The 288,358-nt window shown below is 44.5% G+C and overlaps 2 protein-coding genes and 2 long non-coding RNA genes across 13 annotated transcripts; 1 reads left to right on the top strand and 3 right to left on the bottom strand.

Moving 5' to 3' along the window:
• Positions 1–11,458: 11,458 nt before the first annotated feature.
• Positions 11,459–15,303, bottom strand: smtla (somatolactin alpha). The gene is made up of 5 exons (XM_029172092.3): positions 15,181–15,303; positions 14,881–15,071; positions 13,901–14,014; positions 12,638–12,817; positions 11,459–12,510 (listed from the first exon to the last, which is right to left on the bottom strand). The coding sequence occupies exons 1-5, from the start codon at positions 15,188–15,190 to the stop codon at positions 12,316–12,318; spliced, it is 690 nt and encodes a 229-aa protein (XP_029027925.1). The 5' UTR covers positions 15,191–15,303; the 3' UTR covers positions 11,459–12,315.
• A 103,376-nt stretch (positions 15,304–118,679) lies between these two features.
• kirrel3b (kirre like nephrin family adhesion molecule 3b) lies at positions 118,680–246,755 on the top strand. Of its 10 annotated transcripts, none has more exons than XM_055514317.1 (17): positions 118,680–118,936; positions 119,072–119,142; positions 196,831–196,980; positions 201,329–201,478; positions 209,861–210,018; positions 215,291–215,441; positions 223,182–223,287; positions 228,210–228,358; positions 228,486–228,613; positions 228,993–229,119; positions 234,828–234,928; positions 236,618–236,816; positions 237,994–238,101; positions 238,572–238,655; positions 238,959–239,074; positions 239,726–239,812; positions 241,973–246,755. In XM_055514317.1, the coding sequence occupies exons 2-17, from the start codon at positions 119,100–119,102 to the stop codon at positions 242,432–242,434; spliced, it is 2,319 nt and encodes a 772-aa protein (XP_055370292.1). In that variant the 5' UTR covers positions 118,680–118,936; positions 119,072–119,099; the 3' UTR covers positions 242,435–246,755. The 10 variants fall into 10 exon arrangements, with proteins under 10 accessions (XP_055370292.1, XP_055370290.1, XP_055370291.1 ...); XM_055514315.1 differs by having other exon boundaries at positions 236,618–236,828; XM_055514316.1 differs by having other exon boundaries at positions 209,861–210,030.
• Positions 246,756–247,175: 420 nt separating this feature from the next.
• On the bottom strand, positions 247,176–259,360 carry LOC129605085 (uncharacterized). The gene is made up of 2 exons (XR_008696586.1): positions 258,943–259,360; positions 247,176–247,485 (listed from the first exon to the last, which is right to left on the bottom strand). It is a non-coding gene; the product is annotated as an uncharacterized LOC129605085 (long non-coding RNA).
• Positions 259,361–270,264: 10,904 nt separating this feature from the next.
• Positions 270,265–271,900, bottom strand: LOC129605058 (uncharacterized). Its single transcript, XR_008696547.1, has 2 exons — positions 271,006–271,900; positions 270,265–270,601 (listed from the first exon to the last, which is right to left on the bottom strand). It is a non-coding gene; the product is annotated as an uncharacterized LOC129605058 (long non-coding RNA).
• Between the last annotated feature and the right edge of the window lie 16,458 nt (positions 271,901–288,358).

The following is a 288,358-nucleotide window of genomic DNA, read 5'->3' as shown; positions in this document are numbered from 1 at the left end:
GATTGCCGCAGTTGTGTGCGCCTCTCGGTGAGGCACGCTCGGGTCATCGGTAATGGTTCACCCAGAGGGAGACATAACAGAGCGAGTGACATTCCACAGATCTGGGTGTAGCGTGACTTTGGCAGGATTCAGACAAATCTCCTCGGCCGCTCTTCGCTGCACAGACGGTCTGTAAATACATCCGTGTGTGTTGGTTGAAGTGCGCAGCATGAATGAAGGAAGTAAACCGTACATTACGTTGGTATGTTAATCTAAATAAAACACCCCCGTTTGTGTTTGTCTTACCTCCACCTTGTTTATTGCTTGGATGAGACAGTCGTGCTAAATTAACTCCATTTTTAACTCTTTCTGAGGCAACAGACAATCTGTCTGTGATGCTGGATCTTTGTAACTGCTGTAATTTTGGATTTAAAATCCGCACACACACTGAGCGTAGAGTGACAGCTCCTCTGTCAGAGTGGTCGCTTTTTATATCAGCCATTCTATGTTAGACATGCTATAGGATTGTACCTTTGCAAGATATTTCATTTCAAGGGAACTATAGAGACGATAAAAACCAAACCAAACAATTCTCAAACTGGTCGTATAAGTTACAAGTGCTGCAAGTAGCTTTTTATAGAGTCTGGTCCTATACAATGATCCAAATGTTCTTACTGGGGAAAAAGACTGACCATTAAACTAAAAAACAGACTTCATACATACTGTATGTTGAGCTTGAGATTTACTGTACAATAGGATTGGATGTCACTACATGTCATTGTGTGGAATAAAACAGCATTTGTCCAAATACATAACGTTCCAGTTATTGGCCTTGTCTGTGTTGACCGCGCTATACATTAGCTTCATACCATAGTAATGCCTTCTCCTGCTTATTGGAGCTGAGCTCATCAATAGCAGGATGATCCATATCAATCACCTCGTTGAAATTTAATGTTTTGTGAGGCAGCAGATTACAGAGTGAGAAATTATCGCATTTAGAGCCGGGACGCAGAAAAAAAACCCAGCAAATTGCCTTCCAAGGTGCAGCAGGCACCTCGCCAGATGCAGTCTAGGCAGCTGGATAACAGATACAACGAAGTATCGGATCATTCTATAAATACCAGTACCAGCTGCTCCCAGTTAATGTCAGGAAAAAAAAAGCCCAAACACTACAGATTAACCATTTGATATCAGCCATTGAGCAGTGAGGCTCCTTTTCTCTGGACTGACCATTCGTTAAAGGCCAAACCAGGAGGTGACAGGGCGACAGAGGGGTCCCGGCTAATATATGAGCGTTTTAAACACATCTGACAAGAAATGGATTACGAGGGCCTTTGCCCGGTTGGCTCATGTGGACGCTCCCCTGGGACTGGAGCTTTTTTGTTTTCGTGGCGTCTTTCTTGTTGCATTCGTTTATGTGGAGTTTTACAAGGAATAATATGTGGAGGTCATGGATGTGGAGACTGACGGCATCTTTCAGTGCCCCCCCCCCCCCACCAGCTCCCTCCGTGCGTCCCAGGGGGGCTTCTCCTGTTACCTGCTAATGCCTCCCAGCCTCCCAGCCGCTGGGGTGAACATAACTTAGAGCTTGGAATTTAGGCACAGAAAACTGTTCAGATCATGCAAAATAGGAGATTGTGCAAGATTTTGATGCACGTTGCTATGATGACATTCTAAGATAAAAACAAAATCATCATCTGTGAAGTCTCCCCTTTACTTGAGCCCAGGTTGGACGGCTTTAAAGAAAAGCAATGCTAATAACTGATGTGCTTTTGTCATGAAAACCGTCCCGCCGGCGGTCTGAGCGCTCGCATGCGCTCGTGCGACGATTTATCAGTGTGGTGGTTTTCATTAGTGGAAGGCATGTTAAGTGTGAAGGCCAAGAAGCCGCAGAGAAGCCACCCAGTGGATTGTGGTGATGTGGCCGGCTGGTTGAGGGGTGTGTCTGATTTAGCCGCTGAGCGACACGTCCTCAGAAGCTCCGGAGACGCCAGTGACTCGCGTCCCCGTTCGCCTCCATTCCACTGTTGCTCCTCATCTGCTCGATATTTCCACGTGTTCGCACCGCTTTCATCTTGAAAAACACCATGAATCCATTCATGGAAAGTTTGCAAACTTGTGGCATTGCCAGTTTTTTTTTTTTTTTTTTTTTTTTTTTACAAAGACGCAAACACGTCAAACGGTCAAATGTGTAGTTGAATGACTGACACTGTGCTGAAACCCGTGTCAGTCTGAATATGTTAACATTGTGTGGTTTTCTAGCTCAGTAGGACTATAGCTTCGCACGCTTTGATTGATATTGGCTGGCAGCGCTTTGTAACCATGGAGCGGCCTCCGCTTCCCTCTACACAGCTGTTTCCTGCCCCAAACTGCTGAAACAGGGCTCTAACAGGACCAGGGCTAGGCCAAGACAAACCGAATCCTCTCTGTGCATAGAGACACGCTCACGCGTCCCCAACAGCCGACCGTCCGCACCCCCGTAGACCGCTACTGGTCACCTTGCAGCACTTCCTGTTGGAGTTGGGTCATTTCCTCTGCCTGTCTTCTGCGGGTGGGTTCAGGCTGGAGGAGACGGCAATGCCTTTGCTTCCTTGCTCCCATTGCCTTCAACCTGTTGCCCCACTCACACACACACAGTAACACCCACAGAGCTGCTCACAACTCCAGTCATATGAATAAACTCATATAAGTCTCATGTAGCACATTTGTTTAAATTCACATCTGGGCAGAACGAGGCCTCGTGGAACTGGGACTCATATAATTTTAAATGGGGGATCATGAGGGTACTAGTTTAGTGTGGGAGCAGCAAAAAGGATTCTGTAAATTCAATAGACCCTCGAGAGAGGATCCTGTTCAATGCAGGACAGCGAGTGAAAGATTAGGATGTCCCGAATGTGCCGTTTGAGCAGTAACTGTAAGAACGTGAGGTAACGTGTTGCTAAAGTCTCTCGTTGGAGTTAGAAAAAGTACAAATGACAGTTAGACGAAAAACACACATTACATAATTAACAGAAGCAGACTGAAACTTGAAAGAAGAATTTGCCCACAGCATCCTGGGAACACAACATCAAACATTTCTATTTGTGTGTCATAGTTTCCCCTCCATCTCTGATGACGAATCAAAACAACTCTTAATGGAGGCTGTTTATCACCAGAGACTCAAGCAACTGTTTAGAGACAATCCCCAAAATGCAGAAGAGGAGCATTTTCTTAAGAAACACAAAGTGGTCCCAAATGAGTGAACTCATAAATGCTTTGCCCCTTTAGTGTGCGCAGCGCAATCACGCTCTAGTAGTGAGGGTAAAGAAATGAGGCAGATTGTTTGTGGCAATTAGGCTGATGCCAGATACTGCCCGCTACGGCCTGAGCAATCACACGTCCCCATCAGCCAACCCGCTTTATCAGTAATGGCAAAGAACTCGGTGACGATTAGGCCCCGGGTGGGGTCAGACCGAGAGCGGGCCCAGCCCTAAACAAGTGGGCAGTGTTTGGGTAGAGGCGGCACGAGGTCCCACTGAGAGAGAGAGAGAGGTTAGGGGTGAGTGCGAAAGGCAGGAAGGAAGGAGGGAAGGAAGAAAGGTAGGAAAGGAGTGAGAGGAGGAAGGAAGGAAGAACAAATAGAGGAAAAAGACAAATATGCAGCATTGTCCTTGTTTTTTTTTTGTTAATTTATTCAGAAGCACACGTTGTCTAAAGGTAAAAAACTGCAGCTTCACAGTGACCAATAAAAAAAGACATTCATCTGTTTCAAATCGTATATTCCCCTGCAATAACGTTTAGTATCAGCGATAAATCAGAACCTGGTTGAGACGATGGAACATTAATCACATTGTTAAGTTGAATTTCATCGCTGGATTTTATTTTGTGCATTAATGGCTTCAGCTCCCATGAAACTGGAAACTGTCCTTCTCCTATAATGTACATAGAGACTGGTGATGAATCAGGACCAGCTCCTTCATCGTCCCTGCAGCCAGTCATCCTCCCTCCATCATCCTTTCCTACCACATTCTGTTCACATCTTCAAACATGGTTGTCTTAGTTTAGTGATGGAGAAAAGGTGTGAAAAGCCACGAGCACGCAGCGTAATGTACCTCCTCAGTCTTCTACCTCAACATCACATTGTAGACAGACTAACTCCTCACTGCTCCTGTACATTCTGTTCATTCTTCTGCGTAAGTGCATTTCCCTCTAGAAATGGAGACGATTCGGGGGACGTGACTGACATCTAGTGGTTGCTTGTGGCAGCTGCAGCTCAATCGGCAGCTGTTGTGTACAGGACACAACAGCTACAGTACAGGACACGAGATAAGGGGCAGTGAGAAAACATGCTTTTTAATTAGGAGAGTAACCGTCTAAAGGTCAAAGGGCATTGTTTACGAGACTAAAGACAAGACTAAACCAATGTTTTTAATGCATACTGGCCCCTTTTGGCCATAGTGACACAGACCTGTAAAGATGTGCACTATATTCTAAAGAGAAGTGGATTAAATCAGAACAAAACACGCAGCAGAGGGAGTGAGAGCACATGTACTGTAAACAAATGCCTCGCTGCTCCTGAATTAGCTGCATTATTGAACAAAGCCAGACAGAAGGCAGCGTGCACAGACTCAGGTCAGCTGGCCTCATGGGCAGAGCTGTCAAGAAAGAACTCTACTCGGGCTGGCAGAACACGAGAAAGACTGCAATGGTCAAGATGCGAACCTCGGACGGCTGATGAAATCACGTCTTTCGGAGTTTTAGGCGTTCGTGCTCAAGCGAGGACACGTCTTGAGGAACATGACAGATATCTGCTAAACACCATCCATGAACCGTGGAGGTGGAACGCTGCTTCATGATTGCTCTGGCAATGGCAGCTTGGGTTCATCTGTCAGCAAACACTGGTTGGGGACAACTTTAGACAATTACAACATATTTTTTTCCCAGAATTCTCTAGCAGACGTCTGCTAAACGTAACCACACCTGAATATTTGGATTAGGCAATTGTGTGTGTGTGTGTGTGTGTGTGTGTGTGTGTGTGTGTGTGTGTGTGTGTGTGTGTGTGTGTGTGTGTGTGTATGTGTGTGTGTGTGTGTGTGTGATAATAGATAAAAGAGCTTTAACGTAAATTAGACAATTTTCATTTCATCATTATCTTTTGTACATTTTCCCTGCAACAAAGGGAACCTTTAAAAAACTATTTGTTCTGATGCTACAGAAAAGTGCACACCAAATCGTTCTGAGCAGCAAAACTAAAATTGGTAATTTAGTAAAACACATTAGGCAATTTGACATTTTTTAGGTCATCTAACCAAGCAAATTAAGGCACTACAATGGAAACAGAACCTGAAAACCTCCACGCTAGAAGCCCGTTGCCTGTTTTAGTAGACGGAGAAGCCTAGAAACTCATTAATGTGTGGCACATTAGAGTCACGGACCTATAGACAGCTTCCATATTTCATCCTTGAGGCTAAACCCAGGGGCTCAGCCGGCTGCAGGCTAGAGCCGGTTCTGACTCAAGTTGTGCCAGTTCTCTGTGATTCTGACTTCTTGTCCCCAAAACCACTGGAAAAAAAGCAAAAAAACAACTCCCTGTTGCCTTTTGTGGTAAACAGAAATCTTCTCGTGTACTGTATGCTCACGAACACACGGCAGCACACGCACAAACATCCAATCAATACGGAGTTTGAACTGGAGCAAAACGGTGAACTTTCAATCGTCTCCAGAGCTAAAAATCAATTTAATGTCAGGTCATGCTTCAATGCCAGAGCCAGCCAAAAACAAACAACAGAAAGACATCAAGAGAGAATAGGAAAGTCAAATAAATCAACCTTATCAGTTTCAAACAGGAGCCACCAATAATTCACCCTACTGCCAAGCAGGAGCTGCTTTTTGACTCTTTAATTAGACATTTGCGATTTGTGAGTTGAATTCCTGCCCCCGGATCCACTCGTATCTGATCACATGTGAGATTTTCACTCATTAATTGTGTCAAATACAGGAGCACCTGATGCAGAATCCGAAGGTCAAGGACATTTACCTGCTGCATCAAACCTTCCTGTCCAGTGGATGAGCCACTGCAGATGTGTTTTCACAGCGTGGTCTTTGTGATTAATCAGTATAGACACAGTGACAGGTTTCCAGCCCATCGCTCTGGTTTACTGACACATCTGGATGTTTACAGTAGTCCATGTTGCACCAACATGTTGAAGCTGTTAGTGCTGAAGTGTTAAGTGGGTCCTGTGGTGGGCTCAGCGACACGCCCACGTCCAGGCTCCGCCACCGATCCTGTCTAACGTCTGGGACCGGGCCTGATGACTTGCTAGTTGGTTGTAAAACTCTCTCCACTCTTTGTGCAGTTCTTTTATTATTATTATTTTTTTGTCCCCTACATCTTCCACCAAACCGTTTTTTTTTTGCCGCGCCGCACCCGTCCCCTCCTGTAGCCTTTGCCATCTCTAGCCCTGCCCGTAACCCCCCCCCCCCCCCCCCCCCCCCCCCCCCCATCCTGTCCACAGGCTGCCAGGCGCAGATAAGGTGTCTTGGCAGAGAGCTGGAGAGTTGTCCTTCGCCTCGCTGAGTGGGAATCCAGGAAGCTGTGTTCTCGCCGCGTCGCTGGAACAATAGGACAGGGAGGGGAAGCAATTGGGATGAAAAAGAAAAAAAAATTAAAGAATAATCATTTTGGGACTGTCTACGTCCACACAATATTAGTCTTTTCGCCCATTTCATTGTTTTTCAAATATAGTCTCAATCAGTCATTGTATTTAAAAGGTTGAAGTGCTACTTTTCCCTCTCGGTGCTTAAATGAATTAAAGTTTTCAGTGATTTACATCCTTACTCGACACACATTTCAGCAAAAAGGATCAACAGGAATGCTTTAATCAACGTGCCATTTGGCCGCGCCGCGCGCACGACTTTGGTGCGATTGTCAGGGAGAAAGTGGCATGTTTGGCTCATTCGAGCAGGAATTTCTCCTTGTGCGATGAATACGTGTTGGCGTTCAATTGCGCATTTTCAAAAAGACCTCTGCTGAGTGCAGGGGATTGGTATCAACCTCTGACTGCCTCGTGAAGAAAAATACCTGGCAGACATAAAAGGGCAGGTTCACCCAAATAGCCTGACGTCCCCGAATTATAATGAGAAAAGTACTCAAAAGGCTAACGGTTGTACGAGTGTGTGTGTGTGTGTGTGTGTGTGTGTGTGTGTGTGTGTGTGTGTGTGTGTGTGTCGGTTATTGTCTGGAGCAGCTGCTGAGCTCAGATGTGCGGTGCGGCTACGCAAACTGCCATCAGCGGTTCCGCTCGCCGCCTGATTTACAGTCAGACGTTAATCGGGCCCGCGTACATAAACACTCAGCGGCGCGCCTCCTTCACACGCCGTCCACATGTGCACACAAACGCGCTCACAGTTGTGGCACGTTTAGTGTTTTCCACGGCTTCATAGTGGAGCCTTTGCCACTCGCTCTGCAGGAAATGGCTCCACGCTTGGGACCGCTATGACCAGCATGAATGCACACCTTCATTTACATGTCACGGGACATTATATAAACAATAAGTTGCTTTGTATAAAATGACACAACTGATGGTGTTACAAACCCTGCATCCCAACACTAAGACTGCTACATCTGACACCTTCAGACCAAATGTACACACAGTATCTGACCTCATTTTGCACACGGCACCACATTAAGAAGTGTCAAATCACCACGGCGTTCTTGAAGTGGTCCGGTGCTGTGTAAACAGCGGTCAGCTGTAGAAAACGTGGGGGGAAGCCGCAAATTTGGGAGTGTGGGCGTACGCGGCACCGCGGCAAGTAAACATTATTTCAATTTTCTCATAACAAGATCGAGTATGGGTGCAGCGTGACGCCGTTAAGTACTAGTAAATATTGAATGCACCGTAAACCGCCGTCAGGCAGGGCTGGATATCCAAGGGTGAAGATAAAGGCGCCTCATCTACTGTAACTGTACAGATGTAGCTGGAAGCAGAATGTCCAAAAAGTACTCACCTGACCACATCTGCAATTCAGCTTTTAAGTAACAGTGAGTCACAGAGGTCCCATGTAAACTCATAAACTTTGGGTGATTATTGCACACAAACGTCAGCACTCACACTGGGTCTTGTCTGCTCGTAGTCTCATCGGCGCGTTTAAATGTGAAGGTGAACCTCGTTAAACGCGCTCGTCTTCCCAACGTCGGAGGAGGAAGCGCTTCATCCTACACACTCGTTATATTCACTCCGGCTGCCATCGGGGGAGCGCAAAACAAACACAGAAATAGGCAAAAGGATGTGACGGCTGCTTTCCCGGAGCCAAACCATGAAGGCGGTAAATCGTAATCCCTGAGCCGAAACTGAATTCACCACACCTATCAAAACCCATTTAGGATCAGAGGCCAGAGGTTCAGCCATTTACTATCTGGGAGCGCCCCCTTTTTCATATAATTCCTTTCTTTCAAGAGAAGAAAACAGATAAAAGAAAGCCAAATACACATGGATAATCCACCGCGTCTTTCCAAAAAGGAAATTATTATAGTTATGAAAGTGCTTCCTGAGGAGAAGGAAATGCACCAGATTTTTCGGCCTGTGTCTTGATCTAAGAAAAACATAAGCAGACACATACTGGCAGAGAGACAAGTATATGCCCTCCCATAACCCCCCCCCCCCCCCCCTCGCTCAGCCCGTCCATGTGCACTGGAATTTACAGTGTGTCTCATAGCAGAAGGTTTTTTTTTTATTTTTTTTATTTTCAAGCCAAAGTGGAGGAAAAACTCTAAAATGTTCTGCTGGCCAGAGATGTGAAGGGAGGAAATTGCATTGATTTAAGCTCAGCTTCTTTTGGCATCTATCTGCCCGCTTCGCTTTTTCGTTCTTAAAGTGAAGGCGTTTGTTTCCCAGCCCTTCGTTTAGATGCGGTCAAGATGTTCCCGTGGTCTGATGCCGCGGCATCGTGTACCTTTAACCGCTGCCGACAGGTGTTTTGTGGAATTGCTTGTTGTTTCGTAAGTTCCACGTGTGTGATGCTTTTGTGTGTATTCCCGGCCTTGAGGAGCTCCGTGGGGCAACAGATCTGCGACTTCTCGCCTTCGGCCCGTTGAGTTCCAGCAGCCTCACCCTGTTCCTCCACCGTCTCCAGGGTAATCACCTAATTTCCTGGTTTCCATCGTTCAGTCACTATCAACCATGAGACATCCCATCATCACTGTTCCACCACCACTGGCAAAGTCTCCTATTAATCACAGCTGCATGGCTCTCACTGCTTTACAGTGCGTGCAGCGAAAAGGAAGCTTTCCCATAGAGATCCATTGATTTAACAGCCAGGTAAACAAGACACAACACCAAAGATGTCTGTTCTCTGTCTCGTACAGTAGCTGCCTTTGAACCCTCTAATGTAGTCATCACTTTAAGGAGCTGTCAGGGCAGGAACTACACAGCGTTCTCCTCCTTGCCTATAGATTCCTGTTCCTGTCCTCTCTGTTCCTAGCGAGTGAAGGCATCATGGTCGTCTCATCGTACAACCTGCTGCTGGGAGGATTTAACATACAGGAGTTGGACGACCTTGATGGTGATGACCTTTAGACGGCGCCATGCCCTGAGAGCCCAAAGGGCGAGAGGTTCAGCCGCATCACGGTTGCTATGGATACGGTCCGCGTGCGGACGCGGTGCGCTGTAGCCTCAGGCAGACGGAGCTTGGGACTGGTTGCTCGGCGCCGTTTGAGTTCTCGTGCAGTTCTTTGAGTCCAAACAAACTCGATCCGGTTTCGCTGAGGGATGTTGGAAAATGGCTGTATCACAAAAGCAGCAGTCCGGGCTCTCAGAAGTCGAGGCGCGAAAAGGAGAGATCAGTCTCCCCTTCCCGCCTCTGCTTCCTCCGTCTTTTCTACCTTTACAAAGAAGCAAATGCGAACACCTTCAAGTGATGCATTCTCGCTGCAGCCTAAATATGTCATTAAAGCAGGGAAAATGAGAAGGGAGGTAAAGCACAGAGCTACACGGGTTTGAGTGTGGGAGATCAGAGCGCGGCTGTACGGCTGCTTTAGGTCTTTCCAAGCTGTCGTTTTGAGCCACAAATGAAAGCACAACAACATTGCGGGAGCCAGTGGAGCCAGTGGAGGCTCAAGGACTGGTGCTTTGAGTCTGGGTTTCATATCAAGCCAACTCCACTTCCTAGCCTCACTCGTCTTGCTGTGTACCTGCCTTCCAGCCATCCATTTTCTCTCTAGATCCAACCTACTTCCCTGCATGTCACACTGCTCAGAGCCGTGCTCAGACTTTCTCCCAGTCATCTTTTTCTCTTTCATTTTTTGCTTCTTTTGCCTCCCATTTGATTGACACTTTTCACATCACAATTGAGGAGGAAGAAAAAAAAACAAGAAAAAAAGGAAAAAGCTGCTTTCTCTTTGACTGTTTCTCAGTCCATTTTCTTTACATTTCCTGCTCCTTTTTCTTGCCCTCTCCCTTTCTGTCTGCCTCCTCTGCTCCACTTATGCATCCCTGAAGTCTAGATTTCCTTTCCTCAGGTTATAATAGTCAGACTGTGAAATCACCCAGGCCCCACACCCCTCCCTCCATCGCTGTGTCCTTCTTTCCCCTTCTTCTCCCTCCTCCGATCCCATCCCTCCCCCTTAGTACTTATATCCCATCTTTAATATTTATGGCCTTAAAGCCTGGGACGTGGGTGTGGGCACGGGGCTTTATCTCACCTATGATTACTTGTGTGTTGTGTGTCAGGATCCAAATGAGGTTGCACTACAAGGTTGAGACTGTGGAGCTGCAGCCCAGCAGAGCAGACTGGAGGCTGCCCAATCCCTGCCAAGGCCCATATTGAAGTGATTAGGCCACAGGAAGCTGAACCTGACAGTGCTGACACTCGGCCTCCCCACCACATCCTGTCTCAACATCCACCCACACCACTGACACCCGACTCACTGTGGCAACCGCGAGGCTGATTTACATCTTCTGATATGGATACAGAATGAGAAAATAAAAATAAAAAAGATCGAGAAGAACCCTGAGCTGTGTGTCTCGGAGAGATCCGCGTGGAGACGACTTCAGTCGCTCACCTGTCTGATGATGTAGCAGCAGATGTAAACAGGCGCACACAACACAGCCTGTCAATGTCACCCCTGTAAAGTCTTTGTGGGATAATGACTGCAGGTGTTTTATTTGCTTTCTAGAATCACGGTTCCTGGGCTTTGTCATCATTGCTGCTTGCATTCTGTCTAAATAAAGAGACAACATAACGCAGGTTTCTTCTTAGGAATTCAATGCATCTCAAACTAGTCAAATCTAGTGATTAAGATAAGGGTTTGGCAGAGCAACACTGCCCCCTTGTGTTTGGGGGTGGAAAGTATAGTATTTACCATTTGGAAGGACAAGCTTAAATTTACACACACACACACACACACACACACACACACACACACACACACACACACACACATATATATATATATATATATATATATATATATGATGTACTGTATAACACAATACTAAAACTAGCCAGTTGCAACTTGCTTTATTAGAATTTCAAATCAGCAGCAGTTAAGGCTTTCACAGATCAGCTGGCTTCTCCTCAGTTTCCACGTGAGAGTACAGAACTAATTTTCATTCTGCATTTTAATATTCACAACATCTACCAATTAAGTCATACTTCTACATCCCCAGCTCTTTTACATGAAATGAAGCATATTTTCAAGACATCATATCATGTTCTTTTGTGATGCTTTGAGATGAACGCAACAAATCCAAACTTGTGTTTAGTACAAACTCCAGATGAGTGTAGGCTCTCATTCTAGCTTTGTTCTCCCTCCACACTCCTTCACCAATCAAAATGTGTCTTTTTTTTCCTAAGTAGTGATTGCTCTCTGTTTGACTCCCATCTCCAGCGAAAGTGTTTCATTTCACTAATGCAGAAGTGAAACCAACTCTATTTAAAAAGGGAGTCTCACTGAATACTCTAGGGGCCGTGGGAATAATCAGAAGACTGCAGGAGCCAGCGAGGAATACAAACTCCAGTTAAGAACAAAGAAAATGGAAATCAATGGCAGGATATGCAGATTTTTTTGACAGCTCGACACGCAAATAATCTTTTGGGAGTTTGCCCTCTGTTGCCTTTGCCAGGTTAAAATAACAACTGAGTTGGAGAATATAAAATGCAGCATTGAAGAAAGGGCACAGCATTACACCTACCTAGTTCTGTGTGAAGGTGTTGTAAAACAATCAATAAAAAATGTACTGCAGTGCAAGCAAGGCTGGATCGCCTACGGCATGGTCATATCTATAAGTGCACGGCTATGAACCTCAAGAGTTCATTTAAAGCGAAGCAGTGTGCTATTCAAAAGCCGCTCTTTACGCCTTATGCACAGTTGTATTTGTCAGTTTGTCGACACTTGAGGAGCTTGAGGAACAACTCCATCTTATGGGCGTCTTTTTTGAAGCAGCTGAGCAAAGCGTAGTCTCTCATGACGGATTCCAGCATCTCAGGCTGCTCATCGTATTGGAGGAGGCTTTGTTCGCTGTGGTTTGTTGTCAACATGCCCTCATCCAGCATCTGCATCGTAACATTGGGAAACAAATGTTGACGGAAGCGTTTGGAATAATATCTCGTGGTGGAAGAGAACATGATGGAAAAGAAAAGTGTTTCCCTGCCGCGCACATGAACGGATGCAGTGACCCACCTTTTGGATGAGCACCACCACCCCTTGCTCCAGGCTGATCAGTTTGTCAGACACCCACTTGGTTTTGTTGAGCAGCATGTCGGGCGCGTCATCGTAGCGGTCCAGTGTGGTCTGCAGGTAAACCAGGGGCTCGATCCAGGACTGGACCAGCATCAGCACCGAGTGGAGCAGCCATTTGTCCTGCAGGGCGTCGGCAGCGAACAGATGAACGGATGCCACGCGCTTTCATGAGTGACGCACCACAAAACAGGGCACAGCAACAGCGCGGGTAGAAATACATTTGTTCCCTAAGTGTCTCCATGAGGACATTTATATTGTACCTAATAGCAGCCATTTGCCTTTCACGATGTCTATATTATCATCATGAAGAGAAAAATGACAAAAGAAATGAAAAAACAACATACAGGCGCTCACAAGGTCTTGGGAGCTGCACACATTTACAGTAGCAGCCAAAGTAAGAAATGCAAAGGCTGAACCTCTTTAAATTCCTCTAAGCAGAGCAGCCTTTAATGCAGGAGCAAATGACCACTATACAAATGCCAATTAAACTGCCAGGCTCGCAATATATTCCGCGGAAATGACCCAGGATAAATTGCTAACATAAAGAAGAGCCTTGGCGTGTACGCAGTCTAAAGGTTCACATTTACTATTACGATGATGCCATAATTTTTCAACCAGCACTTTCAATATTGCTAAAAATTAGTCAGTAAAGAAAATGTTTCTGCAATATATATTTGGCCTTTGTTACAGGAAGGGAGGATTGTTCTAAGACTTAATAATAACCTCAGTAGAGTTGACATCAACTGAATAGGCATCGGTGGCCACTGGCTCAATCTAGTTTCCAGTCTACTGATCATGTTGACCTTTAGCTCAAAGGCCGCACTCTGCTGGACAGCAGTCAGAACGTTAAGCCAAATGTTTTGCAATCTTACAACATCCAGGCGTTTCTATATATTTCGGTCTGAGGACCAGTCGTAATTTGTGCAAACAACACGTCGACGCTTGAAAGCTTGGCCTCTCGGCACCGGAGCGGCTGCGGAGCGAGCGGAGACGCGTCAACGCCACCCAGAAGCTCACGCGCTGGCACAAATGAACAGAGGCAAGCGGACAGATTCAATAACAATGTACCCGGACACATCACATCCGTGGATCTCCACCAATATGTGCAACAGCCTGGATGCGGACACATCCAGGTATTAACAGATTAGGACACCGGTTCTAAAAGGAGGGAGGACGCGGCAGCTGTGACGCTGGTGCACTCACAGATATCTGTTGGATTTCACTCTTTGAACTGGGGATGGGCAGCGCTTTGGTGATGCACGCGGAGCCCGCCTGATTCCTCTGGAGCCGCAGTGGAAATGGGACAAACATCTCCTCCTACGATCCCGGAGAGAAGCACATGAAAACACACAAACAGACACAGCAGTGAGGCAAAGCATCAGCAGATCTGCGGCAACTTTAAGCAACTGACCCATTTACCTAAATATGAATGAGTTTAAATTCGCTCCCTCTACAAAACTGAAGCTCATCAGCATCTTCGTTTGTTAATGGGATGATGGTTTGTTTAGGCCGTTTGCTAAAAGGGTTTTAACCTCAGAGAACAGGGGCGCTCGCGTCTTTTCCGTTCGGTTCCGTTAGAACGACAGACGCGCATCACCTCCAGAAAACAATGACGAAAGCGTCGCCGGCCTCGGCCGCTCGGGACACACAGACACATTTTGTTCTCCAGCTTGTTCTCATCCTCAGACCACATGCGGCGTCGTCTCAATAACAAGCCCTGCATCATCCAATTTCAAAGACCATTTTGGTCCCGGCGCCGCGGAGTGAAGGGGATTCAACAGGCTGCAAAACCTGTGCTCTCGCTGCTGCAGTATATCATTATCACATTCGTATTGCTCCACTGTAGGCCTGCTTCTTCAATAAAATATCTCTGGCTCCGAAGAGAGACAGAAGATTACTTTGAAGCCTGGTAGCGAGGCGATGATCATGTCGGAATCAAAAGCAAATAACAGGGAGCGTCTAATACAAAGTGTCAGTGCGTTTGGTCCAGCATACTGTGAAAAGGGCCAATAAAAGTCCTTTTGTTTTCGTTGGCGTGATGCTACAGTATATGCAAGAGTCTAACCTAAGGATTTGGGAAAATAGGAGTCACTACTACACCAGTTGACATCTACACATCATGAACTTCTCCAGAGCTTTTCCTGAGCTTGGAAAAGCGTCGTCTCAGGGTCCGTGTTACTCACAAACAAGGAGCAGGATTCCTCCGACACGCGATAGATGAGCTCGGCATGCTGGATGACTCGATCCAGGAGCTTCTCCTGGGTGATGGACGGGCAGCGGGAGACGCCGCCCGGCTCGCCGCTGCAGTCCAGTGGGATGCAGGCGGTGAGGAGACTGGGCCAGAGCGCCGCAGCCCATAGACTCCAGTGCACGGCTGAAGGACACAACGCAATCACACCTGAAACGACTGTTCGCACATTCATGAACGCTACACGCGCATCTTGCTCTGCATCTTTCTTTTGTTCTCATGTGTGATGCTTTACCTGCCATCATGCGTGTTCTCAGTATTCTTCAGGGTCTTTCATGCTTTTCTGTCGCCGACTCCCTTTATAAATCCTGACCCAGCCATGATTTAAGCAAAAGGTCACTTGGGTTTTACGTAGATTCTTGAAAAGAGATACTGAGCAAACCTTGGACCTTTTTTCTCATGCATAATAACATGGTAACTGCCACATAGGCAGCCACCCAAATATCGATGATCAAACCATATTATTCACCATTATATTAATTCTATTACGCCACAAAAAATCATGGACTGATGATGACTGAGGTGGCCCAAAATAAGATTTTTAAAGAAGAACTGGCCGGAACATCCCTCCTCTCAGCTGAAGTAATGCCACAATGTGGATTTTAACACGTGTGACACAGAATGGTGCCGAAGAGACAGCGTAGAACTGCACCAGACGCTGAATGAAAGGGAGGGTCTGGAATCAGTGGGAATCTAACAAAGCTGCTCAAATCTTCATTTTTATTTTGACACCCATTTTCCATTCTGGTCATAAAAGCATGGGCGTGTGAGCGCAGATCTCCCCAGAAGCTACTGCTGCCCGATTGTGATGTTCCTTAGCTGTCAAAGAAGGAAGCGCGCGTTCGCTAGCATCCGTGTCAGATTGAAACGCTGCCAGTGGAGGTAGGCGTACGCGGCGCTGGCTCTTTAAAATGCCCCGTTTCGCTGGATTATCGTTGTTGCTGAGGACGTATTCAACTTCTTGCATCCGTCCTTTAACTCACTGCTGTTATCAAGAGATCCTGACCCGGCCCTTGAGCAAACCATGTTTAAGAATAGGCTGAAGACAGACGCGGGATCAAAAGGCAGCAGCTGCCGGGTGTCGCGTTTCCGGCCTCGACGTCAAGACCTGAAGCCTCGAATGTCAACCTGTTTCATATGAAACGCTGCTCTTTTCTTATGTCTTTATTTCCCCTATGCTTCAGTGCTCCACCCACATGGCAGCTTGTCAGGAAACCGACAGGTCAAAAATCACTTGTTTCTGTTTCCACTAATCGAGTGGAAATAAACCAAAAGGCAGATTTCCTTCCACAGAAGCTCCAGGTGTTTGTCCATTGGATGCTGTGTGGGATCAATAGGACGCTGTTTGATTACAGTATTTGACATACGGTACTGTATACTACTGTTCTCTCATATGTATAATCATGAATAGGATTTGCTTCAGTGAAGTACTGAGGATGATAGTTTCACTTTTTAAATTGGGCAAATAATAATTTTTGAAGTTAATGAAGTATCCAGTGAGTGAAATAGTCCTTGAACCCATCCTTGTCTTTGATCTGTGTTCTGAATGGGTCTCGTGTCAATTTTTTGCCATTTAGGAGAAGGTACAAACTGTAGAGGTGGGTGAAACTAGACTTTTGTGTTTGTGTGTGAGCTGGTTAATTTGGACTTTACTCTACAAGGATGTAGCCACACTGTGGACCGCCATCATTTAGCCAGTCGTTTCTAGCGAGATGGCGTGAGATGGCGTAATCTGTCATCGTGTCAGATGTCTCTGCAACCACGGACACATCTGCTTCTTCCCTCGCGCCTCCAAACTTGTATTGATGTTCACAGGAGAATGACTTCACTGGTGTCTGCTGTTTTCCTAATCTCGTCGCACAGCGCTCACAATGGGCCGTAAACTCCCTCACTGTCAGTTGAAGTAGGTTCATCTCAGTTTTTCAAGAGCTCCGCTGTCGTCTCGCCTGGTTTAGTGCTTCAAAGTTTAGCTAATTATCTGTTGTGTTAGAACTTCAGACGAGACGAGTTCACTTCACTATGGGAACGTGGTTCTGACAAAGCAAGTGGGTTTTATTTAGAGTTGTGGTTATTATTGTCTACAATATATGACCACAGAATATACAGTGTCAGCTGTTATTTATCACAAATGTTTGCAATTTTAGTAAATTTAGCAACATTTCCGTTCCTATGCATTTTGGTGCTGTGGTGTTTGATGTATTCACCGCTGCATATGGTTGATTTGCTGCTTTGATACTTCATTTGATTTCTGACGCAATTTCAGGCTTGTAATGCGAGGTGAGAATTGCGTTCACTAAAGTGACTTCCAAAGATAAACAATAATCAAACGCCATGAAGTGGAGGAAGTGCGTTGGGCGACGTGCGGCACCGAACCTTTGCTTCTGCTGAAACAGTCCCTGCGTGTCGCTGCGTCTGGCACCTACGGCACGCGGCGCCTTATCTTAATTTCAAAGCAGGCCATCTGGGAAAAAACACAAAACCGGTGCGTAAATTGAGATGAATATGTTTAAATATGAAAACACACATTTATCTATGTGTTAAATCTGAAACAACAACAGGGAGTGAGGCGTCGAATCGCACGGTCGCGGCTGCGTTTCCCTTTATAGAAGCCGCCGCCCATACTTTGTGTCTGGATGGAGCAGACGAAGCGCCGCGGCATTTAGGTGACTCAGTCTGCTTCATTATTACTTCGAATGCCATTTTCTCTCAACCGCCACCAAGGGAGAGTTTTGCTGATAAAGATTTTGTGCGCACTCTTTGTCTGCAAGTTGCCTTCAGAGTTGCAAACATCTACGATTGCAGAAAAAAAATGCGCCGACGTTCTCTGCGTAGTTTTCCTGAACTGACTGTGTTTGCAAAAATGTGGCCCTGGAAACTTACAGTAAAGCTGCTGCTGGTGCTGGTGGAACCCACTGATGCAAGGACCACACGCATTCCGTCTGGAGTTACTGTACGGATTCACACTGGTGAAAGCAAAATGTCTTCTAATTCTTCCTCAAACCACTGAATGGTGAGAAACCATTTCATTATCTGAGGTACATGCATTGTTACTGGCATATGAAGCAGTATGACTACTATCATTATATATTTTCCTCTCCACAGCATCTTTAGGTAAAGCATCCACCTGCCCACGCGGGCAGAGGGAGTCCGTCATGCCGTGTACATGCCTGCTGGAGCTCAGACCCACTTCATCCCCCCACGGGTGATATTGAAAAGAGTAAACATACATATTAATCACTGCGGCTCTGACAGACTCCTCGCGATCGCGGACGGCTGATTGGCAGCCGATGCGCTGAGACATATTGCTCCCTCTTTGAATGATGGAAAGAGTGTGAATCCGCGTGGGTGTTTGTGTGCGTTCGGAAAGCAGGGTAGAACGCTTGAAAACTCCAGAAAGAAGAAGATTGTTGTTTTACATTGAGTGTGCTTTCCTTTTGTATTTGCAAAGTGCATTTTTGCCAAATACGACAGACATAGTGGAATATGTCTGTACGGCAGCGTATACAGTATATTATTAAGTTTGACTGGGGACCCTGGTAAAAGGAAAACAACTTTTCATCGGCGCTGTTCATGTGAATCCCTATTGTCTGCTATAATATGTGTGTTGTAGTCCCTAGACTGTATAACGGTGTTTATGCATGATGAGTACAAACGTATGATTCAGTGTTTAGGACTGAGGAGCGCCGAGCGTACAGCTTCACTTGCCAGCTGTCTTGTTTTTGATGTGCAAAACCTTAACCGCTAGTGGCTTTTAAAACACACGATATTGTTGAGTTTGGGGCTTCAAAGGGAAAAAGACGTACTTTTTCACTGGGCTCTCACCCACACGGTAGCTACTGGCTGAAATTCTCCCGTTTTTCTGGGTTGATGAATTATCATTATTAGTTTATATGAGCTACATCAGGAAATAAACGGCTGGGTGATTAGCCTTAGGTCTGTTTCACAGCAATCGTAGCCGCTCATGAGACGGGTGAAATGAAGAAAACAGTCTATATGGGTCTTTATAATGAAAACTGAGATAGAGGCAGACGCTCAGCTTTGTAGTGCTGGACTAAACGTCCTGAGGCTACGGAATAAAACCACACATTTGTGTGATTTTACGACGCTTTATAATTGTTGAAATTGGGTCATGGAGTGGGTGTGTGGACTCGCTCGTCGGCAGGGGACCAGCTGAGGCCTATTGAAGACCAAGTGACCTTTGTGCAACGCGGTGACCCGGTGCATCGCCCACGCCTACACAAGGTTCGTCCATTCCTAAATGTTACCAATAGCCACAATCACATAAAGCGTGAGCACAGATAATGGACACAGGCCGGACTCCTATGTCAAAATACACCTGTTTCACTGCAGGTTCTGGAAAACTCAACATCACTTCCTGGTTGCAAAAAGACTAATTATATTGTAATATTCACTGATGCTTCTGTCTCACCTACATTATTATTCATGTTGAAGTTATTGCTGCTATAGGATCATGTCAACATGTGTAGTTACCTTTTATTTTCCAAAAGCAACAAATTGTGACATTTCTTTTTCCCAGTAAACTAAACTAACTACTAACTAACTAAACTCCCGTGTCTGGTACTCAACTCAGTTCAATTAAAATCAAAGGTAAATTTACCTTGACTATGGATTTAGATTTAATTGTCTATTCTCAGAGTTTAGTAGAGTTTTGTTAATTTTCTTAATTTTCTAGCCTGGACAACAGTTATTTTACTGTATTTCAAATGAAGTGTAATATGAATGTTTGTCATTAGTGAAAGAAGACGAAGAAACATTTCAGATTGTTTTATGCTGAAGTCCAGTTTTCTAACACATGTAGCAACATGAACAAACCCAGTCCACTTTTTAGTTATTTTTACTCCCATTGAAGAGTTGAAGAGAGCAGAGCCAGCATCCTGAAAATAGCCCAGCTGATAAGACAAAGACAGTCCTCTATGGCTTAGAATGCAAATTCTAAACTGTGCACCAATTTATTCATAATTGGTGTGAAACCGTGTGTGTGTGTGTGTGTGTGTGTGTGTGTGTGTGTGTGTGTGTGTGTGTGTGTGTGTGTGTGTGTGTGTGTGTGTGTCTGTTTTCTCCCACAGCTTCTGGCAAAACGTCCCCAAAACCTTGTGTCTCAAAATCCGATACATTCTGACACAAAGATGAAAAGTCACAGTTACAAAAGGACTGTTGTATTTTCACTGTATAGAACATCTCTGTTACCGATCTCATTTATAAACAGTCCAGCTCCGAACCGCCTTCAGGAAATGAAAGCATTCTCAGTTATAACAGATACTGTCAAGTAATCCATGTGATCAATGATCTGCTTTATCTCCTCCAGTAACAGTGCTGAGTCTCTGCCTCTGTCCCTTTAACCTTTGACCTTTGAACCGACCAAAGAGCGTTTATTTGTTGCTGGCGCCTTCACAATGAATGACCTCTAGACTGTGGTGTTGCAGCTACAGAGATTGTTTGTTAGGACATTAAATCCTGTAAGAACAGCAAATATGTTAATGCTCAACGTAACAATATATATTTTCCTGACAAAATGCAGTATCTGATGATGCAGTAGGATGCTCCCTTGGTCTAAATGCTGCATCATCATAATTTACTTCTCATTAGGGGTTAGAGGTTCTGTTTTGCACCCATTATTTTAATTTTGCTTACGGGCCAAAGCCGGTTGACCCAGAACCCAACGAAGTAATGGTTGACTTTGAGTTTCCCTTTGTCGACTCCGGTGATTGACAGCAAAGCGCTCGCTCATCGGAGGCGGGCGCCGGCGAGTCGACGCCGATCCGGCTGCGGCGCTTGTTTCCTCCCGCACTCGCAGCTCCCCGCATTCAACCAAAGCCACAAAGCCAACAAACAAACAGTCAGATAGTCATCGTGACGTTCGCCGGTGATGAATCCAGCTTTGGAGCTTATTATTTCCCCAGGGATTAAGCGGCGCCCGCCCGTCCGTCCTGCCGCGGTGCCACGCGTCACTCCTGACAAGGCCCTGGGATGAAGAAAAGCGGGCGCGACGCTCGGAAAACACAATCGGTCACGCCGCCTCGCCGATCACTGCGGACAACATATGCAGCCTCACAGCCGTGGTGAGGCCGGCGTCAGGTGCGAGGCGGCGAGCGCCCGCGCTCTGAAATGGAAGTGGAACCGTTGCACACCCTCGGCCGTTGAGGGAGGGATTCGCGTGGGCCGAGGCACAACGACGCTGGATCACCGCTGTGGGAGCGGCTTTGGCTTTGCCCTTCTTCAAAGTGAGACTTACAAAAGGGAAATGCTTGGCTAGGTTTATTCAAAAGCAGCTCCTGATGGTGGGAAGACAAAAGGTACTTCACTCCATCCTCCCTGGGGCTCATGTTCTCCAAAGCCCCACTTCTTCGCTTTACTCCTCATTCTAAGTACACGTCCCCCCCCCCCAGAGTGCGCCTCCCGTCTCTCCCGCCTGATCTCTCACCCCTTTTTTCTTCCTTCTCACTGTACTTACCCACATTTCTCTTACTTAATTTCACTTCTTTTTCCCTGCACACCTCACCGCCTCCTCCGCTCCGCTCCGCTTCTCCGTCTCCTCCTCATCCCCACTCGCACCTTCTATTCTGCCTCCTCCCTTGCCCTCCTTCCTCCCCTCTCTCCTCCGCTGCCTCCCGCTTCCTCTCGCCACGTGTTGGCTAACTCGGAGCAAAACACTCTATTAGCAGAAGCCGAAGGCAGATGGCGCCTCCAAGATGAATCATATCAACTCTGAAGGTCTCTGTAAGTTCCAGACTGTCTTATATTTGTGGGATTCGCAAAAATAACTTGCCCTTTACCATTTCACCTACAAACCAGGATGGGTTTTTTTGCTTTAATTACCATTTTAAAGATCAACAATACAAAATATATTTTGTACTGACATGCAAACAACATTGCTCAGACACCAAAGGCCCTTCATTGTATCTAGCTCAGTGAGCCACAAGCGGCTCAAAAGGTGTTTGTAACTTGTGGGCATCTGATTTCATCACACTCTTGTTATAATCTAAGTTCTTTGTGTTTCCTCACTAAAAGGCTGTCAAACTGTGATGGGCCTTGTTAACACACAGGCTTCAACCCCCCCAGGCTACTCTGTTTATTCCCCAAAGGGCCGTGTGGCTGTAGGATGAGAAATGTGTCGTATCTGGATCCCCCAAAGAAGGGAAGCAGGTAGAACATATCCACAGGGAGAGGATCCTGCGGTTTGTCTAATGAGGCGTAGCCAGACTATACACTTTGGTCAGTTCAGGAGATGAGCGTGAAATTCGCTATTAAATAATGGCACTCTCACATTAAGAGGTCCACCCGTGGCTATGTGCACGTAGCACGGGTGACTGACTCAATTAATTCAGTCCCTCGCGAAGTTTCTTCACGAATCAAGGACTTCTTGTTAGATCACTTGTGTCGAAACGTCCATCGGTCCCGTTTGTACTGTATGTGCAGGTATCGAGAGCGCACGTGGCGAGCGCACGTGGCGCCGAGGCAGACTTTGAACCGGTGGTCTTCCCTCGACGCCCGGACAAGCTCTCCACTTCCTGTTTGGTGCATCCGTGTCTCAGCCTGCTGTGCAGCCGTGATTGTCAGGTAACATTTAGAGAGGCCCTCGCTCTCTCGCTCTCTCTCGCTCGCTCGCTCTGTCTCGCCCGAGCTTCGCTCTCGCCTCCGCGCCTTTCTTGCTGCAGAGTAACAAGTTCATTGTGATTCGGAATGCAGTTCCACGGCTCAATGGGTTCTGTTTGAAATGAGATTTGAGCGAGTGAGCATGAGAGAGAAAGACGGAGAACCTCCGGCCGCCTAGCGTCTTGATGAATAAAAGATGGAGGCACCAGTGTCTTATAAACAACAACAGAGCATAATTAGTTCAGTTCTTTTTATTTTAGGAACACTTTATGTGACATTTCCTTTGTTTGGCTGCTTTTATCGTGTGCGTCCCGGCTGCCTTACATGCTGTGTGGGCTTCCTCTTGCATCTGAAATAATATTTGTGTTCTATGCAAATGTATATGCTGACACACATTTTGGTTTACTTTCACCTCTTGCTTGTCTTTGCTGTGATAAGATAATAAAGATAATAATTATTGTGGGGTCATTACAGAATAATTAATGTTACAGCCTGGATTTGCAGTATTGCAGCATTTCATTAAAATAATACTGCATACTACTTTTGCTGATGCTGTGTTGTGTGTTGTGTGTTGTGTAGATACTGTATGTTCCTCTTTCAAACACAACTTTTATTTTTTTCGCCATCCCGGTGTTTCTTCTGTAAATGCACTCATAATTTGGCCGCACACTACTTCTTGCCCTCCTTAAATCTCCGTTAGCGGTTCGGTGTTTCCCTTAAAGTCACATTAATGGGCTATTTGTCAGACTTCTTTTGTAGCCGACTTCTAATTGGCTTTTAACGTAATGCGATGTGCCCTTAGTTGGAGTTGTGACTGCAGTCAGGCAGCATCAAAGCCCTTCCACATTAAGAGCTTGCATAACTTTTTCTCCGCGCTGTGAACGCGAAACTCCTCGTACGCCGCAGTGACAGACGACGTGGCTGACGCCAAAGCCCCACATGTTCCAAACACAGCACATGAAGACAAAGCCGAGCTGCCAGGCGTGCGTCTGGGCCGCTGTCTGTCGCTGCTCTGCATTTCCTCCGCGTATTGTCTGCTTCTGCCGAGCGCGGCCCGGTCTAATGGCGTCTGTGATATCCCTGGAGCGCTCTAAGAGAGGCTGATGACAGCATGTGTTTGCCTCCCCTTGCTTTTTCTCTCACACACACACACACACACACACACACACACACACACACACACACACACACACACACACACACACACACACACACACACACACACACACACACAGCACCTTCTTAATCTTCAATTCTGCTCCCCCTCCTGCTGTCGGTGCTTCAGAATCGCAACCCTGTAAAGTCTTTAGCCCCAGGTATCGCCTCGGGGTCTGAGCGCTGGCGAGGGCAGGTGCGAGGTAACAGAATCAAAGGGTGATTGTGGTGAACATATGTGTATTAATGTGCGTTTCTAAGAGGTGTTTGTCAAATCCTGTATCTTCCTGCCAACCGTGGCTTCCCGCTTTTAAAACGCCCAACCTCTCAGCCTCGCGTTCTAGCTCATCAGACGCAAATGTGCCCTGATACACATGATACATTAAAAGCTTTCCTCAGGCCGGCTACTGCTTAATTAGTGAAACCCAGTAGGCCTGGAGACCAAATCCACCCAGTTATCAATCCACATCAGTCTGAATGATTACGCTGGCAAAACTCAACAATCGTCGCCCAGAGAGAGGACGTGTTTTCTTCTTTTTTAATTAACATGACTCATCACACATATCTGTACAGGATAAGGTTCTCAGAGGCTTCACATTCTGGATAAAGAAGCGCCAGGATGCCTCATACAGTACATGTAGTCCCCCACAGAACAAACCCAAAATGAGATGCAGAACCAAGCTGAAACTCACTTTAAAGGGAGAAATATTGATAAAACGTGAGCATTCTATGTAAATCAGTAAAAGCAACACACACACGCACACACACACACACACACACACACACACACACACACACACTGGACGAGGAAGAGTGTGGTCCTCGCCGTTAGTTTTCGGGGGTCAGTGTTTACTTTGCGCTCGGCGCCGCTGACACATTGAGGTCGTCCTTTCTGCTCGCTGCGTTTGAAGAGAAAATCGAGCGACGGCCGTCTCTGCCGGCTTCGCGGGCGCAATTCGCAGCGTTTTCGGCATTGTGTGATCATCTCAGTCACGGTGCTGTAATGCGAGGTCAGCGGCGGGACGACGCCGCCTTCAGTGCTGGGCACAGACGTGAAGCGATGCTGCTCTGTGCGAACATGAAGCACAAGTAAGAATTGGATTGATACATTTTTGCCACTAATGTATCCACAATTCAGCGCTGACTGTATTGAGGTTAATAAGTAGAAAAAGGAAAAAGGCAGCCGATAAAATGCAGCTGGCCGTCATAAAACCACTGAAACAGGTCCATTTGTGACACTAATGGAAAGCGATGTGGACGCATCAGACGTACACTTCCAGGACTCGCGCTGCTGCTGCCTCTGACTTTCCTGCCGGCCTCGGGCGCGCCTCAATTTCTGCCACTTTCTTCGGGACAAATGAACACGAAAGAACCACGAAAATGACAAGGATCCAGGATGAAATAGAAAATTACACAAAAAATACGAAGATGGGCGCAATCATTGATTCTTAATGATGAGTTTGCACAGCATGGCCTCCTGTTGATATACTGACCCCAGGTCTGTCTCAGTGCCATGACAGCTGTTCATAACGTGGACAGGCTTGTGCAAAGACAGTGGGGGTGTGTGGAGGCCCGTGGACAACCAAGAAACATCCATCTTATTATTTTCTCTCTCTCTCTCTCTCTCTCGCTCGCTCGCTCGATCTCACCAAAGAACAGACATCAACAAGTGATCCTTGTGGAACCACGGCCATAATGAAGAGCCAGCGCGGTACCACTAGCCTTTTAAAGCCTTATTGCTCAGACCAAAAGCCGTACCCTCCAGACGGGGGGGACGGAGGGAGACAAAGAGAGGAGCCCACCCTCAGGTAATGGGAGGGAATAAAATGTGTGTGTGCTGGATCATTTAAAATAGGGCACGGAGAGGAACATTTCATCTGGTGGCCACAGACCAGCTCATATCAGCTCGTATATCGGGCGCATTTGGAAAATTTAAGGAACACAGTCCTGACCTTGAGCCACCGTCATAACTGCATCTGCAGCGGCACAAGGGAGGGGGCGCGGAGCACGGATGGCGCAGGACTTTGTCTGGAGCAGGCTCCCACTGTCAAAACATATCCTTTAATCTCCCCTCCCCTCCCCGCGCCCACCCCCCCGTCTTTCTCTCTAAATCTAGGACATTCTTTTTCATCATCACTGTGTTCCCTGGTCTCTGTGGTATTCTGAGCTCAAATGCCAAAAAAAAAAAAAAAAAAAAAAAACCCTCCCTGTAGTTAAGGAGTCTGTTTCTTGCAGCGAGTGTCTTTGGTCACAGGCTCCGTCCAGGGACAGGTGGTGTTTGGATGTGGCTCCCTTTGCCCTTTGCATCTATTCATCTATTCAATAATTTCATACGGCACAAGAAGCGGAATAGATGAGATGATTCCCACAATGGAATTGCTGTTGGAGGCCAGTGGCGCCGGCGCCGGAAAAAAAAGAGCGGGCCCGACAACAACAACAGCGCGAGGACGGAGTCTGTACTGCAGGTGTAGAGTGGAGCACGCGTGCGAGAAACAGCATTTTGTCAGAGCTGATCCGATTAGAATGAACTCGCACTGAACCGTTTGTAATGACGCCGGATTGGTTTTGTTTGCTTTCAAAGAGCAGAATCCTCATTAGGAATGTATAAAACATAATTGAATGAGAAAATAAGACGTTATTAGGCAACGCCATTTGTGTTTTATGATTTACCCTGGAGAAATACAACACATCAAGCCACTGTGATATGAAACTGTCTTGTGTTATCATTCCCATTGGCCATTGGCTTTTCTTGCTATCATTTCTATAATGACGGTTTCATACAGCACCGCGTCATTTGGCTCATGAGCCATTGTGCTGTGTTCGTAATGCCTCCGAAAGTCACAAGCGGTAATAGCGTCGCACACAGTCTTCTCTGTTCAGCAGAGCCACGCTGCTGCTCCTGATGGTGATCTTTGCAGTAAAGACAGTATTACCTTTGTGTGCATACTCTAAGCTGACAGCAGGGAATATTACATTTATACGGCGTTCTCTTTATGGGATGCACTTTCAGCCCCCTCAACAAACAGGCTGTGTCACGGGCTGTTCCACGCGCGGCCACTAGGTGGTGCTGAAATCCTGTCCTCCCCTGTTTTCTATGGGCACAAACACATCCGCGTCTGAGGCTGGCTGTGCTGCTGTTGATGGAGTTTGGCAAACACAGGGCAAGAGTTACAGTCCCGGGTTTAATTGTGACTTGAGGAAAAACAGCCGTGATGACCTAGGAAATACAATAAGGCTATAATGGGCTCCAGAATTTAAACACTGACGAGTAGAGCACTTAGCAGCCCGGTGTTTGGGACCAGCACTAATGTAAATGAGCAAGCGATGGTGAGCTTTGTGTTCTCTTAGCCACTGTTCACATTTAGTCTTGTGATCTATTATTCATCCTGCTGATTCTTCTTATTGCGACTGGTTTGCATAAGTCCACAGCATCATTAAATAAGAGAAGCTAATTGATTGGTTGTACTGGTGTTTTTCCACGAGCACCACAGTAGCTGTTACTTCCCCTTATTAAAACACACAAACGGAAGAGGACGCGCTACATAAGCATTTTAAGCCACACCACTATTGAGATATTGACATGGATGCAGATCAATAGTTGGAAGGTGCAACTATTATTTTATACTCTGATCCTACACAAGATGGTAAAACTAAGAAACGCTGGACTTCTAAAAGAAAACTTCCCTCGGCTCACAGCTACGTGGGAGAGAGTTAGAAAGACAGATTGCATCTGGCAAGAGGCTGTGATCTATAAAAGGAGCTGAGGAAGGGATGGACAAATCTGACTCTGCAAAGGCAAACAGATATATTGGTCTCCACCGCTGAACCCGACTAAAGGCCGTCCGCCGCTCGGCTCCGCGGCAGGAGACGCTCCTCCGGTACACAGCGCCATCCGACTGCCGCTTGGAAATTAATAAGCAAATGTGACAAGGTTGCAGACACATAATGAAAGTTATTGGCCATGTAACTTCATTTCCCCAGCTCCCCTATTACTTTCCATTAGGTTAGTCAGCCATGAAATGGGGGTTTCATATGATGCAAAGAGGAGTGTGTCACCACACCTACACCAGCGACACCTCCCACCCCGTCCTCCCAGAGGGTTTGCACATGGATGATCAAGGCACTTAGTCTAATGTGGACGGCGCGGGGCGACGAGGGGGGCCGTGGGAGCGTTAACCCGTCATTTTACATCATTACGGCGCGTTTAAGGATCTTTCTACGAAATGAAAGGCCGAGCGCCCGACGTCAGAGCAACACACACACACGACTCAACCTACATTCAGCGGGGCGACGCGCACACGCGGACGCGCGGCGGACGGATGCACGCGCCGAAGCGATCGGGGACCGGGCGGCTGGCGCGCGCGCGCGCATGTTTACATCCGCCGCGTCCGTATCAGCGCCTCCCCGGCGTCTCGCTGCACAAACACAGCTGATCATTTGTTCAATTTTCAGCCACCATTTGCCGGATCTAACTGCTTTCAGACGGAATATGCAATGATAGAACAGAATAATGAGGGTTCGCTCGCAGCCTCTATCGAACTAACGAGTCTTATTTTTGTGCCGCGCACACGTCAACTGGCTTAATTTTGGCTTTGCTTTCCACCTTTCCTCGTGCGGTGGAGGCTTTCTAAAATATTGACTAAAATACAACCTTAAGCAACAAAAAAATGGAAAACCAGCACAAACAACTACCCTCTCATGTGTTTACTTTGTGTTAGAGCGCACACAACCACACAAATGTGGACAAACACAATGTTTTGTTTTTTGTCATTGTTGTCGGTGCCGCGGTCCCACAGGGAGTCTGTTAGTTACAGTTTCTGTACTGTTTGATCGTGTAAACCAGCTTAAAGACGTGAATTAGAGACCGGAGTCGCACGACAGTTTGCCAGCGACGCAAAATAATGCAAGTTATTAGTGGAGCACGCCCATAAACACAACCTGCACACGAGGACGCGCCGTCATGTTCCGTGCTCAAATGTGTGTCTGCCTTTGATGTGACATATGTTAGAAATCAGCAACAATGGAGACGAACCTTTTGAAACCGTCAAAAAAATCAGCAATAATCTTCATCCTATTAGATAAAGCCATATAATGAAAAGCAAACAAAGGAAGACGATGAAAGGAAAGCACGCGTATAAAGGCCCTCTCTGGACCTGTGTGGGCAGGCTGTAAAGTTTGAGAACTATTGGTTGTCATTTTTGTTTTGTTATTCCCGTTTTTTTTTAGCCTTTGTTTAAGATGGGGCCCATCCATCACTCAGGCATCTCAGACATCAGCACGGCTCCCCAAATCAATGCCTCATTGACTGCCCCAGCAGCAGACATGGACACACGTCCGTCTCCCTGACAGCTACAAAAAAGAAACAGGAATACAAATTGGGCTTCAGCGTCTGACTGAGAGGGCAAGAGAACAGATCATTGACAATCATGACACAAATCCATGGCTGATTCTTAAAAAAGCTGTTTCCCATTGTTGCCCCTGGTATCCCGAGTCCCCTTGCTTAGTGGTGTTCGATGAAGACATGTTTGGAATAGTCATTGCGGCGCCGTCTCCACAGGAGTGCGGGCATAGGTGCTTTAGAGGACGTTTGGACAATGGCGGAAGGATTTAGGCGAAGGCTTGTCGGACGCTTTGCTGTTTATTGATTGGGAATATGGTGAGAGCTTAATTGATTCACACTTTGAGATCAACATGATAATCTCTTAGCCCTGGGACTACAGTCGGGCTGTGCAGACAGGAAATAGGCAGCGGGGAAGGACAATCGGATGTGTGATCAGCTGAGTGGAAAGTTTAGTTTGCTCTCCGCCGGCGGTCGCAGGGCTCAGAAACGTAGCGGCGTCAGGGCTGCTGTGGGGTCTGCTAATTAAAGACCTCTGAGGACCGAGAGTGAGTGGGATGTGAAATGAACGGCTGATTTGCCCGCAATAAAGAGGCCGTGTCACTCGCGGTTCGAGTGGTGTACAGTTCCAGAAACGGGCCTCTTTTCGCAGAACCTGCTGGTTTGGCCGAGCGAGGTGAAGTCATCAGCTGCAAACCTCTCAGCAAAGGCTTCTGTTAAATGAACCGTCCAATATGTCAACTTCCGAAATCCGGCCACAGATGTTCAAGCTGGGAAATTAGACAAAACAAAATCACTAAAGGTAAAATCAATTTCCTCCTTCCCTATCTGTTGTAAGGGCACGTAGAGTTACTGAATTATTTGCATTTGGGTTTTACATGAAGTCAGACCACGTGTCTGCCTCCATGTGACAGAAGCATGTTGTCAGAGCGAGGCTTTCAGGGAAAGTACAGAATGTAGGTCATCCATGTTCCAGCTACTCCTGTGAGTGAGGCATTCACTGACTGGGGGTAACAGTGTTGTATATTAAACCCATTACATGAAATCAAATAAAATAAGTTCTACTCAATATACTGCGAACACACACACACATCTTGAGCGGAGTGGTGGAAAAAACTGCACACTTACCTGAACAAGTGCACATGACTGTTTACTGGCAGCAGTCATCTGGTCACGGACCCCTGTGACTCAGAGCAGCTGCCTCAAGCACCGAAAGGTTCGAGGTGAAGATGTTTTTAGGATTATTCCTTAGGAAACGTTCAACCACATCCTAAATAAAGGAATAGTTTTAACCCAAAGTCTGCTCTTTCATAACCAGGTGAAATTTTACTTGAACTCCGAATAAAAAAAACATCTTTAGTTGTATTTTCCTCTTGTTGGAAATCTTCCAACAGCTTCTTCTCTTCACCATCGAAACCAAAGGGCCCGTTTATGTTCCATCAACCAGACTACCCAGGGTGAAGCCTCGAATCTGACAGGAGACGGAACGCGCTGATGGGATTGCTGCTGGACCCACAGACGGCCAGGCCGGCTAACAAGTGAAAAGACGGACACCTAAAAGAGTTTGTCAAAATGAAGCTGCCTTTCAGTGGTGTTCTGGGGCTTCAAATGGAAAAGGCAGGAGGAAAACAGGGCTACATGGGACCACAGCCATTTCTCTGTGTTCTGCAGATGAGGAGAGGACGCCTGATCAAGCGCAGCGGGGGAAGAAGGCAGGCTGAGAGGCCAGAGGGATTTGTGCCTGTGTGTTGATGTGTGCGCGCGCCTTTGTCTGGGCCCACAGAACTTTGGCTGTCTTCTGGCTGAAAAGGCGGTCAAGGGGATGCTCTCTGCCTCCAGGCCAAATCTGCAGCATCCAGGAAAGTTTTAAGCAAAGTGAGCCCACTGTAATTATGTTGCGGCTTCTAAGATGAATGGTGGCGTCACAGACCGGATGCTGGGTCCAGCGCATGACTCAAGTGTTACTATATGTAGGACAGTGATGTGTAGATGTGTAAATTATATTATATATGTAGAATATTGTGTTGCATTATTTCCCTGTTTTCATCACCGTCAGCGTCTTAGAAAAACTAGAAATGAGTTCATTTGTTTGCAGTGTTTAGCCAATAAAGAGCGACGATCTTAGAAACAAACTGAGGCAAGCATTCGGAAATAGGACAATCAAAGTATACACGTGAGGAGCAATAAACATAAATGGAAGCGGATCAATATGTTCTACAATACACAGACTGTATGAAATGCATTTGCAGTAGAATACATTATTTCATCATTTTCACATTTCTCCGAACTAGTAAATTAATCGAATGAACTAGTGTTTCATAGTAACAGGCAAGTTAGCAGACAGTGGTTTGAAAGTAGGGTAACTGTGAGTTTTGTCCATAGTTTGTCTGGTTCTTATTATAACCAGGAAAACAAGCTTTGCTTTGTTCACAGTGGCTAATGCTAGTACAGTATGTAGAGACCCACGCGCGGCACCTTTGGGCTCTTCTTTGAGCTATAGCTGCTACGTGAGGTCTTTTAATTGTCATCTTTCATATCTGTCATACACGTGTATTCCTATTTAATGCAGTAAAAATGCCATAAAATACAAATTCTTCTTTAATTGGTAATGCCATTCAGTGCTGAAATGCAACAAATCAAGTCAACTTATTGACTGATATGGATAAAACTATGTTACATTTGTTTTTGACGAAACATAGATAATAGTTTGACAAGCAATCCCTGTGAATAAGTTGCTAATTAAGGTAATTCAGCAGATATAATTACACATCTGTGATAAATGACCAACCCATTACGCATTCGGGTCTTAAAGGTTTTTTTTGTCTTTTATCTCGCTTGCTTCTTTGCCTCAGGGGAGAACACAGGTCTGTCACCTCGAGCCTATCGCGGGGCAGTCAAACCAGTAGAAGCACAATCCTCCCAGTGCACGTGGACTGGTAAAGTGCAAGATGTGAAAGAAAAGCAACCTTTCTCGCCATTATTCTCCTACACTTCAGTCATTTTCTTAATATATGTAAAATGATCCTTTTCATTTAGATTACATGGTGAAGAAAGTCGGGCGAAGTCAGGGTGACAGGCAGGAAAGTTGCACAGTACCTTTAATACACACTGACTCTGAAGTTGGCTTCACTGTCAAATGTGTCTGATGCGCGTCAGGAACGAGAACCTCCCTAATAACGTGGTCACTCAGAGTCTGTGTTGTTCCAGGAGGTGCTCAGTCGGGGGAATGTTAGCCTCAGGTCAGACACGCAGCTTCCCATGCATCCAGAATCTGGAATGATGTCTGTGTGGGCCACTACAAGCGCTGTTGTCCCTCCGCTACGTGACTGCCAAAAGGCATTACTGCTTCCCAACTATAAATAATAAAATATCCGGGTGACATGGTTTGGCGAGAGCTCCACGTCGCTTGATTAAAACTTTATTACCAGACACTGTGAAAAGTTTCCAAAACAATTAATTACCCGGGTATTAATGGTGGCTTGTGCTATGGAAAATGTGATAAAATGGGAGACTTAATTAAAAAACTCATTATACGTCTGTTTTCACATTTCCAGGGTTTTCAAATGAATGTGGCATTTTTCCATTCTCTCTCTCTCTCTCTCTTTCTTCTGCTCATTCATATGCACAAACGGACACGCGCACGTTCCTTCTGCAGCCATTAATGCGCCACCTCTGTGGAACCACGCTGGATGTGTGTGAATTTCTGCATTCATTGTTCCAATTATATATTTAAATCCTGAGTCATTTTTCAGTCTCATTGACTTTTTTTTTTTTTCCAAAACGGAGAAATTGAAAAATAATTTCCGCTCTGTGGTGCAGACGGCCACGAGTGAAAGCTGCTCCGTCTTGTCAATGAGGACATGGAGGAGACGAACGCCCCGCTGGCAGGTGCTGCTCGCTCTCCCCTCACTCTCTCTCTCCCTCTCTGCTCGTTCCCATGCCCTCATATTTTATGTAATGAATCTGCACAGTCTTTGAAAGAAGCCCTTTACTGCGCCTGACCTCCTCCTACCTGACATGCCTGCTCCAAGCCTGCACCCCGCATTTAAATATTAAGACAGAGGCACAAAAAAACCCTCCTCCTCCTTCACTTCAGCTGTCATAGCAAAACTTATCGGAAAGTCCTCGACCGCGCGAGGACTCTTGACTACCGTCAACAACCTGAAGCACGTGAATGGAGGCGGCCGACGGGTCAGAGAGCTCCCATAGAGGCGACGTCACTAGATAGCGCCGCGGGGACGCGCATCTAAAAGGCAAACAAACTCGAGCGCCCGCGGCAGGACGCGACGCGCGGGGGTCAGATCGAGGGCGCGCCCCGCGTTCGCGCGCACCACGGCGACACGCGCACTCGACCTCGTTAGCGTAGCGCCGCACTCCAAGCGACGCAGGTTAAGTTCAAACAATTAGCCGGGGGGGGGATGAGAGGCGCCGCGCAGTCATATGCGCATAGAAGGCAGCGAAAAGCGTAGAAGAAGAATGAGCAACGCCCCGCGTGCGCTAGCGCAGTTTTATATGTACTTTTAGACAGAAACTAGAGCAGTTGGTCGAAGAATAACTAGAAAGGGACGATTTTATTTCACATCCCTTAGAATTTAACTAGATAAGCTGTGTGTGTGTGTGTGTGTGTGTGTGTGTATGTGTGTGTGTGTGTGTGTGTGTGTGTGTGTGTGTGTGTGTGTGTGTGTGTGTGTGTATGTGTGCGTGTGTGTTATTCATGAGGCTGAGGAACAGAGCAGGAGGGTAATTTTCTGCACGCACTGAGCCAGGCATTCCTCAGGACAAAGGCACTGGAGGGACATAGATTACAAGGTTGAACGCTAGTGATGAGGGGACGTCGCACGTGCTCTTACACACACTTTCCCCACGCACACACGCACATATGTACACATTCGCCACCCCTATTTCCTCCCCTCGCAGCCTCGCCAAATCCGACTCCACCCCGCGAGCTCACGGCTGCCTGTTCTCCCAAATCCCTCTCTATTCCCAAATTGCTTGTCAAAAGGACAAAATTAGAAAATAGAACTGCGGCTGACAAACACGATTACATGCTGTTTGCACCTGGCCGTGGCAATTAAAGCTACGATGACAAGCGAGGATGGCCTCCTAATGCGGCGTCTCAAGGCGTATCAGCGTTTTCACAACACGATTGTGCCCCGCGTGCCGCCGAGGCAGCGCCTGCCAGCCACACCGCCTGTCATTCTCTGGCCCTTTGTGCTGCCTGTTGCATTCTGGGATATGCTACATTGAGATATTCATAATTAAAACTCTGGCAGCAGATACGGCAATGCAGGTGACACTCCACTGATTCGGATTTAGGGGCTGATTTAGCTGAACCAATATGGGAATTTGGCAAAAAAAATGAAATTAAAAAAAAAAGCATCAGCGGCAAACACAATACAAATGGCAGATGTGTTTAAATAGACAGGGAATATTGTTGTAGGCAAATATCAGAGTTCAAATATTGCGCATCAAGCAACTTCTAAATGCAGCCTAATTTGAAGTGCCTGTGTGTTCTGTGTAAACAGTTCAGTCTGGGGTTCCGCTCCAAGTCCTCGTGTTCGGCGGCGCCGGCTCGGGGGGAATCTGCACAAAGTCCCTTTATCTCACGCCGCTCCGTGTGAGTGACAGCAGACAAGCAAACAAAATTGTTTAAATGTACCACTTACACGAGCTGATTGCTTTCTTCTTTATTTGTGCCAGAATAATAAAGCGGACCCCTCGCGCAAACAGACGCCGCATCATTATTTCATAAGTTTGCTGAGCCGAGCGCGGTAAATTATGTACACGCCGCTTTCTTGTGGAAGACGGGCCTTTTTTCGCCGCGTTAGTGCAGGAGCCGCGTGGAGGCTTGATTTGGATGCCATATGCTGAGAAATGTATCAAACTCCACACGAGACTCCAGCATGAAAGAGGGCTCAACTGAACTAAGACGGGTCCACGAGAACCCAGACAGCGACGAGTGTAAACCTATAGATACAGAACACGCTGAGCTCCTCTTCTGGACGTGGGTGAGCAAATATAGATATAGGCTTTCTAGAAATGCCGCCCCATTATCTTTAATTACTCACCCAAGCAATTCTCTTTTAATGTCTGTTTGTCAATTGAAGTGTTTGGTTTTTTTTCCTCTTCCTCAACTTAATACTAGATGATAATGTTGGCGTCTCTCACCCTTTTCCACTCACTGATGGTCTTTTAAGGTCTATCACTGACTGACTGGCCTGTAAATAGCTTAACTCCCCTCATTAGCAGTCACTCTCCTCCTGCTATGTTGGCTCTGCGCTGTGCCTCTCCCTTTAGTGGTTCCCATTGTTTTTCTGTCTGCATGTGGAGGAGTTATTGGGAGGCTGGGGGGCTTCCGAGTGACAGATGGGGGCTGCTTCGTGACCCTTCTGTCCTCTCCTGATTGAGTGTTTAACTACTGGACGCTCTTGTCGCGTCACGTTATGCCGAGCCGCTCCCACTTGGCCCGCGCGCCGCGGCGCCGGTGTCAGATCCTGAAAGCCGTTGTCATGTGCAGCTAGCGCAGATGCCACTGATGCCCGATGAATGGCAGTTTTATGAAAGCAGTCAAACGCTACCCGGCACCGTTTTGAATGAGGATATGAAAATGCATCTTATAGGCAGGACAGAAAGGAAAAATAAATTCTGCAACTAATCGCTTTCCATTGCAAGTGGAGAAGTTGGGTTTGTTACAGACGCCAAAGCAACATGTGTCAAAAGTTTTAAACTATCATAAGAAAGTTTTGCTTTTCCCTCTGTGCCTGAGAACTGACAGAATTTAACGGATGAGATTTCTTATACACAAAATGCACATAAAGCTGCTGCCAGAATGGGCCGGCGGAACCATCTGAACTGGCCACTCACAAAAGGCGCCGAACTAACCAAGTCACTGAACAGCTCTCCTAATGAGGCAGAACCGCCTGGAACCGAGACAAGCGAGGACAAACAAGGCTCACGGAGCACGAGTGGGGACGTGAAACTATGAAATATGTATAAGACGGAATCAGTGATAAATGCTTAATATGAAAACACCTCGTCCACCTGCGCCTTCTGTCTTTGGGCCTTTAATTTAACCCGCAACCTCCCTCCCTTTCATTTCTCTGTCATGTAATAATGTAAAGTCACAAAATGACTTGGTTGATGCAGAACCGTTCTGTGCACGCTGAGCTGCACAAGGTTGAATTCAAAGAAATCCTCTAGGAAAAATCATTAAGAGCAGACGCCAAGGGCACGTGGAGCAAATACTAAAGATTCCAATCAGAGTTATTTCTCCAGAGATTCAAATAAATAACAGCTATAAAATCATCTGTCTAATATTGCATCGGTTTTTATTTCTGCCAAAGCAGCCCTGACCTCTCCAACCATGGGCTCCACTGGAGCCGGTGAAGCTGTGCTGTGCGATATCACTCGTGAACCTGTCGCCGGTTCACCACTGTCGCTTCCTCGAGAAAGAGAGACGTCAAGAAAGTTGGGTACGTCATTTAAACCTGTGTTCATTCAAGGTTGGTTAATACAGGATTTGGAGAGTTTGAACTGCATCTGTTAAATGTGAGTGGCACAGTGAGGTTCTTCTTCGGCTGCATTGCTTCTGAACTGAGATGCCGTTCAAACTGGGGCTGCGTTTTTAGGACGAGCACGGAACCACAGCATGATACAAACCACCCGAGAACGCGGCACGGCAAACAATCCCACAGATGTGAACGGGTGAGTCAGTGGAACGGCGCCAACACCTAGACCGCCACCGCCAACAGCTGAAAGGGAGAAGGCTGCAAATTAAAAGCGGGAAGATGGAAAATGGAAGCAAGAAATGGCCAAAAAGAGAGTGAATTAAAACTAGGAAAAATAAACAAAACATCTGCTTTTGGTTCAAGTTCTAGCTTCTTGTGTTTAAAATAGGCATAAATTAAATTAGTGCCATTATGGTTGTGGTTGGCACTTCATTAACAAGGATTTAAATCACCACACTGGAGCATCCAGGCAAACGCAGGCTGGCATTAAAACACACTTTGTAGAGATGAGTCATGCTTAAAGTTATTTTAAAAAGCATAGCGTAGCAATTAACAGCCACTCACGGTGACTCATGAAAAACGAGGACGTCCCACAACCTTTAGAGGTTTCATCCCAACTCCTCCAAGGGCCCAGAATAGTAAGAAACAATCTGAGACATAGATCTTGAAAACAAAAAAACTGTACAGTAGTTAACGTGGGGCCGTATTAGTCAGTGTCATCCAGAGAGAGTCAGAAACAACCTTTAACATGCCATTGTCAGGATATTTATAGTTTCCCCAGTTACTGAAAATGGGGTTTGGCATTTACATGCAGCAGCTCATAAATAATTTCCTTGAGACTGAAATATTGAGGGAATAGTTGCATGCATATAAACATAAGTCTCCACCAGGTCCTTGTGTAGGCAAGTGAATTAATCAGAAATGAGAGCCACGTTTACTGTCTACAAACATCAGAAATCGGGAAATCTCTTTTGCTAGTGTGCTAGTTTGTATTATGACGTACCCAACCATTAATGGAAACGCGCTCTCATTGTAATTATTCCTCTCATGAATATGTGATCGCATTAAGAAGCACAGCACTGATGCTGACATACTGTAGCTCTGTGAAGGCCTGACCCGAGGTCTTTCTGAATGGACGTCCTCCTTCTGTGTTGCTATGTTGCATCTTGCCACTTTGGCCACGCATCATGCCTCATTCACAAACAAATGACATGCACAGCATCTGGAACAGGGTAGTTGTTATTTTGCATTTTGGATTTGGTTCTCATTTGGAAGGAGCTTCAGTTACAAAGTTGAGCGGAGTCCTTATAGACTTGAACCTGTAAAAAATCATCACATCTGTCCAGATTTGTCTCTCGCGCTCCGTCCCGGAAGCTGAAACCCGGTGACAGGCTGGACAGACGGGATTTAGCGGCGCGTCAACATACACGCTGCTGTGACCAATGCTACTTTGGCTGTAAACAATGACTCATTGCACTCAAAAAAGGTTCAGTCAGCAAAGTTGTCTCACTCCAGCACGGGGGGCGTGTACGTCGCAGCATCCTGCCTCTCCAGTGACGGGTCACTGTCACTTTTAATTACAACAGATGCTTCGCGTTGCCTCCACTTTTTGGTGCAATAAAAGGAAAGCATAAGTACAAAAAAAGGAATACATGAAGAAAGAGAGGCTCTCCCCCGCTGCTCATTGGCTCTGTCTTCCCGGGTCCAGGAGGAGCTCTGTCACATTTATGCCTAAGAAGACAAGTGCTCCCGCAGCTCCCTCTCCTGGGTTTTCAACCCCATCCCGCTCTTTGAAGATATATTTTTTTTGCAGCATCTGCTTTTTCTCCTCCCCCCAGCTCACTGCTGCACAGCCTCCCTTTTTTTCACTTTGATTGCATGTATCTCTCATCGGACTCCTCTGGCTAATTGCATCATGCTAATGGTCTTTTTTTGTGATCCGACTCTGTGATAAGTTGATGTTTCGCGTGGCATATTAATTACAATTAGCCAGAATAGGACATAAAAAGTAAAGACAAAAGTGCTGATCGGTAATTTGGGAGTATGAATTGCGATTGTCCTGGCTCTGGGTATTGGGACCGTAAGGCGATCAGGAAATGAGCCTCAGATCCAAAAAGTTTACATCATTCCTGGTTAAGCCCTTCATTTAAATCCCATTACATTCCCAGTAAAAATAACCACTCGTTCTCTGTTCGTACCAGTAAACAGCCAGCTGCAGAAGTGCTCTAATGTGTATTATCTCACTTGGCTGCAGCCATTATCAGCAGCATCCACACAGCAACAGGACTTGGCCTGCTATTGGAGAGAGTAGGTGTCTCCATCCTCATCTTCCCCTCACACACACACATCTACATAGAGTCTCACACACACATGCAGACACACACACACACAAACGCCCACACACGCGCACAGCGGTGGCAACGAGGATGTTGAAAGTCTCCTCCTTTAGCTCGAGGGCTTACCTCGCTCTCTGTCTCCCTCTCTGCTTCCACTCTGTCACTTCGAGATGCCGCCACGTCAGAGCAATTTAACAGTTCTTTGATCCATGTCCTGAGAGTGAATGGCAACAAATTAAGCAAATTATTTGAACCACCCACGGGCCTAAGGCAAAGACAGAGGTGGAGGGAGGATGGAGCTACAGTTGTTTAAAGGAGGGTCGAGTGTGACTTCCAGAGCCGTGAAGCTAGGAAGAAAGAAATATTTGCTGAATAGAAGCTTAAATTGGGGGAGATGTGTTTGGCCTCTGTGTTTTACAGTGAGAGCCTGGTGCAACTGGATGGTATCAGTACAGTAGAAAACATCTCTACTACTGTGCGTCTTATCTTTAGGAACAAATCAATTGCACTGCTCTTCTCCTTTTATCCTCATTGCTTGAGCAAAACAATGTCTGATATTTACTCCCTGATGTAGCTCCTTGTATTTTGATATATTGTTATGGCAGCCCTGCCGGGATATCGACAGCACACTGAAGCGGGAAAAACGTGAGGAAAAAACAGAAGAAGATTGAATGCTGTAGAGAGGTGATGAGCTTTACGCTGCAAATCAGAAAATTTTCTTGACATTGTGTTTTTTTTATCAATTTTGCATTATTTTAGGAGCATTTGAAATTTAGTTTTTTTAAGGTTAATAGTAAATAGAAATAAATGATTTGCTGTGATACCTATGGTGTACAAAGGCACAGTTAATTACAGATTAATTACAGTACAGTACATAGTGAACGGGTGCAAATTTGGATTTCAAATGTTTTATGATTAAGACGTGTTTGTTTGACCTCAAAACGCGCAATTAATTTGTTTACAAGTGAAGCCCACAGAGCACTTCTAAGTTCGCAGAAAATCTCCTGTTCTCATAATAATTGGTCAGAGATAAGTGTAATCCTGCGCAGCATTACCTTTTGCAGCGATAAGAAGCTGACAAAACACTTTGTGTCCTGTTTTACTGTGTCACATGCTTTCCATGGAACAGTGGAACCTCCGTCTGCTCCACTGTACAGTAGCAAGTAGCTCATTGGCATTAACACTTATATGTATAGACCTATAGGTATGACAGGGTTCTGTTCTGTGCTTTGATCTCAGATATAAATATATATTAGCAATCTATCATAGCATTGAATAACAACTTAAAAATTGATTTCTAGTAAGGAGCAGAGTGAGTCCAAAGCCAAAACTGTCTTCTAAGGATCCATAATTGGTTTGTCTCTCACGCTGACTCCAGGCTCGCTCCGTTTTAATGATCCAGCAGCGTGGATAGAGTGCAGCCAGTTCAGCTAGTTAAGGCTTGTGCACAGCTGGAGTTAACAATATAACAGCTTCCATGGTGACTGCGCTGCACTCAGCCCGTTGTAATGCTCCGTCCTGCTGACGCACCAGTCTATTTGATTTTAGGGCTTTCACGAGATAGAGAATAAATATTATGCGCTCCATGAATAATCTTAATTAATCACATAGACCAAATGTGCTCTGGAAGTTTTTAAGCATATTTTCATCCAACTGAATTCTGGCAGTTGACTTAATCACTTGTTATTTCACACAGACTTTAAAGTTCAATGTCTCTTTTATTTCCAAATCCGTCTTGGCTCCTATATGTAATAACAACGAGTGACCTCTTCTTAGGTAGGTTGACACAGAGCGGCTGTGGATGGGAGCCGGCTTCTCCTTCGTCTAATAACAGTCTCATAACAGTTCGGTCCGTTCTCAGCTCGGAAAATCTCATTATAATAAAACGCGGGTGCAGCTCGGCTCAAAGACGCGTCCAGCGCCTGCAGCCTGTCTCGCTCTGCTCAGCAGCGGCTTGTTTGTGCGGCGGCGCCGGTAGCCTCCCCGTTCTCCAGGATGCGGCGGACGCGCTGGAGATGCTCCTTTCTGCTGATGGGGCGTGTGTTTAAAGCGCTCCGCTCTCTAATGATGCCCGTGCATCACGCGGTGACACGGGAAGCGTGAAACGGCACAAAGTGTTTGCTTTTAGCGCCGTTAATGCATAAAATGCGCAAGAATGAAGAAGTAATTACGCACTCGCAACCGGGGTCAGAGGTCATCGCACCACCGGGTTTCACTGCCTACGTTTTTATGCTGCTTTTTTTCCCCCCGCCGCGTTTATGTCAAAGCAGCTTTCAGGAGAATAAGATATAGAAAGGGTGAGTTCATCAGAGGCAGCGTGGACCTCATCAGTGGAGGTCAGCCATGGCGTTTCCCGTGTAAGAGCAGATAATTTGTCATTTCAAAGGTGCTTTTGCTACATGCTCCGCTTCCATACATGCCATCCGCTGACAGACACAGTGCTGCAACACTTACAAACTTGTTATAATGCTTGTTACGTCTCCTCGCTGGGTGAAATAATGAAGGTGATGTAAATCCAACCCAATTTCTCATCGACCAGACATTGGTCGTTCCAAAGGAAGCCGAGTGTTTCCCGCAAGATGTCAATCATCGCCTGCCATTACCGCTTCTCCAGCGCTCCCACTCCTGAAATAACTGTGCTCCATAATATTCACCATTCAAGCCATCATAATTATGTCGCTCTCAGCGTTCATATCTCTGAGAGCCTCCTGCCCTGGATCCCTCCACTCCAGTCCCCAGAATTTAAGTTGGTCTCATCCTCGATGCCTTCTGCTGGGTTTTCTCAAGCTAACAAGAGGAGCTGGGCAGACTGGAGCGCTGGCTCCTCAATTCATAATGTAATTTCACCGCTCATTATAGTCCGAGGACCATTCCCTTCAGATGGTGTCAGTGATGGCACTAGACATGCATTAGCTGGCAGATCTGGGTTATGGTATTTGATGATTTTTAGCTCTGTCATCTGTCCAAAGGTTAAGACAATCGTTAAAGAATATTTTAGAATTCAATGGACCTAAATTAATTTATTATAATGTGCTTTCGAGGACGAAGTTTGAATTGCTCTTCTATCCCACATATCTGATGTTGTATCTAAGCTAAAATAAATGACTTTAGTATTTTACAATTAAACTACTAAATACTGAAATGTTAGTAAAAAAGGGTCTGTCTACTGCAGTGAAGAGCATTTTGTTATTGCGTGAAGGTAAATCTAAAAAAAACACAATGCTAAACTAATTAATGCTTAACGGCTCACATTATTGTAATGAGCCCTAATGAAGTATTTTCCCAGAGCCATTAAGATAAAGATCATAATGGATTCAGCACACAGGTGTGCTAACATTTATCTTCAGATCAATGGATTCCCACTGCCGGAGCTGTAATTAGACTGCCACATTATGATAAGGGTCAGGCCAAACTTCAGCGAGCGCCTTCACGGTCCTGTGCGCGCGTGACCGCGTACCTGTACAGCTGCTGCCGCCTCAGCTCAACCACTGCGCGGCAGAGGTGGCGCTGAAACAAGCCTTCTAGAAATTATCCAATTAACCTTGTGAGACTGGGAGCAACTTTTGATTTTTGCTTAAGGTGCAAACGCTTTATTAGGCAGCACAACAAAGGAAGGGGAAACAAGCAGGCTGGCGCGTTTGGGGCGAGGTGCTTGTATGTCTTTAATATGCCGTGCTGCAGGAGACAAACCTGTAACGGAGTAATGGAAGCTTGCTTGATCTATCGATCTGAGCCGCGAAGCCACTGTGCGCTGCTTTGCAAGAACGTAACTGTGTCATGTCAAGATTTCACTAATAGGATCCCCTACTGGGCCGTTAAAGAAGCAGGTCAGTGATCAGCCATTAAAAAAAAAACAGAGAAAAGCTGTTTTTGTTCAATAATGTCACTGTTTGAAGAAATGAAACTCAGTGAGCGGTGCCTCATACAATATGTAGAGACAGGGTTACAGTATATGCAGCAGCTTAAGCGATACCTCATTCATTCATTGTAGTAGCTGAAGTGAGAGCAAAGCAGAATCAGATGCTGGTGGCTTTAAAGGGGCAGCGGGACCGGGACCAGTCCGCTGGCTTGAGTTTCAAGAGGCTTAATAAAGCAGCGGCGTTCACTCAGAATTAAATTAGAAGTTGTCAGTACACGCATCACTTAGTTAAGTCCTTAAATAAGTTTTAAACATTAGCTTGTTTTGTTGGTAGAAGAAACTAATTCAAATCTTCCATTCTCCATACTTAGTTTCTTTTTGCTGAGGATTAGTCAAGCATTATGGGTAAGGCAGTAATTACATGCGCTCATAATGAAACCATTTTAAAATATTCATTGAAATAATTGTTGGAATTCCTGTTATACTCCAGACTGCAGCGTGTCCTGTTTCCACACAGGCTGAACGGGTGCTGTTTTGTCTGTTGACTGACAATGGCCACAGGTTCAGCTGCTTCATGCCTGCGACTGCGTTTCTGAGTCACGAAGCATTTCCAAATTGGTCATGACAGGTGCTTCTGGTTGCCAGATTTGATCTATACAGTCTGTAGAACATTTAGTGTTCGCCACATTGTTTCCCATGAAAGTAACATCACGTCAGACCTGCTGCAGAAACCCCAAACACGACCCAACTTCGCTACACAAAAGGAAGCTAAACACAAATAATATAAATATGTCTTTGTTTTTCTGGCCTAACCTTTTGTATTAAAGCAATATAGTTAAAGCTGGAAGGCGCATCAAGTAAGAGAGTCCCAAAATAATACTCATTGGGATATGACCACATGAACATATCAGTGTTCAACAAGACGTTCTGAGTCACTTTCAGACTCAATTATTTAAAAAAAGCAGGAAAACAGACAAGTCAAATCAGTGGAGCTTCAAAGAGCTTTCACTCTATTTCCAAGTGCTGTTGTTAACACATTTATAAACTTTGTACTTCTGCTTAAAATAAGTATTTATATAAAACTAAACCGCTCAACATGTTGAAAAATTTAACTTTGTGGTTATTGCAACATTTTGCATATGTATATGATGCATATGCTTTTGAAATTAGATATTTCTGGACACCTGTTACTTAAATACACATGAAGTGACTCCCCTATTAGTTTTTACTTGTTCTGTTTTACTACAGCATTTACTTTATTTAGTCTGATTTAAAATCGTATTGACTTTCTGGTCACGTCCTCACTAACTCTGCTATCAAGTGTTCGACCACTTGCATAGCAATGCATTGTGACATCTGGTCTCTCTTTTATCAGTCCTCACAGACTATTAGCATGTTCTAAACACTGGCATCAGAACATGGAAATGTGACATTCGATGGCAGGGACGGTGGCATTTGGAGCGGACTCAACCTGAATAGGAAGTCAGTTCATTAGGAAAGTCAAAGGAGAGGCCGGCACGAGACCGGCTTCCTAATGGAATGTCAGAGAATCGCGATCATTAGTGCAGATCTGGTGATTTCCTGCCGTGACTTCACTTCCCCCGGTACTTTGAGCGACAGAAACTGTGTTATAATGCGACAAAAGTAGTGTTCAAGGTGGGACCTGCTTTCACTGAGGTTCATAGAAGTATTTTCCATAAAAGCCCTGAAGGAAAACCTTAATTAAAATGTTGGCATTGAAAATAATAACAGCAGTAAAAACAACAAAGAGGCTATAGAACAATTACGACACAGTAAATGTACATGAAAGTATTTATATGTAGTATTTATTAACTCTGAGAAAACAGATAAACAAATTTGTTTATTCTCCCTGACGTCAGCGTTTATCTTCCTGAAGGCTCCTAACGCTGCAACCATGCAAACCCTAAAGCGGAGGCGAGAAAAAGCCCGGTCCAAATCCCAGGATGCAAAGAGATGCAGCACGGGGAGTTTTCTAAATGATGAGCTCTGGCAAATTGATGACTAGCGAAGATCACTGACGACTTCAAAGCCGCGTGGATCCAGGTCACCTGCGAGACACTTTACGCATTAATTTGGCCTGATTGAAGGAGAACGTGCGCTGATTCGTCCATTAAGCCGATCCCCGGCAGCTAAGCAGAACATAATTGGAAAATAAAACCAGTCAATAACCCGCTGAGCGTTGTGTTCAGTGGGTTTAAGTAAATTGACTAGATGTGTTTCTGTGCAGTTGTGACATGAACGGCGCTGCTGCTGTATAGGTGCTGGATGGCTGGAGACGGGCCGGCGGAGCTGGCAGCTGCTCAGTTGTTTAGGACTGGGACACTGAGAACAAAGGCGGCCGCAGAACATATTCGCAGCGCTGGGAGTTCACACTGTAAAGGGAAAGGGACAGCCAGTGTTTTCTCTCCTTTTCCTCCATTACCCAGAGGTCTTAATTAGTTTAGGTTAATCATGCACTGCTGTAATTGACTACTGTTGTTTCTCCTTTTCATCTATCATTCGGGCGCCTGGAAGCAGCCTGTAGTGGGGCACCTCATTTCACGTAACAGCACTGATGCTCCCTAATTCCCTAATATGATTGTTCTTTAGCTGGCTGCTCCCTCTCTTCCTTTCCCTTCTTTCTTCTCCTCTTCGTTTTGTACTTTTTTTTTTTTTTTTTTACCCGCACTCATTTATTTCCCACAGTCGCTTGTGTTCCGAGCTCAAAAAGCAGGATGCAGCGTGATCGCTAATCAGGAATCCGTCCAAGCTAATCACGAATTACAGCGGCTTCGCGGGGAAAATCTTTTGACTTGATGCTCAGCGTAATGTAATTTGGCCTCGGGTGATTCTAGCATTTTTTGATTATCCTGTCATAGCGAAGACATTCATATAGCGAATCAAGCAGCGGCACGCGCAATCACAAGGTGCACGTGGAAAACAATCAGAAATGCTAATTCTGCTTCCATTTTTAGGAGACGTGCTTTTCGCTGGAGTTAATCTAAGCTAATTGTAAAGCTTGATTTTCAGGTCGTTGCTGGAGCCACTGCGACTTTAACACAGACACTGGCTTACGTTCACACTTTTCTTGATAACTGGATGACGGCATACTTTTATCTATATATAAAAAGTTGTAATGAGACCAGTGTGGGACGACCTGTCCACCATATCCAGCACTACATTAAATACAAGGCAGCAGGTTGCTGAAATACTTTTCTTTTTTCAAAATAACACTTTCATCTGTTTACATTGCTGATTAAGCCCAACTCGAAACAAGCACACGCGCCTTTATTAAAGGTTTTCAATCTGGTAATGCTACCAAATACTTGAAATTTGATGTTCATGCTCATCAGACTTTCCTTTAGGAAGTGGAACACAAGTCTTTAACAGTACATAAATATTAAGGTGCAGAGCTCAAGTAGTGCTTGAGGTTATTGTGAATTTATGCAGGAGAATCAAATACAAGATATCGTATCATGTGGCTCCTCAGTCAGCACAAAGCCCCACACCGGCCGATGTGCCACTGATTTCCTAACAACAGCCCGTTGCTTTCCATTTGACATCCTCTAGGAGGAAAATTGAAATGATCAGACAGAAAACTCTGCGCATCCCAAGCTCACCTAGAGCTGATATAAAATAAATAAAGGCATTTCACACCAACTGTGCAGAGCAAATGTGTTTGTTTTCTCCGTCACATTTTAATGGTCTCCATCCCTCGAGGGGGAGGGGGGGGGGGGCTCTGCGGCGCGACCCGTTCCCTGATTGAGGCGTGTCTTGGTGGGTTTTCATATTCCATCGCCCTCAAATTGTTCGTGCCTAATTTTGGTGCGCCACTTTCTGTGTTTATTCAGAGCTAACAGCTAGTCTTGGATTGGATGACAAACCAAAGAGACAAGCTGACACTGTGATGTCAGGGTGGTGCCAAGCCATCTGCTCCTCCAGGGCTTCCAGGCTGGAGTGAGGTGGGCAGGAGCTGACAAGAAGAAGAAAAAAAAAAAAGAATAGGAAACCTAACCTCCAGTTCTCGTCCTTCGCCTCGTTCATAATTCCCCAGACGCTGATTTCAATTGACAAAACAATTTTAGGAAATATGTGAGGTGAGTTCCCCAATTTTCAGCAGGACGGAGCGAGCAGCTCCGAATGACAACATGTTGTCATTTTGTGTTACTCATGGAACCCTGAGGAGAATCCCAGATGGCAGCACCTTAGCAGTCCTGAGTCATTCGGTGCATAAAAAGCAGAAGGCAAAACAGAGGACGGCAACACTGAGTCGTCTGAAAATGTCTGTCTTTAAAATCCATCGTGAGAAATAACGCGGACCAACGTTGGATTTTAACTTCGTTTATATGTTTCTTCACTTTAAAACCTGGGACCGGTGACAAAGCCCGCTTCAAGGTTGTAAATTTCAGATTATATTAGACTTTCTACGTACATGGTTTATATTTTTACGTTTATTTGTAGAGCAGCGTTTGCCAGAGACACATTCCTGACTGAATGAATCGCCAACTGCGTTTGTGTTAGAATGCGGAGAATCGGAGGCAGCCAGGAATGAAAAGCTCCTCATACAGAAAGGTATTCAAAGGTGACGGTGTTTATTATCACAACAGCCACCGCGCACACATTAGCATCCAGTTCGTGTTCTGTCAAATAAATCGCTGAATAAATCACACACCGTGAGTCGCTTTAGTCAAAAGGCGTCAGTCTGGAAACGATGGCTTAATTATCAGATAAGAGGACGCGTTTGGGGTTGAGTTCTGTAAATGTTGGGCCTGTACAGGTTTGTCGGGTTTGGTACAGTACACACACAAATACACCACTTTTACTTTGCAAAGAAACCTCCACTGGAGCAAATTAGCAGACACAAACAAGTCTTGTTGAGGAACAGCGCTGCCGCCGTGCTTCTATTTCAGCCGCCTATTTGTTCGGGTCCACAAAGACTTGCATTATTATTTCCTTAATGTCCTGAAAGTCAGTGGCACGCAGAGCTGGAAATCAATTACCTCCGCTGCACTCCTGCATATCTCCCTCCTCTTAGTTCTGCGCCTCAAACAGGGAACAAACAGTACCTCGCATCTGAAGCCCTGGTTCCAGTGACGGAGTGAATGACAGGCAACAACACGCATGAAACAATCCGGCGGAGTGGAACAATAGCAGACGGGGAGCGCGCGGAAAATGTGATGACTGGCTTACACACAGGAACTTTTTCCATTGTTAAATATAATCATCCTCTGTTCTACATGCACACTCGGGGGGATTCCCATGGGACTTGATTTACATGAAACTTGGCAAATTTAGCAACTTCTCATATTCCGTGCTCGGTTTTTGAGGTTAATACATCCTACTAAGCGCACTTGGGACTGCTTTATTGGACCTGAATGATTGCCATTCAGAAAGTTTTCAAAGGGAAACTGGGGCTAGAACATTTTTGCACATTAGGTGATATTAATATTAACTTATAAGGAATTGTAATCATAAGCTATTGTGGTGAAACAAAAGCTATATGTTCAGAGTGTAACTGGATTATGATTATGTTGTATTGTATATGTTACAGTAATTATAACTCTTTCCCATTTTAAATATTATGACTGGCCATCTAATGGAAGCATAAATAATAAACAGTTGAGACAGTAAAGTGAAGAGCGTCATCACTGTAACATGCTAGTCATGGTTCTTGACAGAGCAAAACTAATGCTTCCTCATATGGAACATCAAATATGACGGAACATACGGTCTGAAGTGAGATAATGAATCTGTTACGCAACCGCAGCATCAAATCCACGTGGCGGTGAGTCATCTAATGCTCCCGATGATGGAGGCATCTGCACGTCACAGGAAGCGGCATCGAATGAGATGAATGGAATCCAAGGTGAACGGGAGGAAGCGTGCTCTTTTGACAGTAAGTGGAATAGTACTGGAGGTGAATGAATGGTGGTGTGAAACAGTCCTTTTATCTTCCTCTCCTCCTCTAATTTATCCTCCTGCCCTTCTGTTAATGCAGCATCCGTGCCTGAACAGATTAAAACAATGGGCCCAGTAATTGGGAAACTAAGATTAAGTGGGGTCAAAGTTTGCCCTTTGAGGTATAGTAATTCTGCTTAAGTCCACTCAGGTGCTAAATAATGAATTGACTGTTCTACAGTCCTTTATCCTCAACATTGGAACAGCAGCAATGGCTGTTTATGTGCGCACAAAGTCCGTAAGTGGGGAAACAATGTTGTCATTTTCCAGCTCAGCCGTCAACGATTTCAACAAACTTCGCTGCAGTGAAGCATTGTTTGTGCGTGGTATCACAGGGAAACATGGATCCAGGCAGTTTGTGCATTGTGTACTCATCCCTCTCCCTCACACGCAACCCATATGCAGCCAGATCCAACTTTGCTTTTAAGTCCTGTAGCTTGACACAAAGGGGATCCTTCCTTCCCCACACATCATCTGAAAAGAGAGAAAATCAAAGAGGACACAAAGAGCTGTCTCGCTATTCAATGGGGAGAAAACTCATTCTGTCACCGCTGCCATTCTGTGAGATTACAGTGGGGACCCACGGCCCATGTTGCCTTTGCCTCCCTCTTGCATTCCAACATTGATGGTTTGTGCGTCTGCATAATGAATGCTCCACTGCAGGACATGTCAGCCGTGGCTGGGGTTTGCTTAAGTTAGAACGGACCTGCAGTACGGCCCGTCCGGGCTGCACACGTACTGCACGGTGTGATGAACACGATGTCAGGGACGGAGAAGGATTCAAGGGTTTGAAATGAAGCCTTAGCTTCACCCGCTACCTCCAAATGTGCATGGAAGCTGATTATCGTCCTCATCTTTCCTGTGGAATCTGTAATAAAGGAAATAAACTACTCTATGCAACTGCTCAGTACTGTAGGAGTGCAGGCTTCACAATAACAATCAAATTACAATAAAAAGACAGAAAGCTGGATAATTGGTTTGGAGTTTTTCACACCATCCTTTTTTGAACATCCAGATTTGCTGTCTGTGGTTTCACTGTGTCCCTTGACACATTTTCTTGACATCGTCTTTCTCGCCTTAATTAAGTAGCTAGTGTTTTTTTTTACCATTACACTTATTTTACTTGTTCCATGCTACAGCGAGGAAAGCATTGGGTACTGACATTAGCTTATTTAACACTGGGGTGTTTCAAATGACCTGAAAACCAGAATGCCCGCTCCAGTAGTTTATGCAACTCAACTTGATTTGTCAGGTTTAGTTACTTTAACCCTCTGAAAACCTACACATGAGCAGCAAACAAGCTAAACCCAAGTTTAGATTAAACAGGTTTTCAAGGCAGGACGTGGACTATCAGCACACACTGATGAGGCTGCTAACAGTATCGCCACAGTGCCTATTGATAAGCTAAAAAATATTTTGATTCATATGCAAATTAAATTAAATTCATTTTTTTCCTTTCAACTAAGGTTAAGTTTGAACTGTTGAATGTGATGTTTTCGCGGTTGCCAGAGACTGAACAAACAGACTCTCGTTGCTGAATAAAACTCTAAAATACAGATTAGATCAAATGCTTTAAATACTAAATACACTGGCTCGATAATGAATTTAACATTATATTTATTCTAGTCAGCCCTGAACTGGGCCAGGTTTTGTCTGTTGGCCGTCTTCCTCTGTCTGTCGAGGGTCCTGTGTTAAAAACGCTTGTACCTCCCCACATGCAGCCGCCGACGAGCGTGTTGGTGGTTAAATTGTGTCAGAAAACGCTCGACCTTCTTTCATGTTGTTTAGTGAATATTTCAAACCGGGATGTGAGCTGGAACATCCGGAATAACACACGCCGCTGTTACACTGCGAGCGTTAGAATATTCAGAACCCGAGCCTCGCAGGGTCGGCGTGTGGTTACGGCTTTGACACGACCATGTGTGCGCGCACTCACAGAACCAATGCATTTATTCCCAGAATCTCTCTCCAAGCTTTTTTGAAAAGTTGGCAGCCCTGAGATACCTAAGCTGCTGCCTCATAATTGTGGTGCCAGAGAGCCCAAGGATGTTTTGTCCTGAGATGCTTGTGCACAGAAGTTGTGCTGCTGTGGAAATGTTGCAGTTTTATTTTATTTGGTCTCTGTTTAAAGGATCCCACACTCTGTGATTATGTTGAAATCAATAAATGTAGCACTTTATAAAACAGTAGAGTTTCTGCTACCACGTATTCGCTGCGGCTGTTTGTTGCCATATGTCTGCACAAACACCGCCGCTATTGAACTTTCCCTACATCACCACAATGCTCTGCTTCGCTCCTGCAGGCGTTTACACATGCCGTACGCAATACGTTCTTATTTAAGTCGCCTCATTATGTAGTGATAATAAGCCTGGTGACAGGAGCAGAGCCAAGAAGGCAGTGAGACGGATTGTGTGTTAATAAGACACAAGGTACCAACCTCCTGAATAGCATCAAGATATGAAAGACGGGTAAGGTGGGCAGAGAGGAGCACGAAGAGGCAGGTTTGTGCTCCACATAAAAAAACACACACAAGTCAGTCACAACACGCTGCAGAAATGCAGAACGCAAACAAAAAACGACAAAAAGTTGTGAGTTGGTAAAAGGAAGACGACTTGGATCGTCGTTGTTTACACAGTTGCAAATTTATTGTTCTGTAGCCGTGCGTCTCGCTACTTTTGATTAGCTGCAGGCGACGCGCTCCTATGCTCAGAAGAGGAACAAAGAAATCCTGTTACAGTGGCGTGATTCTAAAGTGCATTTAATAACAACAAAATTGGCACGGGCTATTTGGGTTTGGAAAAGAAAAGAAAAAAAAAAGAATCTGTGTATATGTGCGAAAGGGAGGGCTTCATCCAGATGCTGCACGCTAAACAACTGTGCAAAAAAACCACAGGTTCAAAGAGTCTAATTTGGAAGGCAAAGACAGCAAATAATGGGAATTTTTCTGCCAGTTGAAAAATCGGAGAATCTAAATATATATACGTGTGTTATGTAATTAGGAATTATAAGCAACAGCAATTCCCGATGTCTTGAATTATCCACCATGGGATGAACGCTAGCGCAGCCTAAGCCATTCATAAGCCTGTTTACAAGTTTCATGTCTCCACAACAACATTGTAATGTGCGGCAGAAAATGAATGAAAAGTAATTTCCTAGAGATACCCTTCGCCAGAAACTGAGCAAAGGGATTCACTTCCTAATCCTCTTTCAAAATGTCCATAAACGCTTTGGCGCTGCTGACAGTGGTCATGTATGTCTAATCTATGTGAACCTCCGGCTGCATGTTTTACAGGGCCCGCCCCGCTCCCCCTCCGCCGGCCCCGCTGCAGCCTTTCCTCGCTGGTAATCCCAGCAAATCTCACGGCCCGACCATGCGGTCGGAGCAGAACCTGGGTCCTGTTACACTTATCATGTCTGGCCACATTGCGGTGGAAGCCTGCCACATTCTTTGCTGTTGCAGGAGCAAGAAGCTCAGATCTCTGCGGATCCGCCGCACGCGCCCAGAAGCGCCGGCTCAACCTGTCGTCGCACCTCGTGGTCATATTCATTTTCATTTTGCGAGTTGAAACAGGTCTAGATCATCAGACCTATCGCTGGTTCGTGGAGACGCCGCCCTCCACACGTCTGCGAGCCGTCCGCCTCCGAGGAGCCCAAGGTGTTCTCATCGCCACCATGACCACGCATCATATGCTGGGCTTCAAACAGGCCAATTACAAAGATGTATGCCTGGCGTAATGCAATAATTGGGAGGTTTAACCTAGATGATATAGCAGAATTGTCATATTTTATGGCTTTCAGTTTGCCCATGAATGAGGCACAGAGGAGAACGAGAAGACCACGCGCCGATGCCGAGCGGCCGTCAATGGTTTTCATTTCACAGCCTGCTGAGCACATTCACGCTGGTCGTGATAAGGACAGGAAGAGAGCGTGGAGAGGGTCAGCGTCACCCCGGGCGCCCGCGAGATTCACCGCGATCCCGCATTAGCCGGCCCGCTAACAACCGTCGTTAGCGCTTGTACTTTTAAGCAATTAATAAGCAGCTCGTCTCCGGTGATGAGATAATGGGCCTTTCAGCACCATTACGTGAGGCTGTGCCACAGTATCAGGCCCGGTGTCAGGGTCCAGTGCGTAGCCTGATACGATCGCGCCGGTACTGGAGCCAGTTGATGCGATAGCGCTGACAGACAAACGCCAAAGCTAATAACAATAAAAAGATGCTCTGACATCAAATGTGTGCTTTCGCTCCCAAACAGCGGCTGTGCGTAAACATTTAGTGGTATCCTTCTTCTTCCTCCTTCCATTGAGTCCTCGCCGTCCAATTAGTACCACCCTCTTGTTGCACTGAATAATTTGTGCCATCTGTGTGTCACGCGGTGTCATTATCGTTAGCAAAACAACTACCTCCTCCACTCCAAGAGCGGCGTCTCGTCACGGATGACAGCTCACTTGCTTACAGCCGATCTCAGAGGAGCCCTCAACCCCAGCAGCGGCAGTCTGTAAATACCTTTTCAGCCAACAAATACTAATATCAAAAATGCCGGTGAGGTATTTGGGGTGATTACCCCAAATACCCACGTATTTGGGTGATTTCCGGGGGTCTGACGCTCTCACGCTCCCATCAGGATAGCTCGCAGTTATCTGCTGTTTACTCTGCTTAATTAACCAAATTCCCCAGCCTCCCCCTCCTGAACAGCCACCTGTATAACACACCTAAGAACAGACGCAGATTATGGTAGTGGGTCCCAGGAGCGGCGGAGATCAACAGCCTGTAATGCTTTCTCAGCTGGGAGACGCTGATATTTGCTCTGAAGGCTGACAAAAAAACAACAGCAAACATCCGCTGACTGTCACGCGGACACCGACAGACAAGAGGCGCCGCAATTAGGAGCGTACGTGTTCAACAGCATCTGTTAATCAAAGCAAAGACGTGCGTTACGCAATTAACGTGTGAGACTAATGTAGGACAAGCTGGAAAATGCATTTCGGATGAACTATTAAGCAAACATACAAGCGCAATGCAAAAGCAAACAAGACGAACAAGAGCTACTGCTAAAAAAACACATAAATAAACAGGGAGCAGAAGGGAAAGCAGACTCTGACATGTGATAGATAATGCAGTACTTAATACTTGGAAGAGTTGCCTGCGCTCCGCTTTAGCCAGATTACCATCTGTTTATTTGATTTTCCTTACGCCATAAACTGGGGGTGGCACAAGCAGATTAAAGAATGGCTAAGCAGCCCAGACTGCATGTCAAGAAGAGCATTAATGGGCGGAGAGCGGCTTCGGCGGAGGGTTCTACGTGCTGATGTGAATGCATCCATAACCAAAGGACATGTTTATGACTGTGCTAATGGAACCCGGTTGACAAACTGGCTTTAACTCCACGGGACATCGCTGCCTCTTCGTGTGCGTCTTCTGTCACGATAGCGGTACCACAGAAGATGTGTGTTTTTTAATTATATGAAATGGCTACTGTGGGTGAATGAGATAAGAAAACAATACTATTCCTGCACAATATAGAGTATATAGAAAATTAAAATATGCCAGAGCGACTGGAGAATTTGAATTACATTATTCATGTGCAATGTTCCACACGCCCTGACACAGAGTTATAAAAACCGCGTGGCACCTGAATTACTAAAACTAATAAAGCCATTTTACATAATTTAACAAAACATTTACAGCGAGTTCGGATAAAATGCTAATTTCCGGTTGCGTTAAAAGGCAAAGTCGATTCAGCCGACAAGCATTTCCCGACACCGGCGCTGCCTGCGTTATCGCCGGCGCCCGCTCCACTGACCTCCGCCTGCTCTCCACTAATGCTCGCGAATGTCACACAAGTGCTGACCCCACACATGCACAGAGCGTGGCCACTAATACACGCCTCAGCTGCACAGGTAATTCTACAGACCGGCTCCACTTTGATCAGCCTTCTATGGAGGCACCTTATTGATTCCAGCTTTTAATTGCTTCTTCTTTCCCTGTAAACACTGCACAGTACAGTACTATAATTAACAGGTATACTATTTTTAAACCACTACGAGTTAATACATTTAAAGTCAGCATGACTGTTTGAAAGGTGTTGTTGTGAAAGACAAAGTCTAATTGGAGGACAGTACTTAAACGGTGTATTTGTGAGGCACCAGACTCCTGAACAGAGCTCTGTATAAAACACACTGACTCGTCTGAGCGCTACATGTCTGAACTGACTGTACAAAGCAATTCCTTTTGCATTTTATTCCCAGCGGTTTAGAATCTTAAACCAACACCTATTGTGCGGATCTACTGTTTATGCGTGTCATTTTCTGTCTGTTGGTCTAGCCGGCGCAATTTAGCATGGAAATTGGAAAATTGTTTATAGTAGCAAAGCCAGCCTGGTAAAACAATCCAATCTCTTATAGACCCAGCAAATACCATTTCCTCAAAGCCAATTATGGCCTTGTATTTATCTCCGCTCACCATATCTCTTTTTACTGTGTGTAGTAAATATTTCTTTGAATTTTGAGTAGAACAGAATGAAATATTTTTCCCACAAATCGCCTACTGTGAGTAAACGTTTGGAAACAAACCGATGGGTGAAGGGTTTATAGGGTTAGTTGTAAATGTACCAGACTTTATAGGGAAGTATTGGTTGTGCCTTTACTGTAGACCTCATGTAGATATTGTTGTGTAGTTTTGTTCACAGTGTAGGATTCCTGTATAAGGCTTGAGCAAGCGGTTCAATACAGCTTCATATCTTCAAATCTTGGCTCTAAATTCTTTCAAGATTCACCGGGGGATAGGAGAGTCGCCTGAAAAGTGAGAGGGAGCGTTTACCTTGTAAGGACCACACACAGCAAGTCCCAACAAGTCATTTGTTCCTTTTGCCACCTAATCAATGCCTCCTGAGCCACAGATAAACCAATGAGTTTCTCCAAAAAGGTCAAGGAAGCCATTACAGATCTCCGTGTTTACGCAGGTAATGAGCAGAGGCATTCCTTCGCCCTGGAAGCGCTGGTCTCTAAATGCACAATGCTTACAGGTGTACACACACACACACACACACACACACGCACACATGCCATATACATGTAAACACACAGCTGAGCATTTGAGCGAGCTTGCCTCCAAGGAACTCTATCAGTGCCAGAGCATCTATCTTGTTAAAGGTGAAATGGGCAGAGCAGGCAGTGTGCTGTCAGCTTATTTTTCTAAAACCATAAATTCACTGCATAAAACTCACTGGAGTAAAACTCTCAGATGGAAAAGTACATTTTCTTTGCAGCCGGCGAGATTATGCTCCAGCAGACAGTGAGATTTAAAGTGTCAATAAATGTTCAAAGCAAAGTCTTACTTTCTGTCCTTTTATTACCTGGATGTGTATTTAGCATTCGTATTAGCTTCACAGAGAAAAAACAATAAATAAATATGACAGTCGTTAGTTTCCTCATAGGACGTGAAAACTACAGCAATGTCATATACGGCAATAAACAGCTATTTTGTTTTTTTTTAAGGCGACACTAAAACTGCGCAGAAACACTTTGTTTGTGTGGAATAGATTTTAGATTCCTAGACTTTATTGTCGCCGGCCGGCGTCCCCCGGTGCTGCGTGTGGTGGATTACTTGCCGTGTGATGTCAGCAGCTGCAGTGAGCGATCATTTGTCCGTGACCTGTGATTAATCACCTCATTCCGTTTGAGGCTGATGGCTGGGGAGGAGCCAGTGAGTCAATGGTGACACAAGGTAAAGCCGGGACACATGTCCCTGGTGGGTGAACGAGGACGACCTCAAGAGGACAGTCTTGTAATCAATGTTCAGATAACAACTATAGATGTTGCTGCTTCCGCGGGGAGAATTTATTTTATTTTATTGTGTTTACCTCAGGGTCCCCGCGCATTAATCAGCGCCGCTGTAAATGTGCCATTATTAGCCGAGGGGCTCGTTTTCAGCTGTTGTTCCCCGGCCAGATGTAGAGCAGCGACGAGGACGGTCAATGGGGACGGACGACGCCTTGGAAGCCAATGCCCAATTAAACCTTGGCTCCCTTTGGTCCCTGTCAAGGATTTCACTGAACTTTACATGTGCATCACACGTGTCAAGGTGATGAGGAATGTTTTGTTCCCGCAAAAATTACAGAGGAGTCATTGAACACAGAACTTGCAGCACAATTAGATTGAAAAGTAATGAAAGGTGAATGGATGGTCTGGGAGGAAAAGATGGAGGACTAATAGAGGGCCCACAGGGCTTCATCTGCCACATGACATCTCTCTCTCTCTCTCTCTCTCTCTCTCTCTCTCTCTCTCTCTCTCTCTCTCTCTCTCTCACTCACACACACTCACGGTTTCATCTGTCTGCCTCTCGTCCTCTCCAACAGAGCACAGTGTAATCTCCCACTCCCCTGTGGATGTGGGGAGTAAATCAGCACAGCTGGATCACAGGCATCAATCTCAGCCAGCCCCGAGGATGGGCCACTTGTGAGCCCACGGGGAGGCATTTCCTCTTCATTCCAAATGAGAGACAAACGCTGCAAGGAGAAAGCGACGGACGCGGCGTTGGGGGGGGGGGGGGGGTTGAGCACAGAGGGAGATGGGCAGGCGGGAGGCGGAGGGGGCAACGCCGGTGAGGGGAGTAAGATTGGCACGGAGTAAAAGTGATGTGGAGACAAGGGCCACGCTGCATGAAATGCACAATCAGCACCCAGGTATTTTTATCATTAAGGAAAAAGAAGTTCCAGAGAAGAAGGAAAGTTTATTGTCTCTACGGTCCTGGACTCACTGAGTGAATGTGAGGTTCACCTACAGAGACATAACAGGTGAAATGAGGGGCAGGAGCAGAGACTGGACTTGATGGATGAACAGGCCCCAGGTGAACAAGGCGCTCTTGTCCATTTAGAGATAGTTGAAGAGCAAAGACAATAATTATTGTTTTGAATGATGCTAATGCAAAACAGCTGAGTGCAGCAGCAAAGCTATTACATTAACAGCAGTGGGAGGCAATAATGGGAGAGAATTTGGACGGAAAGTAGAAAGCTCAAATTCAGACCCAACACCCAAAAGCAGCTGCCAAGCGAACTAAATGTAAAGTGAATGACACTGAAATTAATATTTAGCAACAGTTTAAAGCACTTTAATCATTTAAGCCATAGTTTCTTGAACTTTTTCAGGCAACTGGATTGTAAATGTTGTTTTTGACCTGTCAGAAGCTCAGCGTGGGGTAAAAGCGAGAGCAGCACCAAAAGTCAATCATCAGTTCATTGAAACTCAAGTGAAAGTGTAAGAAACTAAAGAAGCGTTTGCTCGTGGAGACTAATTAAAGCGCGTGCCTGTTCCAGTCTCGTGAATGCACGTCTGTTGAGCTGCTTTAAGCCTCTGCAGATGAAATGACCAAATACGAACTCTCCCTGAAAACCTCCCTGATGCCGGCATCTTCAGCCCCGGAGCCCTCAGCTGCAGACGCACAGACCTCCACTGAGCACAGAGAAGCTGGATTTGCATGTTCTGATGCTGTTTCTATAAATACGTGCATGCACTGGATTACTCCATTGCATCAGACTGCGCTTGTGTTCCTTTCATGCCCCCTCAGCCACCCACCCCCACCCCCTGTGTACTGCATGCACTACAGACTTGTATAATTGTGATGACATGATACAAAACCTTCCATTAACTGTTGCCAATTTGGGCAGTGTAATAAATGTATGTGACTAAGTGATTAAAAAATAATAGATGGCCATTTGATAAAGTGCTATGTTATGCCTTCAAAGTCTTTTTTTTCAGATGACATTTTCTTAATAGCTTTGATTATAATTAATTTTCTACACAAAGTAGCGACAGGTTTGATGTGACGCTGTAATCCCTGATTGCTTTCGCCTCATCTTCACTCCTATTGATCTGCAGGCACGATGGAGCAGGATGAAGCCTGAGCGAATGGAAATGGACTTTGTAGATTGTTTCATGAAGTTGGCCAACTAATGCGGCTACCGCAGCGTTCTACTGTCAGCGCCACCAGGTCGGACGCGTTTCATAGCTTTACATTGATTCTCATTACGAAAGAGCTGCTGATTTCTGTGGCCTCGGGAGGTTCATATGACAATTCAAGGCTGGCAAGAAACTTTTAATCTAATTTGTTTTGTTTTGTTTTTGTTTTTTTGAACGTGTAGTTATAACATGCTTGTCCACAATCTTTATCTATATGGCTTTTGTTAGCTCCATTATTAGGTTTTGTGAGCTGTGCTCTTATTTCCCAGCTGACCATGCAAAATAGGCAAATTCAGTTAATGCAGTATGTAACGTAAAACAAACCACATATTATATAATATTTCAATAAAAAAAAACGTAGCGACAAAAATAACAACAAAGTTAATTTCCAAACTGTATCAAGCTTATATACTCATACTCAAAAGTATAGTTTAGGTTTAAGTGTAGTATAGAAGATGCTGTGTGATAATATTTACAGTAGTTGTAGATGTTCCCACATAATTAACACAACTAAATGAATGATTTGCCGTTAACATTGTCTCTGTGGGCTAATCTCCCGCTGACCGGCATTAAAACAGCTTCTTGAGAGGTTTGCATCAGGTCAGCATTGTCGCGTTCACCCTGTATCTCCTGGTTCACTTTGTAGCACGGTGTCAGTGCAGCTCCCAGTGACACGGAGCGGGTTTTAATCTCTGCTGCACAGAGCCGTTGTCTAGGAAGTCTAGTCATTTCAGTGCGAGCTCTGTGATTTGAGCTTCTGAAATAAATATTGTCGAATATATTTTCATCCTATTGTGCTCCCCTTCAGTCTGTCTCACCTTCTTCCTTCTTGGCTGCTTTATAGATTAATACGTCCTCTTTATGTTCATAGAAATAGACACAATAGAGTGGTAATAATTTTAGAAAATGGCCACAGCCTGAGAGTGACAGTATCAGTCGGAATTGAATTCTAGCATTGACTCCTCATTCAGTCGGGATCCTTTTATTCGGATTCGGATGTTTTGAAGCTGCCGGTGTTTACTCTTCAAATTTTCAGCCCTCGCCACTAACAGTGTTGCCACAAAATCCTCATCTAACAATGAGCAATACACACATTCACCCTAACTAGCTCATTAAACAAGAAGCATGTTTGTGTGACAAAAAAATGCCCATTGATATTCATATAGTGTTGTTACATTCAAATATGCACAGCTGCCTTCTTAACAAATCCCTCAGTCTGATATGCTCTGGTCTGCACTATCCCTGGATAGAGAGCGCAGCTTCACTCTGATGTATAGATTTCTATATTCTACATCAAAGGAGACGTTAGCCTTGGGTTATGCTTGTAAATCACCCAAATGACACTTGTGCAGAGATGTCTGACACTCGTCAGAGGCTCACGCGCGGCAAAGTCTATTTTCCTTTGTGAAGGAGTTCATTCTCTGTTTTGAAGCTGTCTCGAAAGGGTTGAAGTGCTTCAGCAACACAGCCAGGGGATGTGTTGACAAATCACACAAAGAGCATACCTGTACGTGGGAGATTAGACTCCTCAAACCTGCGCAAATACCACAAGAGTGACAGTAGGCAAACAAGAGGTAAAAGCGTTATTCTGCTAACGGCATAACAATGCGCGGCTCCCGCAGCTTTGGAGAGCTTCACGCGGATGGGCACGACATGCAATAAATCACGTCTAAAATGGCATGACATCATCCACTTTATTTCACTTTTTAATCATCTGCGGGCGGTGCAAGGTAAAAAGGACAATATGGCTGCCATCAGCCATAGATTTCAGTGATAACTGTCTATTCTGTACTTTGATTTATTCATAATTGGAAACTGGCTCCTCATATTAGGACATAATATTTCAAGAGCCAAGCTGGTACAGTGGCTAATGCCCTCTACAATCAAACATTAGTCATACTTTGTAAAAGTTGTGATGGATGCGTGTTTGCTGAATGCCGCCACTGTACCAATATTAATCCATCAGTTTCCCTAAAGCCTCGCCTAAATAGAAATTCAAGTCGGGAGATTGTGTGTAATGCGGTGCAAGGCTTTGAGGGCCCTCAGAGGAATCACAACAGGGAAGCTGAGGGTTCCACACTGAATTAATCAGCCCGTACAGTGTGTGAATGAACAGACATTTTGGTTAGGAGGGGCCTCAAGCCGAAAAAGCCCATTAAGAAACATTCAATTTCTTTCTTTGCCAGTACATTTGAATGCTTTGGCTGCATCTCAGTCGAAACGCACCCTCCAAAACCCCTCCATAAAAACTGTTTCCCAAAGAGATCAAACTACGCCTCTATGAGTGATATTTACCAGTCACCCAATTATTTTTAGCTTGCTGCCGATGCGCGCTGCACACACCCACGTGCAGGGAGATGGGGTTGTGGAGGGTGTTTGATTGCGGCCTTTATACAGGAACCTTTGCGTCAGATGCAACAGCTGTAAAAAGGAGCAGCTCCCTTTATTAGCAGTCCTACCAGAGTGTTCCAGCAGCTCTGTGCCAGAAGCCAAGAGTTGTGCTGGAAAATGCTGTAATCTTACAGCAAGGAATGATGGGGAGGGAGAGAGAAATAGAAGATTTGGAAAGGATTTAGGCAGGGAAAAGATTAGAAACCCATATCGGCCTTATCGTGCAGCCTCCACACTGGGGAGTTGAATGAAGCAGCTGTCAAATTTGAAACATACAAAAGCAGTAATCCTAAAGTAAACAGAATGCTGGGTTTTAAATACAGCAAAATCCAGAGAGAGAGAGAGAGAGCGCCACGGAGCGAGAGCGAGCGAGCGAGCAGAGAATCTATCAGCCTAAGCAGCCTGCCCACAGAGAGAGCACTCTGCCTGGGTCTCTCAGAGCAGGGCCTGACTGTCAGCGCTGGCAGAGGAGCGTCAGCCACACGGGGAGTGGGTGAACGTGAGACGGAGCGTGCAAAGACGCCGACAGAGGCTCCCACAGAACAGGGCGTTCGGGGAGCGGCGGCGGAGCCCGTTGAACGGCTGAAGGGGCTGTGGTCAAGTGAAGGGCTGAGTTTGACTTTGGAGGATTAGGATGAGACCCCCTGCTGTGGCGCATGAAGGGGCACGGCGCCCCTCCCGCCTAAGACGACAACAACAAACATCAACAGGAGGGAAAAGAAGCGCCTCTGTTTAAAGTGCATTGAAAAAAAAACGTGTCCTCGTTCATGCATTCATCGTATGGGCAGCGTCACTGACTCGAACAGCGCCGGCAGGAAACGCGCGTTTTACTCGATAAACTGTTCCTTTTCATGTTTGGTTTTTCACACCGTGCTTCAGATAATATCAGTGATTTCCTGCACAGATATTAAAAGCATGAATATTAGAAGCAAACCTAAAAAAAAATCTAATTATCGAACGGAATACTTTAACTGGACTATTTTAACTGGTCTTCAAAAGTTTCAAGCCTTGAGCACCTTTGTATCTCTGGTTTATTTGATATTCAGTAATAAACCAGAAGGACTGGTCGTGTAGTGATGAGAGTTAATTGTTAAACGCAGTAAAAATAAAAGCCTTTTTACATAATGCAATAAAAAAACAAAGGCAGGACAATCTACGAAGAAACATTGTCCAAATATTTTACCCAACGTCTTTCTTTGTGTTCTCAGCAATGTCGCACATTCTCCACGCGCCTGTTCCATCACAGTGGTTCAATTAACATTCTTTATAAGTAACTTTACACAGTGCCTCATAGGTTCCACAGACACTTTGCAAACACTTTTATATCGGCATAGTGTGTCTACTAATGTGTTAGTCTTTGAATAAATCCTGAATAAACAAGACTATTATCACAGAGAAACACATTTTTTTAACCTCATCGCCGAGCCGGCGACCAGGCAACCAATGAGAGCGGCTTTGGCGGACGCCATAGGCAATGAACCGCTGCACAGGCAGAATATTAAGCTGTAATCAGACTTGGTGACCCTTTGAAGAAACCAGCTCTACCTCATGCCTATGCAGAAATTAAAGCACTTTGCTCACAGAACACAATCTGAGCTTTCTCTGCTTGTGTACAGAAATGCCTCGCAACCACTGATTTGAAAGACATATTTGTGGGACTAATGGGGCTGTGGCCCAGCTGTGTCAAAACAGCCCCCAGAAACGCTGCTGTGTGGTTGCTCATGATTACTGAACAGGTCATTTATATATGCATATTCAGCAGCGTGTTTGATATCCCTCTCGACTTCTTTGGCCGCTTGCTTTTAAAGCAGTCTTCTGCTGCTTGGTATGCAACCCACACAGGCTCTCCTTCAGGGCATCATCAGTGGAGGCTGAAGTCTGATGAGGAAAAAAGAGAGGGTGAAGAGAGAGCTGGAGCAAAAAAAAAAAAAAAAATCCTTACCAGCAAAGCCACAGCGGCTCCAAAAAGCGTCCGTGTTTTGACCAAAGTGTTTTGATTTGATGAACCGCAGCTCAAAGGCTACAGCGCCGCGGCCCCCCATCAGATCCATTCTGCCATCAACTGCAAAGTAACTTCTGCCTCCAAACTTTGCGACTGGTACACAATGCCTCCCTGTGTTTCACAAAAGCCCAGCGCTCAGCGAAGTCGCAGACAGCGCCTGAAAATGAGTACCTTTGTTCCTTCATCCTTCCTAACTTCTCCTCATAACTCCTTTGGGAAATGAAGCAAGTTGATTTGCCATTCCTGAGCCAGGACCTTAATTACGTACTAAGTCATGCCTGGCACAGAATTCTCATCTCCTTCTGCTGTATTTGGCTGACACTGTGTGCTCTGCGTGCAGATTGAGAATTGGATGCAGTGTGGGTGCAGTTTGGACTTGGCCCTTGATGGTTTGTCTCTCCCATCAGCCTTGATAGGAGAAATCTAAGGTCATTGCAATGCCCATTTCCAGTCTCTGAGCAATCGGCGCGCACACACCCGTATACAGTGGAGGAGCAGAGTGTAGCTTCAAAGCTTACGCATGTATAATGGCACACTGAACTAATAAAGGGAGTCAATCTGTTTTGTAAATCCCACTTGCGCAATTCCAGAATTAAAGGAAAATTAGAGCAGAGGAAGGAAGGGCGAAAAAACAACGCAGGGATGAAGGAAATGAGATTGCCTCCCATTGCCGAAAGCTTTTCCAAAAAAAAAAAAAAAAGAGAAAAACCTTTCTGTTTCTCCCTCTCTCTGAGCTTATTGGTATCTTATTAGATATGTCTCTGCCATACAAAGTTATTGTGCTGGGAGTCTTTTCAAGGCCCAAATCCCAGCAAAGCCTGTAATAATCTGTCAGCTGAGGGAGATGCCCCCACAGACAAGCGCCTTCTAATCCACACAGATCAATAGCGGGCTGGCTGGCTTGCTCCCAGGCCCCCCTGCACCAGTGTCCACCCAGCGACAGCAGCTTCCTTTGTGACTTGCATCTCCCCCCCTCTGCCAACAATCACATTTTCAAAGTCCCAGCGGCCGCCATGAGGTTAATGAGCGGGATAATGGAGGCGTATTATGGTCGATACCTGACCTCTGGACGCGGGTCGGCGGCGGCGGCTGCCACAGCCAGTCACCGTCAGGTCAACACTGTGTGGAATCACCATGCATGCTTCAAGCTCCATTTACATTGCACACGCCCTGTTGCCGACAGGTGGGGAACGTTTTACAAGATCCAACACGAGATTCCACGTTCTCGTATGGAGAGCGGCTTCGTATTCAATATACACAAGCGTGCGACGAATGACGCCAGAGTGATTGTCTCTCCTCTCTAAAAGCAGAAGAATCCCTTCTTGTTCCATCTGTGTCTGTTCTGTTTTTTTTTGGGTTTTTTTTGTCTCTAACTTACTGTACCGGCTTCTCAAAAACACCACCGCTTTGCTCGCCCCTCTCCCCCGGTTCCCCTCAGCCCGAGGGCAGCGCAGACAGTGTGTGCCACGAGGGATGGACCGGCAGAACGGTGAATGACGGTGATTTGATTCATTAGATTGGTTGCGATCACCGCCACATTATGAACTCAGACAACTGGCTGTCATCTCCCAGACAGGGGGCCGTTGGTATGTTGGTCCCTAATGCGCCCGTCTCCGAGGATGTCCGAGCCAATCATGGCTCTAATGAGGGAGACAGAAGTGAGGAGCGCTACTGGAAATTGTTCCTTCAGGCTGGTTAGTCTGCTTTATAAATCAGCCGCTTGGTGAGTGAAGACACATGTCAAGTGCTCGCGGTGCTGCAGGTTAAAAATGCTTTGTGACAAATCCCATATTCTGAGGCTGTGGAGGCTGAAAGGTTTCAGCCGCTTGCAGCGATTTATTTATTTGCTGCATTCCTGTTGAGTTAAACTTTAAACATTAAACACATATTTTAACGTCTTTTCTGTCGTTCGCGGCCGGCACAGATCGGTGGGGGCCCAAACGCAGCCCTTCAGCGGCCGCAGCCCGCTCCGTTTCCCACCGAGCGCGGATCCTCGCCGATTCACCACTGCTAATTACCTGGAGCAGACGCGTTCAGTCAGCTGTAAACGCGGGGATAGGTGGAAAACAAGCAGGGCCGGGGTTGTCCACCGGTGGTGTAGGGTCTGAGTAACGGAGAGCACAACCACCGAATGCGCCGCGTCTGCTCTCTAGGGGGAGAATTAACAATTTAAATGGGAGTGAAGTGGAATCGCATTTTGCCCTAAGAGCATCTACACTGAATCACCAGGCCTATGGACTTATCCTGTCATCATGCAGAGATAGAAACGCATGCGGATGTCCGTCCGTGTATGGACGGTTTAAATGTGTGAACATGTATATGTATGTTGCCAGTTATGAAACGCTGTTCGTAAGACACAGATCATTTTAAAACCTTCCCTTGAATTACGCCTTCTGGCGAGCCCGTGTTCCATTCCTGACTCGGTGTAGATGTACATTTGTAAAAAATGTTGAGATGTGAATTTTTGATTTGTGGCTTGAGGCAGTGGATTTCATATGCAAGTCTTGCTGCTGATTATTTTGGAATAATCACTCCATTACATGAACATGTCTCCAAGGCATGGTGTGTGGAGTGTGTGTTTCTTCAAAATAAATATATTTCTCTCAAAGCAGTAGTTGTTTCATCTGGGGTAAAATATGAATTTCCTCCTAGCGCTGAAAGAAAATAAACGATTTTCAAATCATAACGCTGGCAGAGGAAATGCCCACAACTATTGCAAATCCACAACGACCAGGGTTTTGTCTTATCAAGCAAAGGGGCCAACGTGACCGATGGAGTAATGAAATAAAACAATGATTAAAAACGCATATCAGGACAGCGTTAGGATAACATTACGATGATGTCATGATGATAATTCCCATATTTAATGGTATATCGTTTAGGGGCAAACTTTGTATCAACATGTTTTGTCATCTCCTACTGTATTAATTAACAACCCCGTATCAAGTGGAAAGTCTGTTGCGTAATGCATCCAAGGCAGTAAGTAAATAATTTATCCGAGCATGTTAACACTTGTCTTCAGTGAATAGCATCGCAAACATGTTGCCATCAACAGTTTGTCTACTGCTGCATTTAGCTTTTTAACACTGTTGTTTCTCGCGTAACATTTTAATTAAATTTCTTTTCTACTTCTTCTTTAGTTTCTTATGACTAATTGCATGAGATAATAATACAACTTAAGGAGACCTCAGTGTATATTGTCATGCAATAAGAGTATGGGATTTTGATTTGATTAGAAAAGAATTGCGACATACTGTGAAAATATGCAGGAAATGTGCAGTAGGTGTAGGTTTATTGGAGCCGCTTCAATATGACTAACCCTATTTTATGCATTGCAGCTGCATCTGTGATGTGTCTAAGCCGAGCGCGCGCGTTCGCCGAGGCTCCGACAGGGGTTCGCTGGAACTTCCGCGCGCCGGCCCCAAATTGAAACTCTGCAGGGTAACAAAGACTGCACAAATCGCAATCACATAATGTCGCCAACGCGACGGTTTAGGGAGGAGGTTACCCGGACACTGGCTTCGAATTCAGAGCAGACGCCACAGGTGCCCTCACCAAAATGCACAACCCCACTGAGGCCACATCAGGCATCAAGCTGAGCCTTTAGTTTGTATGTAAAACAGGCCCCAGCGGAGGAGATTAAACTTTGCTTTAGGTCTGAAGGTGAAACTACATATAACAAATCCACTGCAGACTGAAGGGTCTGCGTTGTAGCTGCAACAGGAAATGACTAAAGTCTAATTAACAGCTGCTGTCAGTCTCACTGGAGTCCGGCTGCTGTGTAAAGCAGCGTTTCTTGATTCACAAATTAAAAGTTTACCTCTCTCACGCTCCCCATCTCAAAGGCTCGATGATGAAGCGGCCGAGTGCGAGCTCGCGTCTGCAACTGCATTGTTCACGGACGATCAGCCCTCACAGGAAAGTCCAGGGCAATGATATGTAGCGCATCCTCCTGAGATGAGTCACCCTGATGCCTTCTGACAGGCCTCATTCCACTAGTGAGAGAGGCTAACCAGGAGTGCAGCTTTGCCCCAAACACATGCTTCAGGGCAGACTCCATCTGGCACAAATGAGACCAAGGGAGGGGAGGTTAAAAATAACCAAGAGGGAAGGTATGGCAGAAAGACAAGGCAGGGATGAAACGGAAGCATGCACACTCAGCGAAGCAGAACTGTACAACAGCCTCAGATGGGCAAACATGCTTTATTGATTTATTTTGTTTGTTTTTTTTGAAGGTTTAGATGAAAACATAATCCTAAAAGTTAAGCCTGTTCCAAAAAAACTGCATATATATCTTTTTGAGCAATGATAATCCACTTGTTAATCCACAGAACTAATGGTGCTACACAGCTGACTTCTCACAGCTCATTGTTTTATTGCTCATTCACTCAGACAATATCGTCGTGTTGGACGGACATATGAATGGCATTTTCATAAAGCACCTTGGATTAATATCTAATCTTTTATTTTGAAAGGGATCAAAGACAGTCTCATCACCAAGGCTGCCTTTGTTGATGGTGAAAATGTTGCCCTTCAAAGCATTTTTGTTGGCTGAAATTAAAATAATGAACAACAAAGAAGCAGTAAATCCCTAATACCAGTTACTGAGGCCGCTCACATTGGCTGCTGGTTTATTTATGTCAGAAATCCATCAAGACATTAGTCAAATCTCATAAAATTAAAAACTGTCCAATCACATTTGAAAGTAGTTTTCCAAAACAGTTTTGAAGGCCTCTTTTTTTTGGTTTCCAGTTACACAGACGTTTTAATCCTGATTGCGGCGGTGGGCCCGTGTCACTGTTGCTTTCTGAGAGAAACCCAAACGTTGCTCCTCCCTGCCCGTTCCTCTCTCCCATGAGTTCTTATCATCTCACCAGACTGTAGGCAGAAAACGAACATCAGACAGAATCCCTCGTTTGAAGACCTGCTCCCTGCCGTCACGCTTCATTGTGGAAAGATATCTGTCCATTTCCCGTCGAAGAGAGGAAAAAAAAAAAAAAGGTGTCCTGTTCAGTTGGAGGCACGGCTCGCCGCCGCAAACCTGGCATTAACCCCACACAGCTCTCCCTTTTGGCCCCCGACTTTCTTCCGCATTCTGGTATCTTCATGGATGGTTAGTGGGACTTGGAAGGGGGTAGTAGGAAGAGTGGGGGTAAGAGGTTTGGCTGGGGATGAACTGACAGGTTATTACTGGCTTTGTGGGGGGATTAGTCCATAAAAGCCTCTGCAGCCCCATGGCTAGCACGGCCAGAACCCCAGCAAATAAGATAAAATAATCTCTGGAAAAATGGACTGAGCGACTGACAGACAGAGAGGGAGAGAGAGATACCCAAATACTCTAGTGCTCTTGAGCGAGAAGGAAAAAAGCCTCAATCTGGCCTAATTTTTTTGTTTCCGATATATAAATATTTTTTTTTTACTGTGCCTGGAGATATGTCAGTTGGAATGAGATTAAACTCCCACAGTATAGGGATGGGAAAACAGAGTGGAACACATCTAAAATGCTTAGAGCTCCTTTAGAAAAACTGTGTTCTCTCCTCTGGTTCAGTAGATGAGGATCTGACTCATGGGCTGTTGCATAAGCAGGTACAATCATTATCGCGGTCCTAGTTTGATTGGAGAACTCTGCTCGGCCAACGTTAAATTGAAAAGTCCGATTCTCCGAGACGTAATCATGCCGTCTGTTTATTTGCTGTTATGGGTTTGTGACGAGGTTAAGTATGAACATGTACAGGTGGCGCGACTGAAGGCAAAGCTACTGTGGTCAGGCAGATCTGCACTGACAATGCTGATGGAAATAAAGTAATTACTTTAGAATTAATCAAGTTTATTTCCTGACAATAATAGGTCACACCGTGAACATGCTTCCTATGAAGTTGCCAACGTGTCTGGACCTTTGATATGTACGGAGCTGAAGGAGACATGGATCCGTCACGTCTTCTCATGCAGTTCTCAATGTTTAGTGAGAGTTGCTGAGTCAGCAGATTTCTTTTAAAGGCTTTAGGACTTTTTTTGTTTTTTTACCTGCATTTCTTTACTTTTTTCCCATTCTGCAGAAAAAAAAGCAACACAGAAACAACCAAACTCCAGCCTGTGTTGATGGATGGGAGCGATAGCTAAGCATTTTTCTTTCATTACCAGTTCAACGCGTTGGAAAGCTTGTGAAATTATTTTAAGCCTGCAGCTTTTCACCATTTGAGACGCATTAAAAAATGGATTTAGTTAGTTCAACACTCCGTCAGGGCTTGTGTGGCTCCTCACTCGACACAGTTGAAGTAACACTTCAAGTTTTCTATATAGCATTCATAGTAATATCAGTAGTCTGCGTTCCATGTCGGTATAGTGTCAATGCATCACAATGGAAATATGTTAAATCCAATACACAAAGCTGTGTCCAGCAACCACTTGTTTATTTTGTGCATCCTCCCTTGCAGTTCATTATCTACAAATTATACAGCTCGGTCCTGGATCCCTCAAGGCTTTGTAAGAATATTATGTTTGTGATATTATGTACACACAGTTGTTGAAATACAGGCATCACAAATTCAGCACGTTTGATGTCGTTTCACTTACGTTTCACTTACACAACTGTCAGACACTGGGATGACAACCAGAAGGGGAATACACAGCCAGAGTCATCGTTACACTGCGAAGGAGGAGAACTACTGAAACAGTGGTGTGAACATTTTAGTGCTACTTCTTTGGTACTTACTGTACTTACTGTACTGTAAATCGCTTTACATGAAGTGGAATTTTTAAAGTAGCTAGAAGAAGTTTATAGCCTTAATCAAATATACTTCTAAATACATTCATATATATATATATATCTAATATATACAGTATACTAACAATGGGTGTTATGTTACTGTAAATATAATGTAAAAACTGTGGTCTAGTCAAATATGTTTCATTGTACTCAAAATGTTGGAAATGCACCGTTAACCTTTGTGATGAGGTGAAAACCAAACTTATGAATATGACCAAACCTCGCTCGGTCCTTTCTATTTCAAAGAAGCTCATCTCTTTTACATTTATCATCGAGTGCATCGAGATCAGATCTATTTGCATCCATTTATGCAAAGCAGGTTGGTGCCATGGGCTGCCTTTCATCTTTGACTGTCATCATCACATCTGTTGCCGGAGCTGCGATTCAGGTTAAGGTCACGTTGAGGCGTATGGAATGTCACGCACCTCCTACAGTGCGCCGACAGCAAACTCTGATGTGGAAATGTTATCGTCACCGTGCACTGTGCAGACATGAGGAGGGTGCAAAATTAAAAAAAAAACAGGTGCTGAAACAATAATAAAGACTAGCAACACAATCATAGGCTTAGAACAAGCATAAGCTCAAATCAGCACAGATCAGAGGTAAACAAACGATCTGCACTCTCCCCCGAGCACACGCACAGCTGGCCTGATTAACCTGGGGCACCATGGGGTTCAGCGTGTTGTCAGACACTTCCACGTCTGGCTGGAGGAGCCAAGAATCAAACCACTGACCCCACGATTGGTGCAGGACTGCTGGGGTGACATTCTTATTGATCGCTTTCATGCTCAGTTTTTCAGTCTGCAGAAGCTCGTGTCCAGACTCTTGCTTTTACTGCAAAAACGCATTGCTTGCAATAGAAAATATATTTAAAAAAAAACACAAATTTGCAGCGTAGGAGTATTTTTATTTTCAAAAGAAAACCAAAGCATAACAGAAAATAGATACCTTCATTTGGTTCTCTTTATTAAAAATAGGCCAAATAAATGAAAGCTTTCTTTTGAAATAGATTGACTTAGAGTGCTTGCATGCCTTCACTGTGTAGACAAAGTATACAAAACATACCAAGGGCTGCCGCCTTTGACTTGATTTTAATAAATATGCATTGTCGAATGCTAACTTGCAGCCTTCAGTCACACAGAAGCTGTGACACGCAGCAACACATAGTTCAGTTTTATTTCATAGATCTATACATAGCATCCATAAAAGTACTGCTTCCTGGTAAAGTGTTAATGTATGATAGAGGTTGCATTTAGCACTTGATATGAGGTTTAAAAGTTTATTTTACTTTAGTCAACTCAAATATATATTATGTGAAACTGCATTGGGATTAAAGCTCTATTTCAGTCCTGATTATTCAATCCATTATCACAATAACTGAATACCATCCTCAATATCTGTGCGATTTGAAGGGTGATAATTTTTGTCTGATTTAAAAACCCTTATCATTAACTCAGTAATTTAGCAGAGATTAATGCAAATCACATTAATATTTATTACTGGCATACTGTTATTAACTTATATTATTCCTTTTCATAAGCCACATGATGTAATTTATGGAGAACAAACCATGACAAGCTGCGTCCCAGTAATGAATATTGCTGAGTAGAAAGACGAATGAAGCTTGATTAAATATCCTTGAAGTGAATGTCACTTTACAGGTATGCATCATTATTGCAACTCATTAATCTTGATCTGCAAGCTTGCGATAAGAATGTTCATTAATGAGTGTAATATTCATTCTCACAGCTAATTTCAGGGAGAGTGACCATCAGGATCCCAGATCGCCGGCACAAAGGATTATGTCATTACGGAGCTTTAAGAATAGCCGAGTCGTCTATAAACACAGAGGAGGATTATTGCAATTGAGTTTTAGTGAATGGACAAAACTTTCAATGGGAAAATCATCTGTGTCCTGATGTAGAAGTCAGATTTTCAGACTTCCCTCCTGTTTTACAGTATATACAGTATGGTAGAATTAGCGTAATGAATTTGTTGTGCTGCTTCTTCGTTTTCCACACCAATATGGACCCGTCCTTCTGCCCCAGAGTGAAAAAGCATTTGGAAAATCATCTCACCTTGTGAGCTGAATGCTGCTGAATGACTGACAGAGTTATCAAAGAAAAAGAGGTAAAAAAAAAAAATAACAGAAAAAAACAGCTACCTGCAGAAACACTGTGATCTCTTATCGAAAGCCTGCGGAAGGTGGGGCCTGATGTCCGTGACATGCCTGAAATAGCATGCAGCCATTGTCAAGTTCCTCCATCCGAGACACAGTGCCACGGAAAAGGCTGACATTTCCAAGCAATACCGTTCGTGGGCAAAGTTCATGCAGCACAATACAAATCTCAGTTGTAGCTCTAGGCTAATGGTCCCCACTCTTGGCCACCTTAAAAAATAAAGTGCAGCACCAACTCAGGATTCTGGTTTTGAAAGTCCTGCAGGATCTGACAGAGGTGCTGCTGCAGCCGCGCTCCCGTTCTCCTGCAGCCGGTTCTTAATTCCGACCGCTCGTCTCACGGCGTGAAGCAGTAGCGGTTTGCGCAATTAACAGGTATGTATTTAGTCTCGTTGACAGGGTTTGGAGACTAAAATTATTTGGTGGTGTAAGCCGGCCATGATGATTGGCAGCTTAGTCAAGCAGGGCAAATATGTGGGAGGCAAGCAGCTGCATAACTTAATTTACTGTTTAGAGAACAAAGTCAGCACAAACTTCTCCACATCGCACTTTGAGAAGTAATAGTTGCCATGGAAAAGGGCCTGTTGAAAAACTGAGAGTACGCTGTTTATCACTCTTTTATACAACATAACTACTTATCCACGTTTCAAAACTACTGTATATTAAGTGACCAAGTGATGAAAGAGTTTAGTTTAGAGAGTTTGTCCTTGATGTGTTCAGCTGGTAGTTTGGCTCCTTCCTGCTTAGACAGTAAGTGGGGCTTTAGCTTGTAGCCCTGTCGATATATCTCACTGTAGCAATGTACCTACCCTGCAAATGTCATTGACGTCTGTGAATGCTGACCATTATCTTTTAATTAGACCAGTGAGGTAGTGTTGTCCCTTGATGCCTGCCTGGGACTGGGATGATTCAGTGATGGATGGGACGCAGACGCCGCCATGAAAACTGCAGATGCCAAATTGACTTGACGATTAATAGGTGGAAACTTGATGGCTGCAAACTGAATCGAGGGTTCTTACAGTAGCGTTCAGTTTAATCTGCCTGAGTCCCCACTGCAGTTCTGGGAAAGGCTGTGAATCCATGCCTTGCTCCAACATATGTAAGGGCACGGTGAACTACTGCAGGGTTCATTTGTCAAAATGTTTTTTTGTTTTAATTTCTGGCTGTAGATGACACTTCGGCTGAATGGTGGACTTTGTGAGTAATTGCTTTGAATTCTGCTGTAGCGTCGCCTCAAAGAAAGTACTTCAGCCCAGACTATTGTCCAATCACAAAGGGGCTGTGTTGCCCGGGCTTGGCAAGCGCAGACCAGAGGTAAATCCAGAGAGACTCCACTGTGCCACTGGGGCGCCCATTGATCATCTACAACCCAAACTTCTTAAGAATTGAAAAGGAAGAGGTGGAAGCTTTTCTGAGCAGGAAAACTCAATGATGATACATTTGCACGATTGCACTTTTTAACCTTTGCTCTATGTGCAAGAAGAGAAGAACAATATATGACTGGGCTTTAAACAGCTCACATTGTTAACTCAGTAGCAGTGGACACAGTGTTTCACCTGCCGGTCTCAGCTCACAGACTCGATACTGTGATGATAAAAATGTACTTTTCAATGCTTTCGGTGAGTTTTCGAAATATTACACAACTGTGGATTAAACAAATAGTGACAGCAAAAGTGATCAATGAAACTGTTTTGTAAAAGTGTTTTTTGAAGAATTTTGAAGAAAACACTTTTAGATCCCAAGTAAGAAAATAAAAGCAAACAGGGCCAGCGCTGATTTGTTGTACGTGGTAAATACACAGTATTTCATGGCTGACTGGAAATGATGGACTCAGCAATGACAATAAAGAAACCTATTACTTAATGTATATATATATTAACATAATTTAAATATATATATATATATATATATATATATATATATATATATATATATATATATATATATATATATATATATATATATTTATATATATATATATTTAAATTATGTTGATGACTAAAATATAATTATGTAAAAATCTGACTTTTCACCATGGCTTGGTCACGAATCAGTCTGTTAACTGTGACAATCTGTTTCTTTTATTGTGGCTTTTTGATAGATTTTTGTTAATTAGACTGCATTACTTGAATAAGAGCTGTTTTTAGGTCGTATAGCTCTAAGTTCATTATTTATCAGCTTCTCCGTGGCAGGTGTCCTGCGGCACAGCCTTTGTATTCGATACAACAGTTTGTGTTTTGGGAGCCTGATTTGCTCTAAGCTCTTGGGGCAAGTATTTGCTTTGTTAAGTAGATCTGTACTGGCAGCGTAATGAGACCAGCTCATGTTTTACAAAAGGTAGCTGGCCAAAGGAGTGTGACAAAAAAAATTAAAGATTAGTTAAGTGGGTGACCATAACTGGACCACTGATAATTTGAATCCCCAGAACAGAACAGGAAACTCTTGGCAGAGAATGAATCGCTAATATGTGGCACCCCTACGTAATGCACTTAGCGCTCAGTTGTTGCAGTGAAGATGTTCAGCAGCCAAGAAGTCTACGCGGTTGAAGCTGCGCAGCCGCTCTCAGTAAACCTCAGAGCTGCTATTTGGCCCCACACAAAACTTTATTAACTTGGCAGCATGTTTGAAGAAATCCATGCGTTGTCAATGCGCCTCCCTTTGTACTTAATGGGCTGTCACTATTAAAGGCCAGCCTTTAATCCATTTCTCCGTGACATTTATTTGACAACAGCAAACAAAAAGATAGTCAAGGATGACTTTATCACATGACCACTAATCTATGACCTCCTAATCCAGATTAGCTGCTATGATCGACCCACGCTGGTGCAGCTACTCGTAGGACTTCTACTGTAGCTCACAGACGTAATGTCAAACACTGCGCTTTTAACGGACGGTGAAAAAACAAAAATAGAATTTAGCACTTCTGCAGTCCCACATGTCCCTTATCTTTGCTAACTCGGCTGACCTCTAGTAGTTGCCAATCAACGGTTACCATAGTGCTGGGTTGCGAGTGCAGGTCGTAGATGTTTGACTCTCATGAAGTCGGTTTCTGAGAATTGAAACAGAAACATGCTGGTATTAAAGCATTGGATCAGCCTGAACACAGTGAACAGAGCTTTCCTCTGTCACAACCACATACAGTACAAAACTCCTATTCCTGAAGTCATGTTGTACAGGTATTTGTACCTGATGGTGCCACTGATCAACAAGAAACAAGAAAGAGAATGATGTTGTTTACTCTTCACCTCAGCTGCATAACATCTTTCCTCACACATTCTCATTCAGAACGTATCCTTCCAGGCTTCCAACGCACCTGATGTCAGACTCAACTAATTACCTGTCATTAATTTCACTCACCAGTCAGCGAGTCAACTGACCTTTAACCGCAAACACGCACGTCCAGCTCACTGAGTTTATCATGAAGACGTTCTACATATGCAATTTGAAAATGTGCTCCGACCCTAAATTTATTGTAGCAAAAACCGGGAAATAGAAAATTGATCAGACATTTTCAGTTGGCAAACCTTTGAAGTGGAATAAATCATTCATGAGTCAAAGGGTTCATTCAGACTGATCTGTGAATTCCGACATCAAGGATTAGATGGGTAGACGGCTAAAACGAGGAGGACGGGGAGCCCGGCCAAGCACGTGTGCATCATTGTTAATCCCTTATTCGTGCTTTTAGGGGTTCTAATTAATTTGTATGACGTATGGCAGAAACTAAGCGCTAATCTTCAAAGCTGCTTCTTTTTAATTTCTGCATCATGTTTTATGACCAGCGTCTAAACGACTGGTAATTCTGTGTTGGCCGACACCGATCTGCTTCTCCTCTCCTTCCCAAAATTCCGCTCTCCCTCTGTGACACAGGCACATTTTCCCTGGCTTCACCTCCTTCCCACAGTCACTCACATCCCCCCTTGTTCAACATCACTCTCACTCCCACTCATACTTATCCGCGGCCCATCTCACTTTCTACACTTCTCTTTAAGGTGTCATCTATTTTCAGTCGAATATATTTTAATGAGCATTTGCTGTTTCACTGGAGCCTTATCATGTCATTAGCCGAAAAAAAATCCCAGATGAATAATAGATCTGACGGTGAGACATCCCTGGAAACCTCTCTTAAAACTTAACTGGTGCGATGAGAGCGAAGAGACAAGGTGCTTTTGTTTAACAGGGCTTCATTTCCAGCTAATTAATGGCTCGTGGCTGCTGTGAAATCAGTCTGAAGGACAGCTGACAGATATGAGGCATATGAGAGCGAATCAAAATTGTATAGTAGTCACATCTGCAATAAAGTTGAAGTGTATTTCTTTCCAGTGCTAAAAGAGTCCTTTTTTAGATCCGTGTGATGTCACTTTACCCCCCAGCGGGGCTGGTGAGTGGGCTAAAGTGAGCGCAGGCCCCCCCATTGGTTCTATGTAGCTCCCGAGGCTAACACGCCCTGCCAGTTTCTCTCCATACACAGCACTCTCAGCTCTGTCAGCTTAATTGGCTTGCCTCCCATCAGCGAGATACCCCAACTCCATTGTAATTGGCTCCCTTTTAGTCACCCAGCCACGGCTATTGTTCAGGTACACAGTGTGTCGCTATGGATGCAGTGATCACTCACACATGAATTCTAGGACAAAAGGCCCACGGGCCGTCTCTCAACCAGTGTCCCGAACTGTGGCTATGCTTCTGCCAGCAACAGCCACAATACACAAAAAAACCCAACAACAACAACAACAACAACAAAGTCCAGCGCTTTCTTTGGTGAGACGTAATGTATCCACAGGCCGTAGTTCCTCCACAAAATGCAGGGACCGCGTGTCAGCAGCTGCGCCGGCAAAGCATCATAGTTAAGTTTATCCCCCGTGACGTTTACATAGCAACATCATAGCGCGCCACTGAATGCCATTCAGCCCACGGAGACAAAAGTGAGACGCAGTGACTGAGCAGCACCGCGTGGACCCGAGCCAAGTCTGGTTCTGTCTGAGTAAAGGTAGTCAGTGCTGCCGTGATGAGTGCCACTTTGGCCCAGGCTGGGTCAGTTCCCTGCCAGCGTGTAATGAGCCCCAATGAGGGTGAACTCCCTGTTCCCCTGTGCCCCGGACTGTCTCCACTAATGAGCTTCTGAATAAATCAGCGTTGGTCCACCCCCATCTTCTGGTCCATTGTCTTTCTCTTCTCAGTTCACCCCCAACCTCCACCGCCACCTCTCCACACTCTTACCCGTCACCCAGCCTTGTCGCCCTACCCCATAATGAGCCCTCAGGAACACCTTGTAGCCCCGTTCCACATCCTCCGCCTCCTAATTGTGAGTATTTGTTTGTGAGGCGATCTGCCGTTCCCACGTTTGAAGACCCTGGTATCAAAATCTCTTCAGTAGATGCTGATCAGAACTCAGGTAACTGTCGTGTCTGTTAGTCTTTTGTCTGTTGTGTGATTAATACCAAAATAAAAGCACATTTCGCTTATATATGCTCCCAATAGTAGTTTCTATCTGGTTCCCGCCGGAGCATGGGTGAGTAAATGTCGGTATTTGGCATCTGGTAGTCAGACGTAGGCAGCCTTATAAGAGGTGATGATGAATATGGCTAAAAATAGTCTCAACCAGTTGGATTCTGACTGGTCAGGGCTGCGCGTGAAATAACCGGGGGATGTATCACATGCAGAGCGTTATAAAGTAGGCCACCGCTTTTGGTTTGGCTGGTGAAGTCATCCGTGCCAGTCAGTGACAGAAAATCCTGAGACATTTAATTAAACAATAGCAAGTTTATGTTGATACTGATATATGAGACGCATGTGACGCTGCCTGCCATTATGAGATGATACATAATGGAACATGTGTTCAAACGCCTTGGGGTGACTTCCCAGCAGCGTCAGCGGCGTTGCTCCCCTCAGATTGCTTCCCAAGGTGACTGACCCTTGGGGGGGGTGAATCAATCACGGGGTGACACTCTCCCAGACCACAGTGCTGTTTGTAAATCTGTTGTCTGCGATGCCTGCAAAACCCCGGCTGCGATTGCCAAGCCTCTCGATGTGTTGGTTTTGGAAGTTATTTTTCATTGTAGGCCTTTTTGTCTGCTTGGCTGTGATTCTCTTTATCCCCCTCACTCCTTTATTCCCAATAACCCCCTCCACCTCCTCTCGTTTTACAGTTCCTGTTACATTTGCGCCTCTCAACACAAACCTCGGCGGGCGTTGATGTAAGAAGTGCCGCTGCTGTTTTCGGAAATGCTAACAAACAATCTTGCCCCACAAAGGTGAGATTAATGCAAAACTGCAGAAATGCAAGATCCCAACAACACATTGTCCTTGTTCTGTTGCTACAGTATGGGATCCGTACACCAAATAAAATGAGCCCACACCTAAAAACACTCGACTCATTACCAGACTTCAGTGTTATATTTCACCCCACTGTTAACACTCTGCCGTCCTTTTGGAGTGAGTCTCAAACCCAGAAGTAGACTGAACGCTGTGATGTGTTAATGTCTTGTCCTCCAGCTCTTTAGTGCTGCTATGTAAACTGTGCACAGTAAAAACAAATTTCCTCTTGGAAGACAACAAAGGGTTTATCTTATCTATCTTAACTTTTTGCAAGGCCGTGTCTCAGCCAAACAATAACAATCTAATCTATCATGGGCGAGACAAGGGAAGTAGTGATCCAGGAATAATTGAAGACAAAATAGCAGCCCTCACGATGTGCATAATTTAGAAGCAGGAGAGCAAAGACATTTTTTAAAAGCCTTAGATCGTACAGTACGTCACCGGCCCACTGACAACAATATCTAAGGAATAATGGCTGTTAAAGTTCAACTAGGTGCCTTATGTACGAGTATGCAATGAGAACAGACACTTAACCGATGCTGAATAGCTTTTCAGCTTGGCATCGTTCCATTTCAAGAATGTTAAATAACTGTAAGCTATTGACTTTAAAACTGTTTTTACATTGCATTACTCTTAATGAGAATGAGACCTGGTCCATTTATCCTCACTGAACAGTTACACAGAAGGTAAAGTAATTAATGGCTGCTCCGCAAAAGTGGCTTATAAATGCCATTTTAATTAATTAATTCCCTTTTAATCACCGTAACAGAGGAAGTTGCCTATGCAAAGACATGCGGGTGAGTTGTATGGTGAGACTTGTTTTTATTCATGAAATGATTTCCAACTCATATTTTTTTTTTAACCAGTTAATTTAATGTTTATTGAATTAATTACAATAACTGCAGCCTGGGCAATATTCACTTTCTTTGATCGCGGATTCCAGTGGATTTTTAAGACTTATTAAAATGAATAATCATGATATGATTTGTAGAAATGAAGCAAAACGCTAAACCCTCACGTTGCAACACAATACAGTACAATTCAACAGATCTTTACCTAGGGCATAGCAATTTGCATTACATAGCGCTATAATCCAAAATACCACATAAAAACGGGTAGTGGAGATGAACATTTGTTATATTATTATATCCTTCTTAGATTTTCTTTATCCAGTCTTCATAGGAAGAAACATGTGAAAGAAGAAGCTAAAGAAATTGTCAGGAATAAATTGGTTTGTGGTTCCAGGAGGCAGGTGAGAAGGGGCCACTGAGACGAAGAGTAATTTGGTACGTTTTGACTTGGAGGCTTGGAGGACGAGGCTCCGTGCTCTTCCTTCTCAGTAATAAATGCTGCTGTCTGTGCTCATACTGAATTTGAACACTTACCATTTTCAGAGGCTGATTACTTCATGGGTATTGATTACAAAACACAAATAGTGGGCTTCACAAACTTCCAAGGTTTCCCCACATGCTTCACTGTAGCAATAAAACAGCCCAACTATAGGTCCCAAGCCTGATTGCAATGATAAATGACCATGAGAGGTCCAGCATTAGTGTGCCATTAGCTATATTACTGTAGACTATAAAAATGCATCATTGTATGACATGTTTGGCTTGGAGAGTCTTCACTACTGCACAGTGTCTCTGTTGTAGTCTCTTTATCCAGAGGCCAAATGGCGGTGTTGGTGTGAGGTGCATCTGTTTGAGTAACGGCCACATGGAGCCCTTACAGGATTGATGTGCTTCCATAATATAATATTTCCCATATGATCTAAAGTCTTTATGGAAAACATAGGCTCGGCTCAACCAAAACACCACATTCATAAGGTATCTACACATTCTGTGCTTCAGAAAGGCTTAAACGCGTTTTATTTTATCTAACAACTGGGGAGAATACCAGGCGCAGCGTTCTGGTGATATAAAGCTCCCTTGTCTCAGCAGGGTCACCAAGATCATTACAGTGTAAGCATCCATTACGTTGAATCTCTATTCTCTTTCTATAAGATTAATAGAAAAAGGTTTGCTGAACTGCACAAATCATGATTGCATGGGTATTTACACCAGGACATGATGGAATGTATTGGTCCACAGCTCAGCTGACTGACCAGATGGAGAGCCCCTTCTGAGGGTGACTCACTTCTCCGCTGCAGCTCTGCTACTGCCACGACTTGCATCTCACGTCCTTTCCTATCCTCTCCACTTCACCTACCCTAACTGCCACTGCTACCACTACTGCCGCTTCCACCTTTTGGATTGCTATATTTGTGACTGTGCCCACTGATGTGGAAAAAGCCATCATCTGGGCCAGTAGATCTGGAAATAGAGTACTCGTTGAGGTCAGCCAGAGACAAGCCTTGTTCCGTGAGAGCTCACCCAGCCAAGGGTGTAGGGGGCAATGAGTTCCAACTTGGGAGAGCTGGAGGTCTCTGCTGGCTATTTTCTTGACATTCACTCTGGGGCCTGTAGCTTTCTGACGCAAACACAACACTTCCCACTGACTGAGGGCTGTTGAGGCCTTTGGGTGTCTGTATCACTACAGTGCTATGAGACATGCTCGGGAAAAACAGCGTGTTGGCTCCTGCCTTCTGCCTGAAAATTTGAATTTCTAAATGATTAGGTGCAGTGAAAGCTTGAGGCATGAATCAATAATGCTGGCTAGATGCAGGGCAGCTCAGCCAATTAGCCCAACTGGGGGCTTTTTGACAAATAATGTGGAGGCTTAAAAGGAAACCGACTAGGAAAGGTGTGGATGGCAGCGTGGTTTATTGGCTATCCTTCTATATGATCACGTCTAATGAAGCCCGCAGTACCTAATAATATTAAAGTTCTTCTGCACTCGTTTGAAGTAATATAAGTAAAGCATCGAGAGCATATTAAACGCTAATACCCGATTTACAGCACAGGTAGAAGTTGAAGTAGAAGATGTCAGTTGATGTGGCCGGTGTGTATGTTTGCAGTAATACAGCACATTTCTCCTCCATTTCTTACCCTGGAGATTCACCTTTAGGGGTGTGAGCTAACCTCTACCCCCATCCATAAGCCTCTACTGTGGCATAGGTAATAGAGCAGGCCTATATGAATTATTTACAGTGTTTGCATTGGCTTTAAACTTCATCCCGTCGATATCCAACCCTTTACCCTTCCATGACGGTCCGGGTGAGTCTTTACACAGGCTGCATTGTCCTTTGCAAATCCACATACATGTTGTTCGCCTCTCAGAGAGAAATATGTCTTCTAATATGGAATGGGCTGTGTTGAATAAAACATCTGACTATGCTGCGAAATAAAATACAATGGAAAAGAAAAAAACAATATGTCCTTGACACAGTTGCAGTCAACAGACTTGAATTTAAGTGCTCGTGACAACAGTGAATTGTGACAATACAGCACTCCCAGTCCCGCGGTTCTTTGGGTTTACACTGCAGGGACACCTTGAGCTGTACATTATTAAAGCATACTTGGATTTATAACATCATCTTCCACGGGGAGTAATCCAAGAGGTAAAATCAATGGCCAAAAAAAGCATCCACAAACTATAAAACAGCACCTCTCTCACAAAGTGCTTGTAAACCTTTTTGAGCTATCATCACAGGATTCGGTGGAATAACTCTGACTCGCGTTAGGCACAAATGACAAGGGAGCAACCTTCATGGATTCTTACAGGGGACACGGGAGAGTCATAAGCGGGACGACGCACTGCTGGGGTCCGGATCCACCACTAGGTTGTTGCTCTACACCCAAATTCTGGGAGAGTGTTTTCTAGGGTTAATCATCTTGGTGGCGCAGCTATTGATCTGTTTGAGTTTGAGTAAAGGGTTCATGTGCTCAAATAATAATAGACACTTTTACTAGAGCGAAGCACGAAAGGAGGAGTCTAAGCTGTTTCACATCAACAGTGAATAAGAGGGTTTGAAGTACAATACAGCACTGTAACATGATGTGATTTACAGTATGTCACTCAGTGTGTCCATATGGTTCTAGGCCAGATAATAAGTCTCCACTAAGATGAGGACGTTGAGTCATTGTAGTAGTCGTTTGTGTATAGTGTGGTGATGATGTAATTCTCCAGGGTTTAATGGCGGCCCCAAAGTGGTCAGTTTGTAAAAGTGTAATAGAATGAAAGCTTTTCTGACTTTTTTTGTTTTTCCATTTTCTCAGCCCTACTCCCACCCGTCCCCACTGCCTTCAGCCTCTTCTTTACACCAGACAACATTTTCTCTCTTTCTGACTCAGCCGACTCATCTCGCCCCCAAGGGCTCTGGGCATGCAGGTCCTCGGCCTCCTTAGCCTTTGTGGCTCCCCCGTTTGGCTGCGTGGAAATGAATTTCTACGGTTTGTTAATAGACTGCCCGCTTTTATACATCTCATAACTCTGTGCCATCATGAGCCCATAATAAAAACACTAGTCTCGCACAAACCCCTTCAGCAAGACAGCGCTTTTCTTCCTCATCAATTCTTACAAGTGCACACACACGCACGCACACGCACGCACGCACACACACGCACGCACACACACACAGGATTTGCCAGGGAACTTGATGATGATTGTGGAGGCCGGGTGATTTCATGCAACGGCTTCATGTATTTTAGTTTTCAGTTTTCTTCTTTAAAGTTTTACTGTATTTTTTTGTAATGATGTAACTCCTGCCATCTGACACACAGTAAAGATACTGTTTAATATGAACTATAAAACAGAGAAATGGTTGACATGCTGCATATTTGACCTCCAGCCTGGTTAGAGGACAGTGCTGATAAACGGATAGGTCACGAGGCTCTGGACATATGGCACCGAGTGCTTAATCACAGCAGTCTCACATTTCATCCTCAGGGTTTTCCTTTTTTCTCTCCTTAATTGCAGGCCTCCGCAGAGGACTTGTGTATGTAGTCTTTTACTGTTTAAACAACTGGAGCAAATGAATGCTAATGAGATGCATGGTACAGAAAAACTGATACTATGCACCACTATTAACATACTTCTTCCTGATGAGCCACTGGAATATAAAATGTTGTTTTGCAACTTGGAAGTGGGTGAGAGAACACTTTGATTAGAGGCGAATGAGTGGTTTCCCCCTTTCTCAAGAGCATAAACTAATTTTTGGGGCCACACTATTCTTAACTCTGCACCCAGCAGTGCACATTGGAGCTATTTCTGTTCTTATGCTAATTTGGCAGTAATTGTTGAAGCCACACACCGACACGGTAATTCAAGTGTCCATATTAATGTGCCCTTACAGTAACAATTTCTATTTCCAGTGTGTCAGCACCTCTTGGCAGAGATGGTATCTTTAAAAAGACCCTCTTACACTCATTACAGCACACAGGGACACTGAAATAGAACATCGTCTTTGTGCAGCCCAAAGCAACATAATGACAAAGCTGTTGCGCTGCGATGAAGTATTGACACTTGGTGCAGACAAATGCTCTGCGAATCTTGTGCAATCCTGACAATCAGCAGATTAAAAACGTAGATTACGCTGTAACTGATTGTTACAAAGGTTTTGAGATTTGAGCTGCAAATTGAAAGTAAAGAAATAAATTAATATACAGAAGCTCCATAAGCTGACAAGGACGGCTTTAGGATTAGTCTTACTGGTAGTCATGTACACTGTATGTGTGTGGTCGCTGTGACATTTCCTGCTCCTCTCACCTCACTGGACATTTTAGTTTTTCTGTAGGTCCAGTCACTGTTTCAAAACCATTGAATGGAATGGTGAATTTCAGCAAAGTGGCCCGAACAACAAAAACGTTACCGTCCCGAGGCACCACAGTCAGTCAATGGTTGTGCCCTAGGGGTCTCAGCAAGTGGTCAATTCAAAGTATGATATTATTTTCATATATATATATATAAAAAAAAAAACTCCCTTCTCACCCCACGCGGGTGGTCTCATCCACTTTCCAAGCTCGGGTCCTCTACCAGAGGCCAGGAAGCTTGAGGGTTCTGCGCAGTATCCTTGCTGTTCTTAGGACTGCACTTTTCTGGACTGAGATGTCGGATGCTATTCCAGGGATCTGTCGTAGCGACTCCTCCAGTTTGGGGGTCACTGCCCCCAGTGCTCCAATCACCACAGGCACCACTGTGGCCTTCACCTTTCAAGCCTTCTCCAGTTCTTCTCTGAGCCCTTGGTATTTCTCTAGTTTCTCATGTTCCTTTTTCCTGATATTGCCATCGCTTGGTATTGCCAAATCCACCACTACGGCTTTCCTCTGCTCTTTGTCCACCACCACAATGTCTGGTTGGTTCGCCATTACCATTCTGTCAGTCTGGATCTGGAAGTCCCACAGGATCTTGGCTCGCTCGTTCTCTACCACCTTGGGAGGTGTTTCCCACTATGACCTTGGGGTTTCCAGTCCATACTCCGCGCAGATGTTCCTGTATACTATGCCAGCCACTTGGTTATGGCGTTCCATGTATGCTTTGCCTGCCAGCATCTTACACCCTGCAGTTATGTGCTGGACCGTCTCAGGGGCCTCTTTGCACAGTCTACACCTTGGGTCTTGGCTGGTGTGGTAGATCTGGGCCTCTATGGCTCTGTTGCTCAGGGCCTGCTCCTGTGCGGCCAGGATGAGTGCCTCTGTGCTGTCCTTCAGCCCAGCCCTTTCAAGCCATTGGTAGGATTTGTTGAGATCAGCCACTTCAGTTATGTTCCGGTGGTACATCCCGTGTAAGGGCTTGTCCTCCCATGATGGTCCCTCTTCTAGCATCTCATCCTCTGTTCTCCACTGCCTGAGATATTCACTCAGCACGTCATCTGTCGGGGCCTTCTCCTTGATGTACTTATGGATCTTGGATGTTTCATCCCGGATAGTGGCTCTCACGCTCACTAGTCCTCGGCCTCCTTCCTTGCGGCTAGCATACAGTCTCAGGGTGCTGGATTTGGGGTGGAACCCTCCATGCATGGTGAGGAGCTTTCGTGTCTTAACATCTTTGGTCTGTATCTCTTCCTTTGGCCACCTTATTATTCCCGCAGGGTATCTGATCACTGGCAGGGCGTAGCTGTTTATTGCCTGGGATTTGTTCTTGCCATTGAGCTGGCCTCTTAGGACTTGCCTTACTCGTTGGAGGTATTTGGCTGTTGCCGCATTCCTTGTTGCCTGTTCAAGGTTGCCGTTTGCCTGTGGTATTCCAAGGTACTTGTAACTGTTCTCAATGTCTGCTATTGTTCCTTCTGGGAGTGAGACCCCTTCTGTGTGGATTACCTTGCCTCTCTTTGTCACCATCCTCCCACATTTCTCGAGCCCGAATGACATCCCGATGTCCGAGCTGTAGATCCTGGTGGTGTGGATCAGTGAGTCGATGTCTCGCTCACTCTTGGCGTACAGCTTGATGTCATCCATGTAGAGGAGGTGACTTAAGGTGGCCCCGTTCCGGAGTCGGTATCAATAGCCAGTCTTGTTTATTTTTTGGCTGAGGGGGTTCAGACCTATGCAGAACAGCAGTGGGGACAGTGCAAGATGCGAGAACAGAGAACTGTTGGAATGCTACTACTCAAGTAACCCTAGTCAGAGGGGTTACATGAATAGAATGTGTGGCGAATGGGAACGGAGAAACCCACATTCAAGACTGACTGCGAAGCAACTAGTAGCTCAGCGTTCCAACATCCACAAACGGCAACTGCTATCACAACTTGAGATTGAAGAGATACAACACAAATGGGGGAGCCAGGACGCCAGGTCAGAGGGGAGGTTTCACCATCTCCCCAACCGGAAATTGGGTACGAAGCCCCAATAAGCACAGATACGCTGAGCGAGGCAGCGACTGACCTGAAAGATAAGATCATGGCGAGATTAAACAGGCAACCCCGAACCCCACTACAACGGCTAAGTGAGGTACCATCAGAAAGTCTCATGGAAGATGTGAATGCAGCATTGAGAGTGATCCCTACCACAACAATCACAGAAACCAATGAGCTGATATACGCTTCAGCATCAGTGATCCTAGAGGTGCTTGGCTATAAGAGCAACCATGGGAGCCATGAGAAACAATACCCACCATGAAAACAAAGGTTGGAGGCAAAAATCAAGGCAGCTCGGAGGGAAGTGAGCCAAATGACAGAGGCCCAGAGAGGTGCAATAAAAAGACCGATGCCCAAGAGGTACAGCCAGATGCCCATACCTGAAGCACTCGAAACTGCCAAGCAAAGGCTACAAGCCTTGGCCAGCCGCCTAAAGAGATACACCAGAGATAACGAAGCCAGACGAATAAACCGGCTGTTCGCAACACAACCTGCGAAAGTGTACTCTCAATGGCAGGGTAATAACAGCAGAGCAGACCCACCAAGGCTGGAAACTGAACAGTACTGGAAAGGGATATGGGAGAGGGAGGCATCACACAACAGAGATGCACAGTGGCTGGTGGATCTGAGGAAAGACCACAGCAACCTCCCTGAACAGAACCCAGTGACTATCACAGTGGCAGACATCCAACAAAGAGTCTCAGGTATGAAAAACTGGACAGCACCTGGCCCTGACATGATCCACGCCTACTGGCTAAAGAAGCTCACTGCAATCCATGAGCGCCTGGCAGCACAAATGAACCAGCTGCTAAGGGATGGGACTCACCCTGAATGGCTAACCGAAGGGCGAACGATCCTGATAATGAAGGATCCCTCAAAGGGTGCAGTCCCACCCAACTACCGGCCAATAACCTGCCTCTCCACAACATGGAAGCTCATGTCAGGCATCATCGCAGCTAAGATAAGTGGGCACATGGGTCAATACATGAGCAAAGCACAGAAGGGCATTGGTAAGGATACCAGAGGAGCCAAACACCAACTCCTGGTAGACAGAACAGTTGCCCAAGACTGCAGAATGCGACACACCAGCCTGTGCACAGCCTGGATCGACAACAAGAAAGCCTATGACTCAATGCCACACACATGGATCACTGAATGCTTGGAGCTGTACAACATCAACAGAACTCTAAGGGCCTTCATTGCAAACTCGATGAGGTTGTGGAGAACCACCCTTGAAGCCAATGGGAAGCCACTTGCCCAAGTATCCATCAAATGTGGCATATACCAAGGAGATGCACTGTCCCCACTGCTGTTCTGCATAGGTCTGAACCCCCTCAGCCAAATAATAAAAAACAAGACTGGCTATGGATACCGACTCCGGAACGGGGCCACCATAAGTCACCTCCTCTACATGGATGACATCAAGCTGTACGCCAAGAGTGAGCGAGACATCGACTCACTGATCCACACCACCAGGATCTACAGCTCGGACATCGGGATGTCATTCGGGCTCGAGAAATGTGGGAGGATGGTGACAAAGAGAGGCAAGGTAATCCACACAGAAGGGGTCTCACTCCCAGAAGGAACAATAGCAGACATTGAGAACAGTTACAAGTACCTTGGAATACCACAGGCAAACGGCAACCTTGAACAGGCAACAAGGAATGCGGCAACAGACAAATACCTCCAACGAGTAAGCCAAGTCCTAAGAAGCCAGCTCAATGGCAAGAACAAATCCCAGGCAATAAACAGCTACGCCCTGCCAGTGATCAGATACCCTGCGGGAATAATAAGGTGGCCAAAGGAAGAGATACAGACCACAGATGTTAAGACACGAAAGCTCCTCACCATGCATGGAGGGTTCCACCCCAAATCCAGCACCCTGAGACTGTACGCTAGCCGCAAGGAAGGAGGCCGAGGACTAGTGAGCGTGAGAGCCACTATCCGGGATGAAACATCCAAGATCCATAAGTACATCAAGGAGAAGGCCCCGACAGATAACGTGCTGAGTGAATGTCTCAGGCAGTGGAGAACAGAGGATGAGATGCTGGAAGAGGGACCATCATGGGAGGACAAGCCCTTACACGGGATGTACCACCGGGAACATAACTGAAGTGGCTGATCTCAACAAATCCTACCAATGGCTTGAAAGGGCTGGGCTGAAGGACAGCACAGAGGCACTCATCCTGGCCGCACAGGAGCAGGCCCTGAGCACCAGAGCCATAGAGGCCCAGATCTACCACACCAGACAAGACCCAAGGTGTAGACTGTGCAAAGAGGCCCCTGAGACGGTCCAGCACATAACTGCAGGGTGTAAGATGCTGGCAGGCAAAGCATACATGGAACACCATAACCAAGTGGCTGGCATAGTATACAGGAACATCTGTGCAGAGTATGGACTGGAAACCCCAAGGTCAAAGTGGGAAACACCTCCCAAGGTGGTAGAGAACGAGCGAGCCAAGATCCTGTGGGACTTCCAGATACAGACAGACAGAATGGTAATGGCGAACCAACCAGACATTGTGGTGGTGGATAAAGAGCAGAGGAAAGCCGTAGTGGTGGATGTGGCAATACCAAGCGATGGCAACATCAGGAAAAAGGAACATGAGAAACTAGAGAAATACCAAGGGCTCAGAGAAGAACTGGAGAAGGCTTGGAAGGTGAAGGCCACAGTGGTGCCTGTGGTTATTGGAGCACTGGGGGCAGTGACCCCCAAACTGGAGGAGTGGCTACGACAGATCCCTGGAATAACATCCGACATCCTAGGAACAGCAAGGATACTGCGCAGAACCCTCAAGCTTCCTGGCCTCTGGTAGAGGACCCGAGCTTGGAAAGTGGATGAGACCACCCGCGTGGGGTGAGAAGGGAGTTTTATATATATATATATATATATATATATATATATATATATATATATATATATATATATATATATATATATATATATATATATATATATATATATATATATATATATATATATATATATATATATATATATCACTGATGCTGAAGCGTATATAAGCTCATTGGTATATATATATATATATATATATATATATATATATATATATATATATATATATATATATATATATATATATATATATATATATATATATATATACTTACATGCGGGGGGTTCCCGGTTCGAATCCCCGTTAGGGCGAATAGGCATCCAGTGTGGGTCTTTGGGCAAGACCCTTCAAGCTACCGCCTACCTCATATCATGAGAGACAATGAACCACATGAGATACCGGCTCAGACGTCGCCCGGTCTAACAAGGTCTGCGTCAGGTGTTGGGGAACCAGAGCACCTTGGCGAGAAGTGGGCTACTGGAACAAGAAAGAAATGGCTGAGATGCGAGAACAAGGCTCTGTTGGAATGCTACTACTCAAGTAACCCTAGTCAGAGGGGTTACATGCAAAGAATGTGCGGTGAATGGGAACGGAGAAACCCACATTCAAGGCTGACGGCGAAGCAACTAGTAGCTCAGTGTTCCAACATCCACAAACGGCAACTGCTATCACAACTTGAGATTGACGAGATACAACACAAATGCTACGGCAAGGGGGAGCCAGGACGCCAGGTCAGAGGGGAGGTTTCACCATCTCCCCAACCGGAAATTGGGTACGAAGCCCCAATAAGCACAGATACGCTGAGCGAGGCAGCGACTGACCTGAAAGATAAGATCATGGCGAGATTGAACAGGCAACCCCGAACCCCACTACAACGGCTAAGTGAAGCACCATCAGAAAGTCTCATGGAAGATGTGAATGCAGCATTGAGAGCGATCCCTACCACAACAATCACAGAAACCAATGAGCTTATATACGCTTCAGCATCAGTGATCCTAGAGATGCTTGGCTAGAAGGCTTGGAAGGTGAAGGCCACAGTGGTGCCTGTGGTGATCGGAGCACTAGGGGCTGTGACCCCCAAACTGGAGGAGTGGCTACGACAGATCCCTGGAAAAACATCCGAAATCTCAGTCCAGAAAAGTGCAGTCCTAGGAACAGCAAAGATACTGCGCAGAACCCTCAAGCTCCCTGGCCTCTGGTAGAGGACCCGAGCTTGGAAAGTGGATGAGACCACCCGCGGAGGGTGAGAATAGAGTTTTTTATATACAGATTGTCTCTGTAAAACCTGAGCCAACATGAAGGGATTGTGGGCCAGTTGATTTTTTTTTTATTTTGTGTTTCTTGTATCAAGCCCTTGATGAGATTGTATTTATTTTCATTTATGAAAATTTCATTTCATTTATTTTATATATATATATATATATATATATACATACATATATATATAAAATGTGGGGGGACAGATATTGGACCCATCCCCTAATATGCTGTAATGCACTGTGACCTCATGAATAAACATAAAGAACAGTTGTCACTTTTCTGGCAGCTTCACCTTGAAAATGTCAGTTTTAAAAGTAACAGTTAAAGTGCAGTTACTGGTGGACGTGTTGGTTTGCATTTTCTTACACTGTACAGGTGTTCCTAAAAAAGTGGTCCCAGAGTGTAATGCAATTAGAAACTCATTCATTTATAACTCTGCATTGCTATTAGACTCGTATAAATATAGGCTACGACATCAATTTACTGCCAACTTTTCTGCATCCACAAGTGATGCAAGACAACAAAGCAACAAGACTCACTGTATACAGGTTATATTTGTTTCATAAAGAGTTTATACTGTAGAAACATCTAATTGCATGGTACACAGCCCCCAGCAGAGTACTGCTGGCTGTAACACAGTCTGGGTCTCAGAGAGCATTTTGTATTACTGTGCATTAGTATTTTGTTTAAATCTTTTAGCTGCATGAAATTTTACAATTGAAAAGTTTTATGTTCATTCATAAATATACAATATGAATTGGCTCTTATCTTTCTGGTTGTTGTTAACTTTTAATGTTGTTTATTATTGTAAAGGCCATTTTATGATCCAGAAAAAGTAGATGCCACATACTGTAGGTAGAAGCTAAGCACAGTAAATGAAACTCGCCGTAAAGTGGCTAAATGTCAAACTTTCACTTAATGTTTTTAGTACGATTTTCTTAATAAGGCATTATGAAGTGGTCATGTGGATCACTCCAGGAGGCGGGCACAAATCAGATTTATTTAATTTAGTTTAGAGGACATATTGAACTATTAAACTCACTGTGTTGTCAAATTTAGACGATTATCTAAAACATCAGTTAATGGACTTCAGAAAACTTGAGCTCGATTCAGAGGGATGACCTCTAAGTGTTTAGTAGAAACACTTTATCCTTGAGGATGCATTGATTTTTTATTCTTTTTACCACTTAGCTGGTCTACATAAACAATGTGTGTGTGTGTTTGTGTGTGTGTGTGTGTGTGTGTGTGTGTGTGTGTGTGTGTGTGTGTGTTTGTCTATCTCTCTGTAGTACAGACTTCAATGAATTGTGCAACACTCTCACACTTTAATACCCGACACAATCCAATACAGCAGCCTTGTCATAACATCCATATGAGGCTCATTATTGTTGTTTTCACTGAAAAAGTTTCAGTTTGGTGAAGGGCATTATGTTCAGTGATGATTCTCTCTATTACTCTGCCTTAATATCGCTCTGAATGAAACACGCTCCAGTCATTTTATTAATATATTTCTTTTTGGTACAAAGCCAGAGTGCAGCCTTTTAAGATCTCACCTGCCCTTTACAGCCCTTTAATTCAGCCCCTTTCACCCGCCCTCACCCCAGCCCTCCCTCCGTCTCCCTCAGTGTCAGTGACAGGGTCTGTTACATGAGCAGCCTGCCAGCGTGTTTGGTGCCAACTTCTCCTGGCTCTGGGGATGTGGTGAGCAGCCCTTTATCTCCAGGAAACAGACACGTCCGAACACCTCCTCAGGGGGCTGGTGTGGGCAGGGAGGGCGACCAACGGGAGGAGACCAGCAGGTTTTCTGTTTTTTTTTTCCCTTCCTCTCCTGCTCCGATTCCAAATTCAGAATCATCCAAAGGTCCACGCACCTACTGGACATGCACACGCACGCTGAAGCTCCTGTTCCCCCGTCTAAGGAATTGTGATAATTCAGGATTTATGTACTAATTAACATATTAGTGGGCCGTGGTGTAGGAAGATCTCCCCCTTTGATCCTCCTACCTTCCTTCCTCCCTTGGCAGCGAATGGAATATGAGTCGCAGCCGCGATGACCCGTGTGATATTTGCAAACTGCGTTTGTTTCAAAACCTGCCTCCTTTCATTTGTGCTCAGTCATTTATCTGACTCCTTCTCTGAAGATGATAGAAATATATCCTCGCAGTGGATGACTCTGGTTCGCTCCGGGCCGAGCTCTGTGTTGTTTCACCGAGCGAGAGAAAGCTCTGGCGCACCTACCAGCTGCAACCCTGGTCAAAAGTACATATTACTGGCATGTTTGCTCACAGAATTCCTGAGGATGTCTTTAAAGTCTGTTTTAGTTGCTGTTAGGTTACAGCAGTCATCACATACACACATGTTGAGCTTTACAAATCCTGGGTATTTATCTGCACTAACCTGAAACCTGTTGGGAAGGAACGGATGCTTCATGAGCTGCCCAGTATTTGTTGATCACTATGCAACATGCATTTGCAGCACTGTGCTTTTTCCAGCCGTCCGCTTAATCATGACCTGAGGCTTTTACTACCTGCCTTTCATTCCCCTATTGCCATCTGGCAGCAGTGGCTCTGCTTACAGCATCAATTTCTCCCGGTTAAATGTTTTCATTGGTATCCAAAGACTTGTCTGGTAGGGTTTTCACAAAAAAAAAAAAACAACACCATGAGGTTCGATGTGTCCCACAGCCATGGTAATGAATGCATCAAAAACATCTGTTAATCTCTGCAACTGACAGTGCACTGAGAAAAATTCTATTAAGAGACCCACTAAAATCCCCTCATCACTGTCTTTCAGTGGCAACGTAGAAATATAGCGGCAATTAACTTACACCTCTGAATGTGGTGTATTCCAGTGGAGTGATCGAGCAATGTGCTCAACACAAAGTTAATAAAATTTCTGCAGGTACTAGTCCAGTAGGGACACACTGATTAATAACTCATTCCTTTTTATGAGCGTATTCCTTATGAATTATTATTGTAATTTGGTGCAACCGTGAGGCTGCTCTGTCCTTTTATAGATTGAGGCCGCTTCTGTTGGGGCGTTGCTAACACTGAGCTATCAGCTAGGACACTTCTAACCAGTCTGAAGGACGATATCACAAATGGGTAGGGTTTTTTTCTGATTCTGCCACTTATGCCTTATCTGTTCAAGCTTACAATGGTCAACAGTGAGCAGAACACACTGGCTTCCTTTCCTTATCTAGTAGAAGCACAGCCGGCTTTAGGTCTGGTGCTTACAGTATATTTATACAGGCCATAATCATAACATCAAATGTGTGTTCATCAGCTCAGTTTTCCTAAGTCCTTATAAACTAAAACAGAATTTGAGTTATTGCCATCAATCCACACTGCTGTATATGAGGGGCAGATGAAAGTTGGTGATGAGGGCCACAACTGGGCCAGACGCCAGAACCGCACCAGCTCTGTATGTGGAAGGTATTAATTACATCTTAAACTGCTTGGCTCTAGTTCATATGTAAAATCTGATGCTCCATCAAAGCCATCATTGCTAAAATCAGCGTGCTCGCTCTACCATTACCGTTTCTATAAAGTCATTGTGATTCATTGGGCCTTTGATCGTTAGAAACAAACACACAGTGGATAGTCATACATTCATATTTAACGCTGAACACATTTTGGACTCCCTCTGTTTACCATGCTGTCAAAATCACTAACTCATCTCTGACACAAGCACTTTCAGCCGTTATCTCCCCGTCCATGCTCGCAGGCTAATCAGGTCTCAGTGGCTGCTATCTGTGTTTGTGTCATTCTGTGGCACAACTGGATGATCAGCTGCTGATGGAACAGCTTTTTCTGAACCTCTCTAAATATTTAAAACATCTTTACGGATGCTTGACAGCAGGACTGACCCCGTGTCTGGAAAATCTACTGTCTAAATCCCCATGAATTCATTCAGTGATAAACATTTGTGTGTCAAAAGTGTGAATAAAGGATTTTTAAAGTAAAGTGGACTTTTTGTATATTTGAAAAGGCAAAAGAATCAGCCACATAAATGTGGCTTTCATCACATTCATCACAACACACAAAACGTGTTGTGATGAATCCCATTGATAAAGATCATTTTCCAGAAAGGCAATCGAAGCTCTTTATTAAATATTTCTGTTTGACTTCCTTTCCAATCTTAAGGTGTCCACCTCTTTCCAGCCTTTTTATAAGCTTGATCTCCCTGAATGTGGATTGTAATTACTCCTGGTATGGTTAACAACCTTCCCTCTCTCCATGGGTGCATGCTGGCGGCGCATGAGCCAAAACCCAGACGCACACAGACCTGCCTTTGTGGTTCCTCTCGCGCACACAATTTACACGCAAACCCGCTGAGACCAAGCTCAATATCAGTCTATGTACGAGCTTTCGTCTACAGCCTCTCTGGTTTCATTTTCCCCAATGTAGGCTGTCCTATATGCCCCACCACGGGGAGTATCAATAGACCGACTGTAGTATTCAAAGAGATCGATAAAGTAGAATATTGTTCTCTAATTCTATCTCTCGCTCTCCAGCTCAGACGCCTCTTTTTAAAGGGCCACTTTAAGACTAATCCCGCACGCTGCTATTACACAAAACACAACATTTGAAGTTTGGGGAGCAATAGCCTGTGTAACGCAATAACAAAGACGCACTGCTATTGTTTGTAAGAGGCAGTTGAAGTTTGAAGTCAGAAAAATGCTTCGTCTTGACCGTTTTGTGATCTTATATCTACATTGCACCTTCTCAGCCCTGCTTCGCTGCCGTAATGACAGGCTAAATGAACACTCAAACTTCATCAGCTGGTTGTATCAAGCGTGCTGATTCTCAGTGATCTAATTAAGAGCTAGACAAACAGCCACTGATATGTTAAAGCAGATTTCCACCTGGGACCAAACTACTTATTTAAAAGTGGGTCACTGTTTTGCACAGTTTTACATTATAAACTAACCTACGGTTGAAAGGACAAACGTTAGAGGACGCGTCTGCCTGCACTGTAAGATATCGACTCAATACCCTTCTCCTCTAAGCTGCATGTTCTCGGCTGCTTTTATCCTAACACTGCAATTAAAGCAGCACTCAGTAAATGTGCACCAAGAGAAAGCCACTGGGAGACCACATTGAAGAATGGCTCCCACGGATCAGACACAAGTCGAGCCACCGGATGTGTAGCGGGTTCACTTTTAAACTCTACCATGAAGATAAGACATGTAAAGTGTGTTTTGTTGTAATTACATCCATGCATACACTCTTCTACTTCCCACTGATATTGTTGTGTTTCAAAGTTTTTCAAATTTAAATCTTAAATCAGTGCAGGACAGGATTTGCTACGTCTCCTGATGTATATTCACAGCCTGAAACCATGGGTGCAGAAAATAACCTAATAATTATAACTTGAAATTAATCCCACCTAATATCCATGCATACGATTTGTCCTTTGTTTTGTATACAAATGACATGACAGCTATCTGTGTATAATTAATTTTGAACTTAATCATTCAATACACAGCAGATCAAAGATTCTCTGTGGGGCTTCTGATATGAAGAACACACAACTCCCAGCTAATTATTGATTTGTTAGTAGATTCTCTGTAAATGGGTGTTAGCAGAAATAGGCAAAGCGCTGTTGTCAGCATGCATTAATGACTTTGTTATGACATTTTTTTCCTTTGTTTCCCTAATTGAAATGTTTCTTTTTAATGTGCACAGATTCAAATTGCCGCTCTGCTTTGAATCAATATCTCATTATTAGAAGTTCATTGGGAATCCATTGCGGTTTGACAGTACACTCATTAAAATTTTGATGAGGGTGAATTATTGAAGTACATGATTCTTACTGGATATGTATGAAATTAAATGCTGAGACAGAAACACTGTGACTTATTTAGTTAATTACTTAATTTATTTGATGTTTTATTAGATTTTTAAGAAAAGCATGAAGAGAAGGTTTTTCTTTTCACTGACACAATTGTATTTTATGAATAAAAGGAAATAAAGAGTTTGATGACTGGAAGACAAAGTTTGAGATAATAATTTTGCCCATGGAGGTGGACTATTTGCCCATATTCCTGCTGGAAACAACATTCCATCTGCAGGTCACGGTCACTGTTGTCTGACTGTCCTGTCCATGAGGCTCCATACATATTTACTAGGAGTAGGGTCTGGACTGCAGGCATAGGCCAGCACGTGCACACACAACATTACAGCATGTGCAGAATGAGGCCTGAATTTGTCCTACTAAAAAAATCCACTGGCTTCCCAGGACAACACGCTGCTTTCATGATGCCATAGGTTTCCAAAACTCCTACATACAGTATACAGTACTGTACCTCTGTGGAGCCTTCAGCCCCGCAGCTGGATGCAGTGCTGGACTGAACAATCATTTTTAAAGCACATGGCTCCATCAGGTCCCGCAGTTTAGCGTCATATGGATGTTGCAGTGCATCAATTGTTACTGCATACAGTCATTCACTCCGTGTCCTAGACATTGTTGCCAAATATGACGATATGCTTTTAAAGCCAACACATGAAAAAATAATCTCCATACATGTACTGTATTAAACGTCATTGTGACCTTGACTTTTGACTGAGAAATGCAAATCACTTGATTTTTGTGCCACTTGAATTAATCCCCATTCCTGATGGCGTTCTAGAGACGTCACGTTAATAAAAACTGACAGACGTGAGGTCACAGTAACCTTAACCTTTCATCACCAAGATCCAATCAATTCGTCCTTTATTTAAGTGGACATTAGCACCACATCTGAAAACATTTCCTCAAGGCGTTGGTCAGTCATGGAATAGACACATGACAGCTTAAAAACGTAAAACCTCCGGCCATGACAGTCACCGAAGCAGACCCATAATAATTTATGACACCTGTGCTATATTCCTTCAGTATCACTTCACTCTTAATCAATTTTCAAACCTATTTGTCAACGAGAACAAGAGAAGCTGATCAACCATCCCCCGTCCCAGTAACTTCTCTTGATCAGAGTATTGAATTTTGGGATTGGTTGACTCTTCAAGACATTTTGAGTCCTGAAAGATCTTGAAGGAAAGGTGGCCAGAGGTGCATCTTTCCCTGTCAGCGTGGAGATAACTGAGTTTATGCCTGATAAATCACATTTAATTAACAACTAAACACATCACAAATCTAAGCATAAAGTAAAACTAGTACCATCCACACGATCTAATTGCTGATGGGTCCAACAATATGCGTAGCCAATCACAAGCACAAGAACAATTTTAATCACTGAACAAATGTTAAGCGGAGGATAATCAGTGAAACTGCTGCTGGTTGTACATGGAATAATCTGGAACTATGACAGATGTCATACACAGAAAAGCATCTGTTTTGCGTGTTGTTTTTTTGGCGGGTGGGGGGTGTAGTGGGGGGTGAGCTGGGTAAATATGTTCACTGCAGATCTTTTTAAATCATTGCACGCGCAAAGTACTTCAGAAGCCGAGTGACGCACCCTAAGAAATTTCCCTAGAACTACAGTAATCAGTTCAAATCACAGTGATTCCTCGCAGCATAAAATTAATCTAATTTTCTGTCAAAGCAGCTGCCGGTTATCTCTTTCATTCTTTAACCCCTCATCTTTCTATCCCTCACTATTCCACTCTCTTTAAAGCTTTGTTTAATTAAAATTGAAAAGGAATGATTTGCTGTCACTTACTCAAGACAACCTACAGGAACCTAATAAAAAAAAGCTATATATAAAGTATGTATAAAGAACATTCAACTACAGTAGCTGTATTAAAAAAAGGTATTGGAAAAAAGACCAGACGACTTTTTAAACAATAGCAAATGCTGGCAATGTGTCACACGTAGGTAAAGATTTCTTCAACAACTAAAATATCCTCGTATTCCAAGTTGAAAAGAAAAAAAAAGTAATTGTTAAAAATACTGGAGATGTTGTGATGTTCAGACATCCTACGAGCCTCAAGGTTGTTTTTTTTCTGTCCCTTTTTCACAATTGCTCCTGCAATTTCCAGTTTCCTAACACAAACACTCATACAGCGTGTTGAGCAGAATGTAATGAAGTCCAAATCAGTTTCATAAGAAATATCTCACTCCCCATCTTCTCAGTACAGTATATGATCAACTCAGTTTTTTCACAGTTTGTACATCCCAGTATCACAAATACTTTTCCTATCCTTATTAATAGTCTTTGTGCCAAATATAGTTGTGATAATAATGTTTATACTGACTTTAATATTTGCCAAAAATGGTTAGAACAAACATTACTAACAAGGAGGAGAAAGAATTGAAAATTATACTGTAAGATGTGATTTTGAAACTCTAAACACCAACGCGTTTGACTATATCGTCTGTTGAATTATAGCATCCTATTCAAATTCAGTTCATATTCCAAAAGTAACATCGATTCACATCCCATCAGACAACATCCTGCACAGGGAAGGACTAGCAGCATGAAGCAGCCTCGACTCTAATACCGTATTCCTGCAACTACAAAATCCCAGACTTTAGTATTATTAAAATTCTGTAGAACGTGTTTAAGAAATTAGCATGATATTTTTGCTTTTAAGTTGATCCTATATCTCTTTACTAGTACGGCCTGAGTTCATACATATCAAACCAGTTATTAACCCCTGTTGCCCACTAACATCCTATGAGGAGAGATAGATCAGCCGCCATTCAGCAGGTTCAGATCTTTGCATGTCTTGGATTGTTCATTTGTTTAAATTACAGTTTTCGGTCGCTTTGACCTGTTTTGCATAACTAGGTTCCATTTATTTTCATCATCACTATTCCAGCAGTGGATCAGACACATGAAGCAAATGTGTGAACCCGTTCTTTGGAACATTGGATTGACACCTTTTCGCCTCCCTTTTGCAAAACAGTTAACACTGACGTCATTCAAACAGTCTAAACTCCATCGTTTTAGCTTGTGTGACCAAATAAAAACCATCTGTTCCAACTATTAGAAACCATTAAGTCCAGTACTGTATGAACTCACCATAGCACCTGCACTCCTCCACAAAAAACTTCAGTCTTTAAAAATGGTGCCAGGTCTGTGTTGTTCTTTACCAGCATGGATGGAGGAGGTCTAGTATTAACAGTGGCTGTGTCTCATCCTCCAATAGCTTTGACTGTAGTTTAGTTTACATGTATTTTCTGTAATATTTACAATATTTCAGTTTTCTGCCACAGTTTGAAAAAAAAGGAAAGTCATGGAGTCAATAAATCAAAGCATTTCTTCATCTGGATCCAATTTTTTTGCATAAAAGGTAAATTTGACATAAACTACAAAGACAACAAAGAGCAACAGGCTCCAATGACGATCAATGAAGCACTGATTCACACTGAGATCAGTGGTTTGTATTCTGCTGTCCACTGTGTTACTGTATGACTGATTGGACGTGTTCATATTCTTGGTTGCCAGTTGTATTGTTTGAAGGCAAAATGCGTTTTTGCTGCATATTTCCATTGTTTTGGCACAGTTGGAGCCTTTTGCAAACAAAGCGTGTCATTATGACATTGGAGCCGCTGTTTAGACCTGTTTGTGAACTCTCAAGAGAATGTATTATTTCATTGGACGGTGGCATCCGTTTAATGGAAACATGTTTCCATTAAAAAGAAAGAAAAAAAACCCTCCACATTAAATGATAGAACATGTGAACTAGCAGCCAAGTCCACAATTATTGTATACTTCCTAAATCTTAAATTATTGTAGTGAACCACGTGGTCAGCTAGCTAGCTGGCTAGTAATAGGCAGGCTAAGTAAAGACGGGAATATCTATATGTGAATAGTTGTGGGTGTCACTGGTTAAAGTTTGTATATTGTAAGTATAAGTGTTTAGGATTACGTTTGTTGTTGTTCTTAGTCATGATTTGTGTATTTTGTTGAGTTTATTGTGTGGTGCCGTAGCTGTTTTTTATTCCACATAGTCTGTCACAAAAGACAACAAGCTGTCTGTCACCTGGGGTCATGTGACGTATGGGACACCGGTGTTCTCCTTGTAGAAGTACATACAGTACTTACAGTAGCTTTAGCTGTACCAGTTAGCTAAAATTAGCTCCACTTTACCCGCTGGCAGCATCCCGATCCTGAGGCCACTGCAACATAAACTAATTATTTTCCACAGACTCTGAACTTAACCACTTTGTTTAAATATACTTAAATGTTTATTTTTAAAAGAAATTAGACAAAGAAGTTTACCGTATGAAGACAGATGGTTATCATGCATAACACTGAGCTATTGCTAGCATATCTCTGCAAATGTATGCTATTCCATGCTTCTCTTACAAGACCCAGCTCTTAATCCTATTGTTCACAGCACAGAATCCAATTTGCACCAATTTTATACACTGCTGCTCTGAATGTTTGCCAATCCACAATATCTAAGTTAAGTTGAATAGACCTTACATATAGTGCTGCTGGCTATGTATCCAGTACACATATATATAAACAGTATGTATATATTTCTATATTTCTCAATATCTCTACAGTATATCTCTATATTTCTATTTTCTCTTTTCTGTACCTTTGTTTATACAGTACAGTTGTCACTGATACTACAGCATATATTTTTATTTCTGATTACAGGGGTATGAACTACGTAAACCTGATGGTGAGTAGTTTTATCTGTCAACTCAACATCTGATAATTCAGTCGCCTTACAACATTGTCACAAAATGACATTGCGTTGCTTTTTCCAATTATCAGAGCAATGCAAGAGGCTCAGATTGAATGTGAAAGCACAAAACGAGAGGCGGAAAATATGAACAGAGGAATATAATTAAATGCCAGTCACACAGACTAAGATAACATTACCACATAATTGTTGTAACAGAGAATACAGTGAAAGAGTTGCTTTCAAATAGATTCATTTGTTAGTTGCCCTGACAAAAGATGATGTGTATCATCTTTTTTTTATCATCAAACCATTCAAAAGGGTCTAATGAGTTTCCTTATTAACGCAGCTTGCCACTGTTTCAGCCTATGTGCAGTCGAATTATCGATTCTTCTGACTTCATTCAAAAGATGATCTCCATGTGCCATTTGGTTGTTAGGTAACCAAAGAGCATCTGAATGAGTTTTTTTTGTAGTATTCTAACCCCAAATAGCAACATGGAAGTCAAGTGTGAAAGAAGAGCAGACGTGTTATTTTAAATAGAGGGGAAATAAATTGAAAAACATGTTTTCAGCGAAATGACGCACTCGTTCAGCTTTCATTGATTCGCTGAAGAAACTGCTTGTGGATGCGGTCGGGGTCCATTAACTGTGATACTTCTGCAGGATGCTCGTTGTGCGGACCATTATTAAACTCCAGTTAACAGCTGCAGAAGACCATATTAGCCAAACAGAGATTCTTTCATCATGACACAATCCCATATCCCGGCACAGCGAGAGCCCTGAGAAACTTTCTTCCATTGTCAGACATCTGCTTTCAAACATTAACAAAGCTTGATAGCCTAAAACAAAGTCCCCAGGGTAACTGGCGCCATTTCTCACAAGTAATATGTTAACTTTTCCCACATTCAGTCATTAATTTTATGGATGATGGATGGCTGATGCTAATACGCGGCCTGTTGACACTCTCTGGTACATTCTGATACTTATGACAGAATGCTGGTCAACTCTGCATTTCAGGTGGTATGCTAATTAATTAATTATTTAATGAATAAACAATATGTGAAGTCAGGTTGTGCAGCATCTTTCATCTCTAGTGCCAGATGTTGCTTTTCCCTTGAGTCGAGGTCTTGCATACAAAGTGTAGTTTAACTATCACCCAATACAGTATCTGCAATCATCTAAAGTATAAGTTATATCCACCAGAAGTGAAAAATCAATACTACTGCAGTACTATGTTATTATCATGCACCTCATTGTTATTGCACATGCTGAATCTCTCTGCAGTTACTGAGGGATTTTTTTCCTCATTGAGGGCTTTATGAGGAGAAACGAGAGCTGCTCATAGAAAAGGAAGAAAACAGATGCAACACAGCAGATAAGGTGGTATTGATCAAAGGGTTCAAATACTAATAATAGGATTGATCCCCTCTGGCAAATTGCATTGATCCAAAAAAAGCAGGCGCAAAAATAAAATTTGTGGACAAAGTCAGTAATTACAGTTAGCATTAATGTTACTCTCTGAAGAAAGAAAATACGTTCGCTTTGTGTAACGGAGGATCCCATGTGGTTTGGTTTGTGGGTTGTTTCCTATTGTTTTCCCTTGTAGGTAATTTACTTAATTGCAAAATTCAAAATGCTTTCCAGGGCTGTTTGGAGACTGAGATAAAAAAATACTATAAGTAATAGAAACATTTGTCAGACAGACAGACACTTCAACTTCTGGATGAGATTATACATCAATCAGACTTGGTGGATATAATTTGAGAATAACCTTTAAAGTCACCCTGTTCTATGCTATTAATTACAGAGCTGGCAAACTCCAGCAGGACTAATAATTTTCAAGATCAGGCTACAGGTCGTTGGGTTTAAATAGTTCAGTCAGTACACTTGATCGAGACTTTATAGCTGCCTTACCTACTCAAATGAGACAATTTGCTGTCAAGACGTAGCGGGAAATTAAAGACCCACTGGTTAAATGTCATCTATTGTGTATAATATTTGTTTGTGTTGTATTGAATGCCGCATGTTATTTGGTTATTTGCACTTCATGTATTGTATGGTCATCAACTATAAATATTTTTCTACTGTGGTGAAAGCCCATTATTCCAACGTGATGAGTAAAGGTTAGTGCTACTTACTGATAGTTTAAAGTCAATGGATCAGATGGAACATATTCTTTATCCTTCTGCACATGGTAAATATAGTAAAGGCTTCACCTAAATCAGAAATGTATTCTTCATGCTATATTTATTTTTGTGTGAAATAATATTGTCTTCCACACTTAAGTTCCCAAATAAAACATTGTGTTGTAAGGTGTAATGCCACCCAGTCCTTGACATCACAACACTTAGACAACACATAAAACACAGTGCAACACTGGCTCACTTTGCAGTCTTCTCCTGAAAGCACCTCTGAGTGCAGCGCTGCCATAAACAATGACCATTATTTGAGCGATAAGGGAGGATGGCATGGAAAAAGCAATGTTTCTCAGTGGTTGTACACACTTAGCTCATTTATTAATTTATTTTAGTATAGAGGAAAGCCTTGGGGAGCAGAATGTTTCAAAAAAATTCATGATTAATGAAACATAAATCATAAATTTTGCAGACGAACAGGAAGCGTTGTCACTCTCTATTTGGGCCTATTAGGAGTTAGATGGAAAGAGGAGACAGGCAAAGGGAATAGCGGTGGCAGAGGACGGCTCGGAGGTGGTTGTCAAAGGAAAAAGAGAAGGGAGGAGGAACCGCTTTCTGAAATGCATAAACAAAAAGCACAGTATAATTTTACAGACCATATACAGTAGCAGAAGACAGCGTTACAGTAAAGACACAGTGACACGCGGTGGCCCCGGCTTTTCTTCTAGAACAATGGTGGAAATAAGGTAGACAGCATGCAGTTCTACAGAAAAAAGATGGGGTATGGATGCATGAAGGCTTCACTAAAAGGGCGGAAATGAGATGGAAAAGTAATAATCACAGTAGATCTATCTTAAAACATTCTATGTTAGACTTTAGTTCACGCGCTGTCACACTATCCCCGTTATAATTGAGGTTTGGCATCCATGTCTCTGTCTCTGTGTAACGTATATCCTCCCATGTGAGCGCTAATCATAAGATTTACAGAACTACAATGGCACTTGTCAATATTTGTGCCAGGTACAACAATCCCCTCTCGCGCAACCTCCCGCTGAATGCTAAGTGCCCAAATTGAAGTGAGAGACAGCAGAAAGAGGACACTTTTCAACAGCTATGCCTTTGAGGCAAACATCTCTGTGCAGAATGGATGGGTAGCAAAGGGTTGGGTGAAGGGATACAATAAAATAAACATGGCAGATGCTTCTATTGTGAACTTCCAGTGATTTCACAGCTCTTGGAATTTGACAGTGGCGGCACCATTGAGTGACTGCTGATAACAGTGGCGGGGGCTTTGAGTGAACAACAAACCACAGCAGTGTTAACCCTGCATACTAATTCAGCCTGCAGACGGCCTGTTAGATGTGACGCCCTGAACGCTGGATGTAAATAATACTGACGTTAGTTTAAACACACTAAAATATTAGAGAATGTAGCAAAGGGGATGAAATATGTAAACATGTTGTAGAACAGACTACAATTTTATTGAATCTAAGCGAAACAATGTGCAACTATTGTAGGTGAGTTTTCAAAGCAGCCCGAGCTGATTGTGGATTCCTCACGTGTTTTCTCAAACTCATATTATGAAGAGGGAAGCAATGCTTTCATGTATTTGCTTAGGTATACACACGCACACACATGAGATCACTGTGAATTGTTAATATATGCACAGTATCACCCCGGAAATGTGTTGTTCTGCTTCATATCTGGTGTGAAATTCAAATCTGTGAAAGTAGGCTTGATCTTGCAAATGAAAACGAAATAAGGTTCTGATTCATTACTTTCCTCTGGCTGAGCCCAGCAGTGGTGTTGGGTGAAGAAGAGGACATGCCGGGCAATGGCACGGATGGAACTAAAGGCGATCTAGTGGTCTCGGGTAGCAATCAGGACATGCAGAAAGCCCTATGGTGGAGCGGATGCGGGAGTGGTTGGGGGCTGGTTTTCGGTTTCACTGCCATCACTTGCCTTGGGGGCTGGGGCACGACGAGATACCGGGGCCTGCGGAGGCAAGTCATTTCCTTCCTCTGGACCAATCCAGCCCTTTGGCATGGTTTACATCTGACAGTGATCCCACATCTGTCAGAGGTTAAACCTGCATGGCTTTTGATGGAAAACCTCCTGCCCAAGCGTTGGCCATCCTGACGGGCTACGCATAGATGAGCAACATCAAAGATGATGTGTCCTGGCCAGTTTCTCCCACAAGTGATTGGCAGTGTGATCTGTGGATATGTAATGAAATGAATTACCAGAAAGTAAGGTTTCTGCACATTTACACAATTTATTATTCTACGTGTGTCTTCCCAAGTGTGGCACCGTCTCCCCACAGTATCATGCTGTCTCATTTATTAAAAACTAAAATAATGTGGTTGGGAATTATTATCTTATCGTATTGACAGCGTAGGCAATAATATGGCATTGATTTGTTTGGACGCATGTGAAAAAAGGCTGCGCTACCAAACAGTGATGACGCATGGAAGCATGATTTGCATTTAGTAATTATCTGACTATGGTAAAATTGTGTTTGCTGTGCTGCTAGAATTAGAACGAACATGTTCAGACACACAACAGGAGCAGTCCAGGTGCCGCGCGCACACACGCACACACACACACACACACACAAACACACACACAAACACACACACAAACACACACACACACACACACACACACACACACACACACACACACACACACACACACACACACACACACACACACACACACACACAGGATTTGTCAGGGTACTTGTAGTACTTGTGATGATGATGATTGTGGAGGCCGGGTCATTTCATGCAGCGCCCTGTCACTCTTATCCTTGGTCCAACCTGCAATCGACTGTAATTCCATAGGTGTTCTTCAATAGACTAATACACAGAGTTACAGACGATGGAAAGATACAGACCACAGAAGGAGGAGATGCGTCTAAGCCTCTGTTTACATGTGTGTGATGCACAGCTGTAGCCTGACTATCATCGCGGTTAAAAAGTGAACGTCTAATAAGGCTTGTGGGGTCAAAGGTTACAGCAACAACACAGTTCCGTGGCTTGAACCGCTGCGTTTGCTCGTTGAAGTGTGTTTCTATTTGAATTCGATAATCCTCTTGGTACGTGAGTGGGTGAAGAGAACTGGTAACACCTCATGTGGTGTGATGGGTAATCAAAGTTTGGATCTACCCGCTTTCCCTCTGCCAGGTCAGGAAGGTTCTTCTTGCCCTATTGTCTTCCACCTACTCTAGTCAATAGCAACAGCTGTGCTCATGCATAGGACATCGCAGCTACAGCAACTTACGGTGAGAACTTGAATCTGAACACGACTCGTCAGCGGTGCCGCTTTGAAAGCCGTATGCAGATGTACAGTAGAGGCTATGTACTTGGTTTGAATACAGAATGTTGTCATTATGCTGTAAGATACAACATAATGGTAAACAGTCGGAGGGAATGTTGGAAGCAACACAGAGCTTGAATCAAGGCTATTGAACTTTGTATTGATTTGAGCTGATGCAGTTGGAGGCAAGCTGACAAGCCCCATGTTTTTAAAGCCTGTATGGTTTTTGGCCCTGATTGAAATGCTAATATGTGTGGGTGGTGTTACTGTATATTAGCGGTTTGTGAGGTCAGAAAGATGAAAAAATTAAAAATAAATAAATAAATAAAACAAGTGGGTTTCTCCTGTATGGTTCGACTATTTTCTGTTTCACAAATCAATGCGCCTGCCAACTCAGTGGTCACGAGCCTGATTTCCACAGCACGATTTATGCAGCAACCTGTTTGTTACTACTAAATGTAATGCAATAGACATTATAGTGATGCTGTAGCGTGTCTGTCTGTTTATTTTTGATTATTAAAAAGTGGCAGATGGCAGTGACCAGCTCTTCACTCCACAGAATATATAATGGACATATTTTTAAAGGTCCCTGTTGTTATTTTGAGGCTGTGGCATCAGTGAGTAAATATAGCATTATATTAAAAGTTTCCATCCACTTTTACTTGCAACAGTTCTTAAAAACATTATTATTATGTAGTTTACCTTGAGCTCATTCTCAGTATAATAAAAAAAAACTTCAACCATCTGTTTATTTGAATATATTGTATTTAGGGGACTGAATTCTATCCCAGCAGCTTTTGGCGAAAGGAGTCGAAAAGCTGTGGTGCAGACGAAGTAAACACAGAGAACCTGAGATCAAGCGGAGCATCTGGCCATAACTCTGGCTGCTCCTTCTATATTTCTGAGCCACCTTTCCCACAATGTAATGCAGCAATATATACGTTTTAGTCATTTGTAAACAAACGTAGAACAAGAGGCTCATTCTTCCTGTGGTTGAAGGATTTCAAGTACAGGACGAACGTGTGAGTGTCACCCCCAGCGTTAAGCTATGATTATTTTATCTGCTGACATCTACTGCGGCCACAAGTGATAATCACATGATAATATTTTTTACAGGATTCAAATTTTCCAACAGTTACTTTGGCTGGTTGCCTAAAATATAACAAATGGAGAGCAAGTGGAACAATATACTGGTTCCAAAACCCATGAGCTACATTTGAGCTACGTGTGTTTAGCAATAACTGCTGGATCACCCAGTCACATTAAATACACTGAGCATTACCTGAGCATTAAGGCTTGACATCACCAGCTCCTCCCTTTTTACTGCTGCGCCCACAGCAGATAAAAGGAGGTATTAAATTCACTGTCTTGTAACATGAAGGAGAACCTAAAAGAGATTGTGTGAACTCCCTGCCACTCCTCCCAATTCTCTTCCTCCTCCTCCCCGATCTTCAAAGAGGCACAGAACCCACCAGGAACAGGGTTTAGGTCCCAGGAGGAGGAACGAGTGGCGCGTTTTGACTAACGCATGTCATATTTCACAATTCAACCTTCCTGGATGATAGTTGGAGGTGGATTAGAGCCCGTCATTATTAGAATGATAGCGATTTTCGATTTAAATGTAAATCAGTCTATTTTATTCAATTATTATCGTGCTGCATAATAATAGGTGTGAACAAGAAGTGATGATAACCAACTTGAAAAGCACTGTTAAAAACATTAAGAGTCCACCCTGTATTTATGGGGTCTTAGGTTTTGCCATACACTATGTCAGACACAACAAGCTGCACTGAAGCCACAACGCTCCAGTCGTAATTCACTTGTTTTGCCTTCGTGTGCGAACGGGGCGTCGTGTGACGACATTGCCGACAGCTGAGCAGAGTCTGCCTGAAACGTGGCGCCCGCTGCATCGTGCACATCTGTCAGCAGCTGCAGCGTCAAACGAGCGAAGGGCGCCCGGCGATCCTCTAAGCTCGTTTTTGAGTCCGCAGACGGAGCGGAGCGCGTGGCGCCGCTGGGTCCGGGAGCCGTCGACAGCGCAGATCCAGTCAGAGTCACTCCAGCGCTGAGCGGCGCGTTTGCGGCTCCCCGGTGAGGAGCGGAGACGTCTCTGCCCCAGTTTACTCAACTGAGTTTACACTCAGTGGACCCCCCGCCGCTCCTTGATGGTTCCAGCCATATCACAAGCCGACGCTGCATTAACACCAAGCAACCAGAGTGCACACACAAACACACACACACACACACGTATATGGGAACTGTTCTTTAAAGCTTTAACGGATGCCTACTGTATATGCATGCGTTGCTTTTAAGAATAGACGTTTTCCTGCTACGAGGCGCGACAACAACAGCTGTCGCACAGTGAGCGCGGCAGCAACGCCCTGGAGTCTGGGCACGTACGGCTTCGGACTAAATGGTCAGTCTGCTTTTTGTCTGTTCACACCAGTCACCGGGACAAAGACGGGTGTCAAAAATCAAGACGAGGGATCACATACAACCCAGTTCTGTCACTCCACATTACTCCTCAGCTCCCTGTGTCAAAGTGTTAAATATAGCGCTTGACTGCACGGACCATCAGCGGCGCTCACGTTCACCCGGAGGAACTCGCAGCGAGGGCGACTTCCTGTCTAACCGAAAGAATTGTTAAGAAATGGAGTACATTTTAGCTCTTGTGTTGATGTTTTGCTCTAATTATAATGAAAGCTTGAGCAATAGTGTTGGGGGGGGGCAGTGGGGAGATGCCCTGAGGCGGGAGCAGAGTGGGAAGCGGTGCCGACGGAGGCTCCTGTACCAGCTGTCAGCCTCGCAGGGGCCTCGATTCAGCATCTCGTGGCGAACTCCGCTGTAAACAATCCTCCTGTCCATAATGAGGGACGGCGGGAAGGCAACTAAGCCTTCACGCTGTCTCTCAGCCAGTAGGTAAAGCACGAAGTGTTCACTTTACAGTACGACGGTGACATTTTCACCTGTAAAACAAGTAAACGAGCGGAGAATGTGCGCCTCGAAGCTTTGTAATTAAAGATACTTGAGCATTTGTGTGCTTTTATCATTTACTGTAACCAGCCAGTCTAATCATCAGGTCTACGTCCAGGCAGCGTAAACAAGCTATTTATTTCATCCACGTTACCGTGATAAGATTTCCACAAACTGTGCCCCAGCATGTACAAGACAATCCAGCTTTTTTTTTCCCCTCATTCCTGATGTCGACATAAATTGTTGGATAATTTCAACAAATCTCCAGTTGTCTGATTACACTGTCATAACGCTGCGCCTACGTAATTCAGTTATCTGGGTCCGCAGCGACGTGGCACTGAAGACGGCTGAATGGAATAGATGAGGGCTCCGGCGAGGGGGCACGGCAATTGAAGAAAGAGCCGAACGAAATTAAAGGGCGCATAAAGTGTTTCCGACACTGGTGAATCAGTTTTCCTCAGCAATTACAGCAAGATAGCTTTTATTTCATCTGAGGAGGGCGAGGGGGGCGCAGCGGCGCAGCTGTCAGTGAAAACAAGCAAAATCCACAGCCCACAGTAAACCTTCAAGGATTCTGAGTGACCTGACGTGTCCTCCGCGCAGCTCACAATCTGATTATTAGTGGCGGAGGACAAGAGGTTAATTGAGGTGTCACTCAGGGCTGAAGTGTCTTTCTTCTTTCCCTTTTTTGTGCTGAGAGTGGAGAATATTTGATTTGAATAAGTCACTAGCGCCTAAAATACGGAGATGGACACTAGAGCTGCACTCACGCCAGTATTATGCAGCATTTTACGTATTTTGATGTGTTGGTTTTAAACAGTTTCATTGTGTGTTTCTGGAGTTTTAACATTTACACAAATACACAACACGGTAAAACATGTTCCTTTAATCTTTGAGTGCTTTTTATACCTTTTTCCGAACAAATGGGGCTTAGACTGTTAACAACAATGTAAACAATAGTTGGCTGATGAACACTGTGTTTTGCATTTGATATGCTCATATGCCAGGTTTTATGGTTTTGTTCCTTCCTTTGTTCTGTAGGTCGTCCATGTGGTGCCAGACATCTTGAGAAGCCCAATCAGAGAACAAAGCTGGGCATATTTAATTACTGGTTTCACTTTGAAATTACTTTCCTTTTTACTTTGTTGAGGAGAGTGATAGGAAATACTGGACTGGACTGTTTTGACAGTGTTGTCATGTCAGTGTGACACAATACAGTTTCACTCACATTGAACAACACCAGACATACAGGACTGTGTAAAAGTTTCAAGCAGGTGTGAAAACTGTTAACTGAGAATGCTTTCAAAAACTGGAAGTGCTAAACGTTAATTTTTTGAATGAAAAAAAGACTAATTTAAATCCAATCAGTATTTGGTGTTACTGCTTTTTTCCTTCTACACAGCGGCGGTTCCTCTGGATACGCGTGCACACAGTTTGCTGGCTGCTGGTTTTGCCAAACATCTTGAGAGAGTTAACCACAGATGATCTGATGGTCAGTAGCACCTGTTTGCTTTAATTGGTTGATAACACCTGACTACGAATAATCCTACAAAATCCTTGACTTTGCGCAAGTGTACCTATAAAACTTGCTGCTGTGTTGAACGGTAGTAACACCAAATATTGATTTGATTTAGATTTGTCTATTGTTCATTTACTACATTGTTAGTTTATAAAAATAAATGTTTTACACACTTCAAGTTTTTGAAAACCTTTTTTGTTTACAGCATTTTTCTGCCTAAAACCTTTGCAGAGTATTGAACTTTTACATACAGTACAGTATGATGTAGTTTTGTTGATGCTTTTTACAGGTCTAGGCCATTACATCCTTTTCCATCATAAATACTGTGCTACTTGGTTAATGACTAGCACTTGTACTATTGCCTTTCCTTAACTCTTGCATATTTTATGAATGGCCATCAAATATCACATCAGTGTTTTATGCATTGTTGCAGCCACTGCTTTGGGCGGTCTGTACTATGACGACCTGTGCTTTTTCGTCCACAGAACATGTCAGTGATGTTTGCATTCAACTATTTTCTTACAAAGTTCTTCACTTGTTCCCTTTGCATCAGTTGCTCTAGTCAAATAAGAAAGCATGAGTGTGTGTGTGTGTGTGGCGCATTTGACTGTTGGATTCAGGACAACACAAACACACAATGAATGACTTTACACAGGAATAAGCGTTTGCTGATTAAAACATAAAACGAGGGCAGATTCCCAGATAGCACCAGATTGCCTCTTCCGTCTGCTTATGTATTTATTCCCTTTGGCAGAAAAGCTTTATAGTGGGAAGCTGCACAGCACAAACAAAAGGTGTATTTACTGGAAAAGGAGGGAGAGTGTAACACAGACACCATCTAACAGGATTGTGCACACCTGCCAAAAAAACCTTTGGCATCCTTCAAACTGGAGAGAATGTTTTCATTTTGAAAATATGATTAACCTTAACAGTGAAGACTGAATCCAAACAATAGGAGCAGAGAAGTTCAAAGGCAAATTTACTCAGCTGCATATTCAGAGTATACATTACCACTGGCATGAACAGATATGAAACACTATGGCTTTAAAACTAAATGTGACTGAATGTGTCACCCTCTGTCATTTACAGACTGAGGACGGCTTTTGTGAAAGTGACTCAGAAATACTTTTTATATTGTGAGCATTTAGTTTGTGAAAAGGAAAGAAACACTCACACTTTGACTTAGAAAACTTGGCTTTTCAGACAATTATTTTTAGTTCAGTTGAGTTATTTATTTAGTTTAGATCAGTACTTCAACTTTTAGATTTTCGTTGAGCTTTTCATTTACTGTTTTGTTCAGATGGCCTCCATCTGGCTGCATAGTTTTGAGTTTGGCTGCTTGAAATAACTATTTTTATTTGTCAAAAAAAAAAGTGGTGGGAAAAAGGTTCAGATCAGTGCATAAAATTATTCAGATTCTACACAGTAAATTCACAGCAAACTATTGAATTCATGTACAAATGTGAACATGTGTAATATATAAATACAAACTTAATATGTGATATACCCTGCGATGGACTGGCGACCCGTCCAGGGTGTACCCTGCCTCCCGCCCATAGCCAGCTGGGTTATAGGCTCCAGCAACCCCGCGACCCCGCATATAGGAATAAGCGGCTTGGAAAATGGATGGATGGATATGTGATATATACTTTGCATTGTAATGGAGTAAAAAGTGTTTTTTTCACCTACCTTACCTACAGTAAGAAACTATAGTTATGTACACTTGAGTCAATATATACAGCTGCAAATATATCAGTGAGTGGTGTGTGTGTGTGTGTGTGTGTGTGTGTGTGTGTGTGTGTGTGTGTGTGTGTGTGTGTGTGTGTGTGTGCGTGTGTGTGTGTGTGCAGTGATCTGCATTGACTGTGCGTAAATGCTATTAATTGGTCGCAGCAGTAGCTGTTGTCACCTCCAGCAGAGACCCCCCAGGGAGCCAGCCTGTATCCTGAGTATCCTGATGCTTTGAATTGAATCAAACTAATAGATTTGGTCATGTAATGTATAGGCCTCCAAGCCTTGACCTTTATCTTCAGTTTATGCAGACAGTGACCAGACAGGTGCATTGTGGGTAGTGAGGCTCTCCGTAAACACAAGCTTGCTTACCTCGTGAGATTCTCACACACCTGGAAGCTGGAATGTGCTGTAGTGCATTTTGGAATACATTCATATTTAAATCAGCATCCCCTGCATACCATTTTCATATTGACTTCACATTTATGAGTGGAGGTTAGGGCTCAGCTTTGGGTAGCGGTGATGCTTAGACAGTGTAGCTTGATCTGCATTTTCACTTAGGACCACTGGCAAAACACTTAGAGTAGGTTAACGGAATATTATTAGTTTGGGAAAATGAGCTGTGTCAGCATGTTTTGCACAACATCAGCATTTTTGTTTTATTTATTTATTTACATTTTCGAGGAGGTCCTCCATTTCCATGTTTGTGCTATCGCAGTGCAGCGTAATATAATAGTCCCCTGGGAAGCTTCCACTGAAGATGCATTCCCAGGTCTTTAAAAACGTTTTTTTATTGTGAGCAATGAGAATCAATGTTCAAGTGAGTTCAGTTCTTTTAAAGGAACAGTTGAATGTAAAGGCTCAAGTAAATGACTAATACCTGCTTTGATACAGACTCATCATATTCTAAAGACAGTCACCTCAAACAATGTGACCTCTACAAAACATCATCCGTGTTTCAGTGGGCATTTCCCTTTAACTGACTGATAATGTCGGCTCTTCCCACCCTACAGAAAGGACACAGCCGTGGTTCAACAAGCTGCTCTTATGTACCACATACTTTCTAGGAGTAGAAGCAGAACCAGAAATGTGAGAAAGTTGTCCTTGGTCGGATGTAAAACAACACGATCTGGCTGCCCTTTCAGAAACAGAATCATGCTTGACTTATGCAAAGAGCCGTGACCCCTGTCGAGCTGGAGCCTTAAGGTGCACACTGCTGACCACTGCTCTTTACCTATTTCCAAATGAGTAGGGCAAACAAATCCATGCGCTGTTTTGCATACCATGTAAAAGCCTCATTTCCACGGTGCAGTGAAGATGACATTCAAATGATCTCGCTGCCCTGAAGCAATGTCAACTTGACTAAGTCAGAGAAGATCTCTAGGCTCCTGCAAACCGTACACTATCTTGCTGTAACTTTTCTTACTACGGAAACAATATTTTCTCACTTTATATGAACAAAAAAGGCATTTTTTTGTTCATATGAAGTGATGCTGCACTGACTGTGACGGAACAAGGCCTGGCCAGCTGTGACACTGAGATTCTGAGCACCTCGGTTTACAGGTTGAGCCCAGAGTGTAGTCACCATGTAGCCTAAAGTAATGCAATGGCAGAAGGTAATTCGTATTTCATAACTCATGGCAATAATGGAGTTCGTGGACCTACTGTAATAAGACAAAGCATAAATCTAATACCTATATTTCATCCTCAGTGAATATGTACTGTAATATTACATATGCATGTTGTAAACATTCTCAGTAGGTTGATGAGGAAAAGTAAAATCCATGTTCTCCCAACAAAAAGCGCGGCGCCGTCGCTCTCCGTCTGGCCGACACATTGCCAAATTGTTTAATTCCTTTCATTTACGTCCTCCACGCTGCCACTTGGCAGACTTGATTAGGACGAGAGCGCGAGGCATCGCAGCGAGAGATGGAGCGTCTCTGGGGAATCATCTGAATGACAAAGATTGAGTGGATGTCCTTCCTTGAAAGACAACTGCTTGATTTGATAATTTCAAAATACAAATTGATGGCAAAGCACACTTAACACACACATGCACGGCGGGGACACACACACACGTCCGCGGACGGCGGTGCCGCAGACCTTTCGGTGGCTCAGCAACGGATCCGCCGGCCCAGGAGAAATAAACAGATATGTCACCTCTTATTTAGCTCAAAAACCAGGAGCCTGTCTGTCATCTTAATGTGTCAGTTTTGAGTACGAGACGCGGGATTTCATCTGAGAAGGGAATTTGTTGTTAAAATTCTTTTAGCTATTCACATCATTATCAAAATCATCTGTTTGCCGGGTTTTATATTATCAATTTTAACATTCAGAGACGTTGAACATTAATAGCGACTTGCAAATTGCACTGTTCTGCACGTTTTTCTCTGCTCTGGCAGTTTGATTGCTTCTCAATCTGTTTCTCGTCGTTTTTAAGCCTTTACGTTTCAAAGGTCACTCCGTAGCCCGGGCTAATTAATTAAATTAGTTAGGCGCTGCTGTTTTGCTGTGCTGTGCAAGAGCTGCTCCTTGAGCTTTGACATGCAGACTTGAGAAAGTCCTGGAGAAACAAGATTTATTGCCATTTCTCACTTGAGAAGAAACTACTGGCTGCCCTGAATAATTCTGTGTCATTAAAGTCAGAATAACATAAAAATCGATACCTTACGCCTGCTTTACAACACTGGCATTGAGGCATGAATATGATGAACATGCAGTAGATGTAAACGTCTTTGTTGTTTAGCAGACACTTGAATAACAGCTAATTGAAGATGTGTTTCAATTCGTCTTCATCTGGAACCTGGTCCATTGCAGGTGTAACTTAATGTAACAATTTGTCGATTAGTTACAGGTAACCAGTTCACCCATGCAGACGGAGCTGTGCCTATTGGAAACACTGGGCTCAAGCATTCACTGCTCCGCTGCTCTTTTGCTAAATGTTCAGGAGCCCCCGAAATCTCATTATCGATAAAGCGTCGCCTCGCTGTGTCTTTATAATCTGTGGCTGAAGGAGTCATTTATTGGCTGTCGATACATTCCTTATTTTCCAATGACCTCTTATACTTTTATGGTGATAATTTAGTTTTGCCTGAGGTTGCTGTAAATCACTGAATGTCTAATAGACATTCTTTTAGTAAATAAACAGGAGCAGCCAGACATAAAATATAAGGCAGTACATATATATATACTGCATATAAATATATATGATATGAAAACAGACAACGTGAGCAAGGCTGCGGTGCTCATATGTAAAGTAACAGTGGCTCAGTAGTGTCCAGCAGTGATCCAGCGATAGACTGGAGACCTGGCCTTGCCTCTCACCCAGTGGCTGCTGGGACTGGCTCCAGTACCACGCCGACCCCCTAACAGGAAAAGCCGTTAGGATAAAAGCTGGATGAGTGAACGTCCAGCAAAGCAGACAGGACAGAGGCCAGATGCTCCTGCAGCCAGCCTCCCTGCTTTACTGATACATTGCATTAGTCCCCAACCTTTTGTCCACGTCTGGAGCTTGTGTGTTTCGCCGGTGAGTGGATGTGTCGGTAATTGGCTGTCAACAGGTTCTGATCTGATCCACTGAAGTTAAATTGCTTTGTGTTAGTCATTCAGCAGATGTTACCATGGCGATTTACCCTTATTAAAAGAGGACCAAATCTGTCATGTTTGGAAGTCTCAAGTCCAAAGATGAGTGAATGAGACACTCATCTTGCGGACACCGGCGCCATGGGAACCTTATCCTGACCCGAACCCAACACAGCATCTACAGGTCACAGGACGGAACCATGGTTTAAATGGCTGCTTCATTTCTGTCGCACTAGGTTTGGCTCCGGACAAACAATGTACCAGCATCTGTATTCACTGAGCATCATCCTACAATGAAACTGGGCATTTTGAGGCATTTGGTGAAGGTCCGGCTTTAACCACATCATTAGCTGTTGAAAACTCCCTGAGCTCAATTAGTCATTTTTCAGCACTGACTATTTTAATGCGCTACTTGCTGGAAGGTGTTGTGCAATATACTCTTACACTATGTTTTAGAGCCTTGTTAAAAATTTCCACATTTCTATGAATGCACTGGCACACGGGATATATGCAGTGGTTTTAATCACGGCTTCAAAACCTAAAAAAACAAACTAAAGTGGGTTTAAATCAGCGCTGATGGCGTGTCACTCTTCATCTGACAGCGTTCGTTCACTTTGCCCATTCTGTTGTACATATTAGTTTTGAACCTGGCGTGATTAAAATCTAATTAACGGAAGCCAGAAGATACACAAAACCTTATGCTCATTCACTGGGCCATACAGTAAATACGATTAAAACTAATGATGAGTTAAATGAGTAGTCACATTAGTAGCTTGTCACTGTTCGGCGCCTACTGTGTTGGTACAGTACGTGTGATGCGCACGCAGCTCCGCTGGGATTGAAAGCTTTGATCTACATCTGCGTCTCAGCTCATTCTCCCTCTTTTCTGATCTTGTCCTTTGACTGTGGCTCGTGGTCATAACTGCTACAAAGAGGCTCTTAAACCCGGAGAAGCTTCACATCTCCTCAGTCATTTAATGTTATGCCCCCTGTGGGTGCACTGTGGGTTTAACAGCATATGAGTCCTGTTGTAGAATCCACATCTCCTAATATTTCCCCGCTGCCTCCGCGAGGACATTAAAATAGGAAAATGTTGTGCTGAGGTTACTGTGTTTTCCCTTGTACCTTTCTAGTTTATTGTCAAACACGAATGAATAACAAAGGGATTTCAAATTAAATGCTTAATATTAATTATTTTATTAGGGCCTTTATTGCTTCCGACTGAATTGATGTAATTTGATTTAACGTGTGAAACGTGTCCACGTTTGAAGGCCATTTAAACCAGTGTAATCCACGCTTGGCTTTTATTGTGTGTGAAGGCTTGTGCGTATTGGACGCACACATTTGTTTGTCTGTTTACCTCATTTACCCTCATTGTTCACCCTTCAAGCACTAAAGCTCCATTGTTATTCTTTGTCCGCACTCATCATGTTCTTAGGCAGAATGCAAATCTGTTATCCTCCGGTTTGGCCGCAGAGGGCTTGTTTTTGTGTGTAGCTGTTAGTTGCGCTGATGAAAAGACCACCTGTCATCTTTCGGGCCTTTGATTAGATTAGGAGGTCAGAGGGATGGATTAAATTGATATGAAGTAGAGCGGGCTCCCGTGCAGCGCTCATTGTGCCACTATCAGAGCTCTAATCTGTAGCTGGTGGGCATCGCTGCACATCTTACATTAAGAGCGAGTCCAGATTTGAATGTCAATCATGGCTGAGATGAAAATCAGTTGTTAACTAAATTTTATGGGAATTCATCCTTTATATGTTACTGCATGTGTATATATTTCACAGGGAAAAGAAAAGCTGTAAAAATCTGCATTTGATGATGTTTGTGGGTCACTGAAAAAAATAAAAGTCTAAACTTTCAAAGAAAACTCAATATTTTGTTCTGTTTCCCTGTGTGTGATACCTGGCAGCCTTTGCTGATCTACAGCAGAGTGCTTTTACAGCATCGTACTCTCAGTTCTCTGTTTTATGTGAATCTATTGCCCTGGAACATAATAAGACAAGATATAAATGTGCTGTTTAAATATTGAACAGGCATAACCTGGGAAACCTGTTAGTAAGCATGTGGTGCATTTGGGCTTTTCATGACGTCTTGCATCATGGTTCCTTGAGTGAATGACTGTGAGTCTAATTCACCCCAGATAAAAAAAAATGCTTTACTAATGAATACTACGGCTTTGGTCATGAATGCTAATGGCGGCTTTATCCATATTCAAGGCGGCTCGCGGATTGTACAATTCAGCGTTGTCTTTGGTGTCTAAAAAAAAAAAAAAAGCAGGGACCCTAAATGGGAGGAGGGGTGAGCCTGCTCTTTGCGTGTGAATGTCTGTGTTATTTGTAGCAGTTGAGGGCAGGTTGCTCCCATTCTCATTCTAATTAGAATCGCACCCTCGCTCCGCTTCTCCCATGGCAGCTCTCGTTCCCAGAGTGAGGACCCCGGGCTCCCGGCGTCGCGCTCGGCCACCGCCACAGCCACCCAGACAGGCAGGCTCAGCGGCGGGGAGAGGGGGAGGGAGGGGAGGGAGGGGAGGAGTCTGGCTGTGCAGCTCTATCCCCTCTCTGTGCCCGCTGTGTGAGTGGAGGAGCGAGCGAGAGAGAGAGAGAGAGAGAGACAGAGCATGGGAGAGGAAGGAGGGGTGGGGAGGGGAGGGGGCGAGCGAGGGCTGGAGAGACTGGAGAATTGATGGGCACTGAGAAACTGTGCGAGCGAGAGGAAGAGTGAGCGTGCGTGCGTGCGCTCAGAGTCGGCGGCGGGCGAGACGCGCAAAGTCCACGAGCTCATCGTCAACACAACAGCTGAGCACCGGCAACTCCGAAGAGTGACACACGGGGGAGAGAGAGAGAGAGAGAGAGAGAGCGAGCAAAAGGAAGAATCAGCAGAAGAGGAGAAGGACCGAAGACACACTACCAGGCTTCTGGTAAAAGGAGACGCCGCTGAGCGCGCGCAGCATCCGTCCCCTCAGCAGCAGCAGCACAGAGGCGCTCTGTCTCGTCTCGTGCCCGTGTTTGTGCCTGCCAACTTCTGTTTCACCTTCGCCCACTGTTTCCCGTAGGTTGTGCCCTCTGCGCTCCTCTCCAGACATGCTCCCTTGGGTCCTTATGCTCCTGTGGATCTCCGGACACGGTAAGTTTCCCACCTTAAGTTCTCTCCATCACATCTGGCGCTCGTGACGACTGGGAACTGTGCGTTGTGTTGATGCTTGAGCTCCCGCTGCCCATTTGTGTTGCTTTCTTTTAAATGCCTTTTTAAAACGGCTCTCTCACGTGCACTGTTGCGTGTGTGATGCGAAGCAGAGAGAGCGAGAGAGAGGGGGAATTAAAGGACGGCGTCGGCGTGCGGCCGTCCTGTGGCTGAACGAGCGGCGCGCGCTTGTAGTTGGAGTCCGCGGCAGTGTTTTTGGGGGCTTTTGTGCCTTTCGGAAGCAGAGTTGAGGAGTTCCAGCGCGAAGCTTGATATTCCCGTCACACGCGGGGACGTGCACAAACAAAAGCCCTCTAACCCCACTCCGGTGCAGTCAAGCATTCAGCCCGAGTCACATTGTTGTGAACTGACAGCCCCTCCGCGCTGAGTCCAGCTACGGGGGGTCTGGTCCAAAGAGAGGAGGGGGAAAAGTTAGCGGCGGCGGGCGCGGGTGCAGCCAGGGGCCGTTCTCACGGCCGGCGTCTCCGCGTGTTATTTTGATTTGCAGACACTGTGCTTGTGGGCAGAATGGGGACGGATGAGCTGCTTCCCCGGTTTGCCACCAGGTGGTCGTCTGAGGAAGACGTTCAGAGCGAGCAAAGTACGGCACAACTCAGCGGTGGCGTGGGCTCAGCCGGACGGGGGGGGGGGGACGGGGACGCGTCCGGTCCCCGTAACGGGCCGGAACCGGAGCCGGAGCCGGACCCCCATCAGGCCGTGTGCGTGGAGTTAGCAACACGGCACAGACCGGACTAAACCCGGTCCTGACGAACGTGAGCTCTCCGATAGTTTATGTGTTGAAACCCTCAGATCTGGTAAAAACGCTGCCGACACAAAGGAAACTTGGTTCCAGATCTTTCTTTTTTATACAAACAGCCCTGGGTTCAGCGCATTCACGGCTTAGGAAGAAAAACACCACATTTACTGTGATTATGCGTTTGTGCTGACTCGGCGTTTACTTAAAAGCCGAGGAGAAAATAATCAGGAGAGACAAATTAGAAAGTGAGTGGAGTTAAAGAGTTGGGAAGCGTTTCTCAGCTGTAACTTGGCTTTTCCTCCACTCTGTGGGAGCAGTGGTCATGTGAGTTGACCCACGAGAGTGGGCCCAGTGGAAGCACTGGGAGGTTTCTGTCCAGACCTCTGCTAATGGGCCACTGTGGCCCATACGTGTTCATGGCACCTGCTTTGCTGTCTTTTCTTCTTCTGGGTTCTCTGGTTGCGTCTTGGAATGAATGCAGAGCAGCTTTTTATTTGCACTTTTATCTACTCTATAACTGACTTCCACCGGTTTCCTCACAGCTTTTATCATGTCTCACTCACATCCCATGCTAAAACTGGCGTTTTCCTGAGGCCGCGCCATTCATTAACACGCTGCATGCTTTGTTTGGGTCCGGCGCTCGACGCCTTCGTCGCCACATCTCCGTTCGCACGCCGCCACAGGCTCGGCCCCAGTACTGGGAGCAGCACAGCACCATATTTCAGATGGGACCAGCTGGATAGAAGTGAGTGCTCCAGCTGGAATGAGACGGGAGCGCTGTGTATTTCAGCAGTTTGTTATTACCATAATATAAAATACTGCTTCCTCTGCCAGGTAAACAGGGGATAACAACCTTCCTTCTCGGCGCTTGCCTCTGGGGGGGAGAGTGCTTCCCTGTAGCTTACTGTTGTTGTACAAATTACGGCTCGTTTTATGTGCCGAGTCGGTGTCAGCAGAAAGGCGCGGAAAAAACAATCTCATTTTTATGAACAGGGGGACAGTGGGGACCTGCGGCCGCGTCCGTCACATGCGTAGCTGTCCTGCGAGAGGCCGCGGAACTAAAGGGGGAGATGGAAATGAGAGGCGGCCCGTATGCAGATGCGCCGGGCACTTTGAGCTCCGCACTCTGGGAAATAAAGGGTTCGAAGCGAGACTCGGTGCAGACGCCTGTGTGTGCGGCTGTGTGTACGTGTACATGTGGGGCAGCCGTCCTTCTGCTGTGTGTGTGTGTGTGTCTGTCTCCAGGTACTCGTTCACCTCAGGCCAAACCTCTCCAGGACCTCGTTCGTCTCCTTTTCTTCTCTCACACAACCAGTGACCAGAGGCTCCCGCAGCATTGGTCACTCATTGGTCGCTCGCTCCTCTTGATTTTACTCCAAACCCACCTTTTTATTTCGCCCCGTGACGAACTGTCTGTCTGTCTTTTCTGCTTTGCTCTCTCTCCCTCTTCTGTGAATGAGAACTCCAGCCCGTGTCGGGGAAAGGGGTGAAATATGCAAGGGCATGATGTCCCTGTGGGGGAAGGGGGGGGGGGGGGGGTTCGTTTAAGAGTCGGACTAGACGTGCCAGACTCTGACGGAAATGTGCTACAGAGAAAAATCACGCGCTGTCAACGTTAAGCGTGTGTCACTTTCTGTGTCTCTCTTTGCTTCTTGCGCCTTTTCCCCGCGTCTCTTTTTCTGAATGATACTTTGTGAAATTAATACACAGCCTGTGTGTGTGTGTGTGTGTGTGTGTGTGTGTGTGTGTGTGTGTGTGTGTGTGTGTGTGTGTGTGTGTGGCTGCTGGCTTTTGCTCTGCTTGGGGAAATGAAATCTGCTTTTCAGACTCCAGCTTCGCCCACTAGGGGCAGTGCTGCTGCACAGGAGCAGAATCCCAATCTTCTTAAAAATCTCCTGCCTCCTCCCTTCATTATCTCCCCCCCCCCCTCGCATCTCTGGCGTCAGAACTCCTGATTTCACGACTCTGCCAGACTAAGCTGCTCCTTGGTCCTGGAAAGCACGTCTTAATGCCCCCCGCCACCACCACAGCCCCCACATTTCATTTACTGCTGTCTATTAACTGCTGTCAGACGACTCTTAACTCGCTTTTCATGGGCAGCGGGCCTTGATACATAAGTCTAAACTACAGTATAATTAAATGTCTTTTCAGTGTCATGTTTGGATGTGTGGATTTTTCACAGACGGAGGAATGATTCTCGCTTTTCCAAAGGAGAATAAAAGAAAGAAAGAGATGCAGCCCATTACAAGACACAACACCATTCAAACAGAAATACCAATTTTCACCCTCATTATTATAAATTCCTATTTGTAAGCAAGACACACTGCTGTCTAATGTGTGGATTACAAGCATAATAAGTCAGAGCCAATTAATTGATTTATCCCTCTTCTATCTGAGCACTAAAACCCGATGTACATTTTTCTTGCATCTTGTCAGAAGCAGTGATTTTCCACTAGTCATATTTTCAGCATGAGTTGCATCACTAATAACCACAGAATCGCAGAGAGCCCGGATCCGTGAGAGACAGAATGAAACACATGCACAGGCAGGAGCTACGAGAGCGAGACCTTGTCCTGTTCACGTGACTTCACCACTCATCATACGCGGCCGTCGAGCGTGAGTGATGCTAACATCACGCCGGGCAAACACATTGACGGACGATGTTGTCGGTTCACGGCGGCGACACGCAGTTTGTTTTCTTGTTTGTGCTGCACGTCCCATCAAGGCTATCCAGCTTAAGTCACCTCAGCCGCTGACCCCTGCTCATTTCTATGCCGCGCTAGATTAGGACCACTGTAATCCCTCTGAGCCGGGTGTCCTGTTGGATATTTATGGTAATAAGTAAACATATGAATAAATAATCTGGGAGACTGATGGCGGACAGCTGGAATTTGTAAATCCCAATATTTGCCATTGGTTGTGGCATTAGAGGGAGAGGAAGTTTCCAAGAAAAATATGTTTGGCAAAGATACGTGGATGATGCCGCGTTGCTGCTGCATTAGAATTAAAAAAAAAAAAAAGAGAACCTAAAGATCAGTAAATAGATATGGGGATACAGTCATTTTAAATTATATGCACGTTTTGATAAAACTGCCTTGCAAATATATTTTAGTTATAATCCTGACACAAAAATGCCAGATGTAAGTAAGTACAGTATATCCACTGACTCCAGCGCGGATGAAAGCCTCATTTTGAATCTGTCAGGATTCAGGTCAGCGAGAGAAGGGAGTGTGATTAGTTTGGAGTCTTCTTGGAAAACCAGGCAATGATCTGCTTCCTCTCATGCAGTCAGTCAGCCAGTCAACAACATCAAGCTGTTTACTGTTGGGATTCATTATCCTTCGAGAAGACCCTCTTTCCAGCCCCAACAGTTTTCTTTAGCACCAACCAATCACCCCCCCCCCCCTCTCTCTCTCTCTCTGAGACTGCTGGATCTCGTTCCTCGGGGATGAATTTATCCAGATTGGAGCACTCAGCAAAAGGGCATTATCCCGGATTACATGTCTGTTGGGCGGCAGTGTTAAGTAATTCAACCAGATGCTGTTGTGATCACTGGGTCACCTGTGAAGGCGGCGGCGGCAGCAGCTGCGCGTCTTCGCTCGGCTCGTCGCCGCCGTCGCACCTTCATCCGCGTGAGACTCGGGTGGCGGCGCGTCGAACAACTGAAGCCGGTCAGTGTTTAAGTGGAGCCGCGTGCTGAGCAGTACGTGGCTGAGTGCGCAGGAAAGCCCCCTCTAAACCCAGTTAAGGTTTTATTTGGTGGAAGATTATGGTGTGGATTAAGGCTTTCTGCAGTTAAATGCACAGGAATCAACAGACTATGTTTTTCCTGCTAAATGTAAGGATGGGAGCTCCACGGTGCTGTGCTCCGCCGTGGGGGAGCTGGAGTACTGGATCATTTCGTGTTCGTTCTCCTCTGAGAGGGGAGGTGTGGTTATAGTAGTCATATATACTTAGCCATCTTGAGAGAGCGAGCGAAGTGGCTGGGTTGAAGGAAAAAGATGGCTTTCTGCGCTCAGCGCTGTCTTTTTTTAGCGAGACGAGTCTCAAGTGTCTAAGATTCTGATGGATAGATCTATTTGACCTGCTCCTGGGATCTGTGATTGCTCGTAGATCACTAGGGGTCTGTGAGGTGGGTTCAACAATGTGACCATGAGTGACTTTTGCTGAAAATGGTCAAACTAAGAAAAGAGAAAAGCGTATTTGTCTTACGTTGAGTCATAACCTTTGTATTTCCCTTTTTTACACTAATGGGGGTTGTTCCTGGTCCAAGTTTTGGATTTTAAAAATTCTTAGCTGAGAGAATAGACAATAAAATCTAACATTCAGATCCCAAGAGTGTCCATTAATATGTGCAGAGTTTTGCTGTTGTTAGATACATGGTTTTAGGAACATAGTGTTCTTTGTCTAAAGTGGTTGTGTGATGACAACAAAAGCAAGAGTGATGTGGGTGAAAGTGTGGTTTGTTTTTGTTGTGCACCAGGTTGAAAATTGCAACTTTATTATAAAAATGATGTAGATGAAAGTTTGTTTTTTTGAGAAAAAAAAAACGAACTATTCAGTGAGTGAAACGTCATCCTTCAGTTAAAACCTTCCTTTCCTCTGTATAGCTCCAGAAAGCTTGATGCCCAATAATACAGTACAGTACAGTAACAAAGCAGCTGGTGGTGTAGAAGCCTCGCCTTCATGCCCTATGTCCATCAGGCTTAATTGCAAATGTGCAAATCTACAGCTCACTGCTTGAGAAATCCGCTGTTCATGCTGCACAGCACTGTGTCTGAGTCTGTGACACGTTTCTGAGTCCACAATGCTCAAAACATCCACGAGTAAACCAGCCACGCGACGCTATGACACGGCTGCGGAGGCTAAGTTAGGAAACAGCCTAAAGGATGCATGTGGTGCTTCAGCACAGGTGGCACTTGAAGAACTGTGTTGCTGATCTCATAATGACTTCTTAGTGTTTGAAAAGACGTTTCCGCGACAGCTCGCTGTTAAGCCAGGATGAACTCACCTCCATCCTCCTGAAATCTCCCAAACTCGCTCCGCTTCTCCAAGTGTTAACACAATGCACACCTCACATGCAGTGCGTGTGTGTGTGTGTGTGTGTGTGTGTGTGTGTGTGTGTGTGTGTGTGTGTGTGTGTGTGTGTGTGTGTGTGTGTGTGTGTGTGTCAGCACTGGAGCATGTGCGATGCCTGTGCATTCGCCGCCTTGCCACGCCAATTATGGCTGCAAGCCTTGAATGGCAATATAAATGCAAATCAGCCTTTTAACTTGTACAACCAGAATCTGGGGAGGGAGATGCTTCTCACCTGTGGATGAATGTGGATGCATCTGCCTTTACAACTAATGCACACGTTGCGAGGGGGGAAAAAAAACAAAACAAAAACAAAGGTAATGGATCATATTTATATGTATTTCTATTTGTAAGCAGACCTCGAGGCTGTTGTATCTGTCTGGACTCCAGTGGAATGTCCTCTCTTGGGAAAAGGCGCAGAACGCGTGGAACAATCTCAGATTCTGATGTGCCTCTAGCATGAGATTTATGCGCTCCGGTTTTACTAGATGCATCAAGCCTGTGTTCAGCGGCGCTAAATGGAAGGACTTGGTCGCTGTTATTCAATGAACTAATAGAAAAACAGCTCTCTCCATGAGAGCAGACACCGGTGGCGAGAGGCACGGCTTCTCTGAAAGGCTATTTGATCTGGCACTGATGCCAAAATATGTATTATTCAACAAAATACATCAGGCACAATAGCGGCACCAACTTGCTCTTGATCCAAGCCAAAACTCTTGAAATGTGCCAAGGGGGGGTGTGCAGCTTTAAGAATAAAGAATCCTCTCCCATACACCGTGAGGAGAGCCTGTTTGTCACTTTCGTTTTTTTTTTACCAGATGCCAAATGAGGCTGTGAGCCGCCTGCCTGTCTGTAGGACAATTAAGCAATTGTGAAGAAAGGGCCATTCACTTGAGGGGATCACAGCGTTCGTACATGAGCCAGAAACTGTCCTGCGCGACACCCCAGCCCCCACAATCAACTCTTTCACCGCCGCTAATGCTGGCAATGGACCAACTGCTTCCTGTGTGTGTTTTTGTTGAGGAAGCCATATATGCGTTTGACACCATTCGGTTTGCATGTCGATAGAAAATCCCTCCATCGGTCTCCAGTCGAATTCAGCTTCGGGCCCGTGACTCTGTCACTGTAGCTGTTTACAAGGCAAAGCGTCATCTGGCAGAAGCATCGCACAGACAGACACGCACACACAGCCCGTGCCCTCACTGGGATTACCAAACAACAAGTCGGCTGGAGCGCTGTAACGGATGAGAGACGGCGGCGCACACGAGCCCCAAGAGCTGGAATCTATTGATAGCATCGATAACATGCTATAAATAAAGAGTCACATCGATCCTCCAACATTAATATGTCCTAATATAAGAAAATAGCTGTATTGACTGCAAGCCAGCACTTGTGATGTTTCTTTAATATGGTACTGCTGGGATTCACTCTGCCCACTTTAATACGTAGCCTATTTTTATATGCAATAACAATAATGTGGTGTCAAAACCAGGATCAAGCTGAAGCCAATCCCTAAGCTACTCCGCTACGCCGGGTCCGGGCGGCGCTGCACCAGCCGGCGCCTTGGCACGTCTCACGCCCAGCGTTCTTCCTTTATTAGCTGCTCCCCCCAAGTGGATGTCACAAACCTGACAGTGTAAACAAAGTGAATTAAAGTATAATTAATTTTTAGTGGCCACTCCAATATTCACTGGGCAGATTTGGAGGTTGAAGTGCTCTTGTCACACTCTCTGATTTTATTTTATTTTATCAAGTGCAATTTAATATTGTGGAGGTTGGCCTGGGCACTGGGAAAATGCTAATGCACACAGGAAAGTTTAAATGATTTGCTGTCCTTTCAAATCCGCTGGCAGGGGCTTCGATCTGGTTGGCATCCCGGGGGAATTCACAGTGGTCATTGCTCAATCCCGGGGGAACATTAGCGCAAATCACAAAGGAGCACAGAAGTCATTTCAGTTTCCCACTTTCTCTTGGCTACTGCTCGCTGCTAAATAGCAGAGAACTCGCTCCTTATACTGGGCCACCCTCCCCCCGCCCCGCTGCCCATTCTATGCTTTTAAACCTGATTTAATCAAATTAAAATAGCACACTGCAAACCCTTTTGAGACAACCTCAAGACAAACAGCTGAAGAGGAACCAAAGGGTCTTGGGTGAACCAAGGGCACGGCCATCCATTACTTCCTGTACAACGAAGAGCACAGGGACACAGAAAATGCCTGTGGTGCACAATGATGAACAGACTCCACATCAGAGATTGGATTAGAGTGGCAAGAGAGAGAGCCCTAAAAGCCATACACAGTTTATTGAAGCCTTATCTAAAGTGATAATGTTACTAGAGGAAGGCCCATGTAATGATGGATGAGTGGACAGTGCCCTGCAAAGAAGGAACATGAGGCGAGATGGGTTTGGTAGATAGACAGGTCCACTATGGTCAAGTAATCTTTTTTTTTAGGAGTAGGAAGCAGGACCAGTGAGTAGTTAGGATAAAATAGACCTCCAATTGCTGGAACCCAGGTTACCCTGCGGTGTCATCATCACAGGTGTATCTACCCCAGAGAGGCTCGGAGATCAGGTCCACTGCAATTTAGGCCCCATTTCATCACTGATACCCATGAGGCATTTTGAAGAAAATGGTGGCAGTGTTATTGCTGAGATTTGTATTTTCTCTCAGAGCTCTGATCTCTGAAGTAGTTAGGTGTATGATGTATGAAATCTATGTGTTATCGTTCTTTTTTTGCCGGTGCTCGTGTGTGCGGGGAGGGGGGTGTAGCAGTCGCTACTGACGCACGCAGAGGCAGAAATAAAATGAAAACAGTGAGTACATACGCAGGGGCTTCGCTGGCGGAAGGCGAAGGAGCGTTTAGGTAAAAGTCTTGCTCTATTTTCTTTTCCCATTTCCCTTTTTTTTTGTACGACTGGAGGATTTTCTCACTGCTGAAAGGCAATGTTATCTAACAGCAGACAGATGATGGCAATGGCAACACAATGGCTTCCAAGATAAACAAACAAAAAAAAAATCTCGCACTTGGGAAACAAAGTGAAAGAACAACAAAGGGAGAAGGAGAAAGAAGGAAAAGAACCCTCAAAAGGAAGAGCTGTCTTGTCACAAATTAAAACATATCTGCGTCTTGCAGTCCTAATCCTCAATGCCAGTGCATTTGTTGTCTGGGAAGAGTATTTGTGTGTACGTGTAAACAAGCACAAATGTGATTATTCCTCTCTAGCGTTGTATGCTAATTTTATTACACACTGTTTGCCTATCTTCTCCTAAACAGCTTTAGTCCAAACTACATATTAATGTTTTTTTTTCCAAATGACACGATGCTGTGTGCTTTCAGCAGAGTAGTAGGAAACGTAGCAGATTTATAATGTTATTATCAAGAATACCCTTGTGTAGCTTATAGCTCACGGTGCGTCGTGACTGGGTTTGGAAGCGCCAACGCCGCTGTCCCGGCGCCGCGTGTGTCACTGACGGAGCAGGACATTAAAAATGCAGCAGGGCTTCTGAGGAATACGGTGGCAGCGCTCAGTGGGACGCGTCGAGGTGTCACCGGTCCCCCGTCACCCCCGGTGCCCGGCCTCTAAACTTTGCACAGCTTATGGACTTTAATTATTGACGAGGCTTCCGTTAAAATATGCAATCAGCTCGGACCCAGCTGTACGAGCAGACTCCTTTGAAACGCGCAGGAAATATCTCATGTCTCCTGCAGCCTGAAGAGTCTCCTCCAGATGTGTGTGCTCCACGTTGAGTGGAAACTTAATGGCTTGGCGTCTGTCAGTCTTCATCTGCAGCCTCTCTGTAACTGCCTAATGCTTTGATATTTTGCTTCTATATTTGCCTGGAGTTGCATAGAATGGGTTTAATGGATTGTTTAACTATACACACTGACACATTGGACCAGATTTATTCATTTAAAACTCCAAAATCCTGGCACACTAATTTGAAATCTAGTGAAATTCACATTTGTTAAACACACAATCTGTGATGTGTCTGCTCTTGTCATTAGGTGAAGGGTAGTCCTTAAAAGAGAGCCTTCTGTGGGTCTGGGGACTGATACTTGTGTTGTTTACTCTAAAGCAGACATCCCTCCCTCATCTCTGATCCTTTTGATCATCACCTCCATATTGGATATAAAATGGAGAATGAACAACTCCGCAATACAAGTGACTTTCAGAGTTCTGTGACTCTTTGAAGGCTGCCAAACAAGTGTCTTTCATCTAAAAAAAAAAAAAAACCAAAAGAGAACAGGACAAAATGAGAGAGAGAAGCAGCGTGCAGGGGTAGCGAATGAAAAAAAGAGAAGATTGTGGGGTCTCTTTGTGATCACGTTTCCTCTAAGGCCTCCTGTGAGGGAAACACACTTCATACAGCGCAAATAGCTGCACGAGCATGTTTCAAACATCCAGGGTGAGAACAAAAAATGTTTGACTCCTTTTAGCCCGCTAAGCATCCATGCTAATTCCCTCCATCTTAAATGAGATTACAAACCAAATCAGCCCAACAGGTACTGTAGAACAAATCTTGGGAACGTACTGATAGAGACATTCGCGATGTGATTGATTATACAAACGGCTCTTGTCCAGTGACTGACTATTAGTATGGAGAGAGCAAACCCGGGGAGAATTCAAAGGCATAACAATGAACAAATGAGTGAGTTGTGTAGTGTAGCGGACTACAATGAAAAAGGGATGAAGAGGCTCGTGCTTCCAGAATCTGTTATCCTTGAATTAATGATGGAACAGGAGCAGCGCCGTTCCCCTACTGAGACGTGAACCAGATTTCAACCCGGAGCTCCCTGGAGGTGAGGGCCAGCATCTCTCTGACAGGACATCTGGTCCCTGAACATGGCCACCAGGGGGTCAGTGTCACCACCTTAATTGTAATGTCTGCCTCTTCCTCCATGTACGAAACTAGGGCAGCTCTCCATAAAAAGGGGGGGGGGGGGGGAGGAGAGTGTTTGCCGGGCCGCGTCGGCGTGCCACATCATTTAAGCTGACAGCTCTAATAAATTACAGCAACAGATCGCTGTGAACAAACAAAAGCTTAATGGAAATAAAGCGAGAATTATCGGACGAGAGAAGACGGAGGAGAAGAATGAAATTAGTGCAAAGAGGGTACATGAAAGGACGTCAGGCTTGCATAACACTGGCGTTAAATGAGCAAATTGCCACTTTGTGAGATAGGAAATGTTTCGTTCTCATCATTGCTTCTGTTGAAAATGGAGAATAATGAGAGAATCCCTGAGCAGACCTAACATATGTCCCTTATCTGAGTTCTCAAAATCTCCCTCCACCACTGCTTTTCTTCTCCCTTTCTCCTTGTTTTGCCTTCCAGAATAGATTATTCTGCTCTGTAGAACGCTTGCTCCATCAGTTCAGCTAGGCCAGAGAAAGCCTGTAAGGTATGTCATTAAAATTCGTAGGCATGTGGAAGAGAACGATAAGAGATGGGGAGAGGTGAAATCGCATGTCAGGGGAAACATTTGTCAGGTGCCATCAGTCTGAAAGCTGTCCATCGACAGAGCTTTGAGAGAAAGGCATGTCAGGGGGGGTCCAAATGTAGGAATTCAAATAGAAGACAGCAGGAAACACACGATAAAAGGCCCCAAGATGTGCAACAACCTCATAACACAGTAAGCAATGGCATTAATTTATTTTTCAGAATTAAAGTCTGAGTCACAGCTGAGTCATACTTGGTAATTTGGCACCAATGGGAGTAAAGGTCGATTACAGAGGTTGTATTCTACCCGGAGCCAAGTTTATTTTCCAGGAAAATCTTCAGGTGTAATGAATAAATTATAAGTGATTAAACAACGACCAAAAAAACTTAGGAGGCATATCCAGGCTTTTAAAATATACTTCCTTTGCCGTGTCTAATCAGGTCCCAGCAGATGAGAGACCGAGGTGAGGGAGCAACATTTGGCCTTTCCAGAAAAAAAGTAAAAATCAGTTCTTGTTCTCAGATTAAGTGGAGTGGTTGAAGATACCACAGGGGTGCTGTTGTGTTGCTGAATTAAACAGTGAAGCATCTGAGCCCTGCGGGGAGGTCCTTAACCACGGGCTGAAGTTTTCTCCAGCCTACTTTGTTAGCCAGAACGTATTGGACACAATCCAAGGTTAGTGGGCGCCACGGACGTACTGTAGAATCCCATTGCTTTTATAATGAGCTCTGAAAAAGAACTCAAGAGGTCAGACGCCACAAGACTCAGATGAAAACTAATTGAGAATGTCACTCAATAACAATAAAGCAATAAGGCAAACTGCTACCTCTTTATGCGTGGACGCTGCGCGAGCCGGCACTTAAAGTGGAGCAGCGAGGGTATCCGGGGGGGGGGGTGCGAGACATAATACGTGCGCCTGGGGGATGTTGTGCGTCCTGCTTTTTAACCACAGCCAGCGCGTGTTCTGGCCGTCGCGTGTCTCCCAGCATGCACCTGTCTGCGTCCGCGCACGCGCCCGGCCGTCCGTCGGGGAGAGGGCTGCATCTCGAAAGGTGCCAGAATGCGTTTGTCACAGGGAGTGTAAACCTGAGGAGAAAGGGGACTGCGGAGAGAGAGAGAGACTTTCCCCGGGCACCACGAGTCTGTCAGGCTGATTAAGTCACACGGCTGGAGTGAGAGCTGGGGAAACCAAAGCGGAGCATGCTGGGAGAGCGTGGTATGACAGCAGAGAAAGAAAGAAAGAAATAAACAGCAACATGGAAGGATTAACATGACTGCATGTCACATGTGCACTCACTTATACCTGACCTCAGAGAGTCCTGCTGGGACAGGGCGCACTAGCCTGTCCCGTCCCCCCACCCTGCAGCCCCTTCACCCTGGGGCGACACAAAGCAGGTCAGGGGCATGTGGAAGCTCACAAAATCCAACATGACAGGACAACTCCAACATATGCCTGTGTGACGGCCAAGCAAATAGATGATTGATGGCAGGGTACTCTCGGGGAACAGAGGAGCCATAGTATGAGGATCAGTGAATTGTCTCCCTCGACAAGCTTCCGCTTTCCGAGTCTCCTCAGACGTGCATGAAAAGGAGGCCACAGGGTGCAGGTTTTAGCTTCGCCGCGCGCGGATCCGGACCGATTTGTTGAAAAAAGGAACACAAGTGCGCTGCGACTCAAAGACACGACTTCGGCGTCCGCCGGGGCTCCGTGTGGCAGGAAGGTCGAGGCCCCGGAAGCCTCTAGACGGGACGGCAGACTGCTGCGCCACGTGGCAGCATCATCCACCAGACTAAAGGATGAAGTCCCGCTCCGCGTGCGGGGCCCAATGGCTGCTCCGAGGTGCCCTACTTCCACATCTCCCGCTATCTGTCTCTGCGCACGCCGCTGAGTTGTTGGTGTATAGCAGAAGGGCAGCATCATTAACAACACTGAAGGCTACCCACATAGAGAACTTTTGGCATGAAGTGCAAATGAGACAAGAGACAGATAGAGACTTGCTTCCAGTAATGGCCTCAGTAAAGCCAGGTACACAAGTTGATAGTGCTCAGTGGCTGGAAATGTAAAAGAGGCCGCATCGCAACTTTGTCCTCCCACGAATCGCCACCTCCGTGCTGGAATTAACAGCGCTGCTTCTGTCCTCCGCCGGCTACAAACCCCCAGCGCAGCGCCGCGGCACAGGCTACGGCACCTCCAGCTTTAAATGCTAATTGTTCAGCATTGGTAGTGAGAAAAGGTCTCCCTGAATTAGAAGTCGTTTAGCAGGAGACCGGGTTCGGCGCAGCCCCCTGACACCTGGGGACTCATTTCCCTCCCATCGCGCGTAGATCTCCGAAATTGCAGTGTCGAGCGAAGACCCGCTCCCCGCACATTGTGATGCAAATTCGAACCTGCGCTTAGCTTGGTGGGTAATTACCGAGGCAGAACAAAGCAGCGCCTTTAATAGGTTCAAAGTATTCCATCAAACTGGAAACAAGACAACGAGCTTTGCGGGGAAATATGGCTTTTGTGTGTTTTTCCAGGACCCCCAAAGTCGATGTGGACTAAACAGCACTTTGGTCTCTTCACGGATTTTAATTTGTCAGACATGAGCTTCACTCAACAAGGCATGAAAACAAGTGGATGTGTTGGTTTTGAGAAGCAGGAAATACTGTACCCCCCCCCCCCCCCCACACACACACACACACACACCCGCCCCGTACTGGAGCAAACAATGGGGGCAGCGCGAGCTCTTGATCAAGGGCGCACCTATGTTGATGACAATGAGAAATCTGCAGGCTGTCCCAAGAGTGTTGGAACCCTGCCTTCAAAGTAAACTTGTTTTTCCTTCTCAAAAACATCCTTCCTGCAGTTTCCTTCGCCGTGTAGACAAAAGCCTTTATTTGCCGTGATCAGTTAGCGACACCAACAAAGCCTCGCAGCACAGATGTGATGCTGCTCATTATCAGTGTTGATGGCATGTTGGTCCAAAACAAAGCTTCTTGTTGTCCCGGCAGTAACATTACACCGTCATTACTGTATCTAACTCTTAATGCGAGGCTGTCATTTTAAATATTCCCATGTACGTCTGTGTGTATGAATGTGTTTTCCATCGGCGTGAGAGCTGGGTTTCTCTGGCAGCTCCGCGTTTCCTGGGGCGATCCGCTGCCACTTCTCCGTGTCCTCGGTCAGAGCGAGACAGGCACAAAGAGCAATCCTCCATGGCTTGGCCCGACCCCAGTTCTGTGACTGGGCGAAGGTCTGGGCCAGTGCCACCAGCTGGGTCCCTCTGCCACTTGTGATACGCACTCGGACAACATCATATGAGCGCGGACAGCGCGCGGGGGGGTCACGGCGACAGCAGCCGGAGGACGGCGGCGCCGGTGCCGCCGAGGTCTGATCTATTTAGATATGTGGCTCCGGGCTTAATTAGAAATCCGCTTGATCCAACCGGCGATAACCGGATCACTCCGTTTAGCCAGATACTTGTACTGAGTATCCGTGTACTTGTCTGACAAATGAGCGTTGTATTTTAAACATATGGAGGTTTAATTAGCAGACGCTCCGATGTGCCAGCCTTAAAGAAAGCATTCATTAAGACGCTCATTAAGCACTAAGGGCTTGTTAATTAGCACCTTAAATACATGGATATAGGTGTTTGGTGGACATGCAGTTCTTCTTATAGGAGATAAATGTCAACGAGCTAACAAAATGGACAAACAGGTAGCATGAAACACCAAGCGACGATCAAACGCGAGGCCTCTCCAATAAACAGTGAGTCACATTCAACAGTCGCCGGCGCTGCAGATGATTGTGGCTCGACACCTCCGCGCGTCATGTAAAAACGTGGTTTGGAGTCCGCCTGACAGGTGCCGCACTGTATGTTTACATGTGCAGTCTCACTGTCAGCTGGTCAATAAAACAATAAAACACAACAGTGTAATGAAAAGAATCTGCCCACTGAGCCAGACGCGGAGCCATTGAGCCAGCTCAGACTCTTTAATCCAGACACCCCCTTTTCTTTCCCTTGTTCTTGCAGAGTGCTCTGAACCTGCTGCGAAATTGAATTTTCCTCCACTGTGTGTATGGGAACCAACCAAGCACTGCATTGTCAGAGCACTCAATTAGCTCCCAAGGCGGAAGCCAAAATGTTTTCCGACGGCAAATGTATTCTTCGCGGGGCGAGCTCTTATTAGCATAATGCTTCTGTTCCTATAGCGCCTGCCCAGGGTTGGAAATAAATCCCACGACAACAGCCCCAGGCTTTGATACTGGCATCCCCGTGCGCCGCCCGCGCCGCGCTCGGGTCCTCGGTGGCTTCCGATGAAGAGAAACGCTCACCTCCGCTTGAAATGTCTTATGAGCATTAGTTGATGCCACCTCAGGCGTTGAGCGTGAGGCAGGTTTAGGAAGGACGCTGAAGTCGAGCGGGCACATCTCAGTCCTCCTGCACCTCGGAGAAACACATGTTTGTGCCATTGGCTGGCTGGAAACGCTGAGCCCACACTTTGTAGCCTGTCCTGTAATAAGCACAGCGAGCGAGAGAGATCCAAGCGTTTATGTGTCTTAGCTTAATGTGTCGTAGGCTCACGGAGAGGGAACCTTGTTGCTTGCCGAATATGCTGACGCGGATGTGGCTTTTTCGGGAGTTAACTCCTCTGACACTGTGGACTGTGGACACTGCTTGTTTTTGGTTTTTTCACAGAATGGCTGAAAGGAGCCAAAAAGTAAAAAAAAAAAAAGAAGCGGACACGGTCTCAGTGACGCCTCAGCAGCTCTGCAGTGGTCAGGGGCTCGTAATCTCCCCTGGTGCGTTCTAGTGCCTGCTCACAATCATTATTAAGGTGCCACGGACTCCAAATTTAGAGTTCTGTGTTTGTCACCTGCCCTGGGTCTTGTATATCACACACACACACACACACACACACACACACACACACACACACACACACACACACACACACACACACACACACACACACACACACACACACAGCATGGAAATCAAACTGGATGTGGGCTGAGCTTGTTAGTGGTCTGTGTTAGTGGGAGACTCGCTCACACCCCACACTGGTGTAAATTTTGCCAACAGTCTTTTTCACAGAGGGTCCTGTCACAAAGACGTCAAACGCGAGGCGAAGTGTCACTCTGCCAAATCAGCTTAGCCTAGGACTGAAGCTGAGGTCAGGTGACGTGCGGAGGTGTTCTGTCTGACTACTTTCACTCTTTTTTAATTAAACCTTATCTTTCGCAGATTATTTTTAGCCAATGTTTTTGTCAAGAGAGTTACTCCAACAGACTCTAATAATGAACACGCCAGTGGTTATAAAGCGAAGCATCGGTTTTATTTTTCACGCCGTGTGATTGCTGATGAAATTATTTGATGGGCTCGCCAGAAAAAGTGCAACGTAAAATAAAGCTGCTAATGAATTAAATTGATTTACAGACATGGTCCTGTAGCTATTCAGTCTGAAGCCGAAGTAATTACAGAGGTAAGAAATTATGAAAGTCCTGCAAATGGAACCTGCAGCTTTTTCCCCTCAGTGAAGATCAGAGCAGACGCACTCCGCATTATGATTGAGACGTTAGCCACTAAGAACAAAGCAGGGAAACATATTACTGTTGTCTGTGGCGCGTCGCTGAAGGCTACAGCATTAACACTTAAACAGACATTGGTGTATACATGATTGAATGTGTGCAGGGACGTCTTTCACAGCGTCTGCGTTAACCTTCCGGAGGCGTTTAATGGAGCACTCCGATTAGCGCGCCCTCTATAAGACAGAGACCGGCCGGGATTAACCTTGTTTTAAATGCGCCGTGTGAAAAAGATTGGTTGACCTCTCGCTGACATGGGCTTTGGACAAACCATCGCGCCTGATAGAAACTGGCTGTTAATGGACTCCGCAGTGCCAAGAAACACCCTGACGACATATGCTCATGTTTGAGATTAATATTATTTGCCTCCCACTTTCACAACGTCAAATGAATTTCCTCCTTTGGCGAGTGGTTTTGGCCCCTGTCCTTTGGCAGACCTTCTCCGGGGCCGTTTTTCTCCCCTTAGAACGTCTATGATCTAATCTTGTGATTTGCTCTGGTCCCACCTGCCTCATCCAGCAACAACGCCTCCATAGTCAACACTTTCTGTGCCACTTGGTTAAAAGCTTTTCTATTTTGAGAGGTGCAGTATAAATATACCCAGATTTACAGTAGGAGTGAATTTACCTCATTCTGCTCGAATCAAGCTGCTGTGAGGTTAATTGTTTTAGACTGTAAACGATAAATGACGTTTAGAGTAACAATGGCGATCATCGGGTCAGTGGGGAAACGCAGACACTGCAGAAACGGTACCATTAATCCTCCCCATTAACAGACCCTCGCCTCGGATTGGGGCAGTTGGATTCTCTGGCTGACATTCTGAGATGAGCTGCACTTCCTGAGAAAATGAAACAGGATGATGGAGATCAGTGACAATGCCGGCTGGATAATCGTGCCCAAATCACAGCCATCTGCTCCCAATCTCCGCCCCGGTCTACACGCTGTGCCGTCAATCCCTCCCTTCCAAATCCCTAAATCCCAACAATCTGTAGCACTCAGTTTAGGACCTCTGTTAATCCACCTAGCAAGCCCACATGACTGGACAGGAAGGTGCAACACCTCCCTCCACAAACTCGAGGCAGCATTTATGTGTTGTTTTTACATCTTCTTTGCTGATCCAGTGCGGCGTGATAGAGTGAGGTGAGGTGTACAGTACATAAAAAATATGCAAGACAGCTTTGGTCCTAAGTGTCTATTTATTCAACAACAACTGGAAAATGAATTTAAACACCAGCAGATGCCTTGACGGCAAGCTCGATGTGGGTGGAATATATTAGCGTTATGAAAAGATTAGTTTTTAATATTTATGTATTGATTTATTTGGACGGTGTGATTGGAAAAAGTGGAGCCAGAGCAGCGAACGGGACGCGCTGTGCTACTACAACACGGCGCAGGTTTCTCCAAGCTGTTCTTGGGCTCGGGCATCGCTGCGAGCAGCGAGGCTCACAGCCTTGTGGCTAAAGGGCAATTTTGGGGAAGTGAAATAGCAATTGGCTCACTGTTGAGTTTGATAGGATGAGGAATCTTGATAAATGAAATGCACCTTGACTTTCCCTGATGAATCCACTCGGCTGCAGGCCTGAGCTGCGCCTCGCGGCTGGCGATCGGTGTGACCGCCGGAGAGGTCAGCCCCCGGTGTTTTTGTTTCTGCCGAGCATCGATACGGAACATTTCGGAGCGAACAGCACGTGGACCCCTGAGAATGATGTGGAAAATGAAGCGTTTTCACCTTGACACCTACACACTCTGACATCCTACAAAGCATAATTTTGATCTCTGGATGATTCTGTTTGTTTATGCCAACCTTCCTTGTGATGCATTTTTATTGTTTTGCTGCTGTGTGTTTACACTGTAAATTTGTGCCCATGGAGCGAGGCTGACTGCGGCGTAGTGTAGCTTTATCTTTCCTCCTGGGGCGGTGTGAAGGTCCTTCTGGCTGTATACATGCCACGGCATCGGATGGATTTCCTCCACTACTCTCACTATATCTTCCTTCAGCGGATTATTGAAGAACAAGACCAAAGACTTCTTCCCACATCAGCATTTTCATGTGGAGGAATTTAAATGTATAATGACCTGACCATGACAGTAAATAGTTCATTTACAGTAAAAGCCTTCATGTAGATGTTATTTTTTCATTGTCACTGAACGTTAAGTCCTAACTAAACTATGAGTTGAATGAGTCTTTGGGATCTTTGTTTCACATACATCTACAAACCGCCGTGCACTCTTTCAGCTGATGCGCTGCCCTGTCTGACAGGCTTAGCGTCTTCACACGCACAGCTAAGCTCACGCGGTGGCTGGAACCCTACAGGAGACAGATGAGTTCTTGTCCTTGTCTGACAAAACGACCGGCTGTCTCGTACAGGGGTGATTATATTCTTCACACACTCTTTGTCAGACAGTGGAGTCTCAGATAAAACAGAAAGCACCTAGGCTTCAGTTTTCTGAAAAGGCAGCTCAAGAGCATTGGACTTAGGAGTAGACGGCAAACAGTCACATGATTTTAGGGTGTTCGATAGAGACACACAAAAAAGGACCTCAGGGTTGTTTTGTTGCTGACGGAGATTGATGACTTTAGACATTCATTCATCTTTAAATGTTCCAGTATCTGAAAACTGAACTCTAAAACTGAACTTATAAACCAATATACACATAGTTTGGCACCAATTACTGTATTATACAATATATTCGATTTTCCAGTAATCGAGACCTAATTAGTGGTGGGAGATCCTCAATAAAATGTATTTAATTAATTAATAATATGTGTCGTCTAAAAGTGTTTATGCTCAAGAAAAAATCATGCAAATGAATCTTGTTGTATGGACATATGAGAAAACACCAACAATACAAGACCCTGAATGTTAAATGCTGCCAGAAAATAACAATGTCCCCATCATCCCTTCAGCCGCCTGCTTCACAAAACAACTAACAGCAGATGAAAGTTGCTGTGTGTCTTTTGTCAGTTTGTCACAGCATGTTAGATGCTCTATTGATCATCTCCTGCGTTTTGCAAAAAAATGTTTCGGTTAATGTTCAGTTAGTGCAACCGAAAATATCGTCTGTAACATCTGCTCTACATGTAAACAAACAGCAGCTGCCGGCGTTTTTAATTCGGATGTGCGACGCATGAGGAAAAAACAAAAATCGCCACAGTGAGAACTGTTCTTTATGGAAAAGGTTTTAAACTGGCTATTGTACCAGTGACAGGACTGGGCACATTAGTGGGAGCCAGATCTAACAGCCTCAGTGCTCACGTGTGCATTCTGCGGCCATCTCAGCTCATATATTTATAAAATAGTTATGGAACCAAAAAAAAAAAAAAAAAAAACTAACTAGGGAACTTCACTATGTAGACACACTGGGAGCACTTTATTAGTTGCTATGGCAATAAGCGAAGCAGGCATGTTGTTGGGGGAATTCAATGTGGGGTGCGATCTGGATGACTAACATGTGCAATGTTTTGTACAGTAGATGCAAAGAAAGTTCCTTTATGCAAGACTGCCCCCCCTACCCCTCCGATTATCATGAGCGGGATTAGACTTTCACGCTTCCGATGACACTCAGGGGAGGTTGCATTGAAACGCTCTTTGGAAATGATGACAGCAGAGGTGTTCCCGCTTTGACTTTTAGTACATTTTCACCAACCCTGGTAAGAACTGTCAACATTTTAAACGCGTGCTCATGCAAATGAACAGATGAACATTTGCACGGTTCACTGGTGCAGAACAGGAAACAAACACCTGTGTGTCTAGTTAAAGTGTCCACTTGTTAACATCGTATACACACTGATCAGACTTAGTACCTACATGTACATATCACCGCTTTTAGATTTATTCCTTTGAAATAAAATACTTTTTTTATTCGTTTTATAAAAAAAAAGCAAAAAACTGAAATAGTGAAGCCTATTTATACTCAGTGCTGCTTTAAACCCTGCTCATAACAACAGTTAAATAAATATACATTAATGTTCTTTGGGAGAACAAGTATAAATATATATACTGTACAGATACGTATGTACATGCATATACTCTGGATACAGAAAGGACAGTATCTCTCTAATGAACTGACTTTATATGTTTACTGTGCTGAGCAACACATTGTAGTCACAAAGTCCAGGAGAAGGTTTGAAGTAGTGAAACACCAACGACTGCACTTGGATGAAGATTATCTACAGCCACACTAAGAGCCATCAGTTTAAGTGACTTTATCAATAACAGGCATAGAGAATGGGCCAACAGAGTGAAAGGAGGGGCTGGGAGGCTAATGGCACTTGACAGATACTGGTGTGAGATACTGTAGCGTGCTTATCTGAAAAGGAGCCGCTGTCCCAGATCTCTGGGTGTGAGTGGGAACACGAGCTGGTTATGATGGGATGGGAAGGAAAACGGCACGAACCAGTCCCTGATGGTCAGAGCAGTCGTTTCATGCGTCTCGGTTCTTTTTGGAGATAGTCTTGGAGGGAACGGGAAATGTGCCGAAAATATGGGTTTTGCAGTAAATCTTTAACATTAAGTTGCCTCTTGTTCAGTTGAAAGCAATAAAACCACCACTTACTGTAGATACTTCCCAGACCAATAAATGTGTCTTTGTAATACTACGGTGTGAACAGAGCCGAACAGCTTTTAAAATGGACAAAGATTAAGATGGATCCCACAGTTTCACATAATAGTAACAACGACTGCATTTTTGTATGGAGGAGTTTTCTATAATCATATATTAGAGTGGATTGTATCTGAGAAGAGCCTTCGTTTCTAAGCGACTCTGTGCTTTATGCCTTATTAATCGCACTCTATGCATACAGTAAGATGATTGATTCCTTTTCCATCTGAAAGTGGGACCCTCAATGGGCGAGCAGTAAAAATGACAGCGGGCCTGTCAGCCTTTCCAGCGGTTCACAAAGTGCTCCTACAAGAGGGGTGGTTGCACCCTCCTAATGCTAATTACAATTAGTTCCGACTGAATCACACAAGGTCAGCAACTAAATCAGTCTTTGTGTCAGGCTGTTGAATGAGGGGGAACCACTCGGCATCCGCAGGCCTGTCAGTGTCATTTCAAAGCAAGCCGGAATAAGTGTCACGTACAACTGTCATAAACAAAAGTAAACAAATCAAATGGATCATATAGGCTTTCCTCACAACATTACACATAGGGTGGCTGTGCTCTCAGATGACAGATTCAGGGGAAAGAGGTTTGCGATTCTTCTTGCTGTTTTTTCCCCCCACTGATGTGAAGACTTGAATATGCAGCACCGGAGATTGTATTACCTCCCCAGTGGCTGTTTACAAAGCCGAACTGATAAGAGACTGACTTAGTAAATAACGAAGGCGCCCCTGTAAGCTCTGTGTGTGTGTGTGTGTGTGTGTGTGTGTGTGTGTGTGTGTGTGTGTGTGTGTGTGTGTGTGTGTGTGTGTGTGTGTGTGCGTGTGTGCGTGCGTGTGTGTTATATACTCACCCGTCTACTAAACTGTACTCAATTAACTGAGTGATTGTTTGTGATCAGATTGGCCCCTCTGATTAGAAAGTGTGTCCCTCTCCTGAGCGTATCTGGCTGTGTGTGTGTGTGTGTGTGTGTGTGTGTGTGTGTGTGTGTGTGTGTATGTGTGTTCAACAGTTTGGAGGTCGTGAGAGGAGTCCGATCCCACCTGTATAAGACATAGAGCCTGTGAGCAGCTCGTCCTGGGATCCTGGGGTCAGTGTTGCCTACTCAACGCCATCATTAAGGGGAAATATGTTTTGATTCAATAAACTGTTTACTGGGGCATGCTGATCTGACTTGGATATTGCTGATTATAGACTGAAAAAGCTTATAAATCTTACAGCGCTCTATAAGATGAGGTCATTTAAATGCATGGCAGGACGTGCTGGTAAACATTGGTACAGAAAATGATCCAGGCTCTCAACGTGTGCGATGCATAATGCAACTACTGCAAGCACATGGTATTGGTTTCTTTAATTCAAAGACACTAAGACTGACCGTGGGTTTACAGGGCCCTTCATTAAACAGCTTTGCAGAGTGCTTCTCCTTCCTGTGCAGTAATTGGGATCCATTACTGGTCTCTGCTATCAATGCAATGGTTTTCGCTCCACCATACAGTCAGAGCCTTGTATAGCTCAGCACTGCTGCTTCTCTCCCCCCCATCGAGCTGTGCTGTAATACAGCCCCCAAATCAAAGCTCAGCCACCTCTCCTTGCTGCGCAGATTAATCTGAGGCACTCAGCATGAAATTAAGAATTGATTATTGTAAGACGATTCTGCTTGGTTAACTCGATTCAGTAACATTTGCTCATGCAGACTGACATGCCATCCCGTCCCCCAGGCCCTGGCATTAATTCCCTTAAATCTGTGCAGGTGACCTCACTGTTAAAAGATTTACACTGCTGAGGTCTTCTCCCCGCATTCATGCCAATTAGAGCCTCAGCTCGTTGGTGACGGAGTTGTTTTTTTTGTTCCGATTAAAGCAGATATCCACCATACGGTTGCTCATATGTCCTCTCTACAGTTATGGCTCCGCTTCCCAGCATGATCTTTTCATTGTGCGTTACGGTTTGGCTAAAGGTTTCCTCCAGGTACAGATGCTGGAGAGGGATAAACACCCCCAGTAAGTGCACGGATGCACTGCACTGTGGAGCCAAGCAGCAAGGTTTAACTTAACAAGTTGAAATTTCAGAAGCAGGCTATTGTATGTTTAATGACTTGTGCCTCCTCCCTCACTGATGTGGCGCTCAGAGTTTCTCAATTAAGGCAAATGTCTCTGCAGTGATGAATGGCTGTAATCAGTGCAAGTTTTCCCCAAACTACAACTAAACTTTCCCCGGATGAAGTGCATTCAATACCTGTCGCTATAGGAGCCACATTATGACCAACCAACCTAACAACGAGTTGGGACCTCTACTATCACCACAACAGCCCTGACCCATCAATGCACGGACTCCACTGGACCCGTGAAGGAGTGCTGTGGTATCTGGTTCACAGTTGTGACGTGAGGCCTCCATAGATATGCTAAAGTTCTGACCCAGTTGTTCAGTCATCACTATCAAACTTGTCAAACAAATCCTTCAGTGTGCCTGTTTTTCCTGCTTCTACCACAACTTTGAGGGCTAAATGCCAAAAACAGCCCACCCACCGCTACGATGAACAGATAATGAGCGTTATTTACGGTACTTCACCTCTTCGTGGTTGTAGCGTTACGTCTGATCACTGTGTGTTTATTGGGGGAGAAATAATCCTTACACCTTGGTTGTCATCCTACACAACAACGTGTGGTCCAGACATGGGCTAGAAATCTTCAGATAAGACTTTGGACTTTAGGGACACACACAGAGATCCATGTGGGGAGTCTTACTGGTACCCTTCCTCTGCCTCTGTTTCCTTATCCAACGTAGCCCGCTCCTTAAATAGCCGTCTTTGAACTAATCTGAAGAAAATCTGTCCCATAGATGATGATAATCAGGTTCTACTCTTTAATAAGGCAAAACAGATAAACGCTGTCGCAAAGATAAGCGGAAGAGCCGAGACAGGATTTCGCACACTGGGACAGGGCTAAAAGTCATGTTTTCTTCTCTCAATTGAGCTTTTTCATGGGATACTGTATAATCTGTCCTTAAAAAAACGAGCCACTGCCAAGTGTTATATGGGATAGAGGGCTAACTGGTACTGGAGCCTCAAAGAATCCAAAGTTTTGCCACTTGCGGACTAACTTTCCACACCTACAGTACATGCTGACAACCAATATCCGGCACAAACAAAAGAAATGAGGGTTTAGGCTTTCTGCCGACCAGAAGGCATTACTCGAAAGATCTGAAAAGGCTTCAACCCACAATTTTCTTTGGTTTTCTCTGTGTCTCTTTTTAAGGTGAATAGTGGGTGGGGGTTAGATTGTCTCCCAGAACAGTCACAGCTAATCAATAGCACCTACAAGAGGGAATCTCATTGATGCTTTGTCTGCGCTTTAAAGTTTTCTACACCACATGATGGAAATATGCAGTGATTTTTGCGTCTGTCCCCTGTGTGAGTCCTGCACCGTCCATCCTTTGTGTCTGTATCACAGTCGTCCTCCTTGCCCTTGTGCTTCCTTCGTCCTCTGGCCTCTCAGCGTAGCGATCCTCGCATCCTCGCCAGGTGCTGTTTCCCCTGAGGCCAAACGACCACCCACTCACTATGGTCCCTGAGACAATAATTCCACCCGTCGCACTGCTCTGATATCTGTCAGCTTAGGGCCTGTGAAGGGGCTCCGTCTGTCTTTTAGCATGACAGCGCCGCATGCTTATTTGCCATTCTATTTTGAGGCTTGATTGACAGGCCAACAGCCTTGACATTCTTGCAGGAGTTGTGGAGCCTGTTATTATGCATACATTAACATTCTGATAAACACATGGTCGGCCATTGAGGAAATAATTACATGCCATCATTCTACTGTCTGGAAAGACTGCACTTTGGCGTGTGCATGTGTGTGTGTATGCACGCACACATTCATCTGTGTGTTTCATCCCATAAATATGATCTCTCATCCTCTTGTTCCTCCCTGTATATTAATCAGTTCAAGCAGCGGCCCCTCTCATTTGAACAGCTCTGAATCCCATCATGTAGCCAGATTTCTTAGACCCATGCCACAAATGCTCCAGTGTTTTTTTTCTTACATAAGATAGATAATGTAAACACACTTCAGAGCAAGATAGGAGATTTTAACTATGCAAATCTCCCACTCGCTTGTGTCTGATGCCCTTCTGTATGTGGAGAGGAACAGTGTGCTGGCCTGCGCATGATGTTTTGGAGGCTAAACTGTCTGCGGCAGCTTAGTCAAAGGCAGAATCTATGCATTGAGGTTTATTAATAGATGACTTGAATAGTGAAGCGTGTGACGGAATCATTTATGATGTTGTCAAGTAGAAGATGTTCTTGTCTGAAACATACGGTACATAATACATCTTTGTCAGACCGTCACGTCTGAGAACTGACATTCATATTAACACTGGCAATTGACCCACGTTGTTACCTTGCCACAGTACAAAGGACCCACTGGGCTAATTATAGTTTGGCAAGCAACATATTGACCAACTTCCCAGAGGCTCTCAGTCACCACCTAGATCGAATTCTGTTCACAGCACAATGACACATAGTATCAATCAAGCAGCCTGTATCTGCAGACATCTCAGAATTATTGATGGGTCGTGGCGGTGAATGATCATCACGGCGTCAGCGGGGTTGTCCTGCCTGGTCGGCAGAACTCTTACTGTACCCTCCGAAAATGATTACAAACACGTCGCCTTTTTAAAAGAGGGGCACTGGAGTGTTTTGCGGTGCATTAGACTAATATTATGGGTCATGGTTATTGCATTCCCCTCCTACCACCCACCCACCCACCCACCCGCTCTGCACCTTGATCTGCAGCCCTGACGCTTTGTGAAATATACGTGTGTCAGCAAATGCAGTATATGCAGTTCCCTGAGCTCTCCTAAAATACCTGTATAAAACCGTGAGGCAAACAATAAAAAAGGCTAAGAGCTGCAAGTCTGGCAAAGGGTGTCAGATTATGCTATAGTCAGCCAAGCTAATTTAGTGGCAACTCCTGAATGTGTGTGAACACTTGCACCTGGTTCCTTTGAGCATCTGTGGGTGTTTACGGTGTTTACATTGTGACATTCGTGTTCTAGACACTGGGATCCGGTGCAGATGACCCTCTGGCCCAGAATCTGTATTCCTGTGACACCTGCAGATTCTCACTCCGCTGCCGTGCTGATGCTGTCTGAGGGAAGGTCCCTCCGGAGGAAAACCCCCTTTGTAAAAGTGCAAATGGCAACATGAAGTATGTCAAGCTGACAAGTAGGACCCACAAATCCTACGGGAGCTGTGTCGGTTAACTGCCGTCTACCAAGGCCAGTATTTGGTGCAGCTTGACTCCCCAGCTCCTTTAATCTTATGGGACCCCCATCGGTAAATCAAAGCCTCCACACACCAGCTCCCCTTTGTACCTGGAATAGAGCTCGGGCACTCATGGGAGAAGCCGGGTTTACGTCAAAGAATGCCTAATGCCTGCGCGCCGGCGGGGGCTGCCCACACCAGAGCGGAAACCGGCTGGAAAAGTGAAAGCAATGCGATGTGATCGCCAGGCTCTTTTAACACATAGTCCTAGCGAGGGAGCGGCATTTTCAATTATTCAACCTTTTCCTTTGCCCTTGAAGTGTACATTAGTCTTGTTTCATTCTCCGTGTGTTAACAAGCAACGTCTGGCCTGCTCCGCCAAGGATGTGGCTGTCACCGCCACTTCACTTCACTGCTTTTTTTTGGGGTGGGGTGGATAAAAGGCAAAGTAGAGTGTTGTCGTCAGGCATAAAGTAAAAGCAGCCGTGGTGACAAATAAATGGAAATGCTGTTTTATTTATTTATTTGTTTGTTTTTTTACGTAGCATTCCAAATAATAATAACAGACACCTGAGCATGCTGGCTCCTGAGGATAGAGACAATAGCCATGTGGCGTGATAATGGATGTAGTGGCTGTGTGTGTGTGTGTGTGTGTGTGTGTGTGTGTGTGTGTGTGTGTGTGTGTGTGTGTGTGTGTGTGTGTGTGTGTGTGTGTGTGTGTGTGTGTGTGTGTGTGTGAGTGTGTGTGTGTGTGTGTGTGTGTGTGTGTGTGTGCGCGGACAGATGTAAACCTCTGCTAATGCTCACAACCATGGCAACTGAGGCTTTCTAGACAATTGTTCGTCAAATTTGCTATGAACCGCATTGTTTTATTAAAGTAAAATGTTCAATTCCTGCTGGTGATTTCTGAGCGTAAACTCATTACTGAGAAAATCGCATGCTGAAGGGAAATATTTGTTGTTTTAGCCATATTACATACTGTCAAATTGATTTCTAAAGCGAAGCCATTACTCAGCATCGTCTAAGGGCAAATCATTACACTTATTGCATTCAGTCAGTTATTAGTGTACGTTATAAAATGAACAAGTTTTGCCGTGCTGTGGAAATAACAAGGATTTAGGTTTAAACGATAATTTGAATCTGACGTAATACATTTTTCCATTATGATAACACACGTGAATCCGAATGAAATACAGCGAGGGGCGATTAAAATGAAGAATTAAGAAAGGATGTTAGCGCCGCAGCAGCAAGCAGGAAGCACCAGCTCCAATCAGATACATAAACCTACTGTATTATTTCATGTGGATGAAAACGAAGACTGGCTTTGCTAAAGGACAATACATCTAAGCTCTTACATCACAGTGAAGCACATCTGTATCAGATACATAATAGGTATTCATACCGCCTTGGCCACTGTTAGAATAACCATGCAACACCTAGTTTAAAGCAGAGCTTATTCCTCCTGACCTGAATTTTAACAATGTCTCAAGACTGGGTCTTCACCGTGTGCCAGCCAGCACAGCTTGAGTGCTTATATTTAGACAAAACCGCCGTCTGCCCCAAAATTACCCAAGCTGTGGCTCCCCTGGGATTCCTGTTAGCTCATCTACTGCTCCTTTCTTCAAAAAGGCAAAAGGGGCTGTGACCTTTATTCGCTGCCTGTGGTGTTTGTCCTTTGCATGGTGCCATACCTTGACCTTTTAAGTCCTTTTGGATTCCAGCAGGTAATCAATTAGCTGCTACTTAGATTATCACAGGCAAAGGTGAGTAAGACTGTGGTGGTGTTCATTGTGTGAAATATTGTTTTTAATGATTTCTCAGCCTCTGCGGTCCCTTGGGTATCTCAGCGAACTGAGCCATGAAGTGTGTGCCTGCGAGTTTCCCTTTGTGCGCCGACACTACTGTAGGTACGGCGCGCTGAATGAGTTCGTCCTTGAAGATTGCGAAAGGACATGGGAAAATGCCAACATTGTTTTCTAGATCGTTAATGCACCAAGGTGGTGCTGACGGCCGAGGCTTTCATGGGAACGCAGGCAACAAGCAGAAAAAGGTCTGAGAGAGCGGCGGACATATACTGTAGCTGAGACTGAGCTATGCTGTGTTAATTAACGGAGAACGCTCTCAAAGTCTGATAATTTACTGTGTCAAGCCTTATCTAATGAGCCTATTTTCCACCTTGTGTAGAAAGCCTCTATATTTGGAGCACTTGATTGGTTTGGGTTTTTTTGCCTCTCCCCCTGACAATCTCTTTCTTAATGAATCTGTGATGTGATTTTAGGGCACAGAACCTTAGCTTTTCTGCAGGATTAGAACATGCCCTTTGATTTGCGTGGTGGGCGTCCCCAGTGACAGCAAAGCCTTTTTAGCGGCGCGTCGACCTTCAACCTGCAAAGGAGCCCAGCGCTCTGCTGGGATGGCCGGGCACATGATCGCGGCCGCCGCCTCCTCTGGCGTGGGTGGGCCGGGTTAAGGGTTTGTCATTGTGTAAAGTCAAGTAGGAAAGTTGTTTGGCATGAATAAATAGTGGACTCTTGCTTGGAGGAGGAGGGAGCTCTGAGTGAGTCATAAAGAGTCAGCTTTGGCAGGAGGTAAAAACAAAGGCACGGAAGGACCTGATCGGAGATGACAGGTAGGTGGAAGCGAGCGCAGCCCGGCCTGTTGCTGTCTCAAATGGTACAGATGAAATAAGGAGGCGCTTAGCAGAAACCTGTTGAGACGCGAGACAACAGCAGGGATCGGGAGTAATGGCCTGCACCATTGGGTCTGACTTTGCACATGATGACCTTGAGGCCGGCGGCAGGAGGTCCTGGTTTGAATGTAAGAATCACCAACCTAACAAGGGCTTGTGGTTCAGACCTACATTCATCAAATGCTTTGTTATTGTGTGTTTGTTTTCGGCAGTGAGGGTCCGTCACTCCACCAGTTGGATCAAGGCTGCACACGCACTCCTTCCAGATTTTACTCTATTCTCAAAAATAAGCAACGTCTCCATCAACCACGGCTGAAATGTGCACCGAGGTCTTGGCTCCCCGTCCCCACAGGTTTTCTTTAAATAGCCCCCCCCCCCAATGCCAGCAGACGTCTGTTAACACAGCAGCTGGCAAACGTCTCTCGGGACCAAGCAACACACAATTCTCTCCGTTCACACAAAGCTTTCTAAGATTCAACAATTAAAACCGGAACCAGTAACTTCTTATCTTCTTCTTATCTGACCAAACACACCCGGATAAGACTCTCAGCAGCTGAGGTTGATGCACAAACAACGCTTTGCTCGCGACTTTCGACCGATTTTCAAAATGAAAATTAAAAAAACAAACAACAAAGGGATTTTTTGATTTTTTTCATGATATTGATTGGATTCTTCCCATAACCGAGCAATTAGAGTTTCAAGGTTGAACGCAAACAAGTTCACACCCTCCCTCAAACCCCCACGCTCGTTTAGCACGCTCACACAGTACTTGCTGTCAGCCTATCGCCACATTCCCTCCGGTTTCATCCTTTTTTTTTTTTTTTTTGCCTTTGTGACGCTCTCCTTCCGTCTCTGCCTGTGTCACTCCGCTTCCCCTCCCAAGGCTTCCTTTAAGGAGCGTACGCACCGCTTTATCACGCTGATGAATCAGGTGGGATTCTCAAGGAGAGGCCGTCCGCCTGTAACGCAAAGACAAATGCCGCCGGTCCCCATCAGCCGCTTCTTATGTTTAAGGTGATGCAGAGGGACAGGTTGATTAAAAGAAGGTTAAGAGATGCACTCGCCATCATGACGAACCGGTGACGAGCGGGTCAAGGGTACAGTAGCAGAGATGGTGGAGGCAGGATGGAAACGGTCCCCTCACCACCCAGCCACACACAACCCCCCCCCCCTCCCTTTCTTTCCCCTTGCTCTCACCGTGCCACCACAGTTCAACTGGATTTACGAGCGTACAGGTGCTCACACCGAGACGCCGCAGCCATGTTTTAATTAAGCCAGACATTTACTCAGGAGCAGCGGCAAAGTCACGCCGAGGAGAATGGGGCTTGCAGGGATGAAGGCGGTGACCTTTTCTCGGTTTGTCTTACGAGATGACTCAGATTCACAGTGTTCAATAATGCATGCTCAATCGTGTAATATTTTCCTTCAGATCAGGAGTTACTGTATGTGTGCACAGGCCAAAAAAGGCAAAATAAGACCCTGGAATATATCACAGGCGAGTTCTTGTTTTATCCAAGGCTGTGCATCCAGTACACAGATAACAATTACAACGAACACAAACAGGTAAAGATGCTGCTGTTTTATTGAGACACCATCAACATACAGTACCTGAGCTGAGAAAACAGCTGTGTCAAAGGGTCAGGACGCCTCAAACCGCATCTGAACCACAGCCCCACGCTGTCCCGGCAGAATTATGTGACACACACACTTGGATGCATACAGTACAGTACTGTACGGGCACACACTCACGCATTCATCACAGAACTGTCAGCTGCAAAGACAACTGAGAGCGGGATGAATGACTGCTGGAGTGCCGTATCTCAAATGGGCATATTCTAAAAGCTTGAAGGAAATAAATGGGCTTGTGATTATTTTCAGACAAGTGATTTAATATCAGGTTTAATTATGTTCAGCTTGAGTAAAACTGCGCAAAGTGAAGAAACATCTAAAATTCAGCCCCCCTCACAGAGCGCGATAAAGCCCTCTGAATATTTAACAGCTTAACCGAACTGAAGAGCACATTAGAGCCGTAACACCGCTGCTGCAAAACGCTCGGCGCTAATTGTTAGTGAAGGGTCAACATGCCACGCAGGCATTATCTCACAGTGAATGTCAGGCGCCGCACTGCGCCGCCTCGCTCAGACGCCGCCCGAACCGCCGGCGCGGGAGCCCAGCGCCGAGCCAAGGCTCCTGTCACCGCGCTGCTATTATCGTTGCTGATGTTGTGCAGCTGCTTCCTTCCTGTCTTCATAATGCATGAGCTACGCCACGCGCCTGTTATTATTTTGGAAGTGTTGGCCTTGCCACATCAAACACAGCAACTTAAGGGAGGAAACGGGCTCCGCAGCCAACTAATACAATCTCAGCAACCATCTGTCTGTTGGCAGGCCTCGGGAGGGAAGAATGAAACCTGACAAAGATGGATTTTTACTTTTCTGGATTCCAATTCTGATATGCGACTGCGCACACACACACGCGCACACACGCGGAAGCTTGTTTAGCACCGGCGAATTACACAGAAAAGTCGGCTTATTGACCAAGGAGGGTTCGTCTGAGATTCCAATCAGTTTTCCTCCCTCTCAAATGCTATTTGCTGCAAAGTTTGACTCAAGGTTAACGCCTGAAGTTGAATTCAAAAGCAAGATGGACAAAGAAGACTATATATGAGTAGGATAAAGCAGGCACAGTGGCCCCACCCTGTCTCCTATGACCACGACATCTCGTGATCTATGAGCCCGGCTCCAGCACCGGTAACAAAGGACTATTCATTACTGTTGGAGAACTTCTCTCTTCATTGTATTCTGAAATAAAAAAAGATGATGAGATGATCCATCTTTCTATTATTTTTCCTCCTCTCCCAGTGGCATATGAGGTATGCTTATCTAAAGCAGCAGGTGCACAGAGCTCATGGAACCTCATCAGAGCAGCTCGGTGAAGGCATATGTGCTACCGGTGAACCGTTACCTCCATTCCTCCTTGAGCCCCCTAACCCCTAGCCTTCTGGGCTGAGGGACAGGCACAGCAATTACTTAAACCTGGAAAGAAGCTAATGTAATATGTAGTGGGGTGATGGCTGGCCTTGCATGGGAAAGATCCCATCGTCCTTTTTTTTTATTCTCTCCTACGAGCAAATGCATAGCAAGTGGTGCCTCGAGAGAAGTGACAGAAAACTGGGGAGAGGGAAGAGAAATTGAGATATTGAGTGGAGCTGCGGAGCACTGCTGCTTGAAATGATTGCATAAATACCACCCACATGTATCTAGCCCAAAACTACACGAAGACATTTTTGGGGGTAATTACTTCGGCTTTTGAATGAAGAAAGTTCATTTATTTTGTCTCACAGTACAGACTTGGATCCGAGCCTGTGTTGGGCCTGAGCCAAAGTATTGATTGCATTATGGACTGTATCCTAAGAACATCTAGACGCACATAGTTTTTTATGCATTAAGACCTAGAAATATTTTTCAAATGCATTTCCCATCATATCGTATTAGGCTTAAACTAAATCCCAAATATGGGTTAAAATGGTCTGGTAGGCATGTTGCTACACGCTGCTGCATTCTAGTGCCAGGGAGGTCATGGCTAAATTAGTGCACCAATCTGTTCAGAAACACAGCGATAAGGCAGCATAATCTTTATATTTTTTATTTCTTTTTTTTTTTCCTGTGAGGAGGATTCACCCACTAGACGAACACGACTCCACAAATCAGGAGCAATCTTCATTATTTGTACAAGACCTTAAAATGCCATTCAAAGTGTGGCGTTAATAAACATTAGCAGGATTAATTATTACTTACTATTAACCGCTTCAGTTCACCGACTGTTTAATCTAAATAATCCAAGGCGACGCAACAGTCGTCACCGCGCCGGGTCTGACTGTGATAGGGAAACGGCAGCTTTTCCCTTTTTAGGACCATTATCACTCTGGGAACCATTGTGTTCAGTAAATCTCTGAAATCTCTCTTCCTTTTATCAGGGAACTGCAGGTAGTTCACACTGTACTGTATGTCAGCACAGGCTAGAGAGAGCGAGTGAGCGAGTGAGCGAGAGAGAGAGAGAGAGAGAGAGAGACAGAGAGCGTCTAAATGCTCAGGGGGGAGAATGTGTTTGCTGCAATTATCCTGTGTTTCTGCAGGACCTGTCTACTCCCAGCCCACAGCTACCATAGGTGCAGCGTGATGGCGATTGTTGGAGGCAAGTAACCTTTCCATTAGCTTGAACAGAGTTGTCTTGGAATCTTCCACATGTGAACAAAAATAATGGCTCTGTAAGCCAGACATTAGAGGACGAACCCCGCAGAATATCATGTTCTAGTGTGACCTTTGCTATTCTTTTTACCCCTGAATGCAACACTCACGCAAATGTCTGCGGGCCAAGACCTATTTAAAATCATTATTACTTCGATTATAATATATTCTACGCGTTTTCTGCACTGAGCATTTTTACAGCTGAGTGAGCGTCCACCTTTCAGCAGAGCGGCACATTCATAGCTGTTCAACCCAAACTCATTTGCCAGGTCTATTGTAGGTGTCCAGAGCGTTTCAGGGTTAAGTGCCCTGCTCCTGCTTTTCACTGTACAGTAAGTTAGCGATTTTACAATAAAGTCAGTATCACTGATTCAGACCAGCTGCACTTTCTTTCTTACGTGTTTAACCTACCACATCAAATCGTCGTCCAAGATTCATTGTTTTTCTAATTCTTCAGATTTCAAGCCAATTCTGTTGTTGTATATGCTGTATAGATGATTTCAGACAGATTTTCTCTCAGAACGTTGTGATATGATATGAAACAAATGCCTCTAAAGGGTTCAATACAATCCCACGGACTGTAATTTGATCTCACGGACGTTTTGATTCCAACCTGCTCCTCTAATGTCTTAGCACAGCAAAGCAACACAGGCGCCTCTGATAAACACGCCGAGTGTAAGCGAGACAGAGACAAGACAGGCGGCAACACAACGTTGTTGTTGGGTTCAGAGGATGAAGGGAAAACACAGGAGTGCCACGGCTGATTTCCAGTCTGCAGACACTTGATTAGAATTGATCTCAGCGAGGTCTACAGTCGAAACATCTGCACTAGTAATTGTTTTCTAGTGTGTGTGTGTGTGTGTGTGTGTGTGTGTGTGTGTGTGGTATGTGCACGTGTGTTCTCAAAGGATCCTTTTCTACTTACATTAGAACCAATGTGGCTTGTGGAGCTGTAGAAAAGTCTGTGCTGACCATGACTTGTCCCCATTATATACATGTGGGCACTGGCAACAAAACAAAGAACATAAAGTACCAGTGGTACAAGCCTGTGGTTACAGATTTAATGACCAGCAGCAGAGTGAGTTCTTAATTAAATTTAATGAAATCAATTAAATTCAGGGCCAAAGCGTCTGCTGGGTTTGATCCTGGAATCACAGGGTTTACGTTTTCATCTGTTTGTGGAGATGTTCTGTCGAAGCTTCCTGTGACCCTGACTGATCATAGCTCCACCAACAGTGAGACACTTGCCTCTAAATATGTTCTTACCAGTCAGGGGACTTTGATAGTATCTGTCTGATTAGTCTCATTTATTATAACTTTATACCAGCAAGTGGTGTCTGTGGCTTCTAACTGTGCATTGATGGCCTTAAGAATTGTAAATGTATCACATGTGTTAAAGCTGTAATATTAAATATAGATGTAGACTTTTAGCAAAAGTGATTTCTTATTCTTCACTTGGCCAAACTTTGCACAAACAGTATCCACTAAACTTTGGGGCCCAGACTTGTAGCTCTCGCACTGTCTCACTATTTGCATTCAATCCAGTGTGGACTACATATTTTTGGACACGACCAAGGGAATAGTGCAGAGCCCTTGGAAGGTGGGCAACTTGTATTCGCAGAAGGTGAAGCTTAATGGAAGCTGGGAAAGGGGAAGTGGGAAAGCTGTACTTGAGATAGGGCCAAGGAGGAGTTGTCAGCTTTGATTTATTAAGTGCAGCTCCTGCTCTGACTGCTGGTAACTTGTCAGTCCCCACATAATGGATGGGGCTCACAGCTCACTGCTCCGTGATTTGCTTTTTTTTTTTTTTCCCCCCTTCCCTGGACTCTGTCCGTCTGGCTCCTCATCCATTGCTATCTCGCTCCCATTTCTAATTAATTTGTTAGTCACAATCTACACTACTTTTCCTGTATGCCCGACTACAGAAGACCCAGCGGGCCACTCTTTTTCTCACTTTGTCTCTCTCCCACGCATCCCTCATTCAATATTCTCACTCGTGTTTGACAGTATTTCCCCTCGGTGTCAAAGTTGGCAAATGACTACTTCCCTCTCAATCCCATTCTTCTAACATGGTGTCGGTCCACAGCAATACAACTGCGCTCATCATTCACTCACCGGAGATGCTTTGAAGCCTTTGTCTCTATCCTTCACCGGGGAGTCAATGATATCATAGGCTCAGCGCCTCACAGAGCCCTCTTACCAACCTTATCCTGTGTAGGTATGTTCTTTAGCTCCTTTCTGTGCTAAATGTGCCTGGAGTGAATTGAATCCTTGGCCATTATCCCAAGAGCTCTCCATAATTTCAAATGTGGACCTGAGAAATTGAATACATATTGATGCTGAAGTACAAGAGAATCGCGGCAGTGCAAAAGGCAGAGTAAAAAGAAATGATTGCATTGAAATCGCTCAGGTCTTTTCCAATTCCGCGGCCCTGCAATTCAGACGAGAACTCATTGGAAGCTTGAGTTAAGTCCTCCAGACATAATGCAGTGAACTAGACGTTGGCACGCTCAAGCACACAAGTCTTGTCATTCCGTATTCCGGATGGTAGGAAACAAATATACAGTAAGTCATAAAAAGATGAGACAATGCAGTCCACTTTATTTGTTCTAGAACCAAGCTGGAGACAGGAGCGACTGTCAAGGATGACTAATGTTGTTTGTCTTATGGGGACTCAGTCACAGAACATGGGCAAAAGTATCTTTTATGCTCGGCAAAGCAATCGCAGCTTGGGGTGGTTTTAGCTTTTAAGGCCAAGCTTGCAAACACACCTCATTCCTACACACACACACACAGCAAAAAAGAAGGAAGAAAAAAAAACAACAAGTCACACAGGCAACATGTGAAGTTTGAGGTAAGCCGCCATGATGTTTGTATCATGACCCCCGCACTGAGCCCGTGATCGAAGCCGCATACGCAACTTCGCACAGAATCACACAAGCCTCACACCCAGCATGAGCCGAGCTGCCCTGCGGTGGACCCATCCGCCGCAATCCCTCACATTGCCGTCTTCCGCGATTAGCTTTGTCTTTGGCCAGATGCGCTGCAGCAGGCCTGGAGGATCTAACACAGTATGGGGAGCTATTACTCAAAAGCAATCAGTCACAAACCACTCTGGGTTTTTTTTTTTTCTTTGTTTTTTGTATTCTTCGTACTCCAACTGTCTCACAAGCCCTGAGAACAGCGGGGCGGCTCCTGAATTCACAAGCAGAGGTTTTTTTTTTAAGTGAAGGCAGTTTTCTTAAATAAGTAAGTAAATAGTAAATATCACATATTGATCATGTACAGTGAAAAGCATCATAATAGTATTTAGATATTTTACAATGAGCACAGCAAGTATCACTTATCACTTATATCTATAACTCATTACACTCTTGTATTCGTTAGTACTGAAACCGATTGTTATAATTCCAAAAATTATTATGTCTGCTCGTATCGACACGACTGCAGTGAAGAAATCTGAAGCATTCAAAAATATATAAAATGTAAAAAGATTCCTCATGTGGCCCAGTATTCAAAGACCACAGTCTGATAGGTCACAAACTTTGAGTTGCTTACAACAAATAATACACTGTGCGGGCAAGAGTTCACAGATAATATATGCAAGTAAGCCGGGGTGATTAGAAAGTGACATGTAAACAAATAGCGGTGTCGTTATCTGACGAGTGTGGACCTCGGGGGAAGGAGGTGGATTCCTTTTACAAGACAGCGTTATCGATTTGAATAACCATAGCCTGCATCTAATGCGGTGCATCATCGCCGCCTCTCCTGAAGCAGCCACAGTCTTTCTCTTTGGTTGCTCACAGTTACTTGGGTGACATGAGGAATTTCACTGAAGGAGCAGTTCATCATTCCGAGGCCTCTAGGATTAAGCATTTTGATGGACCATTAGGCGAGTGAGAGGAAGAGATATTCAAAGGCAAAAAGGTCAAATCCGTGGTTTTTAATGCTGCCACAGATCAGGTGGTCAGTGCTGCTTATCCCTCACAGCTCACACAAATCCACGTTTCCTCATTTACATGACACACGACTCATTTATAAACCTCTCCCAAGCCTCTGATCAGATTGTGTTTGTGTCAGTGTGTGGTGTGTACAACAGTCAATGACAGCTGCATCCAAAAGGGAGGACAAACAAACAAACAGAAAATATTCCATGAATTCTCTCTCAGAGAAAGTAAAGGGAAGCGCGGAGGAAGGTCCCGTGGTGGTGACGCAGGCCTACGTGACATGTGAAGGTCACGCCCCCAACTGCAAATCACACACTGGGTGGCGGCGTTTGAGGGCTGCCAGTAACTTGCTTGTTTGCTTTCTTTCATGCCTTGAAAAACTTCCAGTGAGCGCTCACAATCACACGCAGACACACTTTCCTTCTCAGATGCGGCAGAAAGATTGTCTGTACGTGTCACAGAGAAGCAGCTTGAACCAAATTTCACCCTCTGCAACACAATTTATCCTCTTCACCTTTGCTGCGTCGGCTTTTGACACCACTACGCACGCTGGCATATGTTCACGTACCATTAAAAACGTGAGAACATCTGAAAGACTTTGTTGACTTTTACATTTCTGCCTCCCGCCTCATTAAATGCTGTGCTATAACGGCTGGTTCATCCCTTTTCTACTGAATTCTGCAAGATGAAGCGTAGAACCGGTTTGGATTTTGGCATTTTACGCCACACTATTACCAAGCCCTCCTGGTGAGAGAACACATGTACATGCGTCTTGCACGGACTGGATAAGAAAATAACATAACGCAAACTATTATTACAGTTTGTCTTATAGCCGTTATTACTCTATTATTACTATTTGAAACATATTTCCTTTGATCGGCATTGGTTGAATCAATCCACTCTGAATCCAGTAGCTTTGAAATATTTAGTTCTTCCAGCATGCTTGCATGCATTCAAAGACATTCACTTCATTCATCATTACTGTCATGGACAGTACAAATATTTTAAATCAATAGAGATTTTCTTGCTTTTTAATAAAGCAAATGAGCAGAATATTTTATTGGCATGTGGTGCTAAAAGTCATTAAATATATATTGTGTTTGTAAAGTAGCACAGAACAAAACATCAAACTTTGGACAGCACAGTCATGCTTCCAGCCTGTTCAGTCCCCTCGCCTTTCTGAGACATGATTCCAGTCTACGCCGCCTTTTACTGAATGATAAATCAGAACGGATGCTGTCTTTCGGAGCAGGGCACTTCTCTGGATCGTATCTATGTCTGTTTATATACAATATTAGCCATTGTCAGACAGAGGAAGCGCTCCTGCTTACGTCTGGCCACTTTGAATTATTTGGAATTACACATCTCCACCAGGTGTGAGCAGAGGAAGGAAGGACAGAGAAGGACGGAGAGACAGCACAGTTATGGTGCCATTAGATCGCACTGTTAGGACATCTGGCCCTCTGGGGCCCACTCATGATGATAGTTCTGCTTGAGATTAATTGGCTCATGTGTTGACTTTTTTTTATGGCATGAATGTTGCTCTAAATCCTCAGGAAGAGTAGAAGCTGCAACAGTTACAGTACATTTAAGATGCAGACATCTTCTGACAAACATCACACAGAGATGCTGCCCTCCTTCACGGACGGTTCCGCAATCCATATTCATGGCAGGTACAGTATGATCAGTGGGCTCAGCTGCAACTTTTATTGAGATGCCGCCAAGGCTGCCTATGCTAACTGTTGATGCAGTCTGCCTCAGTGCGTGTTTAAAAGATGGCTCCAAAGCACAAAGCAAACAAAGAGGCACATCACAGAAACAGGCATCGGCCACGGTTCTTGTTCAAATGGCGCTTTCTTAATAGAGTAGAGCTGATTAGTCTGTAAATGATGTGGGTCCTACACACACAGGTGTCAATCATACACATTCAAAATGACGGCGTTTAAATCTAAATTGTGTTTTTTTTTCTTGTGTTATTAATTTAAAATGCCTTCTCATTTGCTCGAGAGCTCTAGAGTTTGATTAGCACATTCCACCCAAACACTATCATAACAAATAAACGCTCTTCTATAAGGATTCATAAGGATAATAAGGATTTAATTCCCAGACTCAGACACTGCGCTATGAACACAGGTTGAAAACAAAAAAACAAAGTCAGTCAATACAGTGTTACTGTTACAGACGCTTATGCTTCTCTTTTTCCGAACTCTAAGTTAGCAGAGAAGATCAGTATCATACTGAAGTAAATGCGTGTTTTGAGCAGCCTTCGGTGCTGAACCAAAGGTCACATTCTATTGATGCAGAGATGGGAGTAAATTGAATCCATTTGACCACGGTCAAGACAAAATTGACTGAAATAGTCATTCCAAACTTATTTTGTCCTTTTATACTGCATCTGTAGGTAAACTGCGATGGGGTTCCTCCACTCCGCGCTTCCTCTCTGAACCCGTGTCATCTCGCTCCTACACTTGCTCACGTGTTTGCCAGCCCTCGATTATCTCGACGATCCAATAATTTATACTTAGAAGCGACTGGGCCAAGGGAGGCAGCGGAGGGTGAGCCAAAAGAGCTAGCGATAGTGGCTAATTAGCTACAGCTGCTGATGGGACCGCTCCTCGCCGGCTGCCAGAAGAGCCTTGACAAAATTGTTATCAAATGCAATCAGAAAATACGAGCCATTTTTCAGCGCGTTAAGATGCCGGGCAAATTGGAGATAGTGGGCGGGAGCAGGATGGGATGACAAAAGAGCGGTCTGTGCGTGTAGGTATGTGCAAGCGGATGCGTGAGAAGAAAGCAGGGTTGGTGTTTTTTTTTGAGATTTAGCTTCAAGAGGGAGGAAGGCACCTGGGAGCCATGTGCGATATGTGCGAGCATATATGTATATGTTTCTGCACAGGTGAGCTGCTTTTTTTTTTTTTTTTTAAATGAAGAACCGGAGCAGGGCAGCACAGGGAACCCAGGAGAACACTTTCCAGCTAAGCATCCCTGCACCGATGCTGTTTTTACATTCACCACAGTGTCGCTCTCACGGCAGATGGCTTTTGTTCTGCGTGCAGCACAAGTGTGTTGGATATATTCAGCATGCATACACTGAGAACGTGCATGTGGGGCTGGGTCCGTTTTGCTCGGCGCGATGCCTTTAATGACACCTTCTGGGGGATGAGGACCACTAGCCTGTCTGCTGCAGTGACAGCGAGGCTTCATCCTTCTCAGGCCTGGCTATAAATAGGGAATTGGCAGAGACGTGGTGACGCGATGCACATGGTGAGGTTTTACAGATAGTGGCACAAACAGCGTGCTGCTCTCAGGTGTCTTGTTCTAATGAATAACAAGGAGAAGCTAGATGTTACAAACGGCGTCAAGTAAATTAGGGAACTATAGGCAGGAGGTGTAAATCGCTAATTTGTAGCTTTTGTGGCTTCACATTATACTAACTGTGGTCAAATTTAGATTTAGCTGGCTTCCGCCTCCGCATCCTCCGCTATTCTGAAATCAAACGCAGGGGAGATGAGTAATTTTCAGGAGTCAGTGCCTGTTTGTGTGTGGTGTGCATGCTGTGTGTGTGTGTGTGTGTAAGAGGAGTCTCTCCCAGGTGTTTACCCTGGCGTTAGGTCCTGGTCTAGGGAGGCTGGAGAAGGCCAGGCTGCTGGCAGCAGCTGGAGAGTGTCAGCAGATGTGAATTGTCAAGCGTTCTGTTTGGTTCATTAACTGCTCTTCCACTTGCACCAAACACAGCTGTTGCCTGGCCCACGGAGCAAAGATGAGGGTGTGTGTGTGTGTGTGTGTGTGTGTGTGTGTGTGTGTGTGTGTGTGTGTGTGTGTGTGTGTGTGTGTGTGCGTGTGACGAGTTCATATTCATGTGCATTTTCAAGTCAGACTAACAGTGCAGATACATACTGTACAGTAGGTGAAGCGGCTCAGGGCACGGATGCCGTTTTGTCCTCCTCCTCTCATTCCCATCACTCATATCTGGATGCAGTCAGGAGGAAATGACAGAACAATATGCTTGTTTGTTTGTTCATTTGTGTATTTGCTCCTACTGTATGTTTACTGGTATACCAGTCCATTGTTCTGGCAGGACAGGGCTCGGTACCGTGTAATATGCATGCAAATTGATGTAACCTCAAAATAAATATTTATTCAGAGCCAAGATCTGCTGTAATTAACAGGAAGGCGGCTGGAGAAATTCTATTATCCCTCTCTCTGGAGTCACGAGCGGCTCTGTGAGTCTCAGGTCAGCTGGCTATGGAGATGTCTCATTCGCACATGTCTACGTGTGTGAGATGCATGCTCATGAAAGTGTGTGCGCGTGTGCGCGCGCGTGTCTACGTGGGTGGAAATGTTGGAAACCAGACACAAACGTTAGAGCTACAGGAAGCTGGTATTTTCTCCACCAGGACTTTAATTGGATGTTAAATTATTGTTTTTTGTAGATTTTGCTTGCGATATGAAGTCAATTATAAACATAACGTCTGGCAATATTTATATGTATCATGTGTATGAGTGCAGCGTAAACACGGTGAATCCCAGTAAGAGTCTCTGCTCTTTTCTTTCCAAATTGGAGGCACAGAAATCACTTTTCGTTGGCCCCGGCTGTCCTCTAACTACAATCAAAGTCAGCAAAACTTGACATGGATCAATAATTCAATAAATAAACGCAATAATGTGACAGCTTTACGTTTGAGAAGCGAAAGCGGAGGGAAACAAAGAGCAGCGAGGTGACGTCTGTGCGCGGCTTTAAAGCCGGGGACTCAGCGGTGCTGTCGCCGCGCATGCCAGGACTCCCTCGCACGCGTTTCACTTAAATCCCTCCAGTCTAATTAGGTGAAAAAGCACGAGATGTTTATGAAGCGTTCTAGGCGGCCAGTGACAGTCACTAAAGAGCCACTGACTGCGAACGCGGCGACAGGGTGGATCGACGTGCCCACGGAAGAATATGCCATGAGGGTATTTATCCTGAACCTGCAGAGTCTGCACAGATGACATCTTAATAAGCGGAGCACCATGATACATTCTGAACAGAGCCGGTCTCTCTGGAGGACTGTGCACCGGTGCCCATGTCTAATTGGGTTCTCGCGTCCTGCAGCATAACTGTGGCGTTGCATTATTGTTGTATGAAGTTAAACGTCGATCCTCTGCTTCTTTTTTTTAACATTCAGTAGATTCTCTTCGTTCGGTTTTGTTACATATCATCTCTAATTTTAATCCGATGGGCACAATTCTACTGTACCTCTCATCCAGCAAATACAAGTGCTCGTTTCTTTCAGCAACAAATGGTCAAGAGCTGCTATTTGAAAACCCTTCTTCACTGAGTACTGGAGATCACTGTTCATTCACATGCCACTTGAGTAGGAGTGTGTTTAGCAATAATATAAAGACTTGATCAGTGTTCACCAGCAAAACAATAATTCCGAACGCAGATACGACGTGTGTATGTAATGCCATTGCTGATGAAAGCATTCTTACACTGCTACCACCAAGCCAGTTTGAATGCACTTTTCATTCAACTTTTACTTGCGTGTTTACTTGTTCGGCATCAAACACACAACAGGTCAATGGGACTGAAAGCCAGGCAAATATTTAAAAAACACAGGAGAAGTGATTTCATTATCTGTCTCCTGCGAGGCCAGGCAGCACAATGGTACTCTGTCAGCCTCCCCACAAATTGCTCAACTTCCGAGGCAGCAGTGTGGGAGTCGGATCTCTGGAGGCCTGGTGGTTTAGGCAGAGAGGGGGGACCATGTTCATCCTGCATGAGCTGCCAGCAAATCTGTTAATTAAGCATGCTAATGCTTGTAATTGTAACTGGTGGTGAACCCAGCTGCTGAGGTAAATGCTAGGTTCAGCCCACTGGTTGTCAGGCTTCAGCATTAGCGCGCAGGCTTTCAGTGGGTGAATAAAGAACGGAGCACACAAAGAAACAGACGGGGGCTGCGATTTTAACTGCGCGGGCTTGCGACCGGCGCCGAGCGGCGCGGTGTTGGGCAAACAGGACGATCCAACATCTTCAGATGCACCTGGAAGTCTGAGTCGCGTAGGTGTAACAGTGCAAGCCCGCAAATAGCCCGGCTGTGGTGCAATATCCGCTGTAGAAGGTGGTGATTAATACATTCACTCGTAGCCAGAAATCACTAGTCTTATCACCCTGAAACAGCTGCGCCAATCACTGTGATGCATTATCTGCATAGCGCTGTCTGGAGCCTGAAGAGCAGCATCAATCTGACTGCACCGCTTTTGCATCTACCACAGCTTCAATCATAGCTGGTCACATTAGGCTGTAAAATGCAAAACCACATATTTTGCCGCATAAAACATAATGTTTCAACAACAGAATGTTTCTCCTAAAAAGACAAAGTTTTTACGGACCAGTCTAAGGTGTGAACGGTTACATAGAGAGCTGCGCCTGAGACTTAATGAAGGGAAGGGAAAGCTTTACACATAGAGGATGAAGGAAGTTACAGATGTAGCTATTTTCTGACATTTCCACACCTGCTTCAAAACCACAAAGCATCTTTTTGAGGTTGATTTGAACACATCCATCACTCGATCCCAGGCGGACGAAGGTCCCCTTGCCCCGAACAAACCTCCACCCGACAGCAGCCCTTCTCCCAGCTGTGCAATTTGCTTACAGTGTGCCACCAAAATACAGTATGACTCAGTGAATTTTCAAGGTCAAGGTGTTGCTAATCATTAATGGACCCTTTGTGCTGGTCATTGTGCTGCCATGGAAAAAAAAAGCCACAGCGAGGCCTGGGTGGAGGTGAGAAATAAAAAGGAAAGGTTAAGTCGAGGGAAGTGCTTTTTTCTTCTATTCCAACCTCATGCATTCCCTTTTTCCTCCCAGGATCAGGATTTATTACTCTATCTATTCCTGCCCTCTGCCCATGAATTAGGATGCTGAGGCCGGGCTAATGTCAGGTTATTGCTGATCCCACCCAAGTTGGCGGCAGGTGCACGGTGGCACGGACGTGAACAGGTGTAGCCGTGACTTTTAACCCCTCTCAAACTCGGTTTAGGCCAATTGTCCGTCTGCACCGGTGGCTGAACTAGCGGATTCGCTTTTTGTTTATATGCTGGCTGTGCTCGGGAGCAGCAACACAGTGATCAATGATTTCCTCTGGCTCACACACACCTCGCATGTCTTCCCTCTGTCGTGTTGTCTGCCGGCCTGTTAGACCCTAATCCCGTGTATCTGCTTGTGCTGCGCTTGCAGGTCTTTGTGTTTGCTCAGTCTGCGTCTACAGCAGGTGGCCACGAGGCCTGCGTGAGGCTGTTTGTGATGAAGATGTCAGAGGGAGCTGATTAGCTACCTGTTACCTTTTCTCCCAGGAGACGGGGTCTCGCCACGGGCAGAGAGTGACGGATGCAGACTCATATTATTACTGGTAAAGAGAGCTGTGGGTGGAATGTCTTGGTCTTAAATCCCTCCTAGAGACAGTTATTTGCATCCGCGTTTATGTCTTTCTTCAAATGCAGCGCTAGTTATGTATGTATCTGTGTCATACATAAATGCAGCGACTCTAAGATTCACAAAGATTAAAAATGAAATTGCACAGTGTGTAGAACAAGACGCGGAAAAACATCCAGGTGAACTTGTGACCTTGACAGTGCTATAAACCGAAGGTGGTTTATGCACTAGAGAGTCTCAGAGGTACTTAGACTGCTGCAGAGAGCCGGAGGACACAACAACACTATGAGATCAGAATCTGTTTTCTTGGCTTTGGGATGGCTTCAGATATTGAGCTTGGAATTACTTTCATGTAATCCATTCATTCTCATAGCTGATTCCTGGAGGAACCACATTCTGATGATTACTCTGGTAATCTCTTCCAAAGGCCGGGGTATAAACTGTACATCCGTCACAAGTGCACACCCAGTTTGGACGTTTCTCAGTAGTGCTGATAAATTAGAACCTTTGTTTGTTTCATTTCATCTCAATCACGGCACACTGTCTTTGAATATCATTCAACACTGTGACTTCCTTCAAAACTGCACTTCTTAGTACTTTTTTTTTCCAGAATAAGAAACCAACAAACTAAATTAGCCACCGTCATGTTTTCTGAGCATGAAGAAGGACATGGGTACACATTGGCCAAACCCTCGCCGCAGCCGGCCATGCATGATGGATGCGGCGCCTGGGGGAGACGGGAGACGGGCACAGTAAGGCAGAAACGCTTTTGCATGCCAACCCGCCGACCTCTCGGCAAAAGCCCACGTCCACGAGCGCCGGATCAGCGGGAAAACATTACGGAAAGGCTGCCTTCCTCCCGCTGCCGCATCCTTTGACATCGATCTGGACCATTAGTCCTTCTGACACCTGGTTCCATGTGGCTAGATGGCCCAAAGGCTGGACAACTAAGACATGGAACAGGGGCAGCGGATACAAATGACCCCCCTCCGGCCGTTGCTTTCATACTTCAGGGGAGGGGAAAGGACGGAGAGGGGCGCAGACGGAGAGCGTTTCAGCGGGGTTACATTTTTGTACCTGCACATCATGTGGAGACACTCCAGCAGAGGTGGCCACAAGGTCTCCATCAAGCCCCTGACATGTAGTGGACCCTTTACCTGATAATGATGGACCTCAGGTGGATAGATAATGGTGGTTAAACTACGGGCTCTACTTTCTTTGTGGGCCACTCGCTAGCAGCAGCTCACTAATACTATTACCACTGAAAACAAGACAGTTTTCTTGTCTTTATTTTGCTGTTTACGGTGACAGTCTCTGTTGTATAAGCCACGTTACCGATAAGGTTACTGTACCCAAGTTCTCTCCCTTTAAGCCTGGCGAACGTCATTAGGAAGCCGCGGAGGGAAAGTAACCAGTACTGAAAGCCTGAGTGCAGAGAAAACCTGTGCAGCAAACACAGGTGGCACCATTAAGAGTAGTGGGCTTTCAAGTGCTGGCGGTGGTTGAGCTATCATCATGTCACCCCGGACCAAAAAAAAAAAAAAAGCCACCCAATGGCCAACCTGCTTTTTTCTCTCCACCCACAAAAGGTCATTTGCAGACAGACGGTGCTTTCAAAACAAAATGTTGCGAGCCTTTCTTTCAGGTGGCCCTGGGAGAAGCGCGGGGCTCCTGCGCAAGTAAAATACTTATCCTGCAATTTAGATCAGCCATGAATTTAGATTTCCATAAAGAATGCCGCCATTCGGCTTTTTGTTTAAATGTCATGGTTTGGCATGTGTGTGCGCGCATCTCAGGTGTTTTCGGGCTAAAAACACTCCATCCGGCTCTACAGTCCGGCGAGGGAGGATGAGGGCGCCGCGTGCGTGGGAGTGAGGAGCATTTGGTGATGGCGGATGTGACGATCAGGCCAGGGCACCGTACAAAATGAACAAACAAACATTTTAACCTTTAGTTTTAACACCAGCTATATTTTCCCTCAGTAACTCCTAGTCAGTCAATTGTATAGGCTTTCAGATTCACCCCTTACTCATACATACAGTAACACTGTTAAAAACTATTTCCAGCACCAGGAACCAGCTGACAGCGCGTTTTGGCCGATCAAAGTTGATTATGGAGAGACAAAGGCTTTCATTGTACTCGTTAGCCCACTCAGGAGGCTGTATGATGACCATTAGTAGATATGTCAATTAGGCTTTCATTAGAGCGCTTTGATCCCTGTCGAGGCAGGCCCCTATCTATCTGTGAGAAACCTGCTCTATTAGGTGAAGTGTGTGACAACTATTGTAATTCTGATCACTGATATGACACCAATTACAGAGGCAAAGCGGTTGTACGGTGGTAGGAGGACTCCGATGATCACCAACCTTTGCGTTGACCTTTCTGTGAGGATCGTTGCCGGAGTGTATATGCTGTTATTACGCTCTGATCGAATCAACAGAGTTAAAGCATTATTGGTAGCAAATGTACGGTAGAGCGCTTAAAAAAAAACACATGATGGGGAAAGAAGAGGATTTTTGTGGATTGCAAGGATGAATGATTCAGGAAAATGGGGGCGTCTTTAATCCGCTATGTCGCCACTTAAATCCCAGTGACTTAATTTAACCTCCTTTTGTTTAATTAACCTCAGATTTCAGAACTAATTAGGTTCAGGTATTAGAGGCAGATTATTTTTTCTCGCTCTAGCTGTCGGCAGAAGTGTGGACGTGGTCTCACTTCATCAGATTGGGTCTTGGGGAAAGATGAACTGCCGCGACAAGGAGGGAGCTCATCGGTGTTTGGGGGAGAAGGACTGGGTGCAGCGTTCAAGTGTTCAAGGGGTGAATCCCTCATGTTGAGATGACAGGGATTTAGCATATGCACTCGGTAAACTTTATTCTACCTTCACCACAATAAACACTGTCACACGGCAGGACAGGAGCGAGACGAAGAGAACAAAAACACATTATGCGCGTAGAGAAAAACTAATTAAGAGCAGAAGAAAGGATCAAGATTTTCTCCTCTGTTTCTTTTCAACTCTTGTCTTTGTGACTTTGTGCCTAAGAAACACACTTCCCAACTGAGTTTGTTTCTCTTTATGCAACTACACAATGAGACACACACACAAAAAGTCTGTTCTGTTATTCTCTCCATGTCCGGTATCTGTTTTTGGACCGGAGGCTCTGCTGCAATGATGGTTGCCCACATCAGAATTCACTGTCAGCGTGGCTCCATGTAATTCTGTTAAGAAGCAAGCGCATTAAGATTAGATGTGTTTAAAGTAGCGATCTGTCTCTATAGGAGGACACCGGCTCTGTTCTAATAGGGGATTGGCATCAGCATGTACAGCCCGGTGACAGAACATGCCACGAGCAGCGCTCTCTGTTCAGCCGCTCACCAAAGCTGTCACGACATGCCTCATTAGCCTGATGGGGGATCCATGGCAAGTGGCCCCTGGACTAACCCTCCGCGGCCCACAAATCAATGTCCACGCGGCCGAGTGTGGGAGGAACGAGGCCAACGAGGGCACTCATTCTGTCCATTGGTCCATAGTATCGAGGTCAATTATCGAGGCGGTGGTTGCAAATGGGCGAGCCACTTGTCCGACCGGAACGTAAACAAAAGCAAATTGGAAACAGGTATTACACAGTTTCCACATTAGGCCCCGCAGAGGTCTTTGTCTGATTACAACAATCACCGCATGCGTCCCTGGGCAAGATAAGTGAGGCACATGAAGTGGTTTTAAAGCACGGCCTGCACATCCATCCCTCCCTCGTTCCATCCATCCATCGCTCCTGCTTGATCCTCCACTGCCACTTATCCATATTTGAAATTACAAAAGCCTCTCTTATGGGTGGCTTATCACCCATGTAATGACAAAGTTCAAATGTGAATCCATCTGCACAGCTCAGAAAGCCATTGAAATCCTCTCTGATAGGTGGTGGTGTCCGCAGCAGCTACTGTCAATTTAGAAAGTATCCGCTGTCTAAAAAAGAAGAAGGAAAAAAAAAAAAAAAAAACAGATTCAAATTTTGTGGCTGTCGACTGAAAACAAGTTCGCGGCTCCCGCAGACTCGAGACCTAAACCCATTTCGTAACGTGCCTTTTTTAGAGGACGGACAGATATTTTTACTTATGACAGCACATTGAGTTCCAGCATATTCAGTTCGCACCGCGGTCTGTGAAGACGTCCTCGTTGGGCACCGTTGTGTGTGCAGCCACAGACCCATCGGATGCGGATGGTTACGATTTACCCTTTTGTGCGATGAGGAACAGGATGCACCACAATCATGTCAACAGAGAGTACTTGCAAGAGAAAGTAATTATGAGTAACATCCTTTCTGCTCAGCCGTCATATGCGTATATGTACTTGAGCTGCATTAATCTGTACTCGGCTGTTTAAACATTTAAGAGGCACTTTTTAGAGAATGGCTGAATCTCATTTTACGCTTCTTTGGTTCCTGCTCGAAAAGGCCCGGCGTTATATAGCACTTTTTTGTATATCAATACTCAGAGCTGAGAGAAAATGCCAAAGCCTGTAAATCATTTACTTCACAGCTCCGCACAGGTGACTTTTTCTTGAAAGGGACTGTGTTGATTTCTCTGACTTTGCCTCTTCTCATCGCAGCGGTGCCGAGTATTTCCCACATGCACATAAGTGCCCTGAAAACTCCCCCAAACCTGCATAAAGAAAAACAGATCACTGCATATTTTTTGATCAGAAGCGTTTATATTTTTATATACTTTACTCTCACACTCCACACCGCAAATAGAGAAGTTCACTCACACGCGCACAGCCCTTCATCTCCCTCACAGCCTGAATGCTTGAATAAATAAATCATTGGGATTGTCAAAGCTCCGCACTTATCTTAGCAACTGAAGAAAATGTAGTATTAGGTGATTCTCACTGTAGGATACCGCCGGGGTATTGATGTTTCTTGCCTCGCCTTTCTGAGCCAGACCCACCGAGGCAAACAGGCGCACATGCCCCTCGCGCGCCCGACGCAGCACAGCAACAACAGCAACACAATGAAGAGCCTCTCATCCAGGGCCTCGGTATAATTAACTGGAGAGGCTGAGTTTAGGGATTACTCCAGGAGGGGCGGTGAATTAAAGCTCAGCTAATGAGTTGAAGTTTCTTAATTTGTTCTCCCCCGTAATTCCAGAATGGATTAGCAGTAGCTTTAGTCGCCTCTTCCCACCGATTAGCATGGCTCGCTTAGTTTAGCGTTTAACGGCAGGGAGGAGGGGAGAGAGGGGAGCGGCAGGGATGGTTACACAGCTTATGAGTCAACTTGTTCCGTGGTGAACGCGTGGCAGTGTTTAGCAGATAAAGGCATTCACCTCCTTGGGAGTGAAAGACGATGAAATGAGGCCCGGTGTCCTAATTAAATCACTATGGTGAGTGTGAAGAAACAGGAAACCTCCAATATTGAACCTCAGCTCGCTTCTCCGCAGTGTGGGTGTTTATTGTTCACAGCTTAAAAGTAATTACGCCTTTATGTTTTAAGTGCTAGAAAGCATTGTTGACACGTTTCACGGGGTTACAGTACCCATTGCCTGTCTCTGCCTTTCTCTGTCCCTGAATGCCACTTCAGCACCAGAATAGTGGACTGAAGACTGTCAATTAGGGTTAAAAGGCTCTGAGGGTGGTGGAGAGCAGCCGAGCATGACAGCTGGACCTGGTGCATGCACCTGATGCCTAATAATGAAAATTGACAGGGCTTGTTTTTAATTCGCCTGCCGCTCAGGGCCACATTGCTCCGGAGCACAATAGCTGGAGGGCGGAAGGCCACACCTTCCGGGGGCGCGTTCCTCCATCAGCCGCATGCTCCCCGGCGCGTAAGTGTGTGAGTGCCAGCCGGCTGAAGCCGCGGCTGCCGGTGGAAGCCAGCTAGGCGGCGCCGGCGCTCAGCCACCTAATCACGGTTTTAAAGGGGCCGGAGTTATCGTCAAACGCCGCATTATCTCGGCGTGCGCGGCGCATCGGCTGAATGCAATTGCCTCCCCATTCACGGCTCGGCTCTAGTGGGGGAACAATAAACAGAGTGAGTGGCGAGATACGAGCAACAGAGCGATGCTGCTGGAGAACCTGCAGGAGGCCCATATTCTTCTTTACAGATGTGGTTTCCCATGACTAATCTACTTGAAGCAGGGTTTGCCTCTCATAAACTCTAGAGCCCACTTACAGCATTAAAGCAAAGTGTCACAGGCAGAGTGATGTATGGAATCCTTCATATTGATGTTTTTCTGGTCTAGGAGTTTTTATTATAAAGAAAGGAAATATTCCCGTAAGGTTACTAATATTAAACCAACAATTCGATTCTCCTAATTGCTTACTTTTCTGAGCTTTGTGTGTTGCGGCTTGAGAGCAAACTCTCACTCAGTGATAGAATGAAGAACCTCCCAAAGGCTGCTGGCAGTATTTGGGCTCTGACACTGTCAAAACACCCAATAAAGTAGGTGAGAGGGTCCTGTAGCCAATTAGGGAGCAGTAAAACACTGGGACTCAGGAGAGAGTTTATTGTGAAACAGCTTCACTGCAACATCCTCAGATTATTTTTAGCCCCTGCCCCAGAGCAGAGGCTTGTGAAAGGTGTGTGAATATGCCCTTGCCTGGGAAATGTCACACCCGCACCACAGCATCAAGTGTTGAATTCAGTCCTAGCTCAAGGTATAAAGTCAGAAGCACTCTCGGTCTAGAGCCGAACATGTGCACTCTCATTAGGATCTCTTGTACGTGTAGCGGGGGGAGAAAAAGGGAAGGAAATGCACAGATTCTAAAGCCTAGGGCGAACAAATTAGTGGGTAGATGCACCGCTGTAGGCACGAACAGCCTGTCTGTCCGATTAAGGTGACGTAGGCATCTCATTGGTGGACAGCTTTCATCAGGAGCCTCAATTGCCATGGCGACAGCCGGGCGATTCAGGAGCGGAGCAGTGGGAGGGTTTGTGACATACTGTGTCATATTTGCAGGCACATATAGTGCTTATTCAGGCTGGGTGTTATTGGTAGCTTTGCATTTGATTCACCACGGACGGATACGCTGACTCTGTGAGCCCTCGTGAAGTAGACAGTAGTCATTCACTAAAATGCGAGGGGCCTTTAGTTGTCATTGCCTCGCTACAGTCATTTTATCACAGCAGAAGTTTACGATGCTGCCGAAGCTGCGGCCACAGCAGCATTGAGTGTGTGTGGGTCTGCTGGGGAGGGGCAGACGTTGCTGTTTGCCATAGTAAATGCAGGGACCCATTCGTAGCTTGAGGGTCTGAGTACCACTGCACTCTGCTGTGACCACAGTCCTGATGACAGCAGCTGCACTTCACACACAGTCCCCAAGGCCTGATGTGTCCACTATTCTTTAGAGACAACACCAGAGTATAGACAGACTTATAGAGCGCAGCCCGGATGCTATAACAAGCCCACACCAGAGTGATGTATCACTCGCTAACAAAGGCCCCAACCGGTGGAGCCAGCTTTTTACGGATACTCTCCCATCTAAGCTGGTTAACCCCCACGATGTCTGCAGAGAAATGAAACCCAAACAAAGGTAAAACCAGACAAGGCCAATCGCTGACAGAGTTAATTAAAGTGGAGTTTGCTCTGTCATCTTGTTTGTTCTCGATTCTACCAGCGTTTTCTGTCAGGTTTTATGATGAGATGGAAGCAGCATGTGCTCATTGTAGAAATAATGCTAATTTATTTATCTATTTATTATTTTCTGCCGAAGTGAATAGTGTCATAATTAAATGATAAGTGTTGCTATAGTATATGAGGTCTGAGTTGTGAAAATTAGTATTTCTTTTCTACATCTCGGCTGAACTTTTGTATTTGCCCATGATTAATTCCTATATGGTAATTAAGCCTATGCTAATCATATTGTATAAGTATTCCTCATTGTCCGGAGCAAAGGTTTCTCTCTGCTCATTTGATGTATGTGTGCTTATTATGTAATGAATATGGCAGTTAATTTTATGGTAATCAAAGACCCATTTTCTCAAGGTTACTCGCAAAGTCGTGTCTTGGTTCTTTTGTCTGCTTTAAATTAAGTAGAAGTAGCTTTGCACGGTAGCTGCCCTTGTTTACTGCGGCACACTTAACCACAGGTGAGTCAATAATAGGGGACAAATGCCGGTGTGCATCATGGGTCAGCTCTTTTTATGCAGTAGCTATTGCATGACTAAGTCCACCGTGAGCCACCATGAGGAGAAGAAAGGTTCTCCATAACTTTCATTAAGCTTGTCCATAATTCATCAAAAACAGAATTTTTCAAGAGGGATCCATCATCAGCTTAGAGATTTTTAATCGACAATAGGCTGCCTTGTAGTTCACTGATTGGTTTCGAGACAAGCACAGCCGTAGATGAAAAATGAACATGAAAAGCTGTGTTAGGATACCTGTCAAATCTGTCAGTTCTCCAAACCTAGTGTGCATGGCCTTCCTTATGAGGAATTAATGATTAATCAGAATTCTAAAAAAAAAAGTCTCAGTGAATGATGGGAGAATAATGAGATTGTCTTTGATCATTTTATGTTAGCTCATGTCAGTAATTTGTGCCAAGTCTTCTGAATTGAGCAATTGAAATTCACTGTAAGCTGTGAACCCATTAAGCCAAAGTGTTCCTCGAAATCTACCACACCAACAAACTCGCTGAATCCCCGACGTACAGGAAGATTTGAGTTACGGCTCTCCTACTCCGCAGCAGTCTCTCAGGCAGGCTCAGACACCCGATCTCCACTGTGGACAAACCGTTATTATGTCCATGATTGGCCTCCCTGTGTGGGAATACCCAATGCTCTCCACTCTGACTGTGTGAGCCTAATGCTGTGTGGCAGGTCCGGCACTCCACTGCCTAAACACATCTGTCATGTTTTGTCATAGTGACACAGCAACCAGCTGACTCCCACCTCTTTGACAGGGTGTACTATATCAGACTGTGGTTACATCTGTCTGCATGGAAACATGCGCAAAAGAGAGAGAGATGGACAGAAGTGGAGTAGCAGCGGTGATGTAACGTAGCGCGGGATCCAGAAGTGACAAGAACTTTAGACATTGGGGAGCAGACTGGCACAAATGAAGAACGTGAGCGAGTCAGGCAAAAACTAATAAATGCACAAATACACAGCACATCATTTACATTTCACAAACTAGCTTTCTCGAAATCTGTTTTACCTCCAGCTCACACTTCTTCCCATAAAAGAAAACTGCCACAGTTTCATGTATCAAAAAAAGAATCTTGCCGTTACTGTACTTCACAGGCCTCCTTACCCAAATCAAACTGCTTTTTATTTGCCAAACTATTCTCTTTGATTCACTTTTACCTCAAGTTGCGCAGCCAATATTGATGTCAACAGGAATTGATTACTGTGGATCTAACCTAGAAAAGTGAAACAGATCAGTAAAAAGTCTGCTGGGTAGCGATGCGTGGAATGCTCCTCTGAGCCACTGTTTACCCGTTAGCATCCACAGCCTCCAATTGACTTTGTTTTAATGATAAACAAGTGTTCAAAGAGGAGTTCAATCTGCTCCTTGTTTGTCTAAGGTCAGAAATCCTACTTATTTTTCCTTTTGTTTAGGAAGGACACACGGTCCATAAAACTATGTGAAATGGAAATGTACTGTCAATAATGTATAAAAATAGTGTAATAGTGAAAAACAGGACCTTGAACAGATTTGAAGCTGCGGAGCTACACTGTATACAACCGAAGGCAGTGAGTGCAACGGAAAGACGGGGTTGTGGAATTGTGATGGATAGAACCTCCATGGAATATTTCTGCCTAAACACAGTATTATATCTCCCCAAAGGCAAAACAATGGTATTAGCAGCTCTTTATATGAGCAACACACACACACACACACACACACACACACACACACACACACACACACACACACACACACACACACACACACACCCTATGAATTTGTGTTCTCATGCTCCTCGAGTTATGCTAATTAACCTATCACAGAGTGGAGACAGAAATGTTAATAAATGAAGACGTCTGAGAAGACAGCGTGGATGTACCGAGAGCAGGGGTCAGGCTGGAAACCTCCGAGCTGAAATCTGACTGGGGTTAATTAACTTGTTTCTGTGGCACCCGGCAGCCTGGCACTATGTCACTTTTGGAAGGGTGTTCTTAATCCCTCATCCAAAACAACACAGACTATTATTTAGTTATGAGTACTGTATGTACTGAGGGGCACTAGTTTATTAATATGTAACTTTTTTCTACTTTTATTATACTCAATGACTTGGGTTCATCTACAGTGTCCACAAAGAAACATATTGGTTAAGATAAATCTTTAGAAATAAAAACTATATGGAACGGCAATATGGCCCAAACAAGGCTGCAGAACTCTAATTGCTGCAAGCAATAAATCTGCATTTCGGAGACACTCAACTATTGTTTGTGAACTCTGCCAGTGGGCGAAGACAATGAAATCCCACATGTACTGTGGCCCCTGTGATTCTCTGGTGGACTTAAAATAACCTGTTTTGGAGAGGAAAGCGGTGAGTTCAGTGGCGCGGCTCACACTGCAGGAAACAGGAGCCCGCAGCCAGAGAGAACCTGCTGGCAAAGGATCTTTTGATCATTGCAACATTCATAGGGTAAATGACCTCATGCACAACCGCAATGATCAAAACACAGTAGCGTGCGAGCGGCCGTTTCTTTAACGCCGACGGCATCAAATGCAGGGTTTCTGGGAAATGCGTGTAGGTAGATCTAATTCTTCACTGTCAGCGCTAAGCACTTACAGTTAAGAGACAACCGGCTAAGTTGAAAGACTTGTTCCCAGTGGCTGGGCAGTGTGAGTGACGGGGATGAAGGAATGAAAGCTACTGTCGCTCAAGATTTCCTTGCCTGTCATCAGAAATGTGGCGCCTGTCATCACGTCGAGCAGACGACGGGGCACAGGTGGAGCTAAAAGTGGGGGAAGCTACGGAGGGAGTTAACTGTGACTGACAGAAAGAACAGAGCAATTACAGTACCTGCCAAGGGTTTGGAGTTTACTAGGGGTGAGGATAATTTAGGAAGCAATATGTAACCGTTCTTTTAAATCTTTCCATTTCAATCTCTGTATTTTTTGTCAGATATTCACTAGCCACTGATATTCTCCCTGCCTCTTCATCTTAGAATAAAGGCTTCTATTATGCTGAGCAGTCCTCAGTTTTTTCTTGGTGCCTTGTACTTGGAGCCTTTTCTCTCTAAATTGCTGAAAATTGCCTGACTTATCACCGACCTAAAATCACATTCACTGTTCTTACAACCGAGAAATCAGCCGGCTCACGTGGGCTATTTATATAACTTCTGTGCTGTCTGTAAAATACAGAAGGACCCGTTCCCTGTATATTCCACACAGCTCCACGTTAAGGTAACAAAAATAAATCACTAAATCACAAGGGTCACGTTCTGAGCGACGCCATCTCCAAGTGTACAAGCTCTCCAAACAGCAGGAGACAAACATGGCTCCTCTCCAGGAACACAAGATGGCACCGGCAGATGGCCAGTTACATCCCATAATGCCTAATTGTAAATGATGAGGCAGGTGTCAAATTAGGCCTACCTACAAATGAAGGGGAGTTCATAACAGAGCGTTTGAGGCTCTCCCATCCAGTAATTCGCGGGAGAAACTCCGGTTTGCTATCAATTCATCCAAGAAAGAGACGTATACAGCATAGACAGCTTCACGAAATAACCTGTTAGCGAGAAACTTAAGATTTCAAATGCCCAGTGAACGGCATCGAACTCCTGGTGAAATCCAATTACAGGCTGTGTGAAAGATGACGGGTAGTGCACATGGAATGGCGCCGGGTTCAGCGAGGTTCATTTCACTCAGCGAGACGGGGTTGCGGCTAGGTGGCAGAAGTGTAAATATCACACCGAGAGTTCTCCACTGCAATCTTCAGCCGGCACTGACCTCTGCACGGATGCAAAACAGTAAATACTAGCGGATGAATATTCTATTAATTATTCCGTGCCAAATATACCTTGGGCTTGGGCTTAGAACCATATCTCTTGAATGTGTTTACTTGCAGCTTTGAGCATATTTTTCAGCATTTGTTAAATTAATTATTACGTTTGCCCAACTGACGGCGCTGATGTTTGACTCCGTCTGCGCCCTCTGAACTCGCGTGGATAGAAGATAAAGAGTGTTTACACCAACTTTTAACAAATGTAGCAATAAAGCTCTGCAGGAGAGGTGTTTGGACATGGGTGACTCACTCAAGGTTGTTGCTATGGGGCTGCAGAAGGGCACTTTGATTGTCTCAATCAGTTAAACAAGTCTGCGCGGCTTTCTCCCCGTCTCTCTATTTGTTTGTCGCTCTCCACTCGTGGGTCACTGCGTCCCGGTTCTCCTCGTTGTCCTCCCAAACCTGATTATTGCCTCTCCATCCAGACGCAGTCACTTCTGCTAATTGGAGCGAACCTTTTAGTCATTGAACATACATCTTTTCTCCTCAGACCGGCCCAGACCGGAGCAGACTTTCCACAGACCATTATTAATTTGAAGTGCCTAACCCCTCTGTCTTTCCCCCAACCCCGGCCACCTCGGCGCGGCGGCGGCGGCGGCACAGCTCCTCTCCAGAAGCATTGAGCTGCTAAATAGCCAAAAACCAACCGTCCGGAACGACCCGGCAGTGAATATTAAAAATCCATCAGGCAGCAAATCAACAAGCTAGTACATGGCAAACACTATTATTTTCATATGGTGTTACTGTCACCCTTGGACTCCCATTAACGCCGCAGTGTTAGAAAGAAAGTGAATCAGCGCCATTATTGCGTCTGAGAACCAACAACCTATTAGGGACCTTTGGCCTGCTGCTTATCACTCTGTCGCAGTCATGTGACGACAGCCACGCTGGTAGAGTGCACGCACGAATAAAAGCGAGAAAGGGGAAAAATTTAGAGAGGACAAATCAACAAACTCCAGGACACCCACAGATGAAAAAAAAACAAGAATAGTGAAGCACTTGGACAAAGAAAAATGATGATTGCTTGCACTCATACTCAAAGGTTGTACGTATAAAAGCTTGCCCTTTCCTGAGCAGCCTGGCCCCTCTTTCTTATGAGCATGCTTGTATGCTTTTAACGATGCTCTCTACCGTCGCTGAGCTCAGCCTTCACCCCAGGAAGACACTATTCCATTACCCCTCCACCCACCCCACGCTCTCTCTGAGAGGAACACAGACGCATGTGACGGAGCCGTCCAGCCTGGGGGCTCCTCAGCTGTGGGGCCACACTGACTATACAGCGTATTTACGCAAGGGAAATAGGAAATAGGAATCTCTATAGGAAATAGGAAGATATTTTGGGGCTCTTCTCTGCACCTGTTCCAACATCATCTCTATATTTCTATTTATTTATATCTTCACTGTGACATTGTTTATGTGCTGACCATGAGGAAAAATAGGATGATGTGAACCTGTCAGAGGCAAAAACTTCAATGAGCAGCTGCAGCTTGACAAGTTCATCATAGCTGTTGGTTTTATGTGGTTGTTCAGAACCCCTGTTTTTCGTCTCCCTGGTGTTTCCATCGCTGCCCGGTTTATGAAGGCTTCAATAGGTTGTCAGCATCCCCTCAATGCAATGCACAACAAAGAAACGGCTAATCCCTAAACAGCCGTCCCTGGGCAACGGACCCTGTCCGTCTGACCCACTCCGCACAGCCAGCTGAGCGGCCCGCATCGCCTGCCCACTCTGCAGCATATGGAAGCAAAGTGCTGCCAATGGTGCAAATGGTGTTTTGATCCATCTGAGCCCAACTGTCACTGAGTGGCACCTGCGGCATGGAGTCCCCTCAAACCAAACCCGTCCGCAATCAGGCCACGGGTGCACTGAAGAGAAACTGCTGCAATATAAGCTTCCTCCTCCCTCCAGTCAGCGTGATAAGTATTTCATCTCTTCCAATCTCGAAAACCATTTCTAAAGACTTCTATAGAGAAGTGAAATGATAACCCTGAATTGTGTGTAAATGCGGGTATTATTGTTGATATATATTTCCAAGCCTCACAAAGAGACTAAATTGGATTTTGAAATTATTGCTGTATATGTTTTTGACAGTGTTCTTTTTTCTTATGCAAATAAATGAACAGCGGCCGCTGTCTGTGATGCGCCTTCCCACCCTGCCACAGGGCAGACATTAGTGTCACACTCTCTTCAATGGAAGCATGTCATAAAAGGCACATCAATAACCAGAGACGTCTCGATGTTCCCCATTATTATTATTCCTTAATGTTAGCGAAGGCAAGATTTAATGCCTTGCACATTTTCTTCCCCTTCCTGCCATAGCTTATCTGTGGAGTTTCATTAGCATACAAAGCCTTGTTCCGGTGGTGGTGGTGGTGGTGGGAGGGGGCTGCGCTAGATCGCAGCCAGCCAGTTAACTCATACTCACTAACCCCCTTTTGTGTGCGTTTCTTTCTGCCGGGGCTAAAGATGATGGTTTTGTGGCACATTTGGGAGCCTCGGTCACATTAATCCTTCCCACACACTGCTCTAAACCCAGTAGTGCACAATTCCACTGCAGAGTTGCTCCGATGGCCCCAGATACTATAAACAAGAGAGCCGAAGACAAATAGTATCTGGCAGGGGAAAAAAGAAGTTGGGCAAAGGTAAAAAGTCATTTAGGAATCGGTGCTTACTCAGCTGAGTCTGCGTGTGTGAACGACAGCGGAAGGAAATGCAGCGAGAATATAAACGCTTAGATGGGCTGTTTTATTATGGGGGGGCTCATTGCACGCTTTTCCTAACCGTGCTCATAAGGCATCTCCTCCTATTGCATCTGGGAGACAGTGCTGGCTCCTCTTGCATGCCATGCCTGTCATGTGTTGGGGGGGGGGCTGCAGTGTAAACTCGCTGCCAGGCTTGGCCTGAAAATCGCATCTCTGTGCAGGGAGCTACCGCCTTCAGCAGCATGGTTGCTGTCTGCCCCTATCCTTCCAACTATCTCCAGCATCTTCAAGCCCTTCCAGCTTTCTGTTACCTAAACGGGAGGCATCTGCAATGTCAGGGGGAGACAGGCGCTGCAGACATCCAGTAAACAAGCTGTTCATTTTCCCAGTATTGCCTCCAAAAGTAAGACGAGTCCTTTCACAGTATCGGCAGCGAGACGGTACGCACACATATGCACGAAGTTAATGTGCGAGGGGCCAAAGAAATATGGCAGAACTTCTCAACATCAGACTGGAGGACGTCCAAAGTGCAGCGGAAAGAGTCCCTTTAAATTGCTCTGGATCACTACTGGTACCAGGTGGTCAGATGAGGCAAATGAAAAACACGGTGTCACAGATCCTGTTTTACTCGGGTCCATGTTAGAGCACTGCATCCGCGACCTGCTGTCACCACAGGAGTAACCCTGTGCCGCATTAATTCGCTTTTATACCATCTGGTTTGATGCTACCATGAAGGTAAAATGTCAGCCTGTGCCAGGTGCTGTGACAGAACGAGGAAGCGTGCGTGTCAGGGTGGTATCATCGAAGCTAGAGCAGGTGCAATGGGAGTAGAAAGGCACTCATTAGAATGCGCTAACTAGCTTAGAGAGGAAGCTATATGAGGTGTATAATGACATTTACCACTAGTAAGGTATACTGGGAATATGTTTAATTGCCAAGCAAGTCGTGAAAGAGGCTGCTGCCAATTCAACAGCAACGAAACCACAGAGGTCACGGGAGATGCCGCGATGCTTTGTCGTGTGCCACATGTGTTTCCACACCACTTGATGTATATGTCTACTACTCGCGCAAAAGCTCCCCTGTGGCTACGGCAGCTGTTTGCTTTAATAAGTTGCATTCGAGTAGGCACACCCCTAAAGGGCCGAGAGCTGGAAGACGGCGTGCGACGCCTCCGTCTCCCTAGGTCATGGCACCCCGTCCCTCACGCCGGCGAGCTCGTCCGACGCGGCGGGAATCTGGGGCGCCGCGCGCCCTGGTTCGATCTTATCACGCTTGTGTGCGTTTCCTTTCCGACGACGCATGGCTATGCCTCCGCCGGCTCAGGGCGTGAGGTGACTGTGCAGAAGCGGTTGCCGGATGGGGATGAAGAGAGAGAGAGAGAGAGAGAGAGAGAGAGAGAGAGAGAGAGAGAGAGAGAGAGAGAGAGAGAGAGAGAGAGAGAGAGAGAGAGAGAGAGAGAGAGAGAGAGAGAGAGAGAGAGAGAGAGTGTCTGTTCTTGATCTTTGCAGGGAATCTGACAGGCCAATGTGCCTGAGGATTAGAGGGGCCTCTGTTTGGGTGGCTGCATAATTAGGACAACACTGTTGACAGTGCTGCAAAGTGGCCTGCTTATTCAACAGCCCCCCCCCCCCTTCCCCCCGTTCTGGTCCTTCGACTTTATAGGTCTTCACCTATTTAAGCCCTGCCTCAAACCAAAGGCAAGCTCGCGCTGGAAGGTGACGCTTCCTGGGATTGGGTAAAACTTCTGTTCCAAGTCTGGCAAGGTGCAGAGAGCCTGATAGTAACAATGGGTGAGGAGGCAGTTCAGGATTTACACCGTGTTGTGTCTCCTGTGTGCGCAGGCGATTAAACTTGCATGGATGTTCATGTTTGTTTATAGTATATGGGCGATAGACTGACGCACTATGCAGAGTGTTCCCCCGCTTCGCCCTAACGAACGCTGGGATAGGTTTCATGTCCACGAGGTTCGAACTTCAACTCACAAACAAAAACCCAGTTGGAGACAGTGGGTAGACAGAGAAAAGCATAGTTTTATTTCACCTACGGGGTGTTTCCATTAGTTTCTGAGTCGCTCCAAAAGTCCAGACGGGGGACCAAGCAAAACTAATTCTTCAGTTTGTGTACGAACTTCACCGGCATTCGCAGTTTTCATTCATCATTCATGTTGATTTTTATTTCATCTGCTCGAGCTTCTCAAGGCCCTCAGAACAGAGACGAGGTTGTGACAGTTCCACGGGGAAGAGTTATCATACTGTAAACTACAACATGTCTAATTGAGACACACAGCTCGGCGCCAGCCTCTTGCCAAAACCATTCAGGAGCTGCTCAATTGAACCGCGAGTGTGTGTGTGTGTGTGTGTGTGTGTGTGTGTGTGTGTGTGTGTGTGTGTGTGTGTGTGTGTGTGTGTGTGTGTGTGTGTGTGTGTGTGTGTGCTGAACTTGCTGCGAGTGTGTGGGTGGGTGGCTGGCTGTAAGATGAGGGATGCTGGCTGTGCTGGAATGCTCCGTGGCAAGGTCTGTCTGCCTGTTGTGCTCCAGGTAATAGCTGACATTTCTTCATTTATGCACCTAATTGCTGATTTACACGGCCTCTAATTGCACGTGAAGTCGGATCCAGACTTGGTAATGGGCAAGGGAATCTAGCCAGAGGTGTCCAAACGGTTAACTCGTCCTCTCCGTCTCTCCTCCCCACTCGCTGCCTCTCCGCTGTGGCTGGCTGACATCTCCTCTGCATCCTTTATTTATGCACTCTTTCATCAGTATGGCGTTCTCCTGGCAAAATGCCAAGTCAAATTGTCACTTAAGATCAGAGATGAGTTTATCTCTCCCTCACTGGCTTTTTTCCCCCTTTTCTTGCTGTCTTCCCATCTTCCCAATCCCTTCACGGGATGACTTGTGCAGTCCCCGCATGCAGAGGCTAACAAACGGTTTAGAGATCAGTTGACTGGAAAGAATGGAAAGCAGGCTGGCAGAAAGAGAGTCAATTGCTCGGCTTAAACTGACACTAAGCAGAATCGCATTGTACGCCATTTTCCCGCACATTTAGCGAGGATTATGAATTTCTGAAATAGGTCACAATATGTTTTGTTTATGATTAGGGAAATAAAGCAATGCAATATGTTTATTTTCTATATGAAATGCATCCCAATCAACAACATAATGAACTTACAACATCACTGCCTGCTTCCATCCTCCTATATTTTATGCAGTTATGAGGTGGAGACAAAGAGACGGAGGGAGAAATCAACCATTTATTATAGCATAAGACCCAAGTCATTTCCTGGAAATGAACACACTGGGGTGTGATATATGGGATCCCCTCTTCCATGTAACAGCAATCTAAGTGTCCTTTATGATTTCATTCAGAATCCCTTGCCCTTGTGTGCTGCAACTAAACACATTAAGGCAAAATGATGGATGGCCTCCTGTGAGTGTAAAGAAAGCAGGTGGAGGATACAATTTGAATCCTCCACCCACATAGTTGGGGGATGGGAGAGTTCATATTAATTATAGTGAAAGGAATTTGCCCTACTGTATATTGTTCGGGTCCACTGGATGAATAGTGCCATAGCTGCATGCATGTGCATGTGAGTGTGATGCCTCAAGTGTCCCAGTGTGGCAGCCAGCGCTGGACTAAACAAAGCAGACTTTATTGGCTGCCTTAATGAAATGCCCGGGCCCTAATTAGGCCCCATCCACAGCAGCAGGGACAAGCTACATGCAGCATCTCTCTCTGTAAGATCCCCAAAGGCCAGTTTAGTCTCTTCTCATCTGCTGCGAGGTCCTGCATTGACAGTTGAAAGCTTCCTTCTCACGGCTAACGTGCTTTAGTCATGTGTGTTGGTCTGTGCCAACGTATGGTTGAGCAAAGAAGCTTTAATAGAGGCAAATGAGCACTGAGCCATTACGCATTTCAGGTCTTTTCTCACCTGGAACTATTTTAAATGAATAATATAATTGATTGAATTCAACGCTGACTTGGCCCTGTGTCTTCTAGTTGATGCTTAGGAACACTAACTCCTTGGTGACGCCATAGCATCTTCCAGTTTAGAATTCGTACCATGTCTGTCTGTGTGACTCATACGTTCGCCCTTTTGATAAGAGAATGACTTTCCTAAAGAGAACACAATGAATGAGAGAAGCATGGTGGGGGAACTGACCTTCTGCATGGTCCTTAGCAATGTGACACACCGTGGTGACGTCCAGACAAAGTGACTTGAGATATTAAAGGATTAGGACAAGCACAGACCTACATGTACTGTAGCAATGATTGATAGTGCCACAGACGTAAGTCATCGTTTCATCTGCCTGAGACATGCAGGAAACGATCTGTCCTCATATACCCGCTATACGTGTAGCTGGATGGAATAACTAATTAGAAGAATGTCTTTGTGAGTATTTTGTCGTGTGTGGGAAACCGTTGAGTAAATATAAAATGATAAACAACTGCTGCCTGCTTTTTACAATTTAATTGGCAGCTATGACCTTCAGTTGTGTGGAAGTGCAAAGCAAACATTTGATAGAACCGGTCCACACATCTTGACTGTGCGGTTCCTTCTTTGCTCCTCTCTATTTAATTTGGCTCGCTTTAATCATGTTTCCCTGCTAGCTGTCACAAGTAAATAATGAGTAGACTCAAGATGTCTTTGATTTGCAAGGCCTTAGCAGGGTCACAGCTCAATTGGCGCAGAAAAGGAGAAAAAAATGCCCGTTTGCTGAGGGCTCATTAGGAGCTGTGCAGCATGACGCCAGGGTCACTGGATGATATGGAGTCTCTTTATGAAAACCCCCTTGATCCTAGAGATCACGGAAATATGCTCCACTATGATGGCAACATAGAGGGAAACAATTTCTACAGATGACAAATTACATGCCTTGGGCTCGGAAAAAGACAGAAACACGGGGCAAACACAGACAGACAGAGGCGAGGGAGGGAGGGAGGGAGGGAGGGAGGGAGAGGACATAAACTCTACCTGCGAGGCTCCAGAGCCCGCGGATGAAAAGTCACATCGCCTCAAAGCCAGTTTTGATGCGCGCTGCCCACAGATGAGGCAGCTGGAGGATAGGCTGCGGCCAGGCAGGCTCCTCCATCGACATGTCCACGGCGGAACCAACGTGGATGCTTCACACTGCCCTATATAGGTTAAAAAAAAATGCAAATGAACCATTTTTCCGCGTCTGTGAAGCAACTGTGAGAACGAGCACACGCAGTCATCAGCAGAGCGAAAGTTCCTTTTGTGTGGGCTCACGTTCGGCAGCGCGCGTCTGCCCTTCCCCTCCATAAACACGCTGCGTGCTGGAGTTTAAAATGCAGATACCGGAGAATTTTACACTGACTGAGTTACTGCGGTTGCTTTCAAAACCACTGACTTCCAGCAATAATGGCTGCGCAAATAGTTTTCTGTCAGGACTCCCCACACGCAGGCACTCAACTCATTTCCACCTCTAATTTGCTTCTGCGTGTCCTTCTGCACAACAAATTAGAGCGCACACACACACGCGTGCATTGCTCATTCTTACAGTGGTTGCTTGTACAGTACCATATGTATGCAAGCACACAAAACATAGGCAAATAAGACTTAACATTACACTAAAGCAATATTGCAGGGTGGATACTGAGTGTAGGAGCATTTGGTGCATAATTAGACAAATCATTCCAGCTGTAGAACACATCACACTGTGACAGCCCAGAAGACATGTTTTAATGCAGTGACCTTGTCTTCTTTACTAAATTGATTTCATTATGCTGTGTCAGCATAGTCGAAAAGTAGAAATCGCTCCTTCCTCTCTCCACAGAGTTGCCTCATCGGGCAAACGCTCAGCCTTTTGCTTTTCTCACTTACAGCACTTGACTCGGGGCAGATGCGCTTTTTAATCCCGCAGTAAAGTGCCGAGCGCCTCAGCGCCGCGTGCGGCGGGCCACGGGCCGGCTCCTTCAGTTGGGAGCAGTCCTCACACCTGCCGCCTGCCTGCACAGGACCAAGCTGTGGCCACGCAGCCTCCAGTAGGGGGAAGAGCTGCGAGAAAGGTAGAGATGCAGCGCCAGAGACAGAGAGAAATCAATTGAAATACCTGGAGTTAGACAGAGAAAGAGGAGGCTCGGCCCAGAAGGTTCAGGTTGTGACATGTTAATTGCTGTGCTGCAAGCGGGTGCCGGAGTGAGTTGTCAACCTGTAGGGTCTGAAACTGCCTGGGAGTCATAGCTCCACTCTTCTTCATTTAGACTTGAAGGGTAGCCCTGACACAAGCACAACATCTGCACACGCACAAACAAACAAACACGCACACACACACACACTCCAGCACTGCCTGAATCTGATGTTTACCATCCTAAAGGGCATCACATCACATTGCCACTCTAACTTGCTCCAACTCATTACAACAAACCCACTAACCGAGGCTTCCCATGCCATCATCTATTTATAGCACATAAATGTACCCGTTAACCTGACCACGAATCCGTGTAGCTTCAGGTCTAGGGCCTTTTAGTTTACTTCATACCACTGTTGCATTGTGATATCTGATTATTTAACACTCTTCACTACTGAGAATACGTAGAGTACAAGCCTCTGGGCAGCAAGGCACCACCACAGTGAAGCTGTAAAGCAACAGGAGAGAAGTCACACTGTGAGGACTAGCTTACTAAAGGTCAGCCTGTCAGCCACTCTAATCTCCTCTGACCTGACCTTCAATGGCGCAACATTATCTCGATTAGTCTCTACAAAAGCCGCACTCCATTTCTGCACCGCGTCCATATTCATATGCCGGCGCGCTGCCGTAAACACCTGATCGCGTCCGTACGCTTGTGTGTCTGTGCCTCGCACACCTTCCCGAGCTTGCGACTGGCAGCCTGCCCGGCAGTGGGACAAAGGCTTTGACAAACCTAGGCAATGGCAGTCAAGGGCAACAGCCAAGGGTAACGCCACGGGCGCCGGAGTCACGGAGGCAGTTCAGTGACCAGGCAAAAAGGCAGGAGCCGGTGAATGCCCAGAAAAGCTGCACAGAAGCGTGACTGCTGCTTGTTGAGAGGGATTCTAATTGGGTTAGAACCCATGTCATTACCACTTAGAGATCCATGCACAGAGGGGGGGAGGGGAGGGGGGGGGGGGCAACTCCTTAATGCTGCTTTTAATGCTCCGCATTCTGCTGCAACGACACATAGTGCCAATAAGCTCTGACAAAAGCAAAGGCAGTACAGCAGACAGCTCAAAAACCCATAGTGGTCAATCAGACGTGTCTCACTATGTCTCCTCTTCTGTAATCAGTGCATTCTCTGAGTAGAGCTAAATTATGAGTTAGAGGCACTGGCAGGAACTGACTTCTTCCTCCTAATGATAATGAGAAGCAAAGTGTGAAGCAAAGCACTCGGCCGCACACGTCGTCATCCCTTGTTGAGCCAGTGGGAGTTAGTTATAGACTCTGCATGCTTTTCTTTTAAAGTAACCTAATAATGTCTGCGCTCCACTCTTAAACAGCTCGGCTTCCTCTGTAAACACTTCACTTTTAAAACCTGGTCAGAGTAATTAGTCAAATCGACACCTGACTGAGTTAAAAGTGTGGAGGAGGAGAGGAATGATTTGTCTTCCTTCTTCTTTTTAACAAAGGGTACAAGTGCATTTCTTAAAGTGTTTCACCTGCACTGAAAACAACAGCTGGCGTGAGCAAAGCTGATATCAAATTAGAAAACTGGGGGAAAAGAGCAGTGGATGCGTTGTTGAAAGGCAGCAACTGAAGGAGTTTGGGGGTTCAAAGCTCTTCCACTATTGGAAGCCGAATTATGGCTCCAGGCGAAGCTGTCGGCAAAAGAAAGTTCAAGAGGCGTGGAAAAAAAAAAAGGCTTTTTTAAAGGCTTCACACTCGACTACCCAGGATGCTGAGTTGGATGTGGCATAGCGCCCCAGGGGAGGCCGGCAGCGCTGAGAGACAGTAACCTGAGATGAGAGCGACCTGAGCCTCAGCATCAAACCGTCTCGCGATCCGCTGAGGCCCACGTGTCCCGCGTCCCGCGTCCGCCCGCCGCCCGCCTGCGTCCGCCCGCCGCACGTCGCAGACGTGAAGCCGAGCTTTCGTTGTCGAACCCGTCCAAGCACCAGCAGTTCTTGATCGAATCAGTCAAGCCGGCGTTTGAAAACACATCATAATGTATTTTCTATGTTTTAAATATTTAGCATGACTTGAATAATTTAATGAAAATCTCTTCTGTGAGACTTGAACATGCAGTGCTTGGAAGACTTGCATTATTTCCAAGGAATGCAATAAGCAGCTCTTTAAATACAGTATATGTTTAGAATAGCATGTGATTCCATATAAAACAGTAAAAGTGCATGTTCATTTTTTCGGCTTTTTGCCTGCAGAGCTGCAGACAGACATTTTTTCTATCATTACCCCCACATTTGTTTTACCGCCTTAAGTCCCCTAAATCCTACGACTGCGTCTCGCGCAGCTGTGCACTTTTATGGCATTTGCTAATGTACTGTAAATGACATAAAATACGACAGGCCTGGTGTTCTGCCAACACTTGCTTTTATATCATCTCTTACACCATTTTGAATTTCCACTTATTTATTTGAAAGCAGATGTGATTTTATGTCCTCGCCACGGCTGTAAAGTGCTACTTTGAAATGCAAATCCAGCTTTGATTGAGAGATCTCTGCGATAGCGCGCTCAGCGTAAGGTGGCGGAGCGAAAGCTGGTCCGGGGGGACATGCTGTGAGGTCCCAGGTGGGACTCAGCAACGCTGGAGACTGGAGGCCGCTCTAGGACACACTGTTACGCTATCAGGCTCCAGTTCCGTACATCACAAGCAGACTTCACAGTCTGGGCTCACTGAAAAACGACCCTTTCCGCCCTTTTTTGCCAGTTTAAATGGCTTAGCTTTCCGGAAATAATGTTTTTTGTGCATTTAAGGGCAGATTTCAAAGAAAGGCTTTGAGAATTAAATTACTGGATAGAGTGTCTGCTTATTGCCTTATATGCACTTAAAGGCAGAGTGTACACTTGAAAAGGTAATGGCTTTCTGTAGTCAAGTATTATGGTGGCTCCCACTGAAATGGATCTCTTTACTTCTGTCTTGACAGAGTCCTCTTAGTGAAGGTGTGGCATAATATAGTTCCAACTCAGGCCTCTTATCTGGTGTCAGCGCTATCCTACACACCTTGATAAAGCCCCCCTTCCTCCCTTGTCTCGTAACAGCATTCCACTGTCTGACAGGTACTGTAGCTGGCAGGAGGCTGCCTCTCATCTCTCATGCTCCACACACACACACACACACACACACACACACACACACACACACACACACACACACACACACAAGCAAGGCTTTCTCCACATTTCAGCCTTTTTCCCCGTTAATGTAGCAGATAGCGCTCGCAGCAGCGGACAGGCCTGTGGTTAAATCCAAAGTGTATTACACTCATCATCATCATCACCTGCATTTATGTGTAAAGAGATGCTGACACCTTGCAATCTGATAAGCAGGCAGAGGTTAAGTTTGATCCTCACTAATGGAACAATGGAGGCTGTCACGAAGCCCTGTTATTGTTACAAATCAGAAACCTCAGACCGGCTGCTGTCTGTACTCCTGCCCTGGAATTTGATCAGCGTGGCACAAGTGAATGAAGAAAATATGGACATTGCGAAGCAGAGCCTCTCTTCTGAGAGTGAAACAAAAGATCCGCGGCTTTGGTTGGAGTTGCTTCCTGTCTCGCTGGGATTAGCGGTGCCTTAGTGGCGTTTGGTGTTCAGTTTACACAGCACATGTGGCAAATACACAAGGCTTTGAAGCCTAAAGGTTTGAAGGAAGCCTGGCACAGCAACCATGACTCGACACTAGCTGAGAAATGGTGTAAACGTCTTCCTCCGCTGTCCACAGACAAAGGCCGACGCTCCGGAGCCGCTCATTCACCCTGTTTTAAGGCTACATTTACGAGACACGATAAGCCAATAATTGACGCTTATATAACACTCACACAAACACACAAATAGGTATACACTGCCATAGAAGTAGTGTCATTTTCCATCCCTGTGCAATTCTAAATTATAATTACAGCTTAGGCAGAAATCATTACTGCAACATTTATGGTAAAGGCAGAATGCCTGCGTTGCCTGTAATGGCCATGGCTGAGCTACTGATGTTGTGATTTAACCTGGCACTTTGGCAGTGGTGAACCGCTCCTCCAAATCAAGGCTAAGTGGCGGCTTCATCAGTGCCCTGTCGAGATGAAACACTCGCCCAGCGGTGACACAGAGATGAGGCCCTGATTGGGACAAATACGTCTCCCTCTGGTGTCAGCTCTCATTCACCGGTCTGAGCACAGGCTGAAAGAAAGACAAATGTTTTGATTAGGGCTCTCTTTCAATGTCACAGCAGCCAGTGAAGAAGAATGAGATGAGGCTGTCTCCGAGGAAAGCAAATAGTTGAAGACGATGAGGGGAAAATGGATGTCTCCACTGTCTGGAGGGTGTCGAATGGGGTTTTTATGAGTCAGAGAAAGCTCACTGAGAGCATCTCTTTTAATGAGCCCCCTATCCGTGTTCCTGAAAACCATTTCAATTTACAGTATGCTCTGCAATTGTTACAATTCAGCGTAAATCAAATCTTTTAGAAAAGGTGGATCGTTTGTCTCAAAAGGTGCCAGCACATGCAAAAAACACTTTTTGGGCACTTCTCTGGTTCACGTTAACACACTCTGGGTGTGTTTGAAGTGCACTGGCTACTTGGCTACAATTGGACAGAGTGGAGCTGCAGCATAGCGTGTATGACACACAGCAACGTGTGAACCGCGTTACAAGGTTCTGTGTGAGCTCAGGTCCTCTACAGCGTCAGACACTCAAGCTAGAACCATGAGGTCCATTCAACACCACCCGCCCGTTGTCATTCTGGCCATTAATAGGCCATTAACGAGACGCTTAGCATGTCGTTAGCCGTTAGCTTCAGCCAAACAACAACAAACTGGATGCTCTGACCTGCTTCCGCAAAGAGGTGTGGCGATCAACTTCGCATGCAACAGACTCCTGAAACGGTTCTCTACCAGGGCCTGGAAATACTCACTTTGAGACCAACAGAGCGGGCGAGCTACAGGGCATTCTGGAATCAAAAGTTACAGACACCTTATTGAGGTATCAAGGTCAAATTGTTAAAAAAAATCACAAACCCTTAAAATTGTCAGACATTGTCTATCAGTCAGGAAAATCACATCTACTTATTTACCAACAGAACTGTGACTTGCTATCACTAAAACATCCCTTCTGCCCTCGTCTTTGTTTTTATTTATTGAGATTTTAACTTACTGTCATTATAGGACTTGATTGTGGGTGAACGTTCTATGTTGATATATTTCATTTGCAGATAATTACAAGACCATTAATCACTGGAAGTGGATAATTAAAAATCCATCCCAACTGGAGAAATGTGAACATTAACGACTGAGTCACTTGAGAAATGGTAGTAGCGGGGCTCTCATCCTTCTTTCTGTTCCATTCAACCATTCGTTCTACTCTGATCTATTGAAGTCAACAGGAAATGGGGGAATCTGCCGCACTGAGCCATCTCACACAGGGATTTACTTTCTTGACAAATATATATCTATTCATCCATCTAAATGTCTTTGGTGACGTCTCATGGTCTTTATGTCCTTTGTGAATAAAACTTGTGAATTAGTTAAAGCCAGTTTCCCCAAGCTCACAGTGTCCCCTCATCTCTCACGCCCATGCTGCACTTTTGTTGTCCCTGCCAGCAACTATACAGTCTTAACAGTCCGTCTTATGCAGCCAAATATTTCCTGAAACGCGCGTGTACTCGTGCCACAGCTTACGATGACTAGAACGAGTGAAAACACACCACACAGCTTTGCAAAAGATACTCTGACAGACGTGACGCACGTTTCAGAGCTTTATTAAAAAAAAAAAAACAGGAGGCATCTTAAAGCTCTGCCACTGTTGGACGGCGAGAAGCTCCTCTTGGACAAAATACTGTGTGGTTTGATTTGGTTCATCTTTTCATGGGTTGTCTACTGCAATATTTAACATTCAAGCCTACACACAGTATGGTCATAACTGAATGTCCATCATGTTTATTTTAGTTGTTGAATTAAAAAGATCTAAATAAAGATTGCATTCATTTACAAAATTACGTAGGTTTAAATTCATGACACATGAGCTTTTGGTTAATTTTTATCCCAGTTGGCATCAAATCTAAACCAAATAAGAGCAGTCAGATGATCACCTGTAAGCAACTCACTTGCCCTGTTAAAACCTGTATGTGGACACAAATTTAAGCCCTCCTGACTCACAGACCATGCCTTTTGGCTTTATTTTCCAAGAGCTTTGATCTATCTCTTGATTTAATCTATTTGATTTAAGACAAAAAATGCTCCTAGTCTTGAAAGTCAAGGTACACTTTTATCTTGTCAGGCCGGCAAAATATGAGTTATGGCTGGACAAAAGGCAGCTTAATGTGGCTTTCTGTGCCTGTGACATATCATGTAATAGAAAAATGGGACTCGCTTTCAAAAAATATGATATGCCCTATTGGACTATGGCTCTCTCTACACCACATCCATCAAATCAGAGTCAGCCTCAAATGCTCATCATTCTTAATGAGCATGATCAATCCCAATGTGTGCTCACTTTGAACACTCTTCAAGGTCCCTCCTCGGCACAAACATGTTTCCTTTGCAAATCATCTTGTCTGCATGTCTTGACATCCACACACTCAGTAAACACTCAAGTGTTCATGTGTCATAAGGAGACAATAGCAAGGCCGCTCCTGAACTCAGTATAAACATTCAAACAAACACTTTAGTGACAGGGGGGCTGAAGAGGCAGGAGAGCTGACAAAGGAAGATACAGTATAATGACAATGAGAGAAACAGAAGGGACCCTTCCTATTCAATCAGGGCCCATCTGAACTCCCAAACTCCCTCTCTTCTCCATCTCCCTCAGTCATTTGCATCTCTTTTATGTCCCTGATTCCCATTATGCAAAAGTACACGCTAAAAAACTAGTCTGGTTGGCAAAGTGAGTTGCTCCATTTCCCCTCACTTTTTTAATCAATACCAGCCAGGGGACGAGGGTTATGCGGTGTTCAGTCGCATTTATGCTAACTAGAATATTTGAACCATTCTCTTTGAACTGTTGTTACCTTGGAAACCAGCCCACAGGAGCTGCTGCTTTATAACAGTAATTACAATCAGTGGTCAGACTAGGTGCTCTGCTTACAGAACAAAGCTCCAACACACTCTGTAAGTAAACCACTTTCTGTGTGTGCGTGCGTGTGTATGTGTTTTCTGTTTTACCCTATCTGGACTTCCTAAAGGCTGAAATCCTCGAGGACCTTTACACTTCATTAACCGCCCCCCTTATCTGTCACAGAAGATGTGAACCAGATTTGTTTGTTTTCTGCTGTGAATTTTGAGAATGGGTAAGAAAGAGTCCATTTAATGGCTTATGAGGCCTTGATGACCTTTGGACCCAACTGTATGGGAACTGGCAGGGAAGATGCAGCCTGGAGAGATTAATTAAGCATCCATGGCCTCCGTTACTCCGGTTTCTGATATCCGTGAAATCTCACTTCTCCTGGACATGTAGCTAATGATAAAGTGAGTGCCTGCAAGGCCTTCCCGCTGTTGCCATTTGTAATTTTTAGAAGTCATCATCAGAGGAAATCCGTCTTGATTGTGTCTTGGCAACTGTCATGCTCCACTAATGCACAGTGTGAGAGAGGGCATAAATACAACATCTTCCGGCAGCACTGATGTTTATCTTCTCTGCTTCATAAATCTGCATTCCCACAGACAAATTTTACTCATAATGGTAGCTATCACCGCCCAGATAAGCTTGGTGTATCATCTGTCTGCATGCAGTGTTTGTTTTACAAGAAAAATGAAAATAGGGCATTTTTACATTCTCACGAGGAAGAAAGATTGATAGTAATACATGTTTCATCTAATGGGCTTGATGGGGCTTTATGAAATATTCATTATTGGTAACTATTGTTGTCACATTGCCAGCTGCATCTGAAGGATTACATTCTTATATTAATGAAGTAGCCCATGTAACAAAGCCGAGTTGCTCCGGGCAATACGGCATCACTCCATCTTGTATCATAATTTGTGTTAAACCTTGGTGGGAGCAGGTTGGAAAAAAATTCAATTCCAGCATCTAACAAAGAAAAAAAAAACTTTATTAAGGTGAATACCATACAGCACAGCACCCAAGAAATACTTTGGCAAATATGCAAGGCCATTTGTGCAGTTCCCTTCCTACATTGTCTGAGGCACGCATGTATTTGCAGACACACATAACTTCCATTTTTTAGAAATCAGTTTGCGTTGACTGGTGCATAAAAAGGTGTTTTACTAGTAACATCTCCTGTGCATTGACTGTGGGTGTTGGGTTTTACAACGTTGTGTCAGTAAGGCAAGCTCAGCTGGTCACTCATTAGTGCATCCAACTCTTAACTCTGAGATTAGTGTGGTGTGACATTGTCTGTGTGTAGTACAATGGATCTGTTTGCCATGCAGTCCATAAACACATTGCACTAAAAATACGCCAGGCTGTGTTTTAATTAGTTCAAGGTGCCACACATCAATACAGCAAACCTCTAATCAGCTTATTAAACTCCTACAAGCAATAAATCAATCACACATAATCAGAAATGCCAGGGACTTTATGGTGTGACCCATTGCTTCTGACTTTATATTGTGAATTAATTAGACTATAAAACATAGTTGATCAAAGCGTGACTTTCAGCAGATACGACTAGTAATTAAATTGCTGTTTTCCTGCCAACTTTCTGACACACATTTGCAGTAATATTGCTTTAACAACTCGATTTTAACTTCCCCTTTTTGTCTCAATGCTTTGTCAAGCATTTTACAGCAATATTTTAAGGCCGAGCTTAATTGTACACTTTCAATAAAAAAAATTAAAAAAAGACAAGGAGTTATGGGTGTTTTCTCTCGTCTAACTGGGTTGATGAATGTCACAGCTACTCACTGAGGGGCACACACGCGATGATGCTGCAGAGAATGAAAGTGAACAAATTATGCATGCGGTAAAAAAAAAAAAAAAGGAACACTGGAGTTGTGAGCTTGTGACTTCTCAGTCCAGTCTGTTAAGGTGTATATTCAGTCTTAGAGCTGTAGAAGGTGCATTGTTATTATAAGGCAATAATAACCTACAAAGATTTACAAACAGGACGTGTCTGTGAACACCTTCAAACAAATGTACCTATGGGCAAGGAAAGTGGCCATTATTTTTCATTTATCCAAGACCCGGTACAGTAGGTCACTGCCATGGGATTTGAAAGAAAAGATAAACCTTTTCCCTTCAGCTCCACCAATGGTTTCCCTCCTTACTACTTCCCCAGTAGTGTCATGTTAAAGCACCTGTGGTCATGGGTTACCAAACATCAACATATATGATTAACTCACTCCTGCTTCCTTATTCTGATGCCCCCCATGCTCCTAAATTGCCAGTATAAAATTCCCAGGCCAGAGGGGTAATAGTTTTTGATAATGATCCTGGACTAAGCTTTGGTGCTGTGTGGCCACATGTCTCACAGACAGCATGCTGATTATTTCTCTGAAGTGGGCTGGATGTGTGTCCGTAACGGTAATTTCCAGGCCTGATTGGCAAAGAGCGATGAAATTGGGGGCAGTTAGCACTGAGGGGAAAATAGAGCTCGAGTGTGTGGAAATGCAGGAGCCGTCCAATGGTAAACAAATTATCTGAAGTGAAATGACAACATTAGGAGATGCAAAGTGCCAGTCCACATTAGGAATATGGCCCTGTGCACAGATTTTAACTACCTGCTTTTTTCCCACCATTTGAAACATCTGGGCAGTCCTGATCAAAGATCTCACCCTCCAAAATGGAGGCGTTTAATCAAAACCCAGCTTGAGTCAAATTATATTCCACATATCCAGTGGACAAATAAATATCAAAAAAGTCAATTGTGCTATTAAATTATATGAGCATGTGTTAACCCGACTTGCTGGGATTCAATTGTCATGAGTTACATATGAGGTCTTCACAGACAAAAAGACTTATTGAAAGACTCTGCAATATAGTCTCATGCTGACAAACGTAATCGCTGTGATTTGTTTGACTGATCCCTTCTAATCCTTGAAAATTGTACAATTATGTGTTGGACATAGCTGAAATAACGATGCTCTCTGTGATAATTAGACCCAGATAGGGATAGAAAGATAGAAGCAACCTTGCTAAAGCATATCATTGCATCGTTGAACGCTGTTTCTTCAAGGAACGGTGGCTCCTAGATAATGGGGGCTTCGCTCTTGGGAAAGATTGGAGCTAAAGCGCAATTCGATTCAGCAGATCCAAAAAGCTGAAGTGAAACATTCGTCTGTTACCTCCATTTCTCTACTCCGGCGTTGCCATAAAGACTCGTTTGTCGCAGTACCCAACCAGGCTTTAAATTGAACGAAGGAGGTCACTTTTTAACAGCTCAAGTACAAGCTGGTGTCAGTAAAGCCTTTGATTTTCTCTTGCAGCAGTGTGTTTTAACAGATCTTCGAGGGCGTGAATTTGGTAATGTGCTACAGAGCAGGCATTGTATGAAAGGTGCTTAAAGAACAAATGGATCAAGTGTTAATTGAAGACAAGTGGTGCTTCGGAAACTTTTAGCGCCCAGTGCAGCATGCAGTCACATTTAGGAGACGCGGTCGGTCGGTGTGTGAGGGACGTTATTCACCTGCACAGTGACTGATGCAGTTTGAGAAGTGAAATAATCGTTTAATATGCTAGAACGTAACCCTGCAGGCACATCGTCAAATGCGGAATACAGCGAGGACGGCTCGTCATCTAATTGAACACGGTAATCAAGCTGATACTGCGCTAATCTGTCTGGTGAGGACGTGCGGCAGCATGACAGACAACGCGTCTGAAGAATAAACCCTAGATGACACGAGGCCTGCGAGGGTTCAGGCAGGAGAATCTGGGCGAGTTGTGGAAACTGCGAGGCACGCGCGCTGCCAACAGAGCAATCCCTCCAACTTTAAATCAATTACAGCACAGGATGAACTGTCTGATAATATCGGTCATGACTGAGCAGATACAAGATTCCCTGGCGTTCACGATGTTGCTCTTTCCGCAACATGCCGGGAGATCTGTTGAGTTGCCGTCTATACGTTAGCGCCTCGGAGATAAGCTCCTCCTCACGTGGGAGATACGATGAGATAAGGTCCTAACCAGCAGCAAGCACATGTTAATGCACAGGTATGACAATCTTAAAGCGAGCCTCTGCGTAGGACGCTGTATCTGATGTGCGTTTTCTTTAATTGTATCAGACTTCTAGGTACTGTAGTGTATTTATTATAAGACATATTTATATTCAGTAATACTGCTAGATCAGCATGAGACTCGGTGCAATGTTTGTCGGTTTCTAAGTGCACATCAGCATCACGTCATGGCTTCCAGTCTGATCCACCCCCCTCCACCTAATGTCCGCCCCCATTAACCAAACCTCTGCCTCTAATGGAGTCCACTGTGTAACTCTTTCCACCTGAACATGCGGTCGAGGAGTACAGCTAATAGCGGCCGCACGACTGGAACACACGGGTGTGAGCGTGAGTTAATGGATGCCACTAGAGCAGTGTTGGCAGATAAGATTGCGCCGCGTGCTGTGCTGCGCACGGGCCCGCGCTTCATAAATGAATCAGGCTGCGCTGTGACGGCTGTCTCTTAGCGCCGCGCCTCAGTCCCCGCGCGACACTCCGCACTTTTGATGTGTGTACAGTATCTTGCCTCTGTATCAGGAATCCGCCACGTTTCAACGTCACCTTTTAACATTCCCTCACGCGTTTGACAGGAGCTTTGAGTGAAATTGGGGGAAATTGCACTTCCCTGACTTTTTAAGTAATTCAGCCGCTGATTTTAAAAGGCGTTTTGTTTTAATACATTAAAATATTTCAATAAGGCTGTGTCTAACCTTCACCTTGTTTTCTTCTAAAGGGGCGAAGGCCATGTTTTCCCAGCAGCCACAGGACCTGGTTGTGGTGGCAGGACAGCCTGTGACTCTACCATGCACTATCCCTGGTTACCATGGAGTCGTCCTGTGGATCAAAGATGGCCTGGCGCTGGGAGTTGGCAGAGACCTCTCTGGTAAGAGGGAGCATTTATCCTCTTGTCTTCCTGCATTCCTCTATCATAATCACGTTCTCCTATTAATTACACTCTGTAATAAAACTGTCACATCCAAATAGCTGCTTTATGTCATCTAAAGCCTCCACATGTCAACATCCCACCGTCTGCCAAACACAGTACATCACTCTACACATAGATAAAAGGGGTCTCATAGTAGCGTGTTAAAAAAGTATTACAATAGCAGTGCTCATAAACCATCAATGATTATATCACTCAATATGACCAAACAGGATAAAAAATTAATTTTTCTCTGTGGTGGATGCAGACTCAAATCCCTCATACTTTGCGTCTGGCAGAGAAGCACAAAAAGCGAATGAAATGTGAAATCAATAGTGGCACTGGTCTTTTTCTGGTGCTTCAGGCTGCTAAATGGCTTTTTGAAGTGTAGCTGGCGTCGTCTAATTACACTGCACCTCATGTATAATTGCCTTAATTGTTTAATTTAGAGTAAAAGAGACTACCACACTGTCATTTAGTAGCCTGTTGTTGCACCAGTCAAGGCTTTATGTATATTCATGACCTTGATGAATTTCAAGGAAACACATCACTCCCCTAAATAAACATTTACAACCCTGTGAAGCACTGAGCTATTGAATGGGGGATCCATAAAAGCAGGGTACACCCACATCATTTAGTGAAATGATCATTAAATCCTTTCAAAACAGGGATCCGTTTGAATCTGTTCACGACGCTCCGTACACTGGATGGTTTACGCCATAAGGGCACAGTCTCTGCTTTAAAGCTTTCTCATTTGCCTCTCACACCTCCTGCCTGTAATTACTGACTAATCCAGAGTTATTGCAATTCAAAGCACAATGAAAAAATGTCCAAGTGGAACCGTTTTTAAAACACAAAGGTCTCCTATGATCAGAAATGATTAAATATGTATTCAACTAGAGACAGGGGGTCTTCTCCTCCTCGACCTTTAGTAAACAGACTTAGAGGCCTTCCCTGTCACCGATAAGGTCTGTAATTAAACCTCTGAGGCTGACCGACTAGCAGTAAAGCCACACTATTCCCTCTTCAGGTCCTTATCGCGCCCAGGGGAGAGCAGTGGTTGAGGGGTTGCAGTAAACAATGGTTGTGCAGCCTTCGAGTCTCCTTTGAAGACAGAAGAGGCAAACTGGGAGAGTTCTCATGAGCGCTTCAGACAGAATGGGAAAGAAGAAATTTTATGCAGGGAGCGGAGGTTATTTTATTCCACATAAGCGCTTCTTTTTGTTTTGATTAATAATCAAGCCAGTGATGAAGAGCGCAAATGAACTTTCCCCCAAAACTATTTTAAAGGATTCATGGGGTTTTGTGTGAGGAGGCGTGGCTGCCTGTCTGGAGACGATACAGTAGCTCGCTAAAATCGGCAGTGTGATACGGACAGCGCTGAGTGTCTCCCTTTGAGCCGGATAGCACCTCTTTAAATAAAGCGCTCCACAGCTGTCCCTTTTATCGCTGCTGCCGACATAAACAAGCAATGCATGCGGCGGCGGCGGCAAAAGAGTGACGGTACATCCACCGCGCGACGTACACAATGAAAGAAAGTGGCAGCTGTATACATAAAAACTGTGACGAATCAAATGTCGCATGGAGCATTTCAATAATATAGGTCTACTTGGCTATTCATAGAAAGAGGCAGCGTCTGCAGCGACGTGCTCTGCCTGGAACCTGTTTCCTTTCACGGCAGCAGTGATTAAACCGAGAGAACTCTTTCACTATTCAGTGCAAGAAATCACAGCACAAAAGCCAATGATTCCTATCTGTCCCTGAATTTCCTATTCACCCCCCCTTTGTGTCACGCTTTCCCACTCTAATTAAGGGAACGTAAAGTAGCCGCACAGCAGCTCACAACACACCAATCAATATCATGAATATGCATGACTATCTGCTTGACAGAGGCGAGAACAGACAAAACAGCATGAGGGTATAGTTCACACGCAGTAAGAGAAGTAAGTGTTTGCATGTGACAGGAAACAGAATGAGCTCCTGGGAAGCGAAGCTGAGAGCTGAGAATGCGGCGACACCCTGACTCTAATGAGAGCCAACGACACAGCGGCCACCTGACCACAGCTGCAGCAAACCTGCTCCCATTCCCTGGTGGCTCCACAGTGTGAAGCGTGTTGTAGGTGACGGCCATAAATCGCTAGGCCTGTATACTTACCTGCACCCACGCACGCACACACGCCATTGATCCAGCCTCAAGACAAATCCATTCCCCCTGATGGATTCATTACTCCTTAATGGGCCTATTTTACATTGTTTGCTTTGGGTAACACATTATGTCTTTGAAAGTTGGTGAGATCTAAGATCAATGGGGGTTTGTAGGTACACATCATGAGCAGGGGTGATCAGTCTTCATGTGTGCCAGTATAATTTCAGTTCTATTGACAAAATGCATGACCAAGGTGCTTATAAGGAGACAAAAACACATTACAGTAAGTTTACGTTCTTTGAAAATGAGATTATAACGTTCTTATCACCCTCCACCTCCAATGCAAATGACTTTTCTCTTTTGGATCGAGCTAATGCGCCGAGTAGATTCTGGAACAGAGCCATATCCTCACACAGCAGAATTATTCTTACTTTGCCAGAGGCACAGATGAGGTAATTGGCCAGATCATTTGTGCAACAGAAATTGACATGGCTTCTACCTTGCTTCAATTAAGGCAAGCAAAACAAAGGTGCCTTTGAAGTGAATGCTGTTTCTGGGATCGGTTGAGGCACTAGCGGACCAGAGTCAAACCAAGGTCATATCACTCAAAATGGGGAATGGTCATTACCCTTGTGATCCACAATGGCATTATTGCTTTCAATCTTTTAAATGAACATAAAATTGAAGCACAATGATTCTCCGGGTGTGGCTCCTCTGTTTTAGACATTATATTGTATATGAAAAAGTAGAGGCAGTGTTGCCAGTGGTACTAATGTTATTCCCCTGTTTAGAACATGTTGGTAAGTATGGCGAATGTTACAGCAGGTGGCCTGTTATCGGCTTCGTGGCTGGTCTGGCTCATGTTTTCGGGTTTGCTTGCCTGTCATGTTGTTTCTTCTCCCCCCCAGCTGTAATGGTTACCTTCTGCTGTTCTTTCTGTCCTTCATCCTCCCACTCTATAGACCCTTGACATTAAAGGCTACATGTAGGAGGATGAAACTGGCCCCACCAGCATAAAATGAGGCCCACTTCATGCTCTATTAAAGGCTATTGGATTCAATGATGCATCAGTCAGTAATTGGGCTTTGAGCATTCTATGGGTTTTTGCAGCCCTAATTCAAAGACTTAAAAGCTGCTGTAAGGCTGCCCAATTTTCTGTCTGTTTGAGGTGTTAGAACATATATTGTAGCTAGTCTGTAAAGCCTTTACAGCGAAATGACTGAAGTGTTTGGGGATGTCTGAAGTGAACATGAGTCATTGGCTAGCTGTTACTGGCAAATCAATATTTTACTCCCCAGCATTTGATGGCATTGACCCAAAACTTGGATGGGTGCTGATAGACTGTTTTTGAAAATGAAATGACAAGTGTGTGATTCTTAAGTGTGAAGTTTTCTTTCACAAAGTTGGTGCGAAGCGGTAAAAGTCTGCCCTTTTTCTGCTGCACAATTGTCCTACAGTTTCATCATTGATCAATGACTTAAGGAACACTGTAGGAAAAATGCTTTCTTTGTTGGACATTCTTAACCTTTCCGAAGTGCATTTGTCATGAACGGATTCTCATTTTTTGCCACATACTCCGTCCCCAACAATTAGAAATGCTGAGTGAATAAAAAAAGGAAAAGACAAGCAAATCCAAAAGCATGAGAAAGACCCCATAAAGCCTCCCAGTCTAACGCATTCTTCATCCTGCTTATGTTCCCCAGTGGAGGGATGCACTCCACAACACACTCGCAACACATATTTCGATAATAGTTACGGGGATATCTTTGAAACCATCTCACTTGACTTGTGTAAAATGCCCAGGTCTCCTGGATATTGCTCTGCTTTCTTGCATTATTAAACTATAAATCACTTCACAGAGCGATGCCGAAACAACTCAAATTCCAGTTGCTCCTGTTTACAGATGCAGTAAAACATCCTTCTCTATATTGTAACAACCTCCACATCAGCTCATTACTAGTGCCAGGGGGCTGGTGAAACGCATGTGAAAGAATTAACAAATGTACAAACTATTATTTATTATTTATTTCACTAATAAACTCTACCATCTTCTTGCTATGCATGCAGAGCCTCTGGCAAACGTGTTGTCATGATTTTGGCAAATGGGGAGCAGTTTGATGGTTTTGAGCATGATTAAATCGAACAAATATGTTTGTGCTGCAGGCTATCCTCGTTACACAGTGATTGGCGACCACAGTTCAGGGGAGCATCATTTGAGAATCCAGCGCGTTGAGCTGATGGATGACGCCGTGTTCGAGTGCCAGGCCGTCCAGGCTGCCATGCGATCCCGCCCGGCCCGGCTCACTGTGTTGGGTGAGTCCGAATTAAGCACACAGACTCCTGAAACATTAGCCGTGCGCCAAGCACCCTCAGTCACTGCGGTGCCAAGCGTCGAGCGGAGACAGCTTCACTGTCGTCGCTGGCTTCTCACTGTGCCATTACCTTGTTGTTTGTCGGAAGAAAAAATATATAGCAGAAGCTGTAATACTGAGATCAACATCAAGATGCTGTGAAGGTAAACTGTAGCTGCACCTGTTTGACTCTGAACTGCCGGTAACGTATAAAAAGTATCATCAGTAAATCCTAAAAGTTTTGCAGCAACCATTAAGGAAGGAGTTAACTCCAGCTTCCATTTGGCAGACAGCTGGCAGACATCTGAGAGTGTCAGTATGACTAAACATTTATAGAGCCTTACATTTCCACTTTAATTTCCTTCCTCCGCATGTAGTCTCAGTTTTCATTAGTAGTGAAGGCTTGAGAGGCTACTGGTTCTTAATTAAACTTTATTGGGTTATCATTCAGTGTTGCCATTTCTGCCTTATTGGATAGCTCGAATGCAATTGCTGACCTGCGTCGCTTAGTGGGACCCTCCGAGCCCCCTGCGCCTCAGTGCCGCTGACAGCCCTCGTACATGGGGATCGCTACAAACATACAGTAGCTGCAGTCGATGGCAGAGGAGAAGAGAACTGGGGGGGTGGGGGGGTGGGGGGGTGTTAAGAAGGTGGGGGTGAGGGTCTGCCCAACAGTATCTCCGCCACGAGCGGCTGATCCTCCTCATCGATCCGGGCCTAATGAAAAGTGAAACTAACGATTTGTAGGGGAGAAGGCAGCAGAAGAAGGCGAAAAAGGGAAAGACAAATTGCACCATAACATTTCTCTGGCTGCCACCCCGCCCCCCCTGCAAATGGATATGAGTGAATAACTCCAGATACTTCTATGGGAACTAAAATATCTGTTGCCCCTGGACATTTCTACCATCCACTACTGCCCTTCAGTACATGTTTAAATATCCCAAGGTTTACACACAGAGCTTGCCAACAAAATACTGTGAATAATCAGAGTCAGCAAGTCAAGTCGTGTAACACATTAGCAAAGTCAGTCTTAGCGCGATCGATTGATATTTACGTAAAAAGCATTTCCGTAGCTTTGTTCGTAACAGTAGCTTTTGAAGGTAAAGTATTAAACTGCTGTAGACGGGAACAGCTTCCATACACGGCCTTTGACACAATGCTTTCCTTCTCTGCTAAACCTAACAATAACTAGCCTAAGTAATTAAGACAAACAGCCAAAGTAAAACACACACACATACAAAACTAATTATTTGCAAATGAGTGACTCTGCTTGACTGCAAGCGATGTGCAGCAGCAGGAGGTGAACTCCTTGGTCCAACGGCCTCACATCGACAAACAAGGAGAAGCCTTTATTGCCTATTTGGCTGATTGAGGGTGAGAGAGTTCACCATTCTTCCCTGTAAGTCCAAATATAAGGTGTTTGTTTAATCCCCTGCCGAGCTAGCTGGCTCCTGAACGCACCGTCAGGGAGTACTCCAGGCTGACATAATGGAGGAAATATATGCAAGGCCTGTGTCACTGCAAACTCCAAGCTGTCAATTACTTGCCACTGGTGACAGAGTGTGTGTATTGACTTGGAAGACAGCAATGGCCCTGCACACCTTTGTGTGCACGAACGCACACACACGCACGCACACGCACGCACACACACACACACACACACACACAACCTCCCTTCTCTGAGCTGACAGCAGAATAAATCTGAAACTCCCCTCTATCTTTCATAACTCACTATCAGTCCAAACTCCAGCATGCGCCATATCAGAGGAACATCTGCTCTCTTTACTTTGATAGAAAATAACATAACTCAAATATTTTCATAAACTGAGAAAAAAAAAACTTTACAAATGTTGCATAATACACTTGGCATGTTTTCTATGCTGCTGCTTTTCCTCCTAATGTTTTGCTGAGCATGTCCTTGAAAGACAAATACTTCACTTGAGCCAAAGGTGCAGCACAAGTGACCTTAACTGAACCGTGGGAAATATCTCTTATTGTCACTTCTGGCAATTTTCTAAATGCAAAAGTGATGAAGTTAAAGATGAAAGCAATGATGGCGTCAGCATTTACAGTACACACCACAGTTACGCTCCCCATCAGACGTGCTGGAGAAAGAAATGTGACAGTGAACTTAAGCGGTCCAAGCAGCTTCATGGTTTGCAGGCTTACCCTTGGATGCCAAAGGAGAATCAAGGTCTTGTGAATTAGTCATGAAGGGAGAGAAAAAAAGGGGTTTCAGGTCCAAAAAGACCCCTGAGGCTAATTATATTCCTTGCAGCAAGTTGGCACTGCTCCCGACCTCTGCTCTAATCTTTCTACCTTAGGTTGGGGACCACTAGAACAAAGACGAGGGATATCACTGTGGTTTGATTAAGGTCTTTGGCTGAAAATCGTGTCTGAGGTGTTCTCTGCTGTTTTTCTTTTTTTTGTAAATGGGCAACATGTTAAACGTTCAGTTAAGGTGTCATACAGTGGTACTATGTGACTATGATAATAAACATAGCTCCACAAAGCCTTACAGCGCTCTCTGGCTAACTCCATTATTAAAATGATAAGCACTGTATATTGTATAACCTCAAAGACCAGCCACCAGATCTTTTAGACTGAGAGGCATTTGTAAACACAGTAAGATGCTGGTCCCCTGCCAAACATAATTGATAGCGTGCCATTTAAATGAGCCATTGTGCGCAAGATATTTGTTTTTCTTTTCTGCATTGTCAATGTTTTGCACTCACGCTTCAGCAACAATGTTCATGTGCACAAAAGCCCAAGGGTATCTTTTGTCATTGTTGTCTCCGATTGCTGAAGCTGAATCAGCTATTTCTGTGGATAAGTCTGAATTCATTATTGTTCAAGGATCACGCTGCCATCCCTTTATTAATGGAAGTGAACTCTGAGGGCAGGAGAAAAATTATTTTAAAAAAAAGCTACTGAGGAATTAGAAGTTTTCATGTCTCCACTAGGACACACAAACTGTGTTGTTTAGCCTGTCGGCAGCACCAGCTCTGTGGGCTGCTGAGAATGTACAGTCAGAGCTGCTAATTCAGCCCTTAAGACTACTCGTAGGTTGAATATGTAACAATGAGTGCAATTTGGATGTTTTCATTCATTAGAGAAAAAGCTTTGTGTGTTCCTCTACTATTATTCTTCCTTCTTCTTTTGCTGCCTTGTCACGGGGTGGTTTCTATAGAGCAGCTCCACAGGTCCAGATGAGGGTTTTAAACACATTTACTGTGCAGGATCTAGGAACAAAAGCTTTGTGTCTGTAGACGCACAAACAAGAAAGAAGAAGTGTCCCAAAGACTGGAGAGAATGTCGCATTCGTTTCACGCTGCCTTTTCCCCCATTGTCTCTGCAACACGTGATGGAATGATAACTACATCTATGATATCAGAGAGGCTGTCAACAGGTGCGTGATTATGGCAGACAGACTGTATGTAGGATATTTTTTCCCTCAGCATCGCAACAGAAGGAGGAGGAATGACACAAATACATCTGTGCTCTGCAAAACAACAGTACCGACTGTGTACAGGTGCTGAGCTAATTTGAATTCACGCTACAAACTAAATGGCTTTGCTTTCCGCTAACTGTAATTGTGGCTAACAAACTAATGATTGACATGAGGAAAAATGTGAAACCACGAGGACTAATAACAGGCGGGCAATTACAAGCGGCGCTTTTTCATTTTTAACGGTGGGAGTGCTTATTTTTAAATTTGCTGCCTCACGTGCGCACACGTCGGCTGGAGCCCGGTGGTGAGCGGCGCCGGCGGCTTCTGGAGCGGCACGGATGCGCCGCGGTGGAGCCGGATCCACGCACCTCTGACAGCGCTGGCATGTCCCCACTCCTCATTTCATCCTTCTCCTCCCTTCCCTCCATTCCTATTCAGCGGTGTTCATTTGGTGGATCATGACTTTGTGTGTGTGTGTGTGTGTGTGTGTGTGTGTGTGTGTGTGTGTGTGTGTGTGTGTGTGTGTGTGTGTGTGTGTGTGTGTGTGTGTGTGTGTGTGTACGTGACTGAAGATTTCCAAACAGATGCACAGTGACAGTGCTTGAAGACGGCCGTAGATATGGGCCAGCGAGCCACGTATGCTTCCTGTATACACCTGCTCTGGATATTTCTCTCCTCTACGTTTTGTTTTCCTTTGCTTTTCCCTGATCTATCGCAAACCCTGCAAGCTGTCGCAACGGGGTGACAGGCGGGACATGCAAACGTTCCTCTGACACAGACAGGCAAGCCAGGAAGCTCATTGTTCTTCCGGACACGTCTAGGAGAGCACAGCTATCGTGCATGCCAGCATTCCTCCTCCAGCCTCCTTAGGAGGAACCGCTTTCTCATTTATTCACCTCCAAATTGCTTTATCTCCCCTTCTCACGCTCCTGGAAAGCCGGGGTCCTCTCAGGATTCTGGCGGCTGCTTCGGAGAACTTCTCTCGATTTGGGTTCACCCTGGGAAACCCAGCGGGTTCACCGTCAGCAAGACAAAACTTCTCAAGCAACTCTAGGACACGCTATCAGCTTCCTCTCATATAAATGAATGAGTTTTACATTTGGGTTTGGGGAATTTTATGGTTTGTGTTTGGAGACTTCTGTGTCTCACCAGCCAAAAGGCATCTCTGTGGTCGTCCAGTTTTGGAGCGGGCAGACTTACTGCCTTGCACTGTTGAGTTAATTACACATCAATACGCCTCGGTCACATTCATGGATAGCTTTGATTATGCAGTAAAAGTAAATGATCTCACTGAAGCCTGAGCTTTCTGACATCGCTCGGACTGTTTGTCCTTTTGAGTTGTGCGGAGTGGAGTTCAGACTCATATTTATAGGAGGTGGGAGATTTTCAGGAACACGTATGGTTCTTTCTGTTCTTAGCTCAGGATGATCTGCAATGAATTATCTTTGATTCGTATAAAGTGTATAATCGCTAGACTTTGTGTGAATATCTAGAGACAAACGTGCCAGAAGTGTCCACGTTTAGCAGCGCACGCGAGACGCAAATTTGTTAAAGTGTTGAAAGAGATGCCATATTATTCCCAGAAAAGAAATGGTGAGGGGAACAGAGTTTGCAGTGAGTCAGCCCTGTAATTAAAGAGAAGCGATCAATCTGTACCACTGACCACACTACTTATGCCAAGTCCATCGAATGGCCGCAGTAAAGAGCTAATTTAGAACCATTAGGGACTGCCGAGTTTGCAAGCAGCCCCGTAATGATGATGGCCGATTCAAGTTCAAGGCTTGGTCTCTGTATAACTGTCAGACGTGGCAGTCATGAGGCAAGATCAGGAGAACATCTAAGATGAGGAGTAAAAGCTTAATATCTATACATATTGATTTTTGTTTTATGCTTGCCATTTGTTTGTGTTAAACACATGTTAGGTTACTGGTCAAATCTTCAGCAGCCATAAAGACAAAGAGCAAAAAGAAGGTCCCTGTTTTAGCAGACTTGCCTGTAATTATGTATGACTTTTTTTTAGTGGTGATGATCTCAGATAGATGCCAGGAGGGCAGAGTTACACAGAAAACAATCCTGTGAGTCCTGGCTGTCACAGACTGGCTCCACACTGGCATCCAAATACAATGAAGGACAGAGCAGTACTAAGTTGGGCTGCAGGATAGGGGCAGTCAGCCATGTCTTCCTTCTCCTTGTCTGCTCACTATTCACCCTCGGTGCCTTGCTGGCATGCAGTCCTCCAGGGATACATGACCTGAAAGTGTAGATGTGCACCGTTTGGTCTGCCTGCGACCTCTTCCCTCCTGTGTAGCCTGATATGCACAAAATCCCAATCTCCTCTTGCACTTTATGCTCTGACATGCCTCAATAGAAAACACAAGTCTGAATAATAGCAGACAACTGAGACTATTAAAGGTCAAAGGGAGGCACACGGTGACTTACTGGAACAGTCTGTGCAGGTATAAAAACACTCAATAGCAGTGCCACCTTCTGACCCTCTAGCATGTATTTATAGACACTGATATGTGTTATTGTAATGTATGAAGAAAGGAGATTTCCTTTGAGAGAAGGAAAGAGCCTGTGATCTCTCTCTCTCTCTCTCTCTCTCTCTCTTTCTTTCTCTCTCTCTCGCTCTCTCTCTCTCTCTCTGCCGTGTGTGAATCTTATCAGTCACAAACTGTCAAACATTTCCTTTTGCGTAAAAAAAGAAACTTTTATGGCTGCCTTCACGCTTGACCTTTAATTAATGCTTCATTCGTGCATTCACGGGAGCACTGACAGCACACATGTAACAGCGGATCTCCACAATCTGCCGTCACTGTGCCATCACTGAGCATCACCTTTTGATCGTTTCCCTTAATGACAAATGGCAGAGCTGTCTCCAGAGGCCTGGCTCATAATGCGTTTCACATGCTTCTTGGCACATTTGCATACAATGTAGCCGCTCTATTCTTAGAATAGGAATAATCTCTTGATCTTCTTGACCTTGTTTCCAATTGGCAATAAAGGACCAGGAGGTGACCACGTTCTCACAAAGCATCTTCCTTACTTGCCTAGATCAGCACACTGAGGCGTCTGATCTTCTAGTGCTGACCTGAGATTCCTCTTCCTCTTTCAAGCCTCCGCATATTAATGAAGAGCAGATGAAAGGAAGACAGCCAGAATTAACGCCGCATATCTAACGCAAACACACAATAGAAGGCAGCGAGGGCGAATTCTTTGAAATAGCAGATTTGCTGGTCCAGTTGGTCAGAGTGATCAGTCCGGCCCAGACCTCAGTGTTCTCACTCAGGTCTGACTCAGCCCTTACTCATTTTTAAATGTGTTATGCTGGTGACTATGTCGTCTGATCATTTGAACAAACAAACGCTTTGAGTGGGATAGACTAAATCATGTCATGTTTTGCAAAGTCATTAGTCATATGAGCAAAATGCCCCCATGGACTGATCACAATTGAGACCAAGATTAGATCTGACCGCGACAAACTGTGAGCTGTTAGTGGACGTTGCTTCACTTCCTCCGTATTATGTTATAAATCCTATGTGGCCATTTATACAACAAGCTAAATTTACATCTTAATGGTTGAATTGGCAGCACACATGGTTACCGTGGTAACGGCTAGTCTGATTTATTATCGTAAAAAACGCTCTTACTGAAACAGGTGTACCTGTACACACTGAGACCAATAATCTGATTGTTGACTGGTCGCTTGATGGACTGTTCACTTCCTCTCTGCAGCTTACTGTTACTGGTTATGCATTTTTGATGACGTGCTACTGATCATTTGCATCTTGTATCTTATTTTCTGTGATGGGTGGAAGACATGTTCAGATTGTGTTAGCAGAAATTTAACCCACATTGGAATATTAGATAACTAAGCAGTAAACTGAAGCTATTAACACAAATGATGAGCTGCATCACATTATGTGTATCCTTCTCGCTAATGAAAGTCATTTGAATCCAGTGTCAGCATAAAAATAATATATCATACAGACATGTGTAGCTGTATAATATAAATACGCCAGATGGATCTAGTACTGTAGCTGAAAAGTGCCACAAATCTTATGTAGGTCTGACAAATTTTGTTTGATAACTTTTCAAAATAAATGTAGAGCCAGTTAAAACTAAACAGAGTTAAGTGAAGTGATAACATCAGTAATTTCACTGAAGAGTGAGCAACATAGAATACTGTACGTGCCATGAGATACACTCTCATTCGTGTCTGCCATGAAAGCACCCTTTCATGCTTATTGCCATTAAATGTGCAAAACAGTATCCCAAATTACATTTTCCTTACTTCCATTCATCTCTGTGCTGTTTGACAGCAAACATCTAACCCATAACAACCTTCTTTCCAATCACCATGCTTTTGCGGGGAATATGGCAGCTGCCTGCAGCCTTTGATTTCATCTTGCCCCAGATCTGCATTGTAATGAGCACTTGGGTCAATCAATAATTCACTGCAGTTTCAGTTATAAAAAAGAAAGAAAAAAACAGATCAACTCATGGGTAAAGCAGACATATGACTTTGATCAGTGCTATTAAAGGCACATATAGCACTAGCACTGATGTGATGCTTTTTCATGTTGTTATGAGGGAGAAAAAAGCAAATGGGCATCTGTGCACCGAAGGAGGGTTATGTATACAGAGTTAACATTCATGTACTGTAAGCACTGTATGTAGGGGTATAACTGTTCTCACAGATAACTGACTCTTGATTATTGGTGAAATGCTGGTGCTACGTAGCTTGTGTTTATGTGTGTGTGTCTGGTAGTCTGAGCGAAAAGTGGTGTCAAGTGCTTTGAGTACCAATGAGGTAGAAAACTGCAGTATACGTGTAAGTGTAGCCCATTAATAACATCTTTACCCCCCCACCCCCCTTATCTTTATCAATAGTTCCCCCAGAGGACCCAGTCATCAGTGGAGGCCCGGTGGTGAGCCTGCGGGCCGGCGACCCACTCAATCTGACTTGTCATGCTGACAATGCCAAGCCTGCGGCCTCGATCATTTGGATCCGCAACGGAGAGGTCCTCAACGGGGCCATGTACTCCAAGGTAAGCACAGAGGTGTGTGTCATACCAAGCTTGCAGAGGGTGAGGGGGGTGGGTTTGGGAGAACTGTGGGCTGTCACTTTATCTTATACACCTTGTTTCAAAACTAAACGGTGAGCGAAAACACCTGTTACCTTACATTTTAGCTACAAACATCATAAACATCCGTGAGGCACTGCAGTGACAGCTCGAGTCACCGGTGCCACACTGCCACACTGCGCAGACTGCTTTCTCAAATTAAATTCCTTGAAAACCCATGTTGCGTTTTGATTACAAAAATATGGCTGGTCTTCTTTTCCCATTATACAAATGAGCTCAGACAAACAGATGGCGAGATAATGGAACTATCAGTGACTTTGTCATTCTCACTGGTGTTCTGATCTCCTTCAGTGGTATTTGTCTCTCTTCAGCTTCCTAACCTGTTAGAAAATCTACCATACCACTTGTGTTGCTGGAATCGGCATGGATGTGTCCATTGCACGATGCACATTCCAACCAGGTATCACATCAGCACTAATACCAGTATACACAATCGCCACTGTTCGCAGTAGCCTGGTATTACGATCACCTGACCCCACACACACTTGATTGACATTAGCCCTCAAGGCTAATCATGCAATCAACACTGTCATGTTCTATTTCCATTTAGACAAAGGACATAAAGAGACCAGGCACTTTAGAGCTCTAACACCTCCCCCGCCTTCCCTCGCTGCCTGTTCTGCCTCATCCCATTATCGGCTTTTTTCAAAGAGCAGATAAATGCCATTGATTGGACTGAGGTACGGCACCAGGCCGATTTGAATAAAATGATTGCTGGAGGTGCCACTTGCTAATGGTGGGCGGAGAGTGAGCTTCCTGCATTCACTTCCTCTCAGAACAAAGCCAGATATGAGAACATACTTTGCTGAAAGAGCTGATGGATGCTCACATGCCTGCGCTGAGCCACTGCACTGTTCCTCGTCCCCCTTATCTCTATCACCTATCGCTGAAAAGCAAAGGGTTCAATTAAAAGAAGATGACTCTTTTTGGGGTCTAAGGATCAGTGGGGGGACGTTTTGTAAGCATAATCATCTCCTCTGATGGTCTCTTCATATCCGGCAAATGAAGAGGACAAATGTGAGCAGATGCGGTGGAGGAGTCACAGAAATGGTTTCACTGATGGTGTCATATCTAATGACAGTTCTGACCCAAAGATAATTTTCCACTAAGGCTTTTAAAACCTAATCGCCACCACCTCTTACAACCCTATTCATTGGACGAGCAGTTAATAAGAACGCCTATGATTAAAGCTATCACTTAGTAGAAGGCTGTGTTGGTTTCTCCAGATTTGATGCATTGCTTATCATTAGTGAAGGTAGCTTTCACTAACCCAAACTGTAGTGTGGAGGAACACCCCGGCTAATTAAGATGCAAAAGTGTCTTCGCAGTGAGGTGAATGGTTCAAAAACCAGGAGTAACTGTGAAAATGTGGGCAGAGAAAATTAATGAATAATGTTCTCTCTTCCCTCAAACACTCAGCTCCCATCTGCTCCAGTGGAGCCACTCAGTGGTAAACAGCAAAGGACTGTTTGTAATATGCAGCCTCCAGGTCTCAGCTATGGTTTGGAGGGTTGCACACTTCCTCTATGATACTTTCCTACTGAAATAGAAAAACATGATGCATTCCCCCACCAGAGAGTAATCCTCCTCGATGTACAACATATTTTCCGAATCCTCTGGTGGCAACTGAGAAGTGAGCAAAAGACTGGGGACTTATCTCAGTATTAAGAGGTTTAAAAAAATTAGGAGCTGGCAGTTCTGCTTTTTTATTGTATATCCTCTCAGGTTTACAGGTTTACACTTTTTTTCTATTATTTTCTTTCCTAAGTTTTGTGTCCTTTGGCTCTCAGCTTTATTTTTCTTAAACCACCCTTCATCATGTTTTGTTTAACTGAAGTACATATTACATAAAAAGCAATTAATTGCACAGTGAGCAGTGTTCTTCAGCAGTATTAATGTACAACTTACAGTACAGTACATAAAGGGCTCTGGACACATTCAGTTCTTAAAACATACTGCACAGCTAATTAACCTCATTTGTTCTCTCTTAAAATGAAAAGTGTGGGCGGAAATATAAATGACTTCAATTAATTGCTTTAACAAACTTGTGAATTAAAAAAAAACGTTAAGCAGCAGAAAATGATTTAACCTAAGTGCTACCGCAAAAAAGCCATAATACAGTATAGTGTAAAGGTGACACATGGTTACGTGTTAGAAGAGTTTGCAAATGGAATGTCTTATGAATTCTCAGTTTTTTTGCTTACATGATATTCAGACATGAGCCTTTCCCAGGTTCAGCTGCTCATTTTAATGACTAATTACGATGATTCAGGCTCATGATTTAAATATCTCGAAGGCTAGAATGAATATTTACGCAATTCGAGTAACAAAAGGCAAATATTTGATGCCCTAAAGGTACAGAAAGTCGCTTCTACCACTAATAATAATAATAATAATAATGATAATATTAATAGCTGTATAACCATGTACAGTACTATGGTACGGTACTAGGGTGACGGTGAACACAGCTGAACTACAGTAGCTGTTGGAAGTAAGCACAGTTGAGGTACAAAACTCAGTGACTTTCCTGTAAGCACACAGAGTTTTATTAGTAGGTTCATGCAGCCTGAAGTATTCAGACGGATTAATTTAAGGCCCTAGCTGGTTTTCTAATGACAGGTCACCTTCTCATTAAGTCAAAGCTTGGCTTGGCAGTTGCAGCTTTAAGTCCATTAAGTTAAGTATTATTGCATTAGTTGGATAAGGGTTCTGTTTGTGGAGCTATTGTGCTGTGTTTCTAAGACACCAGGACAGACTAGAAGCTGAAATGTCAAAAAATCTTTTGCTGAGTTGCAGAGAAAACAGCTCCTGCTCTGCTCTGCTGCTGTCCTGTAACACACAACTCGGTGTGATAATCTGAAAGGAGCTGGGCTTTGTTTCTCCCCTTGTTTTACTTTAACAGAATGAAGCTTCAGTGCAACAAAAGAGTTGGATTTAATTTACAGTACAGCAAAAGTATCAGAATTGAAGGTACTGTAAAATGATCCAAGTTGAAAAGCAATTTAGTAATTTACTGTAGAACAAAACACTTTGTTGCCTTGCACACGGACAGCCTAGATGAGGAAGTGCAGAGGAAGAAGCAACTTTATGTATGTATAGATGTTCATAGGATATATAAAAGAAGAATCTGCTGTTATATTGCAATTATTTACATGTTTTTCATTCTTTAATTGCTTGGAGTCAATTTTTTTGTATGAGTTACAGATTATTGCTGAGTTTCAATTATTGCATTTGTAGCAATTACAGTATATGATAGATTATATAATTGACACTACAATACATTCGATTTTTGTAAGGATTGCTTAACAATATTGATTTTTACTGATCATGCATCTAGAAGTATCCAATATGCAGTTTTCAATGCATTATTGTGAGACCTGTTGAAATATTCAAAGTACAACAACAATAGAAATTACTTCTGAGTATTACGCAATGTTTAGATAAAACAACATTGTAGGAAATCACATACCATTTTAAGAATATCTGGACATGTTTCAACATTTGCATTCCTCTCTCAGCATAAATTAAGGTACTACTTCTCACATGAGCTCCCAGCGCTGATATAAGAATTGACCAGTTTGTACTGTGGCATGGTGTTGAATTCAAGGCAGCATCTAGCTAACCCCCTTTCTAAGATTAATGACTTCAGACAGGTCCAGGGCGACGAGGGAAACAATCCTGATTGTGTCAGAAAGGATATTACATTGACATATCCCGCGTCTGACAGCTAATGCGTTCTGCTTTAGAAGTGACTCACGCACTATGAATATAACTATGAATTTCATCACATGGCTCTTCAGATACAAATGAAACTTCACAAAAACACGTACGGCATCTGTAATGTCCTTATGGTGCAAAATGTTCATTAATATACAGAAGAAAATGTTTATCTTTGATCCAACACTGGAGATTCTCTAACATTATATAACACTTCAAAGTCAGCCTGCGGTACTTCAACTATGAAGGGCTAGATAAAAAGATTTCTTTTAATATAACTTGCCATTTGATTTTACAAGGTCAGTGACATTTTAATTATTATTATTCAGACTATGGTGACTTAAGTGAGAAGGAGGGCACATACTTAGATTACAGTTTGATTAAGTAGAAACCCTTGCATTAAAGTAGACAACTGAGGAGATAATTACTGCAGATCTGTGCACTGACAATGAGCTGCAGTTTGAATCAGCGAATGATTCATAGGTAGTTATTAAAACATATATACTGTATACTAGCGACCTTGAACGTTGCACGAGCATTTGAATGTATTGTATGTGCCTACTGTAGGTTTCAGTCGTGACATCGTTGCATTGGGTTGCAGGGTAAACATGGCGAAGGCGCTGTGTTATGATAAACCAACTACAGGAAATATCAATGAAGCGACGCAAGCACGTGTGTGCTTCAGCCAAATGTAGCAGTGCAGCAAAGCAAGTGAGCACTTTGGCTCTGGATGTGTGATGTGCTTGACTATAGCAGGGGTCTTCCTCAAAGATACAGCGCAACTGAGCCTCCTTTTAAAGCGATGGCTGGGAAATGCATCTTGACTTTGCAGTTGACCACACTGTGCCCTGTTGCCCACGCAATTTGTTCTACTCACTGACTTTGTTCTGTCTTGCATTGGTTAACAAAGAATCCCAGAGCCCTCCCCTGAGCGTTTGAGGGAGAGCGAGCGCTACTGAGCGCTACCAACCGATTCCAGATGGCTTCCACAATGTAGGGCTCAGAGGATGAGCGCTGAAAAGAAGATTGATTTCCTTTGTGGAGTATGACAAGCCATGCACTAGAGCGCAACTCTCCAGACACAAAAAAAAGGCTCAAAAAACAAATTTCTACTTTTTTATTTTTTATATCAGTCAGCTTTGCAGTCAAACCACAGGCCAGGGTGTTTGTGAGGGTTTGCCTCTGGTCCCTCAAGGAATACGATGTGTGTATTCATGAGGTTGTTGCTTTTTTTCTCTCTTCCTTAATTTTGCACCTTCTCCATCAAAGCTTTTCTGGTGAATGACTTGTATATCATTTAAACTCTTTGGAGAGCCAACATAAATTCTCAATATGTATTTCATCCAAGTTTTCAGTAAACAGCATTTGTTTCATCATAAAATGAAAATCCAATCCAGCAGTCAATCCATCAGACTGCTTTCACAGTTACTTTTCAACTGCGACTCTTCGCTCTTTGCAGACTTTGCTTCGGGACGGCAGGAGAGAAAGCACCATGAGCATGCTCTACCTATCGCCCTCCATCATCGAGACGGGTCAACAGATCATCTGCAGGGCCTCCAACAAAGCAGTTCCCAACGGCAAGGAGACCAGTGTCACTATTGACATCCAGCGTAAGCGTCCCACTCTCCTGTGTCTCTCTTTATCGTCTCAGCATCTCTCTTTTCCTTCAGACTGCAACTTCTTAGATAGCCATCAGATGGGAAAATAGCTTCTGTAGGACATGCATTACTGAAAATATGAAGCATTTTTCACACGTACAGACGTGAAACTCTCAGACATGCATACGTGCCTGAAACTCTGTAAACATCCGGGATTCATTTTAGGCTTGGATGGGTATTTATAATTGTTTTCCATTTTGCTTTCATACCCCATAAGGTGGGTGGATGGACTGGTGATGCATCACTTTCCACATCATTTTTTTGTTCGCTGTGACGAGCTATCAAGGAAGCTGTCCATCTAAAATGAATGGGATTGTCTGGTTTTTTGGTCCAGCTACCTGCTCGCTGTGGCACTACGCGCACTGTCTCCACCACTTTTATTTCCGTGCTCATACCATCAATCTTTTTGATGAGAGCATGAACAATCCCCCTCTAGAATAGGCAAAGTAAGCCCAGCGTGTAAAACACATTCAGCCTCAATTGTCAGGGAATCTTTTTTCGATCAAGAAGCGTTCACAGTAAGAGAAGGGCTTTGAACAAAGGGATTTTGCATCACTCACAGCCCCTTCAACACCATTAAGTATGACTAATAAAGCAGAAAATGCTATTTAGAGAGCCATTATGACTGACGGCTCCATTCTTTTCATTATGTACACCACAAGAGGCAACCGTGGCAGGAGCGGGCACGGCACGATCAGGCCGAGTCGGGCGCGGGAGTAAAAATGATTAACAGTTGCTAGCGGTTGCAACGCGGTCCGTTTGTCCCCACCGTTTCTTTGTCACGCCGTGACAGAGGCAAGTCTGCCCACATGTAGAAAGATTTGTCACCATGCATAATGATGTGTGATAAACGTCTGCCATCAAAGCATCATCCATGCCTCTGAATGTATGATTTAACCCTGATAAACGAGTGCAACACATTTGTGATTAGCATTCCAAAATGTGCCCTTTACACAATTAAAGCTCCTGAAAACACTTTGCACAGTGTGAGACCAAAGCGAGCGACGACAGAGACTAATTGTCGTGATCCAAATTGTCTCCCGCAAGGCTTAGCCTCTAGTTTTCTTTCCTACGACTCCCTCCGCAGACGTGACAGGTAAAGTGCTGAGCACAGTCTTCAGCGCCTTTGGAGCTTGTGCTAAGATCCACTTCTAAATTAGGCTCCTCCTGAAATGAAACATTCTGCAATTCAACTTTGATTCACTCCTGTTGTGTGTCAGTTTTTGTTTTATTTTTTAACTTCAATGACACATTATTTGATCACTTTATTTGGCTGAACTACAGCCAGCTGAAGAACTGCAAGCTTTTAGGCAAAGTTGCAAAATATAACAACCTGCAAAATACCACGTGCAAATGCAACCAAGCAACTAATGAGCACACCCTTTAACCGTAGAAAAACAGATGCTGAATAAATAAATAATGGACTCATTACCAAGGGAAATAGAAGCAGCTAAAACCTGACCTCCATCTCTTTAAGGACCAGACACCACCAGGTACGGCCTATGTCATTGGTCCTCTAAAGACTGCAGTGTGCTGGAACAACTGAGTGGTAAATATTGATGGGAAGCAGCTGTTGACACACAGAGGAGACAGCACACAAAAGCTGTGTCCTAGTTCAGGGGCTGCATCCTTAGAGGACCTGCAAAGCAGTCTGAACTCACTGTAAAGATAGTTTAGTCATTTGAACATTTCTCAGTAAGACAGTCTCCCCCAATGGCCGACAAAGTTTTAGTACTGTACCTGTGAATAACTTTGAAAGGTTCAGCTATAAAAAGAAATGATATTTGTGCCATGTGTCTGTGTGTACACACAATTCAAAAATACTTCCATAGTGAAAGTGTTCACAATGTGCTCACAAGACAGTTCCTCACCTCCTGAGTCATTAATAACAGTACCTAAGTGCACCACTCAGTGGAATAAAATAGAGTTCTGCAAACGTGTCCTCTAAATTTAGACAACATATGGGCTTCTTGGACACATTTATGGTCTATTTTAAAATAGAACAACCTAAAATGGGAAACAATTAACTACAGACTGGACACAAGCTGACTCAGAGGAGTTCAAAGGAGCTTCCCCCATGCCAACACACAACAATGAACATGAGAAGGCACCTGGGTGTCTTTACACATTAGAAAAACACCACGATTGCTGTTTGAAACGTGAATTTAACTCAAACGTCTTCAATCCACAGCGAACCCAAATGAACGGCCAGTCCACAAACACCTTCAAGTTCCTCCGTAGCCTTGCTGAATGTGCTACCGTTCACAGACTTGAACCTCCCGTCCGTCATTCACATACTAATTACTCTGCACCTGAAGCTGTCGGCTGTGAAAGGCGCAGTGTTGCTCAGTAATGTATTGTTGCTGTGCACATATGTTTCTGTGATTACTGGAGACAGTGTAAAACAGAATGCTGACACTTAGTACATCCACCAGCTTGTCTCAATATAAGACTAGTTCTAAAGACACAGTTGTGTCTGTGCTGTTTTCCAGCACAGAAGAGATTGTACGTGCTACTTGTACATTGTTGAATGATGTCTTACAGTATCACATATATTATCCCCTTTCTACATTCAATTCCGCTATTTAAAACATGAAACCTTAACCATAGTATGAATAAAGGGTCTGCACACTGAAACTAATGTGTATAACGGGCTCCTGGTGCTTGGAGAAAGAGTGCATTTGATTTCATGTTCCATTTCCATGTCATGATCCTGTGTTTTTTAAGTAGTGCTGCAATGTTCCTCAGACCCATAACAAAGATGAATGGATAAATGGCAGTCTCTGGTGAACAGCTGCTATTAGTCTAAGTGGGACCCTGGTGAGGGCTGGAGAGAGCAAGTTGCTGAAGCCAGCCTGCACACTGAAGCCACTTCTCTCCCTCCAAAAGCAGACTGAGCTACATTATGATCTGATGTCCTGTAAGTCACTGATCTTTAGGTACTACTTCTGACCTACTTTTTAAATGGAGGCATAAAGGACATTTTAAACCAAACTATCCTGCGTAAACCACATTTGCTTCGACCCAGAGCTTCTGCATAGTTTGAGAAATAGGTAATTATGAGTTATTGAATGCAGGGTTAATGCCTTGCAAATATTTCCCTGCTACGTTGTGCGATAGCTTAGTATTGAGCGCTACTGAGGAGAAATTGATATTGATGCTCCCATCTAACACTCAGTGAGACAGCAAATAAGCAAACTCTCCCAAATTACTGAGTACATCCTGAAAATGTGAATACTGTCCACAGAGCATTTACACATTTTTTTCCCTGATTAAATGCTGTTATTGCCAACTGCTTGTCTTTTTGGGTCCCGCTATGAAGAAAAAAACAGTCTGATTTATTTTATTCCCCAGAGTTATCTAATTGTCGCATTAGTGCGATAATATTAATAGAAACAAAAGTAATTAAAACATGCTCAGCCTGTTTTGGCTTCACCTCTAGGCGTAAGTGTCCTCGTTTCCTCATCTCCATCCTTAAAGCAAACCGAGCGACGGCATCGCAACCAACAGCTTAAACCTGACCGGAATCCAATGCATTTCACAACAGCATTTTCTTTTCTGTCATCGCTTTGACGCTTATGATTTACATCCACCTCAGCAGTTTAATTTCCACACAAGTACGTAGAGAGTTATCTGACCTAGGGTTAGACAAATTAGCATCTAAATACAGTATGTACTGGTGATGTTGCCAAAATGAGAGGGATTTAGCGCCAACAGAAATGATTCAGAAGCCTGGATAGACTGCTGACTTCAGTTGTCCAAACCAGTCCATTAGTACACTGTAATTATTTGATAGCAAAGAGGTGGCTACCTCCCGAAGCTCTTTTCTCCAGCAGCATGACTTGCATTACACTCTTAGAACTTTAATCAGCAAACTCCCCAACCCCCTCGCGCAATGAAATATGACTCTGATGCTGCAGTTGCATGTCGAGATCAATCCCCCTCATCACACAACTTAAAACATTCCTCCAATATTTTCTAGTCCAGCTGTGTATCTAAACAGCATTGCCCTAAATAGAAACCCGCGCTCAAACACCTAGTGGGAAACAAATACACTGGGGACAAGCAAAGCCAAGGTTCTCCATGTGTTTGCATTACAAACAAGCTGAGCCATGCGGGGGGAAAATGAATGCCATTTGTTGGGACTAATTAATAAAGAACATGCAGATGTGCAATTGGGGAGGATTTGTTTTTGGTAGCTGGCTCAGCTACATGCTCTCCGTGCTTAATCAAGCAGATAATGGCAAATTCATCAGAGACAGAGAGAAACAGTCTAAAAATGAAGAGGCACTAAAATACTCTGCATTTTTCTAATATACAGTATAGATCTACATAACCTGTATGATTTTGGCATTATTACATGTATGGTGAACATTTGGCCACTAACAGATGTGCGGCTAACAAACAGTGTTCACTATTTAAGGTGTTATATTAATAGCGGAACATCTGTCTTCATTAAACTCTTTTATGTTCCAACAGTGACTATCTCGCAACCAATATGCTTGACCTCAGGTTGTCAGTCGGTCTGTTCTCTCCTTCAGTATTCCACGCAGCCAACCATATGACAGCGTGCCCATATTGCTAAGGCTATAAGCCACAAGCGCATGGCCCACTAACAGATTCCCCATCTTTCAGAGAAAGCCGACACTCCCCAAGTTTGAGGCTGGTCCTCGTGGAGAACAGCTGTCTACGGTGATCCGGAGAGATTGGAAATTGAGCTTTAAGAAAGGAAAAAACAATTTATGTTGGCACTATCTCCAGGAAACAGAGGAAAGTTGGAAGAATGTTCCAAAAACACCATCTGGTCTCCACTTTGAACTAACCGATCAAAAGCTGTCGGCCAACTATAACACTACCCCCCTCATTCATCCTCTTGTTTTCACAGTGCTGATCAGTCCTACTACCCCCTTTCTCTCTACAGTATCTATCCATTCCTCCGCCTCTTGCTGCCTCTCTCTCTCTCTGCCTCACCAGAACTCTCTTGACGAATCTGAGGATTTAACAGTCTTGCATATTGATGTGATGTCGCATGATGCCTCAAGTGCACTCACTCAGTAACTCATGCATTTATACATCAAAGTGCCAAATGGACTTCTTTATTAAGTAGATGTCTGTCATATTTGAAGGGTCAAAGGTTAAGGAAGCGACGGTCTCTGATTCACACCCAAGGCCTTTGCTGATAGACGTTTCATAGCTGTTGCAATGACGGCTGTTGCCTGTGATTCTTCAGGGAGTCTGAACCATCCAGCAAATTCCTCAGCTGTCTGTAAAGTAGCTTTACCAAAAGCTGGTCTTTCCTAGAGATGGTCAGTTTCAGGCCTTGGACATTTGAATATAACTTAAGTAGTAAAAAGATTTACAGTAATGAGCCTGTGTGTCCTTAAAAGTCTCTGGTCAAAACCAGGGAAAACATTTAAAAAGACCAGAAAGATAAGACTATTTTCAAATTAGTTCTCCATCAGTGTGTCCATTAGCACATACACACCCTGCAGATCCCCCCACTCTCTTTTTATGTCTGTCTCTTCTTTTACTCTCCACCTTCTTGCTAGATTTTATTACCACCGTCACCACTGTCACATCTGTCATTTTGCCCCTAAGGTTTGTGTCCACACAATTAACCGCCCGCAATGCCAAAAACACCTACTGGGCACTAACGCTCCTCCTTAAGGCATGTCTAGGTTTCCAGTTTTATTATAACGGCCACGTGCCATTTTATACACGGACAGACACGCGCGCACACACACACACACACACACACACACACACACACACTCCTTAAACATGTGCCTTCCTATGCAAACACAGAGGTTGCTGCTCAGTACCTGGAGAGACTTTATTGGTTCAATGTGGCCTTTGGTCTTTCAGGATCCACAATGTTGTTGTTTTCTTTACTGGTCTAGGGAGAATTGGCACAGGTGGAACTTGTGTATTTGAAGGTAAGGTGGTTGGTGGAGGTGTGGAAAATATAGTGTGCGTCTGTGTGGGTGTGAGGGAGGAATACGACACCTGGACCACCTCCTCTCTGGGGCTTTGTGGCAGCTGAGCCAGCCCAGAGCATCTGCACAGCCACAGGGTAAAAGCAGTTTTCCTACGCTTCATGCCCAAACACACAGCCACACACACATACAGACACACACACCCACAGTTGTTTGATTTTGTTGCAGTTTGTGTGCTTCGTTAATTCTGTGTGGATCTCTCTGCCCACTCCTGCTCTTCATCCACATCCAAACACAGTCCTTGGTTAGAAGACTAGTATTCCTGAACACAGAGCAGATACACCTGTAAAACAGATGGCTGCATCAGCATCAAACCCAGAACCAGGTCTTTCCCCCTGCGAATAGTTTATTATCCAAGATGCCAAACTAGTACTGAATGTGACTGGGACTACAGATGGCACAGGCTGTGGAGGTACAGTAGCAGCGTGTTACCCTGCTTGTAAATCAAATGTTGGCCATGTTGCAGTGGATACTATTTGCTCCATCCAAACCACAGCCACTCCATCCAGTGTATTGGTCATTTGTATTTTTGTAATTCCCATTTCTGCATTAGGAGCCTTATGAAGGTTCCTAGGCTCTGCTTTAAAAAGAGCATTTAGAAACAGCTTCACCTACTTGAAATTCATTCTCTGGCTCCGTGGGGTAAATAGCTGTTTGTTTCACATGGGACTGGATTGATATGGAAATTACATGTATCTTCAAAAAGAATCCCACCTTTGTCAATTAGGATGAATTAAGTTGTTTATTACATTTGCATAATCTGAATGCTTGTTATTCTAAGAACTGTTTTAATTGTACCGTATCACAGAGGTTGCTCGTTGTTTTAATTGCAGTGCATTGCACTATGAACTATTCGCTGTTTGCAAATTGCCATTTACTGAAACTCATTATCAAGTCAAGCTTTCCTTTGATTCACTCCTTAAAATGTTGCTAATGAATATATGAGAACAAAAAATAGCATGTTCTCTCTCTCACACCTGTGAAATACATTACAGTGTTACTCTATAATTGGGCTTAGACCCTGAGGTGTTTGGGGGAAAGATTAAAATAATGCTTCAAATTATTCGGCAGTAATTGCCTATTATTCATCAGAAAATGCTGCCACAAACTGTGATCAGTTGTCAGAACTCTTCTAAGCGCCACACCAGGGTATTCTAAGACAATCCAGATAAAGAGACGTTCACCATGTGTATCTAAAATACTGCATATGAAAGCTACTTAAAAAGACTTTTGGATCAGTTTTAGGTCACATGAAAACATTTTTGCAAATGCAGACACCCAGAATAACACAGAGAATACGCTTTGCATGTCAATGTGTTTGGTCTATTTTGTCTTCTCTGCAAAATCTGTAATACGCTTCTAACCTAACTGCACTTTCCACAACACGGTTCCGTATGGAGCTAATTGCAACAGCTTTGTGGATTTTATCATCATTATGTTCACCATGAAAGTAAAAGCTAATATTGATACATTTTTGCATATTTAATGAATGTGGGTTCATACACAGGCCACCTGTTGAGTCATGGCCTTGGCACACACATTCATCCAAACCACCTCTGTGTAAAATACTGTACCTAATAAATGTGGCACTTGATTAAAATATGTTTGACTGTGCTTGCTACAAAAGCATTAGGATTGCACATTAGAAAATTCAGCAACATAAATGTCAATTCAATTTTTGTGTATCTTATTTCAGATCTGCCTCTTGTCAATCTCTCAGTGGACCCTCAGCCTGTTCTGGAGGGCAACCTTGTGAAATTCCACTGCTCTGCGAAGGCCAACCCACCTGTCACGCTCTACAGGTGAGAGCATAAAAACAAAAACGTACAAGTACCTGCAACATTGAAAACTGACTAAAATTATTTTTGTTGAACACTTCCTCTTATATTCAACACTTATATTTGCCAGACACCTTCTGATGATGCCTTAACACTTTCTTAATATATGCCTACACTTTGAAATAAAGAAACACACAAAACACTGTCATGCTGAAATTTTTAATGAAACTACACCTCAGGAAACCATTTGGGAAACCTTGTCATGTTCCACTGGCTTGCAACAAAGCAATACAGTGCAGCTCTGTTGCATAGCTGTTTGCTTTATGGTCAAATAATCTCCCTTGAACATTAAATGTCTATCACTGTGCTGGAGGAAAGCAGGACATATTATGTGTGTGACATCTTATGAAGCTGTCAAGTTTACAGCTTTTTCTGAGATTGGTGCTCCACAGTACAGCACAGAAGGGAAAACCAAAGCCCCATTCTTCACTCTCATAAGACACAGTCACTCAACTGAACTAATTACACTTCACCCAAAAGAAAAAATAAATAAATAAACCTTCTTTCTGTGAGACATCAGGGATCTAAATGACTGAGGACTGCAACACTTTTCTAAATAAGGGACGGACTAGTTTCTGCACATAATGTGTTCTGCAAAATCAGCTGAAGGGCAGGATTTGGGGGAATTCTCGGTTAGTATTCAAATATTAATATATTATTTTTTTTAATCCATTACAATCCAAAACATTCACAGCCAAGCAAACCCACTGAACACACTGCTATAAATGAAATACGATATGGTACATGAAGTAACAAGTTAGAGTTAAAAGATGCCAGCTAAACAAACCACATTAGCATAGAAACAACTCCCTGTGCACTCTAGTGTTGCCCTAAAGTATTCCGACCACTCGCAAAGTTGCCCTCTTTTCATCAATTATCAGTTTTCTGAACTTTTTTGATGGACACATTTTCAATTGTACTCATTAATAATTTGTCTTATTACACACAATTGTGGCAAAATAAGAAAATGAAAAGTAATAATTCCCATAAACGACCTTGTCGAAGTGTAATACTGAACTTATTTGTCAGGAGATGGTTTTCTGTGTGGGAGGTTTTAAAAACCTGGAGAAAAATAAATGGAATAAAATCAATAGCAAAAGGAATTGGCCGGCTCTGAATCTTGTAATGGTACTGGGAAATGAAATGGATGTACAACACACTCACAGGTGGCAAAACAGAGATGTTGCTTTTTTGATGGATTCTGCCCTTTTGAAAAGGAAAAGGAGAAGGGAGGGCAGTGATATTGTGGAAAACAAGGTTTGTATTTGATTGTGTAGGTGCACAGCAGAGACAGGACATCTATAGCACCTGCGCAGGGATTTCACCTCTATTGTTATGAGACTGGATCAATGCTAGAATAAGACTTCCCTCCAGGGTATCAAGAGCTAAGATGCAATGGCAGTTCAGATGACTTTCTCTTTTAGTGGAAAACTGCAGAATGAAAGAAGGTTGGAGGTTGGAGCTAAAAGAGACTAAAACCACCACTTCTTCACTCTCTAATTTATTTCCTCCCTTCATTCTTTCCCCTCTCTTTTACTGTCTGGTCTCCTGTCATTGACACAATCCACTGCAGGATTAAATAATAACCAGGACGCTAATAACTTTTAAAACTTCAAGGTTATAGTTTCCACCATTTCTCCAGTTTCACCCCTTGGATTTATCTCCAATTTATACAAGAGCTTCAGGAACCCCATGCACCATTGGAGGACAGGGCATGGTAGGGGCCTCATAATGCTTGCATGAGAGGCATCAACTAGGGAGAGCCCCCCACAAATTCCCCCTCTGGAGAGCAATATCGCAGAGGAGAGCAGGAAGCTGGTCAAGCAGTGTGGGCCATTATTCAGTGCTAATACACTCTGTCTACCCCAGATCAGATACGGCACAAGGACAGAGTAGTTCTTAGACGGATGGCCTCCTTTCCATCCCCAAGAGAGCCATCCATTCACAATGTGCACTGTGCCACTTTGCCATCCTCCAATTCAATGGACGCTTGAGACACAGGCCCAAGACAGTGAAGGCACCAAACAGACGTTGATCCACTCTGCTGCCTATAAACCCTTTGTGATTACCATGCTGGTTTAATAAAAAACAGAAAAAGGTAATAAGATTATTTTTTGTTCAAATGGAAAGTGCAAAGGGAAATATCTGTGGACTGGACCTGGTGTGAAGGCATGAGTTGGAAGAGAAAGGTGGCGGTGAACGTGCGAGGGAAGTAAGAGTAATGTGCGAGTGGCACTGAGGGAGTCAAGGCACGCCAAGAGGGGAGATGAGTGGGTCGGAACATCTTCATTACTGCTTATAATGGGAGGAGAGCTAACTGGCACACATCACAATCACTCAACCACCCTCTGATGAAGACACAGAGGGTTTCCTCACATCCAAACAAGAATACCACCAGAGGAAAGGAAAAGAATAACAAACAAAGCAAATCAGGTCCCTCGTCTACACGTACACCCAAGCACAGAGCGACAACAAACCCCCTCCTTCGCCTGGTACTGCAGCAAATAACATCCCAATCCTCCCCACACTTACATTCTTAGAGTTATTTTTTTCCACTGCTGGGTTGTTTGTTTGCATTTGACTGACACTACAAATACCACACCTTCCTCCTTTGCAAACTTTGGAAGTCACTAATTGATACATTTTTCTCCTTGCAGCGCTCTGTTTTGGACATGGCTACTATTCCCCAGACACAGCATGTGTGTTTCCATTAGCTGTGGCCATCCATATGCAGATATCACCAGAACTTGCTTCTACTTTTCAATTCCTTGGCTGATTATACAGACCTGTAATTGAAATCCATTCAAAACAGACTGCTTTCTATTATTACACCTGCATATTTAATTTAAATTCCACAGAGAATTCACTAGTCATCACTTTCAATATGCATGTAAAGGAGAATGGAATCACACTGTGCTGTGCTTAACCATGCTGATAATAACTGTAGGGCCTGATTTACTGTGGGTCTCGATGCTGATGGCACCGATACCTGCCTAATTTAATTGTTAGTGTTTTATTGCCTTAATCACATTCGGCAAATACAAAACTCCCTCCTCCCCTCCCACATCTCCTTCATCCTCTCCTTCCATTAATGGCAGACTTGTTTATCTGTATAAGAGTGTTGCCTTACAAGCGCGCGCACACAAACACACAACCGGCGCGTGCAGCCACACACAGACACAGGAGCGCACAGGATTCGCACCCCTTGTCTGAATCAAATCCCTGAATAGGACACAGCAGTGTAAAGTGAGTCAGCTATTGAGTAAGCTCGCAGTAGCCCCTCTAACCTCCCAAAGGGGATGCAGGTGTTTGTGTTACCCTGGGCCAGCTATGTTTAGACATGAGACTTGGACAAGGCCCAGCACACCAATAGAGTTCCCGTGTTCCCCGCGGATGACGGCATCCTGTCTCTGCTCTCTGTAGCGCTGTCAAGGGCTCCTGAACCTGGCAGCAGCACCCTCCGCCTGGGAGCGGCTCGCTGCCCAAACATCTGTGCTTACTCTGCTCCCACAGTACGAGCTGGAGACAAAACGTTACATACCGATGCAGCTGTATCACCGCCATGATTGGCATCATGATGGTCGTCCAAATGTTTACTTAAAGAGTTTGTTCACTTATTTTAATATCACCAACGCAGCAACAGGGCGGTATATAATATATGCTTATATCGAGGGATACAAAGGTCTCAACAGCAAAACTACTTAAATTAAGACTTTCGGAAAACTTACATAAAGTGTGTGTGGTGCATTCTCTCCAAGGCTCCCTGGGGAGATGCAGTCCGCACAGCGACACCGTACAACTAACTACTACGCATGTATCGCCACCACATCCGTTATGTAAAGGAGCAGACAGGCCAAAAGCACCCATCTGCCCTAATTCCGACATTTCTGGAAGCACAGGTGTTGAGCAGCTTTCTGCTGTATCCTTGTCAGACGAGAACACGAGCCTGAAAAGGTCTAGTGCTGAAAAAAGGCAGAAAAAAAATCCCATGAAGCCCAATTAGAATTCTGTCTCACTTCACTTACTGATTGAATGAGGTAATCTGTTCTCATTTAAATGATAGCATTTCAGTCAAGCATGGGGCCAGCTTAGTCATGGAAAACAAATGAGCTCCCTATCCTGAAAAACTGCTCTCGGTGCTGGCAGCACTGTAAAAATGGAGACAGCGCCGTTTTTTGTTGTCATTGTTTTCATTTGCCACATCAGCATGCAGCCACATCTCTATTGTGGAGGATGGCAGCGTTTAGATGCGTGATGCATTGTGTGTCCCACAGCACCGTGTAAATTTTCCTAAGAGACCCAGGACATCCACAAATGCCTTTGCTTCACATTTATAAATGGGCCCTGTCTGTCGAAGCAGCAGAGAGCCACCGTCGCCGCACAGAGCAGGACGCCGCTGCCTGGGACATCGGATAAGTCTCACCTAACGACACGGGGGGTGTCACCGTCCCCGTCACAGAAGCTAATGCTCTCACACACCAGCAGATGTTCCTTATGTGATCTGATGTCAGTTAATTAATGTCAGCTGTTGTGAGCTATACAGTATGTGTCAAAGAAAGTCTTCAAAGGTGAAGCAGCTATCCATTTGTCATTCCGAGATTTGTTTTTCTTAGCTGGCACTCTCTGTCTGGCGTAATGAGGAACGTGCTGTCTGCTCCAAGTCGCCAGGGAGCTTGTCACAGCATGGAGGGCTGCCACGAAAATATGCTGAAGCCAGCACAGAAAATCTGCCCCCAGAATGATGATTTATTCATACAAAAAAGAATGCTATTGACATAAAGAGGTGCGAAAACCTGTCTTAATGCCTTTCCCTCTTCTCCCTCATTTCCCCACGCCCCCCCACCAACCCAATCTTCCCATATGCTGCCTTCTAATCTCCACTCCAGGTGGGCCAAGGGAGGAAATATCATCAGTGAGGTCTCTGGGGATACATATGAGGTTATTGTGGACCATTCCTTCTTTACTGAACCCGTTTCCTGCGAAGTTACCAACGCTCTCGGAAGCACCAACATCAGCCGAAACGTTGATGTTTACTGTGAGTGGCATTTAATTAGGACTGTATGCCTCCTAGTTATGCCTGCATGATATTGTCTTTTTATGAGCAAAGTCTGGTTGATTAATAGATAAACCACAGACAGTTAATGATGTTTATTCATCTACAGTTGGTCCCCGCATGGCTGCTGAGCCTCAGTCCTTACAGGTGGACCTTGGATCTGATGCTGTGTTCAACTGTGCCTGGACAGGAAACCCATCTCTCACCATTGTGTGGATGAAGAGGGGCTCTGGAGTGGTGCGTTTACTTCCTATTTATGGTTACACCAATCAGCCCAGGCGGCATTACTGCTGCGGCTCATGAACTTATAAAGAACACAATAAATTCATGGCAGCTTTTGCTCAAATGCCATTGCTGGAGCGATCTCTGCTGTTAATTTGATCCACAAATTCAGACTTATTTCACCTTTCCGTTTGTCAACATCAGAGGCTAAAGCTGAACCTCTTTACTTCATTGCGTGCAGATCTGAATTGGATTTTAATAATTTAAAGGATGTGGCCTTTAAGGTATTAAGAGCTGCACTTTTTACCCCATAGTGCTGCCTTTTTGCTGTCTCAAATGCAATGGTGCCTTTGCTGTCATTGCGTCTGATGATCTTTGACTTTTTTCGCCGCAGGTTCTTAGCAATGAAAACCTCCTGACACTGAAATCCGTGAGACAGGAGGATGCTGGGAAGTATGTTTGCCGTGCTGTGGTTCCACGTGTAGGAGCAGGGGAGAAGGAGGTTTCTCTCACAGTCAACGGTAAGCTCTATTATTGATATGTGTTTCAATCAAACCAGGCGTGAATGCACAAGCACAGAGTTTTCAAATGTGCACACTTAAAAGTGGGAATCTTGAGGTGTGGGATCAACAATGGCACGAATAGTGGCAATTTGTCAACGGAGTCGGAACTGAGCATTTTATGTTTTGTTCCAGCTTCTTGGCTCAAAAACGGTACAAGGTGTGGTACAATGCATAGTGTATAGTACCCACACAAATTGGGAAATGAGATAAAACCGACCTGTATCATCTGCTGTCATCTCTGTGACACCTTTGAATGTGAAAAGGAATAAATATAGATTTAGTCTTTTCAGGTTACGGTCGCACATTTTAAAAACAGGTGAAATGTACTTAAATGCTAATTAAATTCTGCATGAGTCACAGGGAAGCTGCCTTTTCTGAGGCACTGACTGACTAATGAATACAAGCCTTGGTGGGAGACCTGGCAACTCTCAAACAAATGACTTCATTATCAGTGCTTGATATTCAGGGAGCAAGCTTCGGCGTGTCAGAGGTTTTTAGTTGTTGGATTTACATGTCTTGTATTTTCTGAGTCTCCATCTGAAAACAACATGGGCCAAAAAGAAAAAAAAAAAACAAAAAAAACAACAACGCTGAATCGCTGTAAGATGCTGGCAAGATTGTGGGCTAATGCTCAGAGTGTACGAGTGTACATTTTGAAAGCTAACAAAAGAGTGTGCCTGTAAGCAACACTGGTGCTGAAATGAGGATGAAGATATAACGAGTAGCAAACAGTGTGTGTAAAGATTTTCCTTTCAAAATCCAGGCGTTAGCTTTGCATATCAGAGGGAGCGGGATACCAGCATTCCCTCCAGCACAAGATCAGAACCATGACTTTCTGTGAACTGCAATGAGCTTCCTCTTCAGCCAGGACTTCAGTTGCAATCAATGCAGAAGGGCATAAGGCAAAATAATGACTACCTCTAGTGTGTCTCATTCTGTCGATAGCCAGCTATGCATCCTTCCTGCAGCATTAATGTGCCCACAGAAAACACATATCTAATGCACCAGCTTATGTTGATCCATTCAACTATGAAGATCGAAAGCGATGCCATGAGAGAAATAAGATGGATTATTTTAATAAAGACTAGAACACAGCAACCCAAAGAACATTGGGAAACATAGAACAAAGCAGACTCTGCATGTTTACTTAGTCTCTGCAGACGTACTCGCATCTTCTGGACAACTTCTACTTGTTTTGTTTAGACTTTCCCATCTTCTTTTGCATTTTGCACCTTCCTCCCTGAATTGGTATTTGACATTCAAAAGCCATCTTCTTTTTTTCACCCTTTCTAAATAATTGAAATTCATCTCATTTTTTTTCCCAATCCACACGAGGAATCCGAGTCATTTCTTATACACTCCTCGAGGCAAAACGGATTGTCAAACCTGTGAAAAGGCAAACACCGGGGTTGAAGTGGTGGCGTGCGAGGTGGTCTCTCCCGAGGTTCAATGATTTGACCGATGCCACCATCTCCTCCACAGATGAATGTGAATATTCCTTAGCTCTCATCGTGCCAACATCACTGACAGTCACCGGGACTCAAGTGATTCTGACAATGACTAACTTAATGGATGAGCGGCTTTTCGAGGAAGACAGCCATGACACGGCGCATCCATGATGTGCTGCTGTCTGCTGCATCTGCTGTTTCCTTGCTGTTTGTTTTCCCCGCAGTTATCCCCCCCGATTCCTTAACGCCATCATTTAAATTACATGTGTTTATAATTTGTCATTTCTTCTATCTTTCCCCACGTTGCCGTTTTGTGTCACTGGTTCCCACTGTGGCTCACCACATAGACATGAGGATTCTCACTTTCCCCGGGGAAGAATGTAATTTAATTATAATCAAACAGCTAGCAGGGGAGGCAGTTTGTGTTTAAGTCACTAATGGATACATACTGTATTGCTTACTCTAGTCGAACTGTTTCAGAATGGTAAGTTCTTCAGCATTTGGTACGTGGCTGTTAGGTGGATTCTTCTGTGGCACAAGCTGTGCACACCCATGCATGTGATTATTTATATATTATACAATATATATGCAAGGCTTTTTTTCTTGTCTTACAGCAGCTGGAATTGAAAAAAAGCTATCTACAATGATGGAAGGATTTAGTTTGTGTACACTTTAGCACTATGATTCACTGTAATACATACTATTATGTACTGCATATTGTATTACTGTTATTTGAGTAAATCTGTACAGTACATGTGACATATATGTGTCTAGGGTTTTGGGTGACACATTGTGAATACTAGCATTCACTCTGCACTTGAGCAGCTGAGGGAACAAAGACCATTATGTCAGTAAGAAGGAGGAAGTCCTTGATCATGACCTTTACCCACTTAATTATCATCCATGCTTCTTCAAACTGGCAATGAGGCTGTACAATAAAGTTCATAGTAAGGAACGAAGTTGCATTTAAGACGCCATACATTTTACCACCAACCAAACACACAGATAGAATTTCCTTGAAGAGTTTGTCTAACTTTTCCAATTACAGTATGTGTCCCCGTCACAAACACATTCTCTCTCGACTCAAGTACCATTGCTTTTATATGTGGAAAAATGTCTTTAATGTCCTGCCCACTATATTTAAAAAGCAAGATATGAAGGATATAGGGTTTATTCAAACGTTTAGGCCTATTCAAGGAAAGCCAACGTGTACTTTAAAATAATAATGGGGTACTTGGTGCAAAATGAGTAGTATTTTAAAAAGTAAAAACTTGTAGATAGAAAACAATACAAAAAATTGCATATCAAACAACAATCATCAGGAGAAGGAGAATTACCCTGACCTTCATTCAAACAGACTGATTCTGTAGTCTAAATCATATTTAAACAGCTATCACATCTTCCACATTTGGAGCATTAAGTGTAACAAATAAAGAAAATAGTAGCAGTTTTTGCCTGAGGCATCTGTGCTGATTTATTACTTGGATGTATTTCCTGATGTGAAGTGAAGACAGTACAGTATCTGTTGCACTGCATGCAGAAAAAGAAAGAGGGAAAATACAGTTGTGGCCCCTGTTGTAAATATGTATTGAGTCTACAACAGACAATTGAAGTACTCAGGTTGACAAAGGGTGTGTTTCTAGCAAAGATAAAAACAATGTTTACCTCAGCTGGCCAATTAGGGAGGAGATCAAATTATTTTTTACTTCAACACCACATCCAACCTGACTCGCTACCGCTAATGCAAAACTGAAATAAAACAGCAGGAGGATTAGCCTATTGTAAAACCTGTAATTCTCCCAGTCATCAAGTCACTTACAGTATAGACCAGCAGTATAGATAACAAGCAACAAGAATCTCTCTCTAACCAAAGTCTATCATCTCTTTTAGATGAATGAATGAAGAAAGTACCACTCAAAACATTTATGCAGTCATAGGTGCATAATTTTGCTCTATAGCTACAGTATTTACTGTACATGCGAATGAAACCTACATGTAGGTCAGTGATCATACGTACCTTACCTTTAGTTTTCCACTAAAGAAACAAATAAATCAAACGCTGCAATAAGGTGGAGGGAAGATGTGGAGCTTCTGTTCAAAGCAGCTGCCTCAGTTTAGGAAGGAAATGAAGCCCTGGCCTATTGACACCCACTCTGGAGTTGTGTAATCTGATTGCAGTGTCCACTGCACAGTTAACACCTCCTCAAATGAACAAGCAAAACATTGCACCCAACATTTTGATTACCTCCCCTGCTGCTAACATTGATGTTGTAGTGCCACCCACCTGCCCGCTAACGCGTTTATGCACTGATCACAAAGTGCAAGTGGCGCACACACACTTTTACACACGTACAGTAGGCGCACACGCACACTTTCAAGCCAAGCTGAGCCAGTGAGATAAAGCTATCTAATTATATTCCTCATTTGCAGCTCTGATCCACTGAATAGATCCTCCCCAGCCTCTACCACCAGCCCTTTGCCGCCTGCAAGCAATTGATCTTGTTCAGTGTTGATAGTCAGACCTCAAAGAAACCGCACACTTACGTTTCATTTCTTAATCACAAGTTAGGACACACACTGCACTTACAAATGTTCTGAAATGAACTCATGCAAATACCTACAAGCTGCACTAGTATCGTCACGCCGGTATTGGCTCTGGTTTCGATACATTTGTTTTTATATTATCTAGAGCCTTCACTCTGCACAAGTAGCACCCTTTCAGAATCCTCCAGTAGCATACCAACATGCCATCTGGCTCAGGCTCATTAAAATGCTAATTCATTTTAATAAGAGACAGGTAATAAACTGCAATTATGTATCGTCAGAGAGATGGCAGAGAGCAGGAGTTTGAGGGAAGTTGATGGGGAAGCGAGTTGTCTCGCTAATCAAGAAGCAGCTTCACTTGCCACCCCCTCAAACCTACATTCTTAACCGTAACCATCGCAAGAGAGACGTGCCCAAAGTTTAGTTTGAACTGCTTTTTAAACTTAAAGGAAGAACACAGAAACATTTACTGGGAGCATCTCGGTAGAAAGCTTGCTTCTAAATTTAAGAAAACAGATGAGACGAGAATAGAGTAATTATGCTTGTTTCATGTTTTTTTTTATTTAATTAAATCCATCAATTTGTTTAAATTGTGATGAGTTTTAAATGTGACTGCACTTTATCTACAGTACCTACCTACCACTTTTTGTAAAGTGCTACAGAATTTTATTCAGTATGTGTATAAAATAGAAAACACATTTGGATCATGCTCTGTAACATTTTCTATTTAAGTGAAATATTAATGTCAACAGTTGCCTCCTAACTGTGCTTTTCTATAATTTGACATGAGCACTTGAGTTTTTTCTCTTTGAACTTGAAGCACTCACTCAAGACAGACAGAATTGGGTCATGTGGTAGCTTGTCTTAATATTAGTGCTGTGACCCGGCGTGAACAGCCTTCAGACCAGATGGCGAGCAGACCAGTCGTTTAGGCTGAGCTGCCCTTGTCGGAGTGGATCTAACCTGACCACGGTTTAACGCATGCTGGCTTCAAGTCCTCACCTGCCGTTCCTGCTGATTGGACTGGCCTTGTTTACACCATGAATCGATAAGTGGGTTATAAATACTTGCAAAAGAGGGCAATAAATATGAGCGAACTGGATCAGAGCCCAGTGTAAAACATAATTTGCTATGCTTTTTGTTTTGCGTTTTTGTCTGAGCCTGTGGTTAATTTTTATTTATACACTGACCTGTTGGTTCTGGGTAAAAATTTGCTGCAAGCATATTGATTTGAGGTGAAACACTGCAACAACGGTGTTATCTGCCCACAATGGCATTTTTCACTTTCCATCTGTGTTGTCCTGATTACGCTCCAAAGAACTGCTGTAGCACTCTCCAGCGACGTTTATCTCAGTGGGAGAAATCAAGCCAGCCATAAATCAACACTTTCTTGATCGAGAATGAGGTCTGGGCCCCCACTTATGCCCTTCGATTAGTCCTGGTGTGTCCTTGGCTAGACTGTACAGAGGGATGAGGCGTGCTCATATCACAGCACAACACAATCTTCCTCAGGAGTTCACAACTTCGGGAACAGAGGAGCAATTCAAATAGAATGTATCACAAGAGCTCAAATGAGCAAAACTGGCATATGACCTTAAATGAAAGTGATTTTAAGTATTCATGTGTCTATTCCTGTGACTCATCCTCAAACTTTAATATGACTGTTGGTTTCAGGGCCACCTACCATCTCCAGCACACAGACCCAGCAGGCGTTACACGGAGAAAAAGGACAAATAAAATGTTTCATTCGGAGCACGCCCCCTCCAGACCGCATTGTAAGTACATCTGTAGCATAAGGTATTGAAAGATCACAACAGGAGAAGGCAGAAAGGGGTCAGGGAGAGAGACACAGACACACACACGCACACACAGATACACAGAGGAGAGAGAGAGACACACACAGAGAGAGAGAGAGAGAGAAGAGAGAGACACACAACAGAGAGAGGAGGAGAAGAGAGAGAGAGAGAGAGAGAGAGAGAGAGAGAGAGAGAGAGAGGAGACACACAGGAGAGAGAGAGAGAGAGAGAGAGAGAGAGAGAGACACACACACAGACACATAGAGAGAGAGAGAGAGAGAGAGAGAGAGAGAGAGAGAGAGAGAGAGAGAGAGACACACACACAGAGAGAGAGAGAGAGAGAGAGAGAGAGACACACACACACACAGAGAGAGAGAGAGAGAGAGAGAGAGAGAGAGAGAGAGAGAGAGAGAGAGAGAGAGAGAGAGAGAGAGAGAGACAGAGAGAGAGAGAGAGCGAGAGAGACACAGAGAGAGAGAGAGGAGAGAACAGAAGAGACACACAGAGAGAGAGACACACAGAGAGAGAGACACACAGAGAGAGACACACAGAGAGAGAGAGAGAGAGAGAGAGAGAGAGATAGACACACACAAAACAGATAGATAGACACACACACAGAGAGAGATAGAGATATACACATATATATATACATATACATATATATATATATATACACATATATATATACATATACATATATACATATATACATGTATAGTAATATTATTATAATTGAGTCAGCTTGTTTTTACGTGGTATATGAGCCTGAAACTGTAATTTGAACCCAGAGTTTCTCATTTAATGCTTGTCCATATTCTCACATTACAGCAGCACTGATCCCATTAAGATTTGTAGACTCTACGTAAACACGCCACTCTCACATTGCACTTCTTAATAATTTGTATGTGTGTAAATGCATGTTTGTGTGTGTTGGCTTGCAGTTAATTGCTATACTACACTACCTGTGGAGAGCTGAGCTGGTGGGTTTTAAATGACAATCCTGGATTCCAAAATATTTAATTTAATTAAGAAAAGGATGTAGATTAAATTTGTAACACTGCAATGTTGGGCTTCCATATCTGTATTTTACCACATCTACTGTTGCAGCTTGAAGGTAAAATGTAATCCATATCATTTGAGATTTGTTCATCACCACCTTAAAGAAATCAAACTTATTTACTCTGGTCTGATCTCAAGCAGCACAGTAATGCTAACACTTCCGTGTGAAGATCTCTGGTTGGACTACTTGCAATTGGCAATTATCCATTTAACATTAGCTCAGTATACAGATGCTGGTGACGCTTCAGTGAGCTGGCAGCTTGTCAAGCAGAGCAGCAAATGGGGACAGTTAACAACAACAACAGCTTTAGCCACAACAGTTTTAACCACAACATGTCAATCAAAAGTACTTTTACCATTCACAACACAACGTAATGTGTCTGCTTCGATTCACTTTCGTGACTTCAGGCAGGCATTGGTTCATAAAGGATTTTCATTAGAGTCATAAAATTTAAGCCAATGTTTATAATTGTGTCACTTTGTCTAAATAGTTTGAACCCCTGAAATTGGAACTATTATACTTAAAATGGCTGTAATTTGTAGAAGGTAAATTACATATTTTTATAAAACTTAAATAAAAACAAAAACATCTCTGCATTGTCTTCTCAGGCATGGTCATGGAAGGAAACCGTGTTGGAGTCTGGAACATCTGGTCGCTACACCGTGGAGACAGTAAACACCGACGACGGGGTTATCTCCACACTGACCATGAGCAACATTGTCCCCGCTGACTTCCAAACCATCTACAACTGCACTGCGTGGAACAGCTTTGGCTCCGACACAGAGATCATTCGGCTTAAGGAACAAGGTGGGAGCCAAGGTTCGACAGGTTCCACCTTCCTCTTCTTTAATTCACCACTGTGCTACTGAAGTGTTGTAACCAGTTTTTTTACCAATTGGTTATTCTTAAATTGCACTGAGATGCAAAAACTAAAACCATCTATTTCAACATAGATGTATGAAATCAATGGGCAAATGCATTTTCATATACTGCATATTTACAGGAAATCTTACATGAGTGCCATCTGCCCAACTGCATAGTGGGCTCTCAAGTATTTGATGCACACCGAATGTAATAATCACAAGGATAAATATTCTGACTAATCAGTTTTATGACTGACCTTGGGCACTGCATCCTGAATAGATAAAAAAAATAGTGAAAAGAAAAAAAATTCCTGTTCTTTGCTTCAAAATGAATATTTATCCATTTGCCTTTTTCCCCCCTACCATACAGGAAGCTGTTTTCTATCCACTTATCTCAAATGATAAATTAAAGCTGCTTATGTGAACGTGAATAATAATGAAGACATAAAATAAGCTTTAATGGTGTAGGAAGAGCACTTGGTTGTTTTGCATTTGTTTAAAATGCAATAAGGTCATAAATGTGTGCTGGTAACTCAGGTTCTCATTAAAATAAACTTTAATGAGAGCCTTTAAAGCTGTGGCAGCATATAGATGTGTGCCTTTGGGTTTAATCTTTATTTAGTCGCAAATGTGCTATAACGTCAGTGAGCCAACACACAAACATGATTATGGTCAAACGTATGCACACACCTTCTACTCTGTGATCATAAAAGTCCTTAGTGAAACACTGCCATTAGCCTAAATAAAAGCTAATTAAAAGTAAATAGACAGTACAAAGATTAGACAATATTTGTGGCAAAATGTTTGGTAATTAGTTTTCATTTGAATTTGCTTTCATTTGGACATGCAATATGCAACTTTATTCCATTATTCTTCTTTGTTGTTGTGCCTGTGTATGATTTATTATATGAATTTGTGTCTGAGGTATTATACCCAAATCACTTAGGTAAGAAATACAGCAAATCTTTCCTTAGTTGGTGCTTTTTTTTTTTTGCTTTATGCAGAGACAGACATAAGAGAAGAGGGGCTCCTATATTGCATACAGTACTCATCTTCCTCCCAATGAATGCACTTATGTATTTGAGGTGTTTAAGGACATATCCCTTTGTTGCTTTCTGCAGAGTCTCTCCCAGTGGCGGTGATCATTGGCATAGCCGTGGGAGCGTTTGTGGCCTTCATTGTCCTCATGGGCACCATTGGAGCCTTTTGTTGCACCCGCTCTCAGAGAAGTACGTCTTTCCTTCCCCGTTAAATGCACTGACGCATGCATGCTAGTACAGTATGTTCCCCAAGCACATTAAAATATGTCCATCTATTAAGATATTGTTTTGACTGAAACAATATCTTTGTAATGTGTGAAGAGATGAAGTCCAACTACAAATCAACCAAGATGCTTCAAGACATTTCTGACAAGATACGCTGCTAGAACACAGTGTCACACTTACTGCAGGATGGAATCACTAGTTGCGATGGACATCTTTTTGTGGTGCCGAGATAGCCAGATTTTGACAAGGGTTCATTTCATGCAATCTCAGTTTGGCTGCATTCACTTTTTAGGCTATTACATCCTGTGCTATGTTCACTGCCACCCACCCATGTACCAAGTGACTCAGGTTAGAGACAGTCAGCCACTGTCTCTTTCCAAGAACCAAACTGTGCTACTGGTCCCTTCAGCATGTCTATTGTCTGTATACTACAGAGGAAGCGCACCTGGTTATGCCCTCACTGCCCGTCTCCATCTGTGCTCACCAGAGAGAACTTGCAAGCAAAATTAAGACAGAAAGTAAGACTTTGTTATATGACAGTATCATCAGTTTTGTCCCAAGCAGAATGAGCCATCGCGGAAGGCGGCTTGAGATTGCATATGTACGCAGAAAAAGATAATCTTGTGTTGGCAGGAAACGAATGATTAATAATGCCTTGTATTGTTTATGGGAAATAGGGGAGCTCTCACAAACCACAAATCCAGGGATCTCTGCTAAATTCTGTAATACTGCTAACTGCACTGGGGGGAATTATAATGTCGACAAATACAGAACGTGTTTATTCAGCTTACTGAGATATATGCGTTGTCTGTTTTTGCCAGATCTGAAAGGAGTCGTGTCTGCGAAAAATGACATCCGCGTGGAAATTGTACACAAAGACCACAACGCAGCTCGAGAGAGTGAGGAACACAGCTCCATGAAACAACTGATGGTGAGTGTGAGTGTCGCAACATACTACTTTAAAACTTCTTATCATCGTTTTCAGAAGCGAGATTGTAACATTATTATCAATACATGTGCAAGTTCGTTATCGGATTGTATTAGACGGTATAGGACAAGTTTTTAACAGTGATTGCTGTTTTCTGTGGAATTCATACCGTATTTTATGAATCTTGAAAGAAAATACAGTACTTGTGACCCGTTTCAGAACAGGCTCCCACACAATGAGTTGGAATAGGAGATGAGTCTACCTCAATATCTGCATGTCATCTAGACACAGAATGAGCAGTTTCCTTCTGGATCTGTATCATGTGTTGGTTCTGCTCCAGGGCTGGTCTATGTATACTGTAGATAGAGGTTTTACTTTACACTTTATTTAAAAATATTTCACACATACACACTAGATGTTATGCAGGGAAATAAACTTGGCTACCTTACAAATCTGCAATTTTGCTAAAATAAATAAAATATATTCATGGATGCATTATTAATGTTCCCTGTCAGCCCCAAGTGAAGGTGAAACATGTCTGACTGATATTAAAAAGAAGAACAAGTGATAAAAGTGAAATCTTCCCATCTCGAACATCTTTTTACTCTGAGTGGAGGCATTTTGGAGACTCTTACTATACGTTGCTTGATTTCTGTGCAGGTTGAACGTGGAGAGTTCCAGCAGGAATCAGTTCTAAAGCAGCTGGAGGTATTACAAGAGGAAGAGAAGGAGTATCAGCACATTAAGGTACGGCTTGCGGAACGATGACAGGATGAAGGCATGAGCATAGAAGAATAAGACTAAAACGTTGGCGAGAGAGAAAATGCCTCTGGGGCAGAGGGTGGTCTTCAACTCTGGGACTGAAATAGCTGAAAATCATTAATCCCTCTCCTGCAAAACATAAATCTTCATGGATATGTCCAGGGGCAAAATGACTCCTGTTAGAGGTCTGATTTTATTAATTAGTCTCTCATCAGTGGTGGTTCAGGAAATCAGAGGCTGCTTGGCCCTTAAGCTGTTATTTAAGTTACTGGAAGCTGTTACTTACTGATGGGTTAGAGCTGCTTTAAAGATCAATTACAACTTGAATAGGTAATACAGACTTACTATCGCTTTGTCAGCATAATCTGTGGCCCCTCTCCTTATTCCAGTTTGGATTTCCCAATATTTGAAAAATATTGTATTTATGCAAGTATCATTAATAGAAATAAAACAACAAGAAATGAAACCATTTAATGAATAATATAATATTGAATAATGAGTATAAGTATAACATAAGTTTTACAATTACAATATATACTGTAAAAAATACACATAAATAGGATATCCACATACAGTATACTTTATCTATCCTTTAGTTGTGCCCAGTAAACCTTCACAGCTCATGAGGAGACTGGCTTAACTGCATAACCAAGACTAATAAATCAGTGTCATAAGACCCAACCAAATTTGTCTTATTCAGTGAAGCTAGGATCCAATGAATGTAATAAAACTGACTATTTACTGCTGTCTGCCCATTTACATGGCGATGAATAGATAAGCCTTTACAGAGAAGGCACTTTACTTTCAGTTCTCCCATCACACATGAAAGCTCTTTAGCACTTGTAACACTTTAAATAAAATGATCTGCACACGATCTGGCAGATTGTAGACTCTTTATCTAGGCTGACTTTGGCTACCTTCTCCTTTTTGTGTGAATCACTGTGCTATTGTCAGTAGTGACCTCTAAATTTACAATTTGGCAGGTATTCTATTTGAATGTGAATAAAACAAGTAAAATATCCATAAAATAGCAAACTAACTGGTTTTGTACATATCTTGATATTCAACATAATTTTATCCTGGAAACCCATTTTGTTTCCCCCTATCCTGTTCTTATAGGAGAAAGGATCAATAATTATAGAGAAGTTGCTGGTAAAGTTATTTAAATATTTTTGAACCATCTTGAGCATTACTTTTCATGCTTCAATCCGCATTTATAATATCCAAAGACTTTGCTGTGCGTCTACAGTACATAGATACAGAAAGGTAGCATAGGTGGTCCAGTTCCAATGTGTAAAAATTCAATTCCTTTCATCTGTTTATTTGTCTAGTCCAAATTAATGTCGGTGTTGGCTCCCTAGTGCAGGCTTTTGTTGTCTGTCCCTGCCTACCTGCCTATCTGAGGGCAGTATTTCTGAATCCTAGTTAATGACGGTGTGCATGAGGTGAGAGCAGAGGAGGAACTGAACAAGAGATAAAGGGCAGACGCAGACATCTCCCTGTCTGCTGTCTGATAATGACAAACATAACGAGCATCCTCTTGGGTTGCTTCTCTCATTTTCCCATTATGAACGCTCTTCTTTTGAGGTCTGCCACCATGCTACCTATCCTTGACATTTACATCTATTCACACGTGCACATGGGAAAACACACACACTCGCATCCTAACTAGACCAACACCAGCACGACATCAGCACACAAACAAGCTGCACAGCTGTAGTCTCAGGCACCATTTTGGTGCAGACACAGAATTACACACATTACAATCCATTTAGGTCCAATTAAGGCTAGTACGTGAGTGAACTTTGCAGTGACATGTTGGATGCCAAACTATGAATCATCAAGGCATCCTTAATTAGCGAGAAACATGATTTTAAGGTTAGCGTGGGGGCTGACTAAGTCCTAGCACTAAGCCTTGCCACTGTTTTTCATTTGTGAACGGCGGCTTGTTTCCTCATTTATTCTGCAATTTAAATGGTAATTACTGCCAGTTTGACCTTGGCTCCCGTTAAGCTTGAAGAATGCATGTTAAAATGCATATAAACTAGGTAATGGTTTTCTTTTTCACTGGCTTTTTTTTTTTAAATTAACTTTGCAATGTAGTGCAAGAATAATGATAATATTAATTTCCTCTATTTTCAATAGGACCCTACAAATGGCTACTACAGTGTAAACACCTTCAAGGAGCACCACACACCCACCATGGCCGGGAATCAGACCACTGAGGCGAGGAACCCGACCAACACAGGCACCCTAGGCAAGCAGCGAGTACCAACAGGCATGTCTTTCACCAACATCTACTCCACTCTGGGAGCAGGTCCCAACCGTCTTTACGACTACAGCCAGCGCTTCGTGCTGGGCATGGGCAGCAGCTCTATTGAGTTGTGCGAGCGGGAGTTCCAACGTGGCTCGCTCAGCGACTCCAGCTCTTTTATTGACACGCAGTGCGACAGTGGTGTCAGCAGCTACAGTAAGCCAGATGGCTATGTACAGTTCGACAAAGACAGCAAGGCATCGGCCTCCTCGTCCTCCCACTACTCTCAGTCCTCTTCACAGAACTCAGACCTCACCCGGCCACTTCAGAAGCGCATGCAAACCCACGTCTGACCACCAGGATGCGGAGAGAGTTTGAACAGGATTGTAAGACTGAAATAATCAGCTCCTAATCTGTTACTGTGAGAGTTTCACTGGACACCTGGAGAGACAGAGCTGGTTGGCTTTAATACACCGTGTGACGTGGTCAGACTTCTCAATGTCCCAAAAAGTGGATTAAGAAGCCTTATAATCCTCATGCTTAACTCATCAACCACCTTCTTTCCTCAACCCATAATCAGACTTGTGCTACTGAGATTACTAGGTTGGAATTTCAGCATTCAACACTTGGTTGCTACAGCGGAACTGCTGGCACAGTGCAGGGCAGGAATACAAGGCTTTTGTGTGACAATCAGTTGTCCAGGCAAACACTGTTTGTCTTTTGAAGATTGTCATTCAGAAAAACTGAGATTTCTCTTGCAAGCATTGAAGCACTCAGCACGAATGGCACGATAATGAGTGCAACTCAACGTCCTGCTGCTCTCCTGCAGTCTAAAGCACAAAAAAAACAAATGTGCACATGGTTTCAGTTGATAAAACAATAACTCATTTTTGCCGCAAACATTCTATTCAAACATTCATATGTAAAACTTGGCCTGTTAAAACTTGTTTCCTTGAGGAGGCGAAAACCTCCACGGGCCACAGTTTTCTTCAACGTTGAAAATAATAGCAGTTTTTCTGTGCAGCTGTATCTGGGCCATAGTGCTAAGCTGATAAAGATGGGCTAAGATCCCATTTTACGCACCGAGTCATTATTTTACTTTGACACGCCACGATCAGCGAATATCAGTGTACATATGTGACTAATTTATTTTCTAGCATCTCATATTTGACTGATTTTCCCCGTGGAGGATCCAAAATGAGACATGAGCGCCTCTGCTTGTCCATATCTTCTTTGCCTTGAGGGTCTGTTTGAACTGTGTCAGTACAAACTTTGAATAAGCAAGATAGACTTCTACCGTCAGCGCTTCTGTTGATGATAGCCTGCACCCTGAATGGCGTGAAAGCGCCAAATCCGGCTCCAAGGCTGCGGCATGAAAGCCCACAAACTGAGCTTTGTGAGCTTGTCCTGCTTCTGCCACAGATCATTAGCCATATACTTGAGGGCACCTGTTGAATGAAATGTAAACATATTTTAGCCGAGCTACTTATTGTGTGGTTTCGTCATCGCTACTTTCCACTATCACTGGAGCATAGAGCATCTGTCTGTATACCTACCTGTGAGTGTGCTGATAATCAAGGGATGTGACAAGCAAATTGAGGAAATGCATTCAGCTGATAGGGATAGCTTACGCTGTCAAGTACATTGTTATATTTTGTTCAGCACAGTGTGTAACACTTGAAAATGAAAATAATCCTTCCTCACAGACAGTTTGTTTTAGTTGAAACTAGGTGCCATCAGTAGTAATGTAATTTGCAGCAACACACACACACCTAACATTTCAGTGACCTGTTGTGCCAAAGTCAAGAGTATCAGAGGAGAGAGTTTTGCTCAGCTGGAGATGTGAATACTGGGGATACTACTGCATGAATAATTCACTGCAGTTCCTGCAAAGCAATTAGTAATCTGTATTCTTGCCCTTATGTTAGTTTCCAGCACACTGTGACAAGTTAAATCAGGAAAACAAGTACAGCCATCTGCAAATGTAGTAACTATTGGTTGAAAATTGCTCATCTCAGCAGAAATTGTGACCTAGAGACCTAAAAGAGATACAGAGAAAGAAAATAAAGTTGTTAAGGATTTAAGGTACCAGTGTCTTTCACTGGTAAATGACTCCAAGACTACCAGCTTCTGGAAAATCCACAACTTCTTGCTGAAGTTACCAGTCCACTGTCTCGATAAACACAAACCACTGTAACAGCCACAGTTACATCATACATTGTTTTTATTTTTATTTCAGCTTTTGAAACCTTCATTTTCTGGAAGGTCTGTTCCAGGCAATCTTTCTAAGCAATCAGTTTGTGTATCATTATCAGTTCATTCAAGGCTAAAGAGGACTTCCTGGAAAACAACCACCATGCTGTAAAACACAAACGCAACATTAATGTCACTTGTGTTTTGTCAAAGCAAGCTAAACATGACACCAATTTAAAACATTATACTACAGTTTATCTAATTAGGTGTTTTATCTGTATACTCCATGATGCAGCTACCGCTTGGAACGCATTGAGTCTGGAACTGCAATAAGAACTCTGCCCCTCAACTGATGAAAATAACCAAACAAGGCATTTCTAACAAAAGCAGGTTGTTTGTAAGCACTTTACATACGATTATATTTAACGCATATGAATGGGTTTTCCACTTGAGTGGCGGTGGTTTGGACTCTAATTTTACAAATGGATTGGTGCCCATTGTACAGCTTGAAACAAAAAAACTCTGTTTCAACACTGATAATCCAGCTTGGCACTTAGCAGACTGTATATAAATCTCTAATGCCGTCTTTCTCTGTATATAATTCCCCTGGCTCCCCCCCCAGTCAGATTTCACTATACAAGAGCTCAAAAAAATCCATGTTTCATCAAAACTGTACAGACAATCATATACCCCCACCCCCCCACAAAAATTTCAACCATCGTTTCAGATTTAAGAAAACATTTGTGTTAGTTGCTCATCTTCCCTTGGATGGGGAAAACGCTCAGTCTGTACACGAGCACAGAGGAGGCTATAGGAGGAGAAGCTCAGCTTAGCTGGGACAACTTTGAAGTGAGAAGCAGTAAGAGGTTATTATACCTTCAGCCCTTCTGAGAGGTGTCAGATGCCTGGCAATATATTGAATTTGGCACCATCATGACTGTCAAGTATGTCGTTGCCATTTCTAATTTATTTTTCCTACCATTTATAAATGCAGAATAAAGTTTGTCCCTTGATATCAGCAGCAGTCAATTACAGTGTGGCCTAGTTTAGATGGGACAGATACAGTTTTTATTTTATACACAATTATTCAAATATATTATGCATCACTTTACATCCACAGAAAAAAAAGACATTCACTGTGTCTCCCTAAAAATAAAACAAATTTACTTTCCCAGCCAAACAATTGAGTTTTCCTTATCAGATGCAGCTCCTGCACTCATCCAAACATAATGCATTTTCCCAGTCCAGAGAATCGGCACACTGCACAACAAACAGATAAATATTTGATAAGCCAGCCTTCTGTCCCATCCCCCCATGGCAGCAGCTACAGTGGGCATGAGAGTACCACAGGATCCAATTGCCATGCGAGTCTTTGGAAATTAAAGCCCATGTGGGCACAGAGTCCACCCTGCTCACCTGTGGACGCCTCTCCGGCTGGTGCTGGCCAAGCCTGTTTGCCTGGCTAAAAGCACAGCACAGATGCCAGGGCATAACAGATGAATAAACACAAAGGCTCAGAACAATTACAAGGGGTTGCTGCCCTTTCCTGATAAAACAGAGCAACCCTTTCAGAGTGCAGGATGTCGGACAGACTATTATTAAGAGATGCTAAAAAAACTTGCCTGCAGTACACGGATAGAGACAGGCAGATGTTCAGAGCAGTGTGGAGTGAAGACTGGTTGTACGTGTTTATAATGCGTCCTCTGCCCCCAGGCTACATTATATCTGTTTACTACAGCAGCAGCTTTTGATTAGTCTAAATAAACTGGAGAAAAAGGAAAAAGAAACACTGAACATTACTGCTGTTGGTGTCTTGCCTATGCCTGTGAGAGTGGTTTACATGAGGCTATTTGAAGTCTCCCTTATTGTATGATAGGTGTTACTGTCCATGATGGAACACATTAAACACATTCAGAAACACTGAAATGATCATAATAGCCCTTCTATCTTTACTGTGTAAATGCTTTTCTCACTTTGTTTCTTTTTTACCAATCAATACCTTGTCAGTACTTTAGTAAGATGCGGTTGTAGGGCCTGGACTAGGTAATATTTGCAAATAAATGCTTGCATTTGCTTTAGCAGAGGGCACACTGGGAATCAGTGTGGTTTGGTTTGAAGAGTAAGTAATAAGTCATTTGAAAGTCAAACAAGTAGGCTAATCTGTGAATGGCTGAGTTGTTGTGTTCGCCACATAATGTAAAGTAGTTTGCAAATAGTACGTGATCCAGGTCTGAAAAAGTACTTAACTTACATGGTCATCTGAAGACTTTGTATAAATAGTAATACCATAGACATACAGTAATTGTAATGAAAAGACAATATGTAAATTTTACTGGGTGAACCACTATTTTCAGGCAGTGGCCCTCTGTATCTAAGACAAAAAGAAAAAAAACAAGAAAAAAGGTTGTATTTTAACTGTACTGGTCTGTGAATCTATGATGCTTTTGCTCTGTATATTTGGAGAATAAAAATGATGTAAGAGTTTGCTTTTATTTTTTCTGTCAATGACAGAGTGGGATCTCAAATGTATGCAATAACATACAGACACACCAACTGTTTTAGTGAGTGGTTTTGGTCAAAAGAAATGTTGGAAATGTCAAGGCAGAAGAGAGCAACTCACAATACAAACCATACCAGTCCACTTCACAATGTCAGTATATGCAATTATTTATTTTAATTATTAATTTTTCTCCGCCTCAGAGTGGTTTTTTATCTGTCTACGCACATAATTAAGAGAAGACAAGTCAGTCTTTGTTTAGACAGTGGACTGACGCAGTGACTAAGCGACACTAATCACAAAGATGGTGTAAAACACGCAAAATGAAAGACACAACATGCCCTAACAAATTTATATCAGCACCATAACCAGCACTAAGAAAACCACGATGAATCCACAACAAAACGAGTCATAACCTGCTTTATGGCAAGAAACATTGGAAGACAGAGGAAACTCAGAAAACAATCCTGGATACGAGGTATCATCTGTATTAGGACGTACACATTGTGCTTCTTGCCGTTGTTGTGATGCAATTTTAGATCAGACATATCACAAAAGGGTTTCCTATAAAGGAGTGTGTCAGAAAAAGACTCCAACAAAACATGGTCTTGTACATCTTTGCCCATTTCTCTACGAACATCGCTCTTTGCTCGTCAATCCTCTAAGCAATGTAAGAGGCTTTGGGACATCCTTCAAGCTGGAGGATCAGAACAACTGCCAAGGCAAGAACAATCAATTACTCACTTTAAAAGTACATGTAGCTCCACATAGCTCATTGTTATATGAACTGATAGCATCACATTGGAAAGATGAAATGAGGAAAACTGGGTGGACACCAAGGTTTGTAGAACTGTAAGGGAAAAAAAGGACTTTATTTATCATGAGAACCATAATACAGTTTATTCAATCGCTTATGTGCATTTGGCCAATAATCATCTTCTTTCAGTATTTTGGGCCTAGGCACATTTAAACAGCATTTGTTAGGAGCGAGTAGACTAATGTTTATTCACTTCCTCCGGTGGTATTTTCTTAAGCAGTCAGCAGATTCACACCATTACATTCACATGCAGCCCTTTAATCCATTAATAGGGCCGTTGCAGTCTTACTCCAAATTAAATGAACTCACATAAACACCTTAGCTTGTCTCAAGTACTGGCTCCAATCCTACAGAACAGAAACTTAAAAGTGATTTGGATTTCCTCATGCATAGAGTCAATACAATGCTAGGGCAATTACTCCTTAGCTGGATTAATCCACTTCCAGACCGCATGGAAACGTAGCATTTTGGATCCGCACACCAGAAACAACTCTCAGACGTGTGAGCGCTGTACATCTTAGAAGAAGAAAAAAAGTTAGCATTTCCCTATTCTATATCAAATTAGTATCCAGATGAAACACTCACTTTGCCTACACAAGGTTACCTCAAAGCAAGTGCTATAACCAGTCTGCTCTTAATACTGAAAATATGTCTGCCAACAACATGATTTCCCTGGAAATGCTTCCCATGCTGAATAAAAAAAAATGCTTGTGTTTCGCAAGCATAATACAAATAGTGCCGTTTGTGATGGATCTGACTAATCATGAGGTTCCAACTCATTACGAGGCCAGACATTTGCTTACAGTATTGCTTTAAACTCTCTCCTTGGAACTAGTTATTGGAAGGCACTAATCATTCATCCCTGCCTCTCCTGACAAAGTAAAAAGCTTGCCGAGCTCCCCGTGGGCCTCACCTCTTCCAAGAGATACAGTATTGTTCCAAAATGACTCGTAAATGACTCTGCATCCTTTCAAATGAGCAGTTACAGCAGGATACTCTGTCATGAATTACCTTGGCAGATAATTACATTTAGAATCCAATTTAACAAAAGGCACAAATTTGGGGTGAATGGCAGACTAAGCATTTGGTGTGCCAACGCACTCTATTACCAAATTATCTACAGGCAGGTATTATACATGGTGCAAGAGGTAGAAGATACAGAGCGAACAGGCTGAACAACACGTGGAGTCATTAAAATCCCTTCCACACAACTTTTTTTAGGTCCTTTCACTGTTGTGTTGGCCTCCACTTACATTCAGACTAAAACAGTTTTGTTTACTTACTTACAATTTGACAGTCTGATTAGATTGTCAGTCAGACTTGTTTACACGCTCCAAACTGTAAACCATATGGTCTAATAGCAATCTGAGAAGTAAGTTGAGTGACATGTGGAAGCAAAACTTCCCGCTGCTGCCTCCTTGATGCAATTGCCTATGAAATGCCCCCTTTATAGTCATTTCTTCATTAAGGACAGCTGTAGTAGAGGAAGACTCACTCAGATAGCATCTGTCCTTTGTGGAAATATGCAATCTACAAAGCTGGAATAAATCTGCAGCGCAGGTAGGGAGGGTAAAATGTGTAAATAAAGCACTCTCAAAAATTCATTGTAAGCATACTTATTTTAAAGGTATTGCATTTTGAAAAATCTAGTTTCTGCATCACACCTGGACATGACTGACTGGCAACTTCGTAAATCTTTCAGACCAGGCAGGTTTGTAGCATTTCAGCTGACATAGCCTCTGGATGCCTCCACTCAGCAGGGCTGCATTATTTAAATCAGAGGTGGTGGTTCTGTCTGCGAATCAGACATCTCAGTCCACAAAGCGCCGCATGTGTGAAAGGCCCTACTAGCTAAATGATAGATATTTGAAAACATAGCAAAGTATGTTCTTTTGTCAGAGACATTTAATTATAATAAAATACATAAATCATGACAAGGGTGTTATTTAATAAAACAGCTCTTTCAACTGTGTCTACACAGGAACACATTACCATATTTAGCTCAGACAGATTAGAAGATTACCCACCCATGTTTTCTCTTGCTGTGTGAATTTCATTTGACAAAAATACATAAATTTATACTTGGTAAAATAACTGGCAGGTGCACATTGCAAACATAAAGTAATTCGCAGCAGCAAACATCCTCCATCCTCCATCCTTGGATTTGCCTTTAACACTTTTAATTTTCTTCCACAAACTTTCCTAAATAGAAGCTTAATCTAGTTGAAGTGCTGTTAAAGAGCGGCTGCTTGCCAGCACCTGGGGGGTATATAAACCAGAAAATCTCAAGGCCTTGCGAGGGCACTGAAAATTGACTGAGGTGGCATAATGTTTTTTTCTGCTATAGAAGTGTGGATTTAAAGTTGGTTAAGATAAATAAATCTCCCCTCCTGATTACAAGGCGACTGCAGAGTCAATCCTAGGGAGCATCTTAAATGAATTATTGATCCTCTGACCTTTCCCAGTGTTAAGGTTTGCTCTTGTTTGTTCCAGCTCTGTTGACTGGACGCGCTCTATGGGGAGCTCAGATTGATCAAACATTAGCTTTCCATATTAGACTGTTAATTATTCTGGCTGTATTTGCACAGGTAACACACGAGGCTATGAGCATATATCATTAAATGTGCCTCAGCACACACAGATATGAGTGCATCGTGTGCCTGAGCACGCTTACGCTAGGCATGTTGGTCAGATGCAAAGAAAGTACATTTCCAGGAATGGAACTACACAGGACGCTTGACATTTCAGCACAAGTCAACATACAACCTCTTAGAGTTCTTTTGCAGGAGCATCAGATGCATGACAGACATTTGACTTAATAATAAGATCCATCATGCGCCGTACGTGTGGCTTGTTGACAGAACAGTGTGGAACAGGTCGCATTGTTTCAATTTAGAGGAGAGAAATGTCAACCAGTTAATCTTCTGCCAGTAATGATGTGATAGATGTATCTTTACAGAGACGTGCTTTTAATTTAATCTCTGGCATGATGACATTTTGCAAATGTAGACAGGCTGAAGTATATAAATTGTCAGAGGTTTGTATAAGAAAAGAGGCTTGGCCAACTGTGAAGCAAAATGAGTGCGTGCACAGACGATTCCTTTTTTCTAATTGAGCTTTGGTTTGCTCTTCAGTGGTGAAGGCTTTGCCTAATGGCTGACGCTCTTAGATTGCATTTAAAACTGGAACAGCACACAGATGTGACATTTGGTGAGCAAACCTTGATCACCTCTGCATTTCAGTGACTTGGAAGCAAGAAATGTGGCACGTATAAATATTAATGACAGATGGACGGTGGGCAGGTTTTTTTTAGAGTGTAAACAGGAGCTGTGTTAGCAGCTGGAAAACTAAAATGTATGGAACCTAAGCATATCTGGTTTATTTGTGCCCTGTAAAATACAGTACAATGAACCCTTCATCAAACAGCTATAAGAGCCTTTACATAGGTTTATCCACCAAAATGAAACCATGTCTTCCCTAGAGCCATTAATTAAACACAAAAACAAGGCTGCGATGTCTAATACTATCATGAAGGGGGACCTGGAGTTTCTGCAGTGACAAGGAATAAATGGATGGGTTTCTATTTTGTTATTGATCAGCCTGGGAGAAAACCCTTTCCCCAAATGTCGACTCAAACCTCATGATTGACTACAGATTATTTAGATTAGGTCGTTCTTTTAGGTAAACAAATTCTCAAGGTTTCCTTACTTTTATGTCTGATTCACACTTCATAACAAATATTACATTGCAGAAGATGCTCCTTGTTGATAATTGAAACTCTCACTTGAAGCTCATACACAGCCTGTGTTTTTAGAGGCTGGCTTAGTACTGCCAAGGGTTTGTGTGTGTAAATAAGAAAAACAATGCCAAAGCCCAAACAACATGATCCAGCATTGTGCCCAAGGTGAAGGACACACTGTTAGAGAGAGGCTGATAGTAGGAACAATAGCTGAAGTTACCAAACAACGGAGGAAGCTGTAACATCATGTGCCAGAAAAGAGAGAAAGTCAACCACGGGCAGCCGAGGTTGTCAACTTGGTTTCATCCTCTGTGTAAGCAACGAGGTGGGAGGGTGATGGACATGTTAAAAGTGCAAAGTGTCACTGACGCTCATTCACTCTTACATGACTGGCAGTAGGCAGATGGCTTCCATCACGCAGAGACACAGGAAGCGGAGCGCGGTGCCCACACAAACCACCCTCTGACTCTTATATGCTCACCTCACCCCACTGCTTAGCCGAACGAGTGCCCAACATGACGCCCGTAACACAGCTGCTGGTGCTGACGTGACTCACAATGCCATGTCGCTGCCTGCTGGATAGGAACGATGGAGGGGGCGTAAGTGTGTGTGTTCATGCCATGACTGTGTCAGGGGCGGCTTGTGTGTCTGTGTCGATGCAGAGCACATGGGGAGTGTAAAATGGGTCAGGGATAAGAGTTGCCAAGGCTTCGCAGTGGCAAAAAGGGGGTCGGGCCAGGCCCCCTCTGCCCCCACAATTCACCCCGGAGCGCAAGGTCCAGCAGAGGGTGTAATAATGCCTTAATTGTGCCACGGTTGTGAGTTATTGAGTTATTCACACAAGTGTGGAAGGAGGGGGTTAAGCCCAGGGGTTGTGACCAAGCCTGTAGTCAAGGAAGGGATGGAGCAAGGACACAACACAATGAGTCATTTCTCTAATGAGCAGAACATTCCCTCTAAGAGTCTCTTGGTCAGTCACATGTAAACCGTTCACATTGCCAACCAAGCTCTTTGAGGATTCTTGTTACTAATTAGGCACATAAGGCAGAATCCAAAAGAATTATAGTGCAAAATGCCAGCGTGTTTAAATTTGATTACGTGACTCTGTCCATTATGTTCTGACGATGACCTATGCCAGAAAATACAGAAAGTCTGAGCAGTTCAAGAGTACGTCAAGTATTACGAAAATGCCAGACAGCAGACAATGGCAGAGATTAAACATCTCAGATCAGATATAAAATATAAAAGACTTGTAGGTATTTTGCTAAGAAAAGTCTGGACTCTGCTCATTTGTTAGAGGTTGTTTGTTGACTCAGACATTACAATTCCATACTGCCCCCCTGTGTTCAAAAGGTGTGACAACATGTTTCTGTCATCAGGTTTACCTTCTCTACACTGGTGTACACAATATAAAACTGCAGATTATAAACTTACTTTAACTTCGCTCAATGACAATTTTACACTAAATGCACTACACCATAGCGTTAAACACCACTCTTAATAGATGCTTTGTTTTATATAGAACAAGTCATTTGTTGTAAATGTCTTTCCTAGAGTCTCAGAAGTGTTAGCAATCTTATTTGCATAATGAAGAAATTATGAACTCATCCACACATATGGAGAAAATTCGACAGTCAGGACTAAAATGTCAAGCCTAATCAGGGAGCACAATTAGGTGATTGAAGAACACCTCCACCTGTGACAATAATTATGGTCTATGCATGAATAGAAACTGATGTGAAAGTCAGTCAAAAAAAATCTTTCAAGTGCCTTAAACGACTTTACTTACTAATTAACATTTGATCCTGTGTGTATCCAGTTATCTAACACACCAAGCTTCAAGCCACAAATGTTTAGTAAGCTATGCATCACTACAGCCAAAACAGGGAGACAACAGCAGTTAATTGCAGGGATTATAGGCAATCTGGACACTCTATAGAAAACCCTGAAGATGAGTTGTTGAGGCAAGATCTAGACCTGAAGGCAACAGAGTTTATCCACTGGCTGTATTATTTTTACATCTGTAACCTTTAAACTCTCTTAAATGGACTTTACTGATGTAACCTTCCACAGGGAAATGCCCAGGGTAGAAAATGTGGTCACCACTAGTCTTAAGCAGACCAAGAGGCTTGACAGGCATTTTAATGGATACTGTACACTCCGATATGGCAGAGCGAAAAATGGATGTTAGTTTAACATGCGGCTATTGTAGGTAAGGTGAATGTGGGGTAGGGCAGTGATGAGTAAGCAATAATACTGCAGAACACCTTAGTTTAAACATGAAGAAAATGTTTCCCAAAACATTCCAAATAACAAAAGCAAAAAAAAACAGTACAAGATTAGTTTGAGATGTTCTGCAAGGTTTCTCAAATGAAAATAGCAAGACTGAGCTACTTAAGACATTCCAGTAGGTTTAACTAGGAATTAAAAATGACCCAGAGGTTCCTGGCAGCCAACACAGAGTTTGAAGCAACTCAAGAAACTAAAAACTTGTAAAAAAAATATCAGAAGGTTTAAAGATCAGATCTGTTTGTTATCAAAATGTCATCTAAGCACTGATTTCCCCGAGACAAAGCACTGTTTAAAAATCATTTAGCACCCATCGCTGTCAGTCTTAAAAATATCTGTTTTTGCCTTAATATGTTGATACACTACACAGGGTGCAAAGAGAGAACCACATATCATGAAAACATCACCCTAACTGTCAAGTACAGTGGAGCTAGCCCCAAAATCTGATGCGACTTCACTGCCTCTGGACCTGGACCTCTTGTCATCATGGAAGGTTAACGTCAACATGCTGTCTGCAAGCCAAAGCTCAGAAGAGGTCCGTGGATACAGCAGGACAATGACAAAAATTGAAGCAGATCCACTGGGAAAGGAACTATGTAGACAAAATGTAATATTTAGAATCGTTCAGTCAGAGCCCACACAACAAAGGCAGCAAAAGATAACGATGCCGTGCCTCTTAAACATCTGTCATTTAGCATCATTATTTTATTACAAAGAAAGAAAGAAATTCTAAAATTCTAAATCATATTAAAACGATCTTCTGTGGGTTGCAGTTGCCAGCTTCTAAGACTTGTTATTTTCTTTATAACCTTACAATAAGAACTACAGTATAACCCATCAGACAGCATTAAGCTGTGAATGTGAGAAAGATTTGTTTTCTAGACCTTTACAGTAGTGCAAAATAATATAAGATAATGATAACTTCACATTTAATAGTGTTACAAGCAAGCAGCAAGTAGAAAGAGTACAAAGGCAGTATGCAGATAAATCATAAACATGATGGGTCAAATTATTTTTTCATAAACAAACCTTTAATATGACAACACAAACAATCTTGTCATGTGGTGCCCTGTAGATGTGACGTCTTTGTGGTCAGAGTTCAGTAAATGAAACGAAACATGGATGCATGTTTTCATAAAACTTTAAAGTCAGTAAAGTTTTCTGAGGTGCTTTGATGGAGTATTAAGTTATGGATTGCCTTTTGCTTTGCTACCTTTCTCAATACAGTATTCTGTACCTCACTGACCTTTCAGAAATGAGTTTGTTTTGTAGACTTGTTGACAAGCAGCTCTATAGGCCAACCAGAAAGAATGGAAGAGCTGTGTCACCAGAAGCAAGATGCATTTCTTCTTTAACCCACACAAAAAACAAGCGGAGCGAGATCTTAACACAAAAGCTGTTGTATTTACTGTTAGGCAAGTGCAGCGGGCAAATTGGAGCGTGATCAAATATGATATTATTGATTAGATTTCTGTATGGGCCAAGATCCTGACTTTATTTCCACATTGACACTGTGAGCAACATCATGGCAAGCATTCTATTACACTAAGGAGCGCACGTAGCTGCACAAGTTGCCTCAAGGCAATTTATGATTATATTTCACATGTGAGAGGTGGATTTTGAGAAAGAAAATGCAATATCTACAGTAAGAAGGGACAGTATTAGACCCAGAGAGCAGCCACTATTCACACCAGAGCGCAGCAGGTGTGAGGTGAAGGCAATACATCTGAGACAGAAGCCCATCAAGCCCAAAGGCTTACAACTCAATACTGGCAGGGGAGTCTATGTAAGTCTAGGAAAAGGATTTAAGAACTGTTGGACTACAAGACTGTATCCGACCAAAACAGTAGGTCAGAGAGAAAATAATTCAGCGGAGGAAGAAGTCAGACAGATATTTATATTTACATATTAGCCTATTCCATTTCACCAGTTTACAGTCGACAGTGTTGTTTCAAAATGAAAATATGCACATTATTTCATGGGGGTTGTTTCGAATTGCACTAATGTTAAGTGTTTTTCTACCACAGGTAACATATATATAATTGTAATTTTAAAAAAAGCCATGTTATTTAGCTGCTGTCACTAATTAACATCCAAGTTTGTTTCCAGAAAGAGGAAAGTTGTGAAAACAAATACACATTTATATGCACCTATAGTTAATTTAAACTACTGAAGCAATCTTTCACAAGGTCATGGAGGATAAAAGAGGGATATGGAATTTTTTCTTCATGACGTAGTCCTTGTACACACTATACACTGTCTGATCTCAGCTATACTGCATATAAAGCTTTAATGGCACTTTCAAAGTATGGGTAACACAGAAAGCAGACTATGCTGATACAATAGAAACAAGCACAGTGCATTAGCATGGGATCTATAATCCCTGCTGTAGTAGCTGAATACATTTCTGAATTTAGCCGTGTAGCTTTTTCATTAAATATTAACATCTAAAGCAATCTGGTTAATGCAACAGAGAGGTCAATAAAGTCAGGTTAAAACACTGGGGAAAAAAAAGGATTCAGAGCTACAATTTGACAAATTCTATTATGAATACTGTGCTCGGACACAAGCTGGTTTCAACTGGATACTCCAGTGAAGAGGTTTGCTTTAATATGACAATGCCAGCACCAGCATCAGCATGTTAATGACATGAAATTAGGCTACATCACACAGAAGCACAGGCTTTGATTCTCACAGTCAGTTCTGTCTGGTCAAAAGATGCCAAATTCATGCAAGATGCAATATATGGAGTCTGAAAGATAATTATCAGTGTAATTGGATACAAACGTCAATCAAATCTGTAGTGTTAAAAGTCAACCATGGTTGAAAAAAAAGAAAATGGGAGAGAGACAAACCTGCAGAGGCTTCCACACAGATTGTGACAATTTTGGAATAAGCTTAACCACTTTGGAATATTTCCTGTTTGAGCCAGAAGAGGTCTGGCCAAATCGAAGGTTCCACTGCCAGTTTATTCTAGGCTGCCAGACATCTAGGTAACGATAACGGGAAAAAAAAAACGTCTGAAGGTGGACTGACCTCATTTCAAGCAAAAATTACATAAGAGAAGCAATCTGCCACTCTGAGCTGCGGCATGATGGGGGCGGTGTTAACGGAGTCGACCGCAACATATAAAACTGATGTTATCATATGCAAACAGAATGAATGAGGGGGACAAAAAAACTGTATGTTTGCGCGGGTGGAGAAAAGTGAGCACATCCCTTGATGCTAACAATTATGGGCCAGAGATTCACGCAGACAGATGGATATTGTCCACCTACTGTAAGGTCACCAGTGCCCACTGTGGCGGTGACACTGTGCTTGAATCGCAGAGCTCCAAGGTTAATTAAAGGAGCCACAGTCTCCTGTTCGGCTCCAACAAGAGGACACATAATTGAAGTGACACCTGTTCATTCTCATTTGTGGGCCCTCGGAGTGCATCCTGGACTGCAGCAAGAAGTTACCAGTGATGAAAAGCAGCGCTGCAGAGCTCGAGTGGGATCGACTTTAATGTTCAGTGGCATCTTTCAGGATCCAGAGAAGAGGTGCTGCAGGCTCCAATGTATAGCTGCGTGTCAGACAGCATGACTCACCTGGGCTCACAGAGACACACAGTCTGACCTATTTTTGTGGAAGTAAAAAAAAATACTACTGTGTACTTGATGAATTACAAGAATAAGCTGTTAAAAATGTATTTCACTATTTGTGATAATCTGAGGCTTTATTGTCTGAAGTGCTTGAAGGCACTGTGAGTGAAAGGCATGACACCTGACACTGCAGACTGTCAACTGTATTCTCCACCGTATCATTGAACAGCCTTGACTGTGCATTTAATAAAACATAAACAGGATATTTTCCATCGTCGGCTCTTATAACCTTTAGAAGCTGTCTTTCTGTGACGCTCTCTCTTGACCTTTTCTGTAGCGCTTTAACCTTTTTCCCGACACAACAGATGGTAGTCAGGAAGACATTTTACTATTTCGCACAAATTGTTAAGTTGCTGCAGAAACTATCCCAGATGTTAAGACACATTTTCCTCGTGTCATTTCCTACACGATGGCCCTTGCACTACCGATGCTGGTGGAGAAAAGCTGGGACTCATGCTGTGCCGTCATGTCTCACCGGTCCCCAGTGTGCTATACTCCACGGTGCTCTGTGCAGATCCAGTGACCCACACCGACAAAGAGAATCCCAGCAGGAGGCTTTTCCCTGCTCACTACACAACAGGTAATTACCACCACTGCCACCCAATAAGTGCTGTATTCAAATGAGGGAAATTGATATGTAGATTAGGTGCTGTGCTAGTCTTACATCATGCACGCACATATTTGCCACGTGTATAAACATGAATGGGCGTACACACAGCACCAACACAGGAAAATCATCTCAACGCCAGCAGATAAGGATACAGAAGACGTCCTGCGGCGCTTTTTATTAACATATGTCATCACACTGGGGGGTCAGCGTTGCTTAGCAGAGCGTCGTCATCACCGCCGCACAAATTATTTGTCAAAACAATACTTTCAACTCTCATTATTTCCTGCTCTGCGATCCTGCCAGGCCCTACTCAAAATAACAAAAACACCAATTTAAGAGGTGACATCTCGCTCAAAAAAAAAAGCACCTAAAGTCTCAGGCAGCTTTTATGGAGCAATTTTAATAGAACCTTAAAACCTCAAAGCGAAGCAAAACAACTCAGGTCATTGATTCGAACCTGTTAAACCTTTACAACAGCAAACCAGCCACAAACACACACTCCGCTACCAGGGCTGTCTCACCCTGCACCGGGTGATCTTCCTCAGTGCTTTAAGGTTGTTCTGAACCTCTGTTCATTCCCATGCTGCAACATCAAAAGACTTTAGAATCCACTTTGTTAGAGAAATACAATTTTTGAGCAATGTTACCGAGATAAACTTGAAGCTAATCGAGTCATTGTTGGATAAGTTTCTGGTGTTGCTCAGCCAAACATATCTGCATATACACCTATGTATCATTGCTGTTATACAACTACTGTGTTGTATGAATATTCTGTGTATTAATATATAACATTATTAATATAATATATAATATTATGTTTATTATTACTTCTCTCACTGTTGCAACTTGTTCTGCTTACAGGTAGTTCAATGCTTAGTAATGCATATTAATATAAAAGAACAATTGTATCAGAAAATTAACAAATTAATTAACTAATATGCAAGTTTTGGTAAACTGTGGAAAGCACTGCTGTATTTAATGCTGAACAAAGTCCATGTTCTCCTGCGTTACTGTTTGAGGCCTATATCAATCCCCAAACTGTACATGTGTGCAGCAGTAAAACGGTGCTTACCTTCAGATGATGAATCCACGTCAAAGAGCTCAGCACTCAGGGCTCCTCGGACTTTGTGACGCCGTGTCCCGACACGGACACGCCTGATCAGTGAAACGCGTCCACGTCTCTCTTCACGTGCGGCGACGTCCAGGAGCGGCCGAGAGTCAGTGGCCGAAGCCGCGCAGACCTGTAGCAGTGGCCTCGCTAGCTCAGTCTCCTCTCGTCATGCTAGTTCAGTTAGCATAGCCGTACACTAGCTACAGTACCTGCTGATTAACTAAACCTCAGAGTTAATGCGACTCGCTCTTCCTTTCAATAAACTATACAACAGTAAGCAGGAATTCAGCGAGTTTTACCACCTTTGTGTTTTTATAGCTCCGTTTTCTTCTCTTTTCCTACTCGTCGGCATCCCGCCTATAATATGAAAGATACCTAACACGCGTTCAATGACCGCTTTAAAATGTAGGAAAATAGAACCCGTACAAATAATCTATTTTATGATGACATATGATGACGATGATTATGATTTTATGCAATGTATGCTGTCATTAAACATAATTAATTAGAGTTATACATTGTGACTATGAGACTATTTGCATCCATATCTTCTTACTTGTTCTAAACCAATGTTAAACTATTACAGTATTCCAGTCATGTCTGCCTGTTACTGGCATTGTGAGTTTTCTATTGCTATATTTTTTAATGTGCAGTATCAAAATGTTAGTCACCAAAGATGATGGCCTGTCAATATGTACACTCTTACATTATGTACCAGTGTGGTGGTAGAATAGGTGGTAGAGCACTTGTTTACACACTTCAGGGTCAGTGGTTTGATTCCCATTTTCTCCTGCCTACGTGTGTCCTTGGGCAAGACACCAAGACACAATATGGTTGTGTTGTCATTTCCTGTACAGTAGCTGTCTGTCCCCAAAGGGATCAATGAAGCTCCATTTATAATTTCATTTATTTATTATCACAGAGTAAGGCAGAGGCTGTTATACCAAACCAACATGCCACTTGTGCAATATAATAATAAATAATAAAATGTGGTCTAAAGTTTATAATAAACTGGGCAAAGAATATCCTCACACCTACACACAAAGTGGCACAAAGTTTTGCTATTGTATAGCTGATAAGTTTTGGTCTCATTACTGATTTCAAGCCTAATTTGTCTTGCGCTGGTCCTTACACCGACCTCAAGTTTACTTCCAAGGATCTATTGACTTTGATTAATGAGCCAAGCTATATTTTGCTGCCTCGAGGAAATACAGTATAATGAACTGAATATGAACAAGCCTGTTCTGTCACTGTATATTGCGACATTTTGAAGTTACTGTTTACCTATATGTCTATTTGATTTCTTATCTCGAAAAAGGTCCTACTTACAGTATGTCTTGTTACATTCATGTTTGATTAGTTTCACCTTAAAATATGCAAGACTGAACAATATCCACTACTTAATCAGAAAGCAGTTCATATTTTGCATAAGTAATCTTTACCTAATTGGAATATACAGTAACATGCCACAAATCCCACAACAGTGATGTGTACTAAGGATACTAGACTAAGGAAAAGCTGGCCATAGTTCCTCTATTCTTCTGGGGAACTTTAAGGAGACAGTCAGTGTTTATCGTAATTGCGGATCCATTCTGTATGTTGTGGTGGAAACCGTTTGTCATCCTACTGTACACAACAGACACTAAAGATAGTGAGCTGTGGATCGTGCAGTGTGTTTAACTAAAACAGACATACAGTAATAAGGGCTGCAGAGACTTGTTAGTCAGACACGAGTCTCTGGTCGTGGTTCAGCTGACAGCCTGATGCTCATGGTCCAAAGCTTCCAGTTAGAAATGCAGGCCCATCTTTTTTACATACTTCATTATGTTGACAATTTGTAAAAAATCATTAGCATTACCTGGATTTTTACAGACACATACTCAGGACAGCTATTTCCAATTGATTGAAGATGTCTCCATGGAGACCAGATTGACCATGTTCCCTCTCTTCTCCTTGTCACTGGCAGGCACAAAATTAATTAAAGCGAGGCATCTCTCTGGAGGATATTCTCTAATAAGTAGCTCATTGCCCCTCTGACATTTGAGCATGTGTGTCTGTGTGCATGCGCCCTTATTTGTGTTAATGTGTATCGTGCATCTCTTCATGTTGTCTTCACTCACCGATCCAGCTTGATTATTTTATTTTTTATTCACTTGCCAAGATGTCACGATCAAAAAAAAAGAGTTAATACAAAGTGCAGGACAAACTTTGAGGGTAGTACAACTGCATCCACACAATGCAAATAGGCCACACTAAGCAAGAAGAACACTGTAGAGGTAAAATAAGTAATTCTTCCTATTTCTGTGTCTGGATAGTTGAATTCCAACCTGTATGAGTCCAAAGTCAATAGAATTTCGGTATATATCACTAAAAAAATGATCCACCTGCAGGTGTTGTAAATAATCTTTATTATGAAGATGCAGTGACAGTGACTAGTGATAGCGAGTGTCTTGCATCTGTGTCTCAGTTACATGAAGGTGATGCCAATCACTGTCAAAACATCAGGTGTTGCCTTTTGATCCTGTTGATGGCTTATCCCTGTGCTCTTACTCACGTCTCTGCAGTGCTGTCCCCACAGGAGCTCCCACAGACTTTACAGATCAGTGGTCAGGGCTTGTTCATTGACTCGTGTCGTCTGCCATGCTGACAGAAACTAGCGGTACAGAAGATGTCATACGATGCCACGCGGTGCTGTGTCTCAGACGGTGAGTCAAGGGTGCAGGCGCTGTCACCGCAGCTCTGGAATGACAAATAGAAAAGAGCAGTTTGATGAGATGAAGGTGTAAAGGCTGGTTTTAAGGACAGGTGCATAATGATGTACCTGCATGCATGTATGTATGAATAGCCGGATGGATGACTCACCCACATCCAAAGAGTGGCTGCACAGAAGCGATTTCCTGACCTACTCTCAGTATAAAACATGGAGAATGGCTCCCTGACCATTGCTGTAATCCTTGGCAACTGCTATGAAGCAAAACAGACGGATGGGAGAAAGGATGCATAAAATCCAAGAGATTCACCTTGTTGCCAGGAGCAGCTGGACATGCCAAGCTGCAGCCAAGCACTACTGGAAGGATAAATAGTCCGGGAGAATCTACTTTTATGTCTCTCTCCCAGAAGAGCGTACTGACCCGAAGGTTGGTTTTTATGTCTGAACCAAAGCCTTTGTGAATTGGCGGGTCTCAAGTGAAAGGTCTGTATTAATCAGGGCTGTGACATTGAAATGTTACAATGGAGTCTAGCATGTAAATCATGTGAGAGGAATTTATATTAAATAAAAAAATAACTTATATAATTTCGAATTATGTGTGTGACTGACTGAAATATTTACCAAAAAACATGTTTGAAAACACGATTGATTGACATGATTGATTCTGATTTACAGAAACTGGGTCACAAGAACTGATGTGGGTGATGTTAGGTTGCAAATCAAACTCACTTTACTGTAGGTAGCAGACTCTAAATACACCTAATATTTTTATAGCATTGAATTAAATTTTCATTTACCATACAGTTATTTTAAAATGTGTCTCCTTTTTACATTAAATGTGCAGGTAAGAAAGAAAAAAATAACAGATTTTATCCCTGAAGGTGTGAAAAGGTTTTTCATGTTTTTCATGTATCTGTTGTTAAATTAAATAATTAAAGCAAAATGAGGCAAGAAACTGTTTCACAGTTAGCTGTAGGTGGTAGCAAATAATTTTTATCTTTATGTGACTGTGACTTTTTTCCTCCCTTCCAAAACAAAATCCTGCCTGACAGATAAATTATTATATATTAGCTAATGAGCAAGTAACTTCACTGGGGGAAGTTACTGTGGAGGGTTTAAAAGAAAACAGCAGCACATTATCAAGACTGCAAATGGAAGATAGCCAGACAGAAATCCCAAGCGGCCGCAAGAACTCATTAGGAAACACAGAATCGATAGCCGGATTGTTAGATGGAAGCGAGAACGGGTGCTGTACAAGGCCGGTCCATCGGCTTACTTTGGATCACAGCTTTAAGCCAGTTTTGACTTCCTGCGTCTTTCGCTCCTTGAAGTCCATCCCCCCACCTTCAAAAACCTATGCCCATCCATCCGCGTGACTAACCAGCTCTTTGGTTAAGGCTGCGTCTCTTGTTACGGTGCCTGAGCACGGGAGTGAAAAGCATCCATGTGCAGAGGATGTTTTTATCCACATTCACCCCTGTCAGTTCCCGCTGCCAGTAAAAAAAAAAAAAAGCAACCTGTTTGTGTGTGTGAACTGTAGAGTACAACATAAATTGTTGCTGTCTCAAAAAAATGCCCATAAATGTAATTTTGAGGGGGGGGGGTATCTTCATTCTAACGGCCTGTGTGTTTTGTCTGGAAAGCATTTTTTTGAACATTAAGGTTTAGTAGAATGTAGTAAGAAATGAAAGGAGCATGTAACTAAATATATCACAGACACAACAGATGAAAGGGGAAACACAGGCAAGCGTGGCGTTCCTTTCTTTTTCATGCCGTACCTGTAATCTCTTACTTCTGCACCCAGCGGCTTTATATTCACCAGTTACCGCAGCCCCAGGCAACATGCCATTTCAGCTTAGACAGCTCATCAGAATGAGTGGCAAGTTTTGGGAAGTGAACTTTATCAACCGAGGGAGCACAGCGTGGAACTAACGCGCTTTACGCCACAAGGTGAAAAGTTATGGCGTTTTCTTTTTTTCCTGATTTTAACAAATGTGTCGCTTTAAAACCTGGGCGAGTCACAGAATCGCCCTTTTCAGCCTCTCACGCCGATGAACAACAGACTTGTTTTGCACTAAATGGCCAACTGTGTGCGTTAACATCCATCAAACGCAAGACAGCATGCACATTTTAACCTGCTGGGGGTCATATTGCTTCAAGTTTCATCATGTCTTGGCATTCACCTTGACTGAGTCCCTTATGGGGCCTGGAAGAAATGGCTGTGTTTTGCAGTTAATCATTTGTAGTAAGTGCAGGACCTGTCCATCATTCACGTCCCCGCTTCCAAGGATGACTTTCTGGCTGCCCGTGTCTTTATCTGCAGTATCAGTTGGTTTATTGCTTGGGTGCTTGCTCAGAAAGGAGCTACTGTCTTGTTGACACAACTACGGGAGCGGGTAAGAATAGTGGAGTGAGGGGATATAGAGCAATAAAGACAAGAGAGGAGCAAAGAGATGAGAGCACGATATGAGCACAGAGACGATAAATACAGCGCGCGTACGTGGAGGCATCTGTCGCTGCTAATTACCTTGGATGCCTCATTAAGTAGATGCCTCTCGCAGAACTTAGTGCTGGAGTTGCTGGTGGGATGCATGATAATCAGGAGCGGAACGTAGCTCTGGCTCCGACTTGAGTCATGAGCAAGACATAGCAGCCACCTTGACGCCGTGTTATTCCTTAAGGTCACGGACAGTGAACCAGGCCTCACACACACACACACACACACACACACACACACACACACACACACACACACACACACACACACACACACACACACACACACACACACACACACACACACACACACCACATTAGAGTGTGTGGGGGGTAAGTAGTTGGATGATGGAGCCTCAATCAACACAATAAGATGCAAAATACCCTTTTGCCACCAACCAAAACAGAGTAAAAATGACATATTTAGTCAAATGGTGAAGTGGACAGATCATGCATAATTCATGAAGTTTATTTTGTGCTGGGTCTTTATTCATACAAGATTATATGATTTTTAATTCAAAACATTTGCAAAGACGTGTTAAAATGCTTCTTTCTGCATGAGCTCCCAGCACACGTCCATCTTTTGGACCATCACCAGTCTCCGGTGAACGTCCAGATCAGGTGGTATTATTATTAGAGCGTTTCCATAGCAGGCTTTGCGCCAGCTAAGCAGCTAACTTTGCCTTTCAAGCTTTCGGGTGACTCACAGGCTGAGCGACACGTCATGCATTCCTATCACACTATTATTTTTGTTTATGTGAATCCTGGTGCCTGGTGTGTCAAGGCCACTGGCACATCATTGCATCCACCCAAATGCAACAGAAGTGTTCCGAGTTGAGCATGTTCAAAGTAGTTTAGTCGGCTATTTAAGTGACCTCATGGTGACGGAGGACCTGCAGACAGATACTATTATTGTATGTATCAATACTCACCTCCTGTGGGGATCCCGCACCCTCTGCTTTGCTCTCCTCCTCTATTGAACTCTTGAACTTGAGTGCTTAAACTGCAGCGCTGATTGGTGGCTGTCTCATCTCTGCACATCCAGGAAACGTGCTCTGTGAGAGGGGCGTTTGCAGAGGAGGTGTAATGTGAGGTAATGAGAAAAGTTTGGCGTGGGGGAGGACAGAATGAGGAGATTGATTGCCACCGTCCCCCCAGCCAGTATTGACGGATGGCAATGGATTTCAGGGCACTTGCCTCACACAAGGGTCATTTGAAGTGGGAGCCTTATCTCCCCCAATTCCCGCTCTAACAATTGTGAGGCAGAAGATAACAGAGGCCACGAGTTGAATCAGTTTGAAACTCTGACTGGGTCAGTGCCTCTTGAATCGGAGGCTGTGGGTGAATCTGTGGACGTCCAGACGAGGACGGGAGATGTCTGGTGAAAAAGAAGCAGGCTGACGACTCTTTAGTCCTCAGCCGAGACTGAGGTCACAAAATAGTTTATTCTAATGAGTTTTTCACCTGACTGTATTGAAAGGTTGTGCACCTTGCAAAAACCCCTATGACAGGATTATGTCAGGGCTACATGAGACAACCTTAACAATAACTGAGGACTAGCATTTTCTGGACGGAACAGGGAGGTTTTTCTTCAAGGCCTCTGATCGATGTTTTATTTTCCTTCTCTCCGGGCGTTTCGTCCTTGGCATTCTTACGACGTGGCCCACCGCTTTCACCTCCATCCACACGCCTCTTGACTGAGCATCAGTCAACACCCTTTCCATAAGTCGAGCTATTTCGTTCTGCCACGCTCAACTGTCTGACCACCTTTAAAACAGGTTTGTTTTTCTTCACAGTTGAGTTAAGTTTCACACGTCCACTACCTTCACATTGTGAAGAATGTCATTTGTTACCAAAACCCTCATTTTATGTTTTTTGGAAGATACAGCCACTTAAATTAATTATAATAATCATGCCTTCTATAGCAGAAACTGGTCGTCTACTGTAGGTAAAGGTTGCCGACAGGTAAATGCAGTTGAAGAAATTCAAAGGTTGTGGGTTCAAGCCCCATTGTACTCAATAGTTATTTATATAATTATGAAAGGCACGTAAACTTTAGGAAAACAGATAAACAGGGCTCTGTGGTGCAATGGATGTCGTAAATGTAGTCAAAGCAATTCAAAGGTTTTGGGTTCAAGTCCCACCAGAGTCATTTTTCTTATATAATTGACCTTTATTGTGCGAGTGAACTTTGGAAAAATGATTTGCCACATTCAATTGTCCAACCTCAACAAAGACCTCAACAGGTGTCCTTTACTTTCTAGTTAGTTAAATTTCACACATTTCTGGGCTAATTACGCAGCGGACCCTGAGTACATGTTGTGCTTTGATCAGCTGGAACATTTCATTTAATATTCTGTGACACAACCTTAAAAAAATAGGCCATGAATGACAAATGAGACAACCCTGCTGTACACGGAGCTACCGACCGGACTGAGCGCCGATCACCTTCCCTTCAACATTAACACCACCTGTGATTTATTGCAGTATTTGCCGGTTACACTCATTTATTTACTTTCTAAGGCTACACGCATTTTATAGAACGGCGTGGAGGTAAACACTTGTAAATTCTATCTTCCCCATCATCTGTTTAGAGAGATGCACATCGTCTGCCGCGCATGAAAGCGCTGAGCTACATCATAACCTCTTAATGCACAGCCATAAATCAACAGATACTGTAATGTCATGCCAGCCCCTCAAGTGCTGTTACACTCTATTACAGAGCTCTTCTTCAAGGAGAACGGACATTAGAGCATCTTTATGCCACCTACATATTTTAAGATTATCTTAAATACAATTATTCAGACGTTTATTTGTACAGATGACGGTGTTTTAAGATTCATCAGTCTTTTATTTAATCATGTTTCAATTATTAGTGAAATTATGATTAATGCGAGATATGTGATAAAATATCGAATTAAAATTCATGCCAATGAGAAAACCAAAATGTTTGCCCTCAGCACAGCACTTCATGTGTCTCATCTACAAACAACAGCGCTGCCGTTTTTGTTAGAATGTCAACAGGCACTCATCAGAGCACATTACCTTCTGTGGGATGGTGCTAGAGCTTCACAAAAGAGACGATGCCAAAAGAAGCCTCAGAATCTTCCACAATCCCGCTCTCCATCGGTCCATGCGTCACTCAAGGGCTCAACTTCCAGCATCCGCACAAACAGGCAGACACGCTGGAATAAACAATAGACGAGCGTGATGTGTTTATTCATACATCTTTAAAGCTTTACAGAGCCGAGTCACAAGACATAAAGCAAGATGAGAACTGAACACAGGCAGAAAATCATTTACAAACAAAATACAAATACATGTAGAAATTGAAAAGCCCCGTTAAATAGTCAACTTTTAACTCACTTAACATTTAACCCTAAGATTCACTTTTCCTCAGGCTGAGAAAAACCTTCAGAATTCAGGACGGTTTGTCAGTTAAATATTTCATCTGAATGCTTGTCAGGGCAAGCGTAAGCCTGTGATTCTCCCATATGCGTCTCTTACTCTCGAACATCGAAGGGGTTATCAGATGATGCAAAGGAAGCCCTTCTAAAGGGTAAGCATTAGTGACAGAGACAGAGCGAGTACGAGCGAGAGAAGCGAGTGAAAGCAAGAGAAAGAACTTGTCAATGAGGTTATTAAGAGAAAAGAGCAATTCGGTCTGACACAGGGCAACACGGAGCCGGAGCCGGCAAGGAATAAGCAGAGGCTAAGAGGCACTTCAAAGCGCGACTGGTAACTGATTCCCATGACTTCTCCGCTGCAAATAAAGTATAATGTAACAATTTCTGCAGGCAACAGTGAAAAGAGAATATTACTGCTCTGTACTGGGAACTAGTAGGAGAGGACGCATATTTTGTTGCAGACTAACCGGCGCGCGGCATGATTTCCATTTGGTACGTTTCAGAGGAGCATCAGGGTGTAAAATCAGCATATTTTCTATCTTTAGATATGCACTGATAGCGTGGTGTCTCCTCTCCTATAAAGCCCAGAATATAATTGGAATCAGCTGTCTGATTAGTACAACCTTGGGAACTCTCTTAATCCCACAGGGTAACTGACTTCAGCCCAAGATTGGTGCTAAGTTTCGTCAACAGTCCTCGGAGCAAGTCGAGGATATGTTAATTAACTCATTGATTGAGGTGGTTCATTTAAAAAGCAGAAGTCGCGGTCTCCAGTGTGGGAAGATACAAGAGAAAAGAAGCAAACTAACACTGCTGCGCATATAAATGGCTAACATCAGTGGCTGCGCTGCTCCGCTGCAAGGACACAGTCAGTATCAGCTCCTCATCGAGGTCATACATGCAAAACACAGCAGCTGAGAGTCTCTCTGCCTCCAATGAACCTGCATTAATTAGTGGTACGCTCCTTGCAAGTGGGAGAAGCACAACTGGGAGTTTTACTGGGAACTGGGTTAAACTTTTGTCACTGCTTGATTATAAACACATAAACACAACTGATCACGGATACAAACACACACACACACACACACACACACACACACACACACACACACACACACACACACACACACACACACACACACACACACACACACACACACACACACATTTATTTTATGTCAACAGGCTGCTGCTTTTTTTCTCCCCATCCGTGACACATTGTGTGGGGTGGCGCGTCTCTGTGTTGAGCAAGAGGTAAATGAAAAGTGTAGAAGGTGATGCAAACAAAACAAATCTTTTCAATCGGATTCTGAAGGCTTTGTCCTGTGGATGCGCAGCAAAACACGCCACTGGCAAAACAAACATTTCCCATTTTACATCAGATAACGGTGCCACTGTGCAGGTAAAATTCCTCCTCAGCTTATTTCTTTTTAAGCAAAAAAAAAAAAGTAAACGTGTCACCGGCAAATCAGATCAAAGAGTTGTAGATTTTTCCTTTTAACTACCTTCACGTTGTTCTTCCTTTTGTGACAAATGTCATTTACTTTCAAAGCCCTCATTATAACGTTTTTGGAAGATACAGCCACCCACTGATACTACCTGCTCCAAAGCATGCTAATTACGCTCCCTATGGAAGAACCTTGACATCAGGCAAACTTTGCTGACAATTGGCTTTGTGGCACGATGGATTGTGAGCTGGACTTCTAGGGAAATGCAGTTGAGGTTGTGGGTTTGAGTCCCACCATGGTTGATAAATATTGTAAAATGAGGGCCCGAAAATCCAACTCCAGCTTGTGTGCTCTTTACAAGAATTTAAATGAGAAGAAACGCATTAGTCAGACAAGAAGAAAACAAAGTACTCATAAGTATTCCGCTGTAGAGTTAGGCATTAATAAAGGATTTTGTTTTGTGTTCATGTGGCAAAGATGAGTCACAATGTAAAAAACAACAACAACATAAATGTCATTGGAAGAACAAGCCATTCAGCACAGCAGACATATTGTTACATAAGCAAACTGAATGCAGAACACTGGTAATTTGCCATCATTTCATTTCCATTAGTAGAAAAACTACACTCTGTGACTATATTCCAGAGTTTACTGTCATCATGTTCAGCTAAGTGTTGCATTTTGCAGCATTTAAACATACAACTAATTTGCGTTTCAGCTACAAACAAAATATTTACACATTTGTAGAGTATATCTATTTTCACAGTAATGAGCTTAAAGCTGGCGCCTTGATGCACACAGTTAGTAGCACGGTGATGTGGATGAAAGGAAACGCGGCTGCATGACAATAATACAAACAGGCAAAAGAATGAGGCAGCGTTTCCAGATGTGGTGCAGGTAACGCACAGGGACAACAGAAAAGTGCTCCTCACATCCTCACAACGACCCTCCGGGAAACAACGTCTGCCGAGCTCTGCAGCGCAGCACCAGCTCCACCTGTTGGTGCAGTACTGGAAACTCACACCTTCTCAGGCCGGAGCTGGCGGTGTTAGATTAAAGGCGGAGGGGTCCTCTATGACCCGGAGCAAAGGCCGACAGGTAGTGGTGCCGTCATGCTTCATCACAGGGTCGGTGTAATTCAACAGCTGCTATTTCAAACGCACATTAAAACATTATTTTAGATATATTTATTTCATATCAAATTGTGAATAAAAATGAAAGGTTGGATGGTGTATTTTTTTTATTTGAATTTCTATTAAATGTGCCATTGAGGTCAGTAACAGATTTAGCAGAGGTGGAAGGAGAGAAAATGGTTCTGCTCCAATTTGACCTTCTTTCTTTCTGTACCTCCAGCATTTTCTGAGCAGATGTTCAAGGTCGAGCTTTTCATTACGTACAGTAACAGGTAGGGCGGGTTTTCTTGCCTCTCGAGTTTGTGATCTCACTGTGAGGCTGCAACAAAAAGCCCCCGATCACGGCGCTCTCTCTCCAATCGGCTGCTGGGATGAAGCCATAAATAGTGTTGAGTGTTGTCTCCCAGAAATAAGACTGCAGCTCACCTGAAAATGACCAGAGACCACCTTGACTTTCTAACGCTGCTGAATAAAGTGTGGATTTATGAAACCAACGTGGGATTGTCCACAGTGAGCACAATAATAAAGGGAAACTGCAAACGGGGCCATTGTTTATGTCTTTTTCCAAGGTTGTATTTGCTGGATGTCATCAAATCAAATACCATTCACGATGTAATGTAAAATATTTCTATTTTCTTTGTATTTATATTATGTATTTACAACATCTAAAGGTGTTTGCTAAACGCTAGAATTGGTCAAAGTTATAGGTTAAACAGTCATTTCTCTATTCTTTTTCACTTATTTTGGAGCAAACAATAGCGATAGTTCTCGGCTCGGGTGCAGAATGTGATGTCACTATTGAATTACTTCCTTTTAATTCATTAACTCACCTTCTGCTCGCTGGAGTCTGTCCCAGCTTTAATTAGGCCACGCAGGTCTCCAGTCCATCACGCGCTCAAAGGCACCTGGGCGCCGGGGACTTCAACCCGTACATGTAAGTGTAACCTTATTTGTTAAACACTTTAAAAACAACTGGATTCAACAAAGGAGATGCAGTTGCGCTGAGAGATGAGGACAATCAGAGACGTCCAACGAGAAGCTGGAGAAGCATCTGGACCTGCAGTCGTCCGGCGTGTGCATCCAGGCAACAGGCAGATCAGTGATCGACTGAACGCTTCTGCATGTGCTGCCTGCAATCACCTCACAGTCGCACACAGTGAGTTGTGTAAGAGGCAGATCAGCGCATGCAGCGTTACAGCAAAACAAAACCAGTTTGTGTAGAACTCAGGTAGTTCGGAGCCAAATTATGGCAGCACATGTTATGTTTGTGGCTTTAACTGCACTGTGTTTACAGCTATAAAGTCACCAGTCGTTCTTTTCAGCCTGTTTGTTTATAACCTGTCCGCGGACCCAACCCTCACAGCCCTGATAACTAACTGGTTATTCAACGATTGCCACACAACGCGTCACATCTGCTGATTTTACAGTGCAATAAATCTAGTGGGAAACCTGAATCCAAACCAGACAGTCACTGTTTGTTCCACTGAGTTCACTCTAATTGAACTGAGCCAAAGTCGCCTGACAGGACGAGCAACAGCAGCCACAAAACAATGATCCATGACGTCAAATGAATGTTAAAGTCACTTTCCACGGTGACTTTACACTTCCCAGTGTAAAGTGTTAATGTACATTGTCTTACAGTTGGTTTTACAAACACCCAATCTAAAAACTATCTCAGCTCAAACTGAATACAAACACAGAAAACAGCCCGTGGGGAGGTGTGTGTTTCTAATTAAACCACGCTGCACATCTGTTTGCACAAATTACAAGCAGAAACTGGCTGAAATCGTTACCCAGCACCGCTTCATGCGCCGATCATTATTCAGGAGTCAACGGATGAAACTATTGCGACGTGAAAGTCGGCAAAACGCAGATGCGTTTTTTGGTGGACGCGCTCGCTTCGGCCTCCGGGCTGAGACTCAAACAGCCGACGTTTGGAGGCTTCACGGCGCCAACATGACAAGATGCGCTGGCGTGCGCCTGCGTTGGAGGTATGGACGAGAGGAAGCTGAAATGAAGTGCTCTCAAGTTGTTTTTCAGTGGCCGCGCGTGTGATGGTAAAAGCTACTACAGATTAATTGTTAGCACATAGTGTGATGGTTTTTTTTTTTTTTTTATCAGTGGAGCAAATATGGGCAATTTTCTGCAACGTGAAAAAATGTGGAGCACGGAGACGCTTCTTGCCTTGGCAGTTCCATCATTAATTATGAACCTGTTTGGAGAGCAATTAAAAGTGAAGCTCGGCAAACAGCGCCTTCAGAGCCAGCGAGTGCATTTACACGTTGGCTGCAAACGACGCTTCCCGACACGTGTTGACGCTGCTTGAAGCTGCGTTTACCTTGGCGGGGATGGAAGACGCGACGCGACGTGACGCCGCTTCCGCCGTGCACGCGCAGGTTCGGTCGGACTCCCTGGTTTTTATTGCTCTGTAAGCAATGCAGGCTTCGGGTTACATCGGCTTAAACGGGCAGCGAGACGCGGCGTTACACTGCGAGGCCCGTGGTTAAACCGCAAGACAGCTGGTGTTTGAAAGTGTGTTTTTTTCTTTTGTCTAATATCTGCGAACAGCTGAGAGTCCTCCTCAATGGCCACTAGATGACAGAGCCACTTTATGGGCGATATGCAGCGTAATTAGTCCTTGTCCTCCCACTGAGCGCCGTTAGAATGGAAACTCAGTAAAGCCTTAATGTGTAAGAGGATGCGTGTTTTGCGGTCACGTGGCGTCTAATTAGGCGCAGAGGAAGGCAGAAATGACGGCGGGCCGCGTCCCCGGAGACAGTTGGTGCTGAAGGGGCGAAACCGCGCGCTGCCAGTAGATGGCGCCACTGAATCGCCGCTGAGCGTCAGCGGGGAGGCGTTTGCTTCGTGTCACGTTGACGTCTTTATTGAAAATGTAAACATGTCGAGCTCAGACTGGCCTTTTTTTAGAGAGTCGGAATTAAAAGAAAGCAAAGCCCAACAAGCTCACTGCTGCAGGTTATAACTGATGATGTTACTATATGTTGTCATTGCTCCAGTGAATGTAGATCAGTGACTGAGAGCTGCTTTAGAAGCTACAGTCTTTTTTTTAAATCCGTATTTGAAGTGTTGAATAAAAGTCAGGCTTTTATAATAGTGCAAAGAAATATATTTAACACTGGAATGAAATGCTCGTTGGAAACACGATCGCTTCGCATTTTCACAACAATTGATACCACACCCTCAGCTTTAAGGCGGCGAGGGCACCGCGGGCCTGTGCCACACAGTCCCCTCAGCATTTGGCGACACTTTCACGCCCCCCCCCCTCCCCCCCTCGCCGATCACAGGCGAACGCGCCGACGCCAGTGTGTCGCATTCTGGGGATGGCTGCACACGGGGACGCTGTGATGTGCCACCTGGCCCTCGGCCCCGCTGGTCAGAACTCTCCCTGACCCCTCCATTAAAACCCGTTTGCCACTGAAAACCGCGCCGGGGAGGGTCTCCGAGGACCACTTGTGCGCATTCTCGCCGCGATGAGGACAGACCGGAGGGAGGTGGCCGACACCTCTCACGGCGCTTCGCTCGCCTCGGCCCCTCGACGGGCTCGTGAAGCCGCCGGCCCCCAGGAACCGCACAGTTGCAGATCAAAGATCGACCGCTTGGTCCGCGGCCAAGAGAGCACTCTGTGCCTCCTCGGCCCATTACTAATAACCATAAGCCCCAGAGCAGCGTGGTGCCTGGTAGATGGAACGCCAGGAAGATTTTGAGAGGAATAATTGTTAAACCTGATAGAAGAATTAGTGGATTGTCCGAGGATTCATTCTCAGCTCTCAGTTTATTTTGCACACACAAAAATAATTAGACTTTGTGGAATTACAAAAATATGACATTTCGATTCTTACAAACCTTAGACTTTAGAACAAACTCCATTCTGTCCGTCCATCCTCCTAAAATCCTGCAACCGGGTTGTTTTCTTAGAGCCGAACAGGTGTTTGGTTTGTCTTACACACCCAGCCACCTTCTCCACACCCCTACTAGTCCCAGACACAGCATTTACATCCCAAATAACACATGCCATCAGACCTCACATGGCGTCCGCACCGTGTTCGTCTGAGAAGTCCTCGGGCAAATGATAATATTTGTGCCGCGAGCGGCGCGGAGCTGCTAGAAGGCCACTGACACTTGGTGCAACTGGCTGGAAGGACACTGTCTCCACCTGTCGCGGGTCAGAGGCTAATGCTTTGAGGTCAAAGGTTGTTTCCACAAGGCTGCTTTGCTACTTTTGCTTTCCCTCGTTGGAGCACTTCCCGCCGCGCGTGAACGTCTGCATCGGTGCGACGCACAAAGAGTGGCGCCGCTCAATGCGCAGCTCACACCAACGACCAGCACTTGAACGTGAGCAATAAATAATTGTTTTACTGAAGGAAGTGGATTTTGTATTCGCTTTCTGGGATTCGGATCTTAGTTGTGACCATTGTAGCCCAGATAAATGGACAACACTGGATCTAAAGCAGCTCCATGGTTCCCAGACGCCCAGAGTACTGGACACTGATCAACAAAGCAATGTAATGAGCAGATAACTAGGCCGTCACACAACACATCCCAGAATACCATGCACTGGTAAGGCTCTTTTAATGGTACTGCTTTTATCCATATTTAACTGTGGGACTGTGCAGCTCAGAGGACTCAGAGCCACGACCAGGGGCTAATTAGCTTGAAAAACAATAGCTCCCTGATCACCATTCCATTGTGCTGCCCGCATTGTGCCGCGGATCTGATTACAAACTTGTGATAAACAAGGAGCTAAATTAGAGTTGCAGTTGCTGCCATTGTCCCCGATTTCTAATACCCCCCCCCCCCCTCCCTCCTCCCCATCGCGTCCTTTGTACTGGGATCGCATGAGCCAAAGCGGACAAGCCGAAAGGAGCCACGAGTCCCCGACGGAGTATAAATGTGCGGTAACTGACAGGGAGGGAGAGCCGATACAGTTGCTGTGCTCTCTGCGGTCACCTTCTCCTGGCAGGGCTTAAGGTAATTAGGCCCGGCGAACGCGGTCCGAGTGGTGGGCCGCGCAGGACGGCATATTAATGGCGCTCTGATTGATGGAGTCAAAAGCGATTCCTCGCAGCAGAGCGTGGGTTGGGAGCCAGATGGTCGTGGGTCAGGGAGCTGCGGGCAGATGCTTACAGGCCCTCTTAGCCTCTGCTGATGGAGCACAATTGATTAATGCCCTCCAATTAAGGCGACATTAAAAGCCACGTTTGCGTGTTCCCGGGCCGATCCGCACTTGGCACGTTTCCACCGCATCCAGCGCCCGGTATGTGGAGTGGGGATCCTTAATGGCGCGGCTTTTGGAAACGCTTAGATATAAAGACGTGCGCGTCAACGGCGCCGGCGCGAAAGGGGATTTTTTTTGGAAACTTTAACCTGTAAAACAATTACGTCTGCGACCGTCGCGTTTCTCTCGCCGTTCTGCAATTGCAGACATTTCGCTTTGCTTCCTAATTTCACCTAGAGCAAACTTCCCAGCTTGAAACATACCACCTTTGAATAACTCTGGCAGCTCATGAAGCTGAAGTAATAAAAACATTAGCATAGCATGCCTCTTCCACAGCTAATGTTAAAAATACCTGCCTGTCTGTAGGCCTGCCAGGCCCAGACTTGAGGTTTTATAGCCCCTAAAAACATTTTAAAATCAAAACAAGTTGTTAGTCATCTCGCCTTTGCATTCTTTCATAACGTATCAGTGTTATGAAACGTGTGTGGTGCTTGTATTCACTCACTCCTCAGTACTCTGACACGCGGCTTTTTGCAGGGATGTGCTCCAGCCGCGGACACGGACCTGACAGGCCCGCGTTGCTGGTTCCTGCACACGATCCGCCGCCTCCCAGAGGAGCTGCGAGGAGCCAGGGAATGTGTCCTTGATGCTCGGCAAGCAAAGTCCGCTATGGACTTGTAACAGGAAGCCCTGAGCCGAGACGTCTAGCGGCCTCGCTGTCAGAAATCCCCCAGATTATCTCAAGGGAAGACGCGGCGAGAGCCAAAGGGCCGAATAAAAGCCGTGGGCCGGCTTTAACGGGCGTCCGCGTCACAGGCCACGCGTCGCGTCCGACAGTAAATGTGTGAAAACGCGTCCTTCCCTGCTGGAGTTGTTCTCATAATACGACCCGGTGTGTAATTGATCACATCCCCGAGGCTCTGTCCCGTCTGAGCCCCGTGCGCGTCTCGGGGCGAGACGGGGTCAGGGCCGCGGACAACTGCGAGGCGCTCGTTAAGTGTCGGAGGCTCGTGCCGCCGGGACCCGGAGCCATTCCTGGCATCCTGCTGGAGCACGCCTGGGGGGTCCCGTCCCACGTGGCCCCGCTCATCCGTTGTCACCGGCGTATTATGTCTGGGTCTCTCTGCGCTCGAGAGGCCCTTGATTGTGTAGGAACCAAAAATAAACAAATCAACAACACAAAAGGGGGGAGGTGGACAAAGAGAGGCGGCGGCGGAGCTTCTCCCATCTGTTCCGAGGCGTCAGCTCTCGGGCCCTGGAAGGGTTCCACTCACAACCGCGCGTGTAGCTGGCTGCGTGGGTGTTGATCGTGATCATAGAGGGAGGCGCACGGGATCGGGGGACACGTGATCCGATCGCTAATTGAAGTTCAGTCGTTGGAATAAAAACAAACAGTCGGACACGTGAATGATTGATTGCTGATTCTGCTGCTATCGTGCTGATTTTTGTACGAGATATGATGTTTTCGGATGTCCCGTTGTGTCAGAGTGCGGTGGCTGGGCTTGAATGGGGCTTTGTAAGCCGTGCTTGCTCTGACACGACGCACCGGGCCGTAAATCATCAGTCGGGGAAACACGGCCCGGGTTTGATATCTCTCTACACAAACATAAACAGTTTCTCCTGGCTGAAGCTAACGATGGATCTGATTATTGATACGAGCCGGGATTCACTGTAAACACAGCTGGATGCGTCTCCGCCGGCGCTCTCACGGTATACGTGAACAAAATAATTCAAACCCGCAAGATGATTATATGCAGTTTGATGTCATTAGGGGAGTTTCTGAAATGTTGTGACTGTGTCCATGGATATGAAGCAAAATTTCATAGTAATCGGAATAAAGCAGAGGTGTGAGAACTGTTCCAGGGAATATGTGTGTTTTGCAGAATATTTCATAGTATTTCAGTAGAGCGATTGCTCGAGTATTGGAATGCGTAGCCCGTCAATGCTTTTGCAGGGTCACTGGGCTGCTGTTAAGTATACAGGCAGGTCAAAGGTCACCAGGCTCAGGAGGTCTCTATAAATGCCGCCCTTTGTGTGGGTTTAAACACAAGCATGTGCAGTAAACACGATCTGAATCTTTAATCTCCTGATGACGGAGACCCTGATATTCAATATTCCATTAAACGGCGTCGGCCTTCGTCGTGGCGTCTGTGCACAAAGAGGCGGCCGAAGATGTGGTTTTTTTAATGCTCGTGCATTAAATTTTCACGTCGTACACAAATGCGTCGTTAACAGCGCGTCCTCTGCAGCCCGTTTATTTGACAAACAGGTGTCAGGGAGGATTTACGGCCCGCGTTGGCTCTGGAGCGCGTCTGCCTCCAAAACACCGCCGGACGATATAAATCTCCAATAAACGCAATGAGTTATTGTGAGGATTAATTATTATGTAGGCACACATGGTTTCGGGTCAAACTCCTGCCTCAGCTGGATGCCGTAGCGGCTGTGGAATCTTTAATGAGGGGTTATCACGCCGCCTGTTTGTTACCGGCGCGGCACACCTGGTAAACACCCCTCCTAGCATGGGCAGACCTGCCATTACTGGACACCTGCTGTTGTTCTCGTGTCGGCGTGACTCAGGGGCGACGCGCTAATAAAGACCCCAGGGATTTAATGAGGAAAGGGAAGGCGCACATCCTGGTGTTTTTAGCATTACCCAAGCATGACAGCACCGCGCATTGTGCTTGTGATGATTGTTATCAGCGGGGGGCAACTTCTGTAATAACGCGCATGTTTGCGTTCCACTTCCACACAATGGGCCCATCCAGCTGTTCCACAGCGAGTGTCGTGACTTCGCTGACCAATCTAACTACTGATGGAGAAGCTTGGGGAATTGCAGAAATGCTGGTGGAGGCACGGCCGATGTCAGGCGTCGGCGGGGGGAGGATGCAGGAACGATGAGCATCTCCAGCACCGACCACCATGAAGGACAGAGGACTCCACACAGTGAGGAATCATTTCAGAAAGAAAAACAAAAATTGTCCGTTCTTTGTCATCATTTTTTATCTCTCCCTCGCCTCGTTTTTTTTAATATTTGGGTGACTTTTTAGGATACTGGGACTCTCCAGTTCCAAGTAATAGAAAAAACTCCTGAAAGTCATACAGTAAGTGGAGCATCACAGCAGCGTGGAACAATGGCTCCGCTACGTCCCTTTGACTCCACTCAACTGATGGGTAACTGGAGTCGCCTTTAGAGGAGCGCTGTGCAGCGTTATCAGGGGTGGGAAGGGAGTGTGAACAGCGGCAGAGATGCCTCCGAGGTCAAGCCTTTAATAATGATTACAAACTGGAGCTGGCTGCTGGAGCGACAGGCTGCAGCTGTGGGCCGGCCGGCCTTTGAAGTGCCCCCCGCCTGTTGCAGGGTCCCAGGCCCCCTCGCATGAGGAGACGCTGGAACTATGCGGCTGCCTGTGGGAAAGAATGTCGTGCGACGCCAGGGTGACGGAGCGCTGGGCGGCTGAAGGCTGCGCGGCTCGGCTGGACGTGCGGACCCAACGCCGGGACCGCTGGGGACGGAGAGCGGGGACGAGGGCGAGGGGACGAGGCTGCGGGCATGCGCTGCTGCGTCCAAAACCCACAGGGTGTGTGTGTGTGTGTGTGTGTGTGTGCGTGTGTGTGTGTGCGTGTGTGTGTGTGTGTTTATGTGTGTGTGAGTGTGTGTGTGTGTGTGTGTGGGGGGGGGGGGGGGGGGGGGTCAGAGATAGTGCCAGAAAGGCTGGAACAGACACTGTGGCTGCACAGTTAATGTCCTCTTATTTATTTTATATCCATTTCATGTCGGTCGTATCAGTGAACATTGGGCCGCTTTAATTCCCGTAAAAATCCAACCTCGCCTCAAACCGGCCGTCGTAGGCGGCGACCCATTAGGATGCAGCGGTGGAAAATGACCCACGAGCCCCAGACGCTGCAGCGGCGTCCACAAAGTATTACTATCAATCCCACTCATTTATAGGTGATAGGGTAAGAAAACGGACACGAGAACAGAAGTGAAGCAGGTTCCTCACAGATTCAGATCTCTGGATTAATTGGGAAACAGCGACGTGAAGCGAAGGCGCCTGCAGTTCACGGAGCTCCGACCCGTGAAGAATCACGGATGTGTCTCAACTGTAATTTATAGCATTCAACTGGGAACGAAAACCTTTTAACCTTTATTGCGAGCTGCTTCTGACACGAAGTTCATAGGGAAGATTTATGACTAATCTACTTAATAACTACCTGCCCAATGAAGCTGCGGATGAATTATTATGCATGCATACTTGCCATCCAGGGAAACGCAAATTATTTCTCGCCTGCAAAATGAGCATTGACAGGAAAGCGGCCGTGATTTGCTGCAGCGATGATGCTAATGGGGAGGTATGTGCTCATTTAATTGTTCCTGTTTGGGTGTAAATGTGCGCGGCCTGTGCCGGCGTGCAGCGATTAGACGCTAATTTATTCCACGTACGAGAGTTTATACAGTGTTTAACTGTGGAAGGCCGAAAGAGTAAACTTAATCTAAACACGATCAGGACGATGAGCAAACGTGTGGTCATCTCCGTGTTCCGTGCTGCACTTACACTAAACCCAGAGACATGACATCACCATGGACACGCAGGGATGGAGTGAGGAGATCTTTCTCTTTTAAGTGGGAAAAAAGAAGAGGAGCAGCTATGACATCAGCCATTCCATAACAATGATCCACTGTTGTATAGGCTGCTGCTCGCTGGCAAATGCTGTCCATTAGTTTCTTTTGGCATTTTATAGCCGTTAGATCACAGCAGCCCGGTGCCACGCTCAAAGGTGGCCGCTTCCTTCACGATGGTCCGCTGAGGGGGCAGCAGCGAAGGGGGGGGTGATGTACAGTAGTGGATCCACTTCTGGCAAACGCTGTTGAGAGAAAGTGAGTGTGACAGGGAGGAGAGAGAGAAAGAGAGAGAGAGAGAGAGAGAAGAGAGAGACCACCACGGCTAATGCGAAGCCCGGGCTCCAGATCAGCTCCTCTGATGCAGGAGCCAACCTTTCATCCGAGGATTTCCCCTCCACTCACACACACACACACACACACACACACACACACACACACACACACACACACACACACACACACACACACACACACACACACACACGTCCTCTGTTCTCTGTGAAGGACGATCACTCGCGGCTCCTCGCGTTGAAGCCGCCGACGCCTCGTGCGTCAGGTGCGATGACGTTTTACCCATGAAGCACCTGCACACGCGCCTGATTAGCACAACTCAGTAACGGAGTTCAGCATGTTTTAATAAGGAAGGAATCCGTCACTATTAAACTGTTTTGAATGAGCCCCGCGCTCTGTTCCTAAAAGGCTGTGACTTTATGGTGGCTTTAAGCTTCTCAGGTCATAAATCCTTTAACTTGTAGTGGAAGTGTTGTCCAGCTGAAAGCGTGTGAGCAGGGGACACTTTTACTGTCTCTGTTGTTGTTGGAGTGAAGTAAAATCTGTCTGCGATTTTTAAAAGTGACCAACTGGACTCATTGGAGGGAAGTTGTAAAGCTCCACCGTCACCAAGAAAAATACACTGAAATGTTTCATTTTAATAGCGAGGCCCAGCAACATGTTCTTTCTTTCTTTCTTTCTTTCTTTCTTTCTTTCTTTCTTTCTTTCTTTCTTTCTTTCTTTCTTTCTTTCTTTCTTTCTTTCTTTCTTTCTTTCTTTCTTTCTTTCTTTCTTTCTTTCTTTCTTCCAACCCTGTTTTAAAACTCAGCATAATTGAAAAGCAAACAGACCTCAGTGCAGATTAAAGGTCCACATTAATGCTATTACCACAGTGACATATCCCCCTGTTCGGATATTTTAGGTTCTGCGCTGCACCGACCCCTAAACCCAACTTTTTACGACCTGCTTCATAAATGAAACCATTCTCCACAAACGTGCCCGCGTCGTCTCTGGTGACCAGTAATAGCTCCGGGTCTCACTGGCTCTGCCTTAATGTCATTTGGATATTAGACTGCGTTCACTGCATATGTACTGGCACAAGTCCGGTCTCTGGGCTCAGTTCAACCACAAGACTTAAGCCTAATGTTTCCCCCTCCCACCATTTCTAACAGAGGCCTTAAATTCTGCCGAGACTGCGACCAACAGTAATACTGCGCTACCTGGCACGTCTGTCTGCTCACATTAAGGCCTATTTCTTATTCAGACGTGGATGCCGTCATTTTAGCGTCACCCCGGTAACACTGGCTGTTTGCTAACACACTGACCAGTTCTATCTGTGTGTCACACGAAGAGACTTTTTATCCTGTAGATTAGAAATCCACCATACTTTACTGTATGGCCTTTCACTCAGGCAACACCTGTACATCAGTCAAATTCAATAACATTTCATTTCTGTTTAGAGTTTTTTTTTAATACAAATAATTCTTTTTCAATTTTATTAATTTTATTATTTTTTTATTATTACTACAGTAGCAAAACCCTCAGTCATTACTCACAGAATACTAAGTGAAAATGTAAATGAAGCGTCAAACTTCTCTCTGTGCTCGATAACAAGACCGGCGAATGTTTCCTGAATCTGTGAACTGACATTTGTGGGAACAATTTGAAACAGGGAAAGCCGTCAACTGTCCATGTTTGTGGTTATTTCTCTTTGCTACCAACCGTACCGCTTCCACTGAAAAGAAAATAAATAAAGGGTTGAGTCCCGGCTCCCCTGGGTGCTCGCACCCTGTAATCACACAATATGTTCTCGGTTGCTAAATAAACTGTTCCATTTCAGCAGCGTGACTCATTTGCTGTGTACTGTGTAATTCGGGTTGGCTGTAAACGTATCCTGTTTAAACTGACACTGACCAGCTTTGATGACAGAGATGGATGCTTTTATCCGAGCAACATAACTCCAAAATAAAATTACAAGGAAGAAAACACACGGTGGAGGTTTCCCCTTTTGTTTATCCCACATTAAACCTGTCAAATTAAATCTGCAGGCTCCTGCACGAAGCTTTGTCGCAGGCAGGTAAACGCAGCGCACACGTATTCAGTCAGTTCGCTCAGGTGACTGATTTATTGCTTAAATGCATAATGATGTTTCTGATGTGATTTTTCTCCTCGTCACAGTAATTTGCCAACTTCGCTCGGGTTTCATCACTGTGGAGAACGCCGCCGTCGGCCTCAGCTTCACCTGAACCGGTCCCACTGTGCGCGACAGGCCAAACTGGAGTCGAGCCTCTCGCATCTGAGGGACACCAGGTCGACTCATCCGAGCGTGTTGTGTTTCACCTGCTGCAAAGGCACCTCCAAAAACACAAAGTCCTGTATCTCAGTGAACTACTTTAAGCACTCTTACATCATCCCAACTGGACGCGCTCCAGACGGCGCTTGGCTGCCTCCCAACCCGTTTTCTGTTGCTTGTTGTGTGTGTGTGTGTGTGTGTTTCTTTGCCTTTTGTTGCTGCACCCTTTATGCATTTTATTGCCTGACCGCCGCTGCGTGTTCCCCCCGTGTTGCTGTCAATGCACCGTGCAACGTTGACAGGTCCTGTTTTATTCATGCCATCGCTCACCTCGTCCGTGCCACTCGAGAGACAGATGGACGTGTGTAACACCAGATTCACTGCTGAATGGCGAATTGTGCGTCTCCCTAAGTAAGCCCTGCAGGAGGAGGCCCGTTGAAAGATGCCCTCCTCCTTATCAGTCAAGTGGCGTAAGTCTATCAGCGGCTGGAGCCCGGGGGAAGGGGCTGTTTTTTAACTGTTATGAATAGGTGCTTTTCTTGCTTCCTTTTCCTCCAACCTTTTGTCTGGAGGCAGATATTCTGGATGTCATTGCTGAACTTAACAGTACTCTGAAGAGAGTCCGTGTGTGTGTGTGTGTGAGTGTGTGTGTGTGTGTGTGTGTGTGTGTGTGTGTGTGTGTGTGTGTGCTTGGTTTAGTCCAGTAGTGCAACAAGGACTGTACACACACTCTTTGTGTACATTTAAAGTGTCTCTAATAGAATACAACACAATTCAAGTGCTTTGACCCTCGATGTACTGTACTCTGTCACAATAGCAGCGTTCCAGTATCACACAAAAAGACAGTGTGGCGGCGTGTGCAGTTAGATAAACATCTGTGGCGCTGGTTCATTATTAACTTTACGGACTTTACAGCAGCTTTGCAAAAAAAAATGCACAAAAAGAGAAAACAAAGCTTTCCGTTCAGGAGAACCACACGTGCATATTGTGTGTTAAATAGATGAACAATGAGGTCAACTTTGTAATGATTTCCTATTTAATAATATCTAATAAAATAATTAATATAAGCATTAAATATTTTTAATCTAATAATAATTCAACAAAAATAATGTCAAAACTATATTGTTGGACTGAATAAGAAAAAGCCTTGACAGTGAGAAATATATTGTAGCATAGACTCCACTGCATGATTTGAGGACTGAGCCCTGACGTCTCTGATGAAGCTATGCAGTGATTAATGCGGCCACTGATTGAGGCCGAGTCGTCACAGCGCTCTGTTTGTACAGTCAAATGCCCAGGCATTAGTCAGTTCACAACAGGTTCATCAAACCCGGCCTGCTAAGCATTATCTCCTAATGCAGCATACACTGTGCTGCTGTCAGCTTCCACTTAATCTCAGCTATGCACATTTGCACACGGCAAATATGAATCATTGTTTGGACAGTTTTTTTTTCTTCCAACGCAGCGCAGGGTTCATATCTGTGCGTCCTCGGGTCCAGTAGCAGGACTCCAGCGCTTTCTCCCTGGGTTCTCGCTCTCGGGGCCCGAGCCGCTTATCAGCAGACGTGAGAAATGATGGCTTTCAATGATGGATGGTTCGGATCAGAGCCCACAAATTCCCCAGGAACACTGGCATCACCATGACAGGAAAACATAACAAGCGGTGGAAAAAGCAAGACAGCATCGCCCGCTTATAAAATGTAAACAACTGCTAATTCAGCTGGCGAGAAAGACGAGCGTGTCCAGTCCTGAGGGTCGATGCCAGCGCCGTGACATCACCTGTGTAAAACATTCATACGTGATAAACCACCTTCAGGCTCTGGCAGTGGATCATTTCTTCTTTCCTAACTTTTACTTATCTTTAATATAAATATCACCACTCTTAAATTCAGACAAAGAGCCTTCTCTTCTTTGGACAATGGGGGGAAAGTTGTTTTAAGCGAGGATTCTTCGCGCATTGTGGAGCAAAGCTCGTGTCGTGAGCGACGCATCTCTCCCTTTGTTCGGAGCGGCCCATTTGCAAACCACCGCTCACACCCAGGCGCATGTGTTGACAGCCGCGCTAAGACGCCGGGCCTCACGCAGATGCGAACTCCGCGCTTTGTCAACCAGTTGTGTAATTGCTGCTTAATTTATAGCCGCAGAAGGCCTCGCGGGCAGAAGCCGCGCTGCAGGAGCCGGCGGAGGAGTTCGCAGCAGGCAGTAACGAGGGGTTTAATCAGGGCCTATACGTTTATGGCAATGCACATGTACGGTAGCATATAGCACGCCACCTGAGGATGACTGATGTCCCCCCGGCTAGAAATAAAGTTTATTGCACGCGGGGGGTTGCAGCCATCTCCACGCAGCCCGACATCACTTCTAGGCTGCTGTGGAATGTGTCCCAGGCCCCTGGAAGTGAAGTAACACAACTGGAAACAAACAAAGTGGAGCTCCTGCATCTGCACACGGCACAGCAGTGGAGGTGCTACGCGTGTGTGTGTGTGGGGGGGGGGCTCTGGTAAATGGGGCAGCACTTAGAGGTGCGATGACGTGACGCCGCCGGCAGCTGGACAGAGTTAGCGGCTACAAGGTGACCGGCAGACAGCCGCCCGGTGCGCCTGCGGCTGCGCCGCCACCCAGACACCTGCCGCTGAAGCGGCCTGAAGATTAAAAGATATAGGAACCACTTACTTCCTATGAACTAAGCGCACGTTAACCTCCGTGAAATCTGTTTGCTCGCCGTCTATAAATAGAATGTTCATGTAATGGCTGGAGGCAGGTTTTTCTTTGTAATCCGAGCTTCAACTTCCTTAAAGTTCTTATCTGGTGCTCGACCTTGTCAGTGCGGGTCAAATGATTTTTTTTTCACTTCCCAATAAGTGTTTTCACATAAAATGATGTTCTTGCACAGAGGTGTGTGAGGAGTGCGTCGCGCGGATGCCGATCCACAGCCTCCAGAGCTCATCGGGGCCTTCGCCGTCTTCCTTCGCTGCTCAGAGACACACATGTAGAGGCTGCTGGGTATAAATTAGGCATGTGACAGGGGCGTGTGTGTTTAAGTGTGCCCTGTTCATCTGAGGAATGTCCCCAGTCTGCCCAGTCGAGCGCAACCGCGTCGAAACCGGAGAGCAGGTATCACCTCAGCCCAGCAGCGAAACCGAGAGGCCGCGGTTGAGCACGGATATCTGCATATCGCATTCACTCCGCTTCAGCCTTTTACCTCGTCTGTCATCCGCCGACGCAACCCGAGCGCAAAGAAAATTACACGCTGCGCCGAGAGCGGCGGCGGCGGCGCTCCTCCGCGCCGCGAGGACCCGTCTCCCGCGAGCGTGACCTTTGACCCGCCGACGCGGAGCCGTAATTAAAGCCCGCGGCGCGGCGTGACGGGCTAATGCCGAGCTGCCACTTTTCTCGTCACAGGAAAGATCATCGCGGGCGGAAAAAGGGGGCGGCGGCCGCACGTCCGTCAGGGAGAGGTTCCGCATCAACTTGTATAAATAATTCAAGCCGTTTCAGATTTTACGGGAGAATAAATCTGCAATTTCTTCCTTGTTCCACACCAAAGAAATTGGCTGAATAGCAATAAAGAGGGGTAAAAATGGGATTAAGAAGGTGAAGGAGAGGAGGTAAACGATTAGCTGCTGGTATTTCATGCTGGATGATACTTGGCTGGGCCTCGCTTGTGAAACTGGCTCTCTGTGCTCCGGTGACTGGGCCCTTGTCCCTTCGGGCTGATTTACACCCAACCACTTCTGTTCTCCTCTCTGTTTGTTTGCCGGTCGCCTAGCAACCGCAGGTTGTTTTTCTAATGCACTGTTACCTGTTCTGTTTCTCCCCTGACAAGTGTACTAAATTGTTTCATCCTATTTGTTGCCCAATAGCATTGATGCATTCCGGGCCGGCGCCGCGGCCGGAGGAGCGGACTCTTGGGCAGCGCCGCGCTCCATCGCGGGCTCATCATTTGTCACAAGAGCTTCGACGTAGGCGTCTCGCATCCTCTAATTTCTCCCTATCAAAAACAGGGCCCTGACTGACGAGCCGCGCAGCTCTCCGCCTCAACCGCAGCGCATTAACGCTAAACCATTAAATACTCGCCCCATCCATCTTGACATATTAAAGGGCTTCCATTGTCCGTGTCAGGAGAGTTTTTGCAGGAGTTGCGGTAGGTGGGGTCATTCCCAGGTTGAGTAATCTGCATTACGGGCCTGCGAAGGCGGAGGGAGCAGTGTGATCAGTCATTGTCCCTTTTGATTCTCTAATGCTGCTGTTGTCTCTGATTAATCTCCAACCTTAATTCTCCATGAATCTGTCATTCCTATCGCTTCTTTCCCAGCGGGCTCCCACTCAGGGGCCGTAACGCAGCTCCGCCGGGCTCCATCGCTTCGCGCCAGCGTGGTAAAAAGGCAGCGCTTGTGTCGCGGCCCAGCGCGGCGTCAGAACAGGGACTCCTTATGTTGAACTTCCACGAGGCTTCGCGGATTTCAGCGCTGTTGCACCTGCGAGTCGGCGGCGCATTTAGCGGCGGCAGTTAATGTGAGCCTCCCTTCCATTACCACAGTATTAGTGCAGCCATTTGCACAGTTATCCATGTAAATAACTCCCGTTTTTATTAACTTTTCTTGACACCATTTTCTTGAAATGGCCTCTTTTTTACGGTCTGCTTTTTCATGATAATTGCATTTAAGTGAATTACTGCACACACAGCCGGTTGTAAAGCGCTTGCAGGGATAATAAAGCACCTCCTGGGTCACGAACACGTTGGTGCAGTCGTGGAGGCTTCTTTTGCCAGGGAATGAAGTCATGGTATAAAATTCAAAACACATTTCACATATGGCGCTTTAAAATTGAAGCGCAGGAATAAGGAAGGTTAAAACAACACGGGGGTTTGAGTTTATGCATTTGGCTTGTTTTCTCGCCTTTTCCTTAAATATGCAGAGTGTGTTCTAAACCGGGCCTGAACCCTCCCCGTCCGCACGGCGGCGGCAACAGGTGCGGCCCACTGTCTCCTCTGATGGATATAATAGCTGCTCTCTGGCGGAGATTCTCAGAGGCAGCGTAATCCGGCCCTAATCTCCCTGTGATTCAGGGAGGATTGGGTTCGTCAGATGAACAAGTGGAAACCTTTGCTGTGTGTGAGAGCTCAATACGTCTAAATGGGCTTAACATGAAAACCAGGCGCTGGCTTTGTTTGGTCGATCCACAACCAAAAGCCGCATTCAAAGGTTTTGTATTAAAAAACAGCCAGTGTCTCCCCGTCTCCGTGTACATATCTCAGCTATAATATAATCATAATAAATACGCCGACTGTTTATTACCTCTGGACACGCGCATATCTGAGCAGTTTATGTTGCTCACTGACATGAGATACACGTTTCATAGTCACATAAAAGATTCTCCTGCTGGGATATTTTCCTTTTCACATTAGGGCAACTTCAGTTCAGCCCAGCAATAAAAGCCACGAAGAATAAAACATATTTACAGCGATTCGTACACACGTATGTACAAACCAGCTGTAAATCACGGCCGTGTGTCCAGCTGAGCCGTGGAAGAAACGCATCACAGACTCAAACAATCGCATGACACATAACTGCCCTTTATTTCACTGATCTTTGAGGTAATTAATTAAGTACAAACCGTACATGAAAACTATTTCTGCTGTAATTAGAACCTGAGTCATACAGTCGATATGCAGGTGGATTAATTTCATATTACAATGAAAAAGAAAAATACATTTCTTTTTATATTGTGATAACTGATGTATTTTGGCACCATAAAGTACTT

This window comes from Betta splendens, chromosome 13 (genome assembly GCF_900634795.4).
Source record: "Betta splendens chromosome 13, fBetSpl5.4, whole genome shotgun sequence".
Classification (NCBI taxonomy): domain Eukaryota; kingdom Metazoa; phylum Chordata; class Actinopteri; order Anabantiformes; family Osphronemidae; genus Betta; species Betta splendens.
Note: the sequence above shows the minus strand (reverse complement) of the source record. Positions and strands in the feature narration are given on the sequence as shown.

What these genes read in the sequence shown, in the direction of transcription:
- smtla (XM_029172092.3), bottom strand. An exon ending in AGGAATCCTGCTCCTTGTTT is followed by an intron (nt 14,015 to 14,880) that starts GTGAGTAACACG and finishes CCGGGATCGTAG; the next exon opens with GAGGAGATGTTTGTCCCATT. An exon ending in GTGAAATCCAACAGATATCT is followed by an intron (nt 12,818 to 13,900) that starts GTGAGTGCACCA and finishes GACGCCCTGCAG; the next exon opens with GACAAATGGCTGCTCCACTC.
- kirrel3b (XM_029171798.3), top strand. Translation starts at nt 119,100, where the DNA reads ATGCTCCCTTGGGTCCTTATGCTCCTGTGGATCTCCGGACACG. An exon ending in GGCCCGGCTCACTGTGTTGG is followed by an intron (nt 201,479 to 209,860) that starts GTGAGTCCGAAT and finishes CTTTATCAATAG; the next exon opens with TTCCCCCAGAGGACCCAGTC. An exon ending in GGAACAAGGTGGGAGCCAAG is followed by an intron (nt 236,829 to 237,993) that starts GTTCGACAGGTT and finishes TGCTTTCTGCAG; the next exon opens with AGTCTCTCCCAGTGGCGGTG.